This window comes from Thunnus albacares, chromosome 3 (assembly GCF_914725855.1).
Source record: "Thunnus albacares chromosome 3, fThuAlb1.1, whole genome shotgun sequence".
NCBI lineage: Eukaryota > Metazoa > Chordata > Actinopteri > Scombriformes > Scombridae > Thunnus > Thunnus albacares.
The window spans coordinates 20,121,925-20,391,170 of NC_058108.1; the positions used below are offsets into that span (position 1 = coordinate 20,121,925).

At 39.6% G+C, this 269,246-nt stretch overlaps 6 protein-coding genes and 1 long non-coding RNA gene across 17 annotated transcripts; 4 read left to right on the plus strand and 3 right to left on the minus strand.

Annotated features, from left to right (window-relative positions):
- The first annotated feature begins 10,276 nt into the window (after positions 1–10,276).
- On the plus strand, positions 10,277–36,564 carry cabp4 (calcium binding protein 4). Its single transcript, XM_044339877.1, has 9 exons — positions 10,277–10,368; positions 15,217–15,277; positions 15,787–15,888; positions 16,283–16,421; positions 22,055–22,085; positions 22,692–22,835; positions 30,284–30,393; positions 34,689–34,836; positions 36,352–36,564. The coding sequence occupies exons 2-9, from the start codon at positions 15,222–15,224 to the stop codon at positions 36,378–36,380; spliced, it is 759 nt and encodes a 252-aa protein (XP_044195812.1). The 5' UTR covers positions 10,277–10,368; positions 15,217–15,221; the 3' UTR covers positions 36,381–36,564.
- Positions 36,565–37,391: 827 nt separating this feature from the next.
- Positions 37,392–51,503, minus strand: lonrf1l (LON peptidase N-terminal domain and ring finger 1, like). Its single transcript, XM_044346912.1, has 12 exons — positions 50,746–51,503; positions 48,187–48,305; positions 46,935–47,057; positions 43,451–43,651; positions 43,118–43,331; positions 42,647–42,752; positions 42,416–42,530; positions 42,198–42,319; positions 41,899–42,057; positions 41,596–41,758; positions 41,239–41,391; positions 37,392–39,215 (listed from the first exon to the last, which is right to left on the minus strand). The coding sequence occupies exons 1-12, from the start codon at positions 51,353–51,355 to the stop codon at positions 39,057–39,059; spliced, it is 2,244 nt and encodes a 747-aa protein (XP_044202847.1). The 5' UTR covers positions 51,356–51,503; the 3' UTR covers positions 37,392–39,056.
- A 10,608-nt stretch (positions 51,504–62,111) lies between these two features.
- Positions 62,112–151,843, minus strand: dlc1 (DLC1 Rho GTPase activating protein). Of its 9 annotated transcripts, none has more exons than XM_044346916.1 (20): positions 151,617–151,843; positions 151,016–151,127; positions 150,657–150,722; positions 141,132–143,131; positions 136,454–136,588; positions 136,095–136,208; positions 121,979–122,012; positions 80,267–80,338; positions 78,451–78,532; positions 77,165–77,228; positions 73,015–74,693; positions 71,982–72,161; positions 70,268–70,427; positions 68,946–69,153; positions 68,097–68,313; positions 67,466–67,580; positions 65,882–66,097; positions 64,480–64,697; positions 64,173–64,346; positions 62,112–64,049 (listed from the first exon to the last, which is right to left on the minus strand). In XM_044346916.1, the coding sequence occupies exons 4-20, from the start codon at positions 143,064–143,066 to the stop codon at positions 63,950–63,952; spliced, it is 5,703 nt and encodes a 1,900-aa protein (XP_044202851.1). In that variant the 5' UTR covers positions 143,067–143,131; positions 150,657–150,722; positions 151,016–151,127; positions 151,617–151,843; the 3' UTR covers positions 62,112–63,949. The 9 variants fall into 9 exon arrangements, with proteins under 9 accessions (XP_044202851.1, XP_044202852.1, XP_044202849.1 ...); XM_044346917.1 differs by having other exon boundaries at positions 150,597–150,722; XM_044346914.1 differs by having other exon boundaries at positions 150,996–151,127.
- slc44a1a (solute carrier family 44 member 1a) lies at positions 151,317–164,381 on the plus strand. Of its 2 annotated transcripts, none has more exons than XM_044346924.1 (16): positions 151,317–151,352; positions 152,771–152,857; positions 154,341–154,483; positions 155,559–155,695; positions 156,591–156,684; positions 157,006–157,175; positions 158,216–158,305; positions 158,503–158,645; positions 159,350–159,536; positions 161,313–161,481; positions 162,067–162,223; positions 162,372–162,455; positions 162,545–162,682; positions 162,811–163,047; positions 163,592–163,666; positions 163,875–164,381. In XM_044346924.1, exons 1-16 carry the CDS (start codon positions 151,332–151,334, stop codon positions 163,896–163,898), a joined length of 1,956 nt encoding a protein of 651 aa, XP_044202859.1. In that variant the 5' UTR covers positions 151,317–151,331; the 3' UTR covers positions 163,899–164,381. The 2 variants fall into 2 exon arrangements, with proteins under 2 accessions (XP_044202859.1, XP_044202858.1); XM_044346923.1 differs by lacking the exon at positions 151,317–151,352 and adding an exon at positions 152,179–152,503.
- Positions 164,382–168,506: 4,125 nt separating this feature from the next.
- Positions 168,507–188,982, minus strand: spock3 (SPARC (osteonectin), cwcv and kazal like domains proteoglycan 3). 2 transcript variants are annotated; one of them, XM_044346925.1, is made up of 12 exons: positions 188,894–188,982; positions 188,604–188,726; positions 176,586–176,594; positions 176,434–176,473; positions 174,482–174,590; positions 173,664–173,772; positions 173,397–173,505; positions 173,061–173,174; positions 172,712–172,933; positions 171,351–171,413; positions 171,069–171,206; positions 168,507–170,809 (listed from the first exon to the last, which is right to left on the minus strand). In XM_044346925.1, the coding sequence occupies exons 2-12, from the start codon at positions 188,724–188,726 to the stop codon at positions 170,652–170,654; spliced, it is 1,194 nt and encodes a 397-aa protein (XP_044202860.1). In that variant the 5' UTR covers positions 188,894–188,982; the 3' UTR covers positions 168,507–170,651. The 2 variants fall into 2 exon arrangements, with proteins under 2 accessions (XP_044202860.1, XP_044202861.1); XM_044346926.1 differs by lacking the exon at positions 176,586–176,594.
- Positions 188,983–200,933: 11,951 nt separating this feature from the next.
- ugt8 (UDP glycosyltransferase 8) lies at positions 200,934–228,107 on the plus strand. Its single transcript, XM_044346928.1, has 6 exons — positions 200,934–201,751; positions 207,705–208,537; positions 212,560–212,702; positions 222,300–222,376; positions 224,230–224,449; positions 224,694–228,107. Exons 2-6 carry the CDS (start codon positions 207,707–207,709, stop codon positions 225,073–225,075), a joined length of 1,653 nt encoding a protein of 550 aa, XP_044202863.1. The 5' UTR covers positions 200,934–201,751; positions 207,705–207,706; the 3' UTR covers positions 225,076–228,107.
- Positions 212,711–218,479, plus strand: LOC122979456. The gene is made up of 4 exons (XR_006402858.1): positions 212,711–215,551; positions 216,739–216,828; positions 217,456–217,553; positions 217,653–218,479. It is a non-coding gene; the product is annotated as an uncharacterized LOC122979456 (long non-coding RNA).
- Positions 228,108–269,246: the final 41,139 nt, after the last annotated feature.

Below are 269,246 nucleotides of genomic sequence, written 5' to 3' on the forward strand. Positions count from 1 at the left end.
AGAGGCAGATATATATACAGTATATGGAGGGAGGGAAACGGGTGTGAAAACACTCAACACACAAAAAAAGGAAATATTGCTCTGGGATGAAAAAAATCCACTCGCTGGAGGACAGAAAGAGAGGAAATTAAATACAACGTGTTGACTGAGCTGAACAAAATACACTGCCAGCCATACAATCACACTGCCAGATTCATTTGTGTTGGCTAAGACTATGGCCAATATCAGCCAAGCATATGTGTGTATGTGAATGTGTGTGTATGTGTGTGTGTGTGTGTGCTTTGTTTGTACGCGTCCAACTGTGGCAGCTCTCACCTGCCTCAGTAATAAAATGAATCAAAGACAACAAACCATCAATAACAGTGGACTTGTGCAGGGTGACACTGCAGTAAATTATTGCTGACAAGAATGACTGGATGAATGAGAAGAGTAAAGAACGGATGAATGGCTGCGAGGGTGTTTAAAAGAGAGAAATTTCAAAATTTCACAGGCAAAAGTATGAGAAGTAGATAACAAAGGATTAGAAATGGACATAAAAAAATGAAAACTCTCATTGAGAAAGCTAAAAGCACATTCCCTTTGTTGAGTATAGTGTGGCAGGAGAGCTCCTTTGATTGCAGCACATGGCGGAGAATATAAAAACATAACATTTTCATGTACTGCTGGTTGGAAAGTCATCAGAGCACAAATTGATAACTATGTAATTCTCCATGGTTGAAAAGTAACAGATGAACAACAAGCGCGGTCAATTAAATTAATGGTCAGCTAGATGTGGACACGTGCTCATCCATTTGTAAACACTTTGATTTACTTTGGGCATCTCATTACTATCAGCGTTACCTCATCAATACTGTGTTAACAGACCATTACACTGTATATTCATTAATTTGCAAAAGGAACATGAGGGCTAAATTAGTTGAAAAGAGATAAATGAAAATTCAGTCTACCGATGCCAAAGCTATCTATCTATAAATAGGTGTTTTAGACATGGTCCGCATGTTTTAAGTGGTTAAGTATTTTGGCTGTCTGAGTTCTTGTCACGTGGACAGAATCCTCTCGTGGTTTTCATGGTCTTGGCTCCCCCAGAGATGCTCATCCCTTTAGTGAAAAATGAAAAAGCACATGTATCCATAGGTGAGCGCTTACTCCACCCACAGTAGCAGTTATCAGGCAGCTGCAGAGTGCTCACTGCTGACCTGCTGACCACTAAAACTCTCAGACGTTCTCCATGTGCCTGGGTACCCAAGAGACACACTGCACTCTACCAAGAGGGCTCTTAAGGCAGTCTCAACACGCTCAGGTCATGAGTGGGTGAAATACACATAAGCACAGATTTGCAAGGGTTAGGTTAACACAAACTACGAATAACATATTTTTTCTCAACTACGCCCAGTGTTATTTGAGGCCATGCAATCTTCAATCTGAGGTGTTAAGCAATCTTGGTGGGTTTACATTCTGCAGACAAAAACCTTCACATGGTGGGTTTGTTAGGCTCCGATTCCAGCTTTTTAGTCAATATTTTAAGACTCAAATAAATAAATAATTTCAATATTTCTCTACCTGAATTTTATGACTGACAGTGTGGAGAGGGCTTTGGAACAGGATTTAGACCTTTATGTGTAATAAAATGCATAACACCTTATTTTACAGGTCAGTTACTTCCCAATAATTTAATTTCCTAAAAAGAACGATGTATTTTTTTCTCCAAGTAAATAAAAGAGAGAGGAAAAATATTGAGTTGATTTAAGATTTCAACAGTTAACTTGATAAATAAAATATGAAAAATCCAAAACCGGATTTATTGCAGGAAGTGATGTCACTTGAGGCAGCGTTGACGACTACAAGTTTAGAATTAAAAGAATCATTGAGTGTGGAGTTAGGAAGAACTAACTGACTACAAACTAACTAAACTAACTAAGGCTAACAGCTCTGGGGCACATTAGCCGCTACTAGAATAACACATCCTAACTCTGATTGAACTGTCAGCTGCCGGGTGATATAAACAATATATACATTCATTGTGATATAAAATTTGAATCATAGGAAAATTAGAAAGAAGAAGAATGCATCAAATAAAAAGCATAATATCTCTGGATGTGCTGCATTGAGTTTAGATTTTGTAGGAGTCCAAGCAAATTCTGAAGAGTAGTCTTTAAAAACATATCTTTGCAGCTTTTGTACAGAAAATGTTGAAAATGTGAAAGTGTGTACTGTACACTGATGGCCTTTATGGGCTGTCTGAGGCGAAAGTTGTTGAAAGTTGAGAGAAACATTGTAAAATCTTAGGTCATCAGTCCAAAACACTGGTCCTAGATCGCACTTGTGAGACATGTCTGCTGACGTCATTGTTGTCACACAGTCTTATATTGAAAAAGTTAAGCTGATAATGTAATTCAAATGACTCACAATGTGTTCAATATTTTGTGATTGGGAAGGATGACAACACCATAACCATAGATTGACAATGTGCGGAGTGATGTAATCTGTACATTCGACAGACACAGGTTTAACAATTGACACAGTTTTTCGTTCACGGTGACACCAAACAACATGGATTTGTCTGGTTTACCACGTCCAGGCCAGTTCTAAGGAAGAAACGCAATCAATTGTGCTTGAAGAATGAAGTCTGGACGATGGCGCTGCGGTATCGATCTTTCTCAGGGGTAAACATTAGGTTGTCTGTCAGATGGATATTTAACACAGTGGTATTGCCCCTGACAAAATTAAATGAAAGTCAGCAGCAACCAAGAAAAGATGTGAAACCCAAATCAGAAGAGCGAAGCTTAATGATGAAGAATATGGAGGCAGACCAACTCAGAATATTATGTAATGATACTCCATTGTAAGCAAAAAATCTTACCTCAATGAAAACAAAATGCATGACCAAACCAAAAATCCATCCTACACACTGTCAGCCATACATCCATCAGCCTCCATGTAAGCATGATTAAAGCATTCATGTTGCTCATGAGTATAATATAAATAATAAACATCTAGAATGAGAGAGAGAGAGACAGAGACAGAGAGAGAGAGAGAGATTGGTGGGAAGGAAGGAGAGGGTACGAGCAATTTGTGGAGGAGCATTCATCCAGTCCTTCTGCATGGCGAGATAATCTCCTCCCATTACTCCAGCACAAAGCAGCACAGGTTTTCCATTAAGTGCACAACCACAGACTCCCTAGCTTCTTCACCAGCCATTAGCTCTGAGATTAAGTAAACCTCTATTTACATACTGTAGCACTAGCGCATGCTGAATTTTTCAACGTTTTTGGCATCACACAAGATGGGAAATTGCATAAATTTTATGATAACGATCAAAGGAACTGCGTACTCCATCCTACACTTGCCCTTAGAAGTATACTATATGTAGACATATCTTGAATTCCTGATTTACTTCTCTGCTTTTTTTTTGAGTGCCTGCTATAAGAGCCTGTATGTTAAAGCCAACCTGAAATGAAAATTCACTTTAGCTAAATAAATGTGTATAACCTTGGTGTTTGTCTTTTTTGACTTGTGTACTTATTTGATCAAAATAGACCTTTTTCACAGCACATATTCTGATTTAGTTCCATTCAAGTGTCCGAGGAAGCCATATGGGTGAACCCTTATGCACGTACAGTATATGGGTCCTGAATTTGGAAAAACTAAATAGGACTCAGCCATGATTAATGTTATTAATTGTACCTGTACCTTTCCTGCTTCAAAATGGCTGCTGTGAAAAAGGTCAATTGTACCAAAAAAAGGACATTTAGGCTTTATTTCCTTTCTGCAATGAAACCTGCCCCTACATTGGTGTACTCCAGGGCGCGTGAATTTTTGGTACTGACCACAGACCATATATGAAAATGGACGTGGAGGTGTGACATCACCCATTGGTTTGCGCTGGAGCCAGTTTGAAGCCCAGAGCTGCTGCTTATGGTCGGTGCCATCTTTTCCATTGGAACCAGGAACCTTCCAGATAAGGAGTGTGGGGTGTTGCCTTTCATGCTCTGGAAACACGCCCTGCTACCTCAGACTGAAGTGCACTAGCTAGCTTACTGGGAACACTAAGTGGTGCACACTTGGGCTAATGTTAGCTACTGTAGCTAAATTATGTTAACAGGGTATTCTAGTTAAGTAACATTAAACTTACCAAAATACTACAACGATAGTCTGACTCGGAGCGAGTCCCAGAGTCGGGCAGAGCAGCAGGTGAGCAAACTGTCAATCACAGCTATCAATCAACGCCCACAGAGCAGACATCAAAGCCTACTATACGTCTTTAAATATTATTAATGAGCAATCATTTCCAAAATGAGAGGGCCTGAGTTTAGCGATTGAGACCATAATGACTCATTGCAAAAAATGATGAACTTAGTATTTCTAGAGAGAAGTTGACTATTTTTGAATGAGAGTCAATTGGAGACAACATCTAGAGGCTATCAGTGGCATTGCACCTTAAAGTACATCTACACTGGTTTTAGCCTCAAGCCGTGGTAGTTGTTGTTGGTAGTGACTGACAGTTTTGGTGCTGATACTGTGACTGGTGCAATATCTGTGTGGGAACAAACACTATGTATGCTTGTTGAAAAGGAGTGAAATTGTCTTGTATAAACTTTCACAGGCTACCTGCTATTTCCTTATGCAGCCTGACCATTTTTTTGTTTGTTTTATTTCCAGTTTTGTCTCTTAACTTGCGTTTGCTATTTCTGCCTATATTAAATACAAGTCAAAAGTCAAGAAACTATCTCTAAACCAGCTGATTATCCTTTTGTAGTATACTAAGCTTATACTTTATATTCCCTTCCACAAAAAGGGAGAAGAAGTCAGTTTTCAGTTGGACTTTGAATAAAGTAGGCACCTTATTCCCTGATGAGGGCAAGATGTGAATGACACTAATTTTCCCTGAGCATCTGACAAATTGTTTGAATGACATTTGAATTCAGCTCAAGAATCATTTAGAGGCCGTCATGGCATGGCGCACAGCAGCATCAATCATGAGAGATTCATTGAGTTTAATAGGCAGTGTGATGTTGGCGAGTGCATTTTTAACAGGTGGCTAGTTGTTGATGTTCCCCCACGGTGGCAGTTGGTGTCACAGGTGCTGCTCGCGCTCCACATCACTCTGCTTCGGGGAGAATCATTGGTCGTGTTGGCAGAGAGTGTTGTTCTGTCAAGGTGCATTATTCTTCTCACTGCATGCCACAATCCCCAACTTTAGCCCAGCATGGTCTCGTACAAAAAAGCAGCTCCTTCAGTCTGTCTCTCTTTCTGTTTCAACTCTGCTTCCCATTGTTGCTATCATCTACCACCAACATCACCTTCACCTTTCCCTCATTTTATGAGAATTTCTCTCTAACACAGACAGATCCCATTAACCCAGCCTGTGATTTGTCCTTCACTTTGACAAGCCGGGGTACACACACACACACAAAAAAAATCTAAATTCAAAAATAATGTCATTGAATAAGTTTTCATTTTTCTAATGTTTTGTGACAGGCTCAGCCAGCAATGCAAAAGAAAGAATGACCCCTGTCAAATAAAATGACAGATTGACAGAATGATATCCCCCGAGGTTCATTCTTTGTTTATTTTATACATCTCCTCTTGCTCTTTTTTTTTTGGATTATGTGCAGTCTTGGAGAAAATACACAACAGGTCCCTCTGGCATTTAGGTGATGTTGTTTTGGTCTCAATTTCATGTTTTCATATAGAGCAAGTTACCAGGTGGTTTTAGAGTAAGAAACATGTGATTGGATTTGAAGGGTATGAAGTCAGGTTGTTCAGGAGGTCTGAGGTAGTCTTTATTTCTTGTTTTATCTCTCACAAGATTGAATTACTCTCCTGCTGATGCTGATCTCCAACCAGCCTGCTGTTCCAACTCCAAAACGAAGCTCAGCGCTAACGCAGCCACATTATTTGCCACTGACCCAATTAGATACTGCTTAGATCCTGCAATACACATTTCTTTCTCTCCTCTCTTTCTCTCTCCCTTTCCGTATTTTTCCGCTGCGTCTTTTGATGAATGGCTTTGCTTTATAGGACAAATGACAGCGCAATGATTAATTGTGTGTGCTCTTTCAGTCCGTCCATACCTTCTCACTTCTTTTTTTTCTGTTTCAATTCCTGTTTCTCACCCTTTAACTAGAAATATTCTATCTTTACCTGGGTTTGCCCCATCAGCATATTCCCATAAATAAAAGAGGGCGAGATGTTGAGGTGGAGCAGGGATGTGTGTGTGTGTGTGTGTGGGGCGGGGGGGATGGCCCAGAGGCAGGGCGGTGGGCATGTGCGAAATGGAGGGGTGAATGGATGAAGAGGGAAGGGGAAAGACGTGCCAACTGCTTCAGATCAGGAGTGTGAAGGTGACTGCAGCGAATAAGACACAGAGAGAAACAGAAATTAAAAGGAAATACAAATGCAAACTATATTAAAGATTAGAAAGATCCAACGGAGAGAATATGCATAAAAATAAAAACAGCCTGAAACTGAGATAGACAGATAAGAGCAGGGAAATGGAGATAAAGAGCAGGAAGAGACATAAATTAAAAATGCCAGAGAAACCGGGAGAAATTGAGAGGACTGATAACACGTATTACTATCAAATAATGTAAATGCAGTACACGACAGCAGATGAGGGAGTAAAACGGGGACGTATTGAGATAGCAGTGATTGTAGTGAGGTGTGCAGCCAGTGCCCCGTGGCAGGACGTCATGCTGTGCTTAATGAGGCAACAGTGCCGGCAATTAGTTCCTGATATGACATCATCAGTCACCAATAACTGAACACATCATTAACTTTGAGACCCCTCAAATAGCCTCTCTCTGCACAAATACAAACAGCACATGTATTTCTAAACATACGGTACATGTCATTTTATTTAATCAAAATAAATGTTAAATTCTTCCTTTTTACATTAAACTTTGAATTGGATTGGCCAGAATATCTTTACAGTATTTATTAGCTGTGAGAATGAGCATTGGCCAAATTGTCTATCATCAAAAGTGACGCCTTCTAGACAGCATTTCCAAGATTTGGCTGCATGCTGCTAAAAAACTGTATCACTGCCTCCAAGCCAACCACAAAAGTTGATGTCCTCTTCAGTCAACAACATTATTGCACTTCCTTGTCTTTTTCTGTGAAGGTAAGAGGTGAAATAAGTTTCCACATCTTTAAAAAAAAAAAGTGATGCTATATAAAGGCTTAGATTGGACACACTAAGCATATTTGAGCGTGGCGGGAGTTTGGTGGCACAGGGGAATAGGTTCCTCAGTAGTTTCCGGCTTCAGCACTGCCTCACTGGGCAAAGAACAGGAAAAGAGGGAGGACAGAAGACAAAGTGAGAGAAACATGGGGAGAAAGCATAAAAATTACATTATGCCTTACCTGCAGCTTTTGTTGTCTCATGAGCACAAGGTTTTCTGCTCTACTTACATGACATACTAGTCATGAAATTACAGAATATATTTCACTAAAATGACAGGGCAGAAAAGATTTAGCGATTTTGGATTTTTACACATTTTAAAGTGCAGTATGACATTTGCGAGAGTCATGGGTCATGAAACAGGTTTGTCCAGTGAAGTGAGACAAAGTTCAGGGACTGACCGCTGCAGAGTGACGCATAATGCCAAGGACAGGTACAACAGAGTTTGCATGGACAGTAACAAACCTCTCTGATGTATCATTTATGCTACATTTATCAAACAAGACTAAAAACCTAATGTATGGCTGGACCAACCATGTATGGTTAATGTGTGTAATTGTGGCCAACTTGTTACAGGGATAGTCAGTGGTAGTGTCTATAATATGAATTCCTGGATATTAAATGTTCATCTGCAATTTTCTGTAGTGGTCCCAGTAATATTTGTTGTTAAAGTGTAAACTGAAGTAGATATGTCACATGGTTAAGCAACATTAAAAAAAATGCTATAAATGCAGTTGCAAGAACAATACTTTCTACTCATATCTTGGAATATTTGATTTGAAAGAGAACTTATTTTAGTTTTAATTATAACTATTCTAATTTTCTGTTAACTCCCCCTACTCTTTCATCTGTTTCTATCTGCGGATGTATGTAAACATATAGACTCATCATATGCTTATGAAGGATTAGCTAGGCTAACAGTCCGCCAGCTGTGTGACTTTATATCCACACCGTGACGACTTTCAGAGCACACAAACACCGTAAACACACCTGTCACCTGCCAAGCATGGTGCTGTTAAACTGGAAACACCGCGGCTACACCTTATTTTTATACAGTCTATGGGCTACACACAGCACAGCACAGCTATGCTAATGATGCTAGCCATGCTAACTAGCACCTGGCCGCCATGCAGGCCGGTAAAATGGATCCGTTGCGTCTCTTTGTATCTGTAGATTGGTGTTCCTGTCAGTGTTGGACCCTCCGTGTGAGACGCTTCGGTTGGTAAATGTGTATTTTTAAAATGTATTTCAGGGCTGTGCTCAGAGGCTCTGCTAAATGCCCCCTGGGGACGTTTTTGAAACTGTTGGTGCTGATTCATTTTGAAAGAGCAACTCCAACACTGGGGCCGACCAATGCTGTAACTTCATCACTCAGTCAGTCAGTGACGAATAGACATTCAAGGTTATAGGTCTGGTCTGTGGCTGATCCAGCCATAAAAAGATCTGCTCCGTCGTTTGTGTGGATGATGTACAGTTGATATGACTGAGACAATTTAAGACAATTCTGACCTTGTTCATAGGTTAAACTTAAGGTGTCCTCACAGCAAGAGTAGCAAGCATGTTTGGAACAAGTCAGCAGTCAATAAACAGTGCAGTGTAGCGTTCAATAGGAAATAGCCCCAGGGACCTGAAATCCCTCCAAATCCTTTGCCTGACTTAACTAACCAACAGCAGTCCATCAACAAACTCGTCAGTTAGGAACTGCTCTGTGATGAGAGGAATGGGCAGTACAAAGATGACAGGATTGTCACTCAAGTTATGTAGTATATGTACAACGCGCACACACACACACACACACACACACACACACACACACACACACACACACTTACTCCCCGCTGTGGAGACAGTTTTACAAAGCATCCTTATAACTTAAACCTCAAAAAGGGAAAACGCTCCTACATCCCATGTGACAGTATATGGACATGCCACTACAGGCTTTAATGGACTTCTACATTTCTTCTGTCTCTACTTCTTAAGCTGTTAGTTAATTAAACTCTTGAACGTTCAATTTTCCCCAGCTTAAATAGCCTTTTTTCACACTTATAGCCATAATATATATATCCTTATCTGCTTGCTGCCAACGCTGCAACATTATGGTATGTCTTAATTTCCTGAATGTCAAGTACCTCATTTTATCCCCACTGTCATCTAATACAGCATTATATTCTGCATAGGCTCTCCCAAGTTGTGCTTCCCCAAAATTTTTAATTTACTAGCATGAAGTATTGTTCATCTTGTCTGTTGAGTAAGACATCTTTTGTGCTCTTTGGGTGCTTTTTCTTGTAACACACACATTCACTCAATTGTAAATGCTTAAAGATACTACCTAGTTCATAGCACAATTTGTCTGTCGTGCAGAAACCGTAAATACGCTCTGTTGCGGCTCTTGTTGCTTTCCACTTTGTGGTAGGTTCCAATGACACTTGTGATGCTTCGCTCGTTTTTCTTCTCACCTCTTTTTTGTCATGATTATGTTTGCAGTAATTATATAGAAATTAAATAGGGACAAATTGTTTCATACTGACTCATTAATGAGCACAAGTCTTCTTGTTGCTTTAGTTTCTGCCCTGACGTGGCATTCCTCCATCAAAAAAAGAGAGCTGAGGCATTGACTTATACAGTACTATCGGCATGGTTATTGGTCAAAACCAATTCATCAGGATTTGTAGGGGGAGTTAAAAATATTGGCCATAAATTGATGTGTATAATTCAATTAAGTTTTAAATTGTACAGAATGAAGTAATATTGTGGATCAAACTGAGAAAATATCTACGGTTAATGTTAATGTTATCCTTCACTTTATGTTCCCTTGTTCTTCCATTTGTGTTCATTGTCTGGCCAGGCGGGTATAAGCTTGAAAAGGTTTCATGATGTTGAATCTGAAGTAATTTGAACCGAAATAGATTGAAATGAAATATAGATTAGTCCAAATACACAGAATGTCCCAGCTCAGCAGGGAGACAGTATCATTGCCCTTTTTGTTCTTCAGGACAGCGGCAGCCAGTTACATCTCTAATCCAGACATATTTAGCTGGATAATCACCTTTCATTATATAATCCTCAGGTTAGGTAAGCCTTCATACAGATACACCTCACTCATTCATCCAACACAAACAAGGGAGACAATCAGATTAGATAGGGAAAAAATCTTCTACTCTCCTTTCTTTTGGTGCCTGGTGAAGGTAAGATTGCATTTTGCTGTACTATTGTTTTATAGTGAGGTGTCGACTTGTTTTTCTTTGCAATGCTTAATAATTCAAAGCAACTGGAATCAGCTACAGTTCATTTGTAGAGCCTATTTTACAGAGCATGTTTCAGGCAGCCCACTCACACTCTAATGAGACTGACAGGCGTCTCGGCTCTGCTTTATAATATTTGATTATCTGGATCTCAAGTATATTTTGCTGTACAAGCCAACAGATGGCCAGCCCACGGTTTGCATTCATTTTGGTTCAATATTTGTGCCCTTGTTGCTTGCTACAACGCAATCACATCAACAGACTTATTCAAGGCGGCTCTGCCGTGTTATTATCAGTCTGGCCTCCGGAAATACAAGGAAGAAGAGGTTGTAATCAGATATGAATTATACAAAGAAGCAATAAGGCGTTTGTTGTAAATGAAGAGACAATAACAGATGTCAGTGAATAAGAAAAATATCTCATTCTCGCCCTCTGTTCCCTCCTATCTGAACTGATACTGAAGGGAACAGTCTCATTTCAGAGCCATGACATAAAGGTTGGTGTGAGGTGGAGGAAGTGTGGAGAGGTGTTGAGATAGGTGAAGAGAAGATGAAGTGTCAGACCCGATTGTATTACTATTGGTTGTTTATGGATCAGACACAGGCTGGTTTCATCCTCTGGGATTGATTGTCCTCTGACTGGACAGCAGGTGGATAGAAAGATGATACAAAAACAAAGAGAAAACAGATGGGAGAGTATAAAGAGGAGTGAAGCCTCACCTGAACTCACAGTAAATCTGAGAGCAGCAAGTGTGCTTTTTTCTCTGACTTAATATGTGTTTCTTTTTTCTTTTTCTTTTTTTTTCCACATCTGCCAAGGACGTGTTTGTCTGTTTACCTAGTATCTCAAAAACAACAATGCTTGGTGTAAATGCAGGCCATGAGCCCAAGAACAAGTGATTCAATTTAGAATTTCAATTTAAAAATACATGATAAAAAACATTAAGTGCTTTACAAGTATGAGGCCATTTATGTTGCCTTTACATTTTCTTCCTAAATCGTGATCTGTGAGGCAAATTTATCATCAGGAAATCTATCAGGAAAAAGTATTGAGACCTTTTACTTAAGTAAAAGTAGTAATACCACAGCATAAAATACTCCATAACAAGTAAAAGTCCTGAATTAAAAATATTACTTAAATAAAATTTCATGTTTCAAAAGTACTCAAAAGTATTATGCAAAAAGTCCCCACTCAGTGATATATTTATTATACTGTATAAAGATGCTTTATGTAAATTTTTTGACACTGATCAATAGAAAAAGACCCTTTAATGTCAAGGTGAAAACAGATTTCTACAAAATGATCATCAATACAAAAAATATAAAATACATTATCTGGAGTACAAGTACAATATTTCCCTATGAAATGCAGCAGAAGTATAAAGTAACATAAAATAAAAAATAAGAAAGTAAAGTAGAAGCACCATAAAACTGTACTTAAGAACAATACTTCAGTAAATGTATTTGGTAACCTTCCACCACTGGGTCAAACCCTTTTCTCCTTTAATAGATTGTTCACCATTTAGAGTTTTTCACCACTCCTCCTACATATTGAATCCAATCTTCACCAAATTAGATCAATAAACTATTCATGAGCCCAAAAAGTGTTAATTATTTGGAGGTTTTTTGTCATAAGAGCCAAATTCTAGGGATTGTTGCTGACAAGAGGGTGAATTATGGCTCTTGTCTGTCAGGTGCAAAGATGTAATCTTTCCTCATGTTTGTGCCTAAACATGGCCAAACCTGGACCATAAAGGTATCAGAAAACATTCATATGAACGATTGTTGAAATGAGCTTATGTGTTTTTGTAGGAACTGACAAACGGTCCTCTTGACGATAAAGTGGCCAGATGAGAAAACACTCATGCGTGTCGTTGGAAAGTAATGAGAAATAATGTACAGGGTGTGGAACCCAAAAAAAATCTTGGAATTGTTAAAATATATATTGTCATTATAAATCTTATAAGTAATAGAGTAATACATTTCTAATCCCCTTCAAAGTACTCTCCTTGAGATGCAATACACTTGTCCCAGTGTTTCTCCTCTTCCTGGAAACATTTCCTGTAGTCATCTTTAGTAACCATGTCCAGAGCCCCCTGCAATTCTTCCTGGATTTCTTCCACGGTGGCAAATATTCTCTCTTTCAGTCCCAATTTTAGTTTAACCAAGCTGTAGCTGCAAATCTGATCACCCTGCTCCTGTCGAATTTTTTGGTCCCCCTTGTATTTTGTCATATATTTTGAAGGACTTGCTGACATTTATTTAAGCATAGCCTATCTGTCATAAACTGCCATAACACTTTCAATTGGAGCCAAATTTACAAGGCAGGTGAACACACTTCTCTTCTGAACAACGGTGCATAATTTGATGACTTATTGTATGTGATGCTACAGCAACATGAAATCTCCATACAGTGGTCATGAGTGTGACTCACTTGATATTTTGCACAATTCATCCTTGTACAAAGCTCTAATAATAGCAACAGGATTTAGGTATTCTCCAAAAATCATCATGATTCACAAACAGCATGCTTGTGTATTGTGTATCACTGTGGGGTTTTTTTGATGCAGACCCACATCCAGATGCAGAAAAACATTTTCGGTTATTAAAATAACAGATTAAGCGGATGGTGCAGCCTTGGTGGAATAATTTGAGTGTTTTCTTTCTGTTTGTTTCCTGGCTGTGTGTGTGTACAGCGTGTGGGTCTTGTTTGTGTAACATATACAATGAATCTCAGCACTCTTCACTGCAGTGGCTCTTGTGAAATATATTTAGAATTTCCATTCAGCGTTTAACCCCTAACACTCCAGCCAGGCCCATTCAAGTCCTACCACAACATCGCAGCTCTGGAGTGCAGCCTCCTCTTCCTCCTCCTCCTCCTCCTCCTCCTCATCAGCTGGGTTAGCTGTGTTTGTTTTAGCCCAGTCCACCTGGCTCTCCATTTCATTACTTCAATTAGCTTGATTAGGACCAAAAATTGCTTGTGTCGGCTCCTTGATTGACAGCAATTGGCCACTTAGGGAGGAGAGCTGCAGACACACAGCACAGCGCTGCTCAATGACTTGTGTAGTGAAACGCGCACGTGTACAGTCTGTGCTTGCGAGTGTGTGAGTGTTTGTTTACCCTGATGGGAGTTGGGCTCACTGAAGATGAGAGCAATTCTTCAGGCAAACAATATGAGACCACCAGTGTAGAAAATCCTGATGTTTTACCCACATGTTCAATATGAATGTTTCAGGGAGCGGTAGAGCCAGATGTGTGAGTTTGTGTGCGTTTGTGTGTCCTTGCAAACAAGATTTGTGAACATCATGAATCTATCTTTCATTCAAAGCAGAATGTATCATCTCCTGCATGTATGTATTTCTATAAATAAAAGATTGCTATATCATTTGTACAGTGTAGTACAGACATTATATAGACTATAAATACACTTTTTAAAGCATTCTACAACTGTAATCATATGGACATGAAAATCCCTCCCTGCTCCACCCATACAGCTTAACATGCTCTAAGCATGTTGCAGTCAGCATGTAGCACATACAAACCGATTGGGTGAAAGCGTGACAGACAGGCAATCACTACTCAGTCATGGCACGTTTTGTTCAACCCAGTGGGAGCTGGGAATGCATCTCGTTTGGCAGAGGCGCATTAAACGGCTGGTCCTCATGTCTCTTCTCATTACGGCCCTCGTGGTCTACACGGCCTGAGTAGCGGCCGCTGGAGCAGATCTTGGGTATCTGTCTTCGCACCATCTTTGTGGCAATGTGAGATGGTGGAGTGAGGCGTTGTGTTTACAGCACATCAGTGCTAAGTACGGCCGTTCATCATCAGGCGCTGATAGCCAGAACCCGCAGAGGTCCATGACAGAACATTAATCTGCCCCTCAAACAGACAGCCGTAAGTCTCTCCTCTCCTCCTCTGCAAGTCCTATACACGTGATTGTTATTCACTCCCTTTTTCCATCGTCTTTCTCTTCTCCATCTTCTTCTGTCTCATACTCCCATCTTTCCATTTTTCACCAAATTCTTCCTATCCACACCTTTGTTCCTCATTAATCTCAGCTGTCTTGAGCTTTCCACCCACTCCTGTTCTTCGCATATTGTTCATACACTATTTCATTTTATTGTTTAGGTGTGAGTCCCGCTGTCCAAATCAATCTGTCTCTCAATTATTCCTCCCTCAGTAGTCAGAGCTTTAAGAGGATCCTATCTTCATGTCTCTTCTTTTACAATTTTTAAACTTGGTGTGAAATTCTAGCAAATAACGGACAAGCTTTAATTCTTAAAGCTGCACTAATCAACATAACAGTGGATCAAATGTGCAATATGAAAGGAGTCGCTTGTAATGACAAACCTACAGAAAATTATGACCCAACTCTACAGCTTTTCAACCTCTTAGCTTCTCAGGAAATTTTAGCGTCTTTTAGCTCTCAACAATCAGATATTTCCCTCAGGAGCTGGTGGAGACCAAAACACAGCTAAAATGAAAGTGAATATTGGACTGAAATTCATCTGGTGTCCAGAATCACGACACAAATAAATACTAATGTTGCTCTGTGTCTAGTGGATGTGTTAATAGGCAACTGTTTGCTTACACATTCAAAAACACCTTATTTATAAGGTGGTAATTGTGTTTTCAGCTTGTTCTTTAATTAAGTGGCCAAAAAAAAAATCTGTTAATGCAGCTTTTATAAAACTTTCCTCTATGTCTGCCTTCACTGTTTCATCAGGAGGATTCTTGTCTTTTCCTCAGTGCTCAAATCTCTCCACATTTCTCTTTTTTTTTCTCGCAGCCAGGATGTCTCTTAAAAGTTCAAAGGGAGGACCAGACAGTAGACCATCCTCTGCCAACAGGTCAGTAAGATCTCATTTAAATTGGTGGAGAAAAATAGCATTGATATACCCATTAAAGTCTTATTTACAACTTAACTAAAAGCTCAATTAGGAATTGGTGAGGCTGTAAACCTTAAATCTGTTCTTTCTGTCACAATTTTTTTTGTAAACATAAAATAAGATATGCAACATACGATCTATACTATCATTTCCTATACAGTAGCAAGTAAGCAATTAATTAACAGGAAGACAGTCTCATAGGAGATGGTCTAGTCTGCTTTAGAAAGATTTTTATAGTTTTCTGGGTAATACAATCCCTGAAACATCCCTGAACATTCAAATAATTGCCCCTCATTGCTACTGCTGTCTACCAACAATCTAAGACCTTCCACAACAGGATGGTCCATCATTAGGACAATCCATAAAGTTCAGTGTTGTTAAATTTTATTGTTGCTTTTAAATTATGAAAAGTATTCATATTAATTACACTTAGAGCACTTTAAATTGATTAAGGCGTCTTTCTCTCCTAGCATGTCTCCACGAGGAGGGAGGGGTGCAGCTGCTGGCAGATCGCTCGCTTCTGGGAGATTCAAAAACAAGGCCCTTCAGCTCAGCCTCTCCAAGAAATTCTGGTTATTATCATTCTCTGTTTCTAATCAACATTGATTAGGACAAGGGGAGTGGGTTGTGTGGATTTGTGCACCCAATTAGTGCCATCGATTGGTACATCAGGCGCAAAACAAGCCTTCAGAATTTCAAACTTCCTCTTAAATGCTTCCTTCCTACCTTCTCTAGTGACAGACCTAATGACTGATGTTAACTGGTCGGATTGCTGAGGTTTTTCAATCATTTCACTCATGCTGGGTAATTATTTCAAGGGCAGCTAGATGGAGAAACACCTTTCTAAGAATACCAACAAAATGGCACTTAAGTGTGTTTGTTAAATTAAGCTATGAGGGGAAATTATAGGCCTAGCTTTAATGATGACAGCTCTCAACACTTGGCACGCAAATGCACACTTCACAGCTCAAAGTCACAGTCTCCTTCGGCCAAGGGGAAGGGCTCTGGTGAGGATGACGGTCAACGACGCAGTAAAAGGAGCCTCAGCAACAGTTCAGCAGTGGCCGCCGCCTACATCTCCTTCCTCAATAAACTCTTTGGACAGGTTAGTTGAACAGCACATTGCTGCTTATACACACATGCATGTTGTCATGACCTTGATGTACTTTTTGGTAAATGGCTTTCACACTGCATGTTTTTGGGCTGTCTGAGAGAAAAGTGGTGAAATCTTCGGTTGTCAATCTAAAATGGAGGTCCTGGATCGCATTGTGAGACACGTGCACCAATGACTGATTTGGAGCTTTGGCAACCAAACAAAGCTTGCAGGAAAGTACTGACAGTGTCAGAAATTTAGGACCAAATTCTTTTAATGTGACTGCTGCTACAAAGAAACCAATCAGAAATTGATATGAAATGACACATAATACAGTGGCTGCCATTTTAGAATAAAGTCCAGGGGGAAAACACACCTATTTGCACAATACATCCATGGCACACACAAACCAAAATGAAAGTACAACTTTAATTCAAACTAGCAATAAGGACCCAAAACTCCAAGAAAAAAAAGTTGTCTTTCTTTTATTTAAATTTATATTTTTCCAGGGTTTTTTGTATACAATTTTATGATACAATGAGAGTGAATAGAGTTTTGTTTGTGGCGCTTAAAGTAGTTTCTCCAGGACTAAAGCTGGTTAGAAACCCCAAGTCCCCCACTCCAATCACAGAAACCAGGTTTCTCATATGCATGATGTTTAAGAAATCAGAATACTACAGAAGACCAGCTGTAAACTGATTATGTAAGAGCATGTAAACTTAAAAAAAAACCTACCTACATTTTAAAAATTTAACAGCATCTCTCTCAGCAAACAGTGTCCCTGTTACTCTGAATAAAGAACTTGGTGTCAGCAGCAGTTTGACAAAATAATCTTTGAGTCCAATTATTATGTATAGTTTAAATTAAAAGCTGTTGTGTGGATCTCTGCAAAAATCACACCAGGATACTTCAAAACCGTCTGCATGTCTTAATACTACTAAAGGCCAGTGAGAAAAAATGTTTTCTGTTTTTTGGGTGGATTTAACCTTTAAGAGAGCAAATTAAATAAAAAGACAATGACAATACCGTTGTCTCCTGATGAAATTTACAACGTATTGCTGCCCTCTATTCCATTTGTAGAATGAGTTCAATCCTTATGTAGAGTCCAGTGCGATGGAGAAAATTAATAACAGCTTTTGTTGTTTCACAATGTTCCGTGATGGGTATTTATTTCAACAATCTGAATGATCTGTAACTCCAATTTCTAACAAAATTATTAAAAATATAGGTGGAATAAAGATGAGTTTGGCGCAGAGCAGTTTATAGTGAAAAGAAACCAAAGAACACTTAATAAAGTGGAGGTTTACAGACTGAGTCACAGAAGAAAGATATAATGAATTGTTACACAGAGTGGTGTCGGAAAATGGACCCATTTGTTCAGCAGATTTTAAGTGGTGACTATTGATTGAAAATTTAAACACTGGTTGTTTGCTGTTTGTGGTTTTGTTTGCTGTAATGCCCTGTTTGCAAACCAATAATTGCGGATACAGAATGGGTCAAATGACCGTGAAAAGTGAACATCATTACCCACCTCTGTTCATTCAGACTGATCTATCTGATACAGGCCTCGTTCTCTAAATCTTTAAAAAAAAAAAAAAAAAAAAAAGCAGTGCAGTGCCTGTTTTATTACCCCGCTTGACTCATGTTACGTCACTGGCTGTGGCCATGTCTGATACCCTGATCCCAGATACTGTAGCTGCAGGGCATCACAGAATATTTGGGAAAATGACAACAGCTAAAGATCCAGCTCAATGGCACCTTTCTCATTTATTTTAAAAACATGAGTTGATTTATGTACCATGCATCCTTTACAGTAAATGTCTAACTGTAATATAAAATTTGAATGATTTGACTTATTTTTTTGTGTGTGTGTGTGTGTGTATGTTTTAGTCCTAATTGGCCATGGAAGATTTGTGTTGTCCTTCACAGAACCAGTAATGTGTTTGAGGTAGTGGGAGACAGACAGAAAGACTTTGGCTACATGTCTGACTCTTTCTATTGAGGAAGTGGACGTGGATCAGATCCAGGATGTTAATGAGACTGACTTAAAAACTCTGTTCTATCAAGGACAGAACTCTTAATGGCAAATACCCATTAAGATAATTGATGGGAAATGGACTTTTTCTATGTTGTACTAAAACTTAAATGGTTAAACTTCGCCACAATGTAGATTTGTATTTGATGTGGACTGTTTTGTGTAATATACATTGTCTGTTTATCTATATCTTTCATTAAACATCAGTTTGGTTCTTTGTTATCTTATCATTGCCTAAACATAGTGTACATGTTCTTCTTTAGTTATTTAATCCATGAAAAAAATTGTTATGTAACAGTATCACAGTTCTTTAGTTAGATCAAGGGCCTTTTGTTTTTGTCATTCTTGCATTTTTTTTCTTTTATCTGTTCTGATCCCTGTTATGCGTTTGATTCTTTTTCTTTTTTTAGTTTTTTATGTAATGCACTTTTTAAAAATACTTTGATTATTATTGTTACTCATAATAAATCCTTTTCATCCTGGAACCTTAAGAGACCCTGGTGAAACCATAAGCAGAGCCAAAGGCTTTTCCATAAATGCCTTCATCATAGGAGAGGGATTTACTGTAAAAGATAACAGCAAAAATCTACGCCAAAGGGAGTTTTGTGCCTATGAACGTTTTAATGATGTTTCATAACTAGATTTCTTAATAACTAATGACACTGTTTCATTGTTTTAAAGCCAATTTATGGGGAATGAAAACCGTTTCACAATGACCTTGAGCGACTGTGGACTCGTTCTTCCCTGAGTTACTACCTCACCTGCCAGGACTGATCTGCTTTGCTCTCCTGTGACAGTCCCTGGTTTGAATTTACTAGTAGCCAGGTACTGTAGAGGGGGTCTGTGTCACAGGACAAAGGACACATTGTTTTGGTTGCTGCCTTGAGACTGAGGCATGAAGACCATCCATCCTGCAGTGTTCCTAATCCCTGCATCAACACAAGCATTAATAACCCCCTTAGCAAGGTCCACTGTCAGCCCTCATTAGATCCAACTAGAGAAAGGGCTGGGAGAGACAAATAGCAAAAGAAAAACAATTGTTGATGTCAAGCAAAAATGGACTGAAGGAATGAACATTTGCTTTGCATATACTGTAACTGTATGGACATTTTTAAGTGCCTTCTCCATCTGAGGAATATAGGCCTGTCCACATATGTGTCCATGCGTCATGCTTACAAAGCAGTAGGCTGCTCAGTGGGCCATGTGAAGGCAGACAGAATGAAATTAACTGTTAATGGGCTCGTTCTGACAGATGAATTGAGAGTCTGCATGGCATGCTGTCTAATCCTTTCTGGACGAAAAAAAAATCCAATTAATGTGTTGACCTTGCTATCAAAATATGCCCTTGTAGGCTAGAAGATCCTTTGCAGGGTAAACAGCGGTGCTGCTGTACTCTGGGCAACAGAGATGTTTTAAGTCGTGGTGTTGAAAATCATATTAAAACTTAAAACAGTTATCTAAATCACAAGTGTTGTAGTATTTGAGGCACAGCACTTTGTATAGTGAAATAACTCTTGATGCAGTTGCATCTTGGCATTGCATTTGTGTTTTAACTCTGTTGGCAATTTCTACAGTGAATAATCATTTGAACGTCTGCCATGTGGAGCATCTTCCAAATAAACCACAGGGGCCTCTACTTTTCCTGGAGCTATTGTGGACTTGAACAGTATGACCTTGTATGATTTATGTATTAGCTGCCCTGAGTGCCAACATGTATTAGGAGAAAAAATATTGCACTTTTCTTTGCATTTCAGTGTCATTGTAGCTCTGATTTGCCTTTTTTATCTCTCACTTTTCAGCAGTGAAAAGAACAACTGAAGGCTGAAAAATCCTTTTTTCTAATAAAAATAGCAATAACATAATGAAAATAGGCTCTTGATGAAAAGCAATGGCCATACATAATAATGTAAAAGTAAGGTGAGCATTAGCATTAAATAGACTTAAGAACATGTTACTTCAGAGATGCATTAAGCTATGTTATCATTCACAATTGTCTATCTCATCTATATGCAATAATGAAGTATATTTTTGCGAGTGCTTTTGTGAGTTTTGCATATAAAACTATTAAGTACAGCCATCAGATAAATATGAGGTAAAAAGTGAAACATTTCCCTCCGAAATACAGTGGAATAAAAGCACTGAAATAATAGAAACATTCAAGTAAAATCCAAATGCTGCACATGGACAGTTATAATTTGCTATTTCCACTGCTGCTAGTGTGTCTTTATCTTACTGTCTTTAATTCTATCCAGTCTCAATATTTTTCCTTACCGCATTAGAACGAGGACAAACAAGCCCTCAGCGAATAAGTGCAACAATCAGAGCTTTTATACTCTCCATAAGCTCTTGTATCAGTCTAGTGTCTTTGAACTTATAGATATCCTCAGGCTTGCGGCATCTTTGTGCTAAACAATATCTCCATATGTCAGGCTCCGTTGCTCCATACTAAGATGACTGAGTTTGCATGTTTCTAGCCTCCCACTGTGGATGTGATGATATTTCTGCAGAGGACTTGCACATTGTTAACGAGAGATTGAATGCTGCTGTAGGCACAGTTATGATTTAAACAAGGCATCCTGCTAAAGAAACATTGTCTCATTACTTTTATGAAATGATTCATGTAATTTCACAAAGATCTTTCAATCAACCATGCTCTACATATGCAAATTCAAGTCAGCACATGTTTACAAATATGCTAATTATAAAATTGAGTCAAGGACTGAGGGGTGTGATATGTGCCATCACATTTTTTAAAATATTCATTCATGGGCAATATGGATCCAAATGAAACACCCTTTTAATGCTAACAAATTTCTTGCCTGAGGATCTGTATTTTTACACTATTGCAACTGACGACCAAATTAGTTTGCAGCGGAGTTATTAACATATTGCTATTTTAAACCCTCGGTGCACATAAATTTCACCACTTTATGCTTATGCTTAATGAGCATCTGTGGAGATTTTGTTCCTAGCTTCTAGATTTGCATCATTTTCTCTGAAAATACATGAAAAAGTAAGAGGAAGAGAGAGAGTGAGAGAGAGAGAGAGAGAGAGAGAAATAGAGGGAGAGTCACCCTGAGCAAATGTCAGAACAAGGCAGAGAATACTGAGTGTTTCACACACAAGGCTTTATGCAAATTATATGCCTTGTGTCTTTGTGTAGGCAAGTGTCTACGTGTGTGTTTCTGTGTTTACATGCATCTATGTTGCTTTGCGACGGTGCAAGGTGTGCGCAACTCACGCTCACATGTTTGTGCGTGGCTGTGTATTTGCATGCACACACACTCAGCTTCGGCTGCGTCTCCCTCAGGATGCTGCAAATGTAGTGGATGTGTTTGGGTGAGTTTGTGCATGTGGGAGTGTGTGATATTGTGTCATTTTGCAAATTAGAAAGACATGTCTGGGTTGAAATCCCATTAGAGTTTACTGTCAGTATGCAGCAGTGTTGACATGATATGCATGTTATGCTAATTTGGTAGTCAAAAACAGATTATCACTGGGGTATTTCTCAGGAGAATTTGCAGCTTTAAAGCCACCCTGATTTTACATCCCGTCCGCCGATGCTCTCTTGTAATAGTTTCCTCTGTCTTTCTTTTTCTCTGCTGCACAGGAGAGAGAGCTGATGCCAGAGGAGTTAGATGGTAAGATGATGTTGGTGTGATTACGATGCAGGCACACAATAAATTACAACTCAACTACACAGCTTTATCAATTGTAGGTATATTTTCTCCTGTTGTGATTGCTCCTCTTCGTGATTCATGTAAGAGACTGAGACTGAAGGTTTCTCAGACTGCCTTGAAATGTTCTAGCCAGTGACTCAGCTAAAAAATCAATTAAAGCAATATAACTTGATGTTACTGAGCATACTACTGGCTGCTGGAACTTCCAGACTGTGGTCTGTCATAGGCTTCCTTTGGCGACAAATTACAGACTCAGAACCAGTTAATTGGGGACAGCGTGTTCAATTGGGGCAAAAGCCATGTCCCCAATTTGGAAAAAGCTGATTTTTGGGTCAGTGGTTAGGGTTAGGGTTAAGGGTAGAGTTAGGGTTAGGCAGAGAGTGGTTATGGTTATGGTTAGGGTAAGTCTCCAGGAAATGAATGTAAGTCTATGTTATGTCCCCCAAAGTGACCATGAGTGACCATGTGTGTGTGTTGGTGTGTATGTGTGTTTGACTCTTGGGAAAAACATTTTACCTTGTTTTACGGTTTGTTGCAATCTCTGTAATTTGTTTGTGTGTCTGTCAGAGCTGCAGGAGGCCTTCAAGGAATTTGACTACGATGCGGATGGCTTCATCCATTACAAAGACATAGCAGACTGCATGAGGACCATGGGCTACATGCCTACAGAGATGGAGCTCATCGAGATCATCCAGCAAATCAAGATGAAATGTGTGTATTCGTCTGTCTGTTTGTATGTGTGTGGATAGTTTTCATTTCTTTCCTCAGTGGCTACACCATGTGTGAATGATTGATGGGTCTTTCTGAAGTGTGAATGTGTGAGTAATGTGTCTGTAAGTGTTGCACAAACACGTGTGCTTGCATACGTGCTTTTTTTCTATGACTACATAAGGAACTGATGTTCGTCTTTGGAGTTGGGGACATTGAAGATGTTTTAGCAGACTGATTGATGGCCCTCACTCTGCAGGTGCAAGGGTGTATGAGTGAGTGTGATGAGAGAATGTGAGTCTGCATGTACAAGTGTGTGTTTCGTTTAGACCTACATTTCCTCTGTCTGCTTTTATCGTCAGCGTATTTTTTTTCTTTTCCGAATGTTCGAGTATAAATCTCTATGTTCAAAGTACAAGGTGAATCATCATTGTATTGATATCTGGATTTCTGCCATAAGCATGGAGAACTTGTTCCTATAACACCTACATAGTGTCAAAGCAAGGCCTGTAAAATCTGACAACACCTACTATATAAGATTCTGCCAAGTCTTAACGTAAAGCTTTAATTGATACACAGGGCATAGACACAAAGAGCGGACTAGAAGTGTGATGTTTTTATTGTATGCTAATTAAAGCATCATGTATGCAGCAATCCAGCAGCATTGGTTTACAGTATAAATGAGACCTGTATCACACTGACACTGCATCAGAGCATTTTTTACATGTTTATATGCAGTGGAGCAGCGGAGGTCCCCACAGTGTGCAGGTTGCACACTTTTAAAGAGAAACTTTAACTCTGTATGTCCACAAGATCTGGCTGCGTCATGTTTCAGCTCTGTCAAAGCTAAGTCACTGTTTCAGTGTCCTGTAAATGTTTCATAAGCAGAGCATCTGCTATACATGTAGTTGTGCCTCTGACTTTAACTGTGATCACTGATTTTAAATGATAATACAGCTCACCTCACAGCACAGCTGCTGTCATTAACCTGTATTTTTGTTGATTTTGTCAGATGGTGCAGTGATCTTAAAATAATGATTTTATCTGCAGCTGAGCAGACAGATAATAACTACTGGTTAACAGGTAGTATTTATCAGCCATTATCAAATTTCACACCACTTCCAATGTTTGACAACAGAAACAGAAAATATGTAAATGAGAATAACTATAATGTGATCACAGAGTGCAGGGGGAGATTTGAACGACACTGTCTCACTCCCTCCTCTCAGTCTCTCTCTCTCTAAATACAACCATGAAAACTAGTTTTGCTGTATGTGTGTTAAGACAAAGTCAGTAACATATGAAAAGCATAATTAAACATTAATTTTGAGTCAAACGTAAATAAATACAGGCATATATAAACACTCACATTTGCATGTCACACTTCAGAGACGTGAGCCAGTCCAGCAAAAATAGACATGTCAGACAAAGATAGTGGAGCAGGCATCTGCAGACCACATGAACACTGGTTAGAATGGCAGGTGATCGTCTCTGGCATCTGTGACAGAGCTGGGACATGACGCAGCCAGGTGCCATGGACGTTACAGGGAAGGCAGCTGAAAATCTTGTCACCTCGCTGCAGTGATATAGAAGTGTACTCCTGGGTGTGGTTACAGGCGCAACAAAGCACACTTCTGAAGACTCGACTACACCCAGTTCAGCAAGAGACACTTACGTCAAGTAGTGATCATTTATAGCAAATGGTTATACAGTTAGATTTGGCGGAAAAGGTTCTGCTGCTTGAGGGAGTTCTCAAAGAAGCCGAGTAGCAATGAGGATTCTGCTTGGAGAGCTAATCCTCCTAATAAATAAACAGTACCAGTTAAAAGTTTGGACAGACCTTCCCATTCACTTGAATGAGGAATTATGTCCAAACTTTTGACCGGTACTGTATATACACATTAAATCTCAGTTAAAATCTTAGTAGTCAGTCTTAATATTGAAGTACCACATAAAGAGGAGGTTGCGGTGGTGGAAGGAGCTGCAGCAGCAAACTGTGTTGATAAGAGCGTAATCGGCAGAGTGAACTGTGACATTGTCAGGTTAAAATGTTCACGGTATACACCAGCATGAATGTGATGATGATGATGTGGATGTTACCAGTCACACAGCTGTGGATGAGTCAGTGATTGTAAAAGCATATTGAAAACAGCTGAGGCCAATCAGCTGAAACAAGTACAACTTCAGTGCTCTGCCTGAGCTAACGCTATGCTCCATTAGTAGTGGTGTCGCGTTAGTGTGGTCAGAGGTGAAACAGACTTGATACTTATGGGCAGTGAAACATTGCTTTACAGCCTATTATTACTCTACTCTTATTCTAAAGGGGTTGCTTCACCCAGATTACAAAAATCACAGAGTTATCTAGCATTTTAGACAGTTTTGGTTTTATTTGCTGAGGCTTCTACTGAAGAAATAGTTCTTATGCAAACTGTCAACAAGGTGTTCTGTGTAATGGGGACGTTTCTGAATGGGAATGTTGCTGTTGAATCTGTTTGTCATGATCAATGCTGTGAGTACTTTCCATTGTATTAGGGTGGAGGCACAAACCTCCAAAGACCTGGGCAAATAAAATTCAGCATGGCTAGACACCATCTTTATTTTATTTTATTTTTTGTAACTAGGTGAAGCAACCCTTTAACCAAGTGGTTAGGTTAATCATACCAATTGGTGTAGTGTGTGTTGTTACATGGTAGGGATGTGCAGAAAGCCCAGTATTTGTATCTATATTTGTTTGGAAAATTATTTATATTTGTATTTGTATTCGAATTAAAATGGAAATAGGTGTAAAAATCCAGTTTTTATTTTTATTACACTTTTAATTTTAGGATATTTTTCTTCCCGAAAACAAATAATTTCAAAAATATTTGTACGAAATAAATGTTTGTAAAAAACCCACTATTTGTGCTTTGCCGAATAACGTATTTGTATTCAGGCATATCCCTATTACATGGTTTATTATAATAAGGATTTTGAAATTAGAAACATCTATATGTGTAAGTGCCTTCTTTGAAAAAAAGTCTGAAGTCAGGATCAATTTACACACAACATAGCATTGAGACCCCAGGACAATAGCACTGATAATGAGCAAAATATTGTGGGACCAGCGTATAATCGTTTGGCCTCAAAACATACATCATGTTAGATACAGTAAGGTGGTGATCCTCAGGGACCAGAGTGCAGCTGATTTTCTGACCTAGCAACTAGTTAATTGGATTCACCTGCTGTCCCAAGTGTAAGTAATTTCCTGATAAGATGGTTAAAATAGCAACAGCAAGGATCTTGAGCAGGATTGAGAGAGCCACTGCAGCGTAAATGTCCCCAACTGATGTGAACAGAACACAAATGTACTTTAAATTCATACTTCATGCCGAATTACAGGGAAATGTGTATAAAATGACTCATATTTCATTGAGACGCTTCCATTTAATGTAATGTTCCAGCCATAAAAACGGTGTTTCACATTTGAATTATAAGCTTTATACACTATAACAGCAATGAATGGCAGCAGATGCACAATATGTGATGCTTCAAACAGAGTAGAAAAACATTTTTATCTCAAAGGGAAACTATGAGATAAATTTTGAGAACATTTGTGCTTTATTTTTTTAAACATAAGTATCATGTCATACTGTATAATATCAATTTTTCATCTGTTCACTGATGTTTTTTGACCTCTAAGGTAGAATGGTAGACATTTATAGTTTAATCTCTGCAGTTCTGCAGTAATCCCTAGAGAGCCAATGATGCCGTGAAATTCAGTCTTTTTCCCATAACTAGCATAGCACTATCAATTTAAGAAAAATAATCTCCCAAGACTTTTGGGATAGGTTTTCTACTCCATGATTATAGACTGACCCACTTAACGCACAGAGATTTTTTTAAGGCAGTGTCAGGAATCCCCCCAGACTTCTGCTCCACAAGCCAGGCAGCCAAAATAATATATACCTTACCTTGAGGCAACTATGAAAATCCTTTGCTAACTGAAAAATCATATAATTAATTGCAAGGAGTGGTCTTTTATCTCAGAATCCTTCAGCTGCTGCTGTAACTAGTAGATGGCTAGTTAGATGACAGCCATTAGATTCAAGATTCAGCCCCATGAAAATGCTTTTCCGTGCAAGCAGAGTTCGCCATTTGATTCTCATCCGCCACAGTCCTGAGACTGAGAGCACTGATTAAATTTCTGAACCAGTAAATGACCGCATGACTTTATTGAAGTAGTCTTTCACATCCACCAATGCCCGGATAATGAAAACAGACCGAGCCTATTCATCTACACTATCAAATAAGCCTGTCTTTTGTCAAACTAATAACATGAGCCATCTCATTGTATCAGTCTGTTTTGATAATTGCCATGGGGATCAAACAAAACAAAACTGGGTTGAGAGGAGCATAAATGAGCACATAGTTAAATGTATTATAAGAGTCTCTGAGCACTAAGGACATTCATTAACGTTTCACAGACAACATAGTATTAAGTCAGGAAAGGAAGCCATTACTACCTTTACAGAAGTACTGCACTTAAGTACAATTGTGAGACACTTGTACAGGTGTCACCCCAAATTATGGGATGTCATGAAAGCTACAGTTGGTCTGCAGGATAAAAGTAGAAAAGAGTGGCATTAGATGGTTTTAACTCTGACAAGTCATTGGCCCAAGAGCTCAATGAGTTAGATTTGATATCAGATTTGACATTCACAATTTTTCTAATGAATCTGATCAACTAAAAGTTAGCCTTTCTAACTTGTCCCCCCTTACTATGTTTGATAATGCACTGTTAAGTGCTACAAAAGCAAGACAAGTCCTGGCCCAGATAACATTTGGGGCCGCTTGCTCACCTGTCATGTAGAACAACTAGGTCCCATTTTTAATTATATCTTCATGTTGTCATTCAGCCAGCAGAGGTTTCCAAAATTATGGAAACAGTCTATTGTGATTCCTGTTGCCGATAACAACCACCCAAAGGTCCTGAATGACTATAGGCCAGTTGCCCTGACCTCCCTGGTCATGAAGTCCTTTGAGAAACCGGAACAAAACAAAGAAAACAGGAACTTCTGGACAAAACCCAACACCTTCTTGATCCATTTCAGTTTGCTTACAGGGCCGGGATGCTACTGCCATCTTGCTTGACCTTTTATTCAAGCACCTAGAGGGCAGTAAAACTCATGCCAAGCTGTTGTTGATTTTTCATCAGCTTTTGACACCATTCAACCCCACCTGTTGGTGGATAAACTATCTTAACTATTTTGGTGTTGACTAGTTTGGCTGGATCCTTGACTTCCTCTCCAACAGGACCAAGAGGATGAGGGTGAACAAGTGCATGTCAGAGGAGTTCTCTTCATCTACAGGTTCATCTCAAGGGTGTGTCATCTCACCACTCCTTTATATTCTGTATACACATGACTGTCGGAGCCAGTTTCAGAACCAATATATCCTGAAGTTTGCGGATGACTCAGTTATAGTCAGTCTCCCCCACGATGACGAATCAGGTCATGGCCCTGTGGTTGATTATTTTTTTAAACTGGTGCCAAAATTCATTCCTCCAATTTAGTGTATCAAAGACAAAAGACGTGCATAGACTTTAGACACCATCCTCCTCCCACTCAGAGCACGATCACTGAGGGTCAAGAGGTGGAATCTGTCGTCGGCCATAAATACCTTGGTTCAATCATCGAACAATCTCACTTTTGAATGTAATACAATGACTTTTCTGCCTACGAAAACCAAGTTTCATGTTGACAGGTCCCTGATGATGTCTTTTACAAATCCTACATAGAATCAATTTTATCATTTCCCCTCATCTGTTGGTATGGCAGTCTAAATGTCAAATCCAAGAATGCACTGGCTAAAATAGTGAATACAAGCAGCAAAATTACACGTGTCTAACAGTGTAGCCTGTCTGTTCCGTATAGCTGTCAGGTGGTGAAGAGGGCAAATTACATCCCGTCTGACAGCACCCACCCTCTTCATCAGGAGTTTCAATCCCTACCCTCTGACACCCGCTTCAGATTCCCCTCAATCAAGACAAACAGATACAAACACTCATTCATCCCCACAGCCATTACCCTCCTCAACTCAGGGAGAAGATCATAGCTTGCCCATCATGAGTGAGAAGGCCTACTTGTAGGATGAAGTTTATGTTGATTTCTGATTACGTTGTTGCCGCTGGGTGGATTTGTTGATGAGTTTTGATTGTAATGCTATGCTGGTCATGTAGGGGAATGCCAGGATAGTCATCATTGTATTGTATTTTGATGCTAATGCTATGCTGGTCATATTTTATGTAGGGGGATGACAAGATAGTCATTGTTACTGTTCTGACTACTGTTTCAATGATTATGCTTGTTCATTGATGCAGTTCTGCTGAGTCTGTGTCACTCTTGCTAATGCAGGTTTGTTTTCTGTTGCACTTCAGGCTACAAAACCAAATGCCCTTCAGGGACAAATAAAGTTGAACTTTAACTTTATCTTTAACAAATATTGTACCCTTTATTCCACTACATTTATTTAACGGCTAGTTTTTCACTGATTGTGTTTTTATTTGTTAAAAATATGTTAAACCTGACTTGAACTTCAAACAAAAAATGACCTCAAAGGCAAAACTGACAATAAAACTATACAAGATATTTGATTATAATATTTACCACTTTTCTTTCACTGATTGGGATTTCTCTGTAGTCAATTTTTTCAGATTCACTTTTGAATTTTTCAGTTGACACTAAGACCTCCTTTTGGCCAGTTGTTTTGGGGCTGCATCCCCAATGGCCAGTTACTTTCAGAATGACAGGTCAGTGGTCTGGACGAGCAACAAGTTGTACAAAACTGAAAAATTCAGCCGTGAAACTGAGAAAAAGTGACAGCAAAGGAGAAATTCCAATTAAATTCTGTAGATTACTACAGTAATCTCTTCTCTTTACTGTAGTAATCAAGTGTTGCATTTGGGGGTTTTGGTTTCAAATTATTTTTATTCACTTTCAATTTAATTTATTTAGTTTGATTTTGGGTAGATTTTGTTAAATTATTATGAAACAAATCTAATTCCATACATATAAGTGTAGTTTCAAGCCACACCAGGCAGCTGTTTTTCAGTGAAAGGGCTCAGATAAACCTACAGTATAGTAAACTACATGCCCAGCACCACATGACAGACAGACGTGCTAGCTGGTCAACATACAGGAGCATTTAGCAGCTAAAAAGATGGTTATTTCTCTGAGAAGTTGGTAGAGACTAAAGCAGAGCAACAAGTAGCATTAATAACATTCACCAGGTGACTAGATACAGCTGCGAATGAATGCTAAGTTTCCCCTTGTCTGCTGAATGTTTATGCTAAATAAGCTTTTGTTTGCTAATAGGTTCACGATCATGACTTTATAAGATGATAATATGTCAATGTTGTGTTTTCCGACATGTATGTGCCAACATCCAACTGTGTGTGCTCTGTCTTCCTACAGGGGGTGGTCATGTAGACTTTGATGATTTCTGTGAGCTAATGGGACCAAGGATGCTGGCTGAGACAGCTCATATGGTCGGGCTGAAGGAGCTCCGCTGTGCCTTCAAACAGGTAAGAGGCCCCCAGCTAAAAACTCAAAGAAGTCTGACTTCAAGCAGCCCGCCTGGTATTGTGACAGTAGGCCTACTTTGAAGTGTGCAATAGGACCTTTCCTTAGAGCGTTCAAGAGTTCATGGCTCTCACTTGTAAACAAGCCTAAGGGAAGTGGCATAGCTGTCTATTAATGCAGAAGAAAAATGGGGAAAGAGGATAATTAATATTGATGTTTTAATGTAGCCTAGTTGCAACCACTATATATGTGCACTTCTCTGTCTCTCACCTGTTCATTAGTGCTCATTAGACATGCCTGCTCTTCTATTTTAAATTTTGTGGTGCCTCAATAATCTGCAGGAAATCTCTATTGAATTGCTATCTCTGACGTCAATACAGAGGCAGGTAAACAATTTGATTGTCCCCCAAAGCCAAGTCCTGATGTGACATAGCCTTTGACCAAACAAAACAAATGAGGTGATGATGTTATTTATAAGCACAGCCACACACCTGGGTTCAGCCATTTAACACATTACTACTTGATAGGTTTTTAATGATTACTGCAGAACGGACAGCACTGAAAGTGCTTTTAATGGTTATAAATATCAGACTAGAGTGTACAATATGCTAGTGGACGCTCCTGCTGTTCATTTATATGGGCCAATCTATATTATAAATTTGTTCTCATGCATTAAATGTGACCACTTTTAGCGCCTAATAAAAGCTGCTGCCTCAGGGAAGTTATGGCATTTAAATTATGGTATTTCAATGTTAATGCTTTTTTATGTAAAATATGCTCTCTCCATGGCTATACCAAACAGTGTTTAGTTACACCTCGGAACGTAACAATGTTAGGAGCTAAAGCAAACAATGTAAATTTAAAACAAGAGTCTGTGAGTTTGTACTTTAACACAGGATTGAGCCAAGTGCTAAATTTAGCATGCTAACACACAATGCTAACATGCTGATGTTTTGCAGGCCTACCATGTTCATCATATTAGTTTGAGTGTTAACATTTGCTAATTAGCACTAAACACAAAATGCGACAAGGCTGATGGGAATGTCATTAGTTTTGCAAGTATTTGGTCATAAACCACAAATTGACTTGCTTGTGGTGCCAGATGAAAAGTCAGGTGATAACATAATCATAACAAAATATATATAAATAACAAAATAACATAATAATCATTTTCATAAATAACTTTGGTGATGTTATTTATGAAAACAGTTGTGGTGAATTTTCACCAAAAACCCAAAATATCAACCTCACTGTAATGCTGCGGAAAATAAAGTCATGTGTCACGTATTAAGGCTGAACCCAAATGCAGACACGGGACAAGCAGGTAAGGAGAAGTAAGTCTTTTGTTACAGAGACTGGGAGCAATGGAGAGATGGTGGCTGGATGGTGTTTGGGCTGAGGTGAGGGGGAGGAAACCAGGAGGTGGTTGTCAGAGGCAGGGTTGCCAGGTCTGCACTTTTCCTGCGGAATTGGGCTACTTTTGAAGTGTTGCCACGGGTTGAATTTTTTGTCCACTGGTTGGGTAGACCTATTTTGCATGCAAATTACATGAATAATATCTATAAATAAAAATTCATATTTTAAACGAATTTTTTTTTTTATACCCAAAGCCTAAGCCTACCAAACTGACTCCAGATCAGCATGTACACACACACCAACACACTACCCATGTACACACATACACACACACACACACACACACACGACATACTGTAATGCTCTCTGTTGCCTGGCACCCGCCTCTCAAACCCTTCTCTGGAAAACTGCTTTAAATGCTGACACACTAAACATTTTTGGGTGTTACTTTGTAGATATTACAATACAATTGGCAATGACAGCAATGCTGTTGGACTTTAAAAGCAGTATGTATCGTTTGGCAGAGGCATATTTTGAGTTCTGAGGCCTGTGCTATGGAGCAGGATTTGGAGTTAGCGAGGTAACTTCAGGTTTAACTCTGGGTTTTCAAGATTAAAACAGTGGTTCACTTCTTACCGGGTTATATTGCCATGGTAACTTATGCTTAACAGCTAACCTGCTCCGGAGCAGGTTAACTGACCGATCAGATCACTGGAAAAAAAGGAGTCATCATTCCTACATATACCGACATGGACAAAAGTCCTGAGTTTACAATGAAGTGACAAGTAAAAAAGACTAAAACATATTTTTATAGGTCAATGGAAACATGTTATTGTTCCAGGCTTTATATTTCCACTCTGGTTTCAAAACGGAGCTTCTAACAAACAGAGAGGTCATTTACGACACCAAATACATGATGATAATTTTAGCTGCATTTTAATTGTGTAAACTTCACTTCACTACATTTTATCCCTGGAGTGACAGCTGACAATGTGGATGATTTTACACTCTGATTCCATCACTGCAGCTCAGAATAAGATCAGACAACTGTTTGATGATAATTGGAGATAAAAACAAAAGTTTGTCTTTTATTAGAAAATAATCCAAACACTTTTAATTAGCTCCCATGATTATAAATGCAACATGTGGGTCAGATAAACCTCATTAGTCATTAACTACTTTTCCACTCTTTGCTTCAGTGGCAGAAACAATCTGGCATTACTTGTAAGTTTTTTTTTTTATGTGACATATTCAGAAAGGTTTCATCTTCATCCAACTAAATAGCAAAAAATACTCACTCTATACTTAAGTCATATGTAATAATTACTGCATTTATTTTAAGCCTCAGCCTACTTTTAATATGTGGAAATTATTTCTAGTGTTTCTACATCTTTTTATTCTGTTGTATGATTACAGACTTGTTAACATTTCACTTCATTAAATATGTCAATTAATATGCTGTCCCTAAAACAGAAGTTTGCTGCAGGTACTTGGTATCACCATTTCATCTCATATCATATGAAGTTATTCATTCATAATTAACAGCCTTTCACATGAACGTGCTCGTAGCTGGAAAACCCACAGTTGACTGAGCTAGTTGATAGCCAGCTTTGTATGCAATGTTAGGATCAGTGAAGCAAGCTAACAAAAAGATATCCTGGCTATGTTGAACTTGCATTATGAATGTCTGTAAAAAATGTCGAAAAAAACATCTGTATACTTACTCCAAAACCAAATAGACAACGTTTTGATCTTTGTGTTTTTAAGAGTCCAACTGCACCTATGTGATGTGTGTATGACTGAAACCCTTCATTGTATAAAGTTTCATGACAATCAGTTGTTGAGATATTTCCTTTTGGACCAAAGTGCTGGACTGGCTGACAAACACACTGACATTACCATCCCAGACACGCTGCTGGTAAGGCTAAAAAACATACTCTGGTCTTGAACTTCTGTGGTGTTTTAATGAGCTTTACTTGGTTGCGTCTGAGCTTTGTGGGGAGGCATTCAGTACTATCTGACCCCATCTATCAAGCTTTTATCTGTAGGCAAGACTCATTCGTTTGCATAAAAAGTTTTTAAAAGCGTGTGTTGCTCTGTTCATGTATTAAAGTCGTTAACAAGGTTCAATTCAATTCAGTTCAGTCACTTTATTATCCCAGATGGGAAACTTGACTCGCAGTCAGGGGCAAAAGATAAAGCAACAAAACAAGTAAAAAACAAAAACAAAAAGCATAAAAATGTTTCTATTGTTTTCTATTTTGAAAACACAAGGTTACATGGTCATCTGCTATTGTATCTAGAGTTTCTTGCCTCACGCTTGCATCATCATCAAGGTCCTGAATGATACAGTCAAAATCCAGAAATTCACATGTTCTGACGTTTGACTGCACTGGTAGAGAATATTAATTAAATCTCAACACTATTCTTGAGTAAAAACTTCTGCAACTTCAAAGCACCCTTCAATCAAATGAGAATAAATTTCCAACTCAGTCTCATAATCACTTTAAAAAGTCTTTCTCACTTCAGTACTAACACCTTGTGAGTCAGTGTTGCCCCATCTGCAGACTCAAGCTGTTTTCAGACTTCCAGGGACCTCATGTAGCCATGTTACAGCTATTACCCAAGTGAAACTCGATGATAACTGAAGAAATTTAATTAACTTTTGCGTGGTATAATTTATAAAATTATTTCTGTTTATCTGGGTCTTGTGATAAATTTCTCTCCCCTCTGTTTCTGTCTTTCTTCCTCTTCCTTGTACTGCATTCAATCTGTCCACCCACCTCATTAGCCCAGCAACACGCATTGTTGTTCTTTCATTCTTTGCTCTTTCTCTCACCCCTAATCATCTTCACCTTTTTATCTATTTATTTGTCTCTCTTCACTCACTACATGTCCTTGTCTCCACCTCTTTGCTCTCCACTAACCCAACACGTTGCAGTTTGACTGTGATGGTGATGGAAAGATCACACTCGACGAGTTGAAGGAGGGCATGAAGACCCTCCTGGGGGAGAAGCTGAAGAAAGGAGAGCTGGAGGAGATCCTCAGCGACATTGACCTCAACAAAGATGGCAACATCGACTTTGATGGTGAGCGGTTGGGGGCTGGAGGGGGGGGGGTGGATAGACATTAATACAATTCATAAAAACCAATGATAAAACACTTGGGACAGGCGGGTGTTGTGATTTACAGGAGGGAAGAGTGACGTAGAGGAGGGACAGAGCAGAGAAGGTCAGCAAATCTAGTTGGAATGGGTTGAAGATGAAGGGGAGAGAAGGAGAAAATGGGGAAGAAATGAGGCAGGAAAAGGGTGCGATGAGAAAGGAGGGATGGTTAAGTCAAGGTGGGCTGGTTGGAAGGGCCAATCCAATCTAATCAGCAGTGCATTAAGACAATCAATTCACATGCCTGGACACCTGTCACATGTTACACGTAAAGAACACACACTGTTGGACGGCTCAAGGACTTTGCAGAAATTACATTACCATGTATTACCTCGCGAGTGAATAAACACACACACACACACACACACACACACACACATATAAACACACAGATGCACGTCAGGCACCATCAACACCACAGTGTGTTAGTGCGATCACAGGCTGCCGAAAAAAGCAGAGGTGCTTAGAGGTGTGATCCTGTTTGTCTTGTCTCAGCAATCCAATCAATTGCAATTATCGGGAACATATGAAAAGGCGTGTCAGTCTCAGAAGGGATCAATAAGCAGGTGCTCCTCATTATCATCAATTAGCCCCTAGGGCAGCGTTTGAGTGTATCTATCCAGTTTTGTCCACACTGGCAGAATATCCAACAATCAGGCACCAGACCGATAAGCACTGGGGAGACGGATCTGAATATCTAGGTGCAGGTGAAGCTCAAGTGACTGATTCGATGGTTTACTTCTTTTTATAGAAAATGGTTAGAGGAGTTGTACCTCAAGAAACAATGTTAGTGGGTTCATCCGGAATTAAAGCTTTAGTCAATCAATAGATTCGCATCTACAATCAGAAGTCTTTCAGAGCAAAGCCCTCCAGGAAGACAATGGGTAAAGGAAGATGTGATTGATTGGATGGATTTAGTGAAACCTGCCTCAAGCGTTGACAGGACACATCAATAGCTGTCCTGATTGACAAGTGAATCCACAATAATGGATACAGCAAGCTGAAACAAGTGGTAATCAAACTGATTACTGATTACAAGTCAAGAAGAGATGAAGAGAGCCTGAAAAAAATGGCAGTAGGCATGTTGGAGTTGTTAATATTTAAAGTTTAACAAGGCTTAACCAGTTCTTTATTATTATTATTTTTTAACAGCAAGAAAAATTAAACTGTCATATTTAAATTTTCAGCTCAAATGCTCCTCTATCTGTCAGTTTTTCAGCTTTAACATATCACCCCATCACCACTTCAGTTTTTCATTAACTTAGTGATAATGGAAACATTTTTTTTCATTATATCACACTGTGAGCTGTGGTTAGTTTCCAGTGCAATTTCATGTGGGCTGATAATGATGTGGCTGCGTGCCTTGCTGTCCTTTCATGATATCAGAGTGTCATTAGTCCTTATCGGTGGATCTGCTGCTGTCTCTGTCTCCCTCTACAGAGTTTGTTATGATGCTTTCTGCACGATGACCTCCTATGGAAGAAGATGGAGCATTCAGCACTGGATCCATAGGGCTGTGTACCATATATCCATAACCACTGTTTATTCCTGCTGCTGCAGTCTTTCCTCTGTATATTTGAAATGTATGATTGTAAAAAATAGAGACAAAGATATCTATTTATATTTTGATAATAAAGACTGAGTTTGAGTAAATATTAGGGGTAAGGGGTGAGTTATGAAACGCTTAACTTTACGAAGCAATAATGCTGCATTGTCGCCCCCTGGTGGATCAAAGGTGTAGAGACTCGAAATGACGCTACATTCATTTTCTATGATTGTGTACAGCAGGGGCATACAAAGTCTGAGACTGTGGGCCTTTCCTCAGACAACCCCACCCTTCTCCCCCAATGATATTACATGATCATGATTATATAACATGATTCTGTTATTTGATCCCATGGCATAGACACTCAAAAATTGAGCTAAGACAGCCTGGTATTGTTGTATGACATACTTCAAACAACACCAAATACATAAAAAAAGGGTCTGTCTGAAGCCATTTCTTTGTTTCTCACTCAGGAAAAGTGGGAAAAACAGTAAAATTCCCCAATTCCCCAAAAGTACTGTATCTCTGAACTATCTCTTTAACCAGATCACACACATTTAGGCTATTCTATGTGATCTCCTTCTGATAACTAGCCCCTCTGAGTAGGCCCGCCTTCCACTTTGAAAACCTCTGATGTACAGCATTTCTCTCACATCTGGTATTTTTACTTCAGGTTCACTGGGGACTGTAGCTTATCATAACTTCTTTTTTTGTAAAGACAGACATGGAATAAGTGGAGAATGATGTGCAACAAAATTTTCCAGCCAGACTAGAACCATTGATGTTGTGATCACATATTCAGTGTCTCAAATTCCTTGACACCAGAGCATCCTGAGGTCTTTCTCACTGTGTGTGAACTCCAGTATGGTGCTATATATCACCGAACAATGCCTACAAATTAAGATGTGTCAAACAGAGGACACTGAGGCTGAAGTTGAAAAAAAACGAAGGGCATTTATTATAGAAAATTGATAACTTAAAACATCTGAGCAAAAAGCAAGATCTGTCCAAAAAGCCTTTTTACAAATGATTTACATACATGACAGCCTTGACTTAAAATGTAGTAGTTTTTTCCAGATTTCTTTTTTACACATTGTGAACAAATGGTGCTTCAAACTAACTTAGAGAAAAATACAATTAAAACATACTTCATACGATGGCAAAAAGGAATGGTAACCAAGCCAACACACTGTGTTATTCCAATCACAATGCAAAATGGTGTAAGGCAAATGCAGTCCCCTGACTGAAGCACTGCAGGTACCGTCCTCTCCCCTCCAAGCAGACAGAGCAGCTTTGAATGAAGATTAATGCTAACCCACTGGCCTGCTTCGTAGATCTATACATGCTATTCTTAATTTGTTTTGATTTGTCATTATATTTCAAGACTCCCCGTTTCAATTTGTCATACAAACATACGGTCAGAATGTACAAATATATTTTTTACTTATAAATTAATTCAGTTTAAGTTAATTCAATGGACAGCTGAGTCTTTTGGTATTGGGGCGAGAGAAGATATACAATAACAGAACCACAGAAACACTTTCAAAACTCCTCACACTCTACCAGAATATCCAAAGGTCCATGACAAACAAACATTTTGGAAGTTTATGACTTAAGTTTAACTGTGAGAGGAGTTAAGCATTTAAAAAGCATAGAATCAAGATGAGATTTCAAGGTCATGAGGGGTCCTCTAACCTCATGTTAAGAGGGACAAAGTGGCTAATCTGTGCATGACAACATGGAAGAAACTAAGTGGAAAAAATGGGAAGAAATGCAGATGGCTTCATTCTTTTAACAGGAAGGTCTTGTGATACTACTTAGAGGCAGCCATGGAAGTTATGTATGGTAGACACACGGGAAAAGTGGGTAAGAAGAAAACTCGATACCCGGAAGAAATCGATTAATACTCTCACGTTTGGTACGCAGACACCAGCCTTTAGTTGCACTTGGTTTTTCACAAATCTTCTCTTTTCACATTGGTTTCTCAAAACCACATCTTATCTCCTTTTGGACTTTCAGCATTTAGGATTTTATTCCACAGCATCACCCCAACCCTCCTCTACTATGAGCATAAATCTTGCAGTCAAGAAACAAAACAAAAAAACTTCCTTTTCTCTGGTCTCACCAGGGATGATACAACACAAACCATAACCATTGACAGACTCTTCAACTCAGCTCCACTTAGTTTTCATCTGCAAAGCAGAGTATTATCTTTATAGAAGGTGCATTTGTACTTGATTGTTACATATATTACTCTGTCATCTCCAACAGCAAAAACAACCAAGTGGAAACTAACTATTTTCATTTTAACACGTTTTTTTTAAATAATTTTTGACACAAAAAATGTGTGTCATCCATGAGGTGGTATGGCCATATCTCTGGTTTCACTGAACAGTTCAAGGATGTTTCAGCTTTGCTCCGATCTTGTACAAGCTAAACACATACATGTTTAAAATGAAGGGATTTTACAGCTGTAAAAATAAAAGTTGAAGAATCAGACGCAGTAAAAACAAAAGCTGGCGAAATGTCGACAGAAGGTTGCTTGAATGTTGTGTTAAAGTCCAAAGGATTTTTTTTTTGGTGGTGAGAAGAGGAAGTGCTAGTTGTTGGGGATGCTCTGCAGATATGTGAGGATGTGCTGGATCTTCACCAGGCGTTCTTTGAGGCTGGTCATGGAGAGGACAGAGAGCTGGTACCGCGGGTCAATAGGCAGAACAGCCAGGAGCCACCAACAACACGCTGGACCATTAGGAGTTGCCTGGAAGAAAGGACGAATAGTATGAGACCATCAACAAAAGATAGTTCTCAAGCGATTTTCTTTGAGCCAAACTAAGGAGATCTGAGGTCAGTTTACTGCCTAGAAGGCTTCTGAACAGGATGATGTGACAACATTGTCAGGAAAGTGTGTGAAAAAAAGTGGAGCACATCCATCTCATCAGAATTATCTTTTGGATTGAAGTAGTTTTATATTATAGAATATCTCAAACTATTTGAAATGTTGTGGATTTGAGAAACTGTTTTTCAATTCTCCCATCCAAAAAAAAAAACAGGTATCACACTGTAAAGACTCTAGACTTACAACGTATTGAGTGAATCAAAACAATACCAAGTACTCTAGCAATCGATATCTACGTAACGCAACTGAACTTCAGACTGTTGTTGCGTCACTACTTTCTTGTTACAAATAATTTCAGACAGACTGTTCTCCTATATATCTGCTCTTTTCCCCCCTGATTTGTCATAGCTGTTTGAATTCCATTCGTCTCTGACATCATTTCAAACTAGTATAGTGATAAAATCTAAATAAATAAAGATTTAAACGCATTTTATCAATCACCACGTTAGCTGTGGCTAACAGCAGTTATCACAGACCTGTTGCTGTTTCAGAGTTTATTTATGTGTTACACTCTAGTACTTCCAATTACATGCTTGATAATTACAGTACTTATTTTGTATTGATAGCGACTGAAGGGTACTAGTATTACGACTACACTCAGCCCTACAACCCTGGAAGAAGTCAAAACATAAATGACCTTTTACGGTAATCTGCCAGAGGAATGCATGTCTGCGAGTCAGTTGCACAGCTGAAAAAAAATCCCTGTTTCTTTGAGTTAAGAGTCTGAGCCAGTTACAAAATGTACTTAACACCTTCAAGGAATTGAAGAGAATCATGCTTACTATTTCTGCTAGATTTTACTTTCAGACAAGTCGTCTGGCTATAAACCAAGAAAGTACTGTAGTTTTCCTGGGGACAAACGTGTTTAAAAATTACATAACAGTACCTAAAATCAAGCTTTGCCTTTTTAGTATGTTTGCAGGAGTGGAGTAGGGGATTCTCTTCATGACACTTCTGACGCAACAGGACCGGTGGGATTAGATAAGAAGCCCCCATAAAGCTCTTTAGCCTATATTGTCAATTGACTCCTCCCCGTGGTTGTCCTAAGAGTGGAGCTGTAATCCCTCTCATCGCTGCAGGCTACAAGCCGGAGCCACAGCCGAGCACACACAGCGACTGCGTTCCGGTATTAAGGCCTCTGAAGCAGGTGAATCCATGGTAATGTGGGTTTCCCCAAAAGGCAAGTGTGTCATGAGATGATCCCATTTTAGACTGACAATTTGCAGTATCTTGCAGTGGCAGGAGAGGTAATCAAAGCTTTACAAATCCTGCCATTCTGATAATAATAATAATAATAATAATAATAATAATAATAATAATAATAATAATAATAATAATACGCGTATGTTGACTGATGTTGCTTTACTTATCTGCATAACTGCTTATTTCAACAGTTGTGACGAACACAATTCCTGCAAGAAGGCAGCTAAATAACTTCTTGTTCTTAATAGACTCTGTACCACCATCTGCGTAACTGTGATATGCTGCCAACTCACTGCAGCAGAGTATTTTTCACAGATTTTACAAATAGACATTGTTAATATCTCATATTAGTTCCTATTCTGAAACGCCCTGCAAAAATTTTACTTTATTTCACGCAACAGGTATCAATTTTAGTTTTTAGCTGATTTTAAATGATGAGATAGAGGAGTTCTACTTTTTGTGTGCAACATATTTCTATTGTTTAACTAAGCTCAAATATTATTGCAAAATTTAAATCAGTTTCTGACTCAGGCATCTACACATGGGTTCAGCAAGGCAGCAATTACGACACAGCGTTTTCTGAAATTGTATGCGTAATATAAGGCTGTAATAAAACACCTCAGAGAATCTACAGCGTGTAAAAAGCTCTCTACAGTAGAGGAACAATGTGCCGGAGGTGTACCTGGATATCAGCTTCTCGTTCTGGCATTGGTCCAAAGTGCTGCAGGATCTGGTTGTGGAAGCGGATCTTAAGGTTCTGGAACCAGACACGAGCCTGCTCATACACTGCATCATGCAGCTCTTGTAGTCTCTGTAGCTCATCACTGTCCTCAACCTAACGATCAAAGAGTGAATCAATTAATACAACAGTCGCTTTTGTACTGTCTGCACTTTGAAATGAAAGCTCTTGTAACAGATTTGCAATTAAAAACTCACTATAGAGAAATACTGCATCCTAAATTAAGTCCAATAGTGTTGCAACATTTTAAAAGCACAGGATAGATGACATCACATAAATGATGATCATTGCGATTCTTACCCGAGTATCCTCCAAGTGCTCAATGTCAGCAGTACTGTAGCCATCCTTCATTCCTCGGGACAGGACCCGGAAGCGTTTCCCTCCGATAGTGTCCACAACTGATCGTCCATCAGGGAGGAAATGGACACTCCTGATGATCAGCATGCAGCCATAATCTACAAACCTGCAGGGATGGATGCAATGTGTCATTTAGTAAATTAAGTTTGAATCTGATAACAAAACTAACTATATGCAGATGTATCTACTTTAAAAGATCCTCTAAAATTGAAGTTTAATACCACATGTTTGCGCCTGCATGCTTACCCTTTCTGGGGATCATTAATACACATCCCAAACTGCCGCGTGCCCGTTTCCATGCAGCGGCGAATCATGAGGCGGTATCGTGGCTCGAAGACATGCAGCGGGCAAGGCACGGTGGGGTAAGCCATGGTACACACAAAGATAGGCACATTCTTCGTCAAGCTGCACAGAGGGAAAGAAAGAGAGAAGCAGTTTAGACACTTTGAACATCTTTAAACCTTCTGCACACAGCAATATGTGATGATAAACACTGGAATGAACAAAGGCAGAGACAGTAATGAATGAATGGAAAGGCTGCTTACTCAGAAAGCTCTCTGGTCTCCTCCAGATGAGTTTTTGTCCTCTCTGTGTACTCCTGACTCAAATACTGTTTGATCAGTGTATCCAGGACAGTTGTCACCATGTACTGCCTAGATGCTAGATACTGGAGAGAGCAAGATATGGAACACATATTTTTGATTAACACTAAGCTAGCCAAATGAGAGTATTTATATCCAGATTCAACAGGGAGTTTTCTCACCTCTCTCAGGCTCTCTTTACAGAGGGGACACTGAGGTGTGTGGTCCAAGCAACGTTCCAGACAGTTTTTACAAAAGGTGTGGCCGCATGGTGTCGTCACAGGCTCATAGAATAACCTGTGTTGGTCAGAGAAATGAAACAATCAAATCATTTACAACTTTACAATTTAAGCTGGCATGTAAACTTCATGGTAAATATGTGCTGTATGTGGCTGAGCAGTGTGTGTCCTTACCTCATGCAGAGAGCGCACTCCAAGTCATTAGGGTCCAGCAGGTCCACAGGAACAGCTCTGCGGGTTTTAGCTTTGGCAGCCTGTTGTTTGGAGCCTTTTGTCACACCTAAAATCAAAAGGAGAAAATGTAATGAATTTTCTAAACAAAGCCATTATCTCTAACATAGATATGATGCTTATTACCCACAATATTAGTAATTAATAATCTCATTTAAATAATAGAGTGGGGTATAAATAGCAGTAGTAGTGAGTGTCTACATTATTCCTGCAAAAAATCTGAATTGAAGTGTCTAATTAAGCTTTATATTATGCACTGTTGCTACTACACTTTTATGTATTGTATTATATGTATAGAATTATACTTATATATATGACATTGGTGGGACAACAAAAGCAGGAAATTAAAAAAAAAAAAAAAAAAAAACATGAGGAAGAAAATAAAGCAGAACAATAATGGTCTTGGCAACCTACCTTGTTTTTTATGCTTGCTACTTCCGCTATACACCACACAAGGTTCTGTGTCTGACACTGACAACTTCCTCTTCAGCAGACTCGCCTTCTCCTGGTCTCCCAGCTGAGGAGCAGAGCAAACTCTCTTCAGCCCCTCCTCACCACAGTTGGAGCCATTCATCCTTAGCGAATGAGCTCGGCTCAGAACGGGGCGCTCCAGACTTTCCCCGCGTTTCTGAGTAATGACAGAGGATCAAGAGTAAGAAGATGAGGGTGGTTCTTTATTAAACAATGTGATCATTAATCTAAGAGTAAACTATGTAATATCAGTATTATTATTCACTGTGATAATACCTCCTGGCCGTCCGGATGGTGGTGTGCTGAGGCAGCGCGGACCTGGTGTTGGTGTTGTTGTCTGTGGACTGGGCTCTGCGGTGGAGCTTCAGCATCAGACACAAGGGTTTTACTGCGCAGGTGAGGCGACGTGTTCTGTGTCGTTTCCCTCAGGCCCACCTTGACGTTCTCATCAGCCGGGGAGAGCAGGTCACACAAGATCTGTAAAAAAGCACTCAGTTTGTCATCGGAGCAGGACTGCGGAACAGGCAAACGTCTTATCTGAAGTCAATGTCAGCAAAAACAATTAACATGATCCTGAGTGAGTGCCTACTGTAAGAAAACCACATCTCAACAAGGGTAAGGTACATGTGAGATAGTCAACTGATGCAAACATGGATGCTGGTGTCTGTATTTGACACATATTACTTACATAAATCATAGATAGTAGAGCCTTGTTTATGGTACCATATAAAATTTAATCTGACTACTAGAGATTGGCTCAACTGAATATTGCTCTACATCATGTACACATGTGACCTACACAACATAAGAGAGGGAATATATGAGTTATTAATAAGTATGTAGATGAGTTGTTTATTCATTCAACTGCGCTTTTTCCTCTGAAAGTGCATCTTGTAGCATTTAGCAGCTGTGGCTACCATGGTTGTTAGTTGAAGTATTATCAGCCTGTACATGTCTTCACATCTGGGAGGTAAAAATTATGTTTCAAAAGTATTATAATAAATGTTATTTTGATAACTGAATTTGTCAGGTTTTATGGAAAAAACCATGGTGTAAAACTGGGTTTCAGCAACTTATATTCTAGTTTTTTCAATGCTTGGAACATGCTGTATGGTGTGTGGCAAGAGAAGTATGGGTCATTTACCCTCTATCCTGACAGAAGATTAAACTACACTATACTATACATCAAATTCTGCAGCCATGACCTCCAACAAACTTGGTCATGATAATGTACATGGTGATAAGGGGCGAACAGAGAGAGCAAACACTGTTCAGAAAGGCAGCTCATGTTATGTCCAGACCAGAATTCAGTCTCAGCTCAGTTTGACCTCAGAGTATATGATCCAGTAGCTGAGAACATCAAGCTTTATTTCCAATTCAGTTGAGCCTTGAGTACCTGAACTTTGGTTTCTGAACTACAAATCATTTTTAAAATAAACATGTATTTTGAGTGAGGTTTTGAGTTTGTGCATTTTTACTCTTTTTTTCAACTCATGTGTAATATGTAATAATATGTAATATGTATATGCTCCGCGTCATTTGGCTGCTGATCCATCTTAGAGCTTTCAAAAGGTTTCATTTAACACCAAAGATTCGTGCATGTTTATTTTGCCTCTCTCAGTAAGGCAAATAAGGATGAAGGCTGTCATTTTCATTTTCATTAATTTGCTGTTTTCATTATATGGGTATTGTGAAGGCCTATGAGACTTAAGTGTGATCACAGGCTGCACATTCTATTGATGCACAGTGTCTGGCTCACACACTGCTTCAGATTGATGTCTAGCCTGAGAAGTGTCTCCTTCAACATCTGAGGGGCGAGGAATTGGAACAAGATGCCAATGCAAACCAGCAACAACTTGTTCAATCAATTGTACACACATTTTACCATGTGCTAACTGGAGATGAGTAACGTGCTTATGTGTGCCACCTTATACAACGATGATTCAATGATGATTAAACAAACCGTGAGCAGCATTAGCGATTGACTTAAACCCGTTTCACCACAAAATGGCAACAAACATTTGCCATGTTATTCTGAAAATGTATTGCTGCATACATGGCTTAACTATCTAGCACTTATGTAACCACAACATGGTGCCCCGTCTATTAAGTGGTACTAATGTCGTTACAGGCAGAGTCACAAGACCTGACCCCTAAAACAACAACTTCCTGAGAAAGTTGGATGTTTAACTTTTTATTCTTTTACTTTGCATCACCACAATATATGTTTTCAGGCTTAAACGTAACAATAACTTTTATTGTTCATTATTTTATTTTATTTTTAAGTTGTCAGTTAATCATTTAGTTTAGAAAGTGGCAAATGCCCATCAGATTGAACTGATATGTTCAATTTGCTTCCCTCTTCCCCTTTGTGAAGTTGTAACCAGCAAATGTCTGATTTTTTACTTTGTACATGACTTAAACTTAATCAATTATACATCAGTCTGACAATCAGTAATCAATTGTCTGTCAATTGACTAATTGAGTAGTCATTCAGCTCTATAAACTACTACTATAAACCCGTTTATATAGACTGTTGTAGATTCATATGGATGACTAATATGACCATCGGAAGTAATGTCTGTCAGCACATTCCAGACACATTTCCTATGTGTACAGAACAATGCAAACTGTAAATCCTATTAAAAACACAGCAATACATGGTGGGGAGGCCTATTAAACACAACATTTCCGCCTTCTTTATTCAAGGGAAACTGTGGTATTTTTCAACTACTTTTGCCACCGACAGACTCAAATTGTTATTTTAAGTGTCTGACAACAAGGAGAAGTCTCATTCTGAAATCTCACGAGAGCTGAGTTCTTGCTGAAATCAGCTAAATACTCAGTCATGACTTTGAAAATCTTTTAGATAAAAACTAAGCTACATTTTCTGTACTCCAACACAACAAACTCCTTCCAGCACTCCTCTCTCCCAACTCTGTCATGGCTGAATATTTAACTGATTTCAACAACTCTTGCGATATTTCAGAGTGAGACTTCTCCTTGATCGAGACTTGGTTAGACACAATGACAAATAGACCAGATCACACGAAAGGTAAAGAAAAATATTTTATTTCTCTGTATGGACCTTTCCATAATGTTATCAGACACTTATAATAACAATCTGAGCCTGTCAGTGGCAAAAACAAGCACTTTAAGTAAACATACATTGACGGTGCGCAATTACCCCAAAGGATTACATTGCAGCTCATTTCACGGCTGCTGGATGAAGCACACTCTCGCTCAATACTGGACCAATTTCAAATTTGTTCAAATTTGTTGTCCCCATTAGTCTATTATACATAAAAAGATGGGAAAATATGGTTAACAAATACCTAAGTTTCTCTTTAAGTCATTAAGCTAAAGTGGTATTATAATATCAGAGCCATGAAAAGAAATGGGTTTCATTAAACCAGCAGTCAATGTAGTAAAATAGGACAGCTATAAAAACAGAACAAATGGCTGTCTGCAATAAGGGTCATAATGGGAGAGCTTTAAGTTCCCAGCAATCGAATCAAAGGGCTGAGACGCTCAAGTAGCCAGATTCCTTGAAGCAATGGTACAGCGATAACAGTTCCACTTAAATCTTTGGCTTTAGTGTATTGAGGCTAACTCATCCAGCCTACTTGCATAACACCATGTGACCTCAACTCGACCCACTGCCAGACTTCAGGACGTCAACATTAAATATTTTGTCTCCCTCTCTCTATCCCTTCTCACAATGCCAGCAGAGTAATCCTTACTCCCGTCATTAGCTCACCTTTTCCACTTGTCTTTTAGCCCTGGGGAAGTCCTCGTCTACAGCCAGGCAGTGGAGGAAGACTTGGAGAGACTCGTCCACTTGGCCCATCTCATGCAGCACCATTGCTTTCCAAAATAAAGCCTGCAAAGGTCGAGAGGAAGGACAGAAAAAGAGAGGAATTACAATTCTGTATCCACAGAAGTATTCTGGGTTTTCACTATCATGTTTAGCCCCTTCCAGCTGTGTACATACAAACATCAGTCCATCCTTAAACCTTTAACTACTTTTACTGTTAAGTGTTACAGCTTTGCATGCATCTTAAGAAAACACTGGATTCAAAATCATGCAGAATTGTTTAAAAACAGCAAGACAGAACAAATATATAAACTTCTTCAACAGAAGTGAAAAGATGCAGCTTTTTCCAAATCCAATATTCTTACACTAGTCAATAAATCAATGTGAAATTAGCAATTACGCAAGTGTTTGCATGACGTACTTTGCACCACAAATTAAGAATATCCCCGACCACACACGCTTGTGGTCTCCTGGTACTGATGTAACAGTCATTAATGGCTTTGACCTTAATCACTACGTTTGCAGTTGTGCTCTAGAAAACCTTCTTTACTCATCATACTCTTTTGTAACTCGTTTACCCTCAGAGAAGCCTTTTGATACAGTACTAAAAATAGCAGGAGCTCATTCAAAAATATGCCTTGTAAACAAACAAGCAGGATCACCACGAACAAATCATTCTTGAGCTATGGTCCAGAGAATTCAGCTGCAAAGTCATGCATCGACAATTACTTTCTTATATAACAAAGGGAATGAAAAAATAAACAGACATTATATCTGGCGTCTGGAAACTGCCTTTCAATTTATGGGTCATTACCTTGTAACTATAATCCAATGACATGACAAGTGAGGTGCTCCCTGTCTGTGGCTTTAGGGAGGCAGCCTTAAAATAAACTTTTTTCTCAGTAATGGCTGGCTGCCCAATCAGAAAAGACTGACTGACTTACTAAACACATACCAGACTCTAGTAAGTAAAGCCAGGTGTGCGTAAGCAAGCATACACACCCTGGCAATGCCCGTGCTTCTGCAAGGCCAATCAAATGTCTACAAATTAGTTGTTGTGTGTCGTTATCCAACTCTGACCTTCCTGACATCATAAGAGGAGTTACCAAATGCCTACACACAAGAAATTTTCCATGCAAACTTGAATTTGTAACAATGATTTGACAAATGACTGCAGTATCAGTGAGTGACCTACTTCAGCAGAACAGCTGGACCCAGGACAAAATTCTGTGTCCTCCAAAGCCAGACGGTACTGTTTGAGAGCCATGTACGCCTCCGCCCGAGACAGCCGTGCCACCGCTGCTGAATCTGGATCTGCAGGAAACATGAGGAAATGGAAGGTGGGGAAGGAGTTAGACGAGAGAAAGGCATTTTAGTTTAAAGGGATATCATTCGGTTGTGGATTATGTCACTATCATGAAACATAGCACAAATAACACCATACTAATCAATACTGACATCAAGCCTAGAACCTTTTCTTCTTGCACAGGTAGGTAGCGTTTAGCTCCACAACAAGATTTTTTAGAAATCTGTTGTTTTCCGCAAGTTACGCATTACATAATAACATGACAAGCACAAATTATATATTAACTGTGTCACTGAATTGTCTGCAACAGAATGCAGAAGAAAAACAGGTTGCATAAGCCTGTAAGAGCAGCAAGAGATCATTGGATTTTATATTTATGTTCCCTGTAGTAGGTTGGATTTAAAAAAGACACAAAAAGAGCTTTGTTGTGGGACATTTACGAAGGCAGCAAACAACATCAAGAAGCCTAAAACAATTCTCAACACTCTCAGGAGTGGCTTAATTATTTGGGATAATAATTAAGAGTAAACATGCACATTACTATGCATTCCTCTAAATGTGGGTTATGTTATAAATCAGACATTTCAATTCATCTAATTACCCAACTAGGTCAGTTTGTTGTGAGGAAGTCTGAACCTTTTGAAGCCGTCTGTCCTGCCGACATTACTGACTAATGAATTTAGTTAGTGGATAAAGTTTATCTGTATTCCATCAAAAGTTCAGACAATTTAACTTCACAGGCCGAGTTGTGATTTCTCCTCACATGGCACGTCATCAATCCAAGTCATTTATTACCTCTCAGTGAGACACATGGGAGTAGTTAGCTTTTTTTTTGATGTATGACAGATAATATGACAGGGTTGTTTGTCAAGTCTTCACAGCACCCCCTGTACATCTCAAAGTGTCCGTCCCGCTTCTCTGGCTGTCTGCGGCACTAAGGGCCAGACAGAGCTGTCAAAAGCAGGTGGTGTGACTGCATCACTCCCGCAGTGACATTAGTCTGCATCATCAGTCAGATGTCAAGTGACAGTTATTTCTTGTCAGAAGGTGACACACCAGTTATTTTCTCGTAGCCTTTAAATTACACAGTTCACTGCTTTTGTGAGTCCGCCTGAGATGCGCAATGCAGGAACAACTTTTAAAAATGTTCTAGCAGTCAACAATCATACAAAGTAAACTTGGAGACAAGTAATTCTACTTTATTCCTTTTGAGTCAGGGTCACTCAGGTTGTCATAATGAAGTATTCTGGGTTAAGCCCTAGACTAAATATCTTAGAGTTTGAGTAACATAGGTCAACAGGGTCAGGACAAGGTTATGAGTACTGTTATACAGCAGCATTTGACCTACATAGCATGGATGCTTCCATAAGCACTCAAAAACCAGGTGATGGTACTGGACATTTCTCCAGCCATACTGTCAGATTAAAAGGTCACTTCAAGGTGTGGTGGACCAGATCAGATAAGAATCTAAACTGATGGCACACAGAGATTCCTAGTCGCTTTGTTTTGACAACAATACATTCAAATGGCTTTTCAGTCTTAAAACTCCTTAACTACAATAGCATGGAGCAACTGAATAAAAGAAAGAAACTGTGGTTCCTTCATGCAAGGAGAAATTTGGGATTTGTTGGTTCTGAGGTTAAAAATATGAAGGCTATTTGTCTTGCAGGGAAGTGCATCATTCCATTTCAGCTCAAGTTTTCAGAAAGTGGCTCCACAAGATGTCACTGGTAGGCTGGTCATGACAGCCACTACACCTCAACCCAGTTTAAACCAGGACTGCACAGCGGACATGCAGCTAAGTTTCCAAATCTAGTGCACTCTCCACTGCAGCATCTGGGGCAAGGGCACTGTGGAACAATGTTATTAATGTGACAATGGCATTTCTTATTCACTTCACTTTTCCACCCCAGTACTGGGCTTTGCACCTACAACCCTTGCATTCACAAATCTACTGCCTCACTAGTTTGTTAACTATAAAGCATCTACCACAGAAGTAGCCTCATTTCTCTCATTGCATAATGTTAGTCTGTTACAAGACCCCCCCCCCCCCCCTCCTTCCGATAAGTTACAAAACCTGCCCCACAGTGTGTGTCACGACCTGCCTTATGCAACTTGTGCCAAGTGCGCATGCTCAGCTTGTGAAATTTCGTAAGCAGGACCTATCAGGTTATTCAGTGGGAGGAGACTGGCAGCGGCACAACACATGTAGTAATGGCTTACAAAATGTTGGTCAGTAGAACTTACTCTACTTAGCCCCATAGGACCCCAAAACAACAAAGTACATGACCAGGACTGTTTGTGTCTTATGTCTGAACATATTCCTGCTGTTTTCATAATGTGTCAGGCACAAACTAGTTCCCTTTGCTCCTCAGTGAGAATGCGCACACAGGGCAACACCTCCCTCATGACTGCATGGATGTAAGGTTATGTGTTAATAACACTTACCAGACTGGATAACATCGTTCGCCAGCGATATAGCTTCTTGGTAGCGTTTTCTTCGACACAGCTCGTCCACTTTACATAGTGTTTTCGACTTTTTCAGCTCGCCGGGGAACCATTTGTCTAAAAGTCCGCACAGAATCACATTCGCCTTCTCTATGCCGCTGACGGCGTCGCCACACAGCTTACATTTGGAGAGCAGTCGTCGCTCTAAGCATCTTTTACAGTACGTGTGTCCACAGGCTATGGTGACAGGTTCACCTAAAAAGCTATGACAGTTGGGACAGTCAAACGCGTTGTCCCTGCAGCTGCCCCCTGCGTCCTGACTCCGGCCCGACAGCGTATCTGGCCCAGCGGCCTTTCTCTTAAAGTTGCGCAGAATACAGTCCACGAAAGTGCTTAATTGCTCGGGTCGCACTGGGCCATACCGCATAGCCACTGAAAACCAGTCAATGGCTTCTTTGAGGCAGTTTTCCGATGCTAGGGCATTGGCTTTCTGTAATATAAGTTGATGGTGGTCCTCCTCCTCCTCTTCCGAAACGGTGTCCGCGTCGGCGCCGATGAAGAAGGCGCTTCTCTCCTCCGCCGCGTCCTCCACTTGCGGTTGGAGCGACATCGTAGCGTCAAGAGAGAAAATGTTATGTAGATTTAGGTTTTCTTCTGTTGACGTGCCTATACATTTCTGTAGCTGCCGCGGTCCTTGACAATATACACAACGGACTTTCCTATAGACACCCGTTTGTTACATAAAAAAACACCGTCACGTGAACAGCAGGCTCGGGCCCTGATTGGTCGAGACGTCTCGGTTACAAAACCTGCGTTAGAAAGTTTCATAACTGCGGAAGGGACGTAGTTGAAGTTGACTGTGCTAGATCCCAGCGCTCCTGTTTGAATCTGACCCAGGACACCGTCAGACCAGACTAATGATATAACAAATACAGCCAAATAAAATCACATAATATCACACCTGCTTTTTGTATGTTTATTAGTTAGTTGGAGTTACTGGAAGCAGTCAAAACTTCATTCAAACGACCCTTTCATAACTGGTTGTGTAATAAGATTTTGTAACACTAAGTTTCAAATTTATTTAATTTATTTTATCTTCCCTAGCTGTGTCTAAACTGTTTTATTGCCGCTTTCACAGTAGCCTTAATATTTTTCTTTGTTGCAAGTCAACCTCCTGATAAAACCCCGTTTGTGTTTGCAAACTATGTACACAAAATAAATGCAATTAGTCCTAGTATGGGCTGACTGGACCACTTATTGACTCAGAGTGTATTTTGTATTATGTTATATTTGTGATTAATATTAATAAATGTTTTGCATAAAATAGCCGGATACTTGCTAGATATTTGTAAAATAAAAAGCATAATATATATAAATAAATAATTTTAAAAAATAATGCCTTGTATGCTTTGAATAATATATCATTTTAAATATGTTATTTGATCCTAAACTTGCATTACAATGGTGATAATAATAATAACCTTCATGGGCAACACCTTATAATACAGCCTGCATTTTACGGTGTAACTTCCCGTCACTCATCATGTCATTTCCCGGAACTTACGGTGTAACTTCCTCGTATGAATCCGTACATGTAAAAAACATTTATGTAGCACTTTTCAAAAGCAAGTTTACAAAGTGCTTCACAGACATAAAAACAGAAAATACACAGTGCAATCACAAATTAGAATAAGTTCAACGCAATCAATAAATAGAGAGACAATGAATAAAGATCTTGAGAATAAATATATGAATAAAAACATAACAAAAAACATAACAAAAACTTTTAATTAAAAGCCAAAGAAACTGGGGCCGGTGCCCACTGTAGAGCCCCAGGCCATGGGCTCATTCTCACCTTTTACCTTTAGATAAATTTGCCTTTTCATGTGGGCCCCACATGAGTTGATGGACGGCTATTTGGGATTCATTTAGGTCACTCAGTTGAACCCCAATAAAATCAATCAGCACCATATAGACACCATATATGGACATGGTCTGGAACATACTGTCATTGATACCTATTCTGGGTTTTATTCAAGAAAGTTATCCAGATGAGCACTGGTGGACTGTTTAGTTATGACTAAATCAGAATGAAATGCCCTATAGAGTTCCTCTATATGTATATCTGGAATGAAGTGTCCTCATGGTGGCCTTTCAGTGAAAGAAAACGTAATAGTGCCCTGTAAAGAACCCTCAAAAATGAGAAAATATGATATGCCCTTTAAATGAGGAGGATGTAATGCAGTGATCTATGATGGTGTTGTGATGGGGTGAGCTGGAGGTTCTGTATGGGTAAAAAAAAAGGGAAAAAGTACAATTTAGGGCTTCCCTAAGTCTAACATACTGAAGTGCAGACTTGGGTGCTCTTTCAATGAAAAAGGTGTCCTATAGGGTGCACAGTATGGGAGAAAAACATTGTAAAGTGGGGGCCTATTGAATGCATCAGGTGACCTTTATATTTTTTCATCCCTGCCCCTGAGACAGCCTGAGTCCACCACTGCAGATGACTCAGGAAATCAGCTTCTTAGATAAGATTGCTGACCTGCATTCAGAATTATGATCAACTTAGAAACACTAAACGTTTAAGTCCAATTCTTCAATGATGTGTGTAAATATTCATAATATAAAGGTCAAACATGACTGAGTGGTTCCTTATTTTTTGCATTTATTTTCTACAGCTTAGCAGAAATATAGTCCACCGCATCCAACTGTGCAAACCCAGGGTTGCTTGACACAAGAGATGTTCTCTGCAAATCTGCTGTCACGGCATGTTGCCCTGTCTGTCACCTCCCCCCATCACCTGTCATCATCACCTGTCATCTCCTAAACTCTGTGTAGCTTTTCACAGCACAGAAGCTAAAGTTAGTGACATGCAAAATGAAAAATCCAAAAGCAAATGACTTTCAAAGAAGAACATAATGTCATCTCAATGCATATTTGCATAATTGTTAATAATATAAATATATCATATACAGTATTTACAGTATGTGTGAAAAATTATATTATTGGTCTTGAATTAAACTTTTTCTTCAATTATCAGATAAATAAAACTGTTTATAGTATTAGAACAGCAGCAGTTTAAATAATAGCATGGCCTATTTTATGACGATAACACTGTGATAGCCATCAAACAGTTCTGTCCTCTTGTCACTGAAGTCATATGAACAGCTCCGGTCTTAAGGAAACACATGATGTATTGTGTGTCACATTTGTTGAGAATTTCGTGATAATAAAACTAGAAACTGTCACTTGACTGCAACAGAATCAAAAGAGGGCTGTTAAGAAATTCTGGTGAGCCAAACATTGGCCAACAGAAAAACAGATCAGACAGCAAAATAACAAAACAACAGAATCATGTTGTCCAGCATCAAAACTGCTTCTTCAAACACTATGTTGATCTAAATGCATCAAATGGCTTTTAGCCTTCATGAATATGTGGATGGAGGGTTTAGGGGTTGGACAGTTCTTATGGGAAGGGTCATTTATTTGAGTGAGTCATAACCTTAAACCAGTCACATCAAAAAAATGATCAGTTTCATCACTGTTGGTGCTCTTTTGTCTTTTTTATTGGCGTATATAGTGCTGTGATGGTTTGGCAAAACTTTGGAAAGGCTTCACATAGGGAAACTTCTGTATTTTTCAACCTGGACTATATTTTCCCATCTTTTTGTGTCTAAGTGACTAATGGGGACAACAATTTCTGAAATTGTTCCAGTATTGAGTGAGAGTGCTTCAGCCGGCACCTTGGTTAGACACAACAACAAACAGACAGGATCAAGCAAAAGGTAAAGAAAAACATTTTATTTCTCAATATGGTCCTTTCCATAATGTTGTCAGACACTTTTATTAGACACAAGCACTTTTATTGGACGTACATTGATAGAAAGCTATTGCCCCATCAGATTACAGTGCAGCCTGTTTTGCGGCTGCTGGCTGCAGTGCTCTCACTCAATACTGAACCAATTTCAAAAATTGTTGTCCCCATTAGTCACTTAGACACAAAAAGATGGGAAAATAGGGTTCAGGTTGAGAAATAGCGAAGTTTCCCTTTAAGTTGAGGTTGTATGAGGCCAAACTGGGTGTGAACCTGATGGGGGTTTGCATATTGTGGACGGATACTGCCCTCTATTGGTAAAGCACAGTATTACTCCTATAAGACAACTCACCCTTACAAATTAAATAAAGTAAACAGCAAAAGACACAACTGGACAAAATACAGATATTAAAATGCATATAACGTGTTTAGTAACAGTACAGCTATGGATTTCTGTTGATTTTAAATTAAAAGGTAAACAAGTGCAAAAAAACAACAGTCTTTTACAGACATAACAGGAGACTCAGAGGTCATATGAACTGTTAACGTGTGCTGGTTTGTGTCTGTTTTTGTTCTTGTTATTAGGATTAATACTTTTAATAAAAATCAACACATAGCTTTATTGACTGAGTGTCCACCTGGAAAATGCAAATTTAAAAGCATACACATGTAATGCAGTATTTTACATGAAAGAAATATTTTTGGTGCCTTTGTGTATTATTTATATTTCAGTTTCTTTTGTGCAAATATCAAGTTCACAGCTCATTTTCTAACAACAATAAATGCATTTCTTTTTGCTTTCACACAGAAATCAAACGCAGGATAAAAGTATAAATATCCAACTGACGCAGTGATGCATTGAGTAAGTCTTGATCTCTGTGTGCTCATCCTTTAAATCCTCATGTGCAAAATATTTACTGTTTTTCTTAATTGCTTTGGCACATTTCTTGAAATATTTTTAATGTTCTTAGCACTGAAGATGCAAAACACTAAAGTTAACCTACAAAAGACTGTTACTCACCCAAAATATTAAGTTATTGAGTCAATGAATAAGTCATTGAAAATGAAACATTCCTGCGAAATTGTGTAAAACCAAGGTGGTTGAAATGATTTTGTCAGAATGACAGTGGACTCTGGAAGTGTGCTCCTCATCTCCTCATCTTCAAACAGTCTTGTCCTTCATGTTTTCACTGACACTGAATGCCTGCTGCACCAGACTGTTATTTTCCTGAAGCACACTGAGTTGCTGTTGTGTATCAAAGTAAAAACTTTTCAGACACTGATTCAACAGTACAAGGTTTCACATTCCACTTTGTAAAGCAAAAGAACACTTAGACTTGCATGTAATGTGAGGAAAAACAATTGTATTTTCCTACAGTGGTCACACAACACAGTAAAATACAATAAACAGAACAAAACTGAAAATTAAAACAAAACATAGGTCTACTATATGCAGCAGTGTATCAAGAAAATAAAATCACAGTGCTGGGAATCACAGGACATCCTGTCACTCCTTTCTGCTTGGCTACAGATTATCATCACTTCCTTGCAATGCAACGGGGGAAGCATTGTCTTGTGTGCTGCAACCATCCTCTGCACACTTCTGCTGTTATGTCATCACAAGCAGCATCCAGTGCAGCAAGCAAAGACATTATATTTTGTCGTTGATGATCGTACACCTCCACTTTTATACCGCCGTTGCCCCCATCCAATGTTCATCTGAGCAGGCTCCTCCATGTTCACAAGTTGTAGTAATTCTGTTGCCCTCAAGCTCTATAAATCTATAAACACATACTCATGACTCACACATGTAAGCTAAGTGGACAGTACATGCCATTGGTTGATCTAAGATGTGAGAAACTCCCCATTTGTAAGTGAAGTTTGAGTTTCACCTGACAACAAACTTATGGGTATAGCAGACTTTACAACCACTCTATATCAATGCAATATATGTAACATGGGCTCGGCAGATTTTGGCAATTAGATTGATTATTCTGCATGTGATGAATTACACAATGAAGGAATTCTAACATGTTTAAATTGTAGACAACTGTGATCAGTCATTTGCCTAAATGTGCCAAAACATTTGCAAATAGTGACAAAGACTGAGAAATGCTGTTTCTGAAGTGTACAAAATGTGAAGAATTTCATGTATTGTTTTGATAACGTCAGCTGTTATTCGAGATCTGAGCCAAAGCAACTGAGAAAAACTGTGAGACTGTCACAACCTTTCAAACTTACTGTGCTTTCAGTTTTCTAGTAGTGTCACAAAAATAAGTGATAGCAGATTTATCTTTAAATTCAATTAGTAACATATTTGTCAAAATCAAATTTTAGTGGAGTTTATCACATTTCTCAACAACATGGTGTAAACACATTTACACCAAATGGGGAAAAAGTGAGTTTTCTGATCCACAGTTACTGAACATGCAGCAGGCAGAGATCAGAGAAAGATAATGTGAAAGTAAACTGTATGTGTTGGTTTGTTCAGAGAGAGAAGTAGACTTAGTGGATCGATTTTTACTGTACTTTCAGTTTTAGATTACTGTCTTATATTAGGTACTTGGTGTGTATTGGAGACACACCACAAAGCTGAACTGAAAAAGGTGTGAATAAACTGTTGAAACACACATTTATGTGGCATGATTTTATTAAATTAGGTGTAATTTAAATAAATCTTACTGTATTGCTAAGTGACTGTAAGTTACTCTCAATTAGAAATTACATAAAAATCAAAATATTTAGTGACTGCTGTCATATTGACGCAGTTCCTTTGACATTTGACTGTCTTGTCTTCAGCAACGACACAAGTTAAATGTTACTGCTTGAAGACAAATGAAGGTTTGTGCTGCTCGTTATACAAAGATGTTTTGAGAATTGTTTCACAAGAAGTGTTTCACAAAATGAGGTTAAGCAACTGAAAAAAACTGTACTGGATTGTGGAGCCGGTACAGGAGAGGTGCAGAGGAGTCTGTGCTGATCCAAACAACCACCAGAGGACAGTGTTGAACTGTAAAACAGACATAAATTGTTCAGTTGTGACACCTTGTGTTTAGTTTGAGGAATTTCAACATTAGTTGGAAAATTTCACATAACATTTCATAACATTAACTGGCTTCCAGGTCTGCTTTTTGAACAAGATTAGGTAAATTCACTTTAAGTTCTTACATAACATTCACCAGTCTAACACAATAACTTCCAAATTCACCAACATGCACCTTTTGTGACACTGAGCCAGAAACGGTCATGAACTTGTTTTCTATAATAAAACCAGACTCCTTATAAGGGACATTATTACTAAATTTGAATGTAATAACAAATCTTTGTGTTACATAAATTATCTTAAACTTCTATTTGGTAAATTCCACAATGTCTTTCCCAAACATTTTTTTCCTCTGGTTGAATCTAATTTGTACATTGATACTTCAAGACTGTTGACACTGTTGTATTATGAAGAATTATTTTCTGTGTCCCGATTAACTTTATGTTGTCTTCCATTGTTATTATTATTTACTCATTATTCTTGGATCTTATTTGATTATGTTGTAAGGATCTTATAGTGATTACTTTGTTTATTATTTTTATTTATTTTACATATTTTCTCATATTTGTATTTACTAGACATACAGTATAATTATATTTTTTGTGTGCCACACAGGTTAAATATATTCATAAAAAGAGATAAATATTAGAAGCAATGCAGGTATATATCTAGAAGGGCGTCAGTGATACTGAACTCAGAGTGTAAGACTGCAAAGGCTCAACAATTCACACAACTTGGAAAAAAAGTCTGCGGCATCTGAAAAAATATTGATTTGTTCAATTGAGAGAATATTTACAGTCCTCACGTGACCCAAGTCATGTGAGTGTTTGTACCTTTTTAAATCTTACTGACTTACTTCAGTGAAAGTGTTCTTCCAGTGTCTCTAATGGTAAGTGAGTGAACACCTCCTCCTCCTCCTCCTCCTCATTGTTTCTGTCCCTTTTCGGTGTTATGCCACTTTCAAACACAACACAAACAAACACAGACACTGAACATAGACACTACTATATCTGGGCCCTATTCTTCAAATGTGTTTAACTAATGTAGGCTAACATGCTGTTATCAGGTTAAAATAATCCCGTCAATTCTCATCCAGATAATTTGTTTCTTTGAAGGCAGTTTGAGGATTGATTTGTTGATCCTGGATGACGTTATCTTGAATAACAAAGGCACAATAGGCACAAATCATGATCGGCATGTGCTAATCATGCAGTTACATAAGGTGGGTGTGTTGGGAACCCTCCCAGCATGCACTGGGACAAATGATTCATGCACATAAGTTTCATTTTATGTGTGTTCCTACATTGTGTTCTGCAATGTTCCTACTGTTCTCACACTTTCACAGATCAGTTAATCAGATATCACCAGTGAATGCAGTTAGACTTCAAGCGATGTTCTTATGAAAATCAATCATTATTAAAATATGTCAAAAAGCAGGATTACATACTGCATCATCTGGCTCTGTTGGTCTTTTAACAATCAGAAACTTTTATTTGAGTTTGTCTCTATCTCAAACTAAATTTGTATTGGTTCCTTTTTAAGGTACAAACTTTTATTTGGTTTTATATTTTTATCATGTATAAGTATTGTTAACTCTTCATCCTAATGATATTAAAAAGAAATTGTGATAATTACAGCCGATCGTAATGGCTTATCAATAACCTGCATGTCATCACTTAAACTATAATTATTTCCACATTCTTTCATTATAAATCTAAGAAAGTGGGACATTTGTATCTGAAAGTTCATGTATGTGGTTCACCCTAATACGTCTTGGTCATGATCCAGCTAGTTGTCAATAAAACTGCACTTTACCAGGTTTGGGTTTAAGGACTTGTTGCCATAACAACAGTTCCAGATTAATTTTAAGCCAGCTTTGAGGATCCAAAAAACTCCAGACTCATGTCAAATCATCAATACTCTAATAATCTGGATAACTCGCCTCTGTGGGCTTTGGATTTGACTCTGTCACATCTGCCCACATCTGGCACACAAGTTATTAGGTCAGTAAAGTAACTACAGTGTGTAAATGACTTTCTGATCATACTCTGGTATACCTAATTTGTTTTATCTGCATAATCAATGCTGTAGTGATGTCTGCTTTGCTTTGTTTTGTTCTTCTCTGCTTAAAATCTTTACTTCCTGCTTTTTGAGTTTCTGGAATATACAGTAGAAACATAATGAGGAGCAATATAAGGTAGTATTGTGTGACTGTTCCTCTTGTCGTACTTTTCCATGTTGCCTCTCAAACAATTTCTGTTGCCACAACAATACTACAAGTGATCCATCAGAACATTCCAGTCCACATAGAGCTGTGTGACCCACAGTTCCTGTCAGATATTTGGCACGACTGTGGGATTTTTTGTAACCAAACATGACTATTCACTGATTTTGGCGCGGAAGCTGAGGGAGCAACTCTGCTTCAGTATACATATAAATCTAACAATCTGCAATAAGCTGGTTAGCGTTTATAGTGTTGTGTATTTATAGAGTTGTACATGTGGCTGACTTGTCAAATGTGCAGTGAAGACACATGAATATGCACAAATAGATGCAGAACATTTGTAGAAATATCAGCCCTGTTGGTGGTTGAAACCTGCTGTCATCATTTGATCTCTCTAGTTTGTAGTGATGATGCTACTCTTTGGTTCAGAGGGATTTTAAAATCAGAAGTTCCCTTTTATAGAAATAAAAATAGGTTTCCTTTATCAAAATAGATGCATGTGTCTGTCTTGAGGACAGGAACATAATTGTACAGTCAACCATCCTGTCTTTGACTGACTATGGAGATAGAATTCATCCTCATGCTCCTCGCTCTACCTTAAAACAACTCAATGCAGTTCATCATTGCGCTTTGTGCTTCATTTCAAGAGACAAATATCATGTTGGTCCTCACTGGCAACAAGAAGAGAACTATATTTATAAATGTGTCAGAAGCTCAGTATATCACTTCTCTTCTCAAATTTAAAACCACTGCTCACCAGATCTGATCTCAAGACTATTTAACTTTAGCTACCCGTCAGGTAAATACTGAACTTGAGGAGACTGCCTTCCACTACTTTCCACCTCATAAATGGACTAAAATACAGAGGATTATAAAACTTGAATGTCTCCTCCCACTGGCTGATGTTAAACGTTTAACTTCAAATCAAGGTCTCTCTAGGTTCTAATAATAAAATATAAAAACCAGACCTGGTATGGACTCACTGGTAAACTTACTGTTCTGTTACAAACTGAGTAGATTATTTCTGATAAATGCTTGACAAATGGGTATAAGAAATGCACACACACACACACACACACACACACTGAAGCAAGCGCTTACACGTTTGTATTCATTTATCAATGTGGGAAACCTCCTGTGCTTGATTCTCAAACAACGGTGCAGGAATGCGGCCCTGGTGCTGACTCTTGGTCAGCCTTATCTGGCCCTGCATAATCTCTCCGAGGTGTTTGGGTTCCCAGCAAAAATACATACACATGAACATGCCAAAACATACCAGCATTTGGAGTGTATGCACACACACGAGGGGGGGGGGGGGAGTGAGAAAGACAGAAAATTCCTGTAGAGGTTTTTGTTATGGAAAAACAATAGTAATGACAAATGTGTTGAACGTACATGACAAATTCATAGGCGAGAACATGCATGCATACGTTTGTGGTTACGTGTGCGAGTGCTCTGGTTTATCTCTCGTTCCAGAGGAGAGTACATGAAATGTTCACGGTCCGCCAGAGGAGAGTGAGTGAGTGAGTGAGTATGCCAGCTCAAAATGTAAATGCATTGTCTTGGCTGTGGGCTTTCAGAGTCAAGTTAATACTTGTTTCTGCTGTCACACTGTACATGTGTGGAAAGTACCCGTCCTCCAGCTATGTAAATACACATTCGAAGTTTATGGATCGTAATAATTCACGTTTAGATAAGAGCAAAGCGGGAACAAAACAAGTACAAGAACAAAACAAGTACAGCACGTGACACCATCATACAATACATGCAGGGGGAAAGATGTTTTTCCTCCTACAGATGGCCACTTCTTACTTGGCAAAGTGGGTACAATGGCCCCTGCTCTGACCCTTGGACCCACTCATTTTTTGCCGCGTGACTGCCCCCCCCCCCCTTGAGTCTAGACCAGGCCAGCTGTGGAACAACGGACCCCATTGTCTTCTGCTATATGAAACTGTTATGTAAGAAACAAGACAAGGAGTGAGATCACCATCTAACCAGCCAGTTGATACCCGCGCGCAACGCAGTTCACACCTCGCTGGCCCAGTCATGGATTAATGTGTGTGGAATGAAGGCAAAACGAAGAGAAGTGGATGTGGCGGTGAGGGGAAGTGAGGAGAGAAATCCAGCTCTGGATCTGAGAAGGTGTAAGCACTCGGAACAAAATACAATGTAAACAAATGACTGAACAGATTATGAGGGATTTGAAGAGCAAAAACCAGAACAAAGCCTCAACTTATTAGTCAGAAAATCTGTCTGTGGTTACATAACTCTCAAGAGACAAAAAAATATTTTAATACATTTAATAGTGCACTTTGATTAACCTGTACAGAAATAATATTAATAAAAAAGATAAAACATTTATTCAGTTCTGTAGCACAAAGCTTAACATTTACAATAAAATAAAATAAAATGGTATGATACAAAACAAACATATATCTGAGGTATAAATATATTTGTTTTAAATTAACTGTCATTGTCATGCGTTATTATTTGGCAGAGACACAGTTAAGGTACAAGCACTTATGATATGAACAATGACTTTAGTGAATTAATCATACAACTCAACATGAAAGATGCGAGCCCTCAGATTGAAGCGTGAGTGTTACGAATGACGAAGAAGGTCAACTTTGTTATGAGGACCCAAATCTCTTACTTCTTTTAAACACTGACAAAACAGTACACAGAGAGAAGCTTACACAAAGATATTTTTCCTTCCTTTTGAAATCACACAAACATTCAATCTGCCCTCTTCTTTACAGTAAAACCTGTAAAATCTCCACCTTTATAAAAGGACCTTTTGTTTTTTCTCTGTTTACATCTCATCTTTTCTCTTATAGGAATAGCTCGAGGTTTCTGTTGCAGGTTAGAACAGTTTTATTTCTGTTCTTGTGTACATCAAAACAACTGTGAAATCAATATTTTTCTTATTTCCCAAATGTATAGTGTAGTGTAAGTGACGTCAGGCCTACAACAATCTCAAAGAAATGGGAATCGACTGTGCTCTTAACAACAACCGCTAATGTTTTTCATAGTGAAGAAAAGCTTAAGATGGGACTTCTTTCAGGTTTCTCTAAATTTGGTCCATTAGATCTGTTGGTCTCCTGTAAAATATGTAACGTTTGCTGTCTACAACACTGAGCCACGCTCACAAACAGTTTGTTATGGGCTCTACTTCTTGAAAGTCACAGAATGATTGGCTACTAATTTTGCCCATGTATCTTCCAACTTCCATGTCAAACTCAGTGCACATTGAAGCTGAATTTGCATTCTTTTTCTATTTTTATGTTTGTAAACGAGGCCCGTTTTTGATCGTTCTTTTCTTTTTGGTGAGCCAGCCACCGATTCTCATCTGTCTCTGCCTTCCTCTACTGAAACCCTAAAACCCTCTGTGCTATCAGCCACCTGTCATTTCACAATATCCTGCCTATTGTCTCCACTCAGTCTGCATATTACCGGCACATTCGCATCTTTCTTCACCCATGGATTCATCAATCAACTGACCATAATATTGTTTACTATTCCTCCTGTGCTTTGCTGTAACAGAAAAAGGGACAGAGGTAACACATGACAGACACCAACCGTTAGTGTGAACAGAATACTGTATGTACACATTATGCTGCGACTGGAAACCAGTGCAAGGAATATGTATTTATGTATCATTTGTTGTACTGAACACTCATGCAAACACACATACACACGCACACGCACACACTCACACACACACACACACATACATACGCACACACACACCTTGAATCCCCTTGCTTCTCAGAAGCAATAGCACCCCTTGGATAAAGTTTAAACCTCACATCCTGTATCAGTGACGTCATGTCCTTTGGCCCAGATAAATGTCTGTGTGACATGGCAGGACACGGAGTGCCCCCAAAGAACAGTTTTAAAGGATAACATCAGTCTCTTGTGATATAATCAGAGCAAAAAAGTCCTTCAATCCAGGATCCAGGGTTTGTACTTTAAATGTGTGTATAAAGAGGCTTGGACCCAGTCCACCTCTCTGTTGAAATGGGTGGAGTGAGTCATTTCAAATCCACAGTCGGATCCAAAAACAGTCTAGGCTTCAATGAAGTTGTTGAGACTATTGTTGCCCAAATTGCACACTGCTTTCTCATTTGTCCATGGACGCAGTGAATGAGTCACGTATCCGGGCCACCTCAGCAGCACACAAGTGTCCATACAGTTTATTGTACCACTCTGGGAAACGACCCCTGAAAAACAATGAAGATACACAGCGTTAGCAAATTTTGTCTCGTTGAATCATCAGCTAAATTACTTTGATTGACCTAATAAAACATCTAAATCGTTCTCCCTCCTGTCGGTTATCTACTCACCTGCAGTCAATCCTGGAAATGTGTGTGAGTCTGGATTTGTTGGCTCCGCAGGGCTCGATAAAGTAGCGTGAGGTAAGGACATTTGCCCGGACGCCTACCGCTGGTGCCCCTTCATGGTCCACAGATGTACACACAAGTGCACATGCTCCTTTTGGCAAGTCTGTTAACCACGTTCTGGTTGAAAGAGTAAAGAGAGTTTGGTTTAAAAACATCATTAAATCAGAGGGAAATAGTGAAAAAACAGAACAGATTGAAGAAAAAAAGAGAAGTAAGATAGAGAAGGAGGAAGAGAAGGAAAATAGTCTACCTGAGCACCAGGTGGTCTCTGGTGGGATGTGGGGCCATGGTGTTCCTAACATACTGGTAGACCTCCGTCCTCTCGTCCAGGGTCTCCACCACCCGACTCTCGAGCAGGTCCTCGTCCCAGTGGCCCTGCTCCCGCAGCAGCCGTGTCAGGACCTCCTCAGGACTTGCAGGCACCTCTGCAGTCACCTTCCACAGCCGCAGTGGAAAGCCATCATGCACCTGGAGAGACAGATGGAAAAGCCCAATTACTTAACATGCTGTTCTTTTATAAATTTTGGTGGAATTTTGTGCATTTATTTGATAGCCTGAAGTAGAGCAATGAGAGGAAATGAGAGGAGAAAGAAATTACATGCAATAATGGTTCTCAACCGAATGTGAAACAGAGATGTTGTGTTTAATGGTTGCAATTTAGATAAAGTTTTTGACAGGGGACCAAAGTAAAATGTTGGTCATGAGTCCTGAAGATAAGTCTGGGCAATAATTTAGTTTCATTATTTCTCTCCTTATAATTGTGTTGTGAAAAATTCTCAAACTGAGATAACATGTTTCACAGTTCTCATGGCTAAATGATTGATTAGGTACTTTTTTATCCAAATCTGTCACAGTATGGGATCATGTTTTTTTTTCAGTACTTGAGATCATATATTTTTGAAAGTGAGCTGTAAGGGTTTAACATATATGAAATTCAAGTGTCTTATGCAAGCGTTTGGAACCTTCCTGATAATCTTATCAGTCATATTTACAGGAATTAGTTGTGGTAATCAAGACATAATTTTATGAACAACAGTTGGGCTGTGTTTCAAAACCCTGCATTGCCCTTTAGCCAAGTCAGCTGCTTCGTTCTGCCATCAGATGATAAAGAACACACATTCTCTCTCTGCCTTGTGACTCTCAAACTGGGGAAAAGATAAACCTCACACAGGGGCCTTGCACACCAGACACAGGAAATGTAGGCCTGGGATAATTGTGAAGTTGCGTATGTATGTACGAGTGTGTGTGTGACAAGCTGATGTCATTCTGGGATACAATCCAGGGCAGGGATGAGAATGAGAAGCCAAGGGCCAGGACGGTTTCACACGGACGTGTTTCTATACAGGAAACCCTAACTGCTGGTTTTCCACAAGATATTTAGAGAATGAGGAGAAAGGGTAGGAAAAGACAGGAAACAGAGATAGTTGAAAAGACAGTGTGTGCTTCATGGATGGCGGCTTGTTTACACTCTGAAGACAGATTGACTGATGATCTGTTTTTACTCTCATTAATGAATCTTTCATGAATCTCAGTGCTTTTGCTTTGTGGCAGATTTATCACTGTATTCACTTTCTACCACAAACAAACACACTGAAAGCCATATCTGTTGAATGAATGATGTGTGAAACTGATACATAAGCAAGCGGGCTTACCTTCCTGTAGGCCAGCTCAGCATGCTCAGGGGTGGAGCAGCTGTCATAACCTTTGAACTTGTCTTTAGCCTCTTTGAGGAGGGCGTCGAGGCTTTCCTGTAGGTAAGCCCTGTAGCCTCCTTGCCCGGCCTCTTCACTTGAGAGCTCCTCCAAGCGTCGTGGCAGCAGAGCCTGCTCCACATACGAGTTCCTGCAGCGATTCATTTCCTCTGGGATCTGGGGGAGAGGTGGAGAAGGAGGACGATGAGAGTCAGAACATTTATTCGTACTGTAAATTACTATTGAGTCACTGGAGGCCATAATCAGCTAAGGTGTGTGAGGATTAAATGTGTTTGATTTGGCTCTGCTTCCTCATTTGTGAAAATTATCAGTAAGTTTCTACAACATTACTTTTCTGACACTGAGCATATAAAGGATTAAAAACTTACAAATTAGAGTTACAAGTAAGATAAGAGTCATCAGCACTGTTTCTATGCCTCCTGGTTATTTTTTTGTCAGGCGTATCCATCTATTACACTAATTCCCTTAATTAATGGGAAATTGAATTAAGCATAATTTGTATAAGGATGCAAAATAATTAAATATGGGAACTACAGTGGTTCCTTAATTTGTTTGTGTTTTGTCTATTTGCATGTGTTTTCTTAAGTGGCAGTGCGTGAGCTCTGAGGGCCACCGTAGGAAACACACTACATGCTATTTTCATCTCCTTGTTTGCCTAGCTGACTCATTCTGACTCTCTATCTCTTCCTTTTGCTCTCTGTCTGTTTGTACGTGCAATCTTTCAGGTTTAATTGAATACTAACAATATTATTGTCTAAGAAAAGGCTTGTTGAAATGGAAGCAAATTACAATCTGTCATTTCATAGGTCATCTTCCTTTTTATGGACCTCCATGAGCAAATAGAAATCTAATTAAAACAAAATAATTCAGGAGGTAATTGGGTTTGCTTGTTGTGTGATGCAACCATGACAGGAAGCCAGGAAGTTCTCCCACAATCTAATAAAGCTTTGAACAATAATGACACACAGTATGCAGCTCTTTAGCTTTTACTGTAGCATGTCAGATAAGACTGTGCCGGGCACAGGGCGTTGTTAGGTCGAATGGGATTGGAATTGGATTAGTAATCGCATAGTTTGCTGATTATTTCCTGTTTATCCGGTGAAGTGCTCTCCTTGTGGATGCACAGAACCAAACAGGCAGAGATGGATTCATCTTTGTGGGTTTTGTGGGGCTATGCTGTATTTGAACTTTCCTCAAAGAGGCTTGAGTTGGGTGTAAAAGTACACAGAGACACAAAGTTAAGTCTAGTACTGTACAACGGAGGCATTTAAAGCAGTAGTTGGCACATTTACTTTATGTGATGATAACACTGTGTGAGCAAATAATAGCACGGACTGGATAAAGGAGTTATGTAACTTGGGCTATGTTTGTTTACAGGACAAACACTGAGACACAAGGTGTTTGGTAATGACATGGTACAGTGAGCCAGAGGTGACATTCATTCTGTAGCAAACACACTTTGATTGACTGCGTTTGTATGTGACGATATTAGCATTTTCAGCTCTGGTGTTGTTAAGCACTGACCCGGAAGAGTTTCCTGCACTCCTGTATCATGTGTGCCAGGCCATGAGTGGCAGCCAGGTTCTCATTCAGGTCTCTCTGGTCCGGCTTTCCCAGTGTCTGCTTCCTGTTCATCACCCTTTGACCAAGGAAGAGGAGAAAAAAGGAAGAGAAGTGGACACAGAAAGATTAGTAACAGCATCAATCGTCCACACAACGGGTGTAAAATGAAGAGGAAGTGCCAGGGGTTGAAGGTGGAAAGAAAGAAACAGTGTTTTGCTGTTTACACCTGATGAACTCTCTTCAAGCTTTTGACAAATGTGGAACAAAATATGTGTTTCTTAATTAGATAAAGATGTTTATGTAACCTTTCTATTTCCCATGTCTCTCTCTCTTCCTCCTCTCTCAAGCTTTGCTCTCTTCCTTTGTCTTCTCTGTCCTCCATCTACAATATCCTGCTTTTTTGTTTCTTTAGAGTGACCCTTTCCTGTTTTCACAATATACAGCATATTGCATGTTATATAAGCTGCCACTACAATGACTGCTAATGACTGTAATCAAAATAAAGGCAATGATATAATAAAATGAACTAATTACAGTGGCGTAGAAGCAGACATACACACACACACACACACACACACACGCAGACACACACCTTGGTGAGGAGCTCTCCTTGCGACGCAGGGTGTTGAGGTGGAAGAGGGACGGGGCCAGACAGACAGCCAGGTTGGTGGGGGTCATCTGGTTCTCGGCCACGCTGGCAGTCACGTCGCTCAGCAGGCACAGCAGCGTCCGCAGCGCCTCTCGGTTCTCATCGGGCAGCAGCAGCACGGCTGCACGTGCTGCCTGCAGACGGAGCTCTTTAGGCATGTCTGGAGAGAGGAAGAGAGAAGATGTCATGGTTCTTTTCCAATATTATATATTATACGCAGAAAATTACTACTAACAACTGGCCCCGCTACAGCATGTCATCTTTTTTGTGTCTGATGGTTTACACAGGAAGGAGTTTGTATAGGGCCTTCCTTTCGCCTGCCTGGAATGAGTTATGAAGGGATCTGTGTCGACCTAAGTGGGTTATATAAGCCTGTATGTGTGTGTCTGCTGTATGCTTCATGCTTCATACTTCATGCACAGGACTGGTTTTGTTTCACCTTATATAAACAGTTCCTAATGCTACCATTACAATCATAATGTAACAGAGCTTGAGAGGATGTCCATGTTAACAGTGAGTCAAAGAGGGATGAGGCAATACTGTAGCAGCAGTGTGGATTTACGGTATCACATATATCACCTCATTCCACAGGTATTTCCCGGACTCATCGTGTTTGTTTTCTTTGTACAGTTTTACAATTACTTGCTCCACAGCAGGCAAGCATCTACAGCTCTAAAACAATACCATCTTGTGTATTCCTACACACAATCCTCCCACAGATGTGTATGACTCTGTAGGATTTTGTGTTTATACTTGAAATGTACGTGTGTGTGTGTGTGTGTGTATTCTTACACTGATAGATCTGGAGGAAGGTCTCAGACAGTTTGCTAGTTAGCAGGGGTTCGGGCAAATCTCTGAAGTACTGCTTCAGCATGTCTGCAACATCATACGCTGATTGGCCCTCGTAGTTGACTCCTCCGCCATCTGCACCGCTCGCCTCATTCATCTGACGCAGAGCTTGGATACGAGATTTAACTCCTGATTTCCTGAAAAGACCCACCTGAACACAGAGAGAAATGGTTACATCATGTGAAGAAAGTTAGCTTTGAACTATAAATCCCTTATTAGTCTCAGTATTACCCTGAATATAATATTTGATCTTATCATTAGGGTGTATCAGAAATAATTCATGTGCCCAAAGCAAACAAAAAAGTCCTTTGAAGCTTTGGGAGTATATTGTTGAAAAAAATATTCTTGACTGATCCCCAAAATCCAGAGCTTACAGTCAATATGGTTACATCACAACAGATCCTGTTGACTGTATTTACATAAAGTTCCCATGAAACCCTGTAAGCATTCTTGTACTGACATTGTGTAGGACCTCATCAGTGGCCTTTTAAGGCTGCACAAAATGGCAATGTTGGGGAGGAAAAGAGAAAAAGGCCATTGGCTTGTCCAGCCTGAATACTTTCCATGAGATTTCACAACTTCCAAACAGAGGCGCCTTGTCCTGCTTTGAAAAGGACACCATCACTCTCTTTTCTGTTTTGCCCTCCGTTAATAGCTATTTTCTCCCTTTCCCCTCTTTTTTTTTTCTCTTTTGAATGTACACATGCACTCTTATCTTAATCTTTCATACTGTCTCTGGATTAAACAGAAAGACACAGCCGACTTAACAGCTGCACACTTTGACTCTCCCCAGGCCTCCTTGCAGCGTATGTGTGACAGGGAGAAGAGAAAAAGGGGGGAAAGACAGAAACCGTATACACACACTGACTAAGTAGGTATCACACTTTTTCCGATTCACTGCTCTGTCTTATGTAAGATCCCATGAAAAAAATCTCAGATAAATATTTGACTGATTGCAGATGTCCTAAAATTCAGATATTATGTAACTTAAGCACCTTAAAGAAGGTTTTTCTCTTAAGCCAGGCTCAGACTACAGGAATTTTGGGCTGAATTATTCTCGATTCACCTCTCCCAACAAGCAGAGGAGAATTCCGGTCAGGGACCTTGGTCGGTACCGATGTGATGTGAAACTGAAAATTGTACTATAAGCTAAATGACCGGCTGGCAGAAATTTCCTAATCCATTGGAACAGTTGCATGTATATACACAGGATTAGAAAACTGTCCATATATAATATGTGTGTTTATTTGTGTACTGTATGTTACCTGGTCGAGACATTGGTTACGTAAGTAGCGCATGGCTTGCTGAATTCCCTGAGGGAGGGGTTGGCCTGTCCGCTGGACTATGACTTGTAGTGGCACACCGAACACATTCCTGTCTTTGTAGTCACGCACCTTGATCCGCTTCATAAACTTTGGCACAGCCCTGCAACACACAAGAAAAGTAGCTCATCAATATCTGCTACAAGGAATATTGACATAAACATGAGTCTTGCATTTAGCAAAGGATTCCTTTGACAAGGTTAACAATTTGATATGGCTGCATTCATTCCTACTTGTTACTGATGTATGAATCAAGATTTGGCTTGATTCTGTGCTACAAAGGTCCATGCAGAGGCTACTTTTTAATAAACAGCAACACATCATACAATAACCAGGATTAACCAGATCTGTACAAAACCCTACTGACATTAGAGATTTTGACTCACAAGACGGATTTGTTCACAATCTCTGACACAGTTGTCCATTTAGTTCATATTTAATAAAAAACACTGCGTCCCCAGTCGAATTGCTACAGTTGACTACAGCCTGTCTACCTAAGTGTGTGTGTTTGTGAGTATTTTATATTTTATGTGTGTGTGTGCATGGAGGAAACCACGTGGCTGATAAACAGGGAGAGGGAGAATAGCGGGGGGGGGGGGGGGGGGGGGGGGGGGGGGGGGGGATGTTCGCCAGGGTGTCAAAAGGGGAGCAGGTCCCACTGCTTTATACATCTGGACAATGAGCCTGTCTCACTATTTGAAACTGTGTGTGTGCATGCGTACTTGGGTGGAAGTGAACAACAAGTCCACACAAACCCAGTTGACACATCCAACTCTGACCGTTTCATAACGTGCCCACAGACATATGTCTGTCAGCCTGCCCCAGCCTGTCATAAGACTGTCATAATACTTTCTATTTCTGTCCAAGGAAGGTTTGATTTTGATGTGATTTTTCACATTTAGTTAATTTTCTTCATTTGACCTTTAAAAAGTAATGGCAATATCGCACCAGATGTTACAAAACAGGTAGTGCCTGGTAATTGCTCATGTTTATTTGACCCATATTACTACACATACACTACTATTTTGACTGTGAAGAATGTCCAGCAATCTGTTTTATGGTCAACGCTGTTTAGTCTTTAACTTGCTGGCAAAAGTAAGGCCAATAGCTACTGCAAGATCTCAAAAGCCAAAAGGATGGTACTCAAAAAGATATTGGGTGTGGTTGGATAATCATGAGCAGCATATAAAGTGAGTTCAGACAAGTGTTCCAGACTAAAGAGAGAAGGTAATGGTGGAGGGATAATTGTGTTGAGGCAGATCTCTCCAGCCTCCAGCTCTTGTAACACCATGCGTGTGAACTGCCATGATTGCTCTGTTGAGAAAAAGACAATGTACACCCCTTCCCAGCAATTACAGGCCTGGGAAAAGAATGTGAAACCCAACCTCTGCGGACAGCCGTCACCACACTATACAACAACCTGCAGATGGAGGGGATTTGGAGACGGGTGGGACGAAGGGGTAGAATGGATGGACGGCTGAATGGATAAATTCAAGGGCATTATGAAGAACAACTAATCAGACCCAGACAGTATTTTACAGGTATTAAAATAAAAATCCATATGTAAAAAATAAAAAAATTACTTACTTATATAACATATTATATGGACTTTGTTTGTTCCTTACATAAACCATCTATTTTCCTCCAGTCCACTCACCAGCTGAAGCCATGTTTGTTTGTAGGGGTGTGCCTCTCCAGCAGAGCAGTGAGCTGCAGCAGAGAAAGCTTCTGGAGGAGATTCATCTGTAGCACAGACTGACAGCTAATCTGGAGCTGGGCGGAGGCCAAGCTGGGCCGATGGGAGTTCTGGAAGCTCGGCCAGCGGAGTTTCTGTGGTCTGGAGTACGGGGAAAGGGAAAGAGAAGAGGAGGGCACAAATGGAGATGTGAGAAGAAGAATGTTGATTGAAAAAAAGCAGTTTACCTCTTGGAATCTGCATCATGCTTTTGTGAACACGTAAACTTAGAAAATAACACAAAGCCACACAGTTTTTCCAGTATTATCCTCCAAGTGATCAGTTTAGGGATTACAGGGATTTATGCACACATTAATCAAGAGATTGTCTAAAAGGCTAAAACTCAAGCCCCCCCAAATGTAATTCGGCTTGTGGATTCCTGAAGCAACAGAAATAGTCCCCATGGAGACCAAGCAGCATTCCAGAGGATTCAGCACCATTACGTAAGGAGAGAAGTCTCAGCGTGTCCCCACGTTTATCCTTTGCTGTCACTTTCTATAGAAAACTCTTTTTTTATTGGTACCTCAGTGTTTGTCTTTCTATTGGACTCAGATTTGCTTTGTTGTCCTTGGATTTTCATGCAACAAGTTAAAAAAAAAAGTTTACCAGAAGAAGGCTGAAAGCAGCATGTTTGGAAGCATCAATTTGGATAATATTTTTCTATCTTGAAAAATCAGTACACCCAGATAACAAAAAGTTATATAAAATAACTGCTTTCATGGGAACTGCTTTCCACTTAAAAAAAAAGAAAATATAGTCTCTATGAAAACCGAGTATGCACAGACAATGGGGTCTGTGGATAATCCAGAGTAGCAGGGACACCATTTTTGGAAATAAAATATTGCGGAAGAGGCATAAATGTGGATATCTCAAAACCATAACAAGTGAGAAAATATGCTTTTTCATAATTTGGGTGAATTGACCCTTTAATGGTTATACAGCACTGGTAACACACCTGCTGGTTCTTGTTAAAGATGCTCCAACACCAGAATCTCTTCTCTCTCTCATCCCCTCCTCTCCTTCGCCCAGTGGGTTTCCTGTGCTGTCTTGGTCACTTCCGTTCTCCGTCTCCTCCAGTCGGTTCTGCAGAGGAGAGGACGGGCACGGGGAGGCTGAGTCCAATGCCGAATCCGAGTCTCCCTCCTCCTCTTCATCCTCCTCCTCCTCCTCCTCTTCACCGGCCACAGCCTCTGACCAGGCGTTAACAAAACGCTGCAGGCCGCTGACATGTTGTAGCACTTCCTCCAGTTTGCGCTCATCCCCCTCTTCCTCCTCCACGTCCTCTTCTCTCTCAGTGTGAGGGACATTGTCATAAAAACTGAGCCGGCTGTCCACAGAGCCTGAAGAGCCACGACGCTGACGTCTGCTTTGCCGTCCTCTGAGGATCACTGAGTTCCCATTATCATTTACATTGTTGTTGCGTGAACTCCCGTCCTGCAGGGCTTTGGGGAAAGTTCCGGGCTTGTGACCTTCTGGTAAATAAAAGAAGATCATGCTGTCCTCTTCCTCCTCTTCCTCCTCCTCAGCTTGTCTGCTATTGTCTCGAACACTGCGGTTGTTCCTACGGTTCTGCTCATGAACTGTCATCCCATTACTAGCTTGGCATGGGATGGCCGGGGCAGATTTGGGTGGGGGTGTTGGCTGTCGGTCTGAAGCTTGCTGGGGAACGCTGAAAGGATCAAAACCCTCTAAATACATTCCTCCTCTCTTACTAGAGCCTGCTGCTGTGCTGTGGCTGCGAGCGCGAGTCACTGGGCTTGGTGTGCTCACTGCACTTCCACTGCTGGCTTCAGATTGGCTGCTCCCAGTACTTCCAGTGCTGCCATTACTGGTCTGAGTGGAGTAGGATACGGAGCGATTCCGGTTAAGTGTCATAGTCTGAGTAGGATTGCGGTGGTGATTGAGGTTCTGGTTGAGGTTGATACTGGAGATGTCCACACAGTTGAGCCTCCGCAACTTGTCGTCATCCAGACCCTCTTTGATAACAGGGCCACTGATTTCTATCTTCCCTCCACTGGTGCTCCCCTTCTTCTTTCTCTTGGAGGAGGTGCCGCTGCGGAGCCGTAGACTCTCCATCCTCTTGAGGAAGCTCTTAGCTCGCGAGCGTGTGCTTTTGCCACTGATGCCGCCACGGTCCAGACTTCCTCCTAGTCCTCCCATTCCTGTTTTCACATCAAAGGTGAACTGTCCGAGTGTCTCCAGGGGTGATGGAGGCAACCCATCAGACAGAGAGTCCTCATTGGCACATCCTGACCCGCCTGTGCCTGAGGATGAACACATGCTAGCTACAGAGCTGGCACGGGTGGCACCAGCTGGTGCAGCTTCATTTGGTAAATGTAGGGTGGCACCGTGGCTCTTCTCCTCTCCTCTTCCTCCACTTCCGCTGCTATGGATGGAGCCCACTTCAGGCTGTTCACTAAGATCAGTCAGCACACTCTCTGAACTGTTTCCTTCACGTAGGGTGAGCTTGCTTTTCTGGGATGCTTGGTCCTTGGGGAATGGAGGTTGGGCGTCATCTGTGTGCAGTGTGGAGAAAACCTCTAGCTCCTCCATACGGGACCAGCGCTTGCTGTCCCTCTGGAAGGTCCAGCGTCCACTGATGGCACAAGGCTCATCCTCATCTGAGTCCTCGCTCTGGATAAGAAAGAAGGAGGGGATAAGGGAGAGAAAGAAAGAGCGAGAAGGGAAGGAAAATAGAGAGGGAGGGAGAGGAACAGTTAGAGAACATTAGGCACTGCTATGTTTTCCATTTCTTTTCCAACATTCCTCACTTTGATCCAGGAAACTTTCTGGACTTATGGAATTTATCTTATAATTGTACTTACTGTTAACTATATGAAATATACTGATATATGATGGTTTTCAAATGCTTACACAACCCAAGAACCTTTACATACAAACTTCTAATGAAGAATTCACTTCTTTAAGTGTTTCTCAGAAGATATTTAACAGCAATTATGTTATAAGACAAACGTTTTGCATAATATAACAATTGAGGTCTTGTGATGAAGCATATGTCTTGATGAAGCAAAGCTATCCATGGGTCAGCTAGTAAACACGTCTCAATCACTTCCTGACTTCATGGACAATACATACACAAGACAAAGAAAAAAGAGGCCATTACTGAGCCACATATACCACACATGCACCTTTGCAAAATGCACACACCTCCCCCAGTTTGGTTAATCTATCTCAGGCCCTGGAGGGAGTTCAGGAAATTCCATTATGACCCCCATAGCTCACAATGCAGCCAGCCAGACTAGGGTCATTCCCCCCCTACAGTTTTTATCCCCTCTGTCTGTACGTATGCACACACACATGGAGTGTGAGACAGTGTCACTGATACACTGCAACTGTCATTCCTTATTTTCCTTATCCGTGACAGAGATATCCACCCTCTCTAAAACACACACACACACACACACACACACACACACACACACACACAAGCTGGGCTGGGAGATTCCACAGGTGACTTCTTCCCAGTTTCCAATCACAGTCCAAAGCCCATATAAACAAACCACAGACCACAATTTAACCACCCCCTTCTCTTCATCTTTCAAAAGCCCTATCTATAATCTGAATCCCCCCAAACCATGAAAATGTTCTTGTATATATCCAAATGAAAAGTTTAAGAAGCAATCGACTAGAGAAGATTTTAAGCAACAAATAACTTGTGCCAGGAAATTAGCACTTTGAATAAAAGATTCCAGTAGAAAAATAATCAAATCCACAAAATCCATGTTCCACTGCTTGTGTGCCAGTGTTCCATTTTTCACTGCTCACATGGGCTCCACATAAAGGCATCATTAATTATATGTTTTGCAGTGGAAACATGATGTAATTTCAAATAAAAATGAACAAAGAGTGCGATCTATCCCTGCTACAAACAGGGCTTTTTATTAAAGTCAATGATTCAAGGGGGACAACATGAGATTTTCGTGACATTTTCAGATTCCATGGTGGCTTGTTTCTCAAGTTATGTTGGCTGGAATGTGAGATAACGGTAGTATGCTGTTCGTTGTGAATAGAGAGCGGCTGATAGGCCAATAGAGCTTTGACCATTTGTCAACATTCTGGAGATATCTTATCCTCAAACCATCAAACCACCAAAGCATTCACTGCAACACTGGATGTCACAGCAGCCGGCAGAATGAAAACTATTTATTATTACAATAAGAGATACAAGGAGCAAATGAGAAAGAACAAGCGACATGGAGATGGAGATTTAAGACAGAGGGAATGTTAAGACATGAGGAGATCAATGCATTCCTAAGCTGTCTAGGTGGGGGGGGTGGTGTCGTCCCACACAAAGATGGCAAATAACCTCTTTGACTCCTCTACTCTTCTCTGTTGACTCCTGAAATGAAAGGTGACACAGAAAAGGTCATCCTAATGAATACCACCACACATGGAACAAGGATGTTACTATGTAGCACTTAAGGCCATTAGGGAATTAAGGTTGATTTGTGTGAAAGGGAGCAATTCTTGTCACAAAGTGACACTGTATCTCTGACTAGACACTCTAATTTATGTGAAACATGCATGGTCTAAAATCGGATATTCACGGAATTAGCCTCCTTTCTTTGAAGAGGAAAAACACTTTCCAAGAGGTCAGTTTCCTTGAAGGAGAAATCTGATGGTGAAGGGCGTTTAATTTATTGTAAAAAACGTGATATCGCATGCACTCAAAGACCCTTACGTGCATCATCACGGACAAAAGATGTATGGTGGTTCGTTCTGCAAGAGTGCCACAAAAGCAGCGTACTAATTCCTTTTATGGTGAGCCAGAAGTATGAGGAAGTATTTGAGAAAGAAGGGGAGCACGCCTTGAGTAGGGGGAGGTCCTGGTGATTGCAACCCCTTCATTTAGACATTAAAGCTATCCTCCTTCCCCCTAGGGTCCTCACAACCCACTTCATACAGAAATAAACCCAACAGGTGCCTTCTCATTAAACAAGATGAGAGAAAACACAGCTTCGCCCTGTGGCCAAGAGTGAACTGATGGTTGAGGTGAGGAAACGCAATTGTGGTTGAGGAGATGTGCAGAGGGGCTTTTCAGAGAGGAGTGGAGTTCATGTGTGTGCATGTGCACTTAAACTTACTCGTTTTCTTTGTGGTGATATCTCAAGTCTCATTAGAGCGCACTTGTTGAGGGTGTTCAGTCTCCTGCAAACACGAAAAACACACACATACCAAACAGATTACATTTAAAACAGGATTTTTTTAAAAGAATTTAAATATTCTAGCCCCCTAATTTTGAAACCTCTCACCACTCTGACATGGCCAAGAGGATGTATGATAGAAGAAAGGATGAAACAAGATGAAAAACAGAAGAGGGGAAGAGAGAGACAGAGGAGGAGCTTGGGTGCACCCAGGCTGGCTAATGACCTGCTGAAGGATAATCCCCACATGAGCGGGAAGAGAATGAGAGGGAGACAGAAAAGGAGAGACAGAGGAGAATGAAATCTGCTGGAGTGGCGACGAAAACCTGGGAAGGGGACAGAAAGCTTATCCCCCCCCCAGCCACCTGGAGAAGGGGAGTGAGGGTGGTGGGGTCCACCCTCTGGAGAGCTCTTAGAGCAGATCATGTAACAATGGAGAGATGAAGGGATGGAAACTGAGGGATAGTTGGGGGTGGTGAAAGGCTAGGAGAGGAGACATTGAGATGATAGCTTCCAGATGTATGGAGGGACACCTGCTGTGGTTTATTACTGAAAGTTGGAATTTGATGAAGGAGTCAACTCCATTAAAGAGCCGTTAACCTCCTCCTCATATGCTAATTAATATGCCAGTGCCACCAGCAAGGATGCAATCCCAGCCTCCTCTATTGTTACTTTATTTCATTCTTACTTTGACTGCTATTTAGCCCTTTCTCACGAACATTAAGGCCACACAATGGATGCTGGAAACATCAAATAAACAAAGCTTTGAATCAATTTCCTCTCAAGTTGTGGATTGGCAATATGTCTTATGTCTCCTACAACATGAAAAGCAGGACTGAATGTAAAGAGCATTGCGTGACTGCAGCAACCTGCAGTGAGATATGTGCTTTCCAGGGCAATACAAAAGACTCTAATGACTGAAGTAAACGCTATCAGCCCCAAAGAAAAAAAAAAAGAAAATAAAGAGAGCAGAGGATATGGACATAGAAAACCAAGTGGGGAGAGGAAAAGTTGCATGTCTCCAAAGTGCTTATCGTGCCATTCTTTCATCTCATCAGAAACTTTCCAAAGCATGCCTCCTTTTGAAGTCATGCTTTCATGGTTTCATTTGGGGGGAAACAAGAGATAGTGTAGAAAAGATGAAGAGGAAGAATAAGAAGAATTATGTATGACATCAGAAGAAAGAGAAAGGAGGACAAAAGGGTCGGTATGACTTGTAATTTCACCTGCAGAGAGCCTCAATAGCATCCCGATCGAGAAAGTCGTGGTCTCTGGTGACCGAAGAGATGTCAATAGGAAACTGACCATCTAAAGAGAGAGAGAGAGAGTCAGGTTAGTGAGGGCATCTCCCTGCTACTGATTGGCTCAATGTGTTCAGATAAAACCGAAGATACAACCCGTAGCCCTAAAACACCCACCCACTCAAACACCCGCCAAGGCCTTCCGTCCCACCTTCTCCCCCATACAGCCTTGATGAAAAGCTAAAAGAGGAAGTAGCGTCTTAGCCGACCAAACAAACACAGCTGCAGCTTTCAGAGCCGGCAGGCAGGGGGGATGTGGAGCACAGAGGGAGAGAACAGGGGATTGATTGAAGAATGACAATAGGTACTCCACCGCTGCTCAGAGCTCCTACTTCCTCTTCTCCTTCTCGTTCTTTCTCTCAGGTCTACCTCATTAATAGGATTACTTATTCACCGAGTCACCAAATTAGTAATGGCGCCTGGTTAACATGAAGAATGGATCAACAAAACACTCAGGAAATAAAGCAAGTTTAGGTATAAGGATGAACACTTTTTTTAAAATTATTTGCTGGAATGCCTTGACCCAACCCAAAATGGGAATCTTGCATCCAAACCCTCAGGGGGATTAGTGATAAGAAAATGCTATTCAGGGGAGGCCAGCACCTTTAGCCTACTGTACTGAAACAGGCCTATCAGTCTGCTTATCTTTAGTGGGGCAATAGTCTTGACAGCACAGACAATAGAGATTGTCCCACGGATACAAGAGAAGGAAAAATGTGTCATGCATCGGCACAAATTCCTAATCGTGTGGGGACAGCTTCAAGCGACTAAGCAGCAAGGCTGTAAAATCTGTACAGTGATTGATTGTGGTTTGCAGTTTGCTTCTATGTTGCTGTCCATGTGTGTATGGAAACAGTCTCATCACCTTTGCAGAAACACAATAAGGTCTCCATTCAAATAGGAAACCTTTCACGGTTAAGTGGGAACGAGCAATGAACTGTTGACAAAAGTAGCTTGTCATCATCCTGTAGTTACATAAGGGGCAACTGGTATGCCCACGGTATGCCATAGTATATAGTTGGAGTGTAAAGAATGTTTGATGTATTTTGGTGAGTGCATATTTAAAACTCAAGGGTCGGGCAAAGCATTCTTTTTCAACCATTTGTCATTGCATGACTAACTTGAGAGGGTGTAGAAAACATTTTTTTGTGTTTGTGTTCATGCTAAGACAGACCTTTGGTCCTCATAAAGTTACTATCCAAGTTACATTATAGTCACAGTATAGTTAATGTTTGGAATATGGACTGCTGAGGTTTGTGTGGCTTTGCTTGTATAAGTAGAGTAAAGCGCTGGTGCTACAAAAAACTTTACTCCTCAGGAATGTTATGCTGTGTGAGGTGTGCACCAACATGCACGCAAGTCTCTGTGTTGTTGGTGTTTTGTGTGCTTGAATAAGGACATAGCGGTTTTTTATATGAGCCAAACATTGTCTGGTGGAATGACTACTACTATCTCATTTTCATGCAAAAATGATAAAAATCTCTGCATCTTAATTTAATCAAAATTCAAGAAAATGTGTTTCATTAGCTACCTAGCACTACTAGAGCTATCTGACAGATTTCAGTAAGGATTTTCTCAAACCTTCCAAATAACTCACAAATGATTCCCAACACAGCTATGGCATTCTTACACAACATCAATTCAAATGAAATGTTTTAATCCACTTATTTTCCTTTACTATCTTTGATATTATTAGCAGGGGTGGGAGTGTGGGCTGAGGTGTCTCATGACGGGTCCTTACCTTCATAAAGCTGGGCATACTGAGGGAACCCTGCTGCCCGGAGCCAGGTACAGGCCTCTTTGGCTTCAATCTCTGCAGATGAGAAAAATAGGAACAACACAGAAATTAGTTAGAGTTGTGAGACACAGCGCAACCCACCCACAAGTACACGTACAGTAAACAAACCAAACCAAATAGCCTGTGATAACAACATGACTGATTTACAAATTAACGCCCTTTTGAGAACAGCAAATAATGACACCCTCTGATATATTGACTTTTTTAAATCATCATTCAAGTGCAACGTCATTTTAAAATGATATCCTGTCAAAATATCAAAGTGAGACAAAACTCAAGGATAAAGCACAACGACATGCTAGCGGCTTATCAAATGTGAACCCCTTGACCTTATTAGCTATCTCACACTCGGTCACTCTCTTCTCACATGCTTCTAAAGCTAAAGCTCAAAGCATCATTCGTGCAAATTGTGTTAACCCACTCACACGCCAAGTGTGTGCCACTTAAGCTCACACAGACATCTCGAACACAGAAAAACCCTCTTCCCATATGACAAGACTGTTCCCACAGATGAATATGCCATTGTGTGATTTGTAAAACATTTCATTAAGATGCCTTGAAGATGCTAAATTTGTATTTCTTAGACTTAAAATCTAACAGCTATGCCTTTACTGTAGTCTTTTATGTTCTGGATGTGTCTTCAACACTGTGTCACAAACTCCACCATAACTCCTTTTAAAAACAAGGTGTGACATTTGGGCTTGTTATGCTAAGTACCAGACTGAATGTTGAGGTTCACTGTGTGTCAGAGGAGCCAATTATCCGTGAAAGCCCTTTAGATGACATATGCCAAATGGTTGCCCACACCCCTGCCTCCTCAATTGCTCCGTCACCCCCACAGCGAGCAGTTTGTAGACAGAAGACAGACAGAAACATGTCTCCAGGCCTTAAAGAGCTGACTTTACAATGTCCTCTTTAGTGGAGTTGACAGCAAGTACAAATGTAGCACAACCTTGAGAAAAACTTGTAAACAAAACCTGTGGAACAAAGCCAGGAAAGGACACTGATAAGAAAAAATGGATGAAAGTGACAACATATAGACTGCAAAGCACTAAAGTGAAATACTTGCTATTTAAGGTACCAGTGCGAAGCAAATCCATGCAACTGTGGGGGAAGTCTGACAGGTTAGTCAAATGTTTCTATTTCAAGTTCCACATTCCTTGCACTCAGACATTATAGTAATGCCCCTTACCCTTTTAGTTGGGGTGCAACGTTTGGCTGAGCATGACTGAGCTAATAGTAACCACCGGTGAGGAGATGCAGAGTGGTTTATTTTATCTTTTAAACACCAGTCTAGCAGTTCCACCTCATTTCAAAGCTAAATTACACCCAGGGATTGGTACTATTTTAGCACTAGCTCAAGAACAGGAGCATGAAAGGAAAACAGAACTTGCCTCAGAAGTGAATGAATACATCTTAGTGAGATACAGAGATAAATGTGTAGTAAATAGTGACATTAAAAGTGTCATCATTAAAAGTGAGACATTAACAACAATTGACTTGACATGCACAAAGAAAGGTAACCATAAAAGACAGACAGAGAGGTCAGAAGAAGACTTTTGCTGCAAAGGGTCTGGCCTAAACCATATATGAGCATTTACATACCAACAACAAGCCTAGACGGCAGACAAACCCCTTGACAACAAGGTGTGACACGACCAACACAGGGTCTCCCCTCTGCCACTGCAGGGGCCAGCGACTCCTGAAGCAACCACTGTGACACTAGCGTGCACCCAAGTGTCAAATAACATATTAACAGCTATGTTTTACTAGCTAATTCATTTAACAAATGAGCTCTATTTTTCCCTGTGGATGTGAGAAGGCATGTCTCAGTAGCCATGTGTGTGTGTGTGTATGTGTGTGTGTTGCACCTAGTATTTTTGGAGCGTAGTGAACCAAGAGGAACATAGAAACCAAGGGGTAATTATACCAACATTCTTGAAAGAAAGCCCAGCGTAGGTCTACAGATTCTTGAGTTCGCTTGTGTATCAACGTGAGTGTGTGTGTGTGCGCGCATGCAAACTCTGTGTGTTTGCAAAGACCAACCTCATGTTTAAAGACAAACCACTCAAAAGACAGTAAAGCTATTGAAATGCAAATTAGACATACAAACACATGGTTAGCTCTCCATCCCCCCTAAAACTCTCCAAAAAGGAGCATGGGATCCAATAAGTGCCTTTGGAGGGAAGCTATCCAGTGACACACCCCATTTGGCTAGCATGTGTGTCAAATCTACTTTACAGTGACATAATGTGAACTTGGTGTGCCTCGGAAACAAAATAATGACAACAGCATTCACCACGCAGATGCATCAAACTGAATAATATTTGTCAGTGCTCTACATTGTCTCCATTCATTCACAGAGCGAAGCAAGAATATTTTTCTACCTTTTGTTTGGCTGCAGGAAGTGAACAGGGGCATGGGGCATCTGGCACAAACAACCTAACAATAGAGCCGCACACACACACACACACTCATATGCATCTGGAATTTAAAAAAAAAAAAAAAAAAAGTTGGATCAGCAAAGCAATGTTCACAAGAATATCCCGGAGACTGCGGTCATAAAAATGTCATTCTGCAACACCCCTCCCAATCCTTTACATTTTTGTTTGCTTCGATAACTTGAGATTCGTGGGTGTATTTTATTTTTTGTCTTCCCTCTGCTTTCCGCCCCAATTCCTTAGCCCTCGCCAGGGAACTACCTCACTTCCTCTTCCTGCTTCCCTCACAGGAAGAGAGCCGAGCGGCGCTGCAGTGGCCACCGACCACCCGGCTGTAAGACCCTGCCTTCGTTTGTTCCTGGCCAGATAATAGGCGGGGACGCAGCCAAGACAAACAATGGCTCCGGTGATTGTGTGTACCTATCAAACGTCCTCATGGTTCAGACAGTTATAAAGGACAAATGTTTAAGAGCAAGCGTTCAACACTTAAATATGACAGCGAGAAATATCTATCACCTCAAGGTGAAGTTCGGCACCTTGATAATCATGGTGATATTTGGTTTGCGTGTGCCAAGTTGGCAGAAGTAAAACAGATTACAAATGTGAAAAGAATCAGGCCAGCACTCAAGTTTCAGAGCCAACTACACTACTGAAAATACTACACGTCCTGGCAAACTAATTATGCAACTGATTGCACGTAATTCCTTCTGTGCAATGTCATTTCTGGAACAGCACATTCGAGACACATTCTTTTTCATGTTTAGATTGTCTTTTTTTTTAGTGACAACTGTTTTAGAGGAATGAAAGCAAGTGCGGATAGATTTAGCTGGTCTAAAATACACACCAGTTGACAAGTACTTTGTCAGCTTTGTGCCATTTTGACCCTGTTGACTTGAGGCTAGGAGCTATAGGAGCAACATAAGGTATCAGCAGCATGTAATTTCCTGACTGCAAAAGGTAACCTTCTGCTAGTACATAAACCAGACCTTCCTCGTGTTTGGGAACCCCATCATCATCACTGGTTGTCTGGTTGGCTTGGACGTAGAAAGACAGCTGGATAGATTCATCTCTGAAGCTGACCAGACCAGAACTTCTGGTCCTACTGAGGGGTCAACACAGGATGTCTGAAACATGTCCGTCAGCTGGGACAGAGACAGATTGAATGTGGCTAAAACTGAACCGGCCTCATTGGGACAACAGTTACATGGATTTTAGAAAATGCTTCTCTCTGTATTTACATAAATGTTTGACTACATGGAGAGAAATACAGAGAAATCCTCTCAGGAGGAATGAAAATGTCAGCACATTAGTTCTGGCTGATGTGAATGAGCAAAAACAACACAGTGAGACACACTTCTTCTCAGCGGGAAAGAGAGATGAGAGCGATTATTAGCAGATAACATGACTAATAAGAGCCAAGCCGAAGCTAATCGAGATCTCATATGGATCACGAGTGACTTTTCTCCTGGAATTTAGCCAAAACTGAACTGGTGAGTGGCCGGTCAGGGATAAGCTTCATCCACTGCCCAACGGTATCGATTTCTAAAATTATCTTTTCTTTGCTTTTCTTTTGCCTGCTCTCACCCTCATCTCATCTGCTCCCTGTGCTTATTTCAACTCTGCTCTGGCCCTTCTCTCCTTTCCTGTGGCAGGAAATTCTCACAATTGCCGGCCACAGTTTCCCTCCATCGCAGGAGGGTCTGGCTTGGCTGAGTCTGAATGCTAAGCTCCAGTGGGAGTTTGTCAGCAGCTAGCAAACAAAGGATGCTGCTCCCCACCTCAAAGGCTCTGCTACATACATGGCAAACTGGATGTCAAGAGTCTGAATACAGTTATCACTGGGGCTGGGTCTTTGAAGTTGGCAGATTGAGAAGAATGCTTGACTAACAACTGTTGTGAATTGAGGTGGCTTATCTGGAATTACCCGAACATGGCGAGGTCTCGGAGTGCCAACTGTGAAACAACCCAAAAAGCAGTCAAGAGGGTTGTTATCAACTCCAGGTCTGAGTGGGTCTTTCTGAAAGAGCTGCAAAGTGGGTCTAGACAGGTGATGTGATAAACCAGGCCAGACTCAGTAGTTATCTACAATAATCAAGGCAAGGAGCCAAGATGCTGCCAGTGTTTGTCCTTTACCTCAACAGTGACAAGGACAAACTGTATTCTTGAACTTGAAGAACATGTTTCTTACTGATTCATGATCTTAGACTTTGTGAAACTATGTCCTGGTTGAACACAATGTCCATTACAGCTTGTGTCAGTATGATAACATCTGGTCAACTAGAAATACCTTTTTTTTTTTAATGTGACCAATGTAAATTCCCTCGAGTACTCTGCTGGAATGCAAAGATGGGTGATAACAGATTTTATTCCTGATGGGTATCATGTTTTGTGATTCCACGACTGAGACAGCTGGCGTTCCCTGAGAAGCTCTGGCTGTTAGCTAAGTGAGACGGTGCCAGGAATATCACCATCTGGCTGGCCTCAAGCTATGCCCCATTGACACACACACACACACACACACACACACACACACACACACACACAAAAGAATAATGAGGTTACTACCACGGTCCAATCCAGTTATCTACCATCAGCCGGCGCAGGCACGCATACACGGACACATACGCATGCAAACACACAGCTGGCCAAGATGGATCATCACAGAGCTAACCCCAAAGGCCCCTGTGCTCCCTGATGACAGATTTATGCTCACACAGAGGGTCCTAGATGTGGATCAGGTGACCAGGCATACTGAAAGCATCTGATAGGCTTTCCACAGACAGATGACAGCGTACCTGCCAGGACCCCCTTAATAACTATTCATAAACAGATGTCAGGACAGGGAAGGTAACAGCAAAAATGAACATTTGTGTCTTCTCACAGGACATAAAGAAACTGTGTGCCAGATGGATGTAAATCCTGCAGATAAGGCCTCAGCTCACATCCTGTTTCACAGAGTGACAATGAAACATGCTTCCTTCATTTGCTCTTCTCTCAGAACAGCCAGCATCTAGCCACTAAACTACTACTACTATTAAACCATCTTGTCCTATCCCTGATTGAAAGAAACAGAAACACGTGTAGTGACAGAGATTTGTGGTTCCTTTTATTACTGTTACCAGATTACTCTTCTGTCTATTTAAGAGTCACTCTTAAGTGTGTGTGTCAGTGTCGTGTCTCAGCTTATGGATATATGGCTCAACTGAACCCAACTGTGCTCCTATCTGTTCAGACCTGAGGTAGCTGATAAGAAGCCATGTGTTGGAACAAACCGTTGAAACAGTTGAGACAGAGGGCCAATGCCCACAAATTAAGTTACACCGGCCAACGCTGCTGAAAACAGGATCTTATACAGCTTCAACACATCCCCTCAAACTTAACAAAAGGTCGGCACTCAGGCAAAAGGCACAAGCAGTTAAACAAAATGTATAGGCACCGAGATGGCAGAAGTGTCGCGGACTGGTACAATACCAATAATCTTACAGAACACTAAATACGATTTAGGCTGAATATTCCAGTTCACGACCCTGTTTCCCCACACGGATCAAAGTTTCGTTTTAATCCAATTCAAACAAGAGCGTGCTAACCTGCCACAGGGTCGCCTCGGCTGTGTGCGTAAAAGTGGGAGATTTTAGACAAAGATGTGTATGGAGTCTGGAAAGCATCCCTGATAAGCTGGTGTGTAATGTGGGAAAGGTTGTAAGTAAAATAAACCTGGGGGGTTTTAGTGAGCCGTGAACAGGAGTGGGGACATTGGAGACACGGAGTTATGGGCAAAGCGGCGAGATTTCTTATCTGACAGCCCGCAGCAGTGTGCCTTAAAGAAGACTTAGAGAGTGTTTTACTGAAGCTGAAATTCAAGCAGATCTCCAGAATCTTACATATTAAAAGTGTCTAGTAACAGGCATGTTGTGGACTATTACTAACAGGTTCAGGCTGTATGTGTCTCCTTATTGATAATCACGAAACCACAGAATGTATGACCATTTTTTTTAACTTTTAAAAAGACATTTTAAAATAATTCTTTTACAAAACACTTATGGTAATTTCTAAAACAGACTTACGTGTTAGTATCATTTTACAAAGTCTCGTTCGCGACCAGCCTCAGCATAAAACTCCCGGCTGCGCCCCGGCAGGCTCCGACTGTCCAAAGTCAGGTCTACTCCACTGTTAAAGCGAAGCCCGCATGATAAATCCAGAGAAAACTCAAACTACACAATCGGCAACAAGTGTCCTCTGACCGTTGCGCGAGACAGTAAATCCATGGTTATAAATTGATTGGGCTGCGATTGACAGAATTCCACAATCTTCAAATCCTCCCGACGCCGTGTGTCCCTGCGTGCAGCGCGAAGCGGTCCCCCAGCAGGAATGTGAATGGAGAGTAGAGTGATTCAAGCTTTAGGAATGGGCAACTCTGCCGTGGCTCCACCCCACCTCCACCCGCTCCGCTGCTCCCCACCTGATAGAGGCTGGAGACACACTCAGTTCATAATGTGTAGGGTGAAGTTTATAACGAGTGCAATATCTGTCATAAAGCGGTCAAAGCGCACAAATCATCGAAGCTGCTCTTATCAGCTGCTCGTTTATTTTACCGTAACCTCTGATAATCTCATTTATTTGTCTGTTTGTTTATTTGCTGTTCATTTAATGTACTAAGTTATAAGCCATATGTTTCATAAATGTTACAGCAACCTTTATAAATCGAAAGTAGACTCCCCAGTATTCATTTCAGCTCAACCAAATCCGTCCAGTAGGCAGCAATTGACTCGGAGGTTGGCACCCAGTTTGCATATCATTAGAAAATACTGGAGACAACTGAGAGACGCTCCTTTGTGCGCCGAGATTAGTCTGAAAGGCGCAAGTGGTGCAGTGAAAAGAGAAATGTTGCAGGTATGGTAATGCCTTTGCCTTTGGCGCGCCTGACGCACGTACACCACGCTCAGGTTGACTCTGCAACAACAAGTCTGGATGATGTAAAGTTGATAGTATTACACTTTGATCACGCTTTGTAAGTATCTACAAAGAATAAGTAATTATATGACAAAAAGACGAATGTAAAACAACTTCAATACCATGAGGGCACACAGTTTGTGGAGGTGGGGGGCGGAGGGGGGGGGGGGGGGGGGGGGCGGAGGGGGGGTGCATTACTCATTTATAATTGGTCTATTTCAAAACAGCCTGTCGAGTTTTCCAGTTTCCCCTCTTCCCCACAATCCTTCGGGACTTTTCATCCACGGTTTTCCAAGAACTCTTCAACGACATCAGCATTTTGGCATCAGCCAGCTCTGTGTTGTTGTCATAGTAACACACAGGCGCTGAGGTGGTGCACAAAGGGAGAGCCAAACGAGTCACCATGTGGCAGGGAAATACATGTAATCCAAAGCTTGGACGGTGAGTGAGGAGTCAGAGTGGGGAAAGGATGATGCAGAAAACCCTGGCTAACTGTGCAGTCTGCTGTTGGCTGCCATACAAGGCCCAGCTGACAGAGTCACAAGTGATTCACTCAGAAGAGATCCTGCCAGCTAATAAAGTCAGTAAAATCACGAGGCTTTTATCATTAAAGGCACATAAGGAGGGCTGGGTATCATTTTAAATTTTTACATTAGTTTCGGTATAACAAAATAATACATTTTTTCAATACTGCATTCAGTTTCAAGAATATAAACATGTTTCACCTACAAAACTCTCCCCTTTTATCAAATTTCATAATGCATCAGTGCTGACTTGTCTTAATTCTGTTTGAGGCCCTTTTTGAAAACATGAAAACATGCTTAACAGCATCGCATCACCTCAAAACTTTACACATTTTCCTAATTTCATGGATGATTTTGGACAATTTTTTTTCCTGTTTGGGGTCTCAGCTGTAAAACAATGGATTTTCATGTTCTCTATATCTGTCATTGGTGTTGATGGTACATTTTACTTAACACTATCCAACCCAAATTCCAAATTAGTCTGTTTGGATTTCTGTTATTTTACTTTATTTGATCAAAGAGTAAGTAAACAAAGAATCTGACAAAGCATTCAGTATCAACTTGACAGTTTTCAATATGTCACATTTCAGCCGGTACTCAAAAAGCATTGAGGTTTGCTACCCATATACAGCTAAAGAAAAAAATGATAGCTATATACTGTAGAGTAGGACTCAGTAATGTGACTAAAAATACACAGAGGATCATTAGAGGTCATACGTATTATGTCACCAGATCAGCACTAATATCAGTGCGCAAACAGCAAATACATAAACGGAAAACATGTGAGCTTTTGAGCTCATAAATTGGGGAAAACCTTGTGATTTCTATCCTAAATCTGTGACCTGAGGGTAAGGAGAACGATAATTATGTCTGTTTGTGTGTGTGTGTGTGTGTGAAGGAAAGCGGCTGAGATAGGGGAAGGATAGAGAGAGAGAGAGAGAGAGAGAGAGAGAGAGCAAAGAGAGGAAGGAGAGATGAAGAGAGATTACCAAACAAGGCCAAATCCCGGAGCCACAAAACCCGACCACCCAGAGGCTGCACCCAAAACCCCAACTCAAATCTACCCTCAGCTGAGATGGGTCAACAACCCTGCACAGAGATGAGAGGGTTCAAGCTCTCAAGTGTTTCTGTGGTGATAAATACACAATAATGCCAGCGCCTGTTGATGAACGTGTGTGGTAAAGTGTGAGAGACCAGACAAGCAGTCTGCTGCTGCTGCTGCCAGTCGCTCGGGGGCAAATGAGTGTGTCTTAAGAGTGTCTACAATTTTCATTCATCAAAGCTTGCCAAAGTCAGTTGCTTGTTTGGCTTATGATTCAGATATAGATCAAATACGCGCGAGTATAATGAGGGCTTTGGACAAAAGAGAGGAAATCAGGAGATGCAATCACGAGAGATTAGAGTCTGCATTAAATTCAACTTTTCTTTGGAAAAGTAAAAGAAATAACCACTTTTTTTTAAAGGTTTATCATGAGGGAATTTTAGTGGATTATCTTGTGATTCATAGTATATTGCACTCATGTTGCTAGCTGTTCCATATTTATTTAGAAACAAAAAAGCACAGGTGTTAAAAACAACACAAACCACAGACATTTTTATTTTTCATAAAATTGGCCCTTTAACTTGTTGCTGCTGGGTTGTTGGGTGAAGCTACTGTTGTAGGTTGTAAACTTTACAGTGTCACCTCTGACCCTGAGACACAAGGGGAGTGTCTGGAAGAGGAAAATAGAGAAAGTGAGTATGAAAAATGATAAAAGACCTTTAGATATAAGCCTTTATAGAGACAGTGATAGACAGAAATAAAGAGAAGACAGTGAAAACATATAAAAGACAGAAATATAAAAAAAAAGAAAATTGAGAGAAAGATTCAGAATAAAGATGAAAGACCCCCCCCCCTCCCTCCCTTGCCATAGAGAGCCCTCCTATGGGATTGCCTTGGGGTTTATGCTCCCCTCCTCTACCATTCCTAACCCCAAACAGCGGGGCCAGGTGAGGGTCAGCGGACGGACGTGTCAGTCCAACACACACATACAAACACCCAAGGCCGTGTCAACAAAGACTCACAAAAGAGATAACCAAATTATGGGTCTGCAGAGGTCATAGCACCTCTCCTGAAATAGAGATGAACATGTGTAAAACATGTCTGTTTTTGTGGGTAAAATTTCTTAAAATTAGGCCCTGAAGATGCTTTTCACCACCTAGCACAACCAACCAAAACAGGTGATTTATGTGTTTACTACAATGCCACTTACTCATCTTACTGTGTGTGTGATTGTGTTTTATTTAGAGACACAGAGGGCGAAAGAGAGAGAGGCTATCACTACTGATCTGTACGACCACCACTGTCCTTGAAACTTGAATCCAAATGCCTCCAATGACAAGCCCGTGTCCTCTGCCTTTCACTGATGCAGTTTGAGATAATGAGTTTAACTGCTGTGTGTTTGTGTGTGTGTGTGTGTGTGTGTGTGTGTGTGTGTGTGTGTGTGTGAGAGAGAGAGAGAGAGAGACCAAGAGAAGGGGAGGAAATAATCTTTTCATAACAGGAATCTCCAGAAATAGCTCATCCATGGTCTTTGGGATCAGCCCAATAAGACAGTGATTAGAGAGAGAGAGAGAAAGAAATGGAGAGAGAGAGAGAGAAAGAGGGAGAGAGAGAGAGAGAGAGCACATACTTCTACACACAATAGCGAGGAGGAAGTGTAGGGAGACAGCGGCCAGGACCAGCGCACACACAAACACACACACAAACAAAGGAAGTGTGAAGCAGACAGCGCACCAAATGCCTCGCCGACACCCTCTCCGGGCTTTGATGGACTGACCACGATCACAATAGAGGCAGGAGGCTGACACACACACTTACAAAAACAATGGATCTGTGTTGCACTAGCATGTATTTTTCATCCAGATGGTGGACTTCAAAAAAACAAGAGCTTCATGTTGGATCATCCATTTATAAGGTTCTTTTTGTCTACAGTAGAAGTAAGGGTGTATTTAGATTATGGCACAAGAACAAAAAAAAAAAATCTAAAGCAGGAAAAATGAACCATTGAGGGAAGGTTGTTGAAGATATGCATTGTGCAAGGATAATGAGCTTTTAAGTGATGGAGTCTTGAGTGTGGTTTAGTCTTCATACACATGCATGCATACATACACACACACACACACATTTCTTCAAGGCAAATTTAAAAAAAAAAAACTGAGCAGAGTCTTACATTTTAAACAAACTAAACTGACCAAAAATGAAAAAACATCAAGTTTCACATTTAATTAAGCTAAGTTAGGTTTCAAGTAGCCTGGATAATGTCCTCCTCTTCATAACAAGATTGATTGTAAAGAATCTTCATACCACGGACATTTTTCCTCCCAAAGTACCAGACACATCATTAAAAGTATAAACTGTTGTGTCTGAAAGAGACTCAATTACAGATGCTGGGTACAAGTACAGATGCTATAGACAGTAGGGCTGCAATTTACCCACTTACCCACCATAAACCAATGGATTATGATACCCAGTTTAGAGGTCCACTCAGTATTTAGTATCTAATACCCAACACAGGGCCTGTTCAGTTTAATCGGGTTGGGTAGGGTGCCATTTCATTGCTGCAGGTCTTGGGTCTTTAGGTCTAATACAGAGTGGATCAGAGTGGACTCACTATTAGCTCTTTTCATGTGGTATGTCACAATTATCACAGGAGAAAATGCATTTTTTGGGGCGAGAGAGTATGAACTGTGAAATGCAGGGAAATTGTGATACTCTTTGACTGCGACTGCTCGTTACTTGGTGGTGCATCATATGGCTCTCAGTGATAGTATTAGGGTCTGTTTGGATTGGTTTATGCATAATCATTGTGGGGTATTTCCGTATCGGGTTTGATTGACCTTGGTCTCCTTTAGACTGGTTTTCCATGGGTTTGGTTCAATTTAAGTCCAAAACAGACCTCTAACCTGGTAACATCTCAGCCCTGAACTTCTCAGATGTGTCAGACATCAGCAGTTTCATATTCAATTGCAAACTATTCTTTTACTCACATTTTCTTACTCAAACAAAAGGAGTACCTAGAACTATTAATGCCCTGAGTTAAATTTTTTTCCTCAGTTGACTGTAAATCCTGTTCTTTGAGAACTGACATCTTAAAAGAGTTAAATCACTGTTTCCCCCTAAATCACTACCATGTGTGGCTTTTGCTGAACCTTGGCTTTCAGACAATGGCAGCGAAAATTACAGTACTGGCCAACACTAATGTGTAAATGCTAAAGCAAACAGTGTGAAAGTTAACATATACATACATATGTACACTTACACACAGAAACACACATGTGCAAGGATAGTCACGCTGAGATCAGTGGTCCACATGTTGGAGTATCAGATATTATATTTACATTTAAACAGCCATGTTGCACACAATGTTAACTGTCTAGGAAATCCACTGATCAGCAGTTCCCTAATCTCTCTCTCATCCTGCAGGATGAAGAAGCCAAAAAAAGAACACACACACACATGCAAACAGACCCAGATTATTGCTCATATTTTTCATATTAGTCATGCATGAGGAAACCAGATTAGTGATGGTTTGCTTTAGGCTGGAAGAGGGATGGAATAGGAAGAGCAGAACCAGACAGGCAATTGTTTGGGATTTTGGAAAAAGGCAGAAAGGTATTAAGGGAGGAAAAAGTTGACATTAAAAGTTGCATTTGGAGGGTGCAGGAAAACAGAATAAACAGGTTGTTCAGATGGCAAGATGAGAAAGCAGGAAAAAGAGGAGAAAGTAAAGATTGTGAGGACACACAACAAACAATAGCATCCGATATTTATCATTCAGTGTTATTCCCTCCAAGTATTATAGTTAACATGTAAATTAAGTTGAACAAACTAGTATTCCACCTTTAAATGTTGTAAAAACTGCTGTGGTTTTACTATGCACACAGGTTTATTATTGACATTAATGTCACTGCTCAGACCCCAAAAACAGTATTTTATGGTAAAGTGCTGTTTTTCTAGGCTTGCAGTGAGTAAAATAGGCTGGTATGCTTTATTTCTACAAGCTCTAACACTGGAGAAATGGCATTTCAGCACATAAAGACTTACTATGTGTGTGACCACATTTTCTAAGAATTACAAGAGGTGGAGGTCTGCTTGGGAAACCAACTGAATACTTGGGGAGTGGTTAAGGATGCCAAGCATATGGCTGTGAAATGAACACACAGCAACATTTTGAGCTGCGCCGCTCTCCCTGGAAATTTCCAGAATTCCTATTCCAAACCAAGTGAGGTATAAAATACTTGCTGCTTGGAATAATTTGAACTCTACTTCCAAACTGAACACGCTGGCTCATCAGCTAGATCAAAATAATCCAAACTAATTTGTGTCTCACTCATCCTACATGACTATATTATTCATAAAACAAGCACTTAAAATACAGTTCCTTGTAAGAGATGGTTTTAGTTTTAGTTTTTTTTTGTGTTTTACATTAAGTCTGTTCTTTCCATGTTACCTCTCTTACCTCAAGCATTTTGTAATTACTTAAAGCTGCAATTCTCTATGGTCACCATTAAATTCCACAGTTCAGATTTCTTGGTCGCAATCGCGTTGCTGATCCCATGCCTTGCGTGTCTTGTATGCCAGCAGGTTATAGTGAGGATTTTGTCTCATTAGAGGGATGACAGAAATGTAGTGACAAGGATACCTGAGAATGTGATGTCTGTTGGTATTGTCTGACATCATGATGAATTGTTCTGGATAAGGGCAGAGTTGGCAGGTGTCTAGAAGAGTTGGCATGAGTGTATGCCAACTAACTTTCAGCAGCCATGAATCATGGGGCCTTGGGTGCAAAGTTTAGCCTTGCAACAACATTTGTGGAGGCTAAGTGAATAAGGAACAAGGTGGGAGTGGATGGATGTCCAACGTGCCAAGGAGATATATGACATCAGGATAAAAAAATGGGTGAGCGTGTGTGTGTTTCTTTCTGTTTGTATAAGTGGTATGTTATTATCTTGTAAATATTCCTATGTGTCCTGCATGTGCATGTCCATACTGAGGTGTCCCATTACACCTTTGACAATAGAAAGTGCAGAACTCTCTTCCCTCTTCTACTCTCTTTCCTGTTTTTGAATTTTGTCATGGAGTCCAATACATGTGGAGTGAAGACCAAATTCCAAAGTACCATATATCCATTCTTCCTCTGTGCAGAATCAGCCAATGAGTAACGCAGGAAGTTGATGCTATAGTCTTCCCTGCCCTGACCCATGACCTCCTTTGAACCCCGACCTCTAGCGAGCCACATGACAGACCATGCAGACATCTAGGCTGTCATGACAAACACAAACCAGGTTCAGCTGGGAGATTATTACTGATCCAGAGGCTCCTTTGCAAAAGTGCAACCAGGAGCCCAGAGAGTAAAGGTTTGAATTTCAGAGTGATTTCTGTCAACTCCCGACTTCTTACAGCTCCTGTGTCATTTTTCAGAAGATAAGATGAGAAAGTGGGCCACTACAGATCAAAGAGAAATGGGATAAAAGACAGACATACCATGACAAATCCTACATCAAAATCACAGATATAAGTGCCTAAAATCTAAGCAATCAATCTCTTCTTCATTGTAGAAAACCTTATTTGATAAAACTGATGCAGTGATTGAACTTTCAAAAGTTTTGATACTACAAGCCAAGATGTCAATCATCTTGAAATTGTAGAGGTTAGAAAAATATATTTCAGTCACTTAAAATCTATTTGTGTAAACTAAAAAATAATGCTTTCTTGATCTGTTATAGCAGTCTAATATCTGATTAATAGCTTACCTTTGGTATACCAAACCAAACAAGAAACATTTGGTGACTGTGGCTGATGTTGAGACAACTACAACTTTAATGACTATTGCATTGATTTGACTCTGTTGTGTTTATTGCATTGGTAGTAATCATCCAGTTAACATTTACTGTAATAAATATGACACTCTTTACAAAAAAAGATAAATACTTGTCACTGAAACTAGCTTATTGACAAAATTGCAGGTGCAATTCCAATAATTACTGCTGTTCTGCCCTCCAAGTAGAACACGTCAGATTAAAGGACTTTTTTGTCTCTCATTTTGCTTTCTGTGCAAGTAATTTTCTGCCCTTCAGCTTTTGTTTGACAAATCGCAGCAGGGAGGCCGACATCAGCCAGGGGATATGAACTCATTCCTCATGTGACAACCTTGACCTACTAAACTGGAGATGGGCATGAGACTCACAAGACAAATGCCTTGCACATGCAGGAATAAAGGAGATTCAGGCAGAAATAGTTTTTTGAGTGCGCCTGAGCACATCTATGCATGTGTGGACGTTTATTTGCATGCTTGACATGTTTTTAAGGTAGGTTTCTGTAAGCACTGACCAACAAGGAAGGTTTTTGATATGATTATGAAAGGCTTTACTTCAGTCGGAAAATCTGAATGTTTATCTTTATGCATAGCTGGCCCAAATTCAGTGCACAGGAATCTAAGGAATCTGGTGAATTAAGCCAAATACAAATAAACAGTAGGAGGATAGTTTATGTGTTTAGCTGTAGAAGGAGAGGGCAGCATCCCTGTAGGTATGCAGTGGACAGAACTTCATTATGAATGGACTGTGACCTGTGTCTTCTTAAAAAGAGAAAATGTGATACTGTAAATAGGATTTGGGTCAAGCACTTTATGGGCCAAACAAAATGATTAACCAGCAATTTTAAGTAGTTCATCAACTTTGTGCTTCCTTAAACATCAATAATAATAGCAGACAATGGTATATATATTTAAAAGTCTTAAGTCTAAGTCTCTGGTACATTTTCTCTGGTACACTTTAACACTTTATGTGATTAGCCCTGATGCCCTGAGTGCTCTTTACCCACTCTTTCTCTCTGTCCTACACAGTTGGCTTATTTACTTTAGGAGCTAATGGACAGCACTGATGTGTTTGAGGGTGGGGACTTCGGGTGATGAACAGGAGCCGCAGTCAGACATGTGACTCCCCCCTCGTCCCTCTGCTCCTCATCGCTCCCTTGGGGATGATAGCTCGACTCCTGAGTTTGGAGGGGGACTAATACCGTCCAGCTGGAGGTTGGCAGCAGTGACAGAACCTCCATATGCCCAACAGATTGGGCTCTGGCTCTCATCGCTGACCTCCCTCTGTTTATCCAGTCCCCCCCCCTCCCCCAATTTCTCCATGAATGAAGACATTGGAGTGGACAGGAAACTTAAAACAGGGACACTGGAGAGATGAGCAGAAATGCAAGAATGATATTGTCACTGGTCCAAACCACTATGGCAGATGCATGAAAATAAAATATTATGTTAATAGTAGCTGTGACGAAAAGCAACAGGCTAGATCACCAAAATGTTGAAGTGCACTGGCAGCAGTTGTGACAGTTTGAAGTAGTCAACTCAGGAGCTTGCCAAAGCTGAAGTGAAATTTTGCTTTCTTGTGTTGCAAAATTGTTTTGAAAATAAAATGGGAAAAAGCTGTCATTTTGTCATTTAAATTGCAAGAATCCTAGAATTTTATTCAAAGGAAAGTCACATGATGTCACAAACAACTGTATTTTCTACAGACAATGATCCCTGTTTTCTCCTAGGACAACAGAGCCCTTGTAAAAGTTGTGTCGAGACGTTATAGCCACAGAGAGATCAAAACACGTCATTGTCTTAAGAGAAACTGTTTCAGATTTTAAGAACCATAAAAACAAGACAAAACCCCCTTTGCTTCCTGGCTTTTAGTGCTAATGGCTTTAAGGCAATGAGGCAAGCAAAGAACGAGCAAATAAAGAGTAGGAGAAGAGGCTGCATGTTTTGAACTCAATCCTCAAAACTTTCATGCTCCTGAGGCCTCAGACAATCAGGCTTTTCTAGCTCACGTTTCAGTGCGTGCATATTGGTAAGAGCCACGCAGATGGTTCACATGACAGCTATACTGACCCTGCAGAAACACAGGCGGAGATAATAAAAGACCCAACATGTTTACTATTTATTAAGTTTCAAATGAAAGCTATCTGAGAAAGGGACCGACACACAAACAGGAATCTCTGTAAAAAAGGAAAATTGGAGGTCCAACGTCACCTCAGGCAAAATCAAACAAGCCCTCAACTTCATAGCATTCCCAGATCATTCATTTAACAACCGATGAATGAAAAATGTTGTGTTCAAGGGCAACTTTTTGACCTGTCAGGGCATTTAGTGCAAGAAATGCTGGACACACATTATGTTCACTGACGCTGACCTTACACACACACAAAAGACATTAAGTTGTCAAAGTGTCACTTAGCCAACATGCTAATGCTAAGCGCTCCAGTGCTTGTATTATTACCAGCTGTGAGGAGTTAAAGTGGAGGTTGGCCTGGACACGGAGGGTGACAACACTCAGCGAGTGGCCTTGTGTCCACCCATTCAAGGGTGGCAAAGGGGTTACGATCCCAAAGTGACTGTGAGGTGAAAGGTCACCAGCAACACCTCTCGATCTGAAGTAGAAAAGGATATTAAGTGGCTGCTCAGTCTAAAGAGAGATTATGTCAAAGCTCCGTGGAGATCTCCATTGGGATGAGTGAGGAAAAAGACTCAAAATTAAGTTATACTAGAGAGGCCATGTCAGCACTAGTCCAGCGACTCAACTTGTGACTCTTTAAGATTGGAAAAAACATCTCAAGTCTCTCAAATGTTGCTACAGATACAGATTCTATACAGTTTATACAATGCTGAGTTAACTTGATACCATTTGGTAGTCCAGAACACAACTTGTGATGGATCACAATGTTGTCCTGACACAAGCTTTCCCTTTGAGATTCTTAGAAAAGGCTTTTAAAGGAACCGGCAGGGGCCTGAGGGCATCCATAACTCCTTCCTCAGAGGCTCACCAGAACAACTGATATATTTTTCTTGGTGCAAAGCTCCAGACCCCTAACAAAATTCTTACTGATCAACAGACGCTTGCTGGAATCATAAAGTCCCACATTTAGTTAACTATCCGGTCTAATTATTGACAATGGCTTTATCCAAGTACTGCAACACAATTGTAAGAAAACAATAGGAGGCCATAGTAATAATATTTACAACACTGTCTATCAGATCTAACAGAGTGCATGGAGGGCAGTATAGGTTAAAGAGGTCGATTTGAAAATGTTCCTCTTAGCCGGGATGCTTATGACTGTGATATGGTTTCAACTGTCAGGGATCTTCAGTTCCTCCCTAACACAATGACAAATGCAGAATGGAAAGTATGAGGAGATGGAAAAAGAGAAATGTCTTAGCCTGGGGATCCTGAGCGGCTGTCAACTTCCTCATAAATAAAAATACCAGTCACTTTCCAGCGTAGAGAAAATAAGGATTCAAGAACCAGGTCATGCATGCGATAGAGGTCGTATGACAGCCAAGCCTCCTCCATTAGTTTTTTTTCTGTCAAAGCACCAACATCGACTGTCATTCTGGATTCTGTAGAGCCATCTGTGATCAATTCCCTTCCCAGTTTCTTTGGCACATCCACTCACTCTTCATATCAACTACCATCTGTCCCATTTCTATTTTGATGCAGACAATGGATCTCATCCAACTTGTTTCTGGTACACATTGTATTCTTGTGTTTGCTTGCACAAACAATCCACAGAATCCACCTTTCTTCCAGCAGAAGTACAGCGTGGAAACAATGTGTTAGCAGAGGTCTAAGCATGCAACTCTCTCCTTGACATTTAAATGTTTGTTCACAACCCTAAATCATCTTTTGGTGATGTTAAAATGTTCAAATTTGTATACGACAAGTATCCCCAAAAACAGTGACAAGTCATCACATTAAGTTTGTATGATTTATTTTAATTTTATACACAGATGCGTTTTGTTGATCTGAGAACTAGACTGAATGAATTAAAGCATGTCAGTATTGAGTTCTCCACATTAAACAGCAAAAAACAACAAAAATGACAAATATAAGCGTTTACTGATCTAATGCCATTATAGACAGGACGACATCATTTGTTAGTGACTTCCAATAGCAAATCCATTTTATGATGTGACAATGCCATAGTTAAGGTTTGGTTAGGTTTAGGCACAAAACAGCTTGTTTAGGGTTAGGGAAAGATCACGATTTGGGTGGTTTGGGTTCAAATTACTACTCCAAAAGGTTAGACCTTTGTCATCATGGTTACAAAAATACCCAGTAGTACCCAATGGCTGCTGTCATTGTTGAAAGACAACAGTGTGGGCAGTCTGTAGAAAAGAACAAGTCTCAAGTGTTGAAGTACTGATTTACTCTTTCATCCAAATGACTTTTACTTTTTATCTTCCTTTTTTGGTTGTAACACCCTCAAAATGTCTGTGTTACTTTGTATTTTTCAACCTCTGGGACTCATGCAGTCTTGTGACCTCAATGGAAAAGAAAGGCATCTATTATGAGTACAAGATAAAAATCTTCATAAATATTTGCGATCAACTGTTCAGATAGATGATCATCCTCAAGTAAAGTATACTGTCTGGGTTATTTTAAACCGATGTGCCCGTGTCCCGTTTTTTCAATGATACCATCTTGCTTAAATGCAGCTGGCAGGTCGGTGGGATGATGATAATCACAGGGTGTCTCTTGCGGGTGACTGGAGGGACACATGAGAAAATGGGTCAGTTTTTGTTTCTGTAAACACTTGGACAACATCTTCACCCATTTCTAAGATCATTTCATTTAATGGGATGGCTGTTAGTGTCATACTGTTCTGTCAATATAATTAGCCATCCTTCTTTGGCCCCTGGGATTCTCATATTTTGACAGTAGGGCTAGTTGTCCCAATTGCCAATAGACTTAAGGACATCTGCCAGTGTTGTGAATCACATGGCGTTGTGTTAAATTGATGACTATCCAGTTTGACATCTGTATTTGGACTTTTCATAAGTGCATCATGCTTTTTCTTATTGGAGATTCCATTTCGAGACCAGATTCATTCCCATTAACTCTTTGTTGTATTTGAACGGTCAAAAAATACCAACAAGAGCAACAGGATTAGCCAAAAATCTCCTGTGGATTGACGGAGTAAATTAAAGATGGCTAACCCACTGAGACTTGCAGGACCCTCAAAAAGCAACAGACACAGGAAATTAAGGCCCACTGGAGAGTAAACAAACAACATACCATGAGATCAGGCACCCCAAGAGGCAGTTAAGTCACCAGAGATGAGACCATTTTAATGGGGCACTAAAACATGTTGTAAGTACCCATCTGGAATAGATTCTTCCGGAATGTGGCTGTTTTACAACTAATGGCCAGTAACAAGTCGTCACGCCATCATCTTGTTTCACATCACAAGTCTTGTTAGAAACTACATCGGTATGGACAGGTAATACATCTTGGTGCTTTTAGGACACTAACTGCCATACCAAATATGAAAAAGACAGCTTTGTCATTCTGAATATATAGAAACAACTAATCAGTCCATATGGACATTTGCATCTGTTCACTGTTACTTGGATGTCATATTCTGACCTTTGCCTCCCATCTTCCCTCATACCTCACAGGCGTGGATAGATGGATGTGCATGGAGAAGGTGAACAAACCCTCTACATACGTACACACACAGATGGTCACACACTCTTATGTCAGTCTTCCATTTGAGGACAACTCCTCTGAATGTTTGGCACACATAACAGGTGAAATTGCCCTTTTCACAACCCATCAGTGTGCACTCTGGAAAGACTGTTAAACAGGGTGTACCCCATTAGAAGATGCAGTCCATTTCTCTGTGCACACATAACACGTGTTTTGGTTCAGGCGAAATCTCTCTCTCTCTCTCTATGTATCCTCCCAAAATACAATTAAAGGCCTTTTTACCTCATGCTGAAATGTCAAATATCATGTACTTGATTAGTAGAGATTTTCTCCAGAGGCACTTGCGTCACTCGGAACAGTGGGGTATCGATCACCTCACAGTGCGTCATAAAAAAGGTTCCTAGGTGTGTATTCTGGCTAGTACCTCTGGGACTGGAACAGCTCAGCTGGATCAACTTGTGGGAGGCCGCCTTTAGGGTTTTATTTTGTAGTAAATCCATCATCCTGAAATCTCTAGTGTATAGTCATCATATACCGGCATTCATTCTTACTTGGCTGCCTCATCTGTTCTCTTCTTCCCAGAACAGACCATATCAGTCTTCTAATACAGTGGCACCAATCACCCCAGCAGTATTGATTAAAGCTGGGAGAGAGCTCTTCACACAGTGACTCAAGCTAATAAAGACAGCTCTGTCTGTGCCAACAAAGCAGTCTTGCTCACAGTAGCACGCACACTATTTCTGCTGACAGAGGACGGAAAGGTATAGGAGTGGACCGGCCTGAAAGTCTGCGGTGTGAAATCAGACATTCTCAAGCGCCGAGGTAGGAGTGAATTCCACAATGTGTGCAAATATTTGCGCACGCCACTTTGGGAATCCCAAGCTGTGCCAAATCAGGAGTTCTGTGAGTTTCAGCTCTGCAAGGATCTGCTCCCCATCTCCGTGCAATGTCAATGGACACTTGAAATAGCAGGCGTGTTGTTCCAGCTCAGTTATATCTGGACTGGATTTCAGTCTGTGAAGGAGATGAGTGTTTGCCGAGTTCTGTGCTGAACAATCACATCACCTTCCAGCTGCTGGAGCAAAGCATGGGCAGTGAATGGAACAATGAGACGTCAAGAGTGTGCATCAAGTGGGCTACTTGTGATCTTGCTGAAAAGTGCTAGAAGTCCCACTTGAGTGATGATTAGGGCTAACAGAAACAGAAATGAAAGAATAGGCTGATTAGGATTCTGTTCACGAATCAGCAGACTGAGACTTTAGCTACATGCTCAAAATGCTGAGGGCTGAGATCTTTGGACTTATGCTGTGTGTTACTCCCCTCTTTCTCCTTCTACAACTGGTCTTACCATTATCCACTGTCTACACAACAGTACAAGTAAGAACAGCATCAAAATAATTATTAAGAAAAAGAAGTGATCATTATATGTCTTTTATGTTGCAACCTCTGCTCTGTGGATCAATCATCCCTTCAAGGTCTAGACAGAATAAATCAGACATTGCCGGATCAATAAAACAGAGAGGGGTCTTTTAATGAGAGAGTCAAGAGACGCATTGAATGAGTTCATGTGTTAAAAAGAGAAAGTGAGGAAAGACTGAAGTAGAGGGAGCGTGGTAGAACAAGCAAAGTAAACAGGTTTGGCGTGAGCTTGGTGGAGTCACTGGGTTTAGCAAAACATTCCAGAGTCTTCGAAACAAGCGGCCTTGTGAGTGCACGGGGGCAGAAACAAGGGGGCTTTAAATCACTGAACAGGAACAGCGTTGAAGGACTCTAATTCAATCATAAATATCTCAAGAGTGTTCACCCTCACACACTGACATGTCAAGTTAAGTGACTACCACTCACCTATATAACAGCAAGACAATCAGTCCAAATAACCTGGCCAAACCTAATAAAATGGGAAAGGACAATATCGTTCAATGACGTGAGCCTAGTGTACTTCTTACTGTTTCTACATTAAAGTATACAGACACAAAAATAACACTATGATAATTTATTGCACTGAAGAAATTCAAAAACCTTGGAAACATTACAGTAATGTATACAAAAAACGCTATCATTTATCAATGATATTGCCTTATTTATTATGTTGATATAGGCATTGGTTAATATATAAATCACATCTAATTACATCTCTGTTGAAGACAAAACAGACTAAAGCCATTAATACATCATCTCACATCACTAATGCAATGAGCTGAACTGCAGAATCAGACTAGTTGAGCCTTCACATGTAATTAATGTTAAAAAACAAAACAAAACAAAACAAATTGTGGCAAACTGGTGAAAAAATATTTCATGAGGCAGAGTCAACTTCTTTTTAAAGTAATTTTAACTACCTAAAATCTTTCTCTTGCAAATAAGACACAGCAACACAGAAAATGCTGCAAATACTTTTTTCATTTATCATACACTGACTAAAATAAACGTTTAGGCAAAGATTTACACAAATAAAAGGAAAATCATTTAAAATATTGGATCATATGAACACTCATATGAGTCACTCATATAGTCATTTTGACTATAATTCGTAATAGACACAAAAAAGAAGAAAAAAGAGTTGCCATTGTTTTGTCAAACTACTATTCTCAAGGTCAAGAATTAAGCTATTAATTTATTAATTATTAATTAACTGCACGTTGCCAAGTCTATATTTGGTATATCTTTACAGAATTTACAGTTTAAAAAAACCCTCTTATTTATACTGACTCTTTACACAGCACCTCAGTCAGCCTCTGTTCAAAACAGGCTGTTTTAGCTTGTGTATCTTTAAGACCCCACTCCCGATGAGCCTACTCTCTTCTGATTGGTTAGCTTCCGGAAGCTCGGGAGGCTACATCAACAAACCACAAAACAAATTATAGTCTCACTACTTTTGCTCATTCTTTACTCGAAATGTCAACTTCTCAAATACATTTGTACACATTCAAGCTGAAATCTGATCTGAAATACGAGAGTGGACAATGCATACAACACATGGAAAAAACTTAGCAACAAAGGCTATGGAACGGATGGCCCTTTATGGGTATGTGTGACGAGCCAACGACAGCTCGTCTCCAGGGTAGAAAAAACCATTGCAAATAAAGTGTTCAGAGCAGGTTGAAGGCTGGGCTTTTGACTTGCATCAATCATTTTCTACATACATTAACCTCAAGTTTGACCATGTTTAACATAGATATCTGACATCATAACAGTATATAAATAACAGAAAATCACAAAAAGCATAATATGTCCCCTTAAAGCCAACATGGACGAGAAGAAACACTGACTGTGTCATACAGCTGAAGGCACTGGTGAAAGTGCGATTGTTTTGTCGAAGTATTAAGGTCAACCTTGAATTCTTGTTTTCTGGATACAATACATACAATACATGTGGCTTTTTTTCTTTGTATGTTTTTTTTTTTTTTTTTTTAATGTAAACATAAAGTCTTTGGCTGTAAACATAATTTTAATATCCTTCTGCCTGAGGGAATCTTGACAAGACAGACCTAGGTTTGAGTGACATGTTTTGAAGCCAAGTGCTGGGTAAAAATACCTTAACAAAAATGAAAACACACATATAGGAAATGACGGATGATGAGGCAGAGAGAAAATATGTCCCTGGCACATATCCCATAGTCATGTCTAGTCGAGATTGACTGTAATCTTATAGTGCACACATACGCATGCTAACACACTGAAAGAGTCTGTGCATGCTTTTAGGTATGCTCTTAATCACTAACTCACACACGCCCCCGCACACAAACACTGTTTTTATGAGTGTTTCAGCAGTTCACGTGCGGCACAGTTCACTCATGAGACACACATGGGCTTCAATAAAATCTCAGGCACAAACAGAGATGACAGGAAACAATGTTGGCCTACTTTTTTTATATCCTCATGACTAGGATGGGATGCAGGCACAAAAGTAGACAGTGGAGCAGTTCATCTGCGTTGATAAAGTAATAAGGAGGGGCTATTTATAGACACAAAGCAGCTTGACCTAAATGTGAAAGCATACTGAAATGTGACATGCCAATGAAGAAATTAGTGCCTACTAGGAACATCACAAGCTGTTGTACAGAATGAGCATCTTCAGGTGCTAAAATAAAGCCACTGGAATGACCGTGATAAAACATCAAAAGAACATCTGTTGTGGAAAATGAAAGACACCAAGAAACGATTCAACAATTACTGGAGTGTTGACATCAAGATGTAGTGGAGTATTTCAAGTGACAGAAAATGTGCTGTGAGAACTAACAAAACCTAACCAGGCTTGAAACACATGTTGGGAGCAAAACCACAAACACTTAAATTGTTGCTAAGACCACCATGGCAGACATGGGTGTTTAAAGTGGAGTTAACACTAAATGAGCAAAGTCCTATGTTATATAGTTTGATCTCAGTGCTAACACTGCTTGTTGTCTTGAAAATACGCATAAAAAATTCAACCGAAGACATGCACATTTCACATTTGTGTTTATCTGAAGTTATGTTCATTCTAATCCAAATGTTTTAAAGTTCAATTGCTGATTAAATTTTGAAAAGCTCTGTCCATCATTCGGGCGAAAGTATCTTGTTGAAGCTAATTTGTAACATGGTTGCTTGCTACGCTTTTATTCAAACAGATCTCTGCTGATGTCATAGTGCTGCACCCCTTCTGACTTCCTCTTTGGGCGTCCTTGAGGCGTGAAATGGCCCTGCTGGATCCCTGTAGAGTCCTGTAGGGCCACAATAGGCCCTGGACATCTGTTTGGTTTAACAGTAGGCAGGGCCTGAGTAGACCGGAACACGTCTATGGACCTCCCACTGGCCCACCCTTAAGCCCCATACAAAAGCCCGGTGGCACTTAACAATAACACATTCATGCACAAGTAGGGGCACACATGCAAAGACACACACTCAAACACTGGCACTTGACCAGTGCATATATGTTTTCTTATTTAATATTTGTTTTGCAAATATTAAATAAACAAAACTGTTTAAATCCACACAGAGAACTAAAAATAAACGTATTGTACTGTATTGTACTAAATTATTGTTTAGGCTACAGATCATTTTAAGACCTTCATGACTCTACCAACTTACCAACAGTTTTTATAGTGGTGTCTTCAGAATTTGTTTTACCTCAGTTGAAAAACCTTGACCAAACCAGTGTATGAACGTCTGTTTTTACACACACTCTTTTGAGTGCATGTAGCTCTAGGCATGGCAATGTCAACTGGTCCCTTGACGGGTCATTTGGTCCAAACCACTTTGGTTCAGTTGGTTACATGCTGATGGATTGCCAATTTCATCTGGTACAAGGCAGGTTTTTGTCTGTTTGTGCTTGTGTAGTCATTACGTGGTTTGTAAAGATTGGTGGAGTGGTGTAGCTGGGGGTGTTTTAATGCTGATTTGGTAGTGCAGTGTGATTATTGGTATCCTTTTTGGCATCACATTGTGGCTACACTAAGACTTTGCTCAAACACAGGCAGTATGTGCTCTTTCTTTGGCTTTAGTTGGTGAAGGGCACAAACAGGCCCCTATAAAGTCCCACAAACCCCTTCTTTCACTTTCTTACAAATTGCTCAACTAGTACACCTATAATTTTTTTTTTGGTTTAGCTCTTTGCAACAAATACTGGCTAGTTCTGAACCAGGGATGCTGCATTTACATGGCATCTGTGTTAAACCACTGGGCCACTAGGATGTCCACGAAGGTCCGTATACACATGCTTGTGCACACCAAACTGTAGGCTGTCACAGATTCCTATACTGTAACTGTAATTTGGAATATACAGTAGCAGGGCTATTTACATCTTGAGGAGGCATTAGTGAAGCAGATATTACTCCACTGAAACATTTAAATCTCCAGTACACGGAGGGCCAGATTTACTTATTAAGATGTGAATTTTAATCAATCTGCTCTTGCAATCTGAATGTAACGAGCATCTGATATAATCAAGGAGCAGCAAATTATGAAAGGACCAACTTGGACTTTCTGCTGCGTGTGTTTTGAGAGTGACAGAAAACTTGAGGGGTATAGCTCACTGTTACAGACACTGCATTTCACACACAAGCATTGCACACACTGAATAATTGCACCTCAAAATCTAGCTGTACTTTCCACACAATGTTGGTTACCTCTTAAGAGAAGCCAACTGAACTTCCAGCCCACTACAGATCTGTCAGGGTGTCATGGCAGGAACAGAAAGTGAACTGCTTTTAAAAGGTGTGAAAGGACCTGTTGGAGGTTTGTGTTTGTTGCTACATTTACAAAAATATAACCTGAAGTCATGTTTTTCTATCTAACAGACGTGTATATTAGAAGATGACGGTCTGGGTGAACATTTGACTGTATTAACAACTGATATAAAGAGATATATGTGAATATTGGTATAATAATATGCAAATACAGCAGCTGCATGCTTATCCATACCCACCAAGATACTGAACATTGAGAACTTGAGACAGAGCAAACCAGCATGACAGTAAATAAAGTGCAGATCCTTAAACCTATGAACATTTCTGTAACCACTAGCAAACAACTAGTTTAGACCTTATCTCAACAGTAAATTTAGCCTGAGAGATATTAACAAAACTTTTATGAGACGGTGTTTGTAAAACCACTTTTGTCATGGAATGAGACAACAGAAAACTGAAATAATGTACTCATCTGCAGCTACATAAAGCAAACACTTACACATCTTACGCAATACACATTTGCTCAAACATTCTAAGCCAAGATAAAATCAACCAACCTATTAGGCCTATTACCTCCCTTCACATGACTTTGGAAAATGGACCGACTGATAAAGATCAAGTCGTTATGCAATAGCATTAGTCCGGTGGCATTTTGATAGGCATAATAAAGTAAATAGGCCTCTCAGGTAACCAGTCAGGAAGTGGTGTAAGAGGAGAACAGAAATAACTTTTACCTTGATGCAGTCCATGATTACATCACACCACAATGCCACAAAAGTGGCACTACATTATAAATGAGAAAATGTGAATTTAATGTAAACATGACATTTATAGAGACTGTTACACAATATCCAGGTCACGCAAAACGTTTTAGTGCAAGAGCAGGATGGTGAGCACATGCGTGTCAGTTGGAGAAAACAAGAGAGTAGGTCTGCATACGTGACATGGAGGAGAAAAATAATTCATATGCTGAGTGGTGCTGATATACTTCAGTGAGCAGTTACTGCACATTCGCTGCTCTGTGCTGTGCTTCTTCAGCTTCTTTAGTAGTGTTGACACAAAATCCTCCCATCTTATATCACAGAAACCATGAGCAATCACCTAAAGAGCCCAGTTTACTTTAGGCTTTTAGAGCGGAGTGATTGTTACGAAATTGTTGTTGTTCTGTTCAAGCAGCTCAGCTCAAAAGCACTGATCTCAATCTGCATTACAGTAAACTTTACGACCTGATTTGAGTCCTTAATGAATTGACTAACGCGAATATTTTGCAGGCAGGTATGATGACAGATTCCATCGTTGTACTCTTTTTTCTTACTATCTGCCCTGATTTCAGATGCCCTTTGACCTCTCTGAACCTTACCACCAACCACTTAAAACAGAACAGAAGGCATGCCAATCATTCCAGACTCTGATCTCTTTTTTTCAGTAATTTCTGCAAAAAATGTCAATAACAATCATGTGCTTCCTATAAATCAATAGGTTGCTTTATTCATATATGCCCAACATTGTGAAGTATTGAAGGATTCATTCATTAGATGATCCGCACCGTTGTTAAGCCTCAATGGTTCAGTATCTGTTACTGTCTTGTTGGAATTTCATACCTTTGGCCTAAAAGGAAAACATAAAAAGCTGAAAGCTTTGGGTCATCAGCCCTTTATAAGGTCCTAAAGAAGCTCTGACTTGAAAAAGAGGTTGATTTAAGGGGGGCTTCACAGGACAATAACCTGAAGAAGCAGTGATCTTTTTGATGATGTATTCAATTCACAGTGTGCACAAAGACTTGCATGACAACTGGGTTTTGTCAATGGATAAACACAGTGTCCTCCAGGCACGTGTTTTTCCCTTCAGCTGTAAACATGCTTAAATATGTGATGTGATCATACCAGTGACAAGGGTGAGAAACATCAACAAGGCTATTGGGTTTCAGGATGTGTGATGCTGCACAGAACTGACATGCAGTCCTGGAGAGCATGGGGTCATTTGGGTCGTTTGGTCCTAAACACTTTGGTTCAGTTGGTTACATGCTGATGGATTGCCAATTTCATCTGGTACAAAGCAGGTTTTTGTCTGTTTGCGCTTGTGTAGTCATTATGTGGTTTGTAAAGATTGGTGGAGTGGCATAGCTGGGGGTGTGGTAATGCCCATTTGGTGGTACAGTGCGATTTTTGGTATCCATTTTGGCATCAAATTGTGGCTACACTAAGACTTTGCACAAACAGAGGCAGTCTGTGGTCTTTCTTTGGCTTTAGTTGGTGAAGGAGCATAAACAGGCCCCTAAGTCCCACAACCCCTTCTTTCACGTTCTTACAAATGGTCAAATAGTAAACCTCTTTGCCATGTTTTTCCCTACAGCTGTAAACATGCTTCAATATGTGATGTGATCATACCAGCAACAAGGGTGAGAAACATCAACAAGGCTATTGGGTTTCAGGATGTGTGATGCTGAAGAACTGACATGCAGTCCTTGAGTGCACGCCGTGAGTGTTATTTGCTAATGCACATGCATCATCAAGGATCACATGCCACAGTCGTGTCACCTTCACGTTATAGTAAATAAATATCAAGTTACAGCATCCTAGATGATTTTTCCAAGGCAGCTCAAGACTATTTCACCAGAGAAGTCAGTTAGGTGTGGAATATTTTTCACAGGTAGCCAACTGTAAAACAGTGTCACAATTAATTGCCATACTTTTGCACAGCATTAAATATAAGGAATAAACCTATATATAGCACAATTTAAAATACTATGAAGTCAGTGCAATTTCAAAATTTTAGGCAACTTCCACTCTTTTTATGATGAACTTTCAACAGAGGTTAAGGCTTGTCAAGCCCATGTGTTTACAAACATGTTGACTGAGAACACCAAAGGCTCTTTTGGTACAGAACAATATGTTTCTGCACTTTATGGCTGGGACCACACATGCATGAATTCACAGTCATAATGTTTTAATTACACATGTAGCCCATGTTAAAGCCTCAACATTCTGCTAACATCCAGAAGAAAGAGGGGAAAAAACGGAGAAATTAGTGACATGCCATGAGAGCTGTAATTAGATCCTGTCATAATTCTTTGACCCACTTTTCAACTCTTCCCACTTTCATGTGGGACAGTGAGATATGCTTACAGCCTGAAACATCCTGGACAGTGTTTGGCAGTGGATATTTATCACCTGGTGCTCTTTACTTCAATAGGGAGGTCAGGCCACAGGGCACTGACCTCTGGTTTCAGTGGGAAAACTGTGCCCCCCCTTTGAAAAGAGGCACACCAGCACCTGTATTGACTTGGAAGGTGTCAAGATTTCAAACATGATGCAGCCAAACGTCACGTCAACTGTAACCCTTAAGGATGATCACACCTGTCTTAAAAGTGCTTTGAAGTGGCCTGAACCTGTGTAGATGATATCACCCATCTTCGGTCAATATTCCTCAAGAGCAGCTCCGTTAATCCATTTTCTTTGCTGCTGCTCTTATAAGATAGAGTACTATCTCTATTATTTAGAGGCAAGCAGCTAGAGCAGCTAGCCAGGGAGTTAGAAACCTATTCTAATGGACTCAGTCGTCCATGTGCACATCCAGCTCATTAGTTATACATGGGACAAGCAACTGTGGTGAAAGCAGGTAAGAGGAAAAATGACAACTCTGCCTAAGTCCGGCGTACACACACACACACACACACACACACACACACACCCACCAACATAGATACACCTGCAGTTAAATATAGCACAAGAAAAAAATCAATGACACAAGCCTGACAGTGATTATCTTCCATTACCTACAAATCTAAGCTGCAGCATCCACACACATCCAGTAAAAGCTGTTTGTCAGAAACACTTGCAGCCCTGCAGCATATCCTGTATTCTCTCTGAGACAATGACAGTGCAGTTTTTCCATCCTGCTCTGCATCTTGTTAAGGAACCTGAAACCTTACATGTTTGGAAGAAATTACAATTGTATGTTCTGTATCAAAACAATCACACACATACACATACAGTATATACACTATGACATGCAAAACCCAGGCAAACAAACATGTACCATGTACATACACTGTACATATACCTTCATAGATCCTGATGTGATTCATCACTCACCTCCCAGTCGACTTTCTCGAGTGGATTTGCTGAGCATATCAAAGGCTCTCGAGGTAGAGGACCTGATGTGGTCACTGAAGGACCTCTGCAGCAGCAGCAGCCTCATAGAGTGAGACATGCCGGCTTGCATCCAGCACAGACCTGGCCAAAACTACGTCAGTCCAGACTCTCGCCTTGTCTCCACACTGTATGTTTAAGCATTAAATCATAAGCTGACAATTGATCTGGCTCTGTTCTATCCTCTGTACTGTTCTGGTTTCTGCCTCCTTCTCTTTCTCACTCTGTTCTGTTCCAGTCTTGACTGTGCACTCCCATCTGCTGCAGCAAGAATCAGTGCGGTAACTGCTGGGACACATCCAGCCAGTGCTGCAATGCTCTCATATTCTATTCTGCCAGTGTGTGCGTATATATGTGTGTAAGTAAGTGTGTGAGTAAGTGCTTTCTGACACAAGCTCCAGCGCACTCTGTGAATATCTGAGTGCCTCAGAGTTACGATTAGCATCTCTCTCCACATTTTGTTTTTATCTCACATCTTAATTTTTGCCTCTCTTCTCTGTCACCTTTCTACTCCCATCCACTCTACACCCGCCCTACCCTGTCTAGACACAGACGGCATCAATGCCAGTTATATAACCCGTTGCCCGGGCAGCCTGCTTGTTATGAAGTTCCACCCGTTCTTGTCTACAAGCAGCTAAAGTGGCAGTCATCACAACTGAAACCAAAAGACAGGAAGTGTGAGATGACCAAGTGGTCAAAGGTTATCATCACTTAGAAAATGCTACAGGAAAATTAAAGGATTCCCGAAATGGTGAAATTTTTTAAAAGGAATTTCCCAAAAGGACAACGAGATGTCAAGAGAGAAAAAAATCATGGTGCTGAAATATTACCACAGGAACCTTTCAGTTATTCCCCACAGCCACTAATCAGCTTCCTCAGCCATTCAGCCATGGAAAATGGTCCAACCCATGACATGACTTTAGTGTAAATACAGTACATCAATAATAGAGTATATAGTACACACACACACACACACACACACACACACACACACACACACACACACACACACACACACACACAGAAACACAAACCAAAGTAATTAGCCATTAGCAGCTCCTTGAGAAATAGGCTTGTACTGTAAACCTTATGTCATAAAACTTAAGCTACTGAAATGGACAAAAACAACACAATGGAATCCATTACTTAGACTGAATTGATCGGATAATGCTGATTTAGCCTCCATCAAGCATGCAGAACTCTCTGGGGTCTGTGAACAACTTCAGAGTAGCTGTATTAACACTTTACACTAGGATCTATAGTGTAAACGTTTTTCGAAGATAAACGAATTACCTCTGAAATTTTAGAAAGAGCAGTGCAAGGTTATTATTCCAATCTCAAATATCAACTGCCTTTGTGTTGGCTTGACAAAATAAAGTGAAAGGCACAAGAATACAAATACTCTACATTCAAGCTGCAGTATATTTTCTATATTTTCATACTAACAATAAGTGAAATGTCAATGTGCAAGGAATCGTTCATAGTGACAGACCCACAGATAAATCTGCAGTTCCCCTCAATGTTACAAAGCATTTTAGCATCTTTCAGCTGATTGTTTTGGTTTTATAGTTCACAACTTTACTGTTTTATTTCACTCTCGTCGTTTTCATTCAACCCGTTTCTAGCTGCCGAGGGATGCTGTTTTCAATTAAAAAAGCTCCGTTGAAACCCCAGACAACGCTGAGCTGTGATGTGATTTTGATGTAGTCACCATCCACCATATTAATTTTATGAGGTTATATGTAAATGTTGTCGTTTGTTCCACTGCCACCAAGTGACCAAAAAAAGTAAATGTAAAATATATTTATCATAATGTACTTGATTTAAAAAATACTATATTTGTGTGTTTTTAAGGCAGAAGTTAATCATTAGCTGAGTGTGTTAGATTATTTGTACATGTAGTTGTGAGCAGCATGTGCTGTTCAGATTGCCCTCCATTACATTCCACACTAAGCTCACACTTAAGAAAATCAGCCAGTCGTGCTGATTGCTCCAGCAAGTGAAGGTAATGTACCCAGCATTGGCTTATTGCACCCTGCTGATAGCATTGTGCTTATCGCGCCCAATTGACTTTATGGCCTCCTGAGGTTTGCTGAGACTGATAAGGTTGGATTCCCGCATCTTTGCTTTTTCACAACCCTTCGGTCTGTGCTTCTACAATTGTGGAGTTACCTCTTTAACAACGTTATAAATAAGGATTAGGATGGGATACATAAAAAACAAACATCCTATAAAAGTATCACATTTTACTATCCTCCCTCAAAACACCTGTTCGACTCACATGAGATCTGAATCAAATTATCGTTTTCATGCACGTGTACTCAAAGATACTCAAATTCAAACCATCTGGGTCAGTATTCATATCACAACAACATATCAGTGTGCTTTCCCTCTCGGTGTCTCGTTTATACCTGTGATAAGAGGGCAATACACAGACTGTAACCTGGATATGAGAGAAAATGTCCTGAATGGGGGGTGCAAAGGGGAGGCAGGGGAAAACAATGGAGTTCTCATACCTCAGGAAGGAAAGTCTTGCCGAATGCCCCTTCTGTCAAACAAGTGAACAGCGTGCCAGGAGTGTGTACCTAAAACTACCTCCACAGAACAGAGGCAGGAGAGGGTTACCTGCCAACATACTGACCTAGAAATGGAGACAGGGGAGGTGAAAAACGAGGGTGGGCGTTGTTTCTGGGAGAACTTCAAACAGTGTATATAAACAGTATGTGAGAGTCTATCATCAAAACATCTCTGAAAAACAATGCACTATACTCTATTCTTTACAGCACAGCCAAAAATCTGTCGGTATGTTGAAGCATGTATGTGTGGGTGTGCCCAAGTGTGACTGTAATTGTGTGCAAGTCCCTTTGATGTGACCATCTGCTTGAAGTCTTACTCTGCTATCAAACACCCTTTCACACCTACTGTCTGCCCTACTTTCATACAACTCCATTATCACTATCTGATACAATCACACCTTGTGTGTATCTGTGTGCCAGTTAATACAAGAACAAAAAATCAGATATCAAACAACCGAACACCTTTAGATAACAAAAGGGAGCGGCTGTGAAACAATGAATACATTTTTATGATTTTTACAAACTCCCCAAAATGACTTATGTATGATCAGTTTGATCCATTCAGTCCATTAACATTTGGAAAGTCGAGAAGAGCTATATGATTAAATTATTTTATCCCATTTATGTGTGCAGGAAGCAAACAGGGAGTCAGTCGGCTTGGCCAGTGGAAGTCTTGGACACACGTGTTCTCGGCTTGGCTGGAAAAAGACTCTAGTGTGCATGCTCTATGGGCCAAAAGTGCAGAAGCACAAGGAAGCCCATGCTTTTTCAGCGTATGAGTTCAGTGAGAAACTTTCATAGAAATGAATGGGGTATCCAGTTCTTCTTAATTCATTCATGGATAAAACCCACTGTATGCAGACAAAGTTAGCAACTAGCTTGTGAACATAATGGAGCATTTAGCTGCAAAAGACTCAGACATTTATTTCAGGAGTTAGTAGAAACCAGGCTAAAAGGAAAGTGAATATTGGGTTTAAATTTGTCAAGTGGCCAAAAACACATCTCCTAATATTGCTGTGTCTGCTGGATGAGTAAATAGATAACTGTTAACACATCAACTTTATAAGGTTACATATAAATGTTGTAAAAACACATAATACTCCATATATAGTATATCCAAACAGTCATCAGTTCCCATGCTCTAAACGATCTCTCCCTCTAACATCCAGACGAGGGGAATAAACTATCCAGGGAGTGACAGAGCCTGCTGGGCCAGGGCTGATTCATTAGCCTGAGGACATAGTGGGCATCTCACACCATCAACACTGGGAGATTTACAGTCCTCTGGTTACAGATAAATGTTCCTGCTGCATCATTTCTGTTGAAGCATTGGTTCAGGGCAGTAATAAAATGATATTCACAACAGTAAGGACGGACCTTTGCAGAAAATCACTCCTTGTTTGCTTAGTTACATCCCAACACGTTTTTCTTTCTTATTTAAAGAATGTAATTTCCCCGGACAAAAGCTGCTCGTCAAAATACAGCAAAATCATTTTTCATTTTGAATACCTATGTAACAGCACAGATCATTCTGAGGAAGGTTGCAGTGTAAAGGGAGTCGGAACTATAAGTAAGCCTTAAAAACCACCCTGCACCTGGACCTGGTACCAAAAATAAGTCACTTGTTCCATGGGCCATTAACTTATTGTCTACAAAATTTTATTGAGATACGTTAACAAGACATATCCTGTTAACAAACAAAGGACTGAAAAGAAAACCTTTCTGGTGGAGGTAAAAATGGAATTCAAGTACTGTATACAACTGTCTAAAGTAGACCAGTGCTATATAATAATTTTTCATGGTACAATAAATAGTTTATTACCATCCATATATGGTTATTCATTGACTAGGTTCCCTGTGAAGTATGCAAACAAAAAGTATGATGGCCAGTTTTCTATAAAAAGTAATACTAGATTTTTATGCATCTGTGTGATTCATCTATGTGCTGAATCACACAGCGATCTGCTGCATGTACTGTTTACACTAAACTAAGAATAATGACACAATGCCTCTAAAGACTCTTGTTGTTGTAATTCTGGGATTCAAGCAAGCTGACTTCCTGTTGTAAATTCCCCTTAATGCAGTGGTTTCCTGTTAAGAGTGCTCTGGAGATGGATGCCCAAAGAAAGCGATCACAAAACTAACAAAGGACCAAAGAGGTTTCTGAGCTTTAACTCAAGTTAATCTCAAGATACAAATCTGATACTAAAAGTACACTTAGAAAATATACTTTTGAAACCAGAGGGACCCTTACTGGCATTCAAGATGATTCAAGATGAATTCTGAATATTGAATATCTCCCAATTTAACAAAAAATATGTAAAACCTTTTTTTTCAAATGCCAGATTGTCAAATATAGCCATGATTAACATATTGCTTCCCAAGAGGAACAGTTAACGTTGGATCTCTAAATGTATTCACCGCTGAGGTAGAAACACGAAATATAAATGGAATGAACTCAGTACAAAAACACTCTCCACACAGGAAGATGGAGAGAGAGTGTGTCAAATGGGAGGGGAGAGGAGGGGCTGGTTAGGGGTGAGAGTGTTGAGGCTGGCGTAGACTGACGGGGGAGGCCAGGAATGTGACCTTGCACAAACACCGTGACTCCTGTACTGTGTATGGAGGTGTGGCAAAAAAAGTGGGATAAGGCAGACTCAATCAAAGAGCAGGAACAAGTAACAGAAAAACAAACATCAGTCATGAGCTATTATTGACTTGGCTCCAGGCTGAGGGAGCTTCATAACATCTGCCAAAGCACCTTCTCAAATGAGAGAGATGTCCTCAAAGGGCATGCAGCTGCAGGGTATAAACAAGAGGAAAGTAGCTCAGGTCAGATATGGGGAAAGCAAGTTGATTTCACTGTGACATTCTCCAAATTAAGTGGAAATTGGTGTGGAAATTTCTCCACTTTGGGGACTCTAAATGTGGTCTGCTGGAGCCAAAAAGCTAAGTCACAAGATATGTGGATGAACAGGGATTTTAAGACACCATCTGTGCTGAAAAGACTTTGTTAGTTGTTTACCATGATGATCAAATCTGGCACATATTCCTCAAGACACAATCATATCCCTGTATGAGTTTTTATATAAAACAAAGTTTGACATTTTGGGAACTATGCATATATGCCTTTTTTTTTGCTAAGAGTTACATGAGAAGGTTGATACCACTTTCATGTTTATATGCTAAATATAAGGCTGGAACCAGCAGGAAATTAGCTTAGCTTAGCATAAAGACCGGAAGCAGGGTGAAATGGCTAGCCTGGATCTGTCTAATATTTAAAAAAAAATATAAAACCACAACTTGCTGCTTTTACATTTTGTTTGTGTATGCATTTAAAAGAACTAGATATAAAGTGTTACTCTGTCAAATTTAGAAGTGCTGGAAGGGATTTTTTTTCACAACTTTGGACAGGGCCAGAATAGCTGTTTCCCCCTGGTTTCAGTCTTGATGCTAAGCTAAGCTAGCAGTATTGATCTTCTCATCTAACTCTCAGCAAGAAAGCAAATAAGTGTATTTCCCAAAATGTTGAACTGAACTGATTTAAGCACTAGGGGTGTGCCCAAATACAAACACATTATTCGGCAAAGCACAAATAGTGGGTTTTATACGAATATTTGTTTCATACAAATATTTTAAAAATTATTTGTTGGGAGTGTTCCCCAGAGATAAAGCTGAGCTACTGACACAAGCAAAGTGCTCCCAAGGGACTCTCCATAACCTGTTATTCCCCTTCTCCTTTCCACAAAGTTAGGTTGTAAAAAATAGGCGAGAAATGAAAAGTGCAAAGCAATAATTGCCTTTGAAGTTCCTCCCTACGGTGTGCTGTCTCTGTATTGTGGGTGTATAAATAGGAAGAAGTCTGTCTGCATGAGGCGATGAGTAAAGTTTTAGCTCAGTAATCAGCGCAGTCATCTATGATCTGGGAGACTCCAGTTCAAGACCCGATGTGGGGACGTCCTTCATAAGGTAGTTTGTTCATGAACACTTATTGTAACACTTTAATTTTCTAAAATTAAAAGTGTCATAGAAACAAAAACAGGATTTTTAAGCGTCTTTCCACTTTTATTCGAATACAAATACAGATGCAAATAATTTTGCTGCCTCAACAAATATAGATACAAACACAAATACCGGGATCTCTGCACATCCCTATTAAGCACTAAATATGACTTCTGAAATATACAATTCCCTTTGGGTAAACAGATTGATGTTTTGGAGGTTTTTTTGTTTGTTTTTGTTTTTGGTTTGGTTTTTTAAGGTGAACGATGCAAGATACACCAACAAAAGGGAATTTTCAATGTGTGTAATAACATGATGATTAATATTATACTGAGATCCTCAGATGTCAACAGTCTCTGTAATTTTGTGAATCACTGAAGTAAAAACACAGCTGCATTTAAAATTAGCTTTAAATACCAAAGTACATGAATTTGTCACTGGTATTCCAAGAAGGGAAGAATATTAACAAGAAAGGGAAACGACGTATAACTAGAGAAGGAAACTAAAAGGAGACCCAGACAGACAGAAATGATGAGGCAAGTTATTCACAGGAACCACCAACTCCCTAATGTCAGAACACCCCTCCCATACAGGACCCCACTGAGGGTGCTAAACCACTTCCTCTTTCCTCAGTTTTCCTTTCCTCCACCTTCAACCAATGCAAGTGGTGTAGACTATGAGTCTATGAGTGTAGGTAAAAGGTCAGGCTTTAACCCTGCTGTTGGTTGGATGCCCATCATTGTGTTCTGTTTATAAATTCCCACTAGTTTATATTTAGATCAGGAAGGCGCAGTATGGTTCCTCTAACCTCAGCTACAATCAAGGAAAAAAAAGATAGACCATTCTTGGAACCAAGGATCTCTGAAGCTGGTGTTGACAAGCTCTACGGGTGTTGAAAGGGAGAGAGAGAGAGAATGAGAATGTTACACAGTCAGTTATCTACATGCTTCTGTCGCGTACATGTAATGAAAACTCATTGTGCTGACGTCTATCACTTCCCGTAGCTTGTACAAAACCGGTGTCATGTGAAGTCAGTTTCACAATCTGTAATCAAAACTAAGCAAACAAGGATTGTCAATGAGCCGAAGTATGTTATGACAAAACAAAATTTTACATCATGTGGCATGGAAAGTAACACGAGAAAGATTATCATGTTTAGAACTTGCAAGCATTCACATCACTGGACAATTCAAAACAGTGAGTGTGTTTTGTGTGATGGTTAAAAAATTCTTCAGTTGGTCAAGACAGCACAATATCTGCTATATTTGCCTTTAACTGATCATCAAAGCATCAAAGTTTACTCAATGTAGTCGGACAAATCATAGCTTTCAGAAGAATCTTGTCATTATGACTTAGATGATGAGATGATGATGTCTACTGTGTTTCCAAGTTAGAAATTGATAGTTAAAGTAACCGCCACATGACATGAATGTGGCGAGTTGTAATGCTGATAGCTTTAAATGCTCTCTTCACAATGACTGCTTTTATCCCTCTCATCCAGTCTCTAAAGCTCACTCAACCCCACCGACTATCATCTTCCCTACCATAACCTGAACTAATAAGGAGGGATAGCACTGAACCAATGCCTCCAGTGTTTGGCCCTTAAGGAGAAAGAATATAGAGGACAATTGTTAACCAGAATGAGAATTCAAGAACCACTCCTAAATAAATGTAAAATATTAAAAGTCCACTCTGTATTTTATCCACAACAGAGCAGAACACTTGTATATAACATGAAGTCCTCTCTGCCTTTGGTCTCTTGTCTCTTAATCTTTCCTTTTCTGTTTTTTCACTCACATAAGGTAAACCTGTCAACTTCCTGGATAAGAGGATGTGAGGTCACAGAGCTAAACAAGCTGCTTTTCGGGATAAGCACTGACTGATGTGGAGTCTTGTCTTCTTTATCAGACACAAATTGCCACCACACACACCGTACTACCTGTGAGTTTGTTTTGTAGATTCTACTATAGGGACACTAACTGAAAGTATTAATGTACTGTGTTGTATCAAAGATAATACCTATGAGTAAAGGACATTGAGAATTCAATTTCTAAGTTCAAACTTTCTGTTTTTTCCCATTTATTCTGATGATATGATGATACTATGAGGCAAGTTGCAGAGCCATGATAACATAATTAAGAACTTTCAATCACATTCCCCTGTGGGTTTTACACATGGCTGTAAAATGTTTCTACTTCTTATATGTAAGCTCAGTACAGTCCAGTATGTTCAAACAAAATAAATTAATAAACAAGTCTGTCAAAACAATTACATGAAAAATGCAGTAAGTCATATAATGAAAGTTCATTTAAGAAGTTTGCAGAAGGGTTTTCTCCTAAATGTATAAATTGTGATGTGTAATGCTTGGAAATAATGGTAATTTATGTGTAACCAGCATGAAAATGGATTGTTTTGTGCTCCATTTATGCCCCATTTAACATTTCTTAATTTCAATAAGATCAAATACACATAAGGTCCCTTATCCCATCAGATGCAAGTCATTTTTCTCCTAGAACATACCCTACTGATAAAGACAGTCATGCTTCATGCAAGTATGCATGACTGTCCTTATCATCTTCAGATGGCATGAGTTATGTCATTTCTCACCACTCCAGAGTACAAGTGCTCTGCAGCTCAGGCTGTAGCCAGCGTCACAGGAGCCCCATAAAGAACACTTCCAAACAACAGGTTGTCAGTTGTAACCATGTAGACACATCCTCTTTGTGCACAGGGAAGCCGTGACACTGACCACTCACTGAGGTACGCCCGCTGCCGCAGGGAAGTCATCAACTGTGGAAACTTCTTGTTGATCACTAGTGTGCTTCCGTTGTCACAGAGATAGTAAAATTAACCATGAATGAGCTGTCTTTCATGGCAGTTTAGCAGGAGCCTTTAGGGCACAGCGTGTGATGTAACACTGTCACAAATGTGTCATTCCCAGGGGCTTAAACGGTGGAGATACAGAGGAGGCTTTGAAGTGTCACAATGGACACTGGGCTTTGTGCTCCATCAAGTCCCCCCAAAACTCCACCAACTCCCCATCATACCCCACCCCCCTCCAGAGTCCTGGGTTCCATCACACAGACCCAGAGATGGAGGTTACATAACTTGCTTACAGGAAGTCAGACTGATTTAAATGAAGAAAAATGACCAAGAACGTTTGACCTCTTTGAAGTTTGCACTGTGCATTTTTTGCAAGCTTTAGTCCCCTTGTAAAAAAACTTTTGGGACCTTCCGCCAAAAGGTAGTGCTCTCATGTGCCCACACACACACACACACACACAAGAACAAATATACTGACAGCTTCTGCACATTTTCCATGAAAGGTTTTCAGCAAGTGACGGTAATTAGAGGGAGAGACAGAGCGAGAGTGAGTGAGGACTCCCAGCTGGCTTTGAGACAGCGGGGGGCAATATGAAAGCCTCGTCCCAACGTCGAACCACCTCTCTGGTATTGTTTACCAGCAGACTGACGACACAGGGGGGTGTTTAATGAACACTGCTCCCCTGCCGGTTGTCTGAAAGTAGGTCTGTCCATCCATAGTTCCCTGATGACCCTGTGCATTACCGTCAGACTGCTGACAGAGAGGCCGGAGCCAGAATGGAGGGAGCAGTCACTACAGATTGAGTATGTTCTTAAGATCGATTCCTAATAAAGTGTGCAAAGTGGATGACGGCAAGCATTGCAAAGTCATGACATAACATGTCAGTACAGTGAAGGCTATTCATCAGAAGGAAGTCACGAGGACTCATAATTGTAGGTCTGATGCTGAACAAGTTCTACAAAAATCCATGTCACAAAAATTAAGATTAACATATTTTAGGCATTAAGCTGTTTATTCTGATTTGCATTACATGCTGGGAAGAAGGTGAGTGAGAGATGAGGGGAAAAGGTAAATAAATACGGGTCAAAAGTTTTGGGCATCAGACTCGACATCCAGTCTGGCTCTTATCTTGAAAAGGCGACAGGCTTGATGGTTTAGTAGATGAGTCTAGGTCCTTATCTAGACTCACATCCAGTGTCTCATAGAACCAGAGCCTATCCTCCTCCGCTCCCTCCCTCCTTCTTTCTTGCCCCATGTTGTGAACACCAGACAAGGCTATCAATCAGAAATTGTACTGCAGATGCTCTTCACATGACACCAGACCAGACCCAGACCACATCAATGGCAGATAAAAGGTTTCTCAAAACACACATACAACAAAAAAAGAAGAAAAAAACAAACCGAATGCTATTACCTTGCATATTAAGATTCTCATCAAGCCAGTCATAATCTGAAGGTAAACTGAATACATAAGAATGATAAAAGAACAAGGACTCACCAGCTTTTTCTTTCTCAGGAATGGTAGAAGTGGTCTAGAGAAGAGAAGAAAAAAAAATATAATTGGAGTTTAGATTTTCATGATACTTTTTGCCATGTAACAACAGAGACTCAAAAAAATCCCCTGATTTCTCTTAAGCCCTGTAAACATTCCTAAATAAACATATATGAATGTGTTTGTGTAATGGAACGTACAGAAGGAACCACTGATGAAACAGCAGTAATTTGAATCCTTTTCGCATATTCTCCCTCTTATTCAATGGACAACAAAGAATAAGTCACAGGTGTTTCAACTCCCGTTTGTCGAATTGTGTCCAGTGTATTTGGACCATGAGGGTGAGTACAGTAACACGTGCTGATCATTACACACCATAACTGTAATCTGCAATGATCAACACTATCAACATATTTTCTGTTCTGTCTTTTTAAGAATATATATTTTTTTAAGACACACACACACACACACACCGGGAACACGGTGGCTAACACTCTATCTGCATAGTTTTCCAATGTGCAAACGTCTTAATAAATGGTCACAACAGATAACAAACTCGCCAGGGACTTCTGAACAAATATCACATCATTAGAGGTCCGAGCACACAGCTTACTCTCCTCTGATTCAATGTTGATTCAGCCCTTACGAAGGTAGCCTGGAGAGACATTACTGATAAAATCACAACACATTTTGTAACCATAGTAGATTCCCATCATTCTGTGCATGTAATATTTCCTTCTTTGGCTCTACTGTTGGTTTTAGAAAATACTGCTACATCAACACAGGGTTTCTGGTAAAAAAAAAAATAAATAAAGCAGGCATGTGTCATTGCATTAGTGTGAGAAAGAGAGACAGCGAGAGAGAAAGAGTGTGTGTGTGTGTGTGTGTGTGTGTGTGTGTGTGTGTGTGTGTGTGTGTGTGTGTGTGTGTGTGTGTGTGGACCAGGTATTCCTAACACCACAGTCATGCACAGTCATGTTGTGGGAACTCACTTCCCTCATGGGTACAAAAAACAAGTCTCCTGAACGTAATTCATCATAATTTTAGGATGAAGTTAAGGTAAGTTTAGGGTTAGGCAAGTAGTTGTTATAGTTAGGATAAGTCTCCAGGAAATGAATGTGAGTCAATGTAATGTCCGTTGAAGTGATGCAAACACAACTGTGTGTGTGTGTGTGTGTGTGTGTGTGCGTGTGTGTGTGTCTGTGTAGCGGGCAGCAGTCAGTTGGAATGCAAAGGTCTTTCTTGCCTCTGACTTTTGACCTCAGGTTCCTTGGCTGACCTCCACACCCTGACCTGTTTTAATCCACACTCCCCTAGAAGAGATCAGAGTGAGGAGGACAACGTACACTCTCAACCGCATTTATCCACTTTGTCCATTTAGCGACTTTGAGTAGAAACTGTAAATATCCACTTCTCCTCCTGATATTTCTACTGAGATAAAATGCTCTCCTCTTCCATTTTTTTCTTTGAGGCCTCATTTAAAAGCTTTAGCTGTGTATCCTGCTGTGACCATTTTAAAACCTTTTTACCATTTAGCACCTACTTACACAGCAGATTCAACAGTCAGAACCTAATTTAATCTTAATATTCTACTTCCATGTTTTGTCCATGAATTTTATAAATTTTAGATATCTCATGGTGTCCGTTTACAACATAAAGAGGCATTTGGGCTATCTGCCCATTTATAGTTCCTAAAATACTAAAATAAATCTAAAATACAGGTGATTTCTATGCATTTGTTGACATGTTTGACCTTGATGAGCCTGCCACACACCTTAGTATTGAATATAAAAAAAATACAGGTGCAGAAAGGATGGAGGGCATAGAAGTGGGAGGAGATATTTTTGACACCCCTTGTTCCAGAAGTAAGTCTCATTCATTTTCTAGACAGACAGTGTGCTGTACCGATGACTCAACTCACCCAGTTGAGTCATCAGTATAAAAAACTAAAATCTATGGTGCTGTGTTTTGTTGACAAATTCAACAATGAAACATTTTGAATTTCCTACTGCTCTTATTTGTTCCTCTAACTTGCTCTTTTCCATAGCAACGGTGGTTCATCGGTATTATCTTATTTATATCCGTCCAAACTGGCGGACAAAACAGGATTTCTCGGAAATGTTGAAATACTGTTACTTAGCATCAAGACTGACATCATTCTTTTCACCGCGCCTAACAGTAAACTCTACACAAAGGTATGAGTTTGTCAATGAGATAATAATGCCTGCAAGATCTCAACACAATGTTGTGGGATTTCTTTATTTCCCCAAATTAGTCCACTGCGATTCCACATTAAAGCTTACAAATATGATTAACTTGAACTTTTGTAGCTCATAGGAATTTCTTCTTTGTTTCACTTTCTGTGGAAGATAAGCAGATCAGCATTTAAGATGAGAGCATGACGTTTATTGTTATTCGTTTTGACTTAGAGCAAATACCAGTAAGAAATGGAATGAATCATTAAAAAGAAAAAATGTGACTAAAGGCCATTCGAGTCTCGAATCTCCAGGGAGCTCTTATATTTTCTGATGAACCACCATAAGCGTGACACAGTCTGGTGGGAGTGAATACAATGGCTGCTCTCATACGCCAGTTTGTTTTTGTTAACACGTTGTGTGATTAATGCTGGATAAAGTGTTGTCTTGGTCCCAATCTGTCTCAGTCAGATTCTTTAGAAGCCAGCGGTTGAGCTGTCCATGCATACATCCTTTATCTAAAATCTTCACAACTCCATCACTAGTGGTATGCCTGCTGAAGTGTGTTTGTATGTGTGTGTATAGTATGCACATATGAATATGTGTGTATGTATTTGAGCATGTGTGTGTGGTTGTGGACAATGTGTGGGCAAAAAGAAAAGAAGCATTTAATTACTTCATGGGTCACATTTCAGACACATAGTGGGTAAAAAGTCCCTCTCTGGAAAAAAGGATTGATTTCAAAATACTACTGTTGTTTTATAAAGCACTGAACGTTTTAGGGCCAAAATATATTTCTGATCTGCTGCTACATTATGAACCATCCAGACTTCTCAGATCGTCTGGGACAGATCTGCTATCTGTCCCCAGAGTCAAAACTAAACACGGAGGCAGCGTTCAGATTTATGCTCCACATATCTTGAACAAACTCCCAGAAAACTGCAGGTCTGCTGCAACTGTGAGTTCTTTTTATATTCCCTTATGTTGCTTTTACATTTTGTCTTGATGCCTTTTATGTTTTATATAAAGCTCTTTGAATTGCCTTGTTGAAATGTGCTATACAAATAAACTTGCCTTGCCTTGCCTAAAAAAGACACTAGGGAGAAGCTACAGCCAAAGACTCCCACTTGCTTCACTGCCACTAAATCACCAGCATAAACAGAACAACAACAGTGAGGTGAAATCAGAGATAGATTTATATTCAGTGCTGTTTCAGCTGTTGGACTCAAGTAATATTAGCTCTGCTTTTTCAGCCACAGTGTCCTTGCTGCATCCCCCTGTGTGTGTAAAACACTGCGAAAGCTATAAGACTCAGCCAAGACAACACAAACAACCTATTTTCCTTTTTATCAGTCCTATACAGATGGTCTAGGTAATCGACAGTGCACAGGATTCTTTGTTTTTCTCACAGTCACAGGTTTTTGATCCTATATGCACCTGTCAATGAGACTTTCTGGCGTACAAAAACATGATAATTGTTTCCTTATTTAATTCAAATGAGCATACTTTGTGTTTTGATTCTGATACAGTTAAGTATAGCATCACACAGGATGTTAATAACACTGAGCTTCATTATTCAGTATGTGGATTTGTGCCAAAGATGTCTTATGTCATATTGTTGCACATGTGGTGTACCTTATATAAATGACTTTCTTTATTTTCAACAACCATCTACAACTCCGCAACTTGTGTAAAGAATGGCCTTGAATAATGGAATCAATATGGGAGGTCTGTGTGGCTTCTCTGCTTAACACTAACAAGACATTTCGGTTCACCAGTGTGCTCCCTTCCTATTGTGTAAACACTACACCACGGGTTCCTGTCAATGACCCATGAAGTCACTTAAACTCAGTGAAAATCTCACCTTCACACAATGCCGTGTTTTCCGTCATAATAGCAATTACAGTTGAATAAATGTGAGTGAGAGACCACAGAGCCTAACAAGAATGTGAATGAATGGGTACCAGTGAGTACCAGTGTTTTCATAGCACCATGGTCACATATTTTCCTGATGTTTGCCTGTGTTTCCCCCTGGCATGCCACAGTGCAGGTTGTCTCAGTGTGGGGTTGTCTGGGCTGTGTCAGGTGTCCACTGGGGAGCTGTAGGCTGCAGAGCACACGAGTGTCAGCTGCCTCATTTACTGCCACTAATTTACTGGAAGTAGGTTGTGTTGGGGCACAGGGGGTATGGTATGTGTTTGCTTTACACATGTGTGGGTGTGTAGTGGCCTAAAAGTATGTGTGCCTGTGTGATTAACTGCTGTCGGGTCATTATTGTCATTACCGAAGCCAGAAGCTTAGTAAAATAGATTTTCTCACACATCATTTCAGTCTTAGTGATGATTTTACAATTACTAACAAAAGTTATTTTTTCAGAAATCTTGGAAAAAAAGTTAACTTTTTCAGAGTGGAAATACTTTGGCTAGTTTGATTTGACCAAATCATAAGCACGCTTTTAACACTGGACATCAATGATACATGTTTACTCTGATCATTTAGTTTAGTTATTGCAATGTCTGATGGTATAGTTAGTGTTGAAACTAACAACTAGTATTGTTTGAAATATTTATATACTTGTGCAAATATGATGGTTCTGATACTAATATGCTTTTCTTAATACCTTACTTCGCCTTATTTTTCCCATATTCCCTTCAGTAGCTTCAAGGTCATTAAAACCATATCTATCTGACAGTATTTATTTTGTATCATCTTGTTCCAGCTCTTCATAGAAGAAATATGATGTTTATACTGAGTGAAATATGCAAACCCAACACTCCTTGTTTTTTTTTACAGCTTCACTATTCCATCAAATAGAAATATTCTACATGTATTGTGCATCACTTTAAACACAATACCCCAAAATTCTGCCAACATATTTGGTATCTTTGGAAACTTTGATATCTCCACTAGAATTTAAAATAAAGTTTTGAGACTTTGAACAAATTTTGACTGTGCAGCATGAGCTTGCTCGGACTGAGCAGTGGTCCAGTAGACATTCAATGCCAGCTTTTGAGAGTCAGTGCTGCAAACAAATTTTGGTCAGTACAAAAAAAGTATTAAGGATTGATACTTTGCCCTAGTAACAAGTTATGTTTTGTTTCTCCATTGTGTGCGGCTGTGTGCACATGCCTCTCTGTGTGAGCGAAATAGTCAGCGACGTTAAGCAAGCCATTGGCATGTGGCTCTTGCACAACAAACCCAAGCGGTCCACCATGCCTCACTCAACCCCACCACCACCCTCTCATCCACTACCCCCCTCCTGCACTGCAGCTGCAGTATGTGTGTGTGTGTGTGTGTGTGTGTGTGTGTGTGTGTGTGTGTGTGTGTGTGTGTGTGTGTGTGTGTGTATCAGTATGTGAGTGTGACCACCCATGGTCTGTGCTGGCCAAGGATTAGGGGGCTCAAGCTAACCCAAACCTTTTTCTCCACCACTTAACGCAAATGGCTAAATTGGTGCAGATGGCTTATGGTCAGGTAAGCTGGCGGCTCCAGCACTAGACGTATAAGGTAACTGTGTGTGTGTGTGTGTGTGTGTGTGTGTGATACAGGGAAGAGAGACATTGTGTGTGTGCGTGTGTGCATGCGCATGCATGTCCAAGGCCCTTGGAGATGTTATCCGGAGCTCATTCTGTTTTTTGACTGGCATGAATGTGCTCTTTCTGCCCTGCACTTATAAAGGAATTTATTCTCCATGCTCTGTCGACCCCCAAGTGCACGTGTGCAGGGAAACGTGGGAAACAATTTCATTTTACCCTTCTCTTTGAGGAAAAGTCTAACCCCCCCCCCCCCCCCCCCCCCCCCTCATACTTTCTCCCCCGCATCTCCTTTCCACATTTTAATAGTTTCCATATGTCACACTTGGAGTGTGTCAACAGGAAGTGATGCGATGACTTGGTCTAATGATGCGTTGAAATGTTTCCTGCAGAAGAGGTATATTATTGTCCAGATGTTTGATTTAACAGCTATTTGAAAAGAAACGAAATTTGGTGACACTCGAAAAACGTCTCAGTATGTATTGACATATTGTAAAACGACCAGGGGAATTCCATTACATGAATGGGTGCACATTCAGTCTTTAGCTGTGTTAGGAGGTTAATGATTTTACAGTACATACTGTGCATCACTCACACACATACACTCTCAGACTGCCAGCTGAGGTCTTGTTCTCTCATTCAACCTTGAGTCATGGGAAATGCTCTGTATTGGGTGAAAGAGAGTGAGAGAAGTGGATATGCACACACACAGACACATTTGCCTTTGTTTACAAAAGTAAGCCAAAGCAACAAGCTTCTGGTTTAAGGCAGTGTCTAGTAGGATTTAGTGCTGGGCTCCTGGAGCATAGACTGTGAACTGTTGACTGGCCCTTGGAATCCATGACCGGATGAGACAATAACATTTAATTTGTCTGACAATAAGACTCTTCCTCCCATAAGGCAAACTAACTAGTCATCACTAAACTTCACTTTTTAGGCCGCATTCAGACAAAGTCCAGCAATATGTGAAAAATAGCAGCCCTCCCATTCATTTGAATGGGGGCAGTGTGTTTACGATGCAGGGGTGGGGAGCGCATAGGGCTCAGCAAAAAAACACAGTGGTCGTCCTGCAAAAAAGTTGAACCAGGTTCAACTTTTGCTGGAATGCAATGCGATGTCATCCGACAAGGTGCTACATTGGCCAATCACGTAAATAAGTGATCAGACTGAAGACACCCATGTATACCATGTTGCATTGCCAGATTGGACTGAATGCAGCCTTTGAGTTGTTCACACAGGTAGCTTATCTTACTACTCTGTGGGTAAATGGAAATGTCTGTAGAAACAAAATCTAGACAAAATATCAGATATTTCATGAATGAGGCCATGTGGTTCTAATTGTGTACTCCAAAACATTTCTTGATTCTGTGTTTCTATCTTTGAATCATTTTAAGTGAAACACCTGGAATAAATTAAACAAAGGACAATTCCCTTAATGACTCCAATGTGAGAACCCTGCTTACGTTGCTAACTATTTCCTATCATTGGAAGAACATGAGATTACATGTTAGGGCTGAGCAGTATATTGTTTCAGCCTTGACACTGCAATCTTCACATGTGCAATAGTCACACGGCAACAGTTGCAATATAATAGGTTACTGTAAATGAGGCCCTCCATGGTACACTGTATACACCCTGTTACTGCTTGATGGGAAATTGAAACTAGTTCACTTTTTTTAAACAGATCTTGAAGACAAACACTGTAGTTCATCTGCTAAACAACATAATTTGGCCTAGTTTAATTACATTTTGGTTACTGATTTCACACACTCTGCCTGTATGGTCAATGACTCATCACAATAAGTCACAGCAGACTAGTTCATTTAGCAAAGAGGAAATAACAAACTAACAAGTTTGATAGTACTGAGTCGATTTTTGCATCCTATTTGATGCGTGATAAAGAGAAAAATCAGGCACTCTATAATATTTCTAAAAAGCAATGTAGAACAATAAAATTACAACAAATATCTACACTATTTTCAGAATACATTTATGTCACTCTTCCCTCTCTACATAATTGTTTAATCCAGATAGAGGAGAACAGTATCACACACAAACATATCTACAGACACACATTGACTGACTCATCGAGATGTTTTTTAAAATCATTTTGCTAGCCTCAGAAAAAGTTGAAAAGATTTGGTCAAAAAGTTTGGAAACTGGTGATAAAAACATGTTGAACTGTTTTATTCACATCATTCTGATTAAGAGACAAAATGTGTCACCTGTTCCCACTCACTGGGTTGAATTTGTGGCTTATGGAGCAGCGTTAATAGGGATAAGCCTTATGATCCCAACTGCACTAACAATGCTAGCCCGCGGATTAGCCGCTGACATTTTTGGGAGAAAGCAGAGAGTGGGTTAACAACACAGAGGGATTAGACTGTCCTCAGTAGAAGACTATGGTGGCCTCATAGCAGCCCTGTGGCAGACATACAGCTTACTGACTTACCAGAAGGACCAGTGGGTGAGACATTGCTGGGTCATAATTTTGTAACATTTAGTGAACACTCTTGACTTTAGAGGGCAATGCATTTCGCTAAACTAGGTCAGCAGAGCACTGAATTCTGGGTAACCTATCTGTAAACAGACTTTGAGCACAGATACAGTTTCAAAAGTCGCAGTAAGATACTTAGCTTTAAATGAAACACAAACATGTTTAATAAGTATGCCCTCTTCAATCCTTAGACACCAAAACTGAGGGCAAAGATGATTGATTGAGTGATAAGCTCAGGTGTATATTGGCTGAGTTAATTAACTAGCTGAGGCAAATATCAACGGAAACACATTCAAAACAAATATGTGAACACACACTCAAGTCAAATATCCCAATTAAAACCCTGAACCACAAGCCTGCATAAATGTTGCCTAAATTGCACCTGGTTTTACAGTGCATTCCTGTGTACATGTTTCAGCATCTATGAATTTGTGTGTGTGTATTTGTGCGTGCATGTGTCTGAGAGAGCGTTCAGTTTGTTCGTTCTGTGATTTATGGCGGTTCATTATCAGCAGGCTGCAGGGGTGTTTCCAGATGCCTGCATTTTCCAGTCATCCATAAGATTTACTGTCAACAAGTACCATCATCCTACAACTATTCCTTGTGCTTTTTACTGTCTCCTTTATGTAATGTATATGCGTTTCGCTTCATTGACTCAGTGAGTGCTTTTGACACTACCGACTGGTATTTATTAGCAACAAACACACCAGAATGATGCCTTCACATTGGTTGAAAAAGTATGATTCATTTTAGCAAAAAAATACAAAAGCCAAGTACCAAAAACCATACGGAGACAATAAATCAAATCGGTGGTTAAGCTGATGTGATTTAAGCATCAAGCCACAGTTGTTGTCATAAAAAACAAACACAGTGAGAGGTGCCATTGACGCAGGGCTGTAATCACAGAGATTTATGTGATATCTGACTTGAAAAGAACACTCATTCTGTGAAATAATTAAGCGTATTATAATCTAAATCCATTTTGCTAAAATATTGAGTATGTAGACTGAGTCAGGCTGATACATGTGGACTATTTCAATAAATGTCATAACGGCATGTTCTAGCTGTTTGCTCTGCTTTGTTTGGATTTTTTTCTCTGACAAAACACTGCCAACTGCAAAAAAAAAGAGAAATGTATTTATTCTGTGTATCCTTTTCTCTCCTGTTCTTGGAGTGCTTTATGCAATGGCTATAGCCTTGAATCGACAGGAAAAACAAGATTTCCTTGTGGGGGTTGAGGAGAAGTTCATTTTCCACATCCTGTTCCAAACACAAGCCTTTTCTTTTTTCTTGCCTTTTTTTTTTTTTTAAAACCACAGCAGGTCTGTGTTTGTCTCCTTGTTACAGCTGTGCTCAGCAGAGGAGTGACCTTGGGGACAATGACACCACACAAAGCAGCTGGAGTGGCCTTGACCAGAGCAACTACTGGCACCCATTTCCAGACTGAATGGCGGTTGATTTCATACTTCCCTGACTCATTATGGCCAACTACAGTCTTTAAGCCAAACATGTGGGTGGAGTGTAGGCAAACATAATTATGCCTGCTGCACATGGTGTTGACTATTGACCAAGGACAGGCATGAGAGGGGGAGTGGGAGCAAATGCAGAGATAAATCAAAAGCAGTGAAAGTTGTGTCTTTTATCTGAGTGGTACATTGAGAAGGTGTGGTTGGGATAAAGGATGTTTGGGGACTGCGAGGCTTCCAAACCGGAACCAAGAGGAAGGACAGAGCAGAGATCTGCTAGTGACCTTAGCACGCAAACCACAGCACTTCTATTGTCCGCTGAACCACAGACAGATAAAGAGCTATGTACATACATAACCTAGTGACAGGGAATAAAGTCTTTTGTCATTCTAAAATTAAAATATCTCTCAGTAATTCATCTCCCAAAAATGAAAACATTAAATCCAGACATGGAAGCTCCAGAGAATGGAAATCTGGTACAAAACCACCAAAGGAGATGACAGAAGTCATGTTTGGAGCGCTGTTGCCTCGGAGACAGAATACAGATCCAAACATGGGGTCAAAGGTTGACCTGTTATGGAATGTTTACCAAAGACGGAGAGGATGAGGGGCTGGTGTAGGCCTGTCACTATATGCATGACATGTAAAACACCCCTGTGCTAAATTTAACAGACGGCCATGGTCTGTGCCTTGTTCAGTAGCAGAGGTCTTCAGGGGATTCTGAGTATGTCTTGCTGGTGGGAAAGCTCAGCGCTGAAGGTGACTGATATGTTGTTTCCGACTGTAACATTCAGAGGAAGGTGGTCAGGGGTCAGCAGCCTCCACCCGCCTCTGTGGCTTGGCACATCCTCTGCAGCCACAGAGCTCTAAAAATAGAGTCACATAACAAATGGCTCTCTCAGCACGCATAACTGGAATTTGTCAATAAAGATTACACTTATAAAGCCAAATTAATGACTGCTAATACTGGTATGACAAGAAATTATAGTAATTCTTCAAAAATTAATAACAACATCACTAGATAATTTCACTAAAGTTAATACTACTCGGGATAGAAAATGACACCAAAGAAGGACATACTATGCAGTCAAATCAATAGTATATCAGATTGTAAACCAAATAAAACCCACCTGTTGCAAAACAACAATGCAAGCAAAACATCATTGCAAGACACCTGCTCCACTAAGCAAGTAACAGAAACCTGCCAACAAAAACACTCTGGGCAAAGAATAGCAGTTCCACCATGAGAAAAAAACACCTGCTGTGGCACAACATCCGCTAGATGTTAGCCCCACATTCGATGCAAGAATAACAGCCACCTGCTGAAGGCTAACAATAGCCACCAGCTATGCTAGTAAGGCCAAAAATCTATTCACTTGAACCCCATGCCTTATCCATAACAGCAAGTAAATGACATTGTACATGCCAAGTGAATGTGACACTCATCACAAATGTACACAGCCACATACCACCACTTCACATTTATCATGGTTACATAAAAGGCAGAACAGCACGAGTGTGTGCTTCGGACAATCACACTGAAGTGTTACACCGAGTGCCAGGAGGTGTCAGGGGGACAGTAATAACACAAACATCAGTTATCCCTTGCATAATCCAACACATGATGGAAGGAATGCAAATACAGATTGATAAACACGGAACAATTCACACAGACTCTACAAACCTAAACACAAATGTACCCATAAACACACACAGTCTATTTTCCATTAAAAGGTGTAAAATGAACAAACACCTAAAATGCATTGATCCCAGTGTATCTCATCTCGGTGAACCCCTCACTGACCTTTTGCATGGTGCTGTTTATTTCAGCACTTTATGTGCAGAATCAAGGTTGTTTTGTAATATGGTGACATACTACTCCCTGTAGCTTAACTTCTGAGACTTGTCATAAATTACAGGAGTGTGTACCTGTACAGTAGCCATTTCTGCATTGATGTTTAAGGGTCGCATTCACCATTAGATTGCTTAAAAGATACATGTGGTGTAAATTGTATAAATCTGCAAATCTTCTTACTAAGATTGATGCAAACACATGCTCAAGGTAACCTATGCAAATGTTAGTGAAAATGCTATGTGGCACAGAGCCATCGATTTATTATCTGGCATTTTTCTCATTTTAATAGAGTTCTCTTGCCTTTGCCTTTGCCAGGACTTTGGCTGTTAAAACATTTTTGAACATATACAGTACAAGGTTTGTTTTAAGTCTATGATTTGATTGTTTGGGTGTGTCTATTCACTGCATATGAGGTAAACAAAGTAAAAGGAAAACCTTACAATTTAATATAATCCAAAACCCCTAAAATAAATCCTTTAGTTCTGTTGTCTGTAATGTTCAGCCTTTGTTGACACTGTGTCAGAGAGGTGTTGACAGCGTTATTATTGAGACCATAGTTTGTGGTGGTGTATTTGTTGAATTGAAAGCAGTTCTGGTGATTCAGACACCCTTTGTTTAATTTCTACAAAAGTTGTAAAGGGAACAGTGTAATAGTTAATACTAGGAGAAAGAATCCAGTTAATTCCCATTATAACATGAGATTGCACTCACATCAAAGACTAACAAAGATTGTTAGTCTTTGAAGAGACTTTTGCCTCTGGTAAGATTTTATGTTAAAATGCTACATGACCCTACATACCTTCCCTGTTATTTAGAACTGAGTAGTATTTGTATACAGTAACTAAAGCTAGTAATAGTAATTATACTGTACTTGAATAATCTATGATGTGTGCTGTATTTTTAATATCAGTTTATTATCTTGTAAAACACAACAGTCACGTCCGGTTGAATTCAAGCTTAACCTCAACCCTGGCTCTCCTTCACATCTGTCTTATGTTTACATCATTTAAAGGATTTGTATTGTCTAGCTAAAAAGATTAAGTGGGCGTCACAACACTTTAAGTCTGAAAGGACACAACAGTTCCCTACAACTATTAACTACTGAGAATCCCCTTCATGAAGTCATCATCTCTTTGGCCTCAATCAATCACCCCACAGGGCCTCCACTGTAAAAAGCCTCCTATTAGGTGCAGTGAAAGCACTGTTTACCCAAGCTTAGTGAGTTACCTTGGGTTACTTTAGGAGTGGAGGTTGTAGAAACAGTTGCCCAAAGAAATAATACATCGTGCATCACAGAGTATGTTGCTCTGTGTCTCTTAAATTAACCTACACAAAGGGATATCGCCTTCCTTTAAAAAGTTGTGACGTGCAAGAAAAAGCAATGTGAACCAGGAATTGCGACAGATAACACAGGAATGTGAGATGTCCTTTTTGTCAAGGAATTCCAACGTTTCCACAAGTTGCAATGTTTTGTTCTACAGGGCTATTTTTCAACAGAAACATCCTGTTCATTTGGGTTTTCCTATTGTGTATCACTACATCACAAGATGAAGGTCCAAACCAACATTTTTTTTTACATTTCTATTCCAACAAACCGTAACTTGTAAAAGCTTGCTTGAGTGCTCAGTCTGCTGGCTACTGGCCTTGTTCACATTGCTCTCAATCTGAAGGCAATGGCAATGCAAGGCTGACAAAGTCATTAAGTGAGCAAGCAAGGGGTTTGAAGAGGCATGTTTCACTTGAAGCGTGTCCCCCCTGGCCCCCCCCATCCTGGCTTTTCACCTCCCAGACCCCCCTTCTGACCCCTTTGTTGGGGCGAATGGGTCTAGAGCTCTGGAACCAGCTAATTATAGAGTTTTAACGTCTGCTTGGCTAAACCCTAAGTGCTGGGGGACATTCCTACAATTGGGAGATTCACTTCAACTATGTGTGTGTGTGTGTGTGTGTGTGTGTGTGTGTGTGCCCTCTCTGTATGCTGCTTTTATTTAAACTTCTGTACAACTATTTCCCAAGAGAAAAAAAAAATCTCTTATACAGGACACATAAAAAGCTGTTTCACAGTAGCTATATGCACAGCAGAAAATAATGCAATCATGGACTGACAAGAAAAAACAGCCACAACAATGTACAATCAATGTCAATGTTTCTTATGTTTCTCAAAATCATACAAATTGATTTTGGAAATCTAGTTTCAGCACTGTTCTTAAGCTGCGTAATTTCTTTGGGTCTGTTTGGAAATCTGTAAATATTGTAAGAATTACCTCCACACTCTAAACACATAAACGTGACTGTTTTGGTTTACATAAAGTTCAAAATTGAAAAGTGAAGGAAATGAAGCCCAAAAGGAAGTAAAGACTGATGGTGAGAAATGATAGTGGTAAATTGCATCTGTGTCTAAAGGGTCTCTTAATTGGTCTCTAAACAACTCATGCTGTTGTTATTTTGGCATGAAAAGTTTCTAAACTCTCACCCTATATTCTAGAAATGCAGTCTTTACATACAGTATGCCAATGTCTCACTTCATGCCTTGCTGTGATATAGATGTATGATGGTATGATACAGAGCTCCTGACTTACCCCACTCTTAGGTTTTGCCCCAAGGGCTGGTGTAGGTCCCGAGGTGGAGGAGGCAGGAACATGTGGAAGTGGAGGGTTTTGTGATGCTGCTGGTACAGATCCTGAATCAAACTCCTGCACAAGTAAAAGACAAATGTGACAATGTAAGCTTTCATTGTTGTGCAAAGAGCAGTGTTTTCCTTAGTTCATCAGTAGATGAATGTCTATAGACATTGCTATGCTTCATAAAGATTACTGTATGAATGAATGGATCTGGATCCACTGTGTGCAATATTCATTTAAACCTGCTATAACAGAAACTGTTTGAAATGCAGTACAGACTGAAGCCAAATCCAGCAAGGTAACATGCAGGTGAGTACCAGGAATTGTCGTCGATGGAGGTTGGGTTTGTTGTCCATAGAAGAGGTGACACTGAGGGCATTCTCAATTTCCTGGTCCAACTGGTCCAACTTCATCAGCAGCAAAACCATTGAGTCCAGACGAGCATGCTCACGCTGAACAAAGAGAGAAATCAGTGATGGAAAATATAGTCATTGCATAAAGTAGTTAGGCAAACTATTAGCATGTTACTTGTGGTCCTAAAAATGAATAACGCAGATCAGTGTGACAGGATTGTTTCTTATTGAAACAAGTGGGCAGCGTATAATCAATATAGTTTGATTCACTATAGAAAAAAACAGAGGACCCAGACTAAACAGTTGGCATGGAAGAAGGGCTGCAACGAAGAAACATTTTCATTATTGATTAATCTGCTGGTTATTTTCTCAATTACTTGATTAATTGTTTAGTCTATGAATTGTCAGAAAATTGAAATGTCATACTTTGTCCAACCAATAGTTCAAAACTCAAAGATATGCAGTTCAGTCATATGTCACAGAAAAGTGTATATATTGACTTATATTGATTGAAAATATATATTGACTATATTAAAAATACCAATAAAAATAATATTTGTAACTGTCAATTATATCAAATATACAATTAATACTTATTTGTGACGTCTATTAATCAGTTCTGTTCCATCTCTAAACTTTGGCTCTTGGCCTTTTATGCTAAAAGATTTGAGGAACTCTGCTCTATTCTGTTAACCATGTTCGTCCGTCTTTCCCTGCTCCTTACTTCTCTTTTCTCTTCCTGTCCAACTGCTGGTGATAACTCTTAATCTGACACTTTCACCTTCTGCTCTTCTGTATCCTTCTCCTTTCTGCTCTTCCTCTCTGCTGTCTCTGCTCTGGTCCATTTTAAGATTTGTGCTTTATAAATAAATCTTTGCTTACTTAATTACTTACTTATTTACTTACTTACTTAAAATATTTGCCCCTTAGTCCTCTAATTTGCACTGTTCAGTGAGCCATTCTAACACTGTGATAACAAGTCACACACTGACCTCAGGTGGCGTGTCTCCAGTAAGACAAGCTAGATGACGTGCAATCTATCCCGCCCTCACACTGCCTACCACTCTGTCATTCTCTGCTACCCCTCCATCCTGTTTTGTTTGATATAAGCCCTTGTTAGAAGTTCAAAAACTTGTAAAATCCCTCCCTGCAATTCTTGTCACAGTATTTGTTTTCATTTCCTTTCGCCTGTCTCTTATCCTGGCTCTGAGTCTGAGCTTCTTTCCCAAGAAGAACCCCAAGAAATGACATCACACGGTTTGTTCATTAGTCCCAAACAAACCTTGTTACAATCTCCCCCTAACAGGCCCTGTTCCACCCTTTATGAGGGTGAGCTCACAAGACACACAACCACTGTGATTGTATGTTTGTGCAAAGGTACAGAGGCATGTTAACATATGAATGTGAGCCTGGTTTTCATGTGCTGCATCTGTTCATAGGTGTGATACAATAAAAATAAATCTCACAGAGTTATGCAGGATGAATTAAGTACTTCGTAAATATCATAAACACATCCTGTGAAGTGGCTGATGTGGCTTGATCTTGTTTGAGTTAACTTTACAATGGGTGTGTGTGAATGACAACATTCATATGAACTGTGTTGTGACTAATGCTAATGTGTGTGGGGTTGACAGGCTTATGGACCCTCGATAGAATCTGCATCACGATAAACAGGCTGCGGCTCCAGCCCTGCGCCTGGCTCCCAACTCTGTCCCTAATAACGTCTTATGACTTGCGCTTACATTTATTTTCCAGTTAGTGCCCAATTACCCTGTCAAAAGCAGTTCCTATTGGGTTTGCTGAGCGAGCAAATAGACATTGAGGGCCATGTGTGTCATGGAAACGTGTCTCAGATTGATGCATTCGTTGGCATTCCTAGCTAGTGGTAGTGCACATTGCTACGTTGCATCTCCTTGGCAAAGTATCACAATGAATCATTGTGTAGTGGTAAAACAATGACATCTTTACGAGGCCTCACTGAATGAACAAAAGCATCTGACTGGAGATGGCAATAACAACCACAAAACAGCAGAGTAAAAAACAAGTGTAGTGCAATGTCAGGCGCCTCAGAGAGGCAATGTTTTTTAGGGGCATTCTGGTGGTTTGGGTGCTCTCAGAAGGTTTCTTTTCTCTCTTTCCCATCTTTTGAGGTTTCTGTTACATTCCTCTCCACTTCCTGTTTTTTGAGATGGGAGACAGTTCCCACACTGTTTGAACTCCTAGACCCCTCCTTCCCCTTTCCTTGCTCTCTTTTTCAAACCCCCTTGTACACCCGGTGGCCTTCATCCCATTTCTCAGACCTGTCCATTGAACTGAGGGTCTCTTTCTCTGCTGAGCTGAACATGGCGTGCAAATAATTATACATCATACTACTGCACATACCTGCTGTTTCATGCAAGCATTCTATCAATTAGCCATGACGAGCATGATTTCATTAATAAAATGAGGACAGAAAGGCAGAAAGAAAGATAGGGAGCAATGAGACAGTGATGTTGCCAAGTTGTCTGCTGTCAGATAAACGACTGTTGAGCCAGTTTGGCCCTGAGGTCAGGATAAGGGTTTGTTGCTAAAACAAATAAACACAGTAACAAAGCTCAATATCAGGTTAATCTCAAGCCATTATGCAAACCAGATGGGTTCATTTTACAAACTGAATCTGCAACAACAGCATGGTCCACAGGGAACATAATCATGCTTTGTACATCTTATCAGAGATAAATCCAGGCTGCTGTTGCCATTGTCCACTAAGAGATAGTAAAATCAGTTTTGTAATTTTCTTGATATTCAAGAGCTTCTTCTCCTTTTTCTGTATACTAAATACTGTACGTTACCTCTCTTGGGGATGATGATGCTAATTTCCACAGCTTAATTTCTTTTTTGTCATTATGACCTCCCTTAAAGCAGATTCTCTGAGTAAACTGGCTACATACAGTATACACCCCATGGTGAAAACCCTCAAAGAGGAGGCAAGCCATTACCATATGGTGGATGGATTGCCTTGGCGCCTTCCATTTTTATGGCTGAACTCCTCTTTTCAAGCTCCAGGAGCCAGTTTTTTTCGGTATTTAATCCAAAGATTTAAAGTCATCCAAAGATTGAAACTGGAGCCAGTGGTAATAAACGTGGCACTGGTTTTCCATATCCCAACACTAGACTGTGAGCTCTCGTTTTTGGCAGCTGACGGGGTGACGTCAACCTTGCTCATGACTAACAGGACCTCCAAAGTTTCTGTGCAAACAAGGAATTTTTGATAAAATAATGGAATGATAATATGCGGAATTACACAGCTACAGATACAACCAGAGTTTCAAGCAAACACTATGACTGGTCACATATGTTACTCACCCAGCATCATAGCTGATTCTAGGCTTTCAATTCAAAGTTGTTTTACTGTTTTTTCCAAAGGAGGTTGCGGTAGTCTGTATTAGCAACTACATGACATCACAAACCATCTGTTTAGATACAGTACATACAGAGCTAAGTTAAAAGCACAGTCTACAACTGAGCATGACAATACCACACATCATCACAAATTCAGCATATTGTTAAATTATATAAACTATCAGCATCAAAACAGCCTGCAGCTGACAGACCAACAAGCCAATATTATCTGTCATGTTGCACGCTTGAGTGTAGCACAATGTGTGTGATATCTTACCACAGGAATGCATCAACCTCAGAAAATAACTGATTATCCTGTTTACTTTATACAAGAAAAATATTAACATAACTAAACCTAGATGTGTACAGCCAGGCATTTTAAAGGTAATTGTTTTTTTATGAAAGAGTACAAATTTCTGTTTTTCTATCTGACATGGCCCCTCTGTAAAATTGCCGATGTGCAGCACATATGAGCCAAAATGAACACATTTTTATAACTAGTATGCAAAGACACAACTTTTAACTTTGGGTTTTCATACTACACTGTAAGAGTTGCTGTTTACAAGCAGATGACTGTCTTCAACCAGAACATATCACAAGAATTTAACTCTCAACAATATGGTACTTGTCTAAACAACATGCCTGCTTAATGCGTCCTGCGTTGTAAATAATGAATTTCTTGTTGTCATACCAAAAGGGCCAACACAGCAACTACTAATGGTGAATAAATACTGTGTCAGTTCTCTAGTCTTTACTTTGTTCCAGTGAGGCTAAATTCATGAACTGCTATTAAGTTTTTTGGCACTTTACTGTACCTAACAAGCATGTTGGCTAGTAGTGTGTAAATAGCAGAGCATAGAAGTTTGCTGGAGAAAGCAGTTTAAAGCCTTTCACCCAAGAGATTAGTTGAGCTTTCAAACCCCTCTACATTCATAGTCTCCATGCCCTTATAGGACCTTGTTTTGCAATGAGCGGTTGAGAAAGAGTAAAACATTTCACAGATCCCCCCACTCACAGATCTGTAAGCATGTGAGAGTGAAGTCATTGTTTTCCAAGACGCTTGCCAGAGTGTGGGACAAAAATTATTTGTAGGCCGTTTATGCCCAGTATGTGTCAGTTTATTTTTAAAAAGGACTTCATTTAAGGTGCTGAAGTGCCAGTACCACAATAACAATACAGAAACAAAGACAAAACTAATCTAAACTAATATTAATTATATCATACTGAATCCCTTCTACAACTATATCATATAAGGCCTTACCTTTCTCATGCGCACTTGCACCACGTTGTCCTCTTTCTTATCTCCAGGCTCACTCATCCCATCTAAAACAGGACTGGAAAGGTGTGTGTCACTGTAAATAACTGTCTGTGCTGGCTCATCCGTCTCCTCCATTCTGGAGACTGTGGTTCCTGGCCTGTGGTGTTCGCTCTGACCATCTGCCACCTCAGAGGCAGGTGACTCACTGAAGTAACAACCAGAGGCTTGGTTGCCATGGAGTCCCTCTAGTGAGAGCTCATCACTGACCTCTGCAGAGCATGGCAGCGGGTTTTCGGCATGCTGTTCAGTAGCTGCATGTTTATCATCCATATGGGAGTGAACAGCTGGATTTTGGGTGACAGCTGAGGCAATGTTCTTTTGAGGAGCCTGTACAGGGGTGTCACGTGCCTCAACATGGCTAACCTCTGGGATAGTGTCCAGCTTTGAGCAGCTATTTTCTAACTGATGAGATACAGTTTGGTCTTCATAAACAGCTAAGTCCTTGGACACTGAGGCTTCATCAGTGTTTTCAGTTAGTTGACTTACAGAAGCTGTTGTTTCCAAATACGGGTGTGCACACTGAATAGTGTTTGTCTGTGTGGGGTCTCCTTCAGCATCTGGTTGTTCAGACACCTTGCTGCAACACTGTCCTTTTACACAAATATCAGATGATACAATTGGCCCATACCTGACTTCTGCCGGTTTCTCGCTGCTTTCTGCTTGTGTACTTTCCTCTCCCTGAGGCCCGTTCATTGCTGTCATTTCAACATCATGCTGTTCCAACAATGTCTGGTAGGATATTTCACAACCAGGAGCCTGATCCAATACTCCAGCGCAGTCATGATGATCCTGCTCTCCTCCTTGAATGTCTCTTGAGGGATGTTTAAGTCCTGTATTTTCATTTAGTGTTTCTAGGTCATTTAATCCATCCAGCTTGTCAGCAGAATCTGAGCTCCAGCTTTCAGTTATCCCGCTGTCACATTCTCCGTCTACCACTAAAGTCACAACTGCTTCCACAGTTTTCTTAGCCTGTGACATGACATCACCACCCTCCATCATATTAACTGAACTGTGTAGCACGCCAACAGGTAAGGTTACATTTGCACAAGCATGGCCAGAGGTGGAAATCTTCTCTTCCTCAACATCTGGGAGGTCAGTCTGAGGTTCGAGTTCTGCAGCAGAGGACCGCTTTTGTGCGGCCTCAGAGATTTCAGGAGGTCTGCTGTAACCCTCTGTCTGGCTCTCCTTTGTTTCCTGACAATTTGGAAGTTTGCCAGGCTGTTCAGCAGCACATTCAGACAGTGGAGGCCTATTGTTTGAAGAGATAGAGATGCATTGTTGCTCTTCATGAGAGATATGTGGATTTTTAAAGACATTATCGTCATCGCAGACATCGTGACTCTGGCTACTCTCTGTGCCAACCTCACCTTCACCATTGATAGTTTTCTCACTATGACTGCTACTATCAGTTGCACAAAAAATATTTGCACTAGACCTTCCACTGTTTGAGTTACAGTGAAACTCCTCAGAATTCCCACTGCTTGCGGTTTGGAGATTCTCTGATTCAGAGCTCCTTTGGGGAATGTCAACATCCACCAACACATGAGAGTCATGAACTATCTCCTCCTGCAAATCCAGTGGAACTTTTCTATTGCTTTCCATTAGCTTCAAATGCTCAGACTGATCATCATCCTGCACAGCAGAGGCGGTCACATCCCGTGTCTGAGCCACGTCATCTGTTGACAGTTGGTGGCAGCCCTCTGGCATGGAGGCACACCTTGTTCGTCTACCTTGTTTGGAAGCCCCTGAACCCATCCAAGGCCCCTCACTGTCAACCCCATGACAGCAGACCAGATCCAGATCATCATAGCTGTACTGTAATCCTGATGGGTGAGTCACATGCTCCTCCCAACTTCTTTTCCGTATGGCTACTGGCATGGTGGACAGCCAGTGCTATCCCATAGGGCTGCGTTTGAATCCAGGCGAAAAACGGAGAACCAGATCTGCAATTGAGAAGAGGAATGGGGATAAGAAACAGCCAGTGATCCCAGGTCATGAGTTTTCAGTAACTGAGTGCAGATGAGAATATGTTAAATAATGTTTCCCTTTTAAAGTAAACAGCTATGGAGCTGTGAGCGGAAGTTCAAGAGGGGCGTTACATTCAACTCTCTAGAAAGTATAAACACTGATTGAAGATGACAGGACTCCCAGTTATGCTAATCTTACATGGGAAACTAATAACTTTTCAAGCAAGACATATTAAAATTTCATATTATAACATGCTTACTACACCAGAGGACCTTGATCTAGAACTGTTGTTTTTGCCTCAAGCGTTAAGCAATGCAGTCTGCATTCCAAAATATTAAGATAATCAGCTAAATAAATGTAGATGTCCCATGTTTACTTTTAAACGTCTTTACAAAGTGAACTGTGACCAAACCAGTTTGCCAAATTTACACCACAAACCCTCAGTACACATTGGACTTTAACTGTTAAACAAGTCTGAAATATTGAGGGTGTTTGTTAACTGTCATTCTGTAAATACCCATGCACCCACAAAAATGAGTTATTTAAAGGAAACAAAAATTTAATTTGGCCGTCAATGACAGCCAGTGCCCTAGAACAGCTGGTTCTCCGCAATCCAACATTGTCATAATACTTACTGTGTGTCCTATCACATAAATCAAACCAGGTTGTAGTGCATTATCCAGCTTTATACTGTGCTCTGTTTTTTCCGTTGTTTTGGGTCAGAATGTACAGAAGTAAAAGAAACACAAGGTTTCAATGAGCAAGATGTACACCTTTCAAACAGAACATCTGCTATATTAAATAAAACAGAATATAATAGAAGAATTAAGAGATACAGTACAGTTGATAGGACATCTAGAATATGGCTACTGTATCTGTTTGTGACATAAAACTACAGACTTGTTTTTTATAATATAATTTTCCATCATCATTTTTCATATGTAACAAGAGTCAATTGCGAAGAAACACATTTTCAAAAATATTCTAAAATCATCAGTATTTGGCACATTATGTCACTAAGCTGCTTCTTAACACATCCAACAGTTTCTTAAGCAATAAAGGGATTTTTTTGAAGTTTTAGACATTTGTCTTTTCTCCACGTTCGCACCTTTTGTTTCCTCAGAAGGAGTGCTGGATGGTACAAACTCTCATTGCTACCTTTGCATGAATCTGCGCCCAGTTATTAGTTCAATAAGGAAAGTTACAAAAAATATCCCAAAGCAGTTGCTCCTTCAACTTGCCATTGAACCAACAGCAGAATTGTCACCTCAATATATTTGCAATATTTCATGCTAGAATAACAATGTTTTCTTCCTGTATTTTCTCCAGTGATGACACAGTGTTTTACAGTATAATCCAGTAGCTGTATATTCAGCAATGTAACATCTGGTGATAATCCAACAAGTAGGTTTCAGATCCAGTATTTGCTCTGAGTACAGTTATCCAGAGATATTTCACAAGTTGCATTTTCATTCATCCACTGAGCGCAATCCGTCCACGTTTGGGAAATATGAATCCATCTCTATCCAAGAGACTTGACACACGGTAAGCAGTCTTTACTCGGGGTTTCTGTAAGCCATTTCCTGGACTGCAGTCAGTATCTTCACTGTAAAACAGTCGGAAAGGCAGAGAAGACCCCAAAGCAGGCAGAAAGCCGGGGAGCAGTGAAAAGTCCAAAGACAACTTCCATCTTGATCACATTAGAGTTTTTGCTGACGCTGAATGCCGAGAGTCGGGGTGGTGTAAGAGGGGCTGGGTTTTCTTTCCCCTACTCCACCCCTGCTCTCCTCCGTTCTATCCCTCTCTCATCAGGTCCCCTCCCCGCTGGTTTTGACAGGGAGTCTGAGTCACATCTTAGGAGCCCCATCCCCCGTTCTCACACAGCACACTATAAGCATTTATTCACTCCACCCTCCTTTAATATGCTTTCTCTCCTCACTATTTTAGAAACTTCCTCTCAGGTCCCCTGTTCTCTCAAAACCGCTCTCTTTCCTCTTCTCAGTGGACTTTTTCTTCATTCTTCCTTAGCTTGCTGTTTCACTAAGCTAGGAAAGGCTCCCACCAGTTGGTTTAGATTAGTAACAGACAGGCTGCCTTGTAAGACCTCTGGCTGTGGGCCAAGAGAGATTGCTCTAATGTTTTGGCAGTTATATCTGAGGCATGCTTTTTTTAAAAATTTGTCATCTTGTAACCCTACAAGCATTCTTAACTAAACACACTGGCACTGTTAAAACAACTGCAAAACGAGATATCATTTCAGACACTCTTTAATTAAGCATTTTTCAAATATTGTGTGAGCATATCTGGAAAATATAAATCTGACCACTTTTAAAAAGTTATATGACGATGGGGACAGTTTTAAAAGTGCTGTCAACCTGATTTCTTTGTTTTAAAGGAGACCTACGGGTAGAAAAAAATGACCCAAATGCCAGTAATTCATTTCCTAATATAGTCATTTGTCAGAGGCACTTCACAGAAAGAAACGGCAAAGCCAGGGATATTTACACTTGATGTGACTGAGACCATTTAAGACTAATGTTAATCAGTTAATTTGTCTTTGAACTTTTTGATACTTTAAAACAAGCTGAATGTTTTACACATTCTATTTGTGGAGTGTGCCAGTCAAAAAACTCCAGGGCCTCAGCCTCCTGATTTACATTAGCATAAAAAATGCACTTATAAATTAATAACACTGACAATAACACATTTTTCTATAGTCTTTTGTGACATCCAAGTACTCCATAAAGTTATGTCGACAAATTCACACAATCCCAAGCACTGACCACATTTTTCAAGACTTTATTCCAGATGGGTCAAATGCTCAAAAAAAAAAAGCAATGCATCAAACCAAAAGGGACAATCCAAAAACAAGGGAGAACTGGAATGAAGCCCCCTCCAACAAGTCCTGCAACCCCGGCCTCTAACCTCTGGGTCATCCAGATGTGAGGTGAGGCTCTGGATGAGCCTTTTCTTTGGGGCCTCGCTGGGAAACTGTGCACTGCCGTCAATGTTGGCTCTCCAGAGACACAGATGGTCGTGCACAAGGGGAAGGATTCAAGTTCAACAAGACTGCTCTGTAGCATGTCACATGATGTGGTCTGTGGTTATACCGAAGTGCAGTGTAACGAAATACAGATCTGGTTGGTCACAGTAGCTTCCATATGGATATGGCTTGTGATTGAAGTGCAGAGGCCGACACAGACCATGACTCAGGCTATCCACTCATTACCTCCTGTGGACATCCAACACGAGCCTATAATTTAAAAAGCTAAGGCCTCCCCCTGCCAATCAGACCATCTTCCACAGCCACAGGGTAACCGGTCTACGTCATAATCTGATCCATCAGTGACATTGTGCAAACACATGTTCAATCAACAACATGTGTGAGCTTAGATCCCAGCAGCAACAATCTGCATGTGTGGTTGTGAGTGAGCTGGAAGAGTAGTGAAGCATTAAACCATTAAATAAAAAGTAGACTAAAAAATGATTCTCTCTCAGAATAACTTGGCACTTGCACTATGACTTCACAAAACTGAAAAACTTGATGATATGAACACTGAAATATTTTCAGTTGTTTGTGGTCATTTGTGTGGATGTTTGTGGAGTACAGTATATGTTGGAATCTGTGTAAATGACTATGTACTGTATATGAGAGTTATTTCAGAGTATGTGAGTATTTATTTGCCTTTTAAGAGTCAACGTTACAGGCCAGACCCTAAGTCCCACATCACAGAGGATGAGGATGACTATTCTCACTCATAGGCATGCAGCATCATTGGTCACATGTCTAGAGTGGTCACATATGCATGGTTAAGAAAGACCTATTCATGATTCACCCTATAATCCCCCACTGTTCAATCCCTTGGCTTCTTAAGTGGAGCAGTGAGGGCCCAAAGGAAACAGCCTCACATTCCTCACTGATATAGTTTATTATTGGAAAAATAAGCCAGTCTAAATCATGGGCATTGAAGAACACAGAGTGTTTGCCCATGTAGGAAAAAGTAGGTGATGCTTGTAGAAAAAAAAAAACCCGTCCCTCCCAGAACTGAGTCATTTTAAGTCTTTGCATATACAAAGAATGCTTTGAGAGGATTTTGTTGCACTCTTTTTAAGGCTTCTTCAAATAACCATTCACTAGTAGTCATATGAAGTTGTAAAATCTCATCCGGGGTTCATTTACACTAAAAAGAAAACAAAACAAAATGCCAGAATCTCATCTGAGGACCTAAAAATAACATCAACAAACCACACCAAGATCCTTGCAATCCTTTCCTGTCACTTGCTATGCCCTGTGGTTAACAACTCCTTCTTAAAAGCCTACAGTCATGTCGGTTTAAATAACTGTGCTTGAGGCCTGAGTGGGATCTTGAGCAATCGCAATATTCTTGAATGAAACATTGTAGATGATGCAGCTCCAGAACATTTAAAAAAACAGCCAAGGCTGTATTGCTGTCTTAATTGAAAAATTATATTTAATCATCCGCTGTTTTTGACGTGCTTTGCTTGTGTGGGTCTAAATACAAGAAGTCGTCGTGGGAGAAACCGAGGGGGCCTTGGCCAGTGATCATGGGTTATAGTGTGACTGTTACCGTGGGAACAGGAAGTTCAAGTTATTGAGGATACAGACCATAACAATCTCCAGGCTAAAATAATCTATCTAATCTTCTTGTGAGAGGGTCTGTGTGTGTATGTGTGTGTTTGTGTGTGTGTGCATGATACAAGAGAGGACATTATATGTGTGTGTGTGTGTGTGTGTGTGTGTGTGATTGTGTTCATGCACGTCTGTGTGTATGTATGTGAATGTTGTAGAAAAGTATAATGTTTTGTTTGGTTTATCAAATCAAATGAGACAGTCTTGTATCATCTGGGCCTTATATTATTATGACGACATTGGAAAATACTGTCACACGCTGAGAAACTACCCACAGTGTTCTCTGTGTAGCATCTGGTCTGATCTCATCTGTTTTTTAGTACTCTTCCATGGCTGAAAGGCCAGAATGACCAACAGTGTCACCATGAAGTCATTTGAAAGTCATTTGTCCTACTGGAAAACAAATATAATTTACAGTCATTATATTTGTGGCGTAAATCCGGCCAATCCTATCAGTGGTGATTATATAACCCATATGAGCAAATATGATTTGTGTAATACAAAACCACCTGAACCATTCACAAGATCGTCATTGTTCAGTAAAGCTTATTATGACCATTATATATTCCAAACACACAATATTGTACTGCACACCAAACACACCAATATCATCTTTATATCCGGGTTACTGGAAAATCCCATTTTAATGTTGCTGCTTATAAACATGATATCCCAATAAGCCCTTATTTTGTTTTTAATGAACCTGAATATACCAACATATAGGTTTATTATAAAGTGAATAATATTGGGTGGTGGAAAAAATCTTCTATTGTAACATTAATATATACAGTATTGATATTGCGATAGAAATATAGTACAATATAATTTTAACTGAAAAACTGTTTATAAATTAATAACAACAGCAAAATGCCAATTAAAATGCCTGAACAATCAATTCACAACAAACAAGATATGTCATGAGATTGATGCAAAAGTCTTGCAAATCCAATATTGCCATAAAGCAGTCCTGCGCAGTTTTTCACAGCATTGTCTACAATAGTCTTTGGCCAGAACCAGAGGTATTAAAGGTTTCACTACATTGGCAGAAACATTATATAAATGTCTGACGATGGATACATTTCTATAATCTCACAGTGTATATCATCACATCTCCAACCCTAACACACCTGTAAACATCATATCTCAAATAAGACATTGAAGATACAATGAAATGGAGACTTCTATTTCCCTAAAACCTGCCACAGTAGTGACCTCATCCTGCACAAGAATGCTTAAACAGAAACTCAAAAACCAAGAAAACCATCAAACAGAAAGAAATCCCACCTCTCTGACCAAAACCAAACAGCCTTTCTCTCCTTAACTGATATCCTATTGGTTTGCGGTTTAAACTGTAAGATCCAAACATCCTATTTCAGTAGGAATTACATGCCATTGAGGGAAAAAAAGATATCTTGTGTTAGAAAAGGATATGTGTTAGTGTCAGGGATCCATTTTTACAAGTAAATGCAGTACTCTGTGTTTTTTTGCTGAGACAGTCTACCAGCATCCCAGACAGACAGTCCCATATGGATCAGGGCACGGCTAGGGGGCAACAACAGCTGTATTCCATTTGTGTACTCAAACACATGCCCCATAACCGTATAACCACAAGCACCTGAGCACATTCTCACAGCCTTTAAATGTGTGCAGGAATGCATATAGCCATACCTACAGATACACACAGAACCCTCATATGTACATTAAATGTGGTAAATATTTCATTAACATATAACAAACAAGCCCACCATCTAATATAATTAAACTGGTTCAACAAGCAAATGTTTAACTTTGCTTTTGTTTTGGACCTTTTTTAATATCAAAACTCAAATTCAGATTTGCTCTTATTTGGGCCAATTTGAAACTATGGTATTTTTCTTTAACAGTACCACAGGAATGAGAAAGCATTGGACAGCATTTGATTGGACATCATCATGAAAGATGCACTGTTCGCTTTAACAAAGGTCAAACGATTCACAAAGAAGGTATTGAGAGACTAAAAGGTGAGTAATTTATCACCACCCTCCATCCACCCATTCCTGCAACAAAACATTGGTACAACATATTCACATTTTGAATTTCATTACATCCTCCGAAGCTTGACATTTTCTAACAGCTCAACTCCTAAAAGTATCTGCAGACTGAGCCACATAATATTTATCGTCTTGTCCTGTTGTTTATGAGGAATGATTCTTGAGCTTGGACCAGACCTTATGAGGGCCAGGATAGTGACGTACTACATACAGCCTCCCCCCCACCCACCCAGGATTATGCTGAACATATGCTGTGCTGGCATTGACTTTTCCAGTAGGGATCCAGGAAAACGTGTTGTCCTTAGACACCGTTGCCACAGCAGCATCAGCAGGAAATACTTGAGACTAATAATCAGGAGACGAGGGGCCAAGAGTTGTTTCATCATACGATGAAAGACCTCAGAACAGTTATGTTTCCTCTCCATGTTCGTTCGCATTTCTGTGCCATCCTCCCAACATCTGCACTTGTTCTCTCGCATACATTCACAAAGTGTAGTGTTCATCATATTTTCTGGTCCTGCAACATATGCATTTCCTTACTCATAGGCCTATATGCTTTTAATCCATACAAGAAAGAAATGATCAGGTATGAGGGAAACATTAATGTGTTTATGTCTGGAATACAATGTTTTTTTTAAAAAAGGATTATGTAAAAGGTCTAAAGCTGCAGGAATTTTGTCCAGTTAGGGACACATCTTCAAAACTGCTCAGCTGTCCCTTCATAGAGTGAAAAGTGGATTGCCTAAGTTAAATATTTACCTTCCCTTGCAGTGTCTACGCAATGCAATAAGAGCAGGAGGAAAATAAAATGCAAGGCACCTCTTCTTCAGGAAACTGTTTGACATTCCAGCCCACTCAGGAACAGTACAGGTCAGGAAACCGTCACTATGAGGAGAAGAAATGTCTCAAAAAACAGCAGGTAGGGGGGGTGATGCCCCCATGAAAAGATGTGACTTCAAACATCTGAATCTGGTTAGGAGCCTCCAGTGGCAGCGTATTTTACATAGTATGTCCGACCATCTTCAAGCCTGGTACAAAGAACACAAATTCAGGCTAAAACTGTTGGCCCTTATGAAGAAGACAGAGGTGAAGATGTACAAAGGGGCAGCACTGGACTGTCTCAAACATTTAAAGATGCATTACTGACACAGGATTTACCTGGGAATTCAAATGACTACCTTTTCCCTTTGCTTTGACAGCAGCCTCTGTGTCAGCAGACATCCTTTCTCAAGTGTATCTGAGCAAGATGAAGTCCCACAGTCCCCTGGCAGCAGGGCTACCCGGGAGTGTCTGTAAAATCAATAAATTAGCATTTGATGAAAAAAAAAGAAGGTTGCAATAACATGACACAGACAGCTGGGGGAGACAAACACTCATATTTGTGAATGTGGGGAGCTGCTGTAGATGGGCAATCATTTGGTATAATAAACATTGAATATTAACTTGTAGCTTGATTGTTTTGAGCGCATTTTAAGCTCACTCGAATGAAAAGACATGCAGAAATGTAACGTTAAGGTAAAAGTGGCATTAGTTGTATGTTCAGTCTCACTCAAACTCATTGTCCAGCCTCTCCTCTGCCCTCTCAAACTGAAATTAATTTAGCGCTTATTTCTAAGCTCGGTGTGGAGTAAAGGAGCCAACCATTCCCTTAACGTTTCAAAACGTAAACCCCATGATAGGAAATAGCAGACAATTAATAAAACGAGTTGCTACAATTGCGACGTTGCTACAAAAAAGTCTCATAACCCAAACATAGACGGTGCCTAAAGCATTACTCACCATGTTCACTTCAGGCATTGCCCGCCGCAGGGTGACAACTCCACTAAATGTTCGTTTTCATAAAGCTTTAGCCGCCTTTTTATGCTTTGATTTTCTGGTCACAACCGTGAATTAAATTAATAAAAAAAAAAAAAAAAAAAAAAAATCGTCATAGCAACAGTTACTTCATTACTCCAGTAAACGGCGCCAAATTCTACACGTGCATCCAAACTGCAGACCGCTATGCTGCTTTCAGTGCACCTCGTAACTTTGTAAGTCATCCTCTATCGTAAATCTAAGTTAATTACTTAGAGATATTTTTCAACAAAGTGGTCTTATGATCAGGCATAGAATAATTGTGTTGTTATTTGAATAAGCATGTCATTCTTGACTGGTGTCCACTTACCTAAAACTGGTTTGATTTTTTGATGCATCAGTTGCTTCAAAGACGTAAAACAGTCAGATGCAGAGTTACCCATTGACAAAAACTAAATAACAGGCAAATTGAAACTTTGTGGGCAGCTTTTTTTCCAACAACTGCTATTGTTGCATATCGGTTATCGCGACGTTTCTCGGCGCTCAACTGCTAATTGTGATATATCTGACAGTCCCTGAAGGCAGCATGGTAAATTTGTTTTCTTCCGCATTTACCTGGCGCCGTAAACTCAGGGACGAGTACATATGGGCGTATGTCACTGAATTAAAGAGGACACAACCAAACCCGTGAATTGCTACTTCGATTGAGAATAAATGTGCCATCGTAACGGAAGTAGGGAGAAAGGGAAATGAGCCGAAGAATCTGAAGAGAAGTTCAACCGAAGAAAAGTCACAAAAAAGTTTTGGTTTCGTTCGTTTAGCTGAAGTTCGTGCTGTCGTTGCTCACAATGGGCTGTTGCACCAGTACAGAGGTAAGTTAGCTCAAATATGGTGGAAGTTGTGGCTACTTGGGATCTGTAACGCTAATTCTCAAGAGGAGTCTGTGCGTGTGTAACGTGGTATGTAACGTCACGTCTTCAGCAGTAGTCAGCAGCTTGTTTTTTTTTTAGCAACAACACAGCGGTTTGTCTACTGATTTTTGGAGCGGCAGGGTAGCTTCTACACCGCACTCCCAACAAAAAAAAAAAAAAAACAGAAGTAAGGATAACCGTCCATATCTATTATTTATGCCTTGGCAGAGAAAACGTGACTGGAAACCACTGGAGGAGCGCAGCTGCACGGACATCCCATGGCTCATCATATTCACACTGTTTTGTATCGGAATGGTAAGTCTCAAGTTGAATGAGCGATTGATGCAGTCTAATACATCAGCCTAGCAGTCGATCGTACCCTCATGAAAGTTATAGTACTCAGTTTGTTTGTCGAAACTGTTTTAGAAAGGTGTTGATTCAACTTTAAGGTCATTTTGGAGGCTGCTGTGTTGCTGTTTAATTGTATTGCGTTGTACTTAGCGGTGTTTCTAATATTTTGTCCACCTCATTTATATCAGTGAGGGTAACAATAACAACAAACAAAAAACAATCCTTGATTTTGATTTTTTTTTTTAATTTTGATTTGTTAATACATATGCACAACGCACAAATGATACACACACAAAAACAAAACTGATGGAGAGGTGCAAAAAAAACCTTCGGGGGCTTGATCAGGGCACTCTCCAGTGCATACCTTATTCAATTAGAAAATGAGAAAAATATGAAAAGGATAGGAAAGAGAGACAAGATACGATTGTAAACACTAGCAGACATCCATATATGCAGGTACACAAAGTAAGTAAAATAAAATTTAAATGATTTATTATTAGGGGGAAGTTTACAAAGATAGTCCACAAGGATAACATTGTGGAGATAAAAACAGAGCTTTTATGGCTTTCTTAAATTTTGCAGGTGTTAAGTTTAAAATATGAGATGACAGGGTGTTCAATATCATCTAAATTAAACCAAACTCTAATTGAGATGTTCAAGCCTTCAGAATAACCATAAGGTTGGATCAACACCTTTATAAAAAAGTTACAACAAAAGTTGAATATTATAACCATCGTGAAGGTTGCAGGGCTGCAGCACTTGTTTCAACAAGGTGTACCTAACTAATGGACCACTTAGTGTATTTATGCACGCGTCTATTACATGTTACTGTGTGCTTTATACACCAATCAGTGGCTGCATAGAAATCAGTGACGTGGCCCCTTTTCATGCAAACAATTATCTACCTCTGAATAACAGCCCTGCAGTAAATTTAGTTTATGTTTAAACTGATCTAGAGAGGTGTTTATTCAACTTTATTGTAGTTTTTGAGAGTGTAGTATGTTGTGCTGTTGATGTTTATTGTGTCATATTGACAAATTAATGTTCTGTCCAACCTCTTTGATATAAAATGTACTAGAAACACCTCTGTATAAATACAATTCAACAGCGCCACAAACTACGGCATCCAACATGACCACAAAGTTGAATCAACACCTCCATAAAACAGCTTCAACAAAAACAGAACATCATAACATTCGTGAAAGTTAAATTTAGTTTTAGATAGATGTATCTAATAATCTGAAAATTAAGTGCATGTTACAGACATTTCCATTTTTGTTGATAGAAAAATTAAAAAGCATGTCTTGATTCTAGATTTCTTGAAAATAACCTATTAAAAACGACTGCAACTACGAGTGCTGTGTGCTTATTAATGTACTACATATTTGTTTTTCACATTATTCTGCTGATAGTTAACATTATCTACTCTAATCTGTATCTTCTGCAGGTGTGTATCTGTGGCTTCACCATTGCCACAGGAGGTGCCTCCAGGATTATCTCAGGATATGACAGTTATGGCAACACCTGCGGTCAGGACAACACCAAGATTGAGGGAGTGGAGCTCAGTGGACGAAACATGATAGAAAATAAGTTAGTCTGATGTGATACTAATGCCTTAACAGGGATATTTACACCAGATCCATCAATTTCTGTCACTATGGAGTGAGACACTCTTTTTGAATGATGCATTCAAATCCCTGCTGTCATTCGAGACTTCTTTTGCCCTCTCTGGTTTAGAACGGGTGGTGCAGAAGAAGCCGTTTAAGAATTACATGGGTGCATGCAAGGATTGCATCATGTGATCTTCATCTAATTTGCTACAAAATCCCGTTGCTGCATTTGTGAACACTTAACTATATCCCCCATTTTGTCTTACAAAGTTGATAAGTTGCTGTTCAGCACATTGACTTGAACTACTGGCATTACATATCCCAAATAGCAGTGTGATCATTCACTCTTAGACGAAAGTTGATGTAGTTGTCAACAGAAGACAAGTCAGACAAACGTTGTAACATGTTATGAAAAATACTCAGTTTTCTCTGACCATGTCCGTCTGATGTTTGGTCTGTGGAAGTGACTGATGAGTTTAAGATGTCAGTCAGAAGATTAATGTAGATACATTTCACCAGCACAGAGCTACACTAACCCATGGTGGCAGTGTTTTGCTGCTTACATTAGAATAGCGTAGTTTAAGAGCATAACTCCCTGTTTATAGTTCCTTATATAGTAAGTCAAGGTAAATGTGATATTTTTATCATCTGGAAAGAATTGTCACATATTCTCTTCTTGGCGTAGTTTTTGTGAGAAGTCTTTTATCATATTCCTCCTTTTTGGGCAGTAGCTTTCCATCAGCATGCAGCCTGCAGGCCCAGTTTTACTGAAACAATGGGTCATGCTTTATTGATGGGCTGATTGCCCATGGAGGCTTTGAATAAAAGGCGTTTCAGCTACAAAGACGGATCTGTGTGACAGGGTAGCAAATGTCACCATCTTTCATTTTCTGCCAAGACAGAACAGTCCCAACTGGCATAGTAATAACCAAATCCACTCATATTTTGATCAAAGGAAAGTTGTGGAATGCTGTCTCTGATTTTGGAAGAATCTGTGTCGGAGAACTTTATACTTAAATTAATTAATCTGAAATTCCAATTGTTCTGTCTGTCAGGTACGTCTTCTTTCTAGACCCGTGCAACCTCGACATCATTAACAGGAAGATCAAGTCCATTGCCTTGTGTGTTTCCAAATGCCCTGCTTCTGAACTGAAGACATACTATGATCTAAAGCAGTTTTCTCTGAACAATGGTGAGAAGCACCGCACATGTGGAAATATTTCACAGAAAAAAATGGTCCTGTGTATGAATTGTGTTGAGTGTTGTGGTTTATTGATATTTTTATATATTCATGACATTGTTAGAGGATGGGTTCACAATTTCTCAAGTCTTTCTTAAACAACAGTCAGGTGCCCAAGTGAACATTGAAAATATGTTTTTCTTGCTATAATAATTCCTCCTGTTCATACTGACCATTAGAAAATCTCTTCATAATACACTTACAATGTAAGTGGTGGGCGCCAAAATCCACAAGCCTCCTCCTGTGCAAAAATGTATTTAAAAGTTTATCTGAAGCTAATATGAAGCTTCAAATCCAAATGAGTCAAATCAAGTAGATATCTTTCAATGTTACAGTCTTTTTAGTGCCATAGTCCCTCTTTTTGTTATACTCAGCTCAACAGGGAAACACTGTCCAAGGAAACACAAAGAGGGAATTAAATTCTAAAAAGACTGTAAATGTGGCAGATATCCACTTGATATGATTAACTCAGACTGACGAAGCCTCATATAAGCTACAGATAAACCTTTAAATGCATTTTTGCACAGCATGACTGTGGACACACTGTGGATTTTGGCCCCCATCACTTTACAATAAAGCACTTTTAATAGCCAGTATGAACAGGAGGAATGTTTACAGCAAGAAAAACCTCTTTCAGTGTTCATATGGACACATGACTGATGTTTTAAGACAGACTTCAAAAATTGTGAACCTATCCTTTAAGACAAGTAAAATTGAACATTGAATATGTCAATTAAATATGATTGTACAGTAAGTACTTCAGCACTTGTTCTTGGTTTTTATTAAGGTTTTAGAATATTTTAATAAAACTGAATGTGTAATTTATTTTTTGTTTTTTTGTCAATAGGATCTTCACTCTGCACCTATGATATTTCACCTACAAGATACCCAAGCCATTCAGAAAGAAGCACTAAATGTCCCAAACTCCCTGTTCCACCAAGGTAATTCAGTTTTTTATAGACAGGATAGATTGGAGATGGATAACACCTCCCATGTGTGACCATATCACTGTTATGAGTACAGGAACTCTATAATTTATTATTATGTGTTTAACTTATTTCAGTCATTAATTCTAAAACAGAATTTCACATAAAATACACTGAAACCTGACCTACTTATACACGTTTCATGACCAACAATGACCAAATGAATAACATTAGAAAAGAAATAATAGTCTGCCACGGTCAATACTCCTCTGCTTCAAGAACTATCCATTGAAAATAAATTAACCTGTGTTCTTTATCTTTTCCTGTTTGTTGTAGTAAATCTGTTCCACTGTTCCACCGTTGTATTCCTGTGGATATTGGCTGCTATGCTGAATTCGCCCAGGCATTCATGACATTCGTCAGTGACAACAGTGTTCTGCGCCGGGTTGTCGCTGGGGTGATGGCCAGCAAGGACATCATCATGGGCCTTTGTGTGCTGGCTTTAGGTAAAACACACGGTTATAGCCGGCTTACAATATGTGTGTGGATATTTTAGGTGAATAATGAATTGATTTTATATAATGCCAAGCAACTGGTATGTTTTTTTTTTAAAAATGTTTCTGATGCTCCTCCTGCACAGCTGCTAACTTATTGCTCAGGAGGATTCAGGAGGAAGGAAGAAAGCTATTTTTGTCATAAAACAGGAAATGTCTGAGTGGTTACAGTTATTGTATCTACTGAAGTTTGGCCCACAGGCTTTAATTTAAAGTCTGTTCTAACTCCTCCTATTGGTACGGCAAAAAAAGACAAAACTGATCCCACGTCAGTTTCAGACATCTATCATTTCAGTTATTTAATCTGTCAGTTGTGGTGTTGGTTGTCAAAGCTAGATGACTAATAGCAGTTCCCAACATGGGATGTTTGGGCTTTTGTCATTCACAGCTTCATGTTTTATTGTTTAAATGAAATGCAAACCCATGGCTTAAGTATTTTGCATAGTTCTATGTATTTTTTTTTATTTAAGATAAAGCAATGTTTTATCAAACCTTACAATGGACAGATACCATAAAATTAGCCCTTTTCTGTAGCTTGATGTAGAGCTGCAATGATTAGTCAATTGATCATTTAACAGATCCACTATTCTAAAGATGATGATCGTATTGTATTGAATAATCCGTTTATAAATTTTTTTAAGCAAAAATGCCAAACATTTGTTAGGTCTAGCTCCTCAAATGTGACATTTTTATGGTTTTCTTTGTCCTCTCTGATAGTAAACAGAGTGTATTTGGGTTTTGGACTGTAAGTCATACAAAACAAGACATTTGAAGACGTCATCTTGGGTTGTGGAAGATTTTAACAGGCATTTTTCACTATTTTCTGACATTTTATAGACAAAATGACAAATCAATTAATCAAGAAAATATTTGGCAGGTTAATCAATAATGAAAATAATCATTAGTTGCAGCCCAAGCTTGATGTAACTACTTTTATGTTTGTAATGTTTGACATATTTATGAGATACACTATGTTTTTATCTCTGATGCAGTTCTGTCCCTGATCATGATGGTCGTGATCCGTTACATCTCCAAAGTGCTGGTGTGGATTCTAACAGTTCTGGTAGTCGTCGGCACCATAGGTAACTGTCAAAAGCAACATAAATGTTCTACAGCTCTTATGATTAAACACTTTAAAATACAATTAATTTTAAAGTTTTAAGTTGTTTAATTCAGGCACTCTTAATTACATTATGCAGATACAGTATAGATCATTTTAAATTCTGTTAATGTTTTAGCTCTTTTCTGACTCTACACGTATGGGTGTGATGTTTTGCAGCTGGGACAGGCATCCTCTGGTGGCTGTATGTGGACCACAGGAATGCCCTAAATAACAAAACCACCTCAGTATTTGGGAAAGAAGTGGGCTCGGACAATGTTAAGGCCCTACTTGTGTATGCAATTGGTGCTACAATTTTCACAGTATGTACAATCACAGTGCTTTGTATATGTATGCATTTGGTACGTGAAATAAGTTTATGTTCTATATTGTAAGCGAACAATATCTCTTTTTCACAGTTTCAGAAGTACACAAAAGTAAACAAATCTAGTACCAGGAAATGAAACAAGACTAACATTCTACAGCCATGCTTGCAGCTCTGTGAGGCTGCACTTAGGCACAGCAGTGCTTTTAGCCAAATGCTAGCATGCTCACAATGACTTGCTTATGTATATCAAGTAAAATGTTCAGCATGGTCATCATTCAGTTTAGCATGTAGGTATGCTAACGTTCTCTTAATAGCACACAAAAGTACAACTGAGGCTGATGGGAATGTCATTAGTTTTTCTGGTATTTGGTCATACATCAAAGCGTTGGACAAAGTGAAATTTTGAGCTGATGTTGAATCTAGATGAATAATCGAGGGACCATCATCTGGATTCATCTTTTTGGAATCATGAATATCTGTTCAAAGTGTCATGGCGATAGTTGTTAATAGTTATTGAGATATTTCACTTTGGACCGATGTTGAGGTCCCTAGAGCCCCTCTGCTAACATGGCTTAAAACAATCTGTGTTATACAGACAGTTATGTAGGAAGGTTACACATTTACTTCTCTAACTCCACAGCCTTATTGAGTGATATTTTTTTATCAGGTGACTGGAAAACTCTTTGTGTAACCCTCCAGGTAATTCTCCTGCTGGTGATGTTCTTCATGAGGAAGCGTGTGGCTCTCACCATTTCCCTGTTCCATGTAGCTGGTAAAGTCTTCATCCATCTTCCCCTGCTGGCCCTGCAGCCTTTCTGGACCTTCCTCTGCCTCATGCTCTTCTGGGTCTACTGGATTGCTGTGCTTCTCTTCCTCGGGAGTGCAGGTTAGGAGGAAGGCTAGTGGGGAGTGCCTGTATTAGTAGTTCATACATGTGGATGTTTGACAGATTGAGTTCATAGGTTTACATTGTATGAGTACCACACTCACAATGCAAAATGCTTCTGGTGTCTCTGGCGCTCCAAAATACTGTTAAATGTCAATGCAGCACACAGACTAGTTTCTTATGCTAGATAGTGTTAGTGATACCATTTCCAAACAAGCAGAACAAGTTTGTTATTTGTGACATTTCGTGCTTGTTTTGTGGCATGACTAAACTCCCACATTCTCAATCTTGTGCTAGTCTCGTGATGTGGGAGGTTTGAGTCAAAGAACCACTTCTCTCATCTCCCACTTCTCTATTCTACTGATTTTCAATTTTTTTTTTTTTTTTTTAAACAACAGGCGATAGCAAGTGGAGTCAAAACATCACATTTTCTGTCTTCATAGTTACTGTTTTTTGGGTTTTGTGGTAAGTGTGGAAATGTAATCATGTTAGAGTGAAATTACAAATTAGGTGCTTGCAGTAAACTCTGACCTTTCTGAACTTGGATCTTTCCTAATTTGTATCTGTTGGTTAGATTAGTTCATTTTGATTCTAGACTTGTTTTACCTTCTCTTCAGGAGTGTGCAAAAAACAGATGGTACATATCATGGTTATAAATTAATCAAATACAGTATATTTTGACATGCATGTCAGACAGTTTTTTCCCCAGTTGAGTTTGGGAATTGCATGAAACTTCACATACATTTACCAAACAATTTGAAATGATAAAGGAAAGTAATTGGTTCATAAAGAACATAGTCAACTCAGTTGATTGATACAGTCGTGCAGTACATTAATAACTAGGGCTGTAGTCAACTAAAGAAAATCTTGATCGACTGAAATCTTACATAATCTTCAACTAATCGATTACCGGGGTGGGCACTTAAAAATTGTTAAATAACAGACGTAATGTCTTGAGAAGCTGTATCATTTATTAACTGACACACTGTAGTCTGTACTGTACATTTACTGCCAGACTGACAACTTACTACTAACCTTTTCCTCTGCTCCGCTCACGTTCACCATCACCTATCTGCTGCTCGCTCTTTCCCACCCACTACATACACATATCACACAATGCCGTATTCCTCAACGGAGCTACGCTACCAATAGTTTCCCAGGCAACGACACAGAGGTTGACTTGCGTATTGGAACAACACTGCACAGAGACTCGCAAACGCTGTTGATTTCTGAAGGAATGGATATTTGGTGTTATTTTTGGCATTAAAAAATTTTTTTTGGTCTGGCGGGGGTTCTTGTTGTTATCATTGTAGGAGAAACACTCATTCAGTAAAGTACAGTACAGACCTAGTAGACTGTCTAATAGACATAGTCCCAGCAGTCTCCATTAGGTTGGGCGAGTTCAAAGTTGTGAAAACAATGGGGGTGTTTTGAATACGTTTTCACAGGTAATTTGTTAGTCTGTCCCTCCCGCCACAGCAATCCTGGAAGGCTATTGATGTAGCACTTTTCTCCTTATGAAAGTAACACGGCGATTATTCAACCAATGAGAATTTGGTCAGACAAGAGCATATCGACCAACTAATTAACCAGTCGACCAGGAGACTACAGCCCTATTAATAACAAGTAAATGTCAGACAGGTAAAGTATTATTGTGTTTGTTTCCAGGTAGGATGCATGAGAGTACCAAGGAAATACAGAGTGCTGAACAGTAGAAGCACAAGTTTAAGTGTGAACACTGAAACAACCCAAACTCAAGCCTTTATTCCCTCACAGGAACACCAGTGAAGAACAACTCTACAGGTATGGTTGAATATCACGTGGTGGGGCCTCTTCAGTACACAGTGTGGTACCACGCTGTGGGTCTCATCTGGATCAGTGAGTTCATTCTTGCCTTCCAGCAGATGACCATCGCTGGAGCTGTGGTCACTTACTACTTCACAAGGTAGAAAGCTTAATGTTGTCTTTGCTGTCACATTTATTTGATAGTTTATTCTTTATGCTATGTGATGTTAAGTATGGTATGTCTTCTTTTTCTATGTGATTAACTGAAAGTCACAGTGGAAAAACCATTAGATAACTTCTGCAATGTCACTTATTTCAGAGTGAAACAGATTATGTGTGGGGAGAGGTATAATTTCGAGAGGGCGTTGATGGAATCCTTCAGATTTGCTCAAAAGTCGGCGTGGCTTAGCAAATACATCATAATACAGAGCTGTAGAGATGTGGAGTTGTATTGAGATATAGAGCTTTAGAGGACTGTTGGCCTCCATCCTCACCTCAACCACTCACGTTCAATCAGAGCGACCAGGATGAGGGAGAAATTAACCATTCTCTGATTTGATTGGATTAATTGATTCATGACGAGTCATCAAAAATATTCTAATGTTTTACAGGAAAAGAAGAGAGAAAGATTTTGACATAAGAAATACTCAAACATGATTTTTTATCATATCAGATATATTCGACAGAAACCAAAAATAACTTACACAAAATATTTTTAATTTGATGTTTATTACTTCTCTTTAAGGAATAAATCTCAGATGCCAGCTACTCCTATCCTTTCCGCTATGGCGCGTACCTTCCGTTACCACTTGGGTACTATAGCCAAAGGCTCCTTCATCATCACGCTCGTTAAGATCCCTCGTCTCATCCTAACATACATTCACAGTCAACTCAAAGGAAAGGTGAGCTGTAAAATTATACAGTGTATTTAAAATTGTTGCAAAACTCCATTTTGAACTCACATTAAGCCTGTTAGTAGTCACTATATGGGTGTTTTTATAGATATTTGTTATAAGTTTGTTAACGTTTGAATTTATTCATTCTTCATAGGAAAACGCCTGTGCTCGCTGCATGCTGAAAGCTTGTGTCTGCTGCCTGTGGTGTCTTGAGAAGTGTCTAGCATACTTGAATCAAGTAAGTAATCTCAGGAAGAAAAGCAAGTATATTGTGGATACAAGATCCCAAGCATTTACAGTGTACATGTCTGTATCTCATTGTTTCAGAATGCTTACGTTGCGACAGCCATCAACAGCACCAATTTCTGCACCTCAGCCCGTGACGCTTTCGTTATTCTGGTGGAGAATGCCCTCCGAGTAGCTGCCATAAACACTGTGGGGGACTTTGTCCTCTTCTTGGGAAAGGTACCACAGAGATTAATTGGGCCTCTTGGCTGCTGATGTTTGTCCATTTTAGGAATTTTGGAGTTTTTAAATGTGAGAATCTCCCCCAACCTGACGTTTTGTAACCAGCATTATATCTTTATTGTCAGGTGCTTATAGTCTCGTGTACAGCTTTTGCCGGCGTCCTGGCCCTGAACTACCAGAGAGAGTACACCGTGTGGGTCCTGCCTCTACTCATCGTCTGTTTGTTTGCCTTCCTGGTGGCCCACTGCTTCCTTTCGGTCTTCGAGAATGTAGTCGACGTTCTCTTCCTCTGCTTTGCTGTGGACTCTAAGTATAATGATGGCAGCCCCGGGCGGGAGTACTACATGGACAAGGCCTTAATGGTGAGGGCAGAGGACATATGTACTGTATATAGGGAATACAGAAGATACCAGTTTACTGTTAGAGGACATTTTTACAACCTTGGTGTTGTAAGAAGGAACATGTCTAGAGTTTCATTTTTGCCCCTACGATTGGAGTTTCAGAAGTTTTTTATGCTTTTTGGGGGCAACATTTGATAGTGTTTTCAAAATATCAAATGTTTTATTTTGTCATTTATTTAGTTTGACACAGTGGTTTGCGTGAAGTCAGCATTTCCTTTTACTTCCTTTTACTCCTTTACTTCACTACTTGTGAAGTGAGAACCAACATTTTCAACTGCTTCTGACAGTTTAAAATGCCTACTTTTCTTTGTGTCCAAAAAAATGTCTGTAATTCACATCCAGAGCTCAGTGGAAAGATACTCCCCAAGAATAATTTGTGATCTGGTTATAATATTATTATAATATTAATATCATTTTTATTGGTAAAACCAAATTCTATTGGATACAAATGAGTGTCAAGCAAATGTTATATAATCCTGTTTTTTTTCTGTCTTTCCCATCCCAGGAATTTGTTGAGAATAGTAAGAAGATGGGTCGGCACAATCCAGATGATGGAGACGGACGTGAAATGAAGTCCATGGTGAGTTAGAAAGTCTTTGGGGTCCTATCAGTATGGTTATTATTTGATTCAGAATAAATAAATAAGCAAACCAGCTGGTTCGGGACAACTAGGCTGTGTGCAACTCTAATACAATGTGTGAATAGCAGAATTGTAGTTCTGAATGACAATCTGATGATGACATAGTGTGTAAATATTTCTTTGTTTTTGTTTTTTTTTTGTCTTGCAGTCACGTGGAGGAACTTTAGCTTGACGAAGTAACCAAAAAACAGATGCCAAAACCACTACAGATACTCCAAAAGCTTAACTCAGAGTTGACCAGCGTTACACTCCAGGGACATCAATAAGATAACTTTATCATTTAGATGACTTTATAGAGAAGCTACATTGAGTTTCAGCAAAAGATGCGTTTTATTTTCTATTTCTGAAAAGGAGATCTTGAAAGTTTCAAGTTTGACACTAATAGTTACAAAATGGCAAGAGCTCATTTGGGTTTGTATTTTTTTATTAATAAGATCGGTTTGCTATTTTTTCTCCATTTTCTTATGCACGTGAGTCTCCCCTTTTATAACATTTTAAATGATAATAATAAGAACAATTTAACATGGTTTAACATGTTCAGTTTTCCTTTTTAGATAATTAGTAAGTGACTGTGTTATGTCAAAGACTGTTCAAGTTGTTTATTTCTTCTTAAATTTTGTACTTAAATAAATTAAAACACAGTTTTATTGTCTGATCTTGTGTCCACATCTGTAAAACCCTGCAGGGAATAGAAAACATAAAGATAGCTCACATAGCGGAGTGATATCAGAGCATTCATGGTCAGTGTGCTGCAGAGTATTAAATGCTGCCCATGCATCATCATTTCTAAACAGCAGGGGGCAGCATGAAATGAACTACGTTCAGTTTTAAATTTGCATAATACAATCGCTCTAGCAGGAAGTGCAAATACAATATACACAAGATAATAGAAAAACTGACCTTTTTTTTGTTTGGGATATTGTAGAAAAAGTTTGTTGAGGATGTCACTTTTCAAGTCCTTTTAAATCTCGTTCTGCTGGTGATGTCACTTTCAAGTCCTTTTAAATCTCGTTCTGCTGGTATAAAATAAAAAAGGTACAGAAATACTTGTAATGTGCAGGAGACAGAAATGAATAAAAATGATTGATGTAAAAAAAGACATTGAAAGGAGCACTTCAATCTGCAACAGAATAGTCTAAATGCTTAAACAAACATGATAAGGATTAGGTAAGTATAACTTGGCAAGCAAAATAAACAGAGCAAAATCAATTTGATTATTGTTCTGTTAGAAGCTGTTAGTTAAACATTAACACAAAATGTAATTTATTGATTCTTAGAGGTTTTCCTCAACTCACACCCTCCTCAAATACATTATAGCTAACTAAAAAGTCATTTAGAAAAAGTTGCAGCATAAACCACTGGCATTAACAAAATGAGAGCATCTAGCTTCAACCACCTGAGGGCAGCAACTCCTTTTAAAATGAATGACATTTCCATTTTAACATCCACTATAGATGTCATGCCCTTCAAAGATAATGAGAACAAAATTACATTACAACCTCATAGCAGGACTAATATGTTTAGACTTCTCTGGATCCACTTCAGAAAAATAAATTATTTGATTTCTCATCACCTTTTTGACGTCATTTACATATTTCGTGACCTCATTTTTATTTGATTTAGAAAAGATGAAACCAAAATCAAGAAGTCGGTAGCTTTTGGGAAATTGGATGAAAAAGTTTAAAACTAAGTTTATATATGTTGAGAAAATATATTTGTACTGTGATACAGATATATACCAAATGTATCTCTGCAATGTTAATACCTATATTTTTATTGGTATCTCTAAAACATATTTTTCATCACTTATATTAAATTTCTATGTACATATTAAAAACATGTTCCTGGGGTATACAGTATATAAAAGAGTTTATTCCTTTAGAATTTCATTACTATGACTACTGAAGTTACTATACCTTGCATTTGGAAATGTTTACTATCATCTCCATGGAGGTAGGCTGACCTTCCATAAATCCAATTCCACATGACTATATCTGCAATCTACTGATGCATAGATTACTGCCTCATCCCCTCCATTTTCCTTCCAGTCCAGCATTGACCAGACAAGAATCAAGCCACTAAGCAGTTAGGTTATTGATGGGAAAGCTCTCTCTGAGCACTGCTGTCCACCTCCATAAAACACAGGAATCCAGAGGAAAACAGCTTGATGGCTGGTAGTGAGTCACACCTAAGTGATGTCTTCAGTACTTACTGCACACTAACCATTCCTGGAAGCCCTTTGTCATTGCACTAAAAGACGGGAAAGCGTGTTCTGCTCGGGGGCCGCTTCAGGCAGGAAGCAGCAAGATTTGACAACTTGAATTGGATTGTTCTCTTAAATGTTGTAAATCTTTCACTTGAACAGTTGTGGTGCTGACAACGCCAGTTATTATAGTACAAAAGGAAGAAGACTTGGACATTAAGTGACTAAGTTTTTGAGTGAGCTGGCTGAAGTTTGGTGACTTCAATCAATCACCTCTCACTTTCTTATGAAAACCCAAGCCACAAAAACCTATTTTACTTCTTTATATTTTGGAATAAAACTACAGAGTCTTGTTGTACACTAGTATCTGTAGACGTATGTGAAATTTATTTTAGCATCTCAGAATATATTATAAATGAATATCATGTACATGGTGATTTTGTGTCCTTTTTGACGATTTAAAACTTTAATCTCAACATATTCAGAAGTATAGGTGGATTTAATTTATTTATTTGAAAATGGGTGCTGCATATCATCCTATAGTGTTTTCAGCACAGGCGATACATGAAATAATCATTTGCTTCTTGACAAAAGCTCTAAAGCTCTGATTCAACTGGTAAATAGTTTACAACCATTAAACCTGTCCTGTCCCACTCCTCTATATGGATGTGTATTGTTTGTGCTGACTCAGCCGCAGTAACATGAGCCTCCTAAGTGTGTGTGTGTGGTTGTGTGTGTGCGTGTGTGTCAGAGAGTGTATTGACCAACAGTGACTTAACCATTAAGGTGAGACTTTACTGCCTCCTCAGCAGCTTGCCCTGGAAGCTCAGCTCAGGCCTTTTCAACAGTGCTTTCATTCAGTACACAAACAAGATTTGAGCGATGAAAGGAGCCCACAATGCTGCTGTACACATGCAAACAGTGTAAAGCTGTAAAAAAACAAATAGAAAATAATGATGGTGATGGTAATCATCATAATCTGAGGAAGAGAGCACATGCACTTGTACACATAGGCCACGTTTAATTCGCTTCTCAGTCCACAAAAACAGGTCTTCCCATGCAACTTACTTTGTGGTATGACTGGACAAAATGGTTAAATATGTTATTAATTATACAGCACTAGAATACTTAACATGCAGTTTAACATAATAGCAAATGTACATGTAAAACAAAAACTTCATCAGCCCATTTTGGTAGTTAATTGTTCATTTGAACAACACATCTTTAAAAAACAATAACACAATATTTGAGCTTGATTGTTCATTTATGACCTTGGAAATAGTAGTTTGATGGATTAACTCTGGAACACTTATTTCTTTGTCTAAGCTGTGTTATTTTCCGTTATAATACTTGGGCAAATATCCTTTTGGCTGATATTCACACTTGGCAGGACACTGGAGGGCTGTCAGATCATAACCTTTTTTGTGGACACTTTAACAGCAGGTCAGATTGGCGTATGATGTTGAAACTTACTCAGTTGATGGAGAAAAGTACTTCCAAACTGATGTTTCTAACGCTGCTATCTACAAATTCAGATTGTAATTGCATCTCATGCAGCATGAAAACATAATAAAAGAACTTGCGTCATAGGATAACGCTTATCCAAGAAACCTGATTTCCGAACATCAAAAGAGCTTCCTGCAATTTGAGGCTTTTCCCATCAGCTCTCAGTCATTCTGTCTCCTCATACGCTCACACATCATTTTTTATTGCTGGACGGTCTCCAACAACAGGCTCCGCTGGGTGGAAATGAGCCACAGAGATGGTATCTCGCCACATTTCTATGGTCAGCACATACAGGGGGAGGGAAAGTGTGTGAAAATGAACATTTGATATTTACCCAGTGACTTCCCTATCTGGAGCCACTGACAGATCCTGTTGCCAACATACACACACACACACACACACACACACACACACACACACATTTACACATTGTGTGAGGTCCTGCCACCTGCTTACACCGGGCCATGTAAAAAAAAAAAAAAAAAAACTCACAGGGAAAAACAAACTTTTCCAGGTTAATGAATGGGCCTTTTTCTTGTACTTATTCATTTAGTTTTATGTGTTTGCTCTACATATCTCTATGTATATGCTGTGTGTATGCATGCATGTATAGTGCGGGTGTGATGGTGACTCATAAAATATTCACCTGTTCTCCTACATAATGCAATGATGTTCCTGCACACAGAACTCATCGCCTACAGACAAGCAGAGTTTGTCACTTGTGACCACTGTCAGTTTTCCTTCCCTTTACATTGGCTTTAAGTGATGCATAACTACTTTCATCTTCCACTTATTGCAGGTGTTGAGTCATTTTGTTTGAAAAGGACTCACCACACATCCCACCAACAGCTGTAATGTACATCTGACAATGGGAGTAAATAATGGACTTGTGTTTTCTCATTTCCCAGTCATATTAATACATCATAAAATAGCCTACAACTTCTCTTCCTTTTTCCTAAATATAAACATATAAGTAGAGAACCGAAACAGAAAATTGGTCTCCCAGAAACAGGTGTCACGTATTCAAGTCTGTCATCCAAGTAACACTCGTGACTATGCAGTCAAGCAAACATTGGTCAATATAGCTTTTATTTCAGCAAATCATACATACACTGTAAAAAATGCATCTGTATCATAACCTTTAAACACTATCAGAGCTGTGATGACAGTGTGTTATTGGTTGAGAGTGGCTACAGTGTCTGAGGTCATCAAAAATGATTTGCAAGTCATCACACTCATGAAACAGCACACTTTAAGACTGAAATATCTCCAGTTCGTAAAGTGGAGTGAAATTCCATGTTAAAAGGGATGAGGGAGAGCAAAAAAACAAAACAAAACAAAAAAAACTATTGGACAGTTAGATGGCACTTTTCAGGTCTTAACATGGAATTTCAAGAGATGTTTGATTCAAAATGAAGCCCAACAGCAGATTAATAATTCAAAATTAACATAGGGAGTACAGCTGGTCCCAGAGCTGCATAAACAGTCACAGGACTCACCCAGAATACACAAATCTGGGATCAGATTTCAACTGCAACAGATATACACTATAAGTAGTTAGAGCAGATCAGGTACAAATTAAGCTTCTGAAACAAAATATAAGTAAACACTGAAAGATGATAATCTTTTCTCATATAAAGCTGTCTAAACCAAAGCTTTCTCTAGCCAGTGTACTAATATATAAAACATTTTCAAATCCAGCAGAGTCTAAGTGTTTTGTTTTTTTTATATGCCTTAACTATCTCTGTGCTTCTCTACATTCTAGCTATCCTATGTAACAAATCAAATATCTGAAATATGGCCTATGTAACATCATCGTAAGAGAGACCCAAAACACAAGCCATACCGAAACCAAATAGTATCTGAGCTTGACAGCAAAGCCACTCATATTCAGTGTAATGACGAGCTTAAGTCAGGTTTAGTCCAGTAAGCATGCTTCTCCCACTATTACCACCATCTGTCATCACCAGTAAAAGGCACACCTTCACCTTTATCCCCCTACCAGACGTTTGCATGGCTCTGCGGTTTTATTACTGTGCAAGAGATTTGTTCCGTTATACCGTGTGCTCAAATAAGCCCAAGACTCAAATCTGAAAATTTACATCAATGCCACGTTTTTCTTCTGAACTGTGATGAGGTTGTCTGACGTATTAAAGATGAGTAAACATTTTTTTTTTTTATCCCACAGGTTTGTGGCTTGAGCTGTTCATAGCTATGTAAGTGTAGTTTCATCTGTACACGCTTGAGGGAATTTTTCAACCTCATGCTCTGTTATATTTTGAGTTCCACAAAGGTTTAGCCTCTGGTTCTACAGAGTGAAACAACATCACGCAGTGTTAGACATGCTACAACAAATCTGTTTCATCTCCTGTATTCATCCAACAATGGATTAGAAAAATAGATAATCATTTTTTCGCCCCAACACCACTGGCTTTTTTTTTCTCTCCAAGCAGTAATTTGTCTTTCCTTGTTGCTGAGCCTTTTAGATGATTTGACTTGATTTGTGTCTCAGTGAAAAACAGCTAGCATGTCGGTTTTGATTGTTATCCAACTCACACTGTGTTTTAGCCTTAATTCTCCTAATGAAGCATGTCTAACTCTTATCTTGTTTTTCCACACAGTTACAGTTACAGTTACAAATCAAGATCAAAAGAAACCTAAAGAGTGCAATATTCTCTTATCTACATCATCAACATCCCACCTATACACAGGAACATTTGATAAGGAGTAAAAGGGTGGGGGGGGGGGGGGGGGGTGGGAGGGGGAAGAGGGAGAAATCTCTTAAACATTGCGCCTCAGGCATCAGCACAATCAGGCATCAGAGTGCTGCAGAAGGACAGGACACACTAGAAGACATGGACTGTCCAATGAAGGGAGAGGTCTTTGCACATGTGGCCAAATCCAAAGCACTGGATTGGTTGTCGATTAGTCCTTGTCATATTCTCTGGTTGGCTGACATACAAGTGAACAAGAGCCATTAACCAATCATATTTTATACTTAGACAGGAAGAGAAATCAAAAACGTTTGCCAGGAATATTGTTTTTGTTTTTTTTTTTTTGTTGTTTTTTTTTTTTTTTTTTACTTATGAACAAACAATACACAGAGAGTAGTCCATAGGCTGTTAGTACGAGTAAGTATCTGCCTGGGGAGTCACCTAGAAACGTGCAGTTTGACCAAACAAACAGTTTTCTCTTTTTTTGTTTTCTTTTTTAAAATTACGACAGATATTCATCGTTGTCGTCATCGTCGTCCTCATCCTCGTCGTCCTCGTCGTCCATTCCAGCCTGGTCGTTGAGGACAAAGGAGTCTTCATCGTCATCAGTGAACATCGAGTCTCCGCTGCCGAGGTCTCCAGAAGACTCCAAAATCACGCCTAGAAACAGAGAATAATCCAAAACAAACTTTTAAAGGAATAGTTTGGTCTTTTTGGGAAATATTATTTGCGTTCTTGCCAAGAATTAGATGAAAACTTCGACCACTTTTATGTATGTGCAGTAAGTGATAGATTTCATGGAATATAATAAATATAAAAAAAGAAAATCTTGCCTTGACACTAATATCTATGAATGATTGTGTCTCTTTGTTGTCTTAAACAAGCACAGAAACCTGACACTCCTCTGAGTTTTGCCTACCACAGTCTGCAGGACCATGGGTGCGTGAGCCAGCCACCTCGTTGCCATAGCGATCCACACACCAGCACTGGCCGCTGCTGCTGTGACACTGGTGGGACCTGTAGTAACCTTCCTCATCACAGGATGGCAGGTACTGGCCTATATATACAAGCCAAAACACACAGATGAACACAATAAGTCACAGTTTGTGTATGTGAGTGTGTGCGTGTGTGTGTGTGTGTGTGTGTGTGTGTGTGTGTGTGCGTGTGTGTGTGTGTGTGTGCGTGTGTGTGTGTCTCTCACCAAGCAGCTTCTTTCCCGCTTGCTTTTTGTTGATACTGGACAGCTCTGCTTTACAAGGGGAATCTGAAAAGGAGCGACAGGGGACTCTGGTAACAAACTGCAGAAGTCTGCTTTTCTGGGAATATGTCTGTTTGTGTGAACTTTTCCTCCTTTGTGTACTTTTTGCTTTGGTCATGATGTTTGTTATCCAGCTGTCTCTACTTTTATAAGAGCAGCTCCAGTGACTCATCAGTAAATACTGTATCTTAATGACCAAAAAATGAATTTTCATCCTTGGTCTCATACAACGGATGCAATTCAATGTATTGTACTGAACTGTATTGTGTTGCATTTTAGTACAGCACAGTTTATACAGTGCAGTGTTCTGCACATGTCAAGGAACAATATGTTATTCTGACTGGCTAGAAAGCTTCCATTATTTCTATGTCTGTAGAGGTTAATTTGTAATTTAAAGAAGAAATTCTGATTCAATGTAACTTGGGTTTCATTTTGGTCATTCTTATGTAACATTGTACTAAGTTTGAAGAGGCAACAGACATGAGCAGTTAAGGGGATGTATCATGCACATTTCCAGGTTTATATTTATAATCTCGTATATCTTTGCATTATTTACAGTTGAAAAAAAAAACAAACTCCTTACTTATCTTATACTTATCCTTTATTCACCTCAAATTTTGGACCTTTGACCATGTTTAACATCTGACATCATAACAGTATAAAAATAACAGAAAATCACACAAACTATGTTGTGTCCCCTTTAACAAGCCAACAGTTTAGCCAGATTATCTAGACCAGTTTATTTGGAGATAAAACCTGAAAATGCACCCAAAATGTTGGTCATAATCCTTAATTTCCAGGAAAACTAAGCATGTGCACAACTATGAAAAGTAGGTCAAAGTTGAACCAGGAATAGACCCTTTTCATAGCAGACATTTTGAGTTGTCAAAGCAGAAAAAGCACAGGTGTAAATAATAACAGTAAGGATGGTTCCATCCCATTATTTGTCCCAGTAAGCCATGTCAGTGAGTGAGCATGCACAATACCAGAGCACTGAAACTGGCTCACCTAAATGGGATAGAAGCATCATTAATGTTATTAATTCCACTTGTGTTTTTCCTGCTTTAGAGTCAAAATGTCTGCTGTGAAAAGGGTAAAACCTGTCTGATCGCCCGACTTATTGTATTTCCTGCCCCGTATGTGAACTCATTATTATGTAAGAATGATAGTCAAAACTACAAAAAAAGACCAATTCGTTGTATGAAATTTGAATTTTCCTTTCAATGTCACCATATATACCACAAGATTTAGACTAAAGCTGAATAGTGTCTGCATTTGTGTGTGAGAGCATACAAACACCGTACCTGTGTACCTCTGGAAACATGTGCACCACTCCGAGCTGGTTATAACTTTGTCGGCATGCGTATCACAGGATTTGAAGAACGCATCAGAGCACGGCTCGTTCCTGTCCACATAGAGGCTCTTGATCTCCGACTGGTCGAGCTGGAGGTCAAAGTTTGTGTCCAGGCGAGAGAACATCCATCCCAGAGGATCCTTACATATAGGCGACGCTCCAACTTCAAACTCTGGGGAAGAAAGTGAAAGAGGAGAGATGATAGATGGTACTATGACATGTAGCCAGGTGTCTCAGTGTAACAGTGATTGTGGTGATGTATGACAAATGTTGTGCACATTCTTAATGCCACGACTCACTGTTCTTCTCTGGCTTCTGGATCTTGACTCTCTTATGGTTGCCATTCTCGTGCAGCGCTCTGAACCAGTCTCTCAGACGGCTCACTACCTCCTTCAGGTCTGACTCGCTGCACACTGGGGAACAATAACACTAATGATTAATGATGTGTTGCTTTATTGTCCAACTCCCGGGAGAATGGCTTCAGATTATCAATGAGGAGTCTGGACATGGGCTAGTATACCATTATGATAATTCATTATCATAGAGAATTTACTGAATCTGTTGATATGTATCTTTGCTTGCAGTGTGCAGTCGTGTGTGTGTGTGTGTGTGTGTGTGTGTGCGGGGTTGTGTACCTTTCTTCTCTGCAGAGCTCTCTTCAGACTGAGAGGGGCAGGGACACATGCCAGGACACTTCACAGCGATCTTCTTTCCTGTGATGCATGCCTGGTAGTCTAACTTACACTGAGCAAGACAGACAGAGACAGAGGGGATGAGACAGAAGAGGAAATGAAATCAATTTGGAGATGTGTGTCCCATCATAAGGAAATGGAAAAAAATGTCACTCCTCTCCTGAGAAGTTTCTATCATGAGTGAGAGATGAAGTGAGCATGTGTGGTTACCTTGGTGGAGTAGGTGTGGCCGTCAGTTCCACAAACAGGAGAGGGGTGAACCACAGGGCAGGGTTTGCATTTTGACCCTGGACTCTGGTACAAATTGGCATCTTTAAAACTAGAGATTTGAAACATGAACACACTAAACATCTTACTGATGTATCATCTGACACTCATCACAACGTTTCTCCTCCCTGCTTCATTCAAAATTAATGTTTTCTAAGCATTTTGCATCTGCGATGTAATGTCTTGTTCTTACAGCAATTTCAGAAATGAGACAAGGATTTAGGATTTATGTGCGATTATTTTCTGATTTGATAGCGCTGCGTTGTGGTAATTGTGTTGCTGCTAAGAATGGGAAATGAGGTCAGTATGGCGTTACTGTCCTCTGTCCAGTCTGCAGTGTCCCAGACAGAAACACACATACACACACACACACACACATACAAAGCCCATTCATATCACTTGGCAGGACTTTGCGTCCGTTGTAAAGCGGTGCCAGTGCTGGGGTAATTGGACTAAACAGTAATGTCACACAACAGTCATAAGAGAGCTGAGCAACCAGTAGAAAAGCTGGAAAAACAGAAAAACAGCCTCCCCTCTGGTGTTGTTCTTTATCATGCTGAATGAATAAGTGAACGGGAAAAAAGGCAGGGAAGAGAGAAGAGACGGAAAGTAATAAAGAGATTTGATTTGCTCCTAATCCACTGTCATTCGTGTTTCATTTGTGGCTTTCTCGTGGAAATATCTGAATGTAAACTTGAGGGCTGGCGTTGAAACACGGGCCTGTTTGAAAGAGCGTATGTGCATGTGCGTGTGTTCCTCACCTAACTCTCCTCTGGCTGACACAAGTGGCAGTCTGATAATCCTCAGCCACGCACACCTTGTGGCGACTGCATTTGATCTTCTGACAAGGGTCTTTGGCAGGATCAAGGACTGAAAACACACAGAAAAGAGAAACAGAATGAGAACTCTTTCAAGTGTGTACATGAGTACTCTGTGTGTGTGTGTGTGTGTGTGTGTGTGTGTGTGACCAAAACGCAGCCTCTCCATTTAAAGAGCTTCACAGAAAGACTAAGCCCATGAGCGTAAACACAGAGAGAAAAATCTTCCGAGGTTACTTTTTCCTTTTGTTCTTTCAAGACCCAGATCAATGATTCCAGGTTAAAGCATGTACTTCCTTTCATTTTTACAGATCCAAACTACGTGGATTGAGTGGTTGATTGTGTGTTTAATTGAATCATTGTGTCTCTATTTACAGTATACTGGTAACGTCTCTCTCACTAAACTCAAAGCCATAATACTGTTAAGTATCCTCACAGCTAAAAACAGATGGAACTAGTTGCAGAGGCCACTTCTGACCTTACATCAGCCTGCACTGAGTGTCGCTCTCATGTGTGCACTCTCGGAGATCCTCGAACTGATCTGGTATCAGATCTCACAGCTGAGCGTCATGTCTGGCTTTTAAGGTGAGAGCCGATTTTAGATCTGACTCTTAGGCTGAGGGTGCGATCTTTGTTAGGCACAACAGGCTAGCTGTGTCTGACCGCCCGTCAGCCTTCAGCGTGGCATCTATGCACAGGATTTAAGCCTCTCAGCTGATCTCAGAACAGTTTGTGAATGACCTCTGCTCTAAAGAACCTTACTGTAATCCCTGAGCTGAGCAGATTATCCTCCCTCTATCCTCCAACGCACTATCTAATGCTATTGTTTCCCTGACGTGTGTGTGTGTGTGTGTGTGTGTGTGAGTTTGTTTGAGGATACAGTGATAAGTGAGAGTGTGTGTGCCTGGATGTGTGTATGAGCTTATCACTGTCTGTAATACAATGAGGAAACGAAGATGATTGAGGAATTTAAAAAAAATCACTCTGTTTTCGATGTTATCTACATAAATCAGCTGGTCGGTGTAGTGAAAAGAATTGGGGATAGCTATGAAAGAACACACACACTGATAAGTCTGTCAGATGAAAGATTTCAGAAAAAAAAATGTCCACTATGGTGGTTCCTCGAGAGCAGCTCCCATGGCTTCCTATCAGAGCTTTACTAGCCAGATAGCATAACTAAGGATAAGACATGAGATGTTAACTGCAGATAAACTTTGATATTATTATTGTTTATAAAAACATCTTGTACAGTCTCTAAATTCCAGGGAAGAGACAAAATTTAAGTGAGACGCAGGATAGTTTAGGGTTAAGTTCTTTGTCCCATTCATTTGTCAGTCTGTTAGGTATCAAGATATTTCTAAAACGACTTAACATATTTCAATGATATTTGGTGCAAAATTAGTTTGTGTACAAAGGAACACATTTCTTTTTGGAGAGGACAGTATGACCATGTGTCCACCTGTAAAGCAGTTTACTTTTTACTCATAACTGTATGTTCCCATAATCGGTCACCAAAGTATTGTGGACATAGCTTATTTGACATAAACTGCCATAACTCTTTATCACATTGTGCAACTGCAACTGAATGTAGAGGTCATGCACATACTGACTATGAGCAGTCTTGAAGAATCTGATGGCATTTTACTCATTAGAGAAACATAAAAATTTAAAAGCACAGAACTCAGTGGCCACCATCAGCAATATTGTCTATCGCTGTGTGTTTTTTTAATGGAGACACAGATGCACATGGATATTCTAAATATTTTCTGTTATTAGAATAACTAATTTAAGGATGTGTGTGGCTTTGGAGGAGGTACAGTGATTTCCAGTTCTTTTGTTTTTATCTCCACACACTACAACCTCTCCAGGCCTGACCTTCTCTCACTCATACCCACCTTGATCGAAGGGCTTGGATGGAGTCCATGTTCGAGGCTCCTGAAACAAGGTTAACCAAAAAGAAAAAAAAAAAAAGATGAAATATTCTTCAAACGACATCTAGAGTAAACAATACATGACAGGTTCAAGGCCATTAAACAGTCATACAAACCTCCACTTCCTTTAGGAGAAAGCATTATAGAGACAGAGAATAAAATTACATTTTCGTTAGGTTTTTCTTTTTTGAGTGGAAACTTTGCATTACCAAATAAATGGATGAAAATCTGGGAAACACACACCATCAATTACAAACACAAAGAGCATGCTTTTATTTAGTCAGGATAATGTTGATGTTATGACAGTAGTTTTACGTAGTTATGTGCATGAGAAGGGGCTCACATCTCTTTGTGTGTCCATTTGCTGCTTATCAAACTTCCTTATGTTGAAAGCTCCACTATAAGTGGCTGAGACAAATTCCACTCAAACCTACCTCTAACAAAATGATCTAAAATGATTTCATTATTATTTGTTGATAAATTAATACATGGAAACATGTCTTACACCGTTTGTGCTGAACTTGCACAGCTTTTGCTGACCTACTGTTGAACTTTCATGTGACATGCAAACAATCACCTTGGTAATAGACAAACAGGTATAGAGCCTGAGGTCCAAGAAGAAGCTGTGGTTTCCTGCACCTCCCTGACAACCGTATATGCTTAACCTCGACTGTTAAGGGATTGGAAAATGTAGAAATATCTTAAGTACCAGAGTTCCATGTATTGTCTTGTAATTGACAAACAAAGATGTATCATTGTATTATTGCAACTCAAGCTAATGTTAGCCAATAACTTGATGTTCTGGCAGATGACAACAGATCAGTTTTGAAATGTAGGAAGTTAGAGATGGGTTAGGACATGTTGGAGGAGACAGAGTGGCAAAATGATTAATATGTGCAGGTCTGGATATAGCTGGTGCTAGGGGACTTGTGATCGACTTATGGAAAAGTTGCTCTGAATGTGCACGAGCAGGAGGGTTTAAAAAGACAGAAACTCATCCGTGTCACTTCATCACAGACACTTCACCCACTCACTTCAGTGCAGATGTCGCAGGACCTCTCTCATGCAGATCTATTTTAGGTCCCAGTTCATTTTTCACAGATTAGGAAGAGAGACTAAAACATCGTGGCCCTGCCACAGACAGCACGAGCACGTTCTTTCAGAGGTTTGTTAGTCCTGGCTCAGGGGATAAGCGAGGTGTCTCATTTGCTAGGAAGGGCCCTCCAAGGAGAGGCTATGGCGAAACAGGGATACCTCAGTGAGCAGCAGTTGGAACCCATACAATGGTCACTATATGTACCTGGTGAATACATGATTTGTAGAGGTGAGTGCACCATAGTGAGATGGCATGGCCCAAATCACTAAAAACCTGCACAGCTCCCTGATTGAGCCTTTATAAGTCTACCTCAAGATAACATCATATGGGGAGAGAGGCATATTGACTTGCAGGAAATACAAAGAATAATTTAGATCAATGTGGGTATGTTTTTCCTGCACGTTGCAATATGCAATTCTCCCTCACGCTTCTTGCTTGGCACTTTACATAGTAAAATTGCAGCTGCCTCCACGGGGAAAAAACAAATACAAAACAAAGTCAAGAAAATGTTTTAACCCCCCCCCCCCCCCCAAAAAAAAAAAAAACTTCAAATAACGGTGAAACCATCTTTCAAGCAATTTGGCTGATCTGAAAGTCATGTCAAAGATCACTGAAAACAAGAGAAATTTGAGTAATTTGAGCCTCTCCACACTGCTGAATGTCTGTCTGACTTTGCAAACATATCTTGTTATTCCCTTGCCTAGTAATGGTTATCATGCAGTTTTGTGCTTAGGTGCAATATCCTTTCAGTTACACACACACACACTCAGGGCGGTACAGCCCATAGGAGTGAGTGTGACTTGGCACAAAAGGTTTTAGACACAATTACCTGCTGAGCACTGACTGCAAGACTTGAGTTTGATTCATTTTTAAGATTCAGGACTCCTTCACCTCTAGATTGCCTGTCCCACCACACCAAACTCCTCAGACGACCAGGAAACTAACCTTCACCTTTCGCAGATGGATCAATGCTGACCTTGTTGTATATGAAACTTGGTGAATACTCATTTTGAACCTTTTCTATTGAAGTTGACCTGATATTTAGTGATTTCATGTCTTGTTATTTCATTTTATTGCATGTGTTATGTTTTTACATTATCTTATTGCCCATGAGCATTTATCCCTCCTGACATTGTGGATTGCAGATGCTGAGTATATACTCAGAGCGTAGCTGCTCTTTTACTTCATATTTAGCCCTTCTGATGTTTAACTGTTTTATTTTTTTGATGTGAAAGAGCCGTCCTCACAACAAGGGAAATTTATTTCTTGAGACTCTTCTTAAGAAAGTTGGCCGATTGATTATGTAATTCTTGGTAGGATGGGTGCTGTCTTGACTGAGAAGCTGACCTGATGTGTGACCACAGTCATGTCGGTGGTAGCTGTGAAGGGGCCGGCCAGGCCAGGCGGTAGACTAAATGAGGTTATCCCCGTGTGGTTGCGGAGTTCTCTGCTCTTGATGTGTGCAGTCTTTCACCCCGACCAGCACCACCACTGACTTCCCTCAGGGCTTTGAGAGTGCCTTGGCCAAGAGAAGGTGTTGAAAACTCCACTATAAGTGGCCGAGTCAAACCTACCTCTAACAAAATTATCTAAAATGATTTAATTATAATTGGTGATAAATTAATACATGGAAACATGTCTTATACTGTTTGTGCTGAACTACTGTTGAACTTTCATGCGAGGTGCAAACAATCACCTTGGTAATAGACAAACCGGAAGAGACCCTGAGGTCCAAGAAGAAGATGTGGTTTTCTGCACCTTGCTGACACCCCTATATGCTTTACCTCAACCATTAAGGGGTTGGAAAATGTAGAAGTATCTTAAATACCAGAGTTCCATGTATTGTGAAGTGTCATTTTATTGTGCGACGCAAGCAAAGGTTAGCCAATAACTTGATGATGGTGGATGACCATAGATTGGTTTTGAAATGTAGGAAGTCAGAGATGTATTGATATAAAAGTGAAGGTCGGGGTGGCCCAGGGAAGGTCTGGTCTCTGAGTTCTGGTCTCTGGTCCTTTTTGCCTTTTTGCCTTTTTGCCTTTTTTGTCTTTTTGACTCCTTTAAATCCTAGACAGGGTTTTTCTCCTTTTTAACTTTTGTATTCAAGTTTTTGTATTTTACATTTTAGATTGACCCTTTTTGTGATACTCATTTTTGTAAAAACCTAATAAAACTGGTTTGTATTTTTATACACTCCAACCAAAGTTCCTGGCTTGTGCTCATCTCTGAGGTCTTCTGGTTAGCTCCTTAAGCTAAGAAGACACCCCCTGAAATATAGCTGACAGGAGATCTAAATTGATTTATGTTGAAAATTTATAATGGAAATTGCTATGGATAAACATGCAATATTTATTAACAGTTTTGGACAGGTTTAGATCTGTTGATTGAAATTAACCTGATGCATCTGTGATAGAGGTATAATTTCAGTGTAGAATCTATTATATAAATAACTACAGATGTGAAAGTGTGCTTTTCAGGTTTTGGATTCGGTTATGAAAATGCAATTTGAAGTGGATTTCAATTACTGACATGAAAGGCTTTTAAAAAATCTAGTTAAGGAAAGGCATGAGACTTCTGGTGAGCCAAAGCTATCTTTAAAGTCATGTTTCTGTTTACAAGTAACCTTTTAAATCTAACTTATGATCAACCAGAAAAATCTGCATTGCATCTTACAGTTGAAATACATAATTATGCATTTTGGAACCTAATTTACTCTTAGATGCATGTTATTCATTCTAATAAAACTTTAATTTTTAACTACTTCATTAACACTTACCAAACCTTCCTAGATGTAGTCAAGTGATTCAGTTCATTATGTGTTCACTTAGTCATAATAAAGAAAGAATATTACTAGAGGTGAGTGATTTGCCTGCTTTTCATAGAAGGACAAAAAGGTGACACACTCAGCTGGGTGCTGGCTTATGATGCAAATGTGAAATGTGTGTGTAAGAGTGTCTTTTTAGTCAGCCAGACAGTGTTCAGAGATCTTACTATCTGGTCTTCTCTGTCATTCTGTCACAATAATAACCCGTTCTTGATATTATTATCATCTGTCATCTTACTGTTTTTTATAAAAATACACACACACAAACACACATGCTTTTTTGCCACTTATAAAGTCACTGAACTGACTTACACTCATTCTCTGGAGACTTAGCCTGACAATAACCATAACCACTACATACCACAACTCTTATCCTAACCTTAACCTCACACTAACCTTGGTTAACCTTGTGGAGATCAGGAGGCTAGCCCCCACAATGTGACTGTGCGAACGAACCACGATGTGATTAATTAGCTGAAGCCAATTTAGAAGTAAACAACAAAATAGTTTTCCAAAAGTAAACACATGACCAGATGAAAAATGCAACTCGTTTATTTTGTTTAATAAACAAAATAGTCAGTAGCGGAATAACTATGCCTCAAAATGAGTAAAATATGTAAAAATATGTATTAAATTATGTGCTTAATTGGCTAATTACTATTCGTTTACTAGTTTACTAATGATTTATCATAATCAAACTACTGCTTAAGGCCGCACACGCATAGCTCTGGCACTTTCCTTGTGTCTGTGTGTGTGTGTGTGTGTGTACGTGTGTGTATGAACAAATACATATGGAGGGAAAAAGAAAAAAAACTGTTATCAGCATAAATACCAGTGTGGCTGAACAGAGACAGAGAAGTGTCATCCATCCATCCAAGCCCCTGTACTGTAAATTTGTACATTCTTATGTTGCGCAAATGTGTGCCAACAGGATGTAGCAAATTGAATTAAAGAGTGGAAGTCAGGATTGTGTCAGTAACTAGGTGCTCTGCTGTTGGTTTTCTTTGGCACGCAGTTGATTTCTTTGGACACAATTACCTCTCACATCAGAAATGGTCAGAGCAGTGCTGAAGCTACAATATGCAATAAATTATTACACAGTGAATGAATTTTTTCTATTTCAGTTTTCAATTTTAGTTTTAGTTTTTTTTGTTTTATCTGTTTCCCTATTTAAAATAAAAATAATTAATTCATCATCAGACATAATTTCACTATATAGTATAAGAAAAAAAACCAATCACAAAAAACAACAGCAGCACAGCAGAATTATGTATAAAACATGATCCCAAAAAGAGAGACAATAGTGTTTAAGTATTGATGTGTGATAAGTGTGATATGAATTGCAAGTGAAGGAGTGGAATTGCAGCATACGCACATCACACGTAGGTAGAAGGCTATTGGAAAACAGCACTGATGAAAAGGGTAACACCTGCACCATCATTGTCATATTTCTGTTAAGACAAAATCTTTCCATGAAGTTTTCATTAAGTTTTCTATGGCGTTTTCAAAATCAGATTTTGTCAAATTGGAGATCTAATTTGTCAAATTGGAGACAGCTGCAGAAGAAGCAGCTGTATTGGAGTAGTAATGGTGACCAAGTTCAACATTTCAGTGCTGGCAGGGCAGGAAATGTGTGTGTGTGTGTGTGTGTGTGTGTGTGTGTGTGTGTGTGTGTGTGTGTGCGCGCATGTGTGTGAAATGTTGGAGTTTGAGAAGGTAAAAGGGTGAGTAGTTGGGGTGACGTGTTGGTCAGTAAATAGCTGTTAGTATTTTTGTAAAGACGCAGCACTACTACTTCAAATCATCCAGCTTTTTATACAATCCAGCATACTCAACCTCCCTGTAAGGACGTAAATCCATTAAATCATATTGTACATTGCAACAGATGTTTTTGTTTGTAGTCTATAAAGTGTTTTAGGGTTCTGGGTAAACAAGTTAGGATCTGCAGTTGGTACTTTGGTACTGGCTAAAATGCTTTGTCACCTTGAGAGGTGGTTGTATATGTTATGTTCTTGCTGTACTTCACTGCAATCTTGAAATTTTAGTCAAAAAGTGTTTATAGTTTATGTTTGAAGGATCACAGAAAATCTCCTGGTTGTTGCTGAGATGTAGTGTCAGTTCCTGTATCGTCACCCAAAACCCCACCCAAATAGACACAATCATTGAGTTAGTGACCTGCATGTCATGACAGTATTGCCAGTTTATTGCAAATACTAGAAATACATATACAATGCAATGACTGAACTATTATGCCTCCATACATACCAATACTTTACACAGTAAAACCCTCACCTCAACTAACCATACATAACTCTGGATCTGTGTTATTTCTCAAAAAGCTTGATTTTACCTCTCAAAGAGTCTCCCTCTCTCTCTCCGCCTCGCTCTCTCTAAGGTGACAAGGGTCAACTCTTGCTTTGTCGCAGCTCTAATTAATTTCTCCTCGTTATCCTTCATCACTGACCCTTCTGACCCTCTGCACTTCCACTACAGAGTTTTCATCTCTACCTTCCACTCCTATAAAAGGCCATGTTACATTGAGAGAAAATTCAACAGTGGCTCCATCTGTTTCCATTGTGTTTGTCAAAGTGATTCAGAAACATGCACAGTAAGTCCCACATATTTACAGCTTAGCAAAGAAAGAGCCAAGCAGTGAGGTAGTTCTCCTACTTCTTTTCAGGACGGTTCCCTTCTAGTACTGCAGACCATGGAGACTGAATAATGAGACTATTGCATTATGGGAGCCAGGTCCTCTATACCAGTCAAGACAACAAAAGTGCTTGCAGTCTGATTCCTTAATGGAATCAACAGACGCACATAAACGCACACACACACACAGAAGTACACCGAAACACGCACATATGCATGTCCACGCACACATACACACAGTTCTCTAAACAAACAAACTTATCACAACACTGACTGTAGTGCCAGAATCTGTCAGCACTACAAAACATCAAATAACTGGATGAATGCACTTCACTGCACACGCAACCAGCCACCCACTTTCCAAAAACCATAGAAAACCCAAAATTCAACAATAGGTCTAATGGCCTCCCGAGTATGCTCTAAAAATAGCAACTTTTCAATTTATCTCTCCATCTCTTTCCACCTCTGTTCCTCTCTCTCCCTCGCAGTTACAACTGTCTTTTCTCCTCTTGTGCACTAATACACACAAACACAACAGTGTGGCTGTAAAGGCTTGTTAGCACACACAACCCAATTTGCTACAGTGCATATTTATTCTGCATGTTTTGGCTGTTGTTTCTGTCAACCGATTTTCTCACCCTTACTTCAGATTTTCACAGATCAGATTTCACTCACGCTAATTGTGCCCTAATGGCTTCCTTCCTTTTCCTCACTCCTTTGCTTCCTTCCCCCCTAACGTCCAACAGGAGAAATATGTGCATGTTTTCACTGTACTGGCTCTGCTTGTCTTGCTCAAGCTTGTCGCATGCATGCACGCACAAACAAACACAAATCCACACTGAGGTGCTTTGAAGTGGAAAAGGCCTCAAGCTCTGTACCTTCTCTACATCATTCACCCTCCACAACACAAACAACAGGACAGACACGCACAGTAAAAAAAAAAAAATGCACAGAGGAGGGGAGAGAGGAGAGGAGAAGAGAAGAGAAGGGAGGTGAGGAGAGGAAGGTGTAATCTGATCTAATCAGGCCAGCCTAAACGAGATGTCATTTGTTCATATATCATACAATTAGGCGCCACGCTCTTCATCACACATCCTCCGTTATGTTTTTCCTTTAATTGTTCCTCCACTGCTTATCTCTTTACTCTGTGCCAATGCTGTAAGATAGCCAAGGTCCAGCAAGCGGAGCAGAATGTCTAAAAAAACTGAGATGGCACCAGTGCAACACAGAGAGCCTCAGGCCTCTCCAGCCGTCCTAACAGGACTTACAGTAAATCAGTGGCCAAGATCCTATCTAGTGCACTTAACAGGAGACCCACTTATGGCTCTTGCTGAAAGATGAAAGTGACAGTACATGCCTAAAATGCAAAATTTAAATCACAGTAAAGAAGAGTTTGGCATCGAGTTGCAGCTGTTCTGACAGAGAGAGAGAAAAAAGTATACTTAAATATACTGTGCTTAATTGATTTCAGGATTAAGATAACACTATCAGCTTTAAGTGCAAACTGACATTCCCAGACTCCTGTATAAACTACCGACAGGATAAATAATCGCATTATAGGTTGGTTATCTTAAGCAACAGGATTGGCTTGTACCAGTTATTCATAAACCCATTACTACATTTGTGTGTAGTTCTTTGTAGCTACTGGCAAGTTTCAAACTAATGATTTAATAAATTGTGTTGTACCGTTAAAGCGTATGGAATGTCTCAATTAGTAAAGACTTCGGTAATGTGTAAACAGTGTGCTAGGAAGAAGCTATCTTTTGTATTATGTAAACAGGAAGTTACTGTACCATCACAAGCTATCACATGACTTCCAAAACAGTTTTAAGAGCCCAAACAATGTATTAAACTTAACTGCTGATACTTTGTAAATGTAGGTATGACTTTTATTTATATATGCATACATTGATATGTGTGTTGGAGCGTAAAGTTAGTAGCATACAGTTCACAGTGAGAGGTAAATAAATTATGCTATGCAAACATTTTTGGCATAAATCTTGCACAAGCACTGTTTTGTTTATGCAAAATGTGAAATAAAATTTAAAAACTTCCCAGTCAACACCAGGCAGTTAGGCAGTTAGTAGGAGTAAGTAAAACCTATCTCTACCTACAGGAAGAACAAGTTTGTATGGTGCTACTTGTTTTTGTGTTAGTGTTATAACTAGGCTAACTTTGAAATTATGAAGAGCTCGACCAACCAGCTCCAGTTCATTTAATAGTTGGGTTTTCAGGATGTAATCCTGCAGGTGTAATCTTTCCACTTCCTGAGAAAAAAATGACATAAAGGCTATGTATAGTACAGTTTGCATGATCTATGTGCTCACAGACTGTACGGTATGTGTCATGACAATCTGTGGCAGTTTTCCTGTGCTAACTGGCCCCTCGAGCTGTAACCTTAAACACGGCTTATACAGTACGTGACAATGCTGTGACAGTATTGGGATACATGTGTTCCATTATGCATTGTGCAGCTGATGACTATATCAATCACTACATCACCTCTACTGCAGTGCATCTAGATAACAAATACATTAGAATAGAAATAGACTAATGCATGAATGAATATGGTTGCAGAAGCATTGTCCACCTTGTATTCATCCTTACTCTTTTTTTAAAACAGCTATATCGTGAACACAATCATAGGCTCAACTTCATTCCTGCATGTGTATGCAAATATTGCATTCTAGTGTAGAATATCTATTGATACTGTAATTGTACAAAGCCATGTGTTAAAACACAAATACCAATCACCTATAAGGACAAATATGTCCCTTAGAGTTAAAAAAAAGGGTATAATTAGCCTACACAGGATTTAATTGATAGGCTTATGTTTGTGCAGGGGTTATGACCTCTGTATACCACTAGAAGCTTTTGGGTGATACAAGCAGGGCTGCAACTAATGATTATTTTCATTACCGAGTAATCTGTTCATCATTTTCTCTGTTAATTGATTAGTGTCAGAAAATGGTGAAAAATGTCGACAACTGTTTCGCAAAACCCAAGGAGGAACCTTCACATTTTTAGTTTTGTTCACAACCCAAAGATATCTAGTTTACTATCATAGAATAAGACTAAAGAAACCAGAAAATATCCACATTTGAGAAGCTGGAATCATTTCTTAAAAAAAGACTCAAAATGATTAATCAATTATCAAAATAGTTGGCAATTAATTTAATAGTTGACAACTAATCAACTAATCATTGCAGTTCTAGTATAGTTGGCTACAAAGATGAGTAAGTTTGCAAAACTGTCACTCGTCTTTGGTTATTAAGTTGAATACCGTTATATTGTGTACTGATAAATTCCACTGTGAAAGAATGCAAAAACACAAAGATACCCACAATCTGGCACACAGCAAAAACAGAAAACAGGAAATGAAAGACGCGCACAGCTATACGGAGCACATAATGTCTTTGTGCACCACCACCTCTGTCTCTAATGCCTGTGCCGCTTGGGCTTCAAGGTTAAAACACAGACAAAAATGTACACAGAGCCTTCAGCTCATCGCCAATCATTCCACTCTCATGACCCTGTCCCTCCTAACTATCTGTCTATCTTTCTATCTGTCTATCTATCTATCTATTCATTTCTGCTCTGAATAGGTTAAGTGTCCTCTCATATGCCATCGAGGGTATTTTTAGACCTCTCTTTGTATTAACAGTCATCAAGCTCTCTCAACTCTCTCTCTGTCTCTCTCTCTCACACACACACACACACACACACACACACACACGAACACACGCACACACACACACACACACACACACACCATCTTTGTCTCACTATATCTAAAAGAGTACAGCTCATCTTAAATAGCACAGCTCATGGCCAATCACATTTCCTCTCCAGCGTTTGTCCTATTTGCATAATCCAAATCCTGCTCAATAGTTGGACCTAATGTGTATCACATGGGTCCACCTGAGCTAAAAGGTTCACATGTTTATGTCTGACAGGCAGGGGAAGTGAGTGACAGAAAAAGATGACCCCGCAAGTTAAAGAAAACAAACATGAAAACTTGTCTAAAAAAAGACAAGATGAGAAGAATATTGCTCCTGCTTTTGTTTCTCTCTCTGACATCAAACAAATCAAGGGCTTTCACTCAGAAAAAATCCCTCTGCATGTGAGCAGCATGGAGGTAAACCCACTCATTAAAGCCAGTGTGAGTAAAAGGTGTATTATCTCTGGTGCATTATGTTGCTTTTTCAGCTCATCAAAGTATAGCTCCTAAACAAAAGGCCTGTCTCTTGTAATGTATGTGTGTGCACCTGTCTTATTTTGGTGTATCTGTTGCTGTGTGTGTGTGTGTGTGTGTGTGTGTGTGTGTGTGTGTGTGTGTGCGCGCAAGTGCAAACATGTACAAATCACTTATGGTTGTGTGGACCCATTTACTGCAATCTGTGGTTAGAGGCAAGATATCCTCCTAAGAAATACACTCCACCTGAAATCTATACTGTACTATTGTACTGAAAGAGACAAACTGACTTTCTACATTGAATTTTAAAGCAGTGATTTCCACCCTCTATCTACAGCTGTTCTAACTAAACACATTTTAAATCATTGTACAAAGCTAAATTATGTGTAAGGGTCACACGACTGTAACAAACACGCATGTCTTCACATATATTGAAAGGTTGATGTAAAATCATGAATACATTACTTCTTTCCAGCAACCTGGCAGCTCAGCTACATGATCAGAGGCTGTATGGTATGTGCCATGACAATCAGCAGCAGCATTACTGTGCTAAGTGGCCTTATATAAACATGTCAGGGTAATGGTGGCTGACAGCACCTTGTTGAAGTCTGCCATGTGAAGACACTCACCAGCAGCATAATCAACCAGATCGGTTCAAACACAATCACTGCTACACTGGTTGAAAGAGGGAACCACTGGGAGATGAACACAGAGACACTGTGTAATATTCCTTTAATGTTCCCACAGGGACTTGAAATGTGTGTGTGTTTGAGTTTACAGTTGCTCTACTTCTTTTTTTATCAATATACTGTTATATTCCCAACTGGGGCTGATTTTGTTACAGTAGGGGCCTCACACACAAACAAACACAGACATGAATGTAATGGCTAAAACATAACACTCGGGCTTAAATCTCCACTGGTTTTGTTTGCTACAGTCTTACGGCAGGTGGTCCTTCCTCTAAGCAAGCAGCACATCCAGGCCTCACGGCTGCAGACTCCCTATCTCATACCTGCCCGTAATTAGGCCCCTTTCGGCAACTCAGTGGTGCCTCTCGGACAGCTAGGCGATGTGCGTTTGTGTTTTGCGAAGGCCTCCGCTATCTCTGTTAAGCAGAAGACGGCTATTGCGAAAACACACTCGCAGACGAGGATCATCTGTCTCATTGGAGCGGGTGATGAACGTGTGACAGACACCACAACGGGCCCCGTGACGCGTCGTTTGGACACAACGAGAAAACGAGAAGCGCATGATCACAAACCAATGAGGGTGGCTATGGGCAAAAGGGAAATGGGGGTGTGTGTTTGTGTGTGAGGGGAGGGGGGGGGGGGGTAAATGAGATAATAACATAAGCTGGAAATATTACTTACATCTCTGAATTTATCCCATCTTCCAGCAAGCCACTTATCATCCAAAAAATTGCCGCTGTCGGAGCGAGCGGAGACGTGTCCGAAGGCGACGGCGCACACACATAGCAAGGCGACGCTCAGCATCTGCGGACACACAACAACAAGCGCGGAGAGAGGACATCAGATTCAGGCTTTAGGACACCGCAATCGCGTTAAAAAAAAACAGAGGCAGTTCAATCCGCATCACATCAGCCATGAATTACTGATCGTCAACACTGAACTGAATGATGCGGAGACGCTTTTTCTCCTACCTTGTCGCATCAGCTGCTCTCCAGACTGTATGTGCTCGCTGCCGTTTTCTGTCACTAGTAATAGCAGCCCCCCCCCCCCCCTCTCTCTCACTCTCTCTCTGTCTCTCTCTCTCTCTCTCTCTCTCTCCGCACCGGCTGTCTGTGCGCAGCAAATCGGGAACGCGCATGGCACCGTGCGCGGACCCTGCGCTCTGTCCCTCTTTTCCTTTTTTCTCTCTCCCTCTCCTTAGTGCGGAGGAAACAGTCATTACGGCTCGCTGTGAGCTGTTATGAGGCCACCGCAAAAGTGTTTTCCATTGAGTACCTCTTATGAAAAATAAATTTGGCAATCTGATAAAGATTAGAAAGTAGATAGGTGCAAATCACAGCAAAAAAATACAGAAGCTTCTAAGAATGCTTTATGCCAGATGGCATATGAAAAAAGTATAATATCAATATAGTTCACTCTAAAATATCACTTAGACACTGTAAATTCAAGTGGCAGACAATTATTTCCCAAAAGAGATATGCACTCAGCCTACTGTTTGCATGCACATGTGTGTGTGTGTGTGTTTCCTTTATGTCTCCCATGTTTCTGCTCTGTTACAGCCATCTCATGGGAGACGCTCAGGCTTGTTTGTACAGTAGTGAGTCCAGAGAGCTTCACTCACATTCCTGGCAGAGGTTAGCTCAGGACTGTAAATTGATGCTACAAGATAACATGGTTTCCATAAGAAATGCACCTAAATGGCCCGCTCTGGATGATTTGTGGCGGTGGGTGGAACCATTCCCTGTGAAGTTGGTCCTTTGTGGGATATGCAGAGCCCGACACATTCTTCCTCGGGGTGGTTGAGGTGTTTTTGCAAAGGTGTTTCAAGTGAGGGAAAATGAGTAGTTGCTGTACTTGTTTTGGGATACATCAGGATACCACAGGGACTAGTCTGCAGCTTTGTCACTACAGTATGTCAAAGAGGCCCAGAGTCATTGGCAAAAAAGGGAATCATACATGAATAAAATTCCAAAAATGTGTTCAGTTCTAGGCAGTTTCCTTCTTTACCACACTTTCATGCCAACCTCCTATTTGAGTTTTCAAAACTTAAATATTTATAAATAATAAATAAATAATATAAATATACCTGTAACTGTTTTTTTTTTTAAAACATCTATAAAACTACCTACCAACATAGAGGGAGGGAGGTCACAAGCTTGTGGCCGACCTTGGTAACAAATTGCAGTTCTTCTTGTTTAACTCTCAGACATGTTCATCATCATGTTCGATGCGTAAAATATCTGAGCCAGCTGTAACAACCTTTCAAACATAAATGTTCATTTGCTTTCAGTAGTCCTAGTGTCCTAAAAAGAACTGAAACAGATTCATTTTTAAATTCAACTTCTGTATTAACATGTTCGTCCTCAAATTTTGACGCAACTTGTTGTCAAATGTAGTTAACAGGTGCAACACCTCAGTTTCATTTCTCAAAAACTATAGTTTTATATACGTCACAGACATAAGATGACAATGGCTTGTTCATAAAGAAGAGAAGGTGTGAAAATATACTGTATGTTATGTAGGTGAGGGTTGTGTGTGTATTGTAAGACCAAATATCACATAAAATGCTGTATTTTGTATTTGATTTCTAAATAGTTCCTTATTTACATGAGTTTGTTGTATTGAGACATTTTTCTCTACTTTTACTTTGATTGATCTAGTTTCTGTTTTACATTACTGTCACGTAAAATAACTGTGAATAGGACTGTTGAAACTGATGTTTGTGTGAGCTGAGTTTATTCAGCTGGCTGTAGAGGATATTTGACTTTATTACTGGGTGTCAGTATGTAAACCCAATTATTAAGACTGTATGTAAGTCTCAATAAGACATTTTTATTCTCTTCTGTCACACTGACACAGTCCCTTAGATCTGATTATCTTGATTTAAAGAAAAATAAAGGATTGTGTCATTCTGGTGATGAACTTGATGAAGTTCTTTACTTTTGACACGAGTTAAATTGTTTGAGTGCATGCAGCCTTTTGCAGGAGCGTTGTGCAGCTCAGTATAAAATGATGTGGTTTCAAAAATGTGCTTACAGCACTGAGCAACTGAGCAAAACTGGAAAACAAAAACCAACTGACATGTCTTAGTAAGGTGCTGGAGCATAAAAGCCTCCAGAACAGCTTCAGTGCTCCTTCACAAATTTGGTGCTTTGACGAAGATGGTGGAGAAATGCCCAAAATATCCCATGGGTGTTCAGTTGGGTTGAAATCTGGTGACTGTTTATGCCATATCATATGATTCACATCATGTTCATACTTATCAAACCATTCGTTGACCTCTTGTGCCAGCTGTATGGAAGTTTGTGCATTTCTCCACTTATTTATTCAAGTTTTTCCTTTAATTTTTCACATGCTTGTGGTTGAACAAGATAAAGAGATGCGGAAAGGAGGAAGATGAAAAGAGGAGAAACCTTGCAAACACAAAGAGGGTGAGCAAGTTAGACAAATATTATTACAATATTATTCAGAGAGAAGCCTGATGGTCAGCAGGGTCAGGACATCATTATGCACAGTTGCTGTAGAAACCAACCTTGACCTCAGCTTCACATCTTCATCTTCATAAGAGGCTGTGGAAGAGATGAGTGTGCATATATGTGTGTGTGTGTGTGTGTGTGTGTGGGCATGTGGAAAAGATGACAGGGTTCAGATATTTGAAAGTCAAATTAGAACTATGAAGCATGCATGACTGCATCAAGGAGGAACACGAGAGTGTATCATGTGGCATGTGCACAACTGAGATGCTAAATGGTCAACCACATGAGCACGCACAGGTAAAGAAAAGTAAAAGACGTTTGATGTGAGCTCTGTGTTTGCGCCGACAGGAAGTGTGCAGCATGTAAACAGGAAACTAGTAGTAGAGAAATCCATTGTGGTTGAAAGAGCAGAGGTGTTGGTCCACTTTGAACAGCGCTTTGTTCTTTCAGATCAACACAAGTCTCAGTGATGACGTAGTTGTGAAAATGGTGGTGTGTTACATCTGTGGATGAAGCCGTCCTTCTTTTATGGCTTACTGTTTGCTTGTGCTATATGTCATTTGTGCAAATGGAAGCAGTAAAAGAGGTGTTTTGTGTGTGTGTGTGTGTGTGTGTGTCTTCCAGCCCAGGGGGTTCATACATTATTCAGTCTCAGACATTAAAGATGTAGATGTGGTCAGAGACATATGCAGGGGAGACACACACACACACACACACACACACACACACACACACACACACACACACACACACACACACACACACACACATTTCTGTTGTTGCCTAATGAAACTCTGCATAGATTTTTCATTCCACTGTAGTTTGATTTTCCTTTTTTTTCTCCCTCCTCTTAAGTAAATTCATGAACATCACACATTATTGATTCAATCTTTACACAGACTGAGAGAAAAAGAGAGATGGAGAAAGAGAGGAGTTTGAGAAAAATAGGACAAAAACAACGTAATGTGTGAGTGTGTATTTGGATGGGAGAGGCATGAAACGTGTCTCAAGGAGTGGAGATTTCACAGCTCAGTGACTCTGTCACTGTGCACCTGCTCACTCAGACGGTGGGAGGGAGGAAATGAGAGGAGAGAGGGAGGTGAGGTGACGGGATTTGGGGTAAAAGGGAGTAGAAAATCCATCAAGAGAGAATTAGGGTGAGCTTACCATAGGAATTTATTCCGTAGATTTAAAAAAAACTGCATAGAAAGGCCTACCATGCAATACCATATCGCACTTTACTGTGAAAATGCCACTCTGTACTCTTACACTACATGACCAAAAGTATGTGGACACCCAAACATGGCACCCTTATGTGATTATTAAACATCTATTTGGCACTAATATGCTGATATAACAATCTCCACTTTTCAGGGAAGGCTTTCCAAAAGATTTCTGAATGTTGGAGACAATAGATAACAACTGCTCTTGTAGCTTGGATTTGCTCTAATTCAGCCACATGTGCAAAACTAGCACCCTGAAATGGTAGCATCTATATGGAATTGAGCCATAATGTATGAACCATATGTGACATGATACAATTAATTCTGTGAAAAAGGCCTATTGTATGTTGTAGCATTAAAAGTTTTCTTAATTGGAACATAAGGAGCCTCTAATTCAATGCATGAAAAACTGACCAAAAGTACATCTAAGTACATCTCTGTCCACTGTAGCAGAATTTAACATGCTTTAATGGTATGAGTGTCACTCAAACAGTAGCTACTGCGAAAGATTAAATCACAATGTCGGAAATAATGGAGAATTCTAAAAATTATAATTATATTAATATATTATAATATATAATAAGAGGCACTCGGTCTTTTTTCTCTCTCTCTTGCATCCTCTGTCTCTCCCCATCATGATGGGAAAGAGAAGGTAATTTAAAAAGAAGCTGAACTAGAGAGAGACTCAGGTATGTCTAAATCTTTAATTGGATTTCATGTAATCTCTGTTCTTTAGTCAAATTAAACATTTGAGATGAGTCAGTTTCGCTTCAAATCTAGTAGCAGTTTTATGAAATTTGTGCAAATGGAATTTTGTCCAGCATTTTGTGTGTGTGGTTGTGTAGTTACATTTATATATAGGTGTATGTGAGTGAATTTGTTTTGAATGTGGTGCTGTGTGTGTGTGTGTGTGTTTGAGAGACAGAGATGGAGAGAGAGGAGAGGAGAGGAGGGAGCAGGGTGACTGTGTTATCTTGCAAAGCAGACGTTTTGAGCATAGCTGTGACTATAAGGTCAGTGTGAGTCCTGTGTTTTAGCCCCAGGATGAAACGCTAATAGCAGAGTAATGACAGAGAGGGAAACTGCAAAGAGGAGATAAGGCACACAGAAACAAAATGGCCATCGCTGAGAGAGCTGATTACAGAGCCAGTGAGTGAGCATAAGAGAGGGAAAGAAGTAAAAAGAGAGAGATAGAGAGGGGTGGGGTGGGAGAAACAACAGAATAAGCGATACAGAAAATGGATGGATGAATGTTTTGACCTCTAGACTCGTTCAAATGATTCTCTGTGAATTTTTGAGAAGGTGACCCTGTCATTTTTATGACAAAATTATGCATCTGTCACTTAAGTTTATCATAATGTGAAGGCTGTTTTCCAAAGGGAAAATAAATACGCAGCAGCTGCCTTTCTGAACTGATCCATGATACCTCAGTGACATACTGACATGCTTTTTCTATCTAAAAGGCTGCAGTTTTCCATTTAAACTTAGTATTCACATATCATTGTGTCCATTGTCTCATGCACAGGAGTGTACTACCCACAGTTTCAAGTTAGGGGACTTAACAGGTCTTTGAGCTGTAGCTCGGAGAGCCAGAGTCACACAAGACATTTTAAAGTTGATGCAGTTACAGAGAGTCTTTGTATGTGGCTCCGTGAATAAACGTGCAAGTAAGAAAAGACTAGTTGAAAGAGTGGTGATGAGAAGTGCACCATTTGTGATGTAGTCACTGGCATATTGTGAATCAACTAATGGGATCTTACTGCAGGTGTTTTGGTTGTAGTGTTTGTTCTCCCCCTTGTGGTGATTATTAGACATTACACTAAGCAGACGAGATGCATCCAAGCACTAGAACTGTTATTATTGAACTAAAACAAGAGCATCAGTGTGCAAATATAAACTGGTGCACTAAATCAGGTCCATGTAACAATTTTTCTCATTTTCACAAATTTGTACACACAGTACACACAGCATGTATTGTATGTCTGTGTCCATCCTGGAAGAGGGATTCCTTTTTTGGGGGTTGGGGGGGGGGGGGGGGTCTGAGGACCAAAACATTGTTGTTAATTGTTAATAAGGTGAGTAAGTAATCGACAGTGTTCAGTTTTTGCTCATACTGGTGTTAGGGAGCTGTTGGTTCATGGTTCTATGGTCATTTTTGAGACATGGTGTTGTAGTGGGCTGCATTATGCTGAACAGCTTTTCCCCATACACACATAGAAGAAGGGGACAGAATACGTCTTAATATAACGTGGTCACCACTAAATATAGTCTTTAAAATAACCATTATGTTTAATGAACACTTCTTTGACAAAGTGTCGATGAAAGTGAACATTAGAACATTTACAGAGGTTGGATTTATTGTAAGGCTGTTGTAACAATTGAATTAGAGTGTACAGATGTACCTATTTAACTGCTAATGCAGTGTAGATGGATAACTACTGTACTGTACAGCTCTTACAACACCAACAGTGTCTAATACACAGTAGATGTTTTACTGGTTCATATCTCTGTCCCACAAACCTTGTACTGTCAAGAAGAAAGAATGTGGTGCGTGAACCTCCTCCTTCCCAGATACCGAGCCACCTTATACTAAAGCCTATATAACAGTTTCCCATCCATTCTTTCCCATCATTTCTTTGCATAATTGCAGGGACCTTATTCCACATAGCAAAAACAATAATGCACAAGCTTTGGGCTTTGAAAAAATGCAGCCTTTAGCTCTCTCAACATGTTTCAGATAATAGCCAGTCTGGTTTCATGATGACTTAATCTGCAGAGTCTCTCCTCTCCATGTTGTTACTATAGCAAATTTTTATCTTATTAAGGTTTACTTATATTGGGTATAGGCAACTTAGGTATACTTATATTTGTATATAAGTATACCTAAGTTGTATACTTATACTTAATTCAGTAGTTTTGACAGTAGAGTAGTTTCCTTTTGTAGCGTGCACATTTACTTTTGTACAGTCAACACTATAGTTTGTCTTTAGTTGAGTTCTCTTAGGTTGTTCTAATTTTTATTTCTTGAGTTACCTGTGCTGAGGGTGCGACTGCAAAAGATGCCTCCTCCTCCTCCTCCTCCTCCTCCTCCTCCTCCTCCTCCTCCTCCTCCTCCTCCTCCTCCTCCTCCTCCTCCTCCTCCTCCTCCTCCTCCTCCTCCTCCTCCTCCTCCTCCTCCTCCTCCTCCTTCTTCTTCTTCTTCTTCTTCTTCTTCTTCTGCTTCTTCTGCTTCTTCTTCTGCCTCTGATTCTTCTGGTTTTTCCAGCAGTTGATATCCTTTAAGTTGCATTACTGCCTCCCTCTGGATATAATCATCCACTGTTGTCCAAATACTATTCTATTACAGTGTTTTTCCTCTACCGTGTCCCCACACTCAAGCAGATCTTTAACCCTGGCCTCCACTCGTCCTAGCCTCTGTAGACCTGTAAGCATCACCCTTCTTTTCTCTTAATTTTTCCTGCATGAAATCAGGATGTTCTCCGCTGTCTCTTTTTCCTGACACTGATTACATGGCCAGATGGGCATTTTCCTGTGATAAAAAGTTTACTATTCAGTTTGCTGTGATCATTTCTTAATCTATTTCTTAATCTACGTATAATTACTTATTTTGTTTGTTTCTTTAGAATATATTGGGTTTCAGTTCAGTTGATAGTGTGTTCAGTTCAGTCAGTTCAGTTTGTTAAATTGTTACAGTCTGAGTTTAGTTCTGTTTATTTGACCTCTTTTATGGGGCTAGAACTTCTCTTCTTTGGGTAAATAAAACTCTCCTCTCTCTCTTTAAAAAAATTTAATAAATCTACCTGCAACTCTTTGTGCCTGCCAGCTCAGTCCCTTACAGTCCCACAGTCAAGAGGTGTATTAGTGCTCCTACTGTGCTGTATATTTTATCATTGCAACTCCACCCTGATAACATCCAAGGGATCAGACAAATCTTCATTAAGGACTTAGTTCAGCCCTTTTTCAAAATTGTAGTCATTTTCTTTCTGGATTACTGTAACACCCTCATTGCTGGGCTCCAGAATCCAGAAGGCTGAAAACACCACTTCTCAAACCTATGTCATCCTCTTCTACTCTACAAGAATAGTCAGCTGTGCATGCTACACCTAGTGCACATGTACAAGGCTGCGAGGGAATCTGGCCTTGAAGACCTCCAGGCTACCCGAGCAGTTTATTCATATTCTGCCACTTCCAGATACTTAGCTGTCCTTTCCCTGAGCTGACCAGATCATCACTCAACACAATCTCGACTACTGACTCCTGCCTTCCCGACTGAGAAATGACCTTCCAACTCCAGACAGAACAGAAAATTCACTCCTCGCCATCTGTCAGAGAAAACTCATCGTCCATATCTTATCACTGAATATATTCTCCTCTGTTCCACTTTCTCTACAGCACTCTATAAAAAAAAGTATCTCTAACAATCCCCTCTCTCTCTCCCCTTGGCTTTCTTTTCAAGGCACTCATATTGTACTGCAAAACCCAGGATCATGTGAGGACAGCAGACATGATATGAATGTACAGGTACATTATTTTTCACCTTTATTTATTATTTATTATTTGCAGTTTTTAAACTAAAAATGTATTTCACACATCTATTTCACACCATTAACAATGGCAATATATTTGATCTCCCATAATCTTAATATTGCACCACTGTTAAGAAACATTTTCAAATGATTGCTTCTGAAAATGTGATATCCAGCACCATTGGTCCCAAGCTGAACTTTGAACATATTGATAGAGGGCAACTTGACCCTCACAGCTACTGAGTCAAAACAGATGTTACCCATTTACAGAACTTTGCACTGTTTCCCTTTGTAGAGTCAGATGCTTCAGTAAATAGTGATCAGAAGTGATTTATATGCTGTATCTTTGTGTACATTTTTGTTAAACCAGTCTTATTGAAGTTAAAAAGGACTCTGCTGTGGCAAAAGAGGGATCTATGTTTGATGTCTGTGAGGTCACATGGCTGCATGAGCCCAGTGACAGGCCAACTTCCCAGTTAAACCAGGGAATAGAAGCTCTGTGAGGGCTGCAAAAGTAGTATTGTAAGGTGAAATTGTCTGTATTGTATTATATCTACTCTAGACTTGATACAAGATAAATTTATCACAATCTAACCGCTAACTGCCTGTCAGTCACATCATGTTGCTTCCTTGCAGGATTACGGTCAGCATTACTATGATTACGATCAAGTTAATTTCCATAAAAGGTGAGTACACATCATAACTCCTATCATGCAATGAAGACAGCTTTTGTTAGTCAGTACAGATGATGTAATATCTGACACCAGATTGACTTTGAGCGCTGAATAATAGAATATTAACATTACATATAGAAACACAGATTTTCCTAATCCTAATCTAAGGGTAGAGGATGTCGTATTCTGTACTAATTGTAACATCCTTTGAGGCATATTTGTGGTTTTGCGCTGTGAATGAAATGTACTTCATTTGACTACTATGTCACCAGAACATCAGCAAAGTTTTCATCTTGGCAACAATTGGCTGATGAAACCCTCTGATTAATTAATCATCTGGCAGGAAGGATGTTTGGGAAAAAATATGCAAATCACCCTTCACACATCAGCAGAACTACTGAGGTAAGTGAATAGACTGTGTGTAAATGTCACCTGTGTAGGTATTTATCTTAATAATATTGATAAAAAATTATATGTATTAATTTTTACATGTAACAAACATAAAGCTGACTTCTGGTTACTTCATTGTAATACTAATGTTTGTCCACTAGGGAGCAGAACAGAACATTTATAGAAGTGCAGTCTTCCCAAATCCTAAATTCACAAAATAGAAATATAATTCAAAAACATATTAAGACCCTCTATCATGCAAATATTGACCACCTTTTGTTTGTGGAGCCATGTTGCATTAAATTCAGTGTTCAAATCAGTTTAATTTCCATACAGACAGAAAAAGTAGTATTTATTCATTTGGTCATTTTATAATATATTTAGAATCCCATGACTAAGGCAGACATCAGATTATTGCCTTGTGTGTCAGTTTTATTGCCTATTTCTGCACAATCCAAGCTCCCTCTGCTTTCTCATCCTTGCCCGTTTTTCTATCTCTCTCTCTTTGTTTGCAGTCTCCTCGCCTCCGTGCCCTCCCAGCTCTCTCAGCAGCTTTTGACGTTTCTCAAAATATGCAAGTCTTTGCACTCCTGCTGCCCCCTTTTCTGTCTTCCTTTTCTAACACACACATGCACACACAGGTACACACCATGACCGCCACAACTCTCCACGGGAGAGTTCTGTCATGCTCTGTAGATTGGGTGTCCCAGGGTGATTAACTATTGATATGGAGCTCAGGTAACACACATGATATGACATGAGGGGTGTGGGGCAGGTGAAAGGAAGGGAGGAGGAGAGGGAGGGGGGGAAGGGAGAAAGAGAATAGCATAGGAAGAGTGAGGGGGAGAAAAGAGAGAGTGAAACAGAGAGAAGGAGCGGATGGGGGCAGGAGCCAGTTAACAGACAAATGGCGAGTGAGTACTCGCATACACTCCCAATCTACATACAGGCCTTTTTTGGATTGGAGGGATGAGCGGATGCTCAAGCCCAGTAGCCAATAGCAATGTGGCATATTATGATGACTAAGGGCATAGCTGAGGAAATGGCGAGGGCAGTGAATGTATCGAAAGAGATGAACAGTGTGTGTATGTGTGTGTGTGTGTGTGTGTGTGTGTGTGTGGTGGAGGGGGAGGACAGATGCATGAACAAATGGATCACTGTTAGAGAAGAAACATCCATTTGTCTTTACACACACCATGGCTCTGCTCTCTAATCCCCACTCCCCCAAAATTATTTTGCATTTCCCTCAGTTTAAGTGTATGTGCATGTGTGTGTTTACCATGTAAACAGACTACACAGACTTACTATTTTGTGTGATTGTTAAGTCCTAGTGTCAGCATAATTACAATGAACCCTCCACCTAAATTCTTTATCTCAAGCTCTTTTCTGCCTGATAAGCATCTGTCCTCTCTTGTCTGTGTGCCAGTGGGGAGATAACCTAGCCTCCTTTCCCAACCACCCCTGCAGGCAAACTGCAATAGTATAACAGGTTTCTCAAATTCACACCTATAATATAATGTGTGTGTACTATAAATTGTGCTGTATCCCTGTGAATTGATTATGTGGTGGATAAATCGAGACAAAACTATCCACAATCTTCTTCCACATTAACATCAGCTGGTATTGTTTGAACAGTTAGTGAAATTTAGTTCAGTTCAGTTTATAACATACAACACACACACATACATACACACACACACACACACACACACACACACACACACACACACACACACACACACACACACACACACACACACAAAGGACTGGACTGGTGCTGATGGTGTAATAATGTGGCTCAGCAAAACAATTTGCTGTGGATAGCTAATTATAAAGATATATTACAAAGCATTTTTGAGCAATGTGGTTTTAGGAGAACACACACATGCACACACACACACACACACACACACACACAAAGGTGAGTGGGTGAGATAGATAGATAGTGTTATATTCATGTAATATGTTGGTAAATAACATAATATTTGACTTGCCTTAATGGTTAAAGAATCTACCGGGTTTGTCTGTTTCTTCTAATCTCTCATTACCACAATAAAGAATTCAAGCTGCAGTGTTTCTTACAGTTTCTAATGCATAGATCTTGATTAGAACAGGACAAGATATAGGCTAAACAATATGGGTTCCACTTTTTAATAAGGCACCTGTTTAAAAAAGAGTTTATAAGTTGTAAATAGTGGCTTTGTAAATGGTAAATGAATAGTTTAATAATGATTTATAGATCAACTATAAGCCATTAAAAATAATAACTTTTGGGTTGTTCCAAAAAAAACCCTTTGCGTGGTTGGACCGTTTGACCAATACATATAGCTACGTTTATTGACATTATCAATAACAGCACTTGATGGATTAAAAACCCTTTATTAATAACCTTTTGATGAGATTTACAGAAAGTATTAGTAGCAGTAACTACATTATTACCAAATAGAAAAGTTAGACACCAGCCAAGGGATTACTCACAATTTAGCAAACTGAATTGTTCTTATTAAATGCTTACAACTGATCTATAAAGCATTAAATAGTGGTTTTGTAACCATTAATAAAACGATTAGTTACAACTCATTATAGCTGAAAAAATTAATAGAGTAAACTGATTGGTTGATTGAAAAATTAATCTTCAACAATTTTTATAATTACAAATTGTTTGTTGTCATATTTAATGCGAAAATACCAAACATTTTCTGGTTCCAGCTCCTCAAACTTCAAAATTTTGGCTTTTCTCTCTTTTATATCATTATAAACTGAAACATTTTTTAGTTTTGGATGGGTGGTCAGACAAACATGGAATTTAAAAACTCCAATTTGGCCTCTGGGAAGTTGTGTTTGGCAATTTTTACTATTGAGGTAATCAAATTTTACCCACAAATGATCAAAAGGTTAATTGGTAATCAACAAACAATCATAAATTTGAGCCCTTGAACTTAAAACGGTGTATAATGTCTCATTAGAACGGGATAATAGATGGGATCAATATTTAGCCTAACCAATGACCATCTGAACATTATTTTCAGATAAGCATTCATGATTTTCCTCTAAGTCAGAGGCACTATCCTCCTATAATATATGATCAACAATGTAATCAAAGAAATATGATGTCAGGCGGGGAAAGGTGGCATCATTTATCAGTCCTAACAAATGACCCATACACTCATTCCAACTGTTGACAGTATCAACATGGATGGAGTCAGTTGTTACTGAGTGCAAAGTACCTGTATGATCCGATACCCCCCACCCTTATTGTGATTTAACCACTCCGGCTGTCCTCTCCTCACTGCCACTCCCTTTTCATCGTGCTACACCGCTAGTCCCGCCTTTCACCGCCCCTGTGGAAAGGAGGGAGTGGGAGTTTAATGTTCCCTCTGGTCGTCTTCGATACCCGGGGATCCACTTTACTTCACAGGCATTTTTTTCTAAGCCCTTTTTTGTGTCTCATCTCCCCGACACTTTAAATTTCTCTTCAAGAAAATTAGGACTACTGCATTTTTACTCCTCACCTGTCCTGTGCAACATCCAAGTCACAAGGTAAGGCCAACAGAGACAATCTAAGTGCGTATCTCCACAGGTGCATCGTAAACTCAGCTCGCTTTACTCAACACAACTCCTGTTTGCCTTCATTGTTTGGAGCGTAGAGTTGCAAAGCGGATACTTTTGAAGTGAAAAGCTGAGAACTCGTCCGTGCAGTTTGGCTGTTTTTACTGAAATATCAGGTGCGACAGTCCAAATCTCCGGAGACGCAGCTGTAGTCAGGTTGCTGTGTGGCGTTCAGGGTCCTTTGCGAATTATAATATAAGTACAAACATAAATGTCACCCTGGGCGATTCCTCTACTTTAGGCTGCTTCATCACTTTTCTATGTGAACTCAGTCGTAAACTGGCCCTGATATTAATTTGTCTATTGTCTGTTACAATATTAAAACAGTCTAGTTTATTGCGTCTTTATATCATAATTCTAAAAGAGACTTACATCTGTAACATTTTGTTTTTTTTTTTTTTTTTTTAGATTAAGAGGCTCTAAGACATACTTCTGGCCAGTCGTAACACTCTCATAACACTGAGATATGTGAGTTTTGTATTAAGTTCCAGAAAAACTGTTTTAAAACAACAAGCTATACTGGTCATGACACTTTTGAGTCAGTTTCAGAGTTTGAGTATCAGTGATATTAAAATTATAGTCTATAAAACACTTTATGATCTCATTACAGCTGATTACATGACAGAAGGTAACGAGTCATTCTCGACCATATATTCACAATGGGCTATCTATCCTCCAGTATGTGACCTGAAAACTAAGGTGAAACTACTCTTCCAAGCTTATTTGGCCTGAACGCAGTATTTCTCTTTCTTTTTTCCCCTCAATGAATGGATCTACAGTACATCAGGTTACCTGCCTCGCCAGTCCTGTCGCACCAATGCAAAACAATCACCAGATGTTTGATAAAACAAAACAGTAACTGTGAGTCTGAAGGTTAGAGGTGACTAGGGAAGTCCTGCTTTCAGATACGCAAGTCACCGCCAAACATGCCAACATTCTTTTGATTTGGAGAGATTAATTTCATCCTCTAGGAAATCTTTGTGGTACAGTATTGCTTGAAGTCAAACTCTCTGTGTGTGCCATGAAGTGTGTCATTACACAAAGCTAACCTCATTAAAAGGGATGAAAAGGATAAAACCACCTAGACTGAGACGGCCTGCCATACTTGAGGAATCATGTACTCAAGTATTAAGGTTGTCAATCCAAATTTAATGATAAATGTCATCCCAGGAATTATTACTACAGAATGAGTATATTGCATAAGTATATTTTAAAGTGTACATTCATTTTTTTTGTTTTTATTTACCACCATATACCCCCCTACCAACCAGTCTTTGCATTCATCAGTGCTTCTTTATTTTCAGTGCATGATGTTAATGAGCCTTTGTGGTTAGTTACTGGCAACCTTGCTGCATTGTCTCAGTCCCCTACTCTATTTGGTAGTAACTCTTGGGATGACAGAGCCTGTCTTACCTGTTCTTGTGTGTTGATGGTTGTGGTGTCGTGGAGGTACTACAAGAATCTGCAGGTTAGAGGAAACAGTACATAGTAAGCAATTTTAAAAATGTTTTAAACAGCTGAATGGAATTGAATACTGAATGTCTGTGTCCCTGTATAGTTAGCATCAAAAAAAGCAATTGACTGTTAATGTGGGTGAGTGAGTTCCTCATGTTGAAGTACTTTACCATGCCATGTTTCAATGTTTCAGTTCCAATGCCTCAATGTATAGTATGTTATCCAAAAGTAAATAATATAATCTTCGAGGTCATGCTGTCTGGATTGAGCAACACTTTGATAAGTAATCACTCTATACATTTGACACACATGACACACGTGAAGGAATGTGTGGATAGTGTACTGACCATGTTATAGAGAAGACCCTATATCAAACATACCCTCTGTGTCAAATGCTGAGGAAACTTCAAGAGATAAGGGCATGCAAAGAGACCATGTTGCCATTATAAACAGCTTCTCATATGCCTTCCTTGGCATGTGAAAGTCAAATAGTTTTTTTTCCACTTTCATTTTGTTTTCACCAAAATTCAAGATCTGAAGGCTCTTGACCCTAACTTAACTTATCTGGGAAGCACTCTAGGTTCCACTTTGAATTTAAGAGGATAAGATATCATGTCATTATTCTTAACCTTCAGTAGAGTTTGAGTTGACGTGCCTGTTTGCACATACATGCGCAAAGATTTTTGTTGCAGACCAGGTCAAGCTATGTGCCAGCATGTTTGATTTTATCATCAAAGTTTGAATTGTGATATGATGAGAATGACATGCTATAGATAATGATTCCATTACACTTAACAGCTTTTGGTATGTTGAAAATCATCCTTCAAGAGGCCCCAGTTGGATTATCTTGCAGCAGATAAACTCTAGATAAGATCATCATGTGCCATTTGAAAAATATGAGGCAAAACAAACAGTTTGGACTGACTTGTGTTTGACTTAATATCAGTTCTTGGAAGTCACATCTCCCCTCTCAATAGGGTGCATTGAGTTAATGAACCCCTGCTGTGGCAGCAGCAAGGCTGCTCCTCCCGCTGTGCTAAATAAGAAAATGTTCGTCTAGATTATAGTATTACAAAGTGATTATCACTGTATAATTACCATCTTATGATACTCTGAATAGATGCTAATTTGTTCTAGGGAAGCTATAATTAATTTGATTTTCTATAATACACAATGTAAAGCTCAAATACAGGCCAATTAATTTGAGATGATGACAGAGATATGATCAGAGTTTATAATTATTCATAGTGTTTTGTTTGTTGATGCCAAAGTAGTAGTTTATTACCCAAAAATAACTAATTATGTTATTGTCATTCGGTTTCTATCATGCTAGTTTGCTCTTGATCTAAATAGAAGACACATTAGCGCACAGCATACTTTGAAATGTGGTACCAACAAGGTTAGATGTAGTTGTTGCAGCTTGAAATGTCTTTATGAAGTAATATTATCAATATAAATATTTCTGGTATGATCTATATCACAATATGGCAAATGTTTGCATTATCATATAAAATAATCAAATGGATGTTGAATGCAATGACCTGCGTTCTAAGGTGATAACATCAGAAAGAATTCACACATGTAAAACAAAACTTCAACTTATTTAGCTTTTGTTTAATTACAATTTGCTAATAGTAATCATTATTTTGACAAAGTTAAAGTATTGAAGTATTTCAAATATATTTCTGCTTACTGATTTTATATGCTTTATATATTAATTGTAGGTGAATTAAGGAAAAGAAAGTGGGTACAGTATATTAGGTAAAACTGCAGTTTTATCATAGAACTGGACAATGCTGACTAAACGAAACAGTGGCAGCATTTTTTGCTTATTGTGTTAATAAAGTCACCAGTAATATAAAATATGGTGCACATGCAGGTTGAGGCATTCATTATAGATTACACTTAACTATAAATCAAATTATATGGATCGCTTAATAGTGATGTAACTGTTAAAATGTGATCTCATGTCACAATATAAATATTATGCTGATATACCCCAGCTCTCACTTGCTGACCATAAGATGTTATACTTTATAAAAAAGCCCTCCTCACAAATGTTAATTATTTTTTTCTACTTTTTTTCAACTTTTGTGTCTTATTCTTTTCTATCTCCACTTTGTCTTCACCCAGATCAGTACATCATTTCTTATTCTTTAATTCTCTTAATCCAGATAATTTCTTCAGCCCTCTCTGTGCGCAGGGTAACCAGACTCCATTGTTAGTAACTTAAGTCATGACGCATCACAGTCCTCACTAGACAGTGGCTGGTTTCTATAGTTACCGTCAACAGTCTGGGCTGAGAAGTGTTGGTAACGATATCCTCAGGACAATGCTAAACAAAATGGTGGCCACCTTGAGTCCTTGAGTTCCTACCAGGCCCCAGCTGTTCGCAGAGAGAAACTCCATATTGTGGACATGCAGGTGGCTGATCCTGTTTAGATGCTATCAGTAGATGGACAGCAGAAACAATACAGGTCATGCCATTTGATATATATTCAAACAACGACACACCCCATTACCCCAATCTTCAATGGACTGTTGAACATTTACACTCCACACAGGAAACATTAGCAGACCAGTTTAAGTTTAAACCTAGGACCTGTTAATAGCTGTTCTAGAAGAATGTATGCTTTCTCTAATGCTCCAAAAAGCTATGCATATTATCTAAAATGGTTAAAAATGTAATCATCTGCTGCAATTATATTATGTTGTTAAACATGATGTTAAAAATGTGGACCTCTTATTTTAAATCCAACAAATACTCCTTGTTTCGCCCATGGCTTTGTTGTGTGCATGGCTTACTTAGCTTCTGTATGTTGGGTTACAAAGCCACAATCACACCAATGGAGTGTCATTTATACATTTTCCTCCAAAGGTCAGCACATTACTTAAAATGTGACACCCTGTGGATGCAGAGCACAGGTTAGTCATTGTGGATTAGAAAAACCTGGCTAATTGATGTCTCTCCGTAAAGAGGTGTCCACTGTAGATGATTAATCCAAGTGAGAGGGAGAATGAGTGTAGGCATATAGGGCACAGGCCTATGACATGGTGGCATGATAATGGTTCTTTGTGCTTCTGTTTGTGAATAGAGAGGCCGGAGGTTTAGAATGACGTTGGTGCTACCCACACCATGTCAGTGATGGCTGTGCAGAGTATGAGGAGGGATGAAAGGGTAGAATCGAAATACATCGAAAGAAAGGCAAAGGTTGATTAGGAAAGGTAAAGTTTTACGGGGAAAAAATGAGACCACACAGACGTAGTACCAGCTCAGTATTCAGGCTTGAAGTTTGGCGCACAACATGAGAAAAATCTGTTTAAGGTTCATAGAGTAGATAAAAGTTTGAAATGGCCAATGTCCTTCCTTCCCTTTTTTGAGGGGTTAGATACCCTCTTACTGTGATTTTATGTTCAGCTCTTCCTGGAAGATGTAAGTCATACAGTATTTGGGCAAACCCATTAGTCCAAATATGTTGGTTCATATGCCCCAGTATCAAATGTGTAATGTACCTGTATGTAGGGATGTCCCGATCCCATCTCAAAGATCAGTATCGGGGCTGATCAAGGCATTTTTTAACTGATCTGTATCAGCTATATTGAGCAAAAACCTAAGCCCAAAGCTTTATCTTATGTCAGGTGTCATAGGTGTGGTAAACGGAGAGCACAATTTGTGGTAGGAGGTAGAAGCGTATTCTGGCATACCTGTGGCTAAACATATCTGCAGTTTGTAAATATTTTAAATTGGAAAATGAAAGCAGTCCAACATCCACTTGTAATGTCTGCAATGCTAGCATTTCGTGAGATGGTAGTAACAGAGTTGTGTCCAATACTACCAATTTGGTATTGCACCTAATAAAATAAACACTCAATGGAATACAATGAGTTCACTCAGTTAACTCAGGCAATGGCTGCACAGAAACAACAAAAACTGGAGGATACTTTTAAAAGGAGAGCGAAATTTCCTCAAGACAGTGACAAGGCCAAAAAGATTACAGAGAGGGTAATTGAATTCATTGCTTTGGATGACCAGTCCATTGCTGTGGTAGAGAATGCAGGTTTTCGCTGTCCTCTGGAGCTTTTGGAGCCATGGTATGCCCTACCCTTTCGACACTACATTTCAGACAGGATGAAGGCAGTTTTTTACTTAATGCATTGCAGAGCTATTCAATTGCCAAGCATATACATTGGATTGATTTTAATAACTTGTTTTTGAAGTGTGCACTCTGTAGCTGTATTATCTAGGAAAATACAAGAAGCGGATCGAGACGCGGTATTGGCAGATACTCAATATTAAATGACTCTGATTGGGACAAGGGGCAAAAAAACTAGATTGGGACATCCCTACCTGTATGTATGATGTAACTGTCTTCTGCTTTTAATTTGGTGTCATACAGCGTTAACATTGCTCATGTCTTTATAATTTCAGCCATGCTCCTACCCTCGTCAATACTCCTCCTCCTTGGCCTCCTCACCTGGAGTCCCAGTGCATCATGGGCTGCTAAAGTGATTGTGGTCCCGCCCATCATGTTTGAATCACACCTCTACATCTTCAAGACATTGGCCACGGCTTTGCACCAGGAGGGCCATGAGACCCATTTTCTAGTTTCAGAGGGTCGTGAGGTTCCCCCCTCGCCTCACTACCACTTACAGCGTTACCCAGGGATCTTTAACAGCAGCACAGCTGACAATTTCCTCCAGTCCAAAGTCAGCAACATCTTCTCAGGCCGCCTGACATTTCTGGAACTGTTTGACATTCTTGACCACTACTCTCAGAACTGCGATGCTGTAGTTGGCAGTGCTGAGGTCATGACCCGCCTCAAGCAGGCCAAGTTTGACCTGCTGCTGGTGGACCCTAATGAGATGTGCGGTTTTGTTATTGCTCATATCTTGGGTGTAAAATATGCAGTGTTCAGCACAGGCCTTTGGTACCCTGCAGAAGTGGGTGCCCCAGCCCCGCTTTCATATGTACCTGAATTCAACTCCTTGCTGACGGACCGCATGTCTCTGGTCCAGAGGATCACCAACACAGCTGTTTATCTGGTCCAGCGCTTTGGAGTCCGTTACATAGCATTACCCAAGTATGACCGGATTATGAAGAAACATGGAGTGAAGCCTCAGGTGGCCATGGCTGACTTGGTGCAGGGCAGCCGACTGTGGATGCTGTGCACTGACATGGCTCTGGAGTTCCCCAGGCCCACCCTGCCGCATGTGGTGTACATAGGAGGCATCCTCACCAAGCCTCCCAACCCACTGCCACAGGTCAGTACTGAGAGAGCCACACAGACCAGCTGACAGGCACATGATGAGATGGCTAAGAGAGACAAAAAGAGTTTGTGTGGTATTATGTGCGAGACAGCTTATATATCTGAGAATCTTTGTTTTATGGTTGAAGTACGTACAAGGTTAATTGTATTGGGTCTGTATGGAAAGATGTTCTTATTCTCTACTTAAAAATTTTGATTTCACAAACATAAACACGTGTTGTGCCTACTGGGGCCAATATGAGCACTGGAATATAAAATGTGTCAGAAGTACTGCGTTTCAGTGGGTAACTCATTTCAACATACTTTGAGCATGATTTTATGCAAATGTCTGGCTTTATGTGTAGGATGGATTATATGTAAATATGGGTGGAGCGCTTACACTTTAGGAACAGTCCGCTTACACACATAGACATTATGGGCTCAGCCTTTCTCAGCATGTGTGTGTTCTGAGAAAAGCACCTCAAGAAATTTAACAAAGTCAATTTGTAGAGTCTGTTCCTTCCTTTTGTTTTATTCTTTTGCACAAATGTATGTATCCTCAGTCAGATGTCTCTCATTGACAAAGGTCAGTTAATTATTCAAAAGCTGTCATGAAAGAATTTGTTTTTGGCAAAAAGATGTGGTAGCTCTTATCCATTCAAGAGAAGCTGTTGTTGGATGGAATGAAGCCACATACTTGTCTCACCCAGAAAGCCATGTCTTCAACATGTTTGAGGAAGTTTATTGTCAGTTTACTTAAGAGTAAATACACACACCTCTATTAATTTATCGACACTCTGTTCCCCAGCTTTGTCTTGTCCTCATATTATTTCCTCCTTACTCTCTAGTTTCTGTATTTTTTTGTATCCACCCTTGCATGTCCCCATTGTCTCTGCTATCACTTGGTATCTCTTATTATCACATCATGCTACAAAGCGAGCTTTTATAGACAATGCTGGGGTGAGGATGGGTTTGGGCTGAATGGACACGGTAGATTTTGAGCAGAGAGGGAGGGGAGTCATGGAGGGCAGAGGCGGATGGTGACGGGGGGTTAGTCCAGCGTTCGAACGACGAGAGCGCGGGCCGTCGGTATCTACTGCGGGGGGTTTTGGAATGCCACTACAGCCAATAGGGCGCATTGTGTCGTGTTGTGCGGAGGGAGTTATAATGGAAGTGGAAGGAGAACAAGGCCATTGTTCTGTGCAGAGCTCTGGGGACACTGAGACTCTTTTATGGGGTCACTGAGGCTGCGTTGTAGGGACAGTAGGGCTGCACTGCTGGGACACAGAGCCCAGTGTGCCCCTTAGGTTGCTCCGTGCCAGGGCCGGTCTTAGCTGCCGCAGCTGGACCACCTCCCTCCCTCTACTTGTCCTCTGCTTCTATCACTTCAACATGGCTGCTCCCAGATCCCTCCTCACCCACTGTCACTTACTTACCATTCTTAAATGTGTATTTTACCATACAATGCACTGCTCCACAAATGCATCTGCGCACGTGCTCACACACACACACACACACACACACACACACACACACACACACACACACACACACACAAACACCAAAAAATACTTTTCTAAACTTCAAAGGCTCTCTGATTTTCTGGAATCGCACCAGAATCTGCCAAGTGAAAAGCATTTGTAATGAGCTGATGGCAGGCTATGCCCTATTCTGCAGCCTGTTCCTAGAAGCAGGTTTAGTGGATGTGGATAACTCCTCTGAGTAAAACCCAGAACAGGTCTCCTGCTCCTGAACAGGGCCCTGGAGGAGGAGGAGGATACTATTGTCATCATTTTTCTAAAGGCATGTCATGTGTCTAGTTTTCACTGCCTCGGTATAGCTCTCAGTTGACAGAAACCGATGAATACCACAGGCCTCCTCTCTTTTCTTTTGTTCTACCTGTAGTGCTGACATTTTAAATATTCCAGCAACTTTTAATTCATAGACCAAAGCTACAGTATAGCAATGAATGTAGATAGCACTTAGGATAGTTGGTAGGTGTTGAATTTTATATATGACCTTAAGTTCATCACGTGAGCAGTGCTTGTAGGGTCTTTGTTTCCCAATTAGATCATTTCAGTTTTCTCCTTTAGCCCTTTAACCCTGTAACTCAGCTTCCTTAAGGAAATGATGTCATACAAGATAATGAGATAATCTACAATCACCTCATAGGGATGTTACCGTACTCACCAGTTTCAGACTTGCAAATACTGTTCACGTCAACATCTAAGTAGTAACTGCGACAGGAGCTCTGATATATCTGACTTTGCTCTAAATAATAGATAACAATAGTGTCTAAAAGCAAACAAGGATGCCTCAGCTCAATTCCATTATTCAAGGTAACTATACACTAATTTAATGTTAACTTGGTGTTACTTCATACTCCCACATGGCCAGCTGTAGGGACTGTTTTCAGTAGAAAATATAGTTCAAATGAAAACTTTTGTCAGTGAAGTCTGTGAATTACGCATAGTAACTGAGACGTTGTCTCTAGAGAGATGGGACACTTTTGAGTTTCATTTAAGCATTCAAAAGAAAGTCTTTTGACTTCTATTGTTTATCGGGGCGGTGGCAGAAACCTCAGATATCTCAAAACTTGGCACATAAAACCGAAACTGTCTGCATGGCCAGAATCCGCCAAGGGTGCAAGAGGAAATATTGTTCGTTGTGTTTGACCCTTTTAAGAATGCAGTTGCGTTGTGGATGCATGGATTAGATGAGAATGTTTTAGCTTGTGTTGGAGATTATTTTTTGCCAACATGTAGGATGTTTGTTATTGACTTCTGCACAGTTTTATAGAGTTTTCTAAATTATTATTAATCAGCAGTGCTATGATTTCAAGTTTCCCCACAGGGACATTAAAGTATATCATAATGTCATCCCCGTAGCAGAACAGCATGTCTGTTTTTTCCATTTTTCTATTCTATATTATTTTATGTAGGTGATGCATACACAGTTTTCATTTTGTACAAAAAACAGTACTTTGCAGAGACTACAATAAGAGGAAATTCAGAGAAGATAAAAATTCATGCTTCATACTGATAAATAAAGTTTGGCCATTACTTAGATTAGATTTCAGTGTTCTCAGTATTTCTGTCTATGAAAGGACAAATTACTTACTTTATAAAAACAGGAGATCGTATTGCCTCACAGTGCAGTTAAATAAGGTCATCTAGTTACAGAATGTTCAGGAAAATTATACTGGTCCATTTAAATGAGTGACTTTGTGAACTATCAACACTTTTTATTTATGTCATAATATAAAATGTTAATGTATAATGGAAAACTGGGCACCGAGTTACAGAATGCAAGCTTAGCACATCCTTATTTGCAGTTCTGAGGCATTAGGTTGAATACATTTAACAGCTTCATGAATTAGACATAATGTGTCTTTCTTGATAAACTCCTCCTGTGGGCATTTTTTTACATGAAAATGTTCTAATATCTGAATTTAAATAGGCACCAAGATATATTTTATAACCTGTGCCAGCTGGAATATGATAACTAGAGACTACACTTGTTAAGGGGTTATAGTCGGGAGTCTCTCAATTTATCTACCTATTAATTTTCAAATTACAACATTATTAAAACTAAGTGTTTTGTATGCTCATTGATAAATTGCTTTAAGTTATTCGGCAAAGTTTAGTGAGTTCAATGACTTAAATGAGTGAGAAACCTCACTGCAATCATTGCCATAAACTTCAATCATGTTGACCGTGACCATGAAGTCATAAAGACATCAAAAACCATGTTCAGTTTGTTTATCTCTAATGCTTAAAAAATAATCTGAGATAAGGCTCAGCAGTTTACTTGCAATTATCAGATTATCTTTAATGTGGGTCACTTGAATACTTGCAATACACATGAACAAATCTACCATGAAACGAGTGACTGGTGATGTAAATGTTGAAAATACAGCTCTAGTACAACACTTAATGGAGTATTGTTGTATAATACTAGTACAAATCTTATTTAAAAGGCATACAAACTCTACAAAATGTATTTATGTAGCTCTCTCTTTTTTTTCACATCGCACAGGATTTTGAGACATGGGTGAATGACACAGCGGAGCATGGCTTTGTTGTTGTGTCATTCGGAGCTGGGGTCAAGTACCTTTCCCATGACATCGCTCACAAACTGGCAGGAGCCCTCGCCAGGCTGCCCCAGCGTGTCGTCTGGAGGTAAAGTATCTGTTCTCTCACATTCACTCATACATAGCTGTCACTTTGACAGATGTGAGCAGAATCTGCGAAGATTCAAGGTAGTGACCTTCCCCCACTCAGCACTGAAAGGCCTCTAGATGCCAGAGGATAGTGTGTACGCTATATATCAGAGAAATTTTTATCATTCATTTTTATATTGATTCTCATAATTAGCTGTACCATTTCTGTTCAATGACACATCACAAAATAAAGGCTACATGTTATTCCTCTGTGGCAGTCTTCCTCTTGAGGCCAAAGTTTATATTCCCACCTCACATAAGGGTATCTGAGGTCATCCAGTTGATCAAACAGCATTGACTCGAGAATCTTGACCTTTAAGAGACTTTCTCTTCTGCGGAAAACTAGCAGTCTCTAAAACTAATGATTATGGCTTCAGATTTTAATGGACAGAAAAATCTTTGTATTTTATGAAATGTATCCAGTTAAGCCACAGAAAATAAGTGTTAAACAAACTGCCATCCCTTCTGTGACTCACTTATGAACATGTGTTACTGTTAGCTACAGAGATCTGACAGCATGACATTGTGAGTTGTTTGCTGCAGCCATAAGACAGGCAAAAGATGTCTGTGATGGGGATACTTAAGCTGTTGCAGTATCTGTGCATGCATGCATTTATCACACATGTTGTATGAATACAGATGTTTATGTGTTTGGTAATGAATCAATGACAGGAGATCCTTGACAGACTTGTCTGCTCAGTGAGCAGAGAAAGGTGTGATTGAAATCTAATCTGATGTAATCATTTACCCGGAGTCCCACAACAGTTATCCATTGACTATGATCTGAGCAAGAAAAACTAAGAAAATTAGGAGAGGGAAAATGGGACTGGAAAAAAAAGAGACTGCCACCCATGAACCTGTTAATCCTTAACCCTTGTCTCAGTATGTTTGTTTGCGATTCATCGACCACATCCACACATATTATTTTTGAGTAATTTTTATCCCACAAAGTAGTAGTTAATTAGACATCCAAACTGGCTTGAGTTTGCATAATCCAGACAATAGAGCTTGTTTATATAGGTCAGTCTATCCTGATATGCCCAATAGTGCATTACTAATATAGAAACTCTTAGAATAAAGGTACAAATATTCACATTGATCTCAAACTTGACTTTTCTGTAGGTATATGGTGTTACTGGGCTAATGTTTGAACATGTGCCTGTATGCAGAATTCAGTGGCTGGTGTACAAGGTCTGTACTAGTACAAACACACTACATAGTTTACAGTGATGTCAAAAATGACAAAATGGTAAGGAAACCTTTCATTAGGTGTGTCTGTGGCAGAATAATTACAGTTTTAAAATGTGTTGTTTTTATTTAGTGTTGGATCATAAATGCTGCTTTAGTGTTCAAGTGGCGTGCAGTTTCAGTTTTAGATTTTTCTCTTGAAGTATTGCTTTACTTTGTTTCTGTTTTAGTTTTAAGCATAAGCATTACAGTTATAACTTGAAAATTTGTGTTTTTATTAACCAAATGGAGATAGATTCCTGAGCTTATAAAGTTGTTAGCAAGGGGTCTTCATTTTAATTTTTTTTTCAGTTATACATTTGTCAGGATAAACTATTATTAATGATAATAAGACTGTGTGGCATGGCATTTCATCTGGCACTTTGAGAGACATATAAACATGTCTAGAGCTGCAATGATTAGTCAATTAATCAAGTAGTTGATCAACAGAAAAATTGATTGCTATTTTGGTGATCGATTTCACTCAATTTTTTTAAGAAAAAATGCCAAAATTGTTTGGTTTCAGCTTCTTAAATGTGAATATTTTCTGGTTTCTTTAGTCTTCTATGATAATAAACTGAATATATTTGGCTTGGCTTATATATTGGTTTTAGGTTTTGGGAAATAGCGATTGACATTTTTCACCATTTTCTGACATTTTATATACCAAACAACGGCTTAATCGAGAAAATGTTTAACAGATTAATCAATAATGAAAATACTCATTAGTTGTAGCCCTAAACATGTCTTTTAAGCATTTACAGATATTTGATAAATACTTTTGCTAAACCTTTCTCTAGGGTGACTGTTACTGGGTACAGCAGTTAAGTAACCTTTCTAGACCCCACACATGACAAATATCCAACTACAAGAAATGCAAGGCTACAGTTCAGTTATCAATAAATGAACAAATCACTCTTTCTACCTCTGAAAGATACCTTTAAAGTGACTGTGTAAGTTAGAGAAGTGTTAGGTTATGAGATAAGAGAAATAAGAAGGTAGGAGAGAGAATTTTTTGTTCTTTTTCTTGTAGAAAAAAGTACCAAAATAGTAGTAGTAGAATATGTGAGTATGATATGTGATGTGAATTTAAAGGTGATACAGGTTTTTCTAAATAGGGAGGGATTCTGTTGACATAAAGTAACTGGAGTGTCAGTCTACCATTGGAGAATAAAGTGGTAGACTGGTTCAGGTGGAATATTGGTCCATGTACAAAGTATAACTCATGTGAAATAGTTCATCATGTATATTGGATAATAAGTCTTTTGCACTCTTTAGATGCTTTTCCATGAACCACTTATACATTCACACAATGTAAATGCATAAAGATACTGCTAAGTTCATTGCACAATAGTCAGTTGTGCAGAAACCATAAAAGCGCTTTGTTGCGGCCCTTGTTGCTTTCTACTAAGTGGTACATTGCTACTTGTGTGATGTTGCTTTGCTCATTTTTCTTTTACACACTTTGGACATGAAACTATGTAAAAAGAAGTAGAGAGGACGAGACCGGCCCTGGAAATTTTCACGGTAAACGCATCGTGTTTTACTGAGACGCACTGAACCAATGCTGCAGTCATTTAAGTGAGTCAAACCTTTATGTGTGTATTTGGTCTTGTTGTGTGCATGACTTTTCTGAGTTAACCTCTCCAACCAAACTCAGTTTAAAGGTAGAATCAGTGATTCTGGAGAGAGATTGTTGATATTTGAACTAAACGCCCAAACAAATACACTCCTCCTTTCGTGCTCCTTCAGAAGCTCCGCCCCCAAATTCCTTGACACACATCGCCAAGGCAACGACCAAAAGAGAAATATAGTGGAATCCAGAGGGATGTATCATCTGTAGAGTCACTTCTGTTCCTCTCACACTTTATCATGAGTGGAATAAAAATTTCATCTCATGTGAACACAACAGTCCATCCTCACTCTGCACCTCTTTGCGGCCTCCCCAATTCTCACTCGACCTGCGTTCCGCATTTCTGTCCACAGAAGCAGCCATCTGTCAGCTGCAGCTCCTGGGGAGCTGAGAGGACAGCAGCTGGACAAACTGCCTTCACCAGGCTGACTGACAGCAGAAATTTACTGAACCAAAATAGTTTGCATGTCAGCTCCACGGGAAGAAATCAACAGTGTTTGTATTTACTGATTCATTGATATGAAAATGGAAGTGTATCTGTGCCGTGAGAAGACACTATGTGAATTGGCAACGGCCTCTCTCTCTCCAGTTCACCAGCCCTCCCCCACTGTTCAACGGTTGCTGGAGACGGGACACTGTCATGTCCTCACACAGACAGCTGCTCTGATGACTTCCCCCTGCTGATTGGCGAGCCACTTTGTTTGTCTCCCATTTACAGAGCCAGGGCTGTGTATGAACATCGGATTTTTCTTTTCTGCGCAATATTTAACAATCTTTCTCCAGAATCACTGACTCTACCTTAAAGTTGTTTACCTGTCCAACAGCGTAGCTAACTGTTAGCTATGGAAGATAACCAACGCTAGTTACACTTATTGGTTTGTAGGCAGCTAGTTGTAGCTAACAAACTGCTGTTGTATGCCAGTGTTACTTGTTTATAATTATCAGCTGTTTTAAACCTCATTTAGGTATTTGCTCATCTAACTCTGTGTGCAATGTCTACATTTATGGTAGAAGTTAGTTAACAGGACCCTCTTCAGTCATATATGTAAGAATTAGTGTGTTTTGACCTGTAGTTTTGAATTAGAAAGAAATAGTCTAAATTATATAATAAATGTCATGTGTCCCTATTTGACAGGTGTGGGTCCTCCATGGGTAGGCTGATGTATAAACTCACTACGACTGTACCAGGATAACCTGGAAACAGTCAGGGTGCAACTAGCAGCTGGTAAGTTGAGAGTCTAGTAAAGTCCATCATTTGGACAGTGACACATTTAGGTTGTTTTGGCTCCAGCACATTTGATTTGAAATTAAACTATGACTGAAATTAAAGCACTGACTTGTTTGTAGCCTCTTAACATCCACCTTTTTTTAAAATTTTCACTTCATAGGCATACCCAAGGCCAACGTCCAGTGTGCAATTCAGGTTCAGACAGTCAATAAGTGAAAATAATTTGACACCTTATATTAGATATCATGACTTAAGTTTGTTTGAATTGGTCAAATGATCTTTGGTCCACTAAAATTGGAGGATTTCAGCTTCAGGTTAAAACTAAAGCTACAATTCCTACACTGTTCATCTGCGGATATAAACACCATCAAAGTCAAGAGGAAAGATTAATCTCATAGTCATGGTTTCATTTCAAAACCAATGTGCTGAAGTACAGAGAAATCACAACAGAACCAATAAATATGTGTCCGTGTCAAATGAGTCTTTCTTGAACAGTTTTAGGTCCTATTACAGTTCCTTTATTAAACCCTTGCTGGTGCACAATTTAGCGTTACATATGTGGCTCTACTGGGTAGACAATATGTTGCGAGTTTTTTCAGGGAATTTTGCCTTAATGTTTTCCAGGTTTGCTTGCTTTCCCCACCACACAGCCTCCCTTCACTTTGTTCACCTGTTGCTGGCTGGCAAGACATAACAGCACTCGGGCTTTAAGGGGCATGGAAGTATGTGTAATAAAAATTAAGTAAACAGATTCACTCTGAATTTACCATCTCACTAAGACATTTGTTTTAAACTTAAGTGAACATTTTCTTTTATTACAGTTTCCAGAGGACCAAAGTAGAGAGCTTATGAGACACAAGGGGAAGACAACTGTGGATGGCATGTCGCTCATCTCGGATGCCTTTGCTGGGGTTTCACATGTCTGCTTTCACTGCAAAACAAAGTTTGCTTTTCAGTGCAAAGGACTAAGACACACATGGTGCTGGGTCTTTACAGTTATTGAAAAAAACAATAATAAATTAGTGTAGAATTAATATTAATCAGTGATGACATACACAGTCTGTCCTAATTCTTCTGTAAGAAAGTGATCCAGAGAGGAACCACACAGTTTAATGCCAGACATCTTATCAAAGTTATGTGATATCAGTACAAACAATTGTGAACAAGAAGTAAAAAAAAATCCAGGGCACTTTGAGTCCTGAGTTTACTAAATACACATTACAGTATCTATACATGAAGAAATTGTAAGAATACATGGATTAAGTTTTGGATTTAAGCACTGTCTTTTAATTTACTAGATGATTAGAAGAGATGGTTAATCTTTGTACAGTGCACACATGAAACATGTACAGTGGCTCATACTAGTCCCATAAAATTAATTCTTCATCGTTAATCATTGTAGTAATGTTTTTGTTAGATTTGTATTCATCAGTACACAACATGGTCTAATTGTCAGTAAAAAGTGCAACAATTTATGACATAAAGTTAATTTTACTTGTGTATTATGCCCCTCCTGCCATTGTTGGAGATAAAAACATCAGCCTATTAAAGGCTAAATCTCTTAAATAAGTGGAAGGGGTTATAAATACCTGGTAACTTAAAGAAATTATGTCTTTAATGATGTTTTTTCCCCCTTAAAATCAAATAAAGGATGTGTATAGATTGTTATGAATCATGGGTGGTAATTAAATACAATACATTTATAGTAAGTACACTAATAATTTAGTGTAATGTAGTGAATTTTCACTGAATTAGCTCAGTAACACATTAAGGCATTTTGAAACTAAAGTAACTGTGGATCATCAATTTACATTCTAATGTTTCAGTTTCGTGTAAGTCCTCTGAAGCACATAAAATATAGTTACACTCACAATATGAAAACAACATTAGAGTTTTCAATTTTCAGTACAGTCATAGTGAGGTTGTTGGCCTGTTTAAGGATTCTTTGTATCACATAATGTCATTGCGTTGTTTAGGTGTCATCAGGCATGTGTTGTATATAAATACAAAGTAAGATTTAAAGTATTTTAAATGTATTACAATAAGTGATAAGATGCTAAGAAATGTGAATTTGAACAATGAGTTAACTTACACAGTCTGTCTGGTGTGACCTGAAGAGTCTGGTGCGTTCAGTAAGGAGAGAGGCAGTTAATCTGATCCCATTTCACTGCAGACATGCTGAGTGTCTCGGTGCAGGTCAGTGAGGTTAGGACTGACAGGGACATTTAACCTTGTTTTAATGTAAGGAAAAAATAACATCCAAATTGTATGAGAGTATCACTTACTGTATGTATGATACTGATATACACACTATATAAAATGACACAAATATCCAACATGCTATCCAACATGTTATACATGCTATGGTTTAAAGTTTTACATAAATGTGGGAAACATTAGGCCAGTTGATTTACCTTTACCCCCTTCTTGCTGATCCTCTGTAGGTCAGGGGAGATGAGAAAGGTTAAGAAAATTTATAAGAAATTGAGAGATGTTTGCAACACTTGAGGCCTGCTGTATGATTTATGATACATTTAATAATGTGTGATCTGTCTGTGAGATTTGTTTTCTAAAATGCTACTCATGCTCCATTACTTTGAACATACTGTAATCCTCTTGACAGTATGTATGGGTCTTGTGACGCCCTGATTGGGTTAAGCAAGTCTGAATTTGGGCTCTTTTGCCACATTTCACTTACAGTAAGTTAAATATTTCCAGCCTTAGCTGTCTTCCAGAACATTGTAAATAATCTTGAAGAATCAGTCGCTGTTTGTTGTTCTGTATTTAGAGTGAAAGCTGAAAGTCAAAGTCTGACATAACATTCTGTCAGAAAACAAAGTCAGGTTTACCAAAGCACCACAAAGTTTGTTGAGGCGTGGAGTTTTCAGTCTGTCTCCATTCTCTCTTATGATCCTCATCGGTCATTGGTTGATGCTACAAAGCTACCCCAGCTGCAGCACCTGTCTTTCGGCTATCTTTAACATAGCTTTGGTGGAGGTCGCTTCCTGCTCCACATTGTTACCTGATTCCACAGTGTGATATTTGGCCTCCTATCATGAAACTATTTTTCTTCCAAATATGCTGATATTTAAAGTATTTAGTAGTGTGATATTTTAATGTCTGCTTTTCCCTATTGCTGGCGTAACATGGTAGGCAGACTGTTTTGGGAGACCCACATTTGACCGTCCTTGAAGGCACCACTACAGAAAATGAGGAAACGTAGTTTGTAGTCTAAGGCAGATCTACAAAGTCTGCTGAATGATGTGTTTTGAGGACAAATGAGCAGGGAGCTCTGGGTGCAGGCAACATGGAGGAAGTTAAACATTGTTCATTTGTATATACTACTCATAACTGAAATGATATAATGCTGGTTGAAAATCGGCAGTTTCCCTTAAAACATTTCCCCAGTTTTTACATGTATTTGGTAAAGTTGCTTGCATCAGCGTGGAAAGTGTGTGAGTGCTTGTTTATCACTCTGTCAAGGGAATATGAAATATGCAATGGTGTATAGATCAGGTGAAAAAGTCTAGCATTCTAGGAGCATGGTTCAAAAACAACCACCAAATAAGTGATTGTTTGGGGGGTTGGGAGTCAAGAAGCCAAGCCGAGGAGCTGGGTGGGGTCCCTGAGGATAAGATTGTGGTTGCAGTGTCTGCAATTAGGCTGTTGTCAAAGATCTTGCCATGGTTTTCATGACTGGGCAGGAAGTACTGTATGTTGTGTTGGGAGGTATGAGGTTCACCATGACAGAAGTACAAAACAGAAGTTTTGTAGAGAAATGCTGTAAAATGGAATAACTGTATAATGACAAAGCAAATTTAACACTCCTCTGTTCTCAAACTGTGACGTTGTATGGTTATGTATCAGACAATGGTCCACATGGATCAGATCAGGTCCAGAGATCCCATATTAGAGTGACGTGAGACAGTGATCTGAAACTTGTAGCTCTAGGCAATTCTTTCTCTCGTAAGTCCCAATCATTTCATGTAACAATAAATGGTAATCTCGCCTCCAAACTGAGAAGATGGACATGGAAGAGGGCTGATGAGATGAAGAGGGACCAAGCCAAATGAATCGTGTCATTGATAATTGGCTGCATGAATGTAGGCTTTGATTGGCAGGACAGTGAATCGGTGCTTTGTTGAAGAGAGAAAGAGAGATGAAAGAGTTTGGGTTAGGGAGGGAAGGGAGACAGAGATGGATGGATAGAGGTTGTAATGTAGCATGCCTGTATTGTATGTATTGTGTGCGGTATTTATTGGAAAATGCTTCAGCCACAGACACCAGCAAACATACACAAAATACTGTTCACATCCATCACTCACCAGTAGAAAACAAATGGTGAAATCCTAAATGTCTGTGAGTGAACAACCAAGCCCCTTCTACTTTTTGCTTTTTGTTTTGGGAAAATTAGATTTACATTGAAGTCCTCTTTGTTCAATTTCAACACCATGTAAATGTTCAACTCAGTATATTATAGGTTATCTCTCGTAAACATTATTCATACAGCTAAACACACCTCCACATATTCAGTTAAACACAATTCCAATAAAGGTTCAACACAAGAGTTGGCATTTGTAGTTTTTAATGGAAGCAATTGTTAGACTGTGTAAACAGTGATTACAAATCAGAAAAATATTACAGTAGATACCATAAACAATACTTTGACACAGTGTTGTAAAAATGAATTGGTGCAGTTACTGGATTCATAAAAGTATAGGCTAGCTGCCAAGTTGTCCCTCATGCGAGGAAGAAACAAAGTATAAGTCAAGTCCCCATAGGAAGGTACAATACTGTGTTTAGGTATTTTATAACCATACAAATTGAGTCCACAAGAGTAAAAGTAAAAAGAGTAAAATAAAAATAAAAAGTTAGCTAGTATAACAGTAACTAGTATTAGCAGTTAGAATGTTGTATTAGCAGCACATTAGCCCTAGACAGCTAGCTTGTATAATGGCTAGCTTGGTTAGCACTAAATGAATCACTGAAGAACTAAATTAATAAATCACAAACAGGGTAGGTATTTTTATACAGTCTATGGGTAACACTCAAGGGTATTTTGAGGAGTAATGCTTGATGTCAGTGTTCTTGGTTACAGATCTGTAACAATGTCAGTTAAACTGCCTAGAGCTGTGACAGTAGTGGTTGCTACTAGCAACACAATGTCGAACTGAAACCAACTGCCCAAGGCACCATTTAAAAAGGGTTAAAAAGGGTTCATTCAATAAATCTCATTGTAGTTAGGCTTGAAAAACAACTTCAAGTGTATGCACTTTTTCCCATAATCAGTGGTAATGACAATACTGTGTGACAATAGTAAAGCAATGTGAAATATTTCCTTCACAAAGTTAAACATCAGGGAATTTCATGATGGTCCCACAGTGATGATTGCATTTCAAGTCAAAAGAGAGTTAAATGTCTCAACATTGTGTTTCCTTGCTTTTTGTCTTCTTCCTTCCTTCCTTTAGATTCTCAGGAGTCCCACCCAGTAACCTTGGCAACAACACCAAGCTTGTTGATTGGATGCCTCAGAATGACTTATTAGGTGAGTACATTGAGAGCTGTTAAAGAAATCCTCCAAAGTCCTGATCAAAAGTTTGCTGTATTGGGGTGGTTTATTGAGTATACCGGTATACAGTGAGCTTTACAGAGACAGAGGGGGTCTGAGGCAGTAAGCTGACTGAGGAAAGCACATTGATACAGTGGGCCAAAAGGCAGTGATTAGACAGTATGCAAATCCAGTTGTGATCAGTGGATAATGGGGGGGTGGGGGGGGCATTGCAAAGCAGAATGCAAATACAGGGTGATGAAAAGATAAGTGGGGTATTTCATTGAGACATTAGTATGTGGCATACAGCTGACAATGATGAAATCATGTGGTTAAAACAGGAGAGGGTAGGAGGCTGTTCCCAGACGTTACTTGACGTCACATGTGGATTCAAAAGTTGCGATCAAAGCAGCAGAATAGAACACAAAACGGAATGCCTTTTGTTAAGTCTGCATTGGTTAAATATGTATTCTTCATCAGAGCACACCACATAATGTGCAGGCCTACTTCACCTTCCAGTCAAATTGTCTTTCTGATTGTGTGGGTATATTGTAATGCACCGTATGACTGACCTGAAATGAATTTTATAGCATTTGCAAAAGCCTTGCAATGAACCTAGATGCTGTGCTTGAAAACAACTTCTCCCAAGTCTTATTTCTTTATACCAGTGGCTAAAGGCATGTTTTGATTCCTTGGTGTTTTTATACAAGATGTTCCTATAGTGGGTGTAGAGAACAAGGTTTTGTGTGGATGGGTTCCTTTCATACCTACTTATTAACCACTATAATGAGTAGAATGTGAATGTGTAAGCCACTTTATGCCTGTTAGTAATGAGGAATGTACAACCTTCAGATGTCGACACTTAACATTGTATTCTGCAGTGCTGTAAGGTCACCTCGGTTAGTAGAAAATGAAAGTACTGAAATGTTTTGTCTTTCTGGCTTTATGGTTGGTTAATATGAGTATCTAAAGCGATGGTTCACTGAAAAACAATAAAGCTTGCATTTTACTGGGAATCTAAGTGAGACATGAGTTCTGTCTGTTCTATCCACACAGACTTAGAGTCTTCACTAGGCTGACTGACAGAAGGCATTTACTGATCAAAAATAGTTTTCATGTAAGCTTTGCAAGAATAAACCAACATTGTTTATTGATTTATTGATTTTCTTATCTGGTGGACAGGGGGAATCTTCTTATAGTGAAACCGTCAAGCTCATAGCCATACTGTGAGCTTTGATCATTCAGTCATTACAGATACCATTAGTAGCCTAAGTTTACAACATATAAACTGCAGGAGAATTGTGTGGATTTTAAACAGCTGTCTGGAGAGATTACGCTTCACTGAACGACTCGGAGTGTAAAAAAATACGAGGGTCCAGTGGTGTCGAGGTGTCTAGTGTTGATTGATACATTTGATAAAATGAAAGTGTTTCTGTTCAGTGAGTTGGCTTAGTGATGGACATAAAAAAAGGCTTCTGAGAAATGCTAAAAAAGACAGCCAAATGTGGACTGGCCTTTACTCTGTTTGGCCTTACCTCACCACAGTGATTTATTGGCAGTATACAGTACCAGTCAAAAGTTTGGACAGACTTTCCTTTTAACTGTTAAAATGGGTATAAAGGAAGTATTTACCTTCAAAGAGACACTGACTGAGGTATTTTGTTAATTATACTGTAGAAATACCCCCCCGCCCCAAATAACTACATAGCTTTGTGGAATCTACTGTATAAACTATAAATAATCTAGAAAGACCTAACCTAGCAAAGTAAGCACCCTGTCAAAAATGACTAATGAACATAACACCTAACACACAAAATAACATCACATCCCTCATGCCTCCTGTCATCTAGGCCATGCCAACACAAGGGCTTTCCTGAGCCACGGTGGCCTGAACAGCATCTATGAGGCCATGTATCATGGGGTGCCGGTGGTGGGTGTACCCTTGTTCGGAGACCACTACGACACCATGACTCGTGTGGCAGCCAAAGGTATGGGTGTCATGCTACACTGGAAGACCATGACTGAGGAAGACCTCTACACGGCCCTGTCCAGCGTCATTACAGACACAAGGTTAGATTTATAAATTTTGTATTCACAGTCACACACAAATTGTATATTAGTGTTATCGTTTATCAGTGTCATCTTGTGACGGGTTATGGCACTAAGTTTTGACATACAAAAATCACTAGCTCTCTATTCCATACTCAGTTGTAGTCTCATGTGTCTGTGCCCTTTAGCATGCTCAAATGTTGTCTTCTAAAGTCTTCTTGTGTCCTTATACCTTTGTTTCCAACCTCTGTCTCTCCCCACTTAGGTACCGCCAGCAAGCACGCCTTCTCTCCACCATTCACAAAGACCAGCCAGGCCACCCTGTGACCAGAGCCGTCTACTGGATCAGCTACCTCCTCCGTCACAATGGTGCCAACCACCTGCGCTCCGCCGTATACGAGGTGTCCCCTTACCAGTATTTCCTGCTGGATGTGATTTTCACCGTAGTGGCTGTCTTGGCTATGACCGTCTTTGCCCTGCGCCGATTGGGACGATTGCTGAGGGCAAAGTTCGGGGACCAGAACAGAGGAAGTGGTGCCACCAGGGATGATGGCAACATGGTCAATGGACATTGCCATAGTGAAAGCATGTCCAACGGTAAACACAAACGCAATGGCTCCTTGAAAAACGAGAAGAAGATGAATTAATGTTTGAATGGCCAAGAGGGACGAGGAAGAAGTTGCCTCAAGGACTCAGCTCTAGGTTTGGTTTAGTGGTTTTATAAAAGCTTGGAGGGGAAGCTGTTCTTAGGTCTGTGTCAAGAGGCAACTGCTACTCAGAGCGAGCAAGAGGCTGTAGGAGGATACACAATGCATCGTGTGGGGACAGAACAAGGAATTGGGTGCTCAAAATCTGTGTGTGTGTGGGTGTATGTGTATGTGTGCACTGAGGCGAATTTAACGAAGACTCTAACAACAGCAGCTACAGCAATACAACACCAAATTGGAAAGTCATTGAGGAAGAAACACAGGAAAGACACATTGGAGGACATTTGCTTTAACATGTGCATCTTCTCTCCTGCGTGTTCTCTGTAGTCTTCCTGCCTTCCCGCCAGTGGAGGGATGATGAAGAGGGGAAATCATGAACGCCAACCCCTTATCCTCGGTACAAAACAAAACAAAATAAACGGATAACTCTTGAAATATTTAGGATTTAAAGTTTTTAACTGCAAAACTCTGCTTCACACGTGTCTAGTAAACTTTAAAAAGAGGACAAATCTATTTATTACTGTACAAACACATTTTAATGATGGACCTTATTAACTTATCTTATTTTTAATTTATTTCATGTATTAGTGGTGTGATAGCATGATGATGGATGTACACTCCCTCTAAGCTAATATCCGCACAACATTGTGTCTTTCACATTGATGAAGCAAACAAAACAAAAACTGACAGCAGCAGTCATTGTAAGAATGCACAGGTCTGTGCTTCCTGCATTATCCACAGTATTCATGGTGGTCCTTTTTTTCCAAGCTAATCAGTGTGTTGAAAATATTTTTCAACTTTTCTCCTTTTCACATGGTAGTGCCAACCTGTGACCGCACTTTTCTGTGCAGCATTCCCATTGTCTCTTGACTGACAGTTTGTCCTGCTAGAGAATAACTCAACTGAACTGTGTTTGGCTTATCAGTGTGAAAAGGGTGATTATGTAATTATCAAAAGATAAGGATACTGTGGAGAGGCAGTGTCAGATCAGAAATGTGTTCAACATCATCCAGTCAGGTGATCAGGGATGAGTCAGAGCATCATTGATTTATGATTACTTGCTTCGTCAGTCCCATATCTTGATTCTGCATCCCTCATCTGCCTATTAATTAGCAAGGATTCAACAGTTGATTGCCATTTTTAGTGCTTCACTTGACATTGTATATCATTCTTCTATGATTTATTTGTTGGATACTTTCTAACTTATGTTACAAATGCTAGTTTTAAATGACACTGTTCAGATAGGAGTCTATTCAATGCTTCTCTTCTGCAAGTTAATGTCTGTTAAGTTAAGTTCTTGAGGTTCATGTACAAACTATGCAGACCTTTATGAAATTATATCAACCTACAGTGTGAATGATCCACACTGTATGTGGCCTTTTATAATGCAAACATGTGTGCAGAATGTTTGAATACCGATGTGCAAGTGTGCTTGGTGTTGTTTAAATGCTTGTGTGTTTTAGACTACTGTACAGCTTTAGACTGAGTGTATGGATGAAACAAGTCAGATGAGGTATATTTTAGCCCATTGCTAAAACAACTGTTGGCTCTTTTTTTTTTTTTTGCTGTTTTCTGAAGTCATGTCATCATACTGAGTGTATGCCCATAGTTATGCAAAGGAATCTGTTCTTTCAAGACTGAAGTTGCCGTCAGTAGCTTTTACATCATCTTATGTGTCAATCCGCACCACGTCATTTTACTTTTGTTACTTGGCCAGCATTAAGCCGTTAGGTCTGTTAATTCTAAATGAAGATGAAGGAAGGGTGTAAGAAGAGGGAAAGACTGGCATAGTTCCAACAACAAAGGTGAATCCCACTACTTCTACAGTGAATAATAATGTGTCGACACAACACTGATCCCAGCAGCGAAATTCTCTTTCCTTGAACCCCCGTCAGGGAGATCAGAGTCCAGGGCAAGTTGGCGGAGTATCTTTGGAGTTTGTGGGGATTCAGTATCCTGCCAATGGACATTTCAGAAGGGCAGGCGCTCATCAACATGGGACATGAAAATCTCATGAGAGTAACAGTTGGAAGATGTATCAAAACACCAGGCCAGACGTACTGTATTTTTCTCCAATGTTCTAGCAGCACAGTCAGATATCTACTTTTCTAAAGTTGCAAATTGCAACTGCATGTTGGCATCCGAGCAAAGAGTTTGTTTACCAAGTTACTAAAGCCTCACTCATGTAGCTATGTAAATTTAAATGAAACTGAAGAAATACTATCACTTAACCAGTCAAAACTGTAGAGGACTTTAACATCCAACCAACATGCATAAGTTCACAAATCCTGTATGATAACTGAGAAAAGCTTCATGATCTTCCGTTCTCTGTGAGCTACAATTATACTTGCACAGCCCAGCCCAGCCCTGCTGAACACAGACTATTATACTTGAATCATCATCTTTACCATCATCATCAATAACAACTTCAGCTGTTGGGTGTGTGGGACTGTCTGCAGGTGCTGCATAAGCTATGAACAGAGTCTGGAGAGAAAGAAAAATTATTTGTGAAGATATCTTTTTTTTTGTTATTATAATTATTATTATTATTATTTCAGTATTAATGTTGTTACAGCCCATATAGTAAAATGCCCACCCATGCCCACCTTTTTAATTCTCTCTTCTGTTTCTGTACTTACTCTGCAGTCTGTTCTTGTGGCATTTGTATTTCATCAGCTTGGAGACTTTGTGCATTTGCTGTTCCATTTGTCCACCTTTCTGATTTACTCTTAACTTTGTGGTGTATTCTGCAGTCTTTGTATTCTTGTCTCTTTGTTTCTTGTCTCTTCCTTCCTCCCCTTGCCCCCAAAATATAAGACCTCTCCATTTACTTGCTTTTTTAAAAATGTTAATTTTACTTTGATTTTAAAACTTTAAAAGTCCTCAATTTTCCTGTCATGTGTGTCCATGTTGTAAATAGAACAATGTAAACAAAGTACTAATGCTGAATAAAAATTACATATTTGTTTGCAGAATGATTTTATTTCTCCAAAAACAGTGATGGGAAACATCATTATTGTTTATCTTGAAATATAAATGTGAAGAAGACAGATGAAATGTTGAAGAAAAGTTGTACTGTAATAACTAAAATATGTCATCTAAAATATTTTGCTCCTTTTGGCATGTTATCAGCTCTACTATGTTGAACAGATAAGCACATACAATCCATGTTTTTGAGACCTGACAAGGCTGATGTTGATTACAACAGTTGATGCTGCCAGTCTCAGTTTGATAGGGGATGTATAGGCTTTCTGTCGGGAATTGTTACCAAGCAGCAAGAGGTTTTGTAGGTATCAAATGGTAGAATCTTCTAAAGTAGCCAGATGCACACACACACACACACACACACACACACAAGCTGGGTGGATAGATAGGGTTATCTAATGCTGTATGCTTGTGCTGAGTGAGGCTGGGGTAACAAAACACCCAGCCTGGTACCCTGCTTCGCTCGCTGGCCCCGTTAATTATTCACACCGCCTGCAGGGGCCTGCAGACCTCACACACACACACACACACACATACACACACACACAGTCCAAAGCATCTGCAGGTATGTTTAATTTACATTCTTGAAGTTGTTTTCTTTTGTTGTCGCTGGTGGCCAAATCAGGCACTGTTCTGTTAACTGAGACAGGAAGAAGGGAAGAAATGGAGGGCAGACCTCTGCTGATGAGGAATCTGATATCACAGAAAGCACAGTGGGCATCATTCATAATGTCCTCCATTCATTCTCAGACATCCCTCCCTCCTCAGACCTTGTAAGTGCCTATTATCCACCTTTCCTCTCTCCACCTCAAAGGGCAATCATCAAGAGCAATTAACCACTTTGTGTTGGACTAAGTGGGCTTACTGTATGGAGTAAGAGTCCTCCCTTTTTGCACAAGATGTAAGTGATGGATTTGCCAATAGTTTGACAACTGGGCGTGCTCTAATCCTCTTCACATTGGCATCCACAGTCTTAATGTGAGAGCATGGCCAAACGGATATGGCGGGGGTTGCATGCGTGCACTTCACTGGGGATGTTGGACCTATCTTCTGTGTGGTTGAGTGTGATACGTAAGGGTGTATGCCAGTTTTGAAATTGTTGGCTTTGCTCGTAAAAGCTTAAATGAATGATTGCCTTCCTTCTGTGTTTAATCATCTCTGTCACAGCACATATATTCCAAGAACTCTGCCTATGGATCTGCCCAGGAGCACATCATATTTCTTTGTAACTTGTTGGAGAGAATTGAAAGACTTTCCCACCAATGAATCAAACCGCAGCTAGACTGACCTTGACAGTATATATGTAATGGAGGAAAAAATCTATAAATATCAATTAATTCAAATAAAAATGAAACGAAGTTCAACTAAATGAGCTTGCACACAGCTGGTGAAATAACTACACAGTGGAAAATAACCTTATTCTCCTCTACAGGGAAATTAACCTGATGCATCATTTGATTGTCCTCACATACTAATATTCACATTTTCTCATTTGAATTGTGTTGCTGTGAAGCCATGTGAAAAACAGCCTTGTTCCCTTGAACAAAAATAGCCCAAATCTTATGTATTTTGGGATATGGCTGGTATTGCAGCACAGTGAGGTGCTACAGTGTACAATATGTACTTTGCTCTTAAAGCTAAAAATATTTGCTTTTCTTCAAAAAGCACCAAGATTGTAAGCTTCCACTGCATGTTGCCTTGTCACCCTCAAGATAAAGAAGCACGTATACAGGCCTTGTGCATGTAATGAAAGGACTCGTCATCATCAAAAAGGCCTGCGGAAGACTCAGCTAAAGGCTTTTCTTGTCTTTCATTGACTTTCTTTGCCCATTATTTTTAGTCCAGTGAGAGTTCAAAAGTTGGAACAGTGTTGTGTTTCATGTTCTGAAAGATTAGGATCAATACAACAGAGGGCCGCTTCTACTTGAAAAAAAAAGAAAAACTGGTTAGTGCCATGAGAAGGTTGTATGTGCATGTGGGTGTGTGCAGAGAAGAAAGAGAAAGTGAAGCGGATATTATCCTGCAGGTTACTCTTATGTCCAGTAGAGGGTAGTAGTATTCCATAATCAAATACTCTGGTCATCTCATGCATCTCTCAGTTTTTTTCTGTCTCTCTGTCTTATTTATTTTTCCTCTTTGCCCCTCTCCTTCAAACCAACAGCTGATGGACCTGTTGACTTCAGTTTAAACTTTATGGAGCCCTGAGTTCTGATGCAAAGCTCCAGCAATAGCTACAATATGTGCGTGACTTCCTGTTGTTTCATGTGTGGAAGGGGGGCTGCTGATGTCATTCTGGCCCACTTAAATCTCCAGCTGTAACTCCTTTTAAATCTCCTCATATCAAAATCTCTGGACCCAAACTTTGTGTGACAGATGTGGCCCAGCCATCAATGAGTGAGGAGAAACCTTGGTAAAATTCAATTCGTACGTCAGAGACCTTGAAGTGGCGTATCTGTGTGTATGTGTGGGTGTATGTGTTAAATTTCAAATCAAAGTTAAATGATCCATGTGGAGAAACAGGGTCCCTTCAACTGCCTCAAAGATAAGATGAAGCCCAAAACAGATGAATGAAGGTAATAAATAATTGCAACAAGCAAATATAATTGGCATGTGCTATATTTGTGCATGGAGGCCTATGTGTGCGCGTGCGTTTATGTGTATTTATATGCATGTGTGTGTTTGCGTGCATTTGTCAGGGCGCTTTGGATAGATGGAGCCCTGTCACTGTGTCACCATGGAGATAAGAGAAGCCTGACAGCGAGGGAGAGAGAATGACAGCTTTTATATCAATCATACTGACTTATAACTGCACGTGTATGTGTGTGTCTGTAAGTTAAGGGGTTAGGAAAGGGTATTAAGCTGGAATCAAAAATACATCAATGTCATGTGGTTTGTATGTCAACAGCTGTTGTCAGTTTGCTGTAATTTCCAATCTCCAATGACCACAAGTAAACTCGCACATACATGCACACACATATATGATACACTGGAACACAAACAGACAGATGCCAGTGTGTGTCACCCATCTCTAAGTGCCTGGACAACGCCCAGAAGGAGAGAGTTGGCCAAATGCCGCACAGGCACAAAAATCTAAGCTTCTCTAAGATCTAATTTTGTCTGTCTAATTTACTTTCTGCTCCTGAATTCCTATTCCTTCTCTCGACTTCTCTTCTTTTTTTTCCCTCCTCCTACAATTTCTTCCCACTTCCTTCTCCATCCTGTCTCTCCCTATATTCACTTTCGTTCCAAATGTTATCCAACCCGGAGCCTCAGTGAGTCTGTAAGCTGATGCAGCGTATCTGTGAGGAATTGGGAATTCAATTGGAGAAAATCAGGCTTTTGAGTTTTCAGCCAGATATTTAATTATGGGAGTGAATTATAGCTGTGTCGCTGCAGGGACTCAGCAGAGAGGTAATGTGACTAAGTAAACAATAAATAAGCACTAAATAAACATAAAGTCAATGTCATGCTTGATTAGAAACATAACACCCACTGCTGCCCTTGCTAAACCTCCCATGCGTACTTACTTTGGCCAACAAAATCCAAATACTTTCCACTCTGTGTGCGTGTTTGTGTGTGTTAATACCTGGAAACGTTTCACTAATATGATCTGAATCATTTGCCCCGCAGAGGATCTCAGACAGTAGCCGAGAGAAAGGCCAGTAGTGAGATAGATAGATATAGAGATGGGGAGGACTTGGAAGATAGTAAGATAGAAATCTAACCTCCACTGTGATTAGGTACTGACCTCATAGGCCTGCTGTCTGCACTGATAAAGAAACAGGAAGACACACACACACATACACACACACACACACACACACACACACACACACACACACACACACACGCTACCCTATCCCTTATTTTGAACTCAGTAAATCATTTGATCCTTATCAGATGTTGATTCATTTCATTTCTCCTTCACTCTGAGTTTTCTCGCTTTTCATATTTCTGTACGTTCTCCCAAAAGCGTAGGAAAAAGATAATCTTGCTATGATCTGTTCTCAGAATCTATTGTTCATGCCCCTCCCCACCCCTTTTTTTTCTTTGCTTCACCGAAAATGTTTTCTTTATGTTAAAAAATAAAGTTCAATCAAGGTAAACTCGGAACATCCAGAGTTGCCCAGGCATCACTGGGCTAGTTTATTTTTGAATGGTAACCCCCCCCCAAAAAAACCCAGCTGATTTCATTTTGCTGATTCACTTGTGAAGACAGAAAATGTAAAAAAAAAATCAATGATGGTTGGCATCCTATAAGAGCAAGGTGCATCCGAACAGACAACAATGGACACCCATCTGTATTAAGTGATGACTGATAGCTTTCAGTCGATGATAAGACTGTGATACCGGCATTACATTTCATGAGCCATGCTCTTTTCCTGCCGCCGTGTTCCTGAAGGCATCATCTGATGTCAAATAACTGTGTTACCAGACTTGTCAGATATCAGATATCCATACTGTCAAACATAACTCATTTTTAAGTCTTAGTTAAAGCAGGGGATAACGTGGTTATCTCCTCTCATACTCAATATCGGTTGCACCTACGTATTCATGCATGTGCACGTGCAGACGGACACTCACACACCTCCATTGAGTCAGTCAGCGAGCTCTCCATCATTGCCAGTGGTAGCTCGGTGCTCTTTGGTTGGTTGCTGGTTGATGGATGAGTCTCCCTTGAGCAGCTCTGTTAAAGCGCCTCTCTATCAGGCTGCAGCCTCATGGGCCCTCACATTTGATTAGATCCCAATGGAAGCCAGTTGCTCCCTGTCATCACTCATACAGCATAGGCCCGAGATGCAACAGAGACAACCATTGGAGCACAGAGCTTGACACGCTGAGGAAGCCATTTCGGTGCAAAGAGAGGATATTATGTGACTCGTGTACAACTCTGTCTCACATGGGTGGTGCTGCACTTGGCTGGAGAGGAGAGATAGTATGAAAGAGAGGGATACTCATAAAGAGCAGAGCGTTATTTCCATTCTTCATGGGTTTTATTCAGAACCAAAAGCCCCATCCAAGATTCTATCAATCAAATTGCCCACCTATTCATTTAAATTACACCTGAATGAGAATGAGGACCATTACAGCACTTCAAAACTCAAAAGCCTTCTGTCACTTTGACTCCATCTCTCTCTCTCTCTCTCTCTCTCTGTTTTCCCTCTCTCCACATCTTTCATCTCTCATCTCCCTCTGTTGGTATTTACATGTCAATGACTTCTGTGTAAGTGCCTTTCTCTCTCTTTTTATTTTTTTTGTCTCCTATTTACATGTCAGTGGCTTTCACTGCTTGATGGTGCTGCGTTGAAATGAAAGTAATTTGCTCTGTGACAGTCAGGCCATTTTACCAGCTATTACTCTCATCCATTCTGGTCAGTGAATACTGATGACAATGAAACCAGGGAGCTGTGAAGACATTTTGCAAGCTCTCGTGTTAGTGACGCTGGTATGGCTTTCATGTAGTGGCAATCCCTGCCCCATTCACCTCTAAAAGAGTTTTTTTTAATGATATGCAGCACCTTTGTCCCTTTTACGTCAGTCTTTGTTAAACAGCGCAGTCATTTTAATCTTTATGCCAGTTAATTGCTTTGGTGTAAAGTGTCTGGTGAAATACAAAGGAGAGCAATTCTTTATTTTGACTTCACATCATGGAAGGACTTGGAGTAGTAGTGTTGTTTATTGCTCCAAAGCTGCGTGGTCACTGCAGCCTTAAGTCAGGCCTGCCATTCTTTATGAACTACACAACAATGTGAAAGCCATTACACTTCCAGTAAATTGCTTTGAAAACTTGATAGTTGCACAAAAAAGCAATTTCAGCATGAAATCATGGTACTTCCCAGACAGGGCCTGGAGATAAGTCTCAACTGATGATGCGGTTTAAAAATAAAGACTAATTTCCTTTTAATCAGCAGCATAGACTGCGCCGCCCTGAGTGTTAAATCACTGTTGCAGAAGTGATTTGAGGATTGTAGCTCACAAATCATAGAGGATAGGGGATGAGATCTAGTGATGAGAGGGTGCTGACGTGCCCAGGGTCAGCTGCTCACATGTCTGAAGAGACAGACACACACACACATACACACACACACATGCACATCAACTCTCTGCTGTGTTGTTTTTAAGAGTTCCGTTGGCCATTAATGATTTAGTCTTACAGGCAGGACAGAAATATGACTGCTTATGGCTGAAATATTGATGGAGCGGTATGAATTATTAATAGGGCTGATTTCTGGAATAAAGATGCAGTTGACCTGCTGTAGTCAGAGGTGAGGTACAGTGGTCCTACTGTTTTGCTCGATGGATGGCGCGAGTGTGCGTGCTCACCTCTGAGCTTTCACGAGCCCTCTTTGTGTGTCTGTTAGAGAGGGGTAAAGTGTGTAGGTCTGTGTGCAGAAATGTGTCTCACCCGGTGGCTTTGTGAGTCTGCAACAAATATTCATCTGTTCCTTGAGACATGCATGTATGAATGAGAGAGAGATGTACTGAGGTCACCCCGCTAGTGATGTGTTTATTCTTTAAACAACTACATTGCTCACAGATTGTTGGATAGTCAGCTGACAAAGTCGCAGCCGAGCTGCTACACACAGCACTCTTTTGCCAAAACAACCTGCGCGCTTTTTAAATCTGTTTGTGTTTGTGCTGCCTCCAGATGAATCTAATTTGGCACTGCAGAGCAGGAGTAGTTAGTGCAAATCTTAGTACTCTCTTCTCATCGGGCAATCACACTCTTGGAGTTGAGACATGGCACATAAACAGTCGAAGCACTGCTGTTTTGATGGAGGTAGTAGTTGATTTATTTTGTTTACACTAGATAAATTCATCGTTTTGTTGCATACTGTATGGTTCAGTTCAATTCCTCTTACGATCTCCTCGTCTCCTTCCCTTGTTCTCTTAAAGATTCAGAAGCCTTCAGATCATTTTTCATCAGTTTGAACATTCACAGCTTCCTCTCGTCTCCTGGTTCCCTCACAGTTAGTAAACCATCACATTGGGTTTCACTGCTGGCTGAGTTTGCAGGCTCGTGATTGTCCTCTCTCAACTCCTCACCTCATCCTTATTCCTCTCTCACAAATTAGTGGAGCATCGGATTGATTTTCACCCTCTCGTTTTATCTTAACATGACCCTCTGCAGAGCGTTTGACGATGTTGGGGTTTTTTATGGAGCTGTGATAGATAGATATGGAGTTCTGGAGATGAGTTTGAGTTGAAACTCGAGGCAAAGGAGACAGTAATACATGCTAATGACTCGCAAAAATGAGGCCCTAGAGGTGCAGATAGAGTTGGGTGACAGGAAAAAATGTCCAGCTCAGGCATGTTTCAGGGAAGGACAAAGAACAAAAGGGGATTATTCTTAAGCGTTTAGGCCTTAGCTAAATTTGCTGGCTTGGGTTGCTTCGTCCTTCACATGGGTCAAGAGGACAGGGATGCAGGGGAGGGGTGAACAGATAGCATCTCTCTCCTCAAGGGATGGAGGGAGGTAGAGGGGATAGAGAGGTTAGCGCTGTGAGGAAATGGAAAGATGGAGGGATAGAGATAGGAGTGAGTAGAAGAGAGAGAGGAGAGATAGAAAGATTTGGAGTGGAGAACGGAAGAGAGGTGTTTACTCCTCTGATAGGATTGGGAAAATATTTGACGAATCGGATAGTGATGACTTGTTTATCCAGTAGCTCTGATTACAATTGTTTACATTCACCCAAATAGATGGTGCATACAATACACGGGGTGGATAAATATATTTTCCACTCACAGCAGTCTTCTGCAAAGCTTAGTGTATTAGCAATTCAGTTGCATTGTGGGCCATGGGGTGAATGCCTGGACTTACATGGCAGGTATAGATGAAACAGCTTCAAGGCTGTAAAGAGATTAGCCATAATCTATTGCTGAAAGCATGGGGCTTTGAGTAACAGAAAAGCACAATGGAAGTCTGCAGAATTTGGAATATTGTTCAGGGTTGGGAAGTGTGTGTGTGTGTCTAAATGATGAGGTGGAGTCCCAAGCCACCAGCTAATGGTTTCCATAGATTTATTGGCAGCAGCAGGGGTACTTTGTTTTAGACTCATGAGACAAGTTGCAATATGTCACCTACTCAACCAGCCTACAGACATCAGACTTAACACCAGATATGTCTGAACGGCTGTCAGGATGCACATGGGGTATGTGTGCAGGAGAGGAATGAAAATGAGAAAACCAAAAAGTGTTAGCTAATGTGAGCGACAGAGTGGCATAAAGTACTGGTTCGGTGAAACCACAACTGGTATTTAGTGGTCGATTCTACCCATGGTTATTGGATGTGCCTCACTATGACCACCTGTGAAATCACAGCATAGAACATTTGAAGCCTTTAGGCAAAGTACTTGTCTCTCCAACAATAGTGTTTTCATAACCAGCCAACTGGGAGGAGATCTAAAGAGAGAGGCAGGAGCACTAATCAATAGGAGAGGGCGGACCAGTGTCAAACGGCAAATAAACAAACAAGCCATTATCCTGACACACACACACACACACACACACACACACACACATAGGCATACACACATCAGGATATGTACAAATGCATCGCCAGAGATGCACAACAATACACTGTTGGTAAACCTATAATAAAAACTGAGTGCTAATGTGCATGACTGTATGCAAGTGGCAGAACAGAAACCAACTCATTCCTATTCACATTGACTCTCTGCACAGCTTCTCTGTTTGTGTGTGTGTGTGTGAGAGAGAGAGAAAGAGTGAGTTAGTGTGTTCGCCGTGCTTGGTTTAACCATTCACATGCAAACAAGCTAACTACCTGTGCGTGTTTGCACATTTATGATAAATGTGGGTGTAAGTTGTTTTGTTTGTTTTTTTTCCTGGGCAGGCAAAAGATGGGGGGGAAATAAAAGAAAAGAGGGAGCAGAGGAGAGAGTGTGGCTGGTGTAAACACTGATATTACTGTATTGATCAAACCCTCATATCTGGTAGCAGTTAGATGGCCCACGGGCATGACTCTGTGTGTGAGCACGTTAAAGTGATCTGTTGTGCATGCATGTGTGTATTGTCTATGTGTGTGTGTGTGTGTGTGTGTGTGTGTGTGTGTTGAAGTTTGTTCTGGGCAGTGCTGGTGACAGAGCGAGGGAGAAGGAGAAGTGCTATCGATTTTTAGCCCAGCCATGCTAGAGAAAGATCTGTTTGGGTGGAACTGTGATTACCTCCCTTTCTCACCCCTCTCTCCTCTCTCTCCCCTTACCCTTTCACTTAGCATACATGCAGTATCTATCTATCCTTCCGACGTCTCACCCGTCTCAATCGTTAAGCCTAAACAAAGCGTGTGATGTGCTCTCGCTGTCGTCTATTTCAGGATGCCAGCGCGTCTGGGAGAGAATATGTTTCAAAGTTTTTTTGCAGCTTAGAAACGGTGTGTTTATATTCTAAGTATACCACGCTTGCCACATAGGGATTTGTGTGTTTGTGTGCATCCACATGTATATGTGCGTTTGTGTCTCTGCACTTTCTAAAACAATGACAATAGTATCTGAGGTTTTAAAAGATTTTGAAGTGAATCAGTTGCCTGGTTACCAGAGTCTGTTTGTTGAGTTGCAGTTTGCATGCATGCAATTACAGACATACACGCATAAAACCACACCCATATATATGTATAAGCATGCACTTACATATACATATGAATATTTTCATTTTCAAAAATCATGAACATAATGTAAAACATGCCTTCCTTTGCCATCCATCCCTTTGCCAAACTTAATCCTGACCGCTAAGTACGACAGGACTGACCAGCGCATTCTGAACCTAGGTCAGTGTGCATCTGTCTGTCTGCACATCTGTCTATCTGCTTGCCAGCCTGTCAGTCCTCCCCTCTGCCTGTTAGAATGGAACAGACGGCAACACAAAGGCAATCTGTGTTTCTCAGTGAGCATAGTGAGATAAACAGATAAATGATTAGTTGCAATAGAGAAGAGGGAGTCTTAGTGTCATCATTATGAGAGAGAAGGATCGGGATTAAAAGAGCGGCATTGTGTCTAACAGATTATTGGGTCTGTGTGTGTGTGTGTGTGTGTGTGTGTGCGCACGCTTGCCCGCCTGCATGCATGTGTGGTTGGCTGGTTTTCTCATTACAGGATTAAAGAGCATCTGGTTCAATGTTCCTACTCAACCCTGCCAGTCAAAATCACAGGGGAAATAATACACTGTTGTCTTATGTAGGTGCACTGCATGCGCTTGTCTGTCTGTGTGTATGTATGTGTGTGCGCACATGCCACATATATGATTGTGCATGCATGTCAACTGGGAGAACAGATATGGATTGAATGGAACTGGACACAGGCAGAAATGAAATTGCTGTGTCTGGAGGCTGTGTCACAGAGAGTGGAGAAGCTTGTCTTGTGGGCTCGCTGTGTGAAAAACTCTTGACTCAAATCTATTTCTGGTTATATAATGAAAGGTGGCCTGAGAAGGACTTATCTGAGATGTGTTGGTTGAGTACACAGCCAAGAAAGCGATGGACAAGGTAGTGAGATAGGTGGAAGGAGACAGAGAACAGGGAATGAGGACTTGTGGGATTACTTGTGGGATTAGATAGCTAGATAGATAGCTAGATTTCTATCATATATAGAAGACAGTCTCTCTTCTATAGCCAATAGACATTAATGGCATTATAGATTTCCACAGAATTGTGGAATGTAGCGGTGCTTCACTTGCTTCACAAGTGTCCAAGCACTTTAACAACTGACACTGAAAACAAATTTTTCTACCCAGGACATGACCTTAAATTCAGGTCCCCTAATAAGTGTTTTGGAAATTATTGCTCCATTAATAAGATTTGAAGACTTATAGTAGCTTGGTTGTCTGCTGTGTGGGTGTTAATTGACAGCTGTGACTGACAGTTTGCTCACTTGCTGCTCTCCCCAGGACTCACACTGAGTTGGACTATTGTTGCAGTATTTATTAAGTTAAATCTTACTTGTCACAATACCTGTCCTGTTAGCATAAGTTAGCCAAAACAGCTAACATTAGCCCAAGTGTGCACTACTTGGTGTTTCCAGTAAGCTAGCATTCACACCCTGCACTCCTTATTTAGAAGGTCTTGACTCCAAACAGAAAAGATGGCACCGAGCATAAACAGCAAATCTGGAGTTCAAACCAGCTCCAATGCAAACCAATGGGTGATGTCACACCATGCTACGTCCATTTTTATATACAGCCTATGGTTTAGACTGAATGCAAAGCAAAGAAACAGTGCAATTATTGCATATGAAGTTGATGCAAAGACATAATTGAGTGCCAACAAATGACAATTCGCTCTTGACATTATGTGAATTAAGGTGAAGATATGTCTGAACAAGTTAAAATGTTTCAACTTCAGCACAAACAAATATCCTAAGGCTATATAACTCAAATTAATGAATGCATGGAGATAACAAGAAAACCTGTTACGTTTTGAGACCAGAGCTGAGCTGTCACACAAAGAAACCATAGGCACACAGCACATTGCTAGCTGGCTACAGCTAATGTCTTCACAGTGAGTATGTTAGCAATTTGAGGAGAATAAACATGGAAATTCCAGATTATAATGCAAAAAAAAAAAAAACACTTTGCTTTTAGTCTGAACACACTTGAGACTGTTTGGGATCTATAACATCACACTAATATACTGAGTTGCAGCTGTGATTAGCTGGCAGTATTTCTCACTGTGATTCTCTCACGATAGACCACACGTGTCTGAAATCACCCCCTCTACTTTCTAACATTTTACTGAAGTTATTGAATTCTAAGTGTAAAATGTATGCACTACAGCTTTATCTGCTTTTCGCAAGCTTTTAGTTAGGTTTAAAGTGTGTGGTTAACAGGTAAAACATTCATTTTAGAATCAGTATTAATAATTATTATTCTTTTTTAATAATAATAATGATATCTTCTTATTCTACCCTCTTTATTGTAATACCTTCCTACTTTCTAATTTTATATGTTGTCTTATGTTTTTATATATGTAATGTTAATGTAATGTTATGTTTATGTTTTTCCTCTTCTTCTTCTTCTTCTTCTTCTTATTATTATTATTATTATTATTATGTTTTGTTTTGTTTTGTTTTTTTTGCTTTTGTTTTTAAGTGCATTGTTTACACCTGTCGTATGAAATGTGCTTTGTAAATAAACTTGACTACATAATGCCCTTAAAAATTCCAACTATGAAATGGAAAATGTCTACTGCATATGGACAAAAAAATCTCACAGTGCAATGCTCTGCCTTTAATAGATGTGTCAATTAGAATTAATAATGACACACAATGGTGATATTTATAGGTGTCGGAAATTGCAGTTTTCAGCTCACTATAAAGTTTTGTGTAGTATAATGAATGGTGAATGATGGGATTTCAGACACAGCCCATATACACTGTATATGTGCCTCATATCTGAAGATTATATATTCATGATTTAATACCACTCGTACCAAATAACATCTGACAGCAAAAATCCACCTCAAAACTAGGCAAAAAACCACAACTGCAATGTCAAATGGATGACTGTTTAATTACTGGTAGAATCTTGTTGACAAGTTATAATGGTTTGAATAATCCGCAGTAACACTTTATTTTAAAACCCCCATCTATCATTTATATTAATTGATTATATATATGATCAATTAATAAATGGTTTAGCACAGTATAACATAATTATAAGCAGATATAAGCACATTTCTAAGTGTTTATTAATGAATGTGATTATAACTTGTGTATAAATAGTTAATTGATGTTTTAAGGAGTTTTGAATACATTAAACTGTTTTAAACCTGCCTGTGAATGACTAATAAATGCTTTATAACGTACTGTAAGATTTGTTCATGTGTGTAATCATACAGATATGCTACACAGTGTTGTCAAGCGTCCATTAACTGTTTATACATACATTATGGGTACTTCATAAGAGTTATAATTGTTGACAAATGCATTAGTAAACACAGAATACGATTCCAACTACATTGTAAGCATGTAGATACTACTTAGAAATGTTATATAATTAAAGATTCATTGAAAATTATTGAAGAAATGAATGAATGAATGCATGAATGAACCTCTGGGATGCCATCAGATAATTTACACTCAATGTACTTAGTTTTTCACTCAACCGAAACATCACACATGCAAAAAAACGAATAAGTGTATACCTTAATTGCATAAATTGTATTTTCATTTGTGACCGACACAACAATAATACATCATTGTGATTGTGTTGTTTATGATGGCACTGAGCTATTAAGAGTTTATGTCAGTTTTTGTGTGTTTGTGTATGTGTGTGTTTATTGCCTGTGTCCCTATTAATCAGAACCTATCACTTGTGGCTAATGGAGATAGATTATCAAGCAGAAAGACGTGACTGTCCCTAGAGAATGCCTTGTTCCTGTGTGTATGTGTGTGTGTGTCTGTGTGTGTCTGTCTGTGTGTGTGTGTGTGTGTGTGTGTGTGTGTGTGTGTGTGTGTGTGTGTGTGTGTGACTGTGCGACATAGTAAATACCCCAATAACTGCGTGATTTTCTGCTTGACTACTAGAGCCATCATCATTTGTGTCACCTGCCCCCGATAAGGGCGGTGAGGGTGTGTTTCTGGAGACACAGAGGTTAAGCACACTCATTTATTACTTTCTGTGTGTGTGTGTGTGTGTGTGTGTGTGTGTGTGTGTGTGTGTGTGTGTTTATATATATATATATATATATATGTAGAGAGAGAGAGAGAGAGAGATATTGTGTTAGTATAATTAGCCGAGACTATGCTTACTGGCGTACTCCACATTTATTCCCCAAACAAACAACACTTTAACAGCACCTGTACAGGCAAGCCTGGAGGTAGAAAAGAGTTTGCCACCAGCTGCAGCAGAAGGCTTTAATCCCTCAGAGATACCTATATTATCCTCGCCGCTCAGGGTAAAGTATCAGCTACATACTAATATTTCTCCTCCGCTTCCTTGAAACGTGTCCTTGCACGGCTCCCCGGGATACCTCTTGGCCCTTTTGTATCTTGGAGACGTTTCAGGTGTATTCAGCCGTGCAAAATTACCACATCAAAAAGCTACAAACTGCAGATCACATTAATTCGACAGGAACAATGTGACGCATATGGTTAGTGACAATAATAGACCTAAACAAACTCCAACTGATCCTTGCACACGCATAATCCTGTACTGACACTCTCGCACAAGGAAACACACACTTGTGTAAACCCATTTTACTTTCATTAAGTGTCACTCAAAATTGGATGAGAGCTCTCATTTCACGGAGTGCTGCCACAGACATGATATGAATGTCTTTTTAACAACGAGACAGACACACACACGTGCATAAATGCCTATATAAATATTCCTTGGTCTGGCCTGGCAGTGGTGTTGAGAGTTATTCCTCTGGCTAGAGTCTGATAATAGATTAAAACTCTTCTATTACATCCTTTTCAGAGGTCAGAATAGCAGCATGAATCAGGATAAAATCTTACTTCAGACAACAGAAAGAGAGAGATGCAATTTCAGAAGCCTCTACAATGTCTGGAAAAGTGCAAAAAATATGTATAAAAAGTAAGTACAGACAAAAGCAGGGCAAGAGATGATCATTTTTTGCACTTCTAATTTATATATTTTCTAATCCCATTTTGACAAAGATTTACATGACTGCACCAGAAAGGAGAATACTTTAATGAAATGCTAAATGTTAAATTAAATCCAATGTTATTTGGATTGCTGATGCCATTTGAAGGTCAGCTGAAACAACAGCTACATTTTCTTGTCTCTAAGGGAACAAAATACTCGAAATACCCAAATAACAGCCTTCTTGCTTATTGTTACATCTTCTTCTTTCTTCTATTGATTGCCAGCTGTCGTCTGAGTAGTCAGACTTGCTGATGACCTTTAAATTCTGTGTGTGTGAGTGTTTGTGAGTCGGTATGTCTGTGCCGGTGCGGTGTGTGTGTGTGTGTGTGTGTGTGTGTCATTACCTCTGTGTCCAGCTGCAGCATGTGCTCTCTTTGTGTTCTGTCATGTTATCATATTTTCATCTGTTCTCCTCATCGATTATCCGTCATCAGCCTGAAAAGTGGACTTTTGTTTCACTAGGTTAGCAAATAGTGTGTTTTCTCCTCCTTTCCCCATCTCACTCTCTGTCTTTCATTCTCTGTCTCTAGTTTATTTGCCTCTCTTATTTCTAAAATACAAGATACCTCTGTCATACCAGTCTTTACCTGCTTATTTATCTGTCTTGACTTTAACACTTACCTTTGTGAAATATTCAGGAGCTGTGGTCTTTCCTTGTCTCTCTTTCAGCTGTGAGGTTGTTAGATGGGGTTGCGTAACTTATTAAATACATCCGTATATCTGTTTCTTTTTTTTCATGTCCTAGAAAGTTAAATCAAATCAGACCTGTCATAACACATCTGTTATGCATGGCTTCGTTTGTTTGTGTCTCTGTGTGCCTGTTTGTGCATGCAGGAGTGTGCATGTGTGTGCATCTTGCACGTGTGTTTTGTAATGTTGGTGGTAAGCATGGCTGAGCGCGGGCCGGCTCTCTTGCCGGGATGCTAAACAGCAGAAGAAGAGAAGGTTAAGTAGGAAGGTCAACGGAGTAGAGTGAAGGAGATATCCATCACAGACACCAATACATTTCCGTGGACACCATGGCTATTTATTTTTATTTCTATGGAAAAGAAGACAGTTTCTGCAGGTAAGCTGGCAGCCTGCCTAGGGCCAACTTGACACATCCTCTGAAGACATTTGGAGGAGAACATAGAAGACCGAAGTAAACAAACTGACTGGGCAAATCAGCTTGAAAAGGTGTTTGCTTGGTTGCAGAAGCAAGTTTTATTCTTTTTTAGGGGTCATTCTGTCAAAGCTGTTTATAAGTAAATAAATTGACTTTCATTAAAATTATTGGAAAAAAAAACTTAATTAGCCTTTAAATTTAAAACACAATGCTAATAGTATCACTGGATTTTGGTCTGTTTTGATTTGATGCCCACTATTGGGCACCAATTGGGAACCAATTTGCCAACGAGACAACCAATAAATAGTCTCCATCACTAGACAATGACCTGTGTGTCATGACACTTTATGGGTATTTATCTGCTGTAAAGAGAAGCCTCAAGAGAAACTGTGTTGGTGCATATTCCACTTTATATTTACTCCCACATTTGTTTACTTATCCTTAGATTTCATGACATGGTTTAGGAACATTATGACATGGATCTGATGGGAAAAGGAAAAACAAGTCCTGAAAAAGATTTCTCTGAAAGTTCATGGGTAGTGCAATATAATTTTCAGTGTTAACTGCATCCATGTCAGTTCCAGCTCAGTAATGCCATAATCAACAGATGTAGAGGCTGTTAGTGGTGAATATTCTGTCAGAAAACAGGCCAGTGTGATTACAGCAGCCAACAGGTGTGGTTCACTGGTTTGGATAAAGGGTCAGTGATTCTGAGAGGGAGATGAGCTGCTTGCAAGCTGCTGGTTTCTTTGCATTAATGCAATAGCAGCATTAGAATTAAAATTTAAATGTATAGTATACTCTATAGTAGTTTATATAAGTGTGAGTACTGTATACATTTAGTTATTTTTCAAATGTAAATCACTTCTTTTCCAACATTTTTCCTGCTAAATTAAAATCTATAATTCTCTTCCTCTCCTACCTTCTATTCTTCTTTGAATTTTCTCCCTCCTACAGTCATGCAACATGCTCTCTCCCCTATTTCTTGACTTTATCTCTCTCCACCTCCCTCCCACATGCTCTGTCACTACCCTTCTTCTGTTTTTATTTTTTTTATACTTCTCTCTGCTTCTGTTCTCCTCTCTTCTTCACCTCCCGTCTCTTCCGCCTCTAACACCTCTTGTCATTATGGCTAACTCCTGCTATGACAAGCCACAGCTTGATCTATTTCTATCTCCTCTCAGACAAGTGTTACATATACACCAACTGTTCATGTGTGTGTATGTGTATGTTCTTGTGACAGAGAGCGGGGGGACATCTGAGTGTATGCACATCTACTGCATATATCCACAGCTGTTTAGTTTAAATTTGGCCATTAACATTAAAATTTACATTGTCAAGGGTGACAATGTTGTCTTTGATGTTTCCAAAAATGATAAGTTGACAGCAGAATGGCCCTTAGCTATAAGATAACGCTCATTAAATTGCCATGGAAACAATTGAGACCATAAGTACCAAAATAAAATAAAAATTATTCTAGCTTACTTATTTTTATGAGATTGTAAAGGTCATTCCTACACTTCTGTATCTTCCTGCAGCTAAGCTATGGCTTGCTTCACGAAGTGACCATGCATCAACCTTTAATGGTTACAAGTGATTAATTCCAGTGTTTAGCTCCCAAACACCTCAAGACATGTTTACCCATATTTGTCTTCAGTGTGGGCAGGCGCAGGTCAGCAAATGCCAGCTGTCCTCTGATATTCATGAGTCCTGTGGAAATAGTTCCTCTGGTAATATATGGTGCCCTGTTGTTAATGATTTGGTGAACTATATTGAGTTGGAGTTGGAATGACCTACAGCTTTTACAAGTTGCTAGCCACTACTGAAAGCGATTTGTTCCTATATTCTCTAGTCCAAATCCAACACAGCCCTAATCAGTTTGCCATGAAAAGACAAGACAGTATATGACATTAAAGCTAAAATAAGCACAGAAATGATCTTGATAAAAAAAAAAAAACTGCAACATTTTTTAGAAATACACATCTTCTTCGCTTTCTTGTCGAGGGTGAGATGAGCAGAACAGCATGGCTCATATGTCTGAGTGTGAAGAATGGAACTGAAACCATGTAGGAGGCAATTAGCTTAGCTTTACATAAAGACTGCAAGCAGGTGGAAACAGCTAGCCTGGTCCTGCCCAAAGTTCAAAAATACATCTACAAAAATCTCTAAAGTTTACCAATTAACACGTTGTACCTTGTTTGTTAAATCCGTACACAAACAGAAAAGCAAAAAGGAGAATTTTACACAGCTGTTTTCCATCTTCTTCCAGTCTTTATGCTTAGCTTAGTTTAGCTAATCCCCACCTGGCTTTAGCTCCATATTTAACACACAATCACAAGAGTGGTATCAATCTTCTCAATTAACTCTCAGCGAGAAAGTGAATACGCTTATTTCCCCAAAGTGTTTAACTATTTGTTTAACTGTATTCTTTACAAGTTTACTTTTCATTTTGCATTTTGCTTTTCATTTTTCCATCAACAATTCATCATTTTAAACACCCAATCCAATCAGCCACTGCCACATGAACTGTGCAGATCTCTTTCTCTCTCTGTCTCTTACTGTACTCTCTGTGGGGTTGCCAAACGCTTCACTGTAATCTCCCCAGAGACATTGATATATTTGGTGCGAGTATACGTGTGTGTGTTAGTTAATGCAGAACCCCCTGTCTGTGCTATCCAAAAGATAGCATGGTTTTCTTTTTGACCTCTCTTGTACCCTTCCCTCAGGGGCAAACGATCCAATCAGAGGATAAGCCTATTTCCAGACCCTCCCCCTGGGAGCAAAAAAGATCCAATCGGATAAGGGTTCATCTCAGATCAGAATCAACAGGGGAGGTGGATAAGGGACCACACAGACACACACCCATCAAACGAAAGACAGAAGTAAACACACAAGCACACACAAAAAAAAAGTCTACGCAAAGAGCAAAAAGAATACCCTAAACAGATGTTACTTGTGATGTAATGAGTGAATAATCTGCAATACTTTTTCGAAAACACACTAAAAACGAGGGGGCTTATGCTGTGTCTGAGGTTTCAGATAAGGAGCGAGTGGGCTTATGTTTCTCTGCATCTGACTGTGACAGACAGAGCCGACCCTGACCAATTCGGTGCCCTAGGCAAGATTTTAGCTGGTGCCCCTTGCATCGCAGCCAGTTCCACCACTAATGTTCATACACTCACACAGAAACTGCATAGCTTTATGTCTTTGAGATTTTCTTTATTTTAGAAACAAAAAAAAAAACCCTCACAAAATAAAAAACAGTATTAAAGAACCTGATGCTGTATCACTGAGCTTGTCTGAAGTGGAGGGGACAGGAGTGCTTGATGCTGCATAGCTGGAGGGTGCTGAAGTGGAGAGGGTGTCTGCAGGTGGCCCAGGATTTGCAGGGGTGGGATTGAAATATTTCAAAAGTGCATCTTGAGAGAGAAGAGGAGTATATGTGACCATTGGGTGTTACATTATATTAATAAAAAGGCTGTTGATGGTGAAACCCAGCAAATATATAGTATAAATAGCACCTAAGCCCCATTATAGCCGATAACATTCTAAGCACAAACTGTAAGAGTAGACCTGGGGCAATTGTAACATCTCAAATTGCACCAATCAGAAACAAGACAGAATTATGAAACTCATTATGCACATGGTCTGTGATGATCCCTCTCTGCCTGCCAAAGGGCAAACTAATGTCTCTAACTATATGTACATGTCGATGAAGGGAAACCCTTTTTTTGTGTGTGATACTGTTTCTGTGGTTTTGTAGAAATTGTTTTTATATTTGTGTAATTATGATTATTTTTACTGTTTTAGTTAAACTGGAATTAATTGTTCGATGGATATGAGATTGCCTTAACTATATCTATATTCTTGGGAGTTTATTGTGATCCTTGATATTTATATTAAGGTATTATGTGTGTTGTTACAATCGCCCCTGCATGTGGGGGCAGGTTTAAATTCCAGTGTTTCAATCAATATCGTGACTCTAACATTGCTTGTAAAACATTCGATGACTGTTAACAAGTAGAACACAGATACAAGTTACCTACATAAAAATTGTATCCAAATAGTTCAAGAGGAGTTTGAATAATGACATCAAAACGCCCGGTTTCTCCTACATCTAGCACAAAATATGAATTTAATGAGCAATTCTCCCACATAATGCATGCTGTTTGCTAAGACTAATCAATAATGAACATCCAAAGGCTAACAACTATTAATTACAAAAGGGGGTGGAAAAAGAAAAGCATTTTAATTGACTATTGCAGGCAGGGCTAACATTGGCTAACTAGACTAAGATGTCAATAAAAATGTGTGTGTGGTTTCTTGAGGCAGACAGTGGATTGTTTGTGCAGCAGCAGCACACTTAAAAGGAAAGGTGTATTTCTCAAAATTATGTTGTAGGTTATTCACCAAACACCTGAATAGTCTTCCCAACTTTCCATAATGAATTTAAGGTGGTAATTGACGTTAACACTAGCTATTTTTTTAACCATCATCCAAAGTAAGTTACACTCTGCTCCAATGGTAACTACTATGCAGTAGATAAACTATTCAGTCATCACACGTTACCTCTGTCTTTTTCACATTCTTCCTCCTCTTCTCTTCTTTTTCTTTCCTGAGCACCAGAGGGCTTTAGTCTTTTTGACATGATATATTTGAATTAGGCAACTGATGTTAATCGTATCACGTTTCACAGTCAGAGTCACTCACTATTTCAGATAACTCGCCCATCCTTAATCTTGCAAGGTAGCTTGATTCACAAGATCACATCATGAGATCAAATAAGAAATTACGCGCTTGTGTCCAAACTACCAATGGTTCAAACCAGTCAGCGTCCTATGAGGATCCTCACATGATCTCGCAAATCCAGCTGCCTCACGAGGTAAGACGGTGATAGACAGATGGTTCATCCAATCACCTGCCAAGTATGTTTTAAAAGTGCCTGCCCTTTTCCAAACAGTTTCCAAGGACGACTTCTCAGATGGTTTTGTGTAACAAACCATCTGGCGTGTCAGGTTAGCCCATCCCCCACAATCAGGTAAGTCTAATTAAGAGCAGTGGGTGATGTGCCAGGGCAATGCTGCAGGCAACCCAGAAAATAGGGTCTTAACAGGCTATGCTATGTAGTTATTGTTGTGGATTTTCGGAGCTGATGCACTGGCAGTTGTCAGTTTGAAGAAGAGAAGACCAAACCAAACTTCGTATGATGATTCTGGGAAAACTTTAATGAAGAACCTTGCAAGGGAGAGCGACTCAAGGGACACCTCCTGTTCGTACGGTGTACATTATGTTGTTGTTGGCTTTTTTGTAATGTTTTGAAATAATTGTATAAAAATATTATTAGTACAAATTGTAAAAGTTTAAAATTTTTGATTTTTTTCCCCCTCATTTTGGGTGCCCCTATGGATGGATGCTGCCCCTAACATTTGCCTTTACCGCCTATGCAATGGTCCGTGTGTGGCATCAGAACCCCTCTGTGATAATATCCAGCAAGCGGGAGAGCAATCCCACTAACATGACAGAAATAAGAAAAGCTCGCCCTGATTAACACAAACAAAAAATAAAATGCAGCGGTCTTCAGTGGAATGTGCAAACAAGGAGAGGATGGTAAATATTGTGGGATTGGTGCTTTCATACTTCCAGACTTTCTGACTTCTCACAATGTGTGCGCTCATGGACAATATTTATTTGCTTTAGTATTCTATTCCACATTTCCTTTACCTTTTTGATCAGCATTTCCTCCTTCCCCATAAACATCGCTCATTACATACAAGTTGCATGCAGCAGGTTGCACATATAGTATCTGTGGGCGCTGTGGGCTAGCGCGTTTGCGTGCCTTGTGGTGCAATTGTCACCAATGTCACTTTCATCTGGGCATGCTACTCTTCACTCTGTCTAACGCTTTGAAGATACAGAGACACTTTAATTCCCTCTTTTGCTCACAGTGACACTCAAATATGTACACAAACACACGCATACACCCAACAGTGAAAAGCTTAATTTGCATCCATCTCTTAGCCCTACAGGAGCAGTTGTGATCTATGAAGCACTTCTCCTTCTGTTTAATTGTTGTGTTGCCCAGAGGATGTAATGATTATGCATGCTACAACATGCCTAAGTGATTGTCTTTGTGCACATCAATATTTGTGTGGGTGAAAATATGTGTACAGAATAAGCTTGTGTGTGTGAGCTGCAGTGAGGAAATGTTGCTGTTGGGGGCTTTTATGTCTTTGTCCATACCTGCTTCCAGTCAAGACTTCTCCTTGAATTATTTCAGTAGGCTATGGACAAAGATTTGATCATTTTTGTTTTACCATAAAGATGTTTTTGAATCTATCTACTTTTTGGGTTTTTTTTTTCTTTTTTAAATCTGACTGCCATACATTGAGTGTTCATGTGTATTTGCATGCCTGTGTGTGTTTTTCTGCATCGCTAAGGGCAGCAAATGTCCTTTATCACTGTCAAAATGCCGAATAAGTTATCAACACCTCCCCGCCTGCTGCTGTGACATCTATGCCCCCACATACACACAAACAAGTCAGTAGGCAGACAGTATTACTCAGATACACAAAACCAGCTGAGTTATACTGAAACATTGTGTACATTTTATTAAGGTGAAAGTGCATTTGAATGAAACACATCATTTATTGTATAATGTGTTTGTGTGTGTGTGTGTGTGTACCCTTGCTTCTCTGTTTATGCGTGTGTACTGTATGCATGAATGCTTTTGGCATTTCTTCACCGTCAGTTAAAAACTGCTCTCCGGTATAAATGTAGATTTTCACCTCTGTGACACACAAACACTCACTCAGATGTATTGACTGGTGTCTTATTTAGAAAGCCTGAGGCAGTTGAGTGGGTTGGATTTCAAAAATTCTCTCTGGCAATTTATAACGGCTACTTTGGACAGTGATACAATGAATTAATTAGTAGTGCCAAATGAAAAAGAATTATCCTGAGATTAGACAGATTTAAAAGAAAAGTGAATTCTCAAAGACATGGAAAATGACTCACAGGCATTTAAAGCATCCACACAATATAAGGATACCATACTTGAATAATGATTACAGTTGTGTTGTGTATCTCAATGCACAATCCACAGCAGAGCAAAACCTACCAATGTAAACTTGAAACTTACACTTACAAACTTACCAATATCATGCTCATACCAAACTTATATAAGACTTGAAATGAGCATGACCCTGAAACGAACCCTAAAAGTTATGTTTGTTTCAGTGACTATCCAATGAATAGCCAAAACAGTGCTGTGGTTTAAATAGTTCATCATACTGGTTATGATGGAGCCTCTGAAGGACATGAGGATCTCCATGAAGAGAGGAGCACTATTGTGTAGTTTTCTTGTAAATGCTGAGAGACATTTAAGGGTAGATGTTTGTCTTTGCATGTGTTTTAGTGCATGAGCCCTTGAGTCCACTTTGTCAGAAGTGTGTCAATAAAACATCATCTTAGACACTATTACTCTCTTGCCTTTTGCAGTTTTTGTTTTTTACTCTGACTAAATTAACAGACTAATGTTGACGTGCAGAAAAATAGCAGTTGTCCCGAATCCTGAATCCTGTCCTGTTTGTGCCAAAAATGAGACTAAACCCGAATTTTGATTAGTTATAATTTATAAAACATTAAATACTGATTGTTGTGAAACATTTTCTTGGTGTTGCCCACACACAGGCACTGTTATGTCTGTAGCCTTCATGAATTATGGCTGTTTTTAGTTTTTTTTTAGCTGTATACAGTAATGCCATGAATTGATAAACAACTACACAGAGCTATGACGCAGAGCTATGACGCAGAGCTATGGCATTGTTGAATTAAAACATTTATGGAGGGAAATTCAACCATCCATTGCTGAAATGGAGCCTGGCATCCTGGGATGAAGATAGCAGAAGTTGCAGTTGCGAGGACAGGGGAAGTGTAGCTGCAGGCAGCCACGGAGAAAGAGCGATCTGACATGCGTGTCGTGCAGACAGATGTGATAGGCACTGCACTGATGAGATGAATAAAATAAAAATAAAATAAATTTAATGTAATGGATAATGATTTAAACACTGTTACATACAACATAGTCATTGTGTGCCTTTTTCATAATGACAGACAGTTGACTTCATGAACAAAAATAATACATTTCAGCGTTGAGTTTTGACTTTCACATGTTTTATTGTTCGTTGACACTGAATATAATATACTGGAGGCCACACCCACTGTGGCAACGTGACCATGCCCACACCCCCAACTCTCCTGTCCTGAATTTACCCATTCTCATCTGGTCATCCTAACACACACACACACAATGAAAATGTCTGTAATGGAGGGGATAGTAAGAATAATGAAATATTTAACCTTTCCTATCTCCCAACTTTCTTGGCAAACCTCCATCACGCACACACACACACACACACACACACACACACACACACACATACACACACACACACACACACACGTAAAAAGCAGTGAGGTTATCAAAGAATTTGAATATAAATTCCAATGGCCCCAGTTGTGTAGTCATTCAAGTTAAGGAAATGTAATACTGTAATGGAATATGAAAAGGTGATAATGCACCGCAGTATAATATAGCTTGAGGTGTCCTGATAGAGTGATGTTTCCTGCACAGAGTCCCTTGTTTTCAGGACACCTTGGAAAGTATTATTATCTTCATACCATAGAGGCAAAAAGAGAGGCTGCATTCAAATGGTAATTATTTTAACCATAACTTGAAATTACATGAATTTAGGCTTGTAGGTCTTGAGGTATGATGACGTTTCACTCATTCAAGTCAACAAAGTATCTGTGGATGTGTTTGGTAAGTATACACGTACACATTTTGCTATCCCTTTAGGACCGTTTCTGGTATAAACACTGACCTTATTGGGACCAATAGTCCTCATGGGGACCAAAGCCCGGTCCTAATGTGGCAAAACATTATTTCTGAGGTTCTGGTTAAGGTTAGGGGTAAGGTGTGAACTGAGGTTAGGTTGAGGTTAGGGTAAGGGTTTGGGTTAAGCTGCACAAAATGAATGTCGTCAATACAATGTCCTGACAAGGATAGCTGCACAAACTTGTCTGTAATTAACCAAGTTACCAATAACCTACTATGCACAGATAATATCTTATTGACTCCTGACTTTCATCCAAGAGACAATAGTTTGTGTCTCGTCACAGACCTGGAAACAATGTTTGCTTTTCCTCCTCTAATCATACCATGTGTTTTGGTTGCCTAATCGTAATGAAAAAGAAAGGAAAATGGTGGCAACGAATGGAATGCTACAAACATCACAGAACATAATCCGGGGTTGGGGAAATTGTTCTTCATTTGAATTTTATGTCATAGGGATGATGCAATTTAACATAGTTCCAGTGCAGACCATGAAACCGATGTGCTGCACGGAGAGTTTATTGCTATTGCTAATTTTCAACTCTTGTCCCTAGTTGGGCTTTACATGTACACTGTAATTAAAATATACAGCTTTCATTATCATAAAACCACAATACACTACAGACATGGAAGTACAGCACAGCAGATTCCTAATTTCCAACTCTTGTCCCTAGTTGGGCTTTACATGTACAGTATAATTAAAATATACAGCTTTCATTATTATAAAACCACAATACACTACAGATATGGAAGTACAATAAAATACACATACACTTAAAAACCTACCAACCCTGGTGATAGGCTTGGTAGGTGTATGCATTTGTTAGTGTCTTCATCAGAAAACCACTGCAGTGTAATTCATCTCTAATTAATCATTCTTACTTGGCCCCTTTCACACAGGCAACCTCAGTATGACCCATTTATATGAGACCGCTGTCACAGTTCATCATCATTTATAAAAAAACTCTGCAGTCTGGCTGCATGCTCGTCACTGATATATTGATGAAACTAAATAGAATTACACGGAACTGCTTAACACAAAATAATGCTTAGTAAAGTTAATTTTCATTTTTACTAAAGTTAAGCTTTTCTTGCTCCCATATGTGATTTTACTCCTTCTCTCTCTACTTTGCTCCCTCTGTCTCTCTTCATTTTTTCCTTTCAGATTGGCCAGGAAGTTGGTTCTGAATACATGAATAACACCAAAGAAAGGAAAAAGAAAGTCATGTTCACCAATGCAGAGCAGTGCCTGACCCATGTGTGAGGAGGGTCATGAAGTCTGCTCAGACTGCTCAACATGCATTGACCCTGTCAGATCAAGTGCAAATGTGGCTTTAATCCCTGTCAGTCTGTGGTCTGAAAGAGATACACAGATCCCCTTTCCACTTGAGGCCTTTGTGCTGTAGAGCACAAAGAGATACTTCCCACATCTATGCCTTTACACCTACATTACATTCCATTGTGTATGAGATTACATTAAAATGTCCACGGGGCAGATCTTGTGTTACAGACGCGCCTTGCACATTGTGCATGCACAAAGGTTTAAATCCAGCAAGCTGAAGTTTCATCCCTGTTGACTACCCTTATATGGCCCCATTTCATGTCCTCTATGACTTTCTTTCTTCTTTCTTCGAGCGTTAGGCTGAATATTCCTACAAAAACAAGGCAAATTAATAGATTTTTAAGAGCCTGGAATGAACTTTGCATGATTATTGATGAATAAATTCAGCTCTTTTGACATTTTTTGTAGAAGATCCTTCCGGCTTTGAGAATTATTGCTTCATTATGTCGTTGTATTATTGAAAGCTTTCCATCAAGATTTTAATATCTTCTTTCATCATAAATGTATGTATTTGATGTGAGTATCTGAATGAACTGGAATTTACTTCGTTATACTAGTGATGCATAACCAATGTAATACTAGCCAAAATATTTAGCGGGCAAGTGAGCTGGGAAGATTTGGAAAGCACACATGAAATACCTTTTCTTTTTCTCCCTTTTTCACACACACACATCTTCCATACATGTATAATTATCAAGCATAGTTGCATAGTGGGGCCTGGTCTCTGTAATTGTGCTGGTGGTTAATTTATGCATCTCGTCATGTGTGTGTTGCTGGTGCACACAGTAAATTTTTGTAAATTGTTTGAATGCAACTACAAGTCTGGCTTGGAGAAGTTTTTGTTTTTTTCAAATTTCATATTCATGGAAAATCATCTCTCTTGTAAAACAAATGGAGAAAATACATTAGTCTCACAAAGTGGTGTGTAATAGCAAACGAGGCAGATTCATGATAATGGTCGAAATAGCTGATAGCAGAACTACATCAATGATATATATATATAGGTCAGATCGGGGCTCATTAGTGGTCCATACCAAATGCCTTAACTCTGCAGGGAACAGTAATAATAGAGTACATGTTTATGGATGAGACTCATTGCATGTATGTTCGATGTAGCCGCTTGGTATGGACTGGTGTCCAACTACTCATACAAATGTGACATTGGTAAATTAATGACGAAGTGATACAGCTGTGGTGGCGGTGGTAAATAAATTAGGCCTTATGCGTGAGCTTCCTTAGAGATTTCAGACTTCAGAAGGAAGAGAAGAAGAAAGGGACAGAGGCAGGGAGGGGCGAAAGTGATTGAGGAGTGGAATGCACTGAAATAGATGAGCAGAAACAATTTTGAGATTTTCTCTTCTTTCTTCCTCTCTGTCTCCTCTTCTCTTCTTCTTCATTTCTGTCCCTTCTAGTTTTTCCTCACTCTTCGTCTTCCTTTCTCTCTGTCAACCCCCTCTCACTAAATGCTTTTCTGTCTGACCCAGCCTGCACTCTGAGTCTGTCAGTTCTCCTTTGAGAAACTAGGAGGTGAAAAGAGGGAGAAAGACAAAGAAGAAAAGAGAGAACGGAGAAAAGAAGAAAGAGAGATGGAAGATGATGGCTTTCGGAATGTAGATACAATTTCAATATTTAGATGGGGTACAATTTCAATAATAGAATTTGACCTCGCATCTCTTCCGCACTGCCTCTCTCTCAGGGAGCCTTGCTGTCAGGATGTGTTTTCGCTGGGACGGGTTAAACTGGGGGCTAATCCATCTTGCTCTGCTGAGGACACACACAAACAACATAATCTGACATCATGTAGCCTCTTGAACACTTGGAAATTCAGATGAAGATGCCTACAGCTTTCAGAAGTCAGCTATCTCCTTCGAGATTTGGTCCTGAGTGTCTGCCAAAGGAATGAAAATCACCGTAAAGTTGCGCACACACAGTCAAGGTGACTTACACCTTCTGAAACACCTTGATACACAAATACACACACTGCACTGTCCTCTGAGTACTTCCAGGACGGTCAGTCTATTTGAAAAGTGTGAGACTCGTGGTGAGACTGCTCTTCATTTACACTTCCTGCTTTTCACATCTCTAACAAGCTGTGTTGGAACCATGCAAGCTATTGACTTGATTGGCCTTTATTACAACCAAATACAATGTTATAATTTCACCTCAGCATCCACACAAACCAGTAACATTTACCTGAACTTACAACTTCTGGTCAGTAAATCAGTAAACCATTTTTAAGAATAAAATCCTTTAAATTGCCTCATTCATGGTAGTTTATTTCTTAAATGACTTATTTAACTAATTCAGTTTCCTCCTGCATAAAAAATGACAAACATCAAATATATTATTGATCATATTTCTGTGTTATGTAGGCAGCAGAGGATGCATTCTCTCAGGATTGCATTAAAAATGTAATGTTACCCGCCATCAGTAACCCGCAGCCTTATAGCTGAATTTCCATTATTTAGATTGCATCATCCATCCAGGATTTAAAGATGAAGTGTTTACCAAGACAAAATGAAGGGGCATTTGAGAGATACACTTTATAGCCCGTTTGTTTGGGAGAGACAAGCATTACGCTGGAGGGAAATACTAAAAACTGAAGCTCATACATTGACATTTACATTCAAATCTTGTATTATCATTCTTAAACTTAAGGATTTATTGACTTAACAGTGACCTTTGAAATACTGTGAATTCTTATTTATTTATTATTGTTTATTATTAAGTCTATTATATTTTATTATTGATTCTTTAACACCTCTTGTGCAGTTGCTCATGATATTTTTATTTCATTCTTTGTTATCCAACTTCGGCTATTAATCATATCATATAAAAACATATAAACTGTATATATGAGCCTCTCGACATTTAGCTCATATGTTATCAGAATACTATTAAGGAACAGTTTTAATTGTATGTTGTTTGCATGTATTGCACCTAATTTTCCCAAATCAGTCCTTGACAGAGGTTTCTTCAATTAAAAGAGGAGACACTTGTTTGCCATTTGGCTGTCTCAGGTGGGATGCACAAGTCAGAAATGAACATTGTCCAGGCTATTTTCAGGACACACCCACAGCAGGAACACCACAAACGACACATTCTTGCTGTAAAAACATCATATTGGGGCATTTTCAGCCAAATGCACCAGTATACCACTATTAAACTAGCGTCCATGTTGCCCTCTTTCGTCCTTTCATCCCACTTGTCCATTGACTCCCAAAGCAGGAGCCAAGAATTTCCCTCTAACTGGAGCAGAAAATTCTGACTGTCTGCCTTATAGCCCTTATCCCCCCTACCTCACACTCTCAAACCTGCACACACTCTTCTTTTGCCCTTGCCCTTTATGCTGAAAATAGTGTGTGTGTGTATGTGTGATACAATTCATGCGGGTATGTATTTAAAACTGTTTTTGTGTGTGTGTGTGTGTGTGTGTGTGGAGGAAGAGAAGGTGGAAAATTAGGACATATGGCTGTGAATTCCCCGAGATCCCACCTAGAACACTGCAGTATTCAAGGCATATATCACCCAGATTGCTGAAACACACAGGATAACTCTGCGCTTATGTTTATGCATCAGTGTGTGTGTACACGCACACGTGTACCTGCACTTGTGCTCACACACACACACACACACACACACACCTGTCCACATGCCTATGAGTATTTCCCTGCAAGCACACTTCAGTCACTGTGATGATCGCACAAATTCATTTGCATTTACGTGCCTGCACACTTTTAGGGACATAATGTAGCGTGTGTGTTGGTCCTCACGCAATCATACGACATGTGTTTGTGTACGTGTGTGTGCATGTGTTCGTGATTTGCATACCAGTGTGCCATAATGGAGCTGCTCTACAAATCCTGGCCTCTAGCTCTGGTCCACCCTACCCCCTCTTTCTCCCTCTGTCTCTTTTTCAGGTTCAGCGCAGGTTCTCTAATGCTATCACTCTAACCATATGGTGGGAGCATCAGTTAAATTGCTGCTGTTTCAGCGCTGCCTGGCCTGCGTACAGATCAAACACACACACAGCTGTACACCCACGCACGTTCACACACACACACACTTGCACGTGCATGTACTCTGGCTGGCCTGTGTACAGATCCAAACAAAGCCATATGGCCCTTCTCTTTCTTCATTTACTGTATGTAACGCTGGTGCAGCTGAAGGACAACAGGAACCAGCAACACCTGTCTTTGCAGGCTGTAGCACACAGGAAGAGGGATGTAATAAAGTGATGCACGCTGGATGTTAAAGTCAACCCGGATCCCTTCACATTCATGCCTTCCTGCTGCCCAAAACCACTCATGCTCCACAACCAGCTCTACAGGATGAGAGAAGATGTGTAAGATTAAATTACAAAATCAAATTAAATTCTACATCTTATCAGCAGCTGCAAGTATGGACCTATCCTGTTTACATGGTTTTTAGTCAGCCATGTAAAAAAAGGTCAAAGTTTTACCCTCACAGGCCAGAACAGCACATCTAACTGCCTTGTCTAATGCCTGTGTGTGTGTGTGTGTATGCCCGTGTGCGCGCATGCACGTGTGTCTGTTTTGTGGGAACATGACTGTGGATGTTTCCTCTCTTCCTAGCCATTAGAAGGGGCTCATATAACCAGCCTCTGGGCCTCAGAGAGACACACTCTCTATAAATACACACCACTTAAGGGCCTGTGGGGGACTTGGTACACACACATACACACACATGCAGACACGCACCACACAAGCGGTAGTTCCACGACTCCCTATTAAGCCTTCAAATGGATGTTTATGCTTACGCTTCAAAATTCAGCAAGGTAAAAAAAAAAAACCCCAAACTTAATGCTGAGCAGAATATACCGTCTGCCTCCCTAATGTCCCTCTTAAACCTTAACTACTTTATACTGTACTCACGTGTGGCTTTGATTAACTAAATTAATAATATTTGTCATTTACAGTGGGCTTAGGGGAATGGAAGGTGGCATTTTTAGAGTTCAACGTTTTTTAAAATAAGGTTAGTGGTTCCTCTCTTCATACATCACTGAGCGCCTGTAGAACATTCTCCAAGGAAGGAGATAAAACTGTGGAACAGATGTCCCTGTTGTCCTTCTGCCCTGCGTGTGCGTTTCTGCGCATGTTATGTTTGTTGCGGTGCACGTGGAAGTGCGTGAGTGTACAAATCCTTTGCCATTAGTATTTTTAGTCTTTTAGCACCTTGTTTTGGCAGCATGTTCACTACTTTCATCTAGTACCTTGGTAATGGCCAGAGAAGACACACACACACTCGCATATACACACAGACAGACTACGTGCAAATACAAACCACTACTACACACATTAGCACACATGCACACACACACACTGGTGTATGAACAAACACACACACACACATCTGCATACACGCTTTAAAGTTGAGTCCTTCCTCATGTCGATAGTCTTCAGAGATACAACGTCCTCTCTTCTCCTGACCCCAGGCACCCCAGCCCCATTTCAACATCAGAATGTCAAGCCTGTTCATTTTTCTGTCCGCCCATTTAGTGCATCCCAGTAGAGTTTCTGTCTGTCGGTATGTCTGTCTGCCAGTCTGATAATCTGTTTGTCTATTTCATGAAAGCCTGCTTTTCCTAATAGAAGGACCATCTGTCTATCTGTCTGTCTGTTCAAACTGTCTGTCCATCTGTTTGTCCACGCATATGCATGCCAGTCTCTCTGTGCCCTCTCTTTCTGTCTATCTCTGTCCGCCTCTCCAGTTATCAATCTTCTTGTTAATTTATCAGTCTCTATGTCTGATTGTCTGCCATCAATCTGTCCATCTGTTTGTCTGTGTGTGTGTGTGGGGGAGAGAGAGAGAGAGAGAGAGAGAGAGAGAGAGAGAGAGAGAAAGGTAACACGATGTGCTTTTGCATCCCGATACCAGAAAGCATCATAATTTTCAGATGCCAATAAAACAGTTACTTTGTCTGCGGGTGGTGTGAAAAACAGAATGTCCAACATGGTTGGAATGTGTAGATGGTTCTTTAAAGGCCAGTAAAATCCATAAAATGTTTAATGTAGTCTCCATTACTGTATTAGATTAATTTACTTGGAAATTAGATGAAGCTGTAAAGAGCCCCATGGGATGTTGGGTTATTGCTACTGTAGAGAAATGATTGTGTGCTAGATTGAAGGTAATATAAAAATATTTGTAATAAAATGATGTATTTATAGTACAACAAATAACTGAAGGGACATGAATGCAATTGAAGATTTTGGAAATGTTCTGTTTGTAGATCAATATTTATGCTGCGTATCCAAAACATGCATCACAGGTTCTCTATTAGATTTTCTAGGCAGATGCTTTGTTGTGAATCACCAGCTGTTGACATTGTGATACAGACAGAAAGCCACTAAGTGTAGGAATGTCTACAAATGTCCATCATTTAAAGGTTGATATTATCTATATAGGAAAAAGTACATTAGTATTATTGATGTTGTTCACTGCAATGTAAACTGACACTAAGTAAATAAAAGTCAACAATATAATATTTAACTGAAAATCAAGACAAGGCATCCAGTTTAGCCGCCTGCTGCTAAGATATACTGAGTGACCAGAACAAGCACACCATGTCATTTTCACACAATGATGTGGATACTTCGCAGTCAGGTACATATTTCTGTCTGGCTGCTGTACGGTCGACTGTATGGCTACTCTCTCCCACTCAGTGAATGCAGCTGTCAACCCACAGCCACAGTGAGCAGGAAGGACTGTGGATTCACCAGTTTATCACCCACCAGCTCTTATGAAAAATAAAGTTGCCAAACTCACCAAATGTATTGACACAGTCACTAAGTTGGCAACACTGGTGTGTTTTCAATTATGTCTCATTTGGTTACCTTGAAATGCACATTCAGTCACACATTTCCACAGTGTGTCAGTCACTTCTTCTTTGTATTGGGTAGCTAACATTCATCATTCTCTTCTTGGCACATTTTCATTCTGTTCATCACTGAAAACAAAAGCCTCTACTATCTATTAAGTCCAGATGTGTCACAATGGAAGACATTTAAGTATTTGTACTTATGCTTAAAAAAAGACAGATAATTGGTTTAAGTGGTATGCATGAACACAAATTCACATTTGAGAGTTTTGTACATTTTAATTTAAGACAGTCTAATATTTTATAAAGACCTGAAGACATCCTGCTCTCTGTATTCAAAGCTTGCTGAAAAGAGAGTCCAGTATTAGTTGTGTAACATCTCATATGAGGACAGCTAAGTTGTGAATTCACATGATACACAAATAAAACAATTTGAAAGTGTATCCCATGAATTGTAGGTAAATTATAGTGATCACAAAAGCATCTTGCTGTGCACAAACAAATACCACACAACTTGAATACATGAAACTATTTATTTGTTTAATTATTTATTTGTAAAATGATGTGAAAAAATTTTACAAATAAATAAAACCAAAATTAAATACATCTTAAGAACACATATTTTTATATATATTTTCACAGCTTAGAGTCAATTAATCTTTGCATTTGAAATGCTTTTTGAACATATTAACTTTTTAAAATATTTGTGATTATTTTAAACATATTTTTACCTGACCTGACGGATTTGGTACATCTGAATGTGGGACTATGAGACAACTCTACATCCTCTGATCCATCGATTGAGCTCTCCTCTCTGTCTGCTTCCCTCTCACATATATTCTAGAAAGGTTGAGATTGTTGGAGTTAATGAATAGAATCTAATCACTAAGATAAATCTGAACAAAACTGAGTTACTGTACATATACTGTAGCACCTTGAAACATGCACAGAGGAAGGAATACACACTACTATCAGATCATACATCAGATGGAGGAAGCAGGAACATACAGTATGCCTATAAGCATGTACCATTGTTTATAGTTGTGTATAGATTGTGTGTGCATGCATGCAGGACAGAAATATTCAACAATAGCATTGGTACAGAGTGAACAGAAACAATAACAGCCCAGAGCAGCTCAACCAAGGCAAGTTTATTTATATAGTACATTTCAGCAACAAGGCAATTCAGGGTGCTTTACATAAAACATTAAAAGCATCGAGACAAAGTGCAAAAAAACACACCATAAAAGGACATTTAAATACAATTAAAAACGGTCATTAAAGAACATAAGAGAATAGAAAACAAAAACAATCCAAAATAGAATAAGACAGGTATAAAATGCAAGAATAAACATTACAATGCAGTGTAAAAAATGAATAGTCACAGCAGACCTGCAATTCCAGGCAGCATTAATTCATTTTCCATACCCGGGCTCTCATTTGAAGGGTCAAAGGGGTGCTTGACCCGATCCTAAGGAAGGCAGGAACACACCTTGGACAGGTTGCTTGTGCGCTGCAGGCAAACAAATTCAAACCTAAGAGCAATTCTGAGTCTTGTCACCTGAGTTGGATATGTGGAACATGTAAATGCTACATAAAAGGGAATCAGGGCTGAGATTTAAAACCTTGCTAGTCAGACATTATACCCTCTTTTATGAAAGACAACTTAGAGGAGGTCGGCTGCAGCAGGAATATTTGTACACGAGAATAGAAGTCTGCACTGACTGGTACACCTCAGGGTGCACCTCAGGGATATGACACAGAGGTTTAAGGTGCCCTAAAGCTCCATCTGCTCAGTTTAGAGACGCTGGCAGGGTGAATTCCTCTAGGCAGACAGCAACAGCGCACAGTTTTCACTACAATAAGTCTCACTGGGTGACAAAATGGAAACTTTGGTGTGCACATGTGTTTGTGTATTTAATCCTGTGGCTTATCCATCCAATTCAACAGATGTTAGAGTTTGCAATCCAGCCTGGAATCATTAGCAGTCATTTACCTCATAAGTACAACCTGATTACTCGCAAACACTCCTGTGTACAAAAACTGAGGCACACAGTTTGAGAGGCGGGGCTGCTGCAAGAGCCTGTGGGAATGAATGTGTGAGTTTTTGAAATTGTGCTCTTGCGCTCTCTCATAGTACCTTTGTCTCTCGTGTGTGCGAGTGTGTGCACATGTGCCAGTGCATGTGCATTTTTTTTTCCTGCAAGTGGTGATCCATTACTTTGTCAGCTATTTCCCATGATGCTTACCAGCAACAGGAACATTGTGTCTGGAGAAAATGACTTCATCCTCTGGAAGACAATACTACCTCATTCCTTTACTGTATTTCCTTTCTTCTCTCTCTCCTTTGATCCGTCACTTGTGTGTTGCTATAGTTTACTGCAGTGGTTCTCAAAGTGGGGTACAGGGACCCCCTGGGGTCCTTCGGGAGGTTCCAGGGGGTCCCCAGTGAAAAGGGGAATAATTTATTTTCGCTATAATTCCATCCATAAGAAACACAATGACAGGTCATGGGTTTCATACACTTTCTGTAATAAAACATCTAAAAGCAAAATTCTTATCAAATGGTGGACCCTAGGACAAAATCTTATCAAACTGGGATCTGTGGTCTATTTTGTGTCAGTTTAGGGGTCTTTGACATGAAAAAGTTTGAGAACCACTAGTCTGCTGTATAGTCCGTCTTTCTCTTTACCTCCATCTCTATCAGTGCCTCTCTATCTTTCTGGATCACTTCTGCTCTCCTCCTATTTTCTGCCTATGACTCATATTTTTTCTCCTGCTGTTTCTCTCTTTTCCCCTCTGTCACTTACTCTGTCTGCTTTAGAGACACTGTGTCTTTTTTCGCTCAGATACTATGGTGATATTTCTCTTGAATGAGGGATGATCGAGCTAGCAGCTTTCTGCTTTTACATAATTGTAACATGACACACACACTGTATTTTCTGTTTCCTCTTTCAGTCTACTTTTTCCCTCTCTCTCTTTCGCTCTCTGTCTGTCTTTCACACACACACACACACACACGCACACACACACACACACACACAACACACACACACATACACACACACACACACACACACACACGCACAACACACACAAACACAACACACATGCGCGCACACACACACACACACACACACACACACACACAGAAAAACATTTAGCTTGATGTGGTAGAGTGATTAGCATCAATCCTCTCACTGTACTAGCCCCACTCTATATGACCTTAGTTGCACCTTTTCATGCAAAGTAAAACTCAGTAGTTAGTATTGAGTTTCACAGACAGTTTTAACTGTTTATACTATATGGTACCCTTGTATGTACTCATGAGTATGTTGATTTTTGCATTTACTAGTGTCAGAGCTATTTAATTTTCCAGTGTATGTGAGCAATTCATTCCTTCTTCAGCTGAGTGATTAAATTAGTATATTTATTTATCTAAATATCGGGAACTAACGTATCCAAAGACACTCACAAATGCACTTGTAATTTTCATTCATATACATCACATAATTCGGAGGCTGTGCTGATCAATGATAAACCTCTCTCAGCCAATCTTATTACTTTTTTCATACCTGTTCAACAGCTGTGCAAACACAACAGAGCATGATGAAAATTGCTCACATTGAAAAAAAGGAAAAAAACTTTTACTGCACAAGAGACTGTGGCCAAAACACCCTCATCCTGCTATGCTGCATTTTCCAAGTTTTAATCAATTCCATTTTCACAACAACTGAAGACACAAATTTACAAAAAGTAGTAATCACATATTTGTAAGAAAGGGGGGGTGGGGGGGGTGGGGGATACTGAAAGCATTCCAACAAACCTTTTTAACAGAATTATAAAAAGTAAAGGGAATTTGTTAAATTTGTGTTAAATGCTGAGATTGCAAGTAACCCTGTCTCCATGAAATTGTATTTATAAACTGTACAACTAAATTGCAACAATAAATACGTTTTGCTAGAAATGCTAGCAACACTGGCTGAATTACTTTTTCTCTCAACATAATGACAAAATGTTGTTGTAGAAATTTAATTTCTAGGAGACAGGGTTGTTGCGAGATATCAATTTCTTGGAAATAGTACTCCTGCATGAACAAACATACTGTATACATAAACATAAATCATCTTATTGACATGCAGAACTTACAAGAAACTAGATCTTGCATCAAACACAAGTAGTAAACCAACAAAGGATACATTCACAACTTATTTCAAACATTTGTCGTCAGAGTAGTCAGAGCAATGACACCAGGTTTTCAGCATGACAAAAACAGCAATATTCTCAAGCACTAAGGGTAAAAGGTTTTGTTTAGAATAATGATCTAACCTGTCCATGCTTTTGATTTACTTTCATAAAACTGACACAGCAATCAATCTTTATTTTTCTTATAATCAAAACTTACATTTAGTCTAATAATGGGGATGAGGAGCATTCCTGTCATGTTACAGAAACAAATGCTTGAAAATTAGGACTGCCCTGTTTTACAGTAATGGGGACATCTATTCACCCTGGTGTCCCAAATTGAAAGGGGCTAAATTCCATGGGAGCTGGGATGTATGATCCACATTGTTCAGTCTAGTTAAAAGTCCTGCTGCAGGCTTTTGAGTGAGCTGTATGACAGGGAGCTTTACAGATAAGGCAAGAAAAGAATGAATTATTACAGATATCATGCGAGGAAATCAAAGCATTGACATCTTCCTCAAAATCTGACACGGATAAGAAAGAATTCATCTTTGATATACAGTTGATAAAAATGTGAGTGGAACAATTGCCAGAACCTGACCTTTAAACTTATATTACAGTAAAAAAAAAAAGAAAAAAGAAGAAAAATTATTTTTGTTCAGATGTTCACAGTGTTTTCTTGACGCCATCCAGATAATTCTACAAAGAGAGAAGATTATTGCACTTGAACTACATGGGTCAACAGGTAGTATATAAAGTATGATTGGCATCTTCAAAATAATGAAAAGAGACATCATGATTGCAAATGACAATGCCAAGAGAAAGGAGAATCAGAAACAAAATGAACAGAGTCTGAACAGTGACTGAGATGTAGATATGATGTACTGTTGAGTCTAAACAGTGCCATGTCACACTACCTGCTGTGTTGCTGCTGTGGCAATCATAAGAGTGAAATTAGTTTCAATAGGCCTTGATTGCACTATTTGTCTAAATGGATCCGTTTTTCGCCTGCTTGAATGGCAAGTTGGAGGGGAAATATGTGCACTCATGCATGTCTACGGATGCCCTACACTCCAACACATCTCACATTACTATTTAATTGTGGTTGATTCATACTATTTATGACTAGCCTGTTGTTGCAAATTCTGCTGGAGGAAGCATCAAATTATCAAATGGTTGGCGACGCCCTGAGAGAATGCATGTGGTCTTTGAGGGCTCTTGTTGCCATGACTTAATTCACAAATAAATATGAACACCTCGCCTTGTGATACCTCATTTACATATAACTCTTTGTATTTCATTTTGCTGCCTTTCCCTCACACAATTGTGCAGGAGACAATAATAGCAAAATGAATAGGAAAGTGCACATCAAGTTGACGTAAATGCCAACATGTCACTGCAGAGACAGAAATGACAGACTGAAGCCAAAAACACACTAAACTGTTTTATAAAAAAAATACAACTACATGTTGAAGGATTGTGAAATTTTGACAAGTGGAAACTGTATTTACATAGAAAAAAGGTTTCATTATTACACTTCCAATATAGACAATGATAGATGTGGTTAATCAGGGCTGTACTACAATACAAATTTAAAAGACAAGTCTTGTGACATTCTGCATTTTTCTTTTCAAAAAAATTAGAGAACACCATACCCAACAATGAATTGATCCTACAAACAAGTATTGTTTGTGTAGTCAAAGTCTGATATAACTTCTTCCTCTGCACCTGAGACCTCCGTTCTTTTCCAAAAACATCAATTAGCAATAGCCACTCCGTTGCACTGGGTGACATGTTCCTTCATTGGACACTGTGATAATCCCACACATATACTGTACTGCTGCTGTAAATTCTCACTAATGAACTTCATTTGTGGCTAAAAAATTACCTCCACACTATTTACTCTTGTTTAAGTCAAATTTGCTGAAAACTAAAGTGCCTAGCTGTTTTACTTTTAAAAAATAAATATATATGTGTGAGCCATTTTTAAAGATTTACATCCTTAGTGGGAATAAATGAGCTTGTAGCCAAAAAGAAGACTTTTGATGTGATTTGTTGACAATCAGAAAAAATGAAATGTATCGCCAGCCTTATCCTTTAACCCCCTACCACTGTAATAATAATGGATAATGGAATTCACCACAGATCCAATTATTACATCTGTTTTATTAAAAAAAATGGTCACTCTAAGATTTTGTTCAAATGTCCCTTAATCATCCACTAATACAGTAAAATACAGATTTCTTTTCATATATTTGATCAACTTTAAGAGTTACTACAGTTGAACGGAAGCCTTGTCTCCTCATTTTTGGATTGCTTCTTTACAACAGAAGCTTTTTATCTTTTACTGCACAAAACAGAAAAAGCTGTATTACACATGAGCTGTATACACATGTGCATGCTTCATATGAATCTTTTGAAATTATATATTTTGTTCCCATTCCAGGAACTCCAGGACTTGCCAAGTTTGTGGTTGTATGTGTATGTGTCTGTGTGTTTGTGTATATGTGTACACACACATGTGCAACAGTCTCTTCTCTCTCTCTGCAGTATTTTTCCACACAATGACAGCCCATTCAAATCCAATTAAAGCAACACTGAGGGCTTCACAGCATCATTCATTCGACTGTCACTCATTCTCTCCCACTATCTTTTGTGCTTTAATGTCATCTTGTACAGTAATTTATATTTTGAATAACCCTTAATTTTAAACTCCTTATATAAAAACAGTATATAAAATAAATAATAAATGTTTTTTATAGACTATAACACACTATAATATACATGTAGATAAATACAAGGGAATTTATTCATGTATTTGTAAACACTTTTGTCCTCCTGTGAATCTATATCTTTCATTTAAACATTTATTGGATGTTTGAATGCACAGTTGAACACAGTTGTAATCATATATAATATTATGTCTTTACTAGTTTCAAACTACAAACTGTTCCAAAGGTCAAGAATGAACATTCGCACATTTACAAACAGAAAATATTAGAATCCGAAAAAATATCTTTCTGTCCTGACATTGAAAATGTATTTATTTTTCTTTCTCAGATTTCTTAGCAGCACATAAAACCACAAATAATTAGAAATAACCAGTCAACAAAATTAAACTAAACTACATTTACAGGCATTTTTCACTGAAGATCTCCTGCTAAAAAGCAAACTACACAAAATGAACACCTTTAAATGACCAGAACTGTATTGACAATACAGCATCATGACAGTATTAGATCAAATTGCTTTTAAGCAATTTAAGCCTCTATGCACATACTGTAGGAGTATATATACTGTATGTATGAACATAAAATAATAATTAAGTTTTAAACGCACCTGTGTATGATTTCTACATGTATATGAACAGAATAAATGCTTTATAACACATGCACACAAACAAAATTGCTATACATATTTCTTATAATGTGGTCATCCATGTTATATTGAAAACAGGGAAAACAGATGAAAATTAGCGTTTAGCTATATCTGGTGCAATATATGTATTATGCATTGTCCCTGCTAAATAAATAAACAAAAAAAGCATTAAATATATATCATAACAATTTTAAATCTATTAAATGGGCTGCACAGGTGTAAATATACTTGATGAATGCTTTATTAATCACTTAGAAGCAGTTGATGGTAAGTTCATTCATATTCTGCATGTTTTAGCAGACACCCAGTTGCAAATCCAGGACCTGCTGCTCCCTGAGCAACATTGCTAACATGGCAGTGACAGAGTGTTCCTTTTGGCAGAATAGGAAGCAGTCTTTCCCAGGACTGCTGCATCACCACCAAACAGGAGAGTGTCACACTGCCAAATGTCACCCCTCAGCCCACAACACTTGGAAAAACAAACTTCTCAGAGGGCCATAAGCATCCACACAGCATCCATTAGGGTTCGGTACATCAGCAGGATGGCCATTGACCATATGGGAAGATTAACTGGGCAGCAACAGTATTGATGAAGCAAATATGTCATCACAACTATCCCAAATGAAGCCAACCTGATAGCTTTGCATGAGCAGCAGAAAGGTAAACAGATGCAGCTTTTTACTGATTACCAAATTTTAAGGTTTGGGGTGAAGAAGTAGGTAAATTATTTGCAATGGTAGATACAAGTAAAATACCGAAAATAAAA

Bases quoted from the DNA above. Each gene is read 5' to 3' on its own strand.
- dlc1 (XM_044346916.1), bottom strand. From the start codon at position 143,066: ATGCCAGTAGCCATACGGAAAAGAAGTTGGGAGGAGCATGTGACTCAC. The intron at 66,098-67,465 runs GTCAGTGCTTAA...CCTCTCCCCCAG, and splicing joins AGTGCAGGAAACTCTTCCGG to ATCCCAGAGGAAATGAATCG. The intron at 64,050-64,172 runs GTGAGTAGATAA...ATTGTTTTTCAG, and splicing joins ATTTCCAGGATTGACTGCAG to GGGTCGTTTCCCAGAGTGGT.
- slc44a1a (XM_044346923.1), top strand. From the start codon at position 152,480: ATGGGCTGTTGCACCAGTACAGAG. The intron at 154,484-155,558 runs GTTAGTCTGATG...TCTGTCTGTCAG, and splicing joins CGAAACATGATAGAAAATAA to GTACGTCTTCTTTCTAGACC. The intron at 162,683-162,810 runs GTACCACAGAGA...CTTTATTGTCAG, and splicing joins TTGTCCTCTTCTTGGGAAAG to GTGCTTATAGTCTCGTGTAC.
- spock3 (XM_044346925.1), bottom strand. From the start codon at position 188,726: ATGCTGAGCGTCGCCTTGCTATGTGTGTGCGCCGTCGCCTTCGGACAC. The intron at 171,207-171,350 runs GTGAGAGACACA...TTGTATATATAG, and splicing joins AGCGGGAAAGAAGCTGCTTG to GCCAGTACCTGCCATCCTGT. The intron at 170,810-171,068 runs GTAGGCAAAACT...CTCTGTTTCTAG, and splicing joins CCATGGTCCTGCAGACTGTG to GCGTGATTTTGGAGTCTTCT.
- ugt8 (XM_044346928.1), top strand. From the start codon at position 207,707: ATGCTCCTACCCTCGTCAATACTCCTCCTCCTTGGCCTCCTCACCTGG. The intron at 222,377-224,229 runs GTGAGTACATTG...CCTGTCATCTAG, and splicing joins GCCTCAGAATGACTTATTAG to GCCATGCCAACACAAGGGCT. The intron at 224,450-224,693 runs GTTAGATTTATA...CTCCCCACTTAG, and splicing joins AGCGTCATTACAGACACAAG to GTACCGCCAGCAAGCACGCC.
- lonrf1l (XM_044346912.1), bottom strand. From the start codon at position 51,355: ATGTCGCTCCAACCGCAAGTGGAGGACGCGGCGGAGGAGAGAAGCGCC. The intron at 42,058-42,197 runs GTAAGCAGCCTT...CCCTCTGTGCAG, and splicing joins GAGACCAGAGAGCTTTCTGA to CTTGACGAAGAATGTGCCTA. The intron at 41,392-41,595 runs GTAAGAATCGCA...TTTGATCGTTAG, and splicing joins AGCACTTGGAGGATACTCGG to GTTGAGGACAGTGATGAGCT.
- cabp4 (XM_044339877.1), top strand. From the start codon at position 15,222: ATGTCTCTTAAAAGTTCAAAGGGAGGACCAGACAGTAGACCATCCTCT. The intron at 22,836-30,283 runs GTGTGTATTCGT...GTCTTCCTACAG, and splicing joins CCAGCAAATCAAGATGAAAT to GGGGTGGTCATGTAGACTTT. The intron at 34,837-36,351 runs GTGAGCGGTTGG...CTCCCTCTACAG, and splicing joins TGGCAACATCGACTTTGATG to AGTTTGTTATGATGCTTTCT.